The sequence below is a fragment of the Ovis canadensis genome, chromosome 1, assembly GCF_042477335.2.
Source record: "Ovis canadensis isolate MfBH-ARS-UI-01 breed Bighorn chromosome 1, ARS-UI_OviCan_v2, whole genome shotgun sequence".
Taxonomy (NCBI): Eukaryota; Metazoa; Chordata; class Mammalia; order Artiodactyla; family Bovidae; genus Ovis; species Ovis canadensis.
The window spans coordinates 18,491,972-18,747,936 of NC_091245.1; the positions used below are offsets into that span (position 1 = coordinate 18,491,972).

General features: G+C 47.5%; 12 protein-coding genes, 1 long non-coding RNA gene, 1 other non-coding gene and 1 pseudogene across 32 annotated transcripts; 8 read left to right on the plus strand and 7 right to left on the minus strand.

Moving 5' to 3' along the window:
• Nucleotides 1-4,896: 4,896 nt before the first annotated feature.
• Nucleotides 4,897-5,844, minus strand: LOC138428988 (olfactory receptor 2A12-like). Its single transcript, XM_069570003.1, has one exon. It carries the CDS (start codon nucleotides 5,842-5,844, stop codon nucleotides 4,897-4,899), a length of 948 nt encoding a protein of 315 aa, XP_069426104.1.
• Nucleotides 5,845-31,488: 25,644 nt separating this feature from the next.
• On the plus strand, nucleotides 31,489-39,811 carry CFAP144 (cilia and flagella associated protein 144). The gene is made up of 4 exons (XM_069570026.1): nucleotides 31,489-31,684; nucleotides 34,567-34,626; nucleotides 38,322-38,425; nucleotides 39,620-39,811. The coding sequence occupies exons 1-4, from the start codon at nucleotides 31,552-31,554 to the stop codon at nucleotides 39,728-39,730; spliced, it is 408 nt and encodes a 135-aa protein (XP_069426127.1). The 5' UTR covers nucleotides 31,489-31,551; the 3' UTR covers nucleotides 39,731-39,811.
• LOC138428993 (high mobility group protein B3 pseudogene) lies at nucleotides 35,079-36,365 on the plus strand (annotated as a pseudogene).
• A 5,654-nt stretch (nucleotides 39,812-45,465) lies between the features above and the next one.
• Nucleotides 45,466-58,256, minus strand: EBNA1BP2 (EBNA1 binding protein 2). The gene is made up of 10 exons (XM_069588742.1): nucleotides 56,899-58,256; nucleotides 52,011-52,751; nucleotides 51,844-51,927; nucleotides 51,471-51,640; nucleotides 50,749-50,872; nucleotides 49,083-49,172; nucleotides 48,031-48,106; nucleotides 47,713-47,806; nucleotides 45,790-45,952; nucleotides 45,466-45,652 (listed from the first exon to the last, which is right to left on the minus strand). The coding sequence occupies exons 2-10, from the start codon at nucleotides 52,074-52,076 to the stop codon at nucleotides 45,602-45,604; spliced, it is 918 nt and encodes a 305-aa protein (XP_069444843.1). The 5' UTR covers nucleotides 52,077-52,751; nucleotides 56,899-58,256; the 3' UTR covers nucleotides 45,466-45,601.
• On the plus strand, nucleotides 52,308-120,608 carry CFAP57 (cilia and flagella associated protein 57). The gene is made up of 23 exons (XM_069588730.1): nucleotides 52,308-52,404; nucleotides 52,627-52,798; nucleotides 57,014-57,330; nucleotides 59,360-59,646; nucleotides 61,820-62,027; nucleotides 65,349-65,501; nucleotides 69,415-69,554; nucleotides 71,463-71,628; nucleotides 72,349-72,462; nucleotides 78,651-78,863; nucleotides 80,438-80,611; nucleotides 83,236-83,397; nucleotides 87,404-87,559; nucleotides 88,648-88,741; nucleotides 89,346-89,536; nucleotides 93,280-93,453; nucleotides 96,979-97,137; nucleotides 99,919-100,062; nucleotides 107,060-107,176; nucleotides 108,716-108,850; nucleotides 108,933-109,076; nucleotides 115,418-115,547; nucleotides 120,246-120,608. The coding sequence occupies exons 2-23, from the start codon at nucleotides 52,642-52,644 to the stop codon at nucleotides 120,455-120,457; spliced, it is 3,747 nt and encodes a 1,248-aa protein (XP_069444831.1). The 5' UTR covers nucleotides 52,308-52,404; nucleotides 52,627-52,641; the 3' UTR covers nucleotides 120,458-120,608.
• LOC138439724 (uncharacterized) lies at nucleotides 111,513-133,873 on the minus strand. The gene is made up of 4 exons (XR_011256803.1): nucleotides 133,701-133,873; nucleotides 133,365-133,503; nucleotides 130,591-130,648; nucleotides 111,513-112,997 (listed from the first exon to the last, which is right to left on the minus strand). It is a non-coding gene; the product is annotated as an uncharacterized lncRNA (long non-coding RNA).
• TMEM125 (transmembrane protein 125) lies at nucleotides 132,818-136,303 on the plus strand. The gene is made up of 3 exons (XM_069588756.1): nucleotides 132,818-133,147; nucleotides 134,452-134,601; nucleotides 134,844-136,303. Exon 3 carries the CDS (start codon nucleotides 134,986-134,988, stop codon nucleotides 135,643-135,645), a length of 660 nt encoding a protein of 219 aa, XP_069444857.1. The 5' UTR covers nucleotides 132,818-133,147; nucleotides 134,452-134,601; nucleotides 134,844-134,985; the 3' UTR covers nucleotides 135,646-136,303.
• Nucleotides 136,304-145,858: 9,555 nt separating this feature from the next.
• On the minus strand, nucleotides 145,859-150,383 carry C1H1orf210 (chromosome 1 C1orf210 homolog). Of its 10 annotated transcripts, XM_069588791.1 has the most exons (5): nucleotides 150,261-150,383; nucleotides 149,583-149,866; nucleotides 148,246-148,322; nucleotides 146,969-147,082; nucleotides 145,859-146,829 (listed from the first exon to the last, which is right to left on the minus strand). In XM_069588791.1, exons 4-5 carry the CDS (start codon nucleotides 146,985-146,987, stop codon nucleotides 146,513-146,515), a joined length of 336 nt encoding a protein of 111 aa, XP_069444892.1. In that variant the 5' UTR covers nucleotides 146,988-147,082; nucleotides 148,246-148,322; nucleotides 149,583-149,866; nucleotides 150,261-150,383; the 3' UTR covers nucleotides 145,859-146,512. The 10 variants fall into 10 exon arrangements, with proteins under 10 accessions (XP_069444892.1, XP_069444885.1, XP_069444901.1 ...); XM_069588784.1 differs by lacking the exon at nucleotides 150,261-150,383 and having other exon boundaries at nucleotides 149,583-150,252; XM_069588800.1 differs by lacking the exon at nucleotides 150,261-150,383 and having other exon boundaries at nucleotides 147,773-148,322; nucleotides 149,583-150,208.
• A 4,347-nt stretch (nucleotides 150,384-154,730) lies between these two features.
• On the plus strand, nucleotides 154,731-155,753 carry LOC138439658 (hypoxanthine-guanine phosphoribosyltransferase). The gene has a single exon (XM_069588769.1). The coding sequence runs from the start codon at nucleotides 154,833-154,835 to the stop codon at nucleotides 155,487-155,489; it is 657 nt and encodes a 218-aa protein (XP_069444870.1). The 5' UTR covers nucleotides 154,731-154,832; the 3' UTR covers nucleotides 155,490-155,753.
• Nucleotides 155,754-173,544: 17,791 nt separating this feature from the next.
• TIE1 (tyrosine kinase with immunoglobulin like and EGF like domains 1) lies at nucleotides 173,545-196,168 on the plus strand. Of its 2 annotated transcripts, none has more exons than XM_069588836.1 (24): nucleotides 173,545-173,559; nucleotides 175,941-176,069; nucleotides 178,960-179,277; nucleotides 179,365-179,475; nucleotides 180,953-181,108; nucleotides 181,264-181,395; nucleotides 181,555-181,695; nucleotides 181,921-182,049; nucleotides 182,812-182,957; nucleotides 183,201-183,345; nucleotides 185,431-185,589; nucleotides 185,823-185,960; nucleotides 186,151-186,447; nucleotides 186,981-187,271; nucleotides 187,953-188,143; nucleotides 190,554-190,764; nucleotides 190,926-191,036; nucleotides 191,242-191,432; nucleotides 192,426-192,539; nucleotides 192,649-192,719; nucleotides 193,814-193,854; nucleotides 193,957-194,053; nucleotides 194,139-194,238; nucleotides 195,699-196,168. In XM_069588836.1, the coding sequence occupies exons 2-24, from the start codon at nucleotides 176,012-176,014 to the stop codon at nucleotides 195,768-195,770; spliced, it is 3,420 nt and encodes a 1,139-aa protein (XP_069444937.1). In that variant the 5' UTR covers nucleotides 173,545-173,559; nucleotides 175,941-176,011; the 3' UTR covers nucleotides 195,771-196,168. The 2 variants fall into 2 exon arrangements, with proteins under 2 accessions (XP_069444937.1, XP_069444932.1); XM_069588831.1 differs by lacking the exon at nucleotides 173,545-173,559 and adding an exon at nucleotides 175,700-175,741.
• Nucleotides 196,169-212,250: 16,082 nt separating this feature from the next.
• Nucleotides 212,251-227,366, plus strand: MPL (MPL proto-oncogene, thrombopoietin receptor). 5 transcript variants are annotated; one of them, XM_069588867.1, is made up of 12 exons: nucleotides 212,251-212,396; nucleotides 212,562-212,694; nucleotides 213,019-213,197; nucleotides 213,712-214,010; nucleotides 214,643-214,805; nucleotides 215,180-215,306; nucleotides 220,040-220,218; nucleotides 220,381-220,523; nucleotides 223,159-223,318; nucleotides 223,512-223,608; nucleotides 225,684-225,771; nucleotides 225,977-227,366. In XM_069588867.1, exons 1-12 carry the CDS (start codon nucleotides 212,318-212,320, stop codon nucleotides 226,262-226,264), a joined length of 1,935 nt encoding a protein of 644 aa, XP_069444968.1. In that variant the 5' UTR covers nucleotides 212,251-212,317; the 3' UTR covers nucleotides 226,265-227,366. The 5 variants fall into 5 exon arrangements, with proteins under 5 accessions (XP_069444968.1, XP_069444979.1, XP_069444961.1 ...); XM_069588878.1 differs by having other exon boundaries at nucleotides 212,252-212,396; nucleotides 213,892-214,010; XM_069588860.1 differs by having other exon boundaries at nucleotides 212,261-212,396; nucleotides 220,345-220,523.
• On the minus strand, nucleotides 219,052-219,153 carry LOC138431477 (U6 spliceosomal RNA). The gene has a single exon (XR_011253703.1). It is a non-coding gene; the product is annotated as a U6 spliceosomal RNA (small nuclear RNA).
• A 4,533-nt stretch (nucleotides 227,367-231,899) lies between the features above and the next one.
• CDC20 (cell division cycle 20) lies at nucleotides 231,900-235,915 on the plus strand. Its single transcript, XM_069588889.1, has 11 exons — nucleotides 231,900-232,050; nucleotides 232,223-232,411; nucleotides 232,520-232,668; nucleotides 232,755-232,851; nucleotides 233,012-233,140; nucleotides 233,243-233,439; nucleotides 233,550-233,644; nucleotides 233,783-234,011; nucleotides 234,167-234,292; nucleotides 235,191-235,308; nucleotides 235,660-235,915. The coding sequence occupies exons 2-11, from the start codon at nucleotides 232,231-232,233 to the stop codon at nucleotides 235,836-235,838; spliced, it is 1,500 nt and encodes a 499-aa protein (XP_069444990.1). The 5' UTR covers nucleotides 231,900-232,050; nucleotides 232,223-232,230; the 3' UTR covers nucleotides 235,839-235,915.
• Nucleotides 235,916-236,090: 175 nt separating this feature from the next.
• On the minus strand, nucleotides 236,091-242,409 carry ELOVL1 (ELOVL fatty acid elongase 1). Of its 5 annotated transcripts, none has more exons than XM_069588896.1 (9): nucleotides 240,766-242,409; nucleotides 239,972-240,060; nucleotides 238,212-238,271; nucleotides 237,894-238,084; nucleotides 237,594-237,674; nucleotides 237,414-237,470; nucleotides 237,218-237,323; nucleotides 236,999-237,135; nucleotides 236,091-236,828 (listed from the first exon to the last, which is right to left on the minus strand). In XM_069588896.1, exons 3-9 carry the CDS (start codon nucleotides 238,255-238,257, stop codon nucleotides 236,607-236,609), a joined length of 840 nt encoding a protein of 279 aa, XP_069444997.1. In that variant the 5' UTR covers nucleotides 238,258-238,271; nucleotides 239,972-240,060; nucleotides 240,766-242,409; the 3' UTR covers nucleotides 236,091-236,606. The 5 variants fall into 5 exon arrangements, with proteins under 5 accessions (XP_069444997.1, XP_069445007.1, XP_069445001.1 ...); XM_069588906.1 differs by having other exon boundaries at nucleotides 239,995-240,060; nucleotides 240,766-241,655; XM_069588900.1 differs by having other exon boundaries at nucleotides 240,320-240,858.
• A 1,845-nt stretch (nucleotides 242,410-244,254) lies between these two features.
• Nucleotides 244,255-244,729, minus strand: LOC138439892 (transmembrane protein 258-like). The gene has a single exon (XM_069588935.1). The coding sequence runs from the start codon at nucleotides 244,641-244,643 to the stop codon at nucleotides 244,353-244,355; it is 291 nt and encodes a 96-aa protein (XP_069445036.1). The 5' UTR covers nucleotides 244,644-244,729; the 3' UTR covers nucleotides 244,255-244,352.
• Nucleotides 244,730-255,965: the final 11,236 nt, after the last annotated feature.

Below are 255,965 nucleotides of genomic sequence, written 5' to 3' on the forward strand. Positions count from 1 at the left end.
TATTTTTGCTTTGACTCCATCCCTTCATTCTTTCTGGAGTTATTTCTCCACTGATATCCAGTAACATATTGGGCACCTACCGACCTGGGGAGTTCCTCTTTCAGTATCCTATCATTTTGCCTTCTCATACTGTTCATGAGGTTCTCAAGGCAAGAATACTGAAGTGGTTTGCCATTCCCTTCTCCAGTGGACGACATTCTGTCAGACCTCTCCACCATGAACTGTCTGTCCATCTTGGGTGACCCCACACGGCATGGCTTAGTTTAATTGAGTTAGAGGTCATACCTGAATGGTCTAGTGGTTTCCTCACTTTCTTCAGTTTAAGTCTGAATTTGGCAATAAGGAGTTCATGATCTCCACCACAGTCAGCTCCTGATCTCGTTTTTGCTGACTGTATAGAGCTGCTCCATCTTTGGCTGCAAAGAATATAATCAATCTGATTTCGGTGTTGACCATCTGTTGATGTCCATGTGTAGTCTTCTCTTGTGTTGTTGGAAGAGGGTGTTTGCTATGACCAGTGCGTTCTCTTGGCAAAACTCTATTAGCCTTTGCCCTGCTTCATTCTGCACTCTAAGGCCAAATTTGCCTATTATTCCAGGGGTTTCTTGACTTCCTACTTTTGCATTCCAGTCTCCTAAGAAAATTAGAGATACCAAGGGAACATTTCATGCAAAGATGGGCTCAATAAAGGACAGAAATGGTCTGGACCTAACAGAAGCAGAAGATATTAAGAAGACGTGGCAAGAATACACAGAACTATACAAAAAAGATCTTCATGACCCAGATAGTCTCGATGGTGTGATCACTCACCTAGAGCCAGACATCCTGGAATGTGAAGTCTAGTGGACCTTAGGAAGCAATACTACAAACAAAGCTAGTGGAGGTGATGGAATTCCAGTTGAGCTATCTCAAATCCTGAAAGATGATGCTGTGAAAGTGCTGCACTCAATATGCCAGCAAATTTGGAAAACTCAGCAGTGGCCACAGGACTCGAAAAGGTCAGTTTTCATTCCAATTGCAATGAAAGGCAATGAAATAATGCTCAGACTATGCACAATTGCACTCATCTCACATGCTAGTAAAGTAATGCTCAAAATTCTCCAAGCCAGGCTTCAGCAACACGTGAACCGTGAACTTCCAGATGTTCAAGCTGGTTTTAGAAAAGGCAGAGGAACCAGAGATCAAATTGCCAACATCCACAGGATCATTGAAAAAGCAAGAGAGTTCCAGAAGAACATCTATTTCTGCTTTATTGACTATGCCAAAGCCTTTGACTCTGTGGATCACAGTAAACTGTGGAAAACTCTGAAAGAGATGGGACTACCAGACCACCTAACCTGCCTCTTGATAAAACTGTATGCAGGTCAGGAAGCAACAGTTAGAACCGGACACGGAACAACAGACTGGTTTCAAATAGGAAAAGGAGTACGTTAAGGCTGTATATTGTCACCCTGCTTATTTAACTTATATGCAGAGTACATCTTGAGAAATGCTGGGCTGGTTGAAGCACAAGCTGGAATCAAGATTGCTGGGAGAAATATCAATGGCCTCAGATATGCAGATGAGCCCACCCTTATGGCAGAAAGTGAAGAGGAACTAAAGAGCCTCTTGATGAAAGTGAAAGAGGAGAGTGAAAAAGGTGGCTTAAAGCTCAACATTCAGAAAATGAAGATCATGGCATCCAGTCCCATCAGTTCATGGGAAATAGATGGGGAAACGGTGGAAACAGTGTCAGACTTTATTTTTTGGGCTCCAAAATCACTGCAGATGGTTATTGTAGCCATGAAATTAAAAGACGCTTACTCCTTGGAAGGAAAGTTATGACCAACCTAGACAGCATATTGAAAAGCAGAGACATTACTTTGCTAACAAAGGTCCATCTAGTCAAGGCTATGGTTTTTCCAGTAGTCATTATGGATGTGAGAGTTGGACTGTGAAGAAAGCTGAGTGCCGAAGAATTGACATTTTTGAACTGTGGTGTTGGAGAAGACTCTTGAGAATCCCTTGGACTGCAAGGAGATCCAACCAGTCCATTCTAAAGGAGATCAGTCCTGGGTGTTCTTTGGAAGGAATGATGCTAAAGCTGAAGCTCCAGTACTTTGGCCACCTGATGCGAAGGGCTGACTCATTGGAAAAGACTCTGACGCTGGGAGGGATTGGGGGCAGGAGGAGAAGGAGACGACAGAGGATGAGATGGCTGGATGGCATCACCAACTCAATGGATGTGAGTTTGAATGAACTGCGGGAGTTGGTGATGGACAGGGAGGCCTGGTGTGTTGCGATTCATGGGGTCGCGAAGAGTCAGACATGCCTGAGTGACTGAACGGAACTGAACTGAGGTAGTGGTGAAGGAAGTGTTAATGTGTGAGTAAGAGTCAAACCCAAATGGTGTTTTCAGAGAAGACTGTAGGACAAAAATTAGAGTATGGACAACTTTTTCTAAAAAAATTTTTCCCAAGGAAAATGACGATATGGATGGTAGTTGGCAGGGAAATAGGACCAAAACAAGCTGCCTTTCTTTGTGATAAGATAATAAAATGTCAATACTCTATCCCCTTTCTTTCTGCCAATTCCAGATAACCATATGCTACTCTTTCTTATTCTTGTCAACAAAATTAAAGTGAGAGTTACAAACAAAGTGGACAGAAGCCAAATTCAGGTTTTTCTCAAGATAATTACAGTGTCAAATGACTGACTCAATATAAATGACAAATAAAATCTCAGAGACAGGGGAATGTAAGATCAGTCTTACCTGAAACCCTGGAGCCAAACCAGTGTCAAGGAAGTTTAGGTTTCTCCTCTTAGTTTTTAAAAGGCTTTATTCACTCTGAGCTTAAATTTTCACAAACATTTTTTAACAACAAGAAAAAAAAGCTGTAGTTACACTACAGGTTTACTGACACAGGTTGTGTGATACTGTCCTTGCAATGTTGGCTAAATCATTGTTATCAAACTCGAATGTGCATAAGAATCACCTGAAATATCTTTTCAAGTGAAATTCTGATCCCAAAGGTGTGTAGGGTGCCAAGATTCTGTACTTCTTAACCACTCCTAGGTGATGCTGGTGACACTCAACCATAGACCCCTCCTTGAGTGGCAGCAAGAGTCTGAGTCACAAGGGAGAAGTTTGCATGAACCAATGACCCTTGTATTCTGGTATTCATGTCTAAGGTAATCCCCTCCCCTTGAGTCTGTGCTAAACCCCTTAGTTTGCTATTCATGAATATCCCAAAAGTGATTGGAAGTCACATTCAAGATTAGGCTGCAAAAGATCCTGGCTTCCACATTTCTCACAGTCTCTCTCTTGCTCTCTTTCTTGCTTGCTTCAGTTCAGTTCAGTTCAGTTCAGTCACTCAGTCGTGTCTGATTCTTTGCAACCCCATGAACTGCAGCAAGCCAGGCCTCCCTGTCCATCACCAACTCCTGGAGTTCACTCAGACTCATGTCCATCGAGTCAGTGATGCCATCCAGCCATCTCATCCTTGGTTGTCCCCTTCTCCTCCTGCCTCCAATCCCTCCCAGCATCAGAGTCTTTTCCAATGAGTTAACTCTTCGCATGAGGTGGCCAAAGTACTGGAGTTTCAACTTTAGCATCATTCCTTCCAAAGAAATCTCAGGGCTGATCTCCTTCAGAATGGATTGGTTGGATCTTGCTTGCTTAGATAAAGCCAACTGCCACATGGAGAGCTGCTATAGGGAGAGGTCCACAGGAAAGGAAGTGATGAATGAACTGAGCAATAGTCAGGAAGAAAATGAGACCCTCAATCCAATAGCCTGGCAGGACTTAACCCTGCAAACAGTCATGTGTGCTTAGAAGTAGATTCTTCACCAGTTAACTTTAGAAGATCAGCTCTTCCAGCTGATACCTTTATTGCAGTCTCCTGAGAGCCCCTAATCCAGAGGACCCTGCAAACTTTCCTTCAAGTTCTTGACCCTCAGAAAGTGTGAAAAAAAATAAATGTTTGTTGTTTTAAGACATAAAATTAGGGACAGGTGATTTGTTACATAGAAATAGATAGATGACTAATACAGAGGAATTGCAAAGCTCACAAGAAAACTTGGGGGGATTGTGGTTATGATGATTTTTATTATGGCAATAGTTTCACAGCTATATTCATGCTTCAGAACTCATCAGAATATTTACTTTTAACACCTACAGCTCATTATATGTCAGTGTACTTCAATAAAGTTGAAAATACATTATAAAAGTGTCTGGGTGGGAGGAGATTTTCACCCAATAATTAGGAGATTCTATTCCTTTCTACAAATATCCCTTCACTAAAACAGAGTTCCTTTCCTTAGTGACATGAGGTTTTCTGTGCCCTAAATTCATTCTCTCTTAATAGTACTAAATGAAAACTGACCTTTATTACATCCCTGAACTCTATTTTATAGGACAACCATCTATTTCTCTTAAATTAGTCTTACTTCAGAACTTGTCCCTGATTAAGCTATAGTTGGGTCACTGATCTGGGAATCTGGAAGTCATCTTGTCCCCATCAATTTGAACTTATTTCATGAGTCCAGAGCTCAAGCACCCAGTCTTGTGTTCATTTAGTAGTAAAAAATAAAAGTAATAATATTTTTATTATTTTAATAAATAATATTTTATTAAAAATAAAAATTGATGCCAGTTCTTTGCTAAATCTTATAGACTGGTGATACAGAGATGAATCAAACATGGGGCTTGCCTACATGGAGTCCACTGTCTGGTGCCTTTGTGCTTGAGGGACACCCACTGCCTTAGCCCTTCAGGTGTTCTGTCTGATATGCAGTCCCACTGAATCTAGCCAACTGATATATCAGGTGTACCCAGGGATGTTCAAAAGGATTTGGATGGAGAGGCCATATAGGCTGCGTTCTGGGTTTGTTGCTGGTGCCCCAGCTTCTGTTATTTCATTCTGGTGCGTTGCCCCAGCCTGTCACTTTGAGGAAAGCCCTCTTCACATCTTTGTTCCTCAGGCTGTAGATGATGGGGTTGAGAAAGGCAGAGATGACGTTGTAGAACAGAGCCAGCTTCTTGTCCTCTTCTGGGGAGGCCTCTGATCCAGGTCTCATGTACATAACCATACATGGAATAGAGAACATGGTGACCACAGTGATGTGGGAGGCACAGGTGGAAAAGGCCTTGAGTCGCCCTTGGGATGAGCGGATTCTCAAGATGGCAGCAAATATGTTGATGTAGACGATGATGATGAGGGAGAGTGGGACCAACAGAAGGATGAAACCCAAGATGAAGTCCACCTGGTCATTGAGAGATGTGTCTGCACAGGCTAACTTCAAGACTGCAGGTACTTCACAGAAGAAATGATTTATCTCATTGGGTCCACAATAGGGAAGAATCATAGCAGAGACGGTGTATATCAGGGCACAACTAGTACCCCAGAATCCACAGAAGGCCACCATTAATCCACACAGCAAAGGGCTCATGATGACATTATACCTCAGGGGGTGGCAAATGGCTACATACCTGTCATAAGCCATGATTGCAAAAAGCCAAGACTCAGTGATACCTAGCATCAGAAAGATGTACATCTGGGCCACACATCCAACGTAAGAAATGGTCTTTTTCTTGGAAACCAGATGTACCAGCATCTGGGGCACGGTGGTGGTGACATACCCCATATCCAGAATGGACAGGACCCTAAGAAAAAAATACATGGGTGTGTGGAGGCGGGAATCCTTGTGAATCAAGGTGATAATGAGCCCATTGCCCAGAAGGGTGATGAGGTAGAGGAAAAGGAAAACGCTGAATAGAATAACATTTATCTTTGTGTTGCCAGAGAATCCTAGAAGAATAAACTCAGTAAGAGAGCTGCGATTTCCCAAAAGGAAGTCCTGCATCCTTCTCCTGGTGTAGAGAAATAAGAGTCATGATCCACATGGAAGAGTTAAGAACTTTCCCATCTTCTCTGTTCTCTTTGTTATATAACTTTGTTCCTAATGCCTACTTCCTGGAGCACTGCGGTAACTTCTCACTTGTGACTTCCACCCCCTGCTACAGCATTTGCCAGAAGCAATTTTTCACTCACTGTGACCTCCGTTCTCTTCAAGTCTCTTCAGGTATGGTGCAGAATGTGTGTGGGAAAGAGCACGGGGTGCTTAGAGGAGAAGAATTGGGGGAGTGGGGATAGGGGATAGATTAGTAGGCTCCAAAAGCCCACTCAGTCCCCCATCCCTGCTGAGTATGACAGAGAGCATCAGCGGACTGCAGGTATCTTGTGGTAGGTGCCTGTCTTGCTCCCCACTCCTCAATAAGAGATCCTTAGAGAACCATCCCATTTCAAGGTGGTCCCCAAATCCCTGACTCTCCTGAGATCTTGCAGCTCCCTTCCTTCTTCCCCATATCCTAAAAATCTTAATTGCTTCAGTCTCCCCAACAACACTTCCTCCTCCTCCTCTTTGTTGCTATTGGCAGCAGGAAGCCAGATGTCTTGAGGGAGTTGTGCAACTCAGATAAAGACAGAGAGTGAAAGGGCAGTTGGACAGAGAGAAGAAAACAAAAAGGCAAGTCAGAGAGACAGGGAGGAAGAGATGTACAGAGAAGCAAAGGATAGAGCAAGAAGCACAGACATGAAAGGACATGGCGTGAAGATTCGTAGACAGTAGAGAAAACTAGGGCAGGCAGAGGACGAGATGCCTCAAACCGTGGGCCCCCCTGCTGCACCCCTGCCATTCTTTACCTGCTGTTGGGCTCTGTGTGAGGGATGGGTCAGGAGTCTGAGGATATTTCCTTTGAAACTCTCCTCCTGGGGGCCTTAATTCCTATGAGGAAAACCCAGTGCCTTCCTAATGAGCTCTCTGTGCCTTTGAATCCCCCAAGGTGTGAACATCAACTTCAAACTCCAACATCTAGTACTCAAGACTGATTAGCCAGCTCCCTGACCCCTCCAGTCTGAGTCCCTACAACTCCCTAAAAGTCTTCCTTTTTCTGTTTTTTTTTTTTTAATGATGCCAAAGCTCAGTCTTTTTTGTACACCAGTACTGAATCATATCTGGAAGACAGAACTTTTGGTAAAGTAGAAAAAGATAGCTTTATTATTTTGCAAGGCAAAAGGGGGATATAGTGGGGTCCTGACTTGAAAATACATTTATCTCAACTTAGAGAGGATTGTGAGAGGTTTTATAGTAATGGTCCAAAGAGGAAGTGATCGGCTCACGGACATTCTTCTGATGGGTTGGTCGTGAGGTAAGTAGTAGTCAAGCATCAGCAACATTCAGGTCCCACCTGGTCTGTGGTCCACAAGCTTGTGGGCAGCATACCACTGTCGATCATTAACTTCTCCCTCCTAGAGGGTGTTTCAGTATCTGCAAAACAACTTAAAGATACTCTTGTGTGTGTCCCTTGATGGAGAAACAAGACTTTGCTCAGGCTGCACTATTTTTTCTCTTGACTGTTTCTCCCTGGTCTTGCATCCCTTCCCTTTCCTAAATAGCAACTGCTTGATCTGCCCATTGGAACTCAGGAAATTTCCAAGTTGGAAGTTCCAAGTTGGAACTCAGGAAAGGTCATAGAGGCTGAACAAAGGCTATTTCCAGTAACCAAAAAAATGGGGGACACAGAAAATCTTTGTGCCCAGGAGCCCCACTGTGTCCAGTAAAACTATCATCCAAAAATGAGGAATAAATTGAGGTGTTCACAAACAAACAAGAACTGAAAGAATCTGTTGCTAGCAAGCACTACATGAAATATTAAGGGAGACTTTAAGTCTGAAATGAGACGCTATTAGACAGTAAATCAAATCATCATGAAATAACAAAGAGTACTGGTAGAGATAATTATAGAAGTAAATATAAAAGAGACTATATGTATTTTTGTTAGTAATTTTTTCTCAAGTAATTTAGAAGACAACTGCATAAAATAATAATTATAAATCTGTGTTAAAGGGTGCACAACATACAAAGATGCAATCTGTATGACAATAGGAAAACAAATACACAGGAGGGAATGAAGACAAACAAGAGCAAAGTTTTTGTATACTCTTAGAATTAAGTTTCGTTTCAGTTCAGTTCAGTCACTCAGTCGTGTCCGACTCTTTGCAACCCCATGAAGTGCAGCAAGCCAGGCTTTAGTTTCAGCTTTAGCATCATTCCTTCCAAAGAACACCCAGGACTGATCTCCTTTAGAATGGACTGGTTGGATCTCCTTGCAGTCCAAGGGATTCTCAAGAGTCTTCTCCAACATCACAGTTCAAAAGCATCAATTCTTAGGTGCTCAGCTTTCTTCACAGTCCAACTCTTACATCCATACATGACCACTGGAAAAACCACAGCCTTGACTAGATGGACCTTTGTTGGCAAAGTAATGTCTCTGCTTTTGAATATGCTATCTAGGTTGGTCATAATTTTCCTTCCAAGGAGTAAACATCTTTTAATTTTATGGCTGCAATCACCATCTGCAGTGATTTTGGAGCCCAAAAAGATAAAGTCTGACACTGTTTCCACTGTTTCCCCATCTATTTGCCATGAACTGATGGGACCAGATGCCATGATCTTCGTTTTCTGAATGTTGAGCTTTAAGCCAACTTTTTCACTCTCCTCTTTCACCTTCATCAAGAGGCTTTTTAGTTCCTCTTCCCTTTCTGCCATAAGGGTGGTGTCATCTGCATATCTGAGGTTATTGATATTTCTCCTGGCAATCTTGATTCCAGCTTGTGCTTCTTCCAGCCCAGCATTTCTCAGTTTCAGTAGATTGGATGGCTATAAGTTAAGATATCAATTATAATTTTCAGGGAAACCAAACATTTACTGGAGAGTTAATGCATAACTTTCTGAAATCATTGCTAAAAACTGCAGAGGAAGGAACACTTCTGAACTCATTCAAAGAGACCACAATCCCCCAATTCCAAAACCAGACAAAGATATCACAAAAAAAAAAAGAGAGAGAGAGAGAGAGAGAGAGAAAGAAAATTACAGGCTAATATCACTGACAAACATAGATGTGAAAATCCTCAACAAAATGCTAGCAAATAAAATCCAAAAGTACATTAAAAGGATCATACACCATGATCAAGTGGGATTCACCCCATGGATGCAGGGGTTTTTTAATATCTGCAAATGAATCAGTGTGATACACCACATTAACAAATTGAAGAATCTTCTCAATAGATGCAGAAAAAAATTTTTGATAAAAGTCAATACCCACTTATGATAAAACTCCCCAGAAAGCAGGTATAGAGGCAATATACCTCAACATAATAAAGGCCATATATGACAAAGCTACAGCTAACATCATGCCTAACAGTGAAAAACTGGCATTCAAACTGGAAAAGAAGTAAAACTGTCACTGTTTGCAGATGACATGATATTCTACATAGAAAGTCCTAAAGACATTACCAGAGTGCAATCAAATACCATCAAAAATAAACAAGTAAAACTAAATTGTGAGGGAAAGGAGGGAAGGACATAGTTTTCTTTAGCAGAGGTGTTCCAATGTTTTAGCCAACATTTGGTTGAATCTTAGGAATGGACAGTGTCTTAAACTAACTCCCATTTCATGACCAAATTGTAATTTGTACTGAAAAACTTTCTAGGGCTGGAATTGTCCAACTGATTGTTCTAGATGCATGACTTTATGTAAAACATAATGTTCATAAGGAGTCAATATGTAGTTTAAGAGATAATCATCTTATATAAATGGTATATCTATGGTTTTTAATCTGTACTAGACTTCAAAACTGTGATCTCCTGTTATTGTATGCAACCTTGAACTCCAATTCTGCAGGGGTTCTTCTGTGATTACATAGGCTTTAATTATAAGTAAATTTAGAGTAAGTGAGTTCTTATCTAAAAAGATTACCTTTGTCTGGAGGTGAGCTGCACTGAAACTTCACAACAAAATGTCTCTGGACATGGAGAGTGAGAGAAAAGAAACGCAGGACACTAATTCATCTGTAATTTACTGTTGGCAAGCACAGCAGTAAATCAATATTGGTCAGTTCTCTGATCTTGATGAATTTTTGACTTGCAGATGTTAACTGGAAAAGTTATATATGTATAAATCTTGCTTCCTGGATTTGGCAGATATGTATAATTATATTAAAATGGTTCTAAAACATTTACACACAAGATACTGTCAAAAAACTAGTAGAACTCTTCAATGAATTCAGTAAATTTGCAGGATACAAAATTAATACATAGAAATCTCTTGCATTTCTATACACTAACAACAAAAGATCAGAAAGGGAAATTAAGGAAACAATCCCACTTACCATCACATCTTAAAAAACAAAATACCTAGGAATAAACCTATCCAGGTAACAAAAAACCTGTACTCTGAAAACCATAAGACTGTTGAAAAAATCAAAGGTGATACAGAGGGAAAGCTATACCATATTATTGGATTAGAAGAATCAATATTGTCATAATGACTGTACTGCTCAAGGCAATCTACAGATTCGATGCAATTACTATCAAATTACCAGTGGTAATTTTTACAGAACTAGAACAAAAAATTTTAGTTTTTACAGAAACACAAAAGACCCTGAATAGCCAAAGCATGCCTGATAAAGGAAAACAAAGCTGAAGGAGTTAGGATCCTTGACTTCAGACTATACTACAAAGCTACAGTAAACACAACAGTATGGAACTGACAAACAAATAGAAATATAAATCAATGAAACAGGATAGAAGGCCCAGAAATAAACCCATGCACCTATGGTCAATTAATCTATGACAAAGGAGACAAGAATATACAATGGAGAAAAGACAGTCTCTTCAATAAGTTGTGCTGGAAAAACTGGACAGCTACTTGTAAAAATATGAAATTGCAACACTCCTAACACTATACAAAAATAAGCTCCAAATGGATTTTTAAAAAAAAGACCTAAATGTAAGACTGGATACTATAAGACTCCTAGAGGAAAACATAGAACACTTTTTACATAAATCATAGCAATATCTTTTTGGATCTACTTCCTAGAATAATAGAAATAAAAGCAAAAATAAGCAAATGGGACCCAAATAAACTTATAAGCTTTTGCACAGTAAAGGATAGCATAAGCAAAACAAAAAGATAATCTATAGAATGGAAGAAAATATTTGCATACAATGTGACTGACAAGGGGTTAATTTCCAAAACATATGAACAGCTCATACAGCTCAATATCAAAAAACAAACAAACAAACAAATTAAAAAATGAGGGAAAGATCTAAACAGACATTTCTCCAAAGAAGATACACAGATCACCAACAAGCACATGTAAAAATGCTCAATATCACTAATTATTAGAGAAATGCAAATCAAAACTACAATGAGGTATCTCCTGACACTGGTCAGAATGTCCATCATCAAAAAGTCTACAAATAATAAACAATGGAGAGAGTGTGGAGAAAAAAGAACCTTGGTACACTATTGGTGGGAATGTAAATTCATGCAGTGACCATGGAGAGTAATATGGGTGTTCCTTAAAAAACTAAAACTAGAGTTACCACATGATATATCTGAATCACTTTGCTGTATGACTGAAACTAACACATTATAAATCAACTATACTTCAATTAAAAAAAGAAAAAAGATATAACAATTATAAATATATATTCACTCAACATCAGAGCATCTAAATATATAAAGGAAATATTGAGAGATCCAAAGTCAGAAATAGATGGCAATATAATAATAATAAGAGATTTAATACCTCATTTTCAACAATGGCTAGAACATCCAGACTACAATTAGTAAGGAGATATTTGACTAGAACTACATTTTAACACTTTTTGCCAAATGAACCTAACAGCTAATAAGAGAACATTCAATTCAACAGCAACAGAATATGCATTCTTCTCAAGCACACATGAAACATTTTCTAGGATAGATCATACATTAGGTCACAAAGTAAGTCTTAACAAAATTAATAAGATTGAAATGATACCAAATACCTTTCCAGTCACAGTGGTATGAAACTAGAGATTTATAACAAGTGAAAATCTGGAAAATCCACAAATATATGAAAATTAAACAAGATATTTCTGAACAACCAATGGACTGAAGAAGAAATCAAATGGAAAAATTTTTTTTAATATATTGAAACAAGTGAAATGGAAACACAACATACCAAAACTTACGGGACACAGTGAAGGCAGTTCTAAAAAGAAAGTTTATAGCAATAATAAATGCCTACATAAAGAAAACAATCTGAAATAAACAACCTAAATTTATACTCTAAGGAACAAAGTAAGCCCAAAGTAAAAATAAGGAGGGAAATAAAAAAGATTAGAGCAGAAATAAATTAAATACATATCAGAAAAACAATAGGAAAGATTAACAGACCTAATGGCTATATTTTAAGATAGACAGAAATGACCAAACGTTAAATAGAAATGACCAAATGTTAGCTAAATTAACTAAGAAAAAAGAGAAAAGACAAAATGATAAATGAATGAGGAAACATTTCAACTAGTAGAACAAATATACAAACAATTATAAAAAAAAACTACTATAAGCAATTATATACCAAGAAACTAGATAACCTAAAAGAAATGGATAAATTCTTAACAACATATAACCTGCCACGAATTAATCATGAAGAAATAGGAAATCCAAACAAACCAATAAGAAGAGTATGTTGAATCAGTATCAAACATTTCCAAACACAGAAAATCCCAGGACCAGATGGCCTCTTGGGTGAATAATACCAAATATCAAAGAAGGACTAAACACCAATCCTTCACAATCTCTTTAAAAAACAACAGAAGAGTAGGAAACACTTCCAAACTTATTTTATGAGGTCTGCAATACCTTGCCAAAATCAAATAAGGATGCTACAAGAAAAGATTACAGATGATGAACATAGATGCAAAAATACTAGCAAATCAAATCCAACAGCATATTGTAAGGATCATATATCATAACCAAGTGAGATTTATTCCAGGATGCAAGAATAGTTCAATATACACAAATTAATAAATGTGATATATCACATTAACAGAATGAAGGGTGAAAATCATATGATCATTTCAATAGATGTATAAAAAGCTTTTGACAAAATTCAACATCTTCCATGATAAAAATCCTCAGTAAAGTAGGTATAGATGGAATATACCTCAATATAACAAAGGCCATACAGGATAAGCCCACAGCTAATATACTCAATGGTAAGAGCTGAAAGAGTTCTCCTCTAAGATCAGGACAAGTGTACCTACTTTCACTACTCCTATTCAACAGAGTACTAGAAATTTTAGCCTGAACAATTAGGCAAGAAAAATAAATAAGGAAATAAAAGACAAGAAAATCAGGAAAGAAAAAGTAAAAATTGTATCTGTTTTCAGATTATACATATATAGTGCAGGTATAATCTATATCTGTATCTATAAAACAAAAGACTTCACCCAAAAATCTGTTAGAACTAATTCAGTAGAATTAAGTACTGTATAAAATTTCAAACCAATAAATTTTAAAATATAGATTCAATGAGTAGTTTTTTAGAACAATTTAACTGATCAAATCTCTCAAGAAGAAGTAAGATCTCAGAAGAGACCAAGAAAACAAGTTAGTATGTTAATCAAGTATATATACTTTCTAAAAAGTTTTGGGGTACAGATGTTTTGTAAATGAATGCTACTAATCCTTTTATAGAACAGATTCTTCCCATGTTAACACAAACTGTTTCTGAGTATAGGAAAAGATGGCTGCTTCCTAGATTACAAGACTATTATTGTAACATGCAAAGAAAGAAGGATCATACAAAATGTGAAAGTTAAAGGACAATCTTTCCCTTATAAATAGATATAAATAAACTTAAACAAATATTAACTGAAATGTAGCAGTATATTAAAATAATAATGTATCATAACCAAGTAGGGTTTACCTAATGAATGCAAAATGATTCCAAATTAAAAAATATACTAATGCATGTCCTATGTTTTTAGATTCAAGAAATAAGACTACATATAAGACGAACAAAGAAAATGAAGATAAAAAAAAGAAAATGAAGATAAAATACCTTCCAATTATTACTAATGTAAAGGAAAATATTTATAATTGTGATAAAATTATAGTTTTAAAATTTTTTATTTGATATTAAGAATTTAAATTTAAGAAATTTATTTAAGATATATATAAGAAAGCTATATAATTTTACTAATAAATAAATGCAGAATATATATGAATGGGAAACTTCAATATTGTAAATATGTCACTTCTGCAATTTATTAACTCAAAACCCAGACTAAGTCCCAAAAAATGTATTTATGGAAATCAGCTGAGTCTAAAGTTCTTGTGGAACACAAAATATGTAAAAATAGCAAAAAGAGAAAATGACAAAAGAAAACTTGTCCTGCTAGGAAAGATAGGAAAACATACTAACTGATCCAAAAAAAGTAGAGTTCAAATTAAAGTCATAATTCCTTGGATCATTAGAATATAGTAATGATGGAATTTCAGATCACTTGGGTAAAAAATATACTTTTAATAAACATTTGTACAATTAGCTCTCAACCTGGAGAAAATCTTAGATCTCTTTCCCATCCCACAACAAAAAAATAATTCTTGATAAATTAAAGAGCTAAAGTATATAAGAAAAATGTAAAATATTTTTTATAGTTTTAAGATGTAGATTAATTCCTAAGTAAGATCTCATACACTGCCATAAGGAAAAAGACTGATTGATTTGACAACAAAAAAAATAGCAAAAACCTCAAAAGAAAAAATGAATAAAATGCGAGAAAATAATTATAACATGGGTTTCCCCGATGGTTCAGACAGTAAAGAATTTGCCTGCAATGCAGGGAGATCTGGGTTCAATCCCTGGGTCAGGAAGATCCCCTGGAGAAGGGAATTGGCAACCCACTCTAGTATTCTTACCTGGAGAATTCTATGGACAGAAGAGCCTGTCAGGCTACAGTTCATGGGGTCGCAAAGAGCTGGACATGACTAAGCGACTAACACACATACTTATAACATATTTAATACAGAAAAGAGATATATATGCATAACATGTAAGAGTATATACAATATACACAATGCATAAAGAATATATTCTCAGAATATAAACATTTAAAAACAAAACTAATTTCAAAAAGTGTACCAATTATATGATAAGTAACTTATAAAAAATGAAAATAACAGTCAATAATTTTTAAATGTCCATCTCATTAGTAATTAGTCACATTCAAAATAAACAAGATGTCAATTCACTCATGAAGTTGGCCAAAAAAAAATGTTTTAAGTAATTGGTAAACAAGAAAAGAGTGCTCTCTCTTACCACTCCTATTAAACATAGTACTAGAATTCCTAGCCAGAGCAATCAGGCGAGAAAAAGAAATGAAAGACATCGGAATCAGAAAGAAAGAAGTAAAACTGCATCTGTTTGTGAATGACATAATTTTATATAGAGAAATCCTAAAGAGTCCATCAAAAAGCTGTTAGATCTAATCAGGGAATTAGGTTAGTGCAGAATACAAAGTTAACAGACAAAAAAAAAGAGTAGCATTTCTTTACACTAACAACTAATATTCTGAAAAAGAAATGATTCTGTTTACAGCAGCATCAAAGAAAAAAACAAAAAATACTTAGGAATAAATCTAATCAAAGAGGTGAACTCTGAAAACTACAAGACATTGATGACAGAAGTTGAAAAAGACACCAATAAATGTAAAATATCCTGTATTCAAGGACTGGAAAAATTAATATTGTTAAAACATCAATACTACAAAAAGCTATCTATAGATTTAATGCAATCTGTATAAACATTCCAATGGCATTTTTACAGAAGTAGAAAAACAATCTTAAAACTGTATGGAATCACAAAACATCCCAAATACCTAAAGTAATCCTGAAGACAAAGAATGGATCATCACACTTCCTGATTTTAAGCTATGTATACATGCTGTCATTTCAGTCATGTCTGACTCTGTGACCCTATGGACTGCAGCCCGCCAGTTTCCTCTGTCCTTGGGATTCACCAAGCAAGAATGTTGAAGCGGTTGCTATGCCCTCCTCCAGGGATTTTAAGCTATATATTAAAAAAAAAAAAAAAAAAAAGAACTACGGTAACTAAAACAGCATGTTACTGGCTTAAAAGCAGACACAAAGACCAATGGAAAGCCATTGAGAGCCCAGAAATAAACCCATGCACATACAGTTATCTAATAATTGACAAAGGAGCCAAAAACACTCAATGACAATCCTCAAAACCAATCTCTTCAATAAAAGATGCTAGGAAAATTGGATATTCATCTATAAAAGAGTAAAATTAGACTCCTACCTATACCACTCACAAAAATGAACTCAAAATGGATTAAAGACTTAAATGTAAGACCTGAAACCATAGAAATCCTAGAAGAAAAAAAAAAACCAAAACTCCTTGACATGGGTCTTGGCAAGGATTTTTTTGGATATGACCTAAAGCACAAGCAAAAAAATTAAAAAGTGGGACTATATCAACTAAAAACTCCACTGCAAAAGGAAACCATCAGCAAAATGTAAAGGTAACCTTCATAATGGGACAAAATATTTGCAAATCACATATCTGATAAGGGATTGCAGGCCTGGTGGCTCAGGCAGTAAAGAATCTGCCTGGGTTCTATCTCTGGGAAGATTCCCTGGAGAAGGAAAAGGCAACCCACTCCAGTATTCTTGCCTGGAAAATCTCATGGACTGAAGATCCTGGAAGGTTACTGTCGGGTGGCAGTCATGCGGATCGCAAAGCCAGATACAACTGAGCGACTAACACTTTGACTTCATCTGATAAGGAAGTATTTTCAAAATACATAAAGGAATCATACAGCTCAATAGCAAAAAAGGGGTAAAAACAAATCTGATTTAAAAATGGATTCACTTCAGTTCAGTTCAGTTCAGTTGCTAAGCTGTGTCCAACTCTTTGCGACCCCATGAATCACAGCACGCCAGGCCTCCCTGTCCATCATCAACTCCCGGAGTTCACTCAGACTCACGTCCATTGAGTCTGTGATGCCATCCAACCATCTCATCCTCGGTCATCTCCTTCTCCTCCTGCCCCCAATCCCTCCCAGCATCAGAGTCTTTTCCAATGAGTCAACTCTTCGCATGAGGTGGCCAAAGTACTGGAGCTTCAGCTTTAGCATCATTCCTTCCAAAGAAATCTCAGGACTGATCTCCTTCAGAATGGACTGGTTGGATCTCCTTGCAGTCCAAAGGACTCTCAAGAGTCTTCTCCAACACCACAGTTCAAAAGCATCAATTCTTCGGCGCTCAGCCTTCTTCACAGTCCAACTCTCACATCCATCCATGACCACAGGAAAAACCATAGCCTTGACTAGACAGACCTTAGTCAGCAAAGTACTGTCTCTGCTTTCGAATATACTATCTAGGTTGGTCATAACTTTTCTTCCAAGGAGTAAGTGTCTTTTAATTTCATGGCTGCAGTCACCATCTGCAGTCATTTTGGAGCCCCCCAAAATAAAGTCTGACACTGTTTCTACTGTTTCCCCATCTATTTCCCATGAAGTGATGGGACTGGATGCCATGATCTTCGTTTTCTGAATGTTGACCTTTAAGCCAGCTTTTTCACTCTCCTCTTTCACTTTCATCAAGAGGCTTTTTAGTTCCTCTTCACTTTCTGCCATAAGGGTGGTGTCATCTGCATATCTGAGGTGATTGATATTTCTCCCGGCAATCTTGATTCCAGTTTGTGTTTCTTCCAGTCCAGCGTTTCTCAAGATGTACTCTGCATAGAAGTTAAATAAGCAGGGTGACAATATACAGCCTTGACGTACTCCTTTTCCTATTTGGAACCAGTCTGTTGTTCCACGTCCAGCTCTAACTGTTGCTTCCTGACCTGCATACAGATTTCTCAAGAGGCAGGTTAGGTGGTCTGGTATTCCCATCTCTTTCAGAATTTTCCACAGTTTATTGTGATCCACACAGTCAAAGGCTTTGGCATAGTCAATAAAGCAGAAATAGATGTTCTTTTGGAACTCTCTTGCTTTTTCCATGATCCAGCAGATGTTGGCAATTTGATCTCTGGTTCCTCTGTCTTTTCTAAAACCAGCTTGAACATCAGGGAGTTCACGCTTCACATATTGCTGAAGTCTGGCTTGGAGAATTTTGAACATTACTTTACTAGCATGTGAGATGAGTGCAATTGTGCAATAGTTTGAGCATTCTTTTGCATTGCCTTTCTTTGGGATTGGAATGAAAACTGACCTTTTCGAGTCCTGTGGCCACTGCTGAGTTTTCCAGATTTGCTGGCATATTGAGTGCAGCACTTTCACAGCGTCATCTTTCAGGATTTGAAATAGCTCAACTGGAATTCCATCACCTCCACTAGCTTTGTTCGTAGTAATGCTTTCTAAGGCCCATTTGACTTCACATTTCATGATGTCTGGCTCTAGATTAGTGATCACATCATCATGACTATCTGGGTCGTGAAGATCGTTTTGGAAAGTTCTTCCATGTATTCTTGCCACCTCTTCTTAATATCTTCTGCTTCTGTTAGGTCCAGACCATTTCTGTCCTTTATCGAGCCCATCTTTGCATGAAACGTACCCTTGGTATCTCTAATTTTCTTGAAGAGATCTCTAGTCTTTCCCATTCTGTTCTTTTCCTCTATTTATTTGCATTGATTGCTGAAGAAGGCTTTCTTATTTCTTCTTGCTATTCTTTGGAACTCTGCATTCAGATGCTTATATCTTTCCTTTTCTCCTTTGCTTTTTACCTCCCTTCTTTTCACAGCTATTTGTAAGGCCTCCCCAGACAGCCATTTTGCTTTCTTGCATTTCTTTTCCATGGGGATGGTCTTGATCCCTGTTTCCTGTACAATGTCACGAACCTCATTCCATAGTTCATCAGGTACTCTATCTATCAGATCTAGGCCCTTGAATCTATTTCTCACTTGCACTGTATAATCATAAGGGATTTGATTTAGGTCATACCTGAATGGTCTAGTGGTTTTCCCTACTTTCTTCAATTTGAGTCTGAATTTGGTAATAAGGAGTTCATGATCTCTGCCACAGTCAGCTCCTGGTCTTGTTTTTGTTGACTGTATACAGCTTCTCCATCTTTGGCTGCAAAGAATATAATCAATCTAATTTCAGTGTTGACCATCTGGTGATGTCCATTGGTGTTGACCATCTGGTGTAGAGTCTTCTCTTGTGTTGTTGGAAGAGGGTGTTTGCTATGACCAGTGCATTTTCTTGGCAAAACTCTATTAGTCTTTGCCCTGTTTCATTCTGCATTCCAAGTCCAAATTTGCCTGTTACTCCAGGTGTTTCTTGACTTCCTACTTTTGCATTCCAGTCCCCTAGAAAGAAAAGGACATCTTTTTTGGGTGTTAGTTCTAAAAGGTCTTGTAGGTCTTCATAAAACCGTTCAACTTCAGTTTCTTCAGTGTTACTGGTTGGGGCATAGACTTGGATAACTGTGATATTGAATGGTTTGCCTTGGAGACGAAGAGAGATCATTCTGTCGTTTCTGAGACTGCATCCAAGTACTGCATTTCGGACTCTTTTGCTGACCATGATGGCTACTTCATTTCTTCTGAGGGATTCCTACCCACAGTAGTAGATATAATGGTCATCTGAGTTAAATTCACCCATTCCAGTCCATTTTAGTTTGCTGATTCCTAGAATGTCGACGTTCACCCTTGCCATCTCCTGTTTGACCACGTCTGATTTGCCTTGATTCATGGACCTGACATTCCAGGTTCCTGTGCAATATTGCTCTTTACAGCATCGGACCTTGCTTCTATCACCAGTCACATCCACAACTGGGTGTTGTTTTTGCTTTGGCTCCATCCCTTCATTCTTTCTGGAGTTATTTCTCCAGTGATCTCCAATAGCATATTGGGCACCTAATGACCTGGGGAGTTCCTCTTTTGGTATCCTATCATTTTGCTTTTCATACTGTTCATGGGGTTCTCAAGGCAAGAATACTGAAGTGGTTTGCCATTCCCTTCTCCAATGGACCACATTCTGTCAGACCTCTCCACCGTGACCCGCCCGTCTTTGGTTGCCCCGCGGGCATGGCTTGGTTTCATTGAGTTAGACAAGGCTGTGGTCCTAGTGTGATTAGATTGACTAGTTTTCTGTGAGTATGGTTTCAGTGTGTCTGCCCTCTGATGCCCTCTTGCAACACCTACCATGTTACTTGGGTTTCTCTTACCTTGGGCGTTTGGTATCTCTTCACGGCTGCTCCAGCAAAGCACTGCTGCTGCTCCTTACCTTGGACAAAGGGTATCTCCTTGCCACCGCTGTTCCTGACCTTCAACGTGGGATAGCTCCTCTAGGCCCTCCTGTGCCTGAGCAGCCACCGCTCCTCGGGTGGCTCCTCCCAGCTGCTGCCCCTGGCCTCGGGCTCAGAGTAGCTCTTCAGGGTCACCACCCCTGGCCTCGGGCGCGAGGTGGCTTCTCCCGGCCGCCCTTGACCTCAGACGTGGGGTGTCTCCTCCAGCCCGCCGCCCCGACCTCGGACGCCAGGTAGCTCCTCCCAGCCGCCACTGACCTCGGACGCAGGGTAGCTGGCACTCTAGGCCGCTGCCCCTGACCTCGGATGTGGGGTATCTCCTCGCCGGCTCGCAGCCGCCTGCGCTTAGTGCGCCTTCTTCCAAAGAAAACATACAAATGCCCAATATTTACTTGTATATTGATTCAGCATTACTAATCATCAGGAAAATGTAAATCGAGACTATAATGAGGTATCACCTCACACCTGTTAGGGTGATTTTCATCAAATAGACATGTGAAAACAAGTGTGGACAAGGATGTGGGTAAAAGGGATCCCTGGTGCACTGTTGGCAGGAATGTAAGTTGGTACAGCCACTATGGAAGACTGTACAGAGAGTTCTCAAATTTTTTTTAGAAAAAGCTACCGTACGATCCAGCAATCATACTTCTGGGTATATATCCAAAGGAAATAAAAAGAGGATGTCAAAAAGATATCTGCACTTCCATACTCATTGAAGCATTATTCTCAATACCCAAGATATGGAAACAACCTAAATGGCAAAGATGATGTGATATAGATAGGTAGATAGATAGATATATAGGGACATGTATTATTCCTCCATCAGAAAGAAGGCAGTCTTGCCATTTGCAATAATACAGATGGACCTTGGGGCATCATGCTAAGTGAAATAAGACAAATCCTGGATAGTATCATATATATTTCACTTTTAAAATATTAAACACACAGAAATGAGAGTGGAAAACTTGTTGTAGGAGCTGTGGGAAGGGGAAAATAGGGAGAGTCTGGTAAAAGTGTACTACAAACTTTCAGCTGTAAGATAAATAAAGTCTGAAGATCTAATAGAAATCATGACTTTTTTTTTTAGTGATGACTATAGTTGCTAGCACAGTATTATATAATTGAAATTTGCTGAGGACAACTTAAATGTTGTCACACACACACAAAAGAGATAAATACATGAGTTAGTAGATGGAGGAATCCCTTCATACTGTATACATTTATCCAATCACCATGGTATATGCTTTAAATATCTTACAATTTTACAAGTCGATTATACTTCAGTAAAGCTGAAAAAATTTTAAGTATGTATATCTTTTGATTTGGGCTTCCCAGGTGGCGCTAGTGGTAAAGAATCTGCCTGCCAATGCAGGAGATGTAAGAGATGTAGGTTTGATCCCTGGGTCAGGAAGATCCCCTGGATGAGGGCATGGCAACCCACTCCAGTATTCTTGCCTGGAGAATCCCATGGACAAGAGGAGCCTGATGGGCTACAATCCATAGGGTTGCAAGGAGTTGGACACGACTGAAGTGACAGCATGCATGCATCTTTTGACCCAGCAGTAAAAACAGTATGTCATTTGTATTATTATTATGTTATATCAGTGTGTTCCTCACCTTTAAAAAAGTTATATTTATATATATATATATATATACAATGCTAAAGCAAATTTTCTTAAAATCTGGAAGCAGACTTGACCTCTGATGTGGAGACCAATATTGAAGATCAAAGGGGGCTTTTACTTATTGTTTGAATGTTTACAATGAGTGTATTAATGTTGACTTGTATAATTAGAGACAAAATAAAAGAAATTACAAATAGCAGCCATGAAAAAACATTGCAATGTTTCCTCATGTAACCAGGCTATCACTGCCACCTTTCAGCTCTGGTCTTCAGTAACTGAACAGCATGGCAAGTTTATCTCAAGGTGGTGAAAGCTTCTCAGTAAGGACTTGCTACCTGAATTTAGGGGGACTGCCTTACGTTTGTGATGTGGCTTCCCAAGGAAAATCAAAGGCCCCAGACTTTGAGCTACTGAGAATTCCCCAGAAGCTCTGCATTAGCTTGACGCTTCCCAGGAGGATGCAAGAACTGTCAATTATAGAAAACTATGCTTTTCTAATCCCAATTAAGCTAAAAATAATGTGCTGATCACTCTTCCTCTTTCCCCATCCTGCTATGTCTTTAAGTCTATTCCCCAGTTACTGGCAGCCACTCCTGGGTCCCTCTGCCCCAGGAGTGCAACTTCCTGGCTGTGGCCCAATTAATCCACAGCTGAGTTGCTCTGAGGTAACAAGCCCTGGGAGGCTTGTTAAATTCAGTGCTTAAGAATATGGGAGAAGCATCATTAAGAACTTCAGCTTATTAAACCTCTGGGCCAACAGCTGCAGCTAAGCAGAAAAAGCAGAAATGATTCCGTGTCCCTCAGAGGCACCTCGAGAAACTTTTTAAAACTTTTACCTAACTTTTTCCCAAGTGCATACCTTAGTTACTCACACACCCAACGTACCTTAACTTGCACCACCACCGTTGCCCTGTTATTTTCATCACACATTATATCATCATCTAACTTCATCACCTCATTAGTATTCTCATTATCATTTTCACCATCATCCAAAAATATCATCCTTTCTTTATTGCACTATCATTCACCATATCCTACAACTAAAAATCCCACATGCTGCAACTAAAGAGCCTGAGTGCCAAAACTGAGACCTGGTTCAGTCAAATAAGTATTTAAAAGAAAAAAAAAAAGAAGTCTATATCTTCATATATTCACCTGATAATCTGTTCTCCACACTGAAGCTAGAATGATCCATTAAAAAAGTGTTTTAGAACACCATCCTCAGTTTTAAATACTTTATTAACTTTCCAGTGTTTTTAAAATAAAGAACAAAGCTCTAAGGTGGCCTCCAAAGCCTGTGATTTGACTCGGTTAATTCTCCACATGCTTCTCCTTTGCTTTCTGCCCAACTACCTTCCTGTTCCTTGTACATGCCATGCTCCTTCTGACTTTAGGAACTTGTTATATTATTCCCTCCTCCCATTCATTTCCTCTACCTACTAAATCACTTCAGTCATGTCCAGTTCTTTGTGACTCCATAGACCGTAGCCCACTAGGCTCCTCTGTCCACTGGATTCTCCAGGCAAGAATACTGGAGTGGGTTGCCATGACCCCCTCCAGGAGATCTTCCTGACCCGGTTAACTCCTAATTTAGGATCTCACACTTCACTTCCACAAGGAAACCTTCCCAGACCCAACTAGACTAAATGTACCTATTAATGCCCTTGTAACACCACGCATCTCTCCAGTTTAGTACTTCTAACAATTGGGATTTATATTTATTTGTATAACTCTTATTCTGTCTGCCTCTCCCTCAGAGTATAATATTCACAAGGGCAGAGACCAAAGTACCAAGTCAAGTTTCAAAGCATCATACAAACAGGCAGAATGTACACATTCCTCCACATTTATCCCCTCTTTTGCTCTCCAGTGACATCTAATGTCAATGTCAAATTTATCCTATTCACTGAGATTTTCTTATTATTGTTTCAATCACCATAGCTTTCATTCTGGTGTTAGAGAGTGGCATGCCATCTAAAGTTTATCCTATCCATTGAGTCTTTCCATTCTTGATTTTTTTTCTGTCATCTGCTCTTTAGTATCTTATTCTTTTTTTAGAAGTTCAAGTCCTTATTTTATGATTTTAATTACAAGTTTCTTGTGAAGTATGTATAAATATTCTCTTTGTTGTATCTGCTATTGCTCACATGAACTGCTTACTCATGTGGCTTGTAATTTGGATTGTGAACTCATCTTCAGAGGAATTTTCCTATTGGGAGAACTTGTGGCATGAGTTATAGACTGCACTACAGTGGCCTGTAGTGTTCCTACAGAGTGAAAAGCTTTGCAGCTTCCTAATACCTTAGAGGTAATATTGAGCTGCCACTAATGTAATCATTGGCTGTAGGTTTCTACATAATGTAGTTTAAATTCTGGACTCAAAACCAGTACAAGAGGTAGACATGGGATTTTAACATCTCAAGAGAAACTTTTTAATACTAAGATCCCAGTCAGACACCTTATCATTTCCCTGTGATGTAAATAAAATTTTAGTTCCACCCAGATAGGCATTACCAAGCCCCTTCTTATCAATTCAGTTCAGTCACTCAACCGTGTCCTACTCTTTGCGACCCCATGGAATCAGCACGCCAGGCCTCCCTGTCCATCACCAGCTCCCGGAGTTCATTCAAACTCACGTCCATTGAGTCGGTGATGCCATCCAGCCATCTCATCCTCTGTTGTCCCCTTCTCCTCCAGCCCCCAATCCTTCCCAGCATTAGGGTCTTTTCCAATGAGTCAACTCTTTGCAAGCCCCTACCTAGTACTTCTCAAAATTCACTATTCCACCACCCACTCCATTCTAGACTGCCATACTAACACCTAAAGTATTTACATCTCTTTATTTTTTGCATCTGGATATTTCCTTTTCATATTCCATGGTGTGACTGTGGTATAATTTATTTAAATCCTTATTTATAATTTTATATGCTGTTTTCCATTTGTTTACTGTAATAAGTAAACATTCTCAACATGAACATTCTCATGGGTATTGGTTTTTGTGGATATTGTTTAACATACAGTTGAAATCAGACTATTAATTTAGTACCAATATTCCAGGTTATATAAAAATTTTTTCCAGTAGCATTCAGCAATACAAGGAAGTCAAATAGTTGGAATCATTCAGGTAGGGGTACCCCACTAAGAAAATGCAATAAAAAGATATTCTGGCAGGAGAGTTTAGAACTAGGGTAAGAAAGTCATTGACATTTTGAATCATAGATTCTGAAGTGGATAAGGAGAGAAATAAAGTCAGGGAAATCAGAGTTCGCAGATTAAAACACAGTAAGAGTCAGTGAATCAGTGGCCCCAGGGAAGTGAGAAAAAATGGAGTGATTACAATGTACGAGCAGGTAGTGTGGTCAGAGAATACAATGTCCAAACAAGTGATTTCAAAAGTGGGGTAATTTTTACTTTTTTAAAAAAATATTTATTTATTTTTGGCTGTGTTGGGTCTTAGTTGCAACATGGGGGGCCTTCGTTGAGGAGGTGTGCAGGCTTTTCTCTTGTGGCAGCCAGGCTCCAGAGCACGTGGCCTCTGTAGCTGGGGTACACCTCCTCAGTACTTGCAGAGCACAGGCTTAGTTGTCCTGCAGCATGTGGGATCTCAGTTCCCTACCAGGAATCAAACTCATGTCTCGTGCATTGGAAGGTGGATTCTTAACCACTGGACCACCAGGAGAGTCCCCAGAGAAGAGAGGAATAATGGTTTAGAAGGAGTCAAAAGGAACAAGGAGAATACACCTCATTCTCACCCTGAAGCATCTTAAGAGTTTGAGAAAATGAGCCATCTCAACTTAAGAGATGTACAAGGGAAACAATGTCCTCGAGGGAGATGCAGGTGACAGTTAAAGCTGGCAGATGCAAACAATGAAGAAACAGTCTAAGAAAACGGGCAAGTTTCCCAGTCCTGTAGCTAGATTTCCAGAGAGGACAATGAAAAGTTGTGTGAAACATGGAGGCAAGGATACTGGGTCAGAGAGAACAATCAGAATATAATGTTATAAAAGAGAATAGGTGACCAAATGGAATTATGATCTGGACAGTGATCAGAGAAACCAGGACTGCTAAGCAGAGAGAGCTGCTAAATCAGACAGATGGAAATGGGAGTTGCCGTAGCCTCCTAAATCACCTGACATGGAGTTAGGTGCCTTGGGTAGTGAACAGGAAAGTCCAAACCTAGTTATTAGACACTCAGGACTGGGCAATCATCCTGTCAGCTTTGACCCTGTGTCTCTGATTCCATATGAGGGTCAGGCAAAACACCAAGGACCACAAGGACCAAGAGGAAAGCTATATTTTAAAGTTCTGCTTGAAAGCACCCCTACAAGATTCTGTTCTGGAACATGGGAAGGGGTCATACTGACTGTTGGTATTCTGTGTCATCCTGTGCTCCCTCCTGCATGCCCCCTACTTCCTGACGTTTGACCCATATTCTAGTTTATACCTGCTTTGTCACCTACTCTGATTACCTCATTTTCATGGAGTGATATAAATGATGTGAGAAGGCTTTGTAAAATGTAGTAAGTTAAATATATAGGGGCATTGACTTCTCCCCTACTTTGACCATTTCTGCTTTAGATCCATTCTCCTAGGTCCCAACTCCCAACTCTATCCTAGCCCTTGGAGCAATCTCTGCCTACTGATGGGCAAAACTGTATGTTATCCCAAGAAATAGGGGCTACTATTATAACTCCATTTATTCTCTTTGCCATTTCCCATAACCACTCTTCAACCTAGAAACTGAGAGCATTGCTCTGGTTGGTGGACTCTCCTTACTGGCTCCAAAGGGAGGAGTATGTACGCTTCATAACGGGCATTCCAGCATGGGGTGGTGCCAGTGGTAGTGTATCAGATAGCTTCCGGAGCAGGTGTGAGCTTCTGCCAGTTTACTTTCACAAGGTGAGTAACTAGAAATATGCCATTTGAAACAATGACAAGAAAGCTACCTCCGGTTTCCCCATCTCATGCCCAGCTTCCACCTCCTCTTTCTGTTCCTTCTTGCTCTCATTACCCAAAGCTCCTTCCTCCCTGCCTCCTCAGTCTTTTAGCCCTCAGCCTACTCCGCAGCCCCATCCACCTCCTTCACACTTCAGGCCTACCCATCTCCCTGCTCTGACTAGTATCACCCCTTCCTGCCACCCTCCCTTAATGACATCCACGTCCAGCTCTTTCCCTGTCTCTTCCATATCAACTGCTTACCACTGTTCATCTTGCTCCCCTTTCCTGTTACTCCTTTATCTGTGCCCCTACTCCCCCTACTGCCCTTTCTTTTAGTTCCTTGGACTCTGGTCCTCACCAACACTCCAGCCAATCCCAACCAGACCTGCTGATTCACAGATCTTACCCTGGAGAGATGATTTCTCTACTACCGGGATAGACCTGGTACAGTTCAGAATTGCCAGGATTGTGGATTCCCAGAAGGCTTACCTGGTGGATCTAGTGAATTCAAGATGATGGGCAAACAATATTCAGCTTGAAAGTAAGTTCAGTTCTTTGCAGGAGTCCTTTTCTATGATGATTTTTTTAGCCATGAGCAGACTCTGGTTAATCTTACTATTATCTGTGTTTTGCCTTCATTGTAATTTTATCAATCCTCTTCAGACACCAATAAAAATCCTAACAAAAACAGACTGGTTCCAAATTGGGAAAGAAGTATGTCAAGGGTGTATATTGTCACCTTGCTTATTTAACTTATATTCAGAGTACATCACGCTAAATGCCAGGTTGGATAAAGCACAAGCTAGAATCATGATTGCTGGGAGAAATATCAATAATATCAGATACACAGATGATACCACCGTTATGGCAGAAAGTGAAGAGGAACTAAAGAGTCTCTTGATGAAAGTGAAAGAAGAGAGTGAAAAAGCTGGCTTAAAACTCAACAGTAAGAAAACTGAGATTATGGCATCCGGTCCTATCACTTCATAACAAATAGATGAGGAAACAATGGAAACAGTGACAGACTTTATTTTTTTGAACTCCAAAATCACTGCATATGTTGACTGTAGCCATGAAATTAAAAGACCCTTGCTCCTTGGAAGAAAAGCTATGACCAACCTAGACAGCATATTAAAAAACAGAGACATTATTTTGCCAACAAAGGTCCATCTAGTCAAAGGTCTGGTTTTTCCAGTAGTCACATATGGATGTGAGAGTTGGACTGTAGAGAAAGCTGAGTGCCAAAGAATTGATGCTTTTGAACTGTGGTGTTGGAGAAGACTCTTGAGAGTCCCTTGGACTACAAGATCAAACCAGTCAGTACTAAAGGAAATCAACCCTGAATATTCATTGGAAGGGCTGATGCTGAAGCTGAAACTCCAATCCTTTGGCCACCTGATGTGAAGAGCTGACTCACTGAAAAAGAGCCTGATGCTGGGAAAGATTGAAAGCAGGAGGAGAAGGGGATGACTGAGGATGAGGTGGTTAGATGGCATCACTGACTCAGAGGACATGAGTTTGAGCAAGCTCTGGGAGTTGGTGATGAACAGGGAAGCCTGGTGTGCTGCAGTCCATTGGGTCGCAAAGAGTCAGACACGACTGAGTGACTTAACTGAACTGAACTGAAGACCACGGGAAGTTGTCAGACTCGATAGAAAAAGGGCCCAAGGCATGAATCACAGTGACAAGTAACAGAGGTTCTTCTCCAACTCAGCCAGGTATGATGAAATCTGTTTGCATTTCAGCATGATGTAAAGGTTTATATAATAGTGTAAACAGAAGAAAATCACAGTGCCATCTGGTTGGACATCCAGTGAGCCAGCAAACATTTGCCAAAAGCCTGCATCCATACATACTGTGCCAGGTACTGGTAATTCAGAGATGGTGAGATACATTTCTTGTCCTCAAGTAACTTAGTTTTATAAAATAAGTTTACTATTCTAGAACTGCAGAGTTGAGGTTGAGCATGGCACGAAGAAAAATTGGACAAGGGGCGATACAGTCTGGAAAGGTTTTTGAAAGAAGATTACATGTGAGCTCATTATAAACCTTAGGTGATTGTTCCCCAGACAGACAACAGGGAAAAGAGCCTTCCAGGCCAAGGAGATGGAGCAGCAGGAGCTAAAGCAAGGATCATGATGTTGCTTGCTGGGCTCAGGAAACTGCAGACATGTCCACCCATCTGTCATGTTCAGCACTGTGTCTCCAAACCTAAACTCACTGGGAACACACTGTTCTGGATGGAGGGATGGATGGGTGGATAGATGGAGTATACTTGGGGAGAAGACAACAGGCCCTGGAGTCAGCATTTAGGTGCTCCCTAAACCAGGGGTGGCTCCTTTCTTTATTCTAGGACTACTTTTAGTTTTATTTTTTTTATATAAACTGTATTAAATTAGGTATCTAGAGGAGTAAAATTCATAGCAAAAGTAAAATGGTGGCCGCCAAGGGCTAAGGGGAAAAGGCAATGGGGAGCTGTTTAATGGATATAAAAACTTTCTGGAGATGAGTTTCACAAACTCATATAGTGTGACTATACCTCACAGTGCTGAACTACAATACTTAAAAGTGGTTCAAATGGCAAATACTATGTGTATTACCACAACTTTAAAATTTTAAATAAATAAACTGTAAAGTTCCTAAGTTTCTTTTAGGGTTAAGAAAGGGTTATCTTGTCTGTATTATTTATCATATGGGTGATATGGGGAGGAATGTCTTTATGCATGGGAAACCTCACCATGTTTCTGAGATAAACATCAGTTCAGTTTAGTTCAGTCACTCAGTCGTGTCTGACCAGGAGCTGACTGTGGCTCAGATCATGAACTCCTTACTGCCAAATTCAGACTGAAATTGAAGAAAGTAGGGGAAACCACTAGACCATTCCGGTATGATCTAAATCAAATCCCTTATGATTATACAGTGGAAGTGAGAAATAGATTTAAGGGACTAGATCTGATAGATAGAGTGCCTGATGAACTATGGACGGAGGTTCGTGACATTGTACAGGAGACAGGGATCAAGACCATCCCCATGGAAAAGAAATGCAAAAAAGCAAAATGGCCATCTGGGGAGGCCTTACAAATAGCTGTGAAAAGAAGAGAAGCAAAAAGCAAAGGAGAAAAGGAAAGATATAAGCATCTGAGTGCAGAGTTCCAAAGAATAGCAAGAAGAGATAAGAAGGCCTTCCTCAGCAATTAATGCAAAGAAATAGAGGAAAACAACAGAATAGGAAAGACTAGAGATCTCTTCAAGAAAATTAGAGATACCAAGTAAACATTTCATGCAAAGATGGGCTCAATAAAGGACAGAAATGGCAGGGATCTAGCAGAAGCAGAAGATATTAAGAAGAGGTGGCAAGAATACATAGAAGAACTGTACAAAAAAGATCTTCATGACCCAGATAATCACGATGGTGTGATCACTCACCTAGAGCCAGACATCCTGGAATGTGAAGTCAAGTGGGCCTTAGAAAGCATCACTACGAACAAAGCTAGTGAAGGTGATGGAATTCTAGTTGAGCTATTTCAAATCCTGAAAGATGATGCTGTGAAAGTGCTACACTCAATATGCCAGCAAATTTGGAAAACTCAGCAGTGGCCACAGGACTGGAAAAGGTCATTCATTCCAATCCCAAAGAAAGGTAATGCCAAAGAATGCTCAAACTACCACACAGTTGCACTCATCTCATATGCTAGTAAAGTAATGCTCAAAATTCTCCAAGCCAGGCTTCAGCAATACATGAACCGTGAACTTCCAGATGTTCAAGCTGGTTTTAGAAAAGGCAGAGGACCCAGAGATCAAATTGCCAACATCCACGGAATCATCGAAAAAGCAAGAGAGTTCCAGAAAAACTTCTATTTCTGCTTTATTGACTATGCCAAAGTCTTTGATGGTGTGGATCACAGTAAACTGGAAAATTCTGAAAGAGAAGGGAATACCAGACCATCTGACCTGCCTTTTGAGAAACCTATATGCAGGTCAGGAAGCAACAGTTAGAACTGGACACGGAACAACAGACTGGTTCCAAATAGGAAAAGGAGTACGTCAAGGCTGTATATTGTCACCCTGCTTATTTAACTTACATGCAGAGATAAACATAGAGGCTCTCAATTTCGGACATGTGCTTTAATGTAGAGAGGTTTGTTGCTCCTTCCAAAATATTTTTTAGGAAATGACTAGTCAAGGTGAGGCTGAACCCTAAGCCCCTTACATCTTGGATCTGTCACTTCATCAGTCAGTTCAGTTGCTCATTGTGTGCAACTGTTTGCAACCCCATGACTGCTGCAGCCAGGCTTCCTTGTCCATCATCAACTCCTGGAGCTTCCTCAAACTCAAGTCTATTGAGTCGGTGATGCCATCCAACCATCTCATCCTCTGTCATCCCCTTCTCCTCCTGCCTTCAATCTTTCCCAGCATCCGGGTTTTTTCCAGTGAGTCAGTTCCTCGCATCAGGTGGCCAAAGGATTGGAGTTTCAGCTTCAGAATCAGTCCTTCCAATGAATATTCAGGACTGATTTCCTCTAGGATTGACTGATCACTTCATGGCGAGTCTGTTTTCTGGGAGTGTCGGACAGCCGTTCTGTAACCAGGCTAGGTATGTCCTGAGAAGCTGGGGGAAGTGGGTTGAGCGCCTAAAGAGGGCGTTCTAAGATTTGGGGGTGGGGGATGGGCGAGCAGGAGCGAGGTCTGAGGGAGGCGGGTGAGCTAGGACCGGTTGCCTGGAGACGGCTTGGGACTCTGTTGCCTGGAGACAGCCTTTGGCCTGGCACTTGGTGAGCGTCTGGCGAGGTGAGGGGGCGCTGTACTGACTGGACACAGCAGAGCCAAGCCATGGCTGGACACCAGAAGGAGAAAGCGATCGTAGATGAGGTCCACCAGAACCAGATCCTGCGGGAACTGTACCTCAAAGAGCTACGAACCCAGAAACTCTACACGCAGTATCACGTGAATCCACTCCGCAAGGGTGAGGGGCGCTACCGGACGGAGGAAGGGAAAGAGGGCGCCCCGCGGGAAGGAGCCGGCAGGGGTGCAGAGCAGGGGGTGCGGGGCGGAGCCCAGTAGGAGACGCCTCCTCTGACCTCGCCCCTAGTCTCAACATTCCAGAACTATGACTTTGGGGTTGGAGAGGGGGTCTCATTCCCCATCCCATCAAACAGATGTGTTAAAATGCATCCACATCCTGATTAAATATTTTATTGTAACAAATTTGAAAGGTTCTTTATAAATTTGCTTTTGAAATATTTTGCAGGGTTTTGTGTTTTGTTTTGCATGTGTTTTGGTTTGTTGTTAATATGTTAAAGCATTTCTTTCCATCTTCTTATATTGTCTGAAGACCTTCAGAAAATTTAAGCGGCACAGACTCAAGACCCAACATGCCCCCTAATTAGATGGCCCCACTCCAACTCTTCTCACTTTGCACATTCCTGGGCCAATTTCATCTGGTCCTGTAACATCAGCTCCCTCTAAAGGCCACCGAGTCTCAAATGGAGACCCAGACCCACGTCCACAACCACCTCCCAGCTCCCTTTCCCTGGTTCATCCCGCACCCCTCTCCCACCTGTGGCTGCTCCAGAAGATCTTGTTTTAAGCACAAGGCACCACAGCCATTCTCTCTCCCTAGTTAGAAGCCTGGGAGTCATCCTCAGTCTCTCTCTCCACACAGCTCAGCAGGCACCGTACTGTTTCTTTCCTTAGCGTTTCTCTCACAGGACAGGTTCCCACATTCCTGCCTCAGTGGGAGACACCATCACGCAAGACTGCCAGTCCTCACTTAGCTGGGCCCTCTCTCCATCCGGCCTCTGAAGCCTCAGCGGGACCCTCCTCACTCCTGCCTGCATTGATCTGATGCTCTCCTAACTCTCTTTCTCCCTCCAGGCCCAGCCCTCCAACCCTCCCCTATACCATAATTGGCGAGAGCTGTGCTAAAGGGGATTCGATCATCCAGTCTCAGAGGCCCCGCAGCTTCTGAGCTGAGGTTTACCCTGATCAGAACGTAAGGCCCCTGCGGATGTGGTTCTGCTGCCCACCCAGCTTTATCCCAGCTCCCCCTTATCTGCACCCTGTTCCTTTAATAAACATTTTAGTGCCTATTCTGCAGCATCCACAGGCTCTTTTCTGTCCCACCATATCTGAATGCGTGGATTTCCTAAATCACCATGCTATTCCCCACCTCTTCACTTTCTCTTCTTTCTGAATTCTCCTCTAGCCCTTGTTGTTCGTCACTCAGTCATGTCCGACTCTTTGCGACACCAGGCTTCCTTGTCCTTCACCAACTCCTGGAGCTTGCTCAAACTCATGTCCATGGAGTCAGGGATGCCATCCAACCATCTTATCCTCTGTCGTCCCCTTCTCTTCCTGCCTTCAATCTTTCCTAGCATCAGGGTCTCTTCCAATGGGAAAAGGCCCCCCAGTCCTGGACCTGATTAACTGTAGTCCACTGCAGCCCAGCTGCGTAGAAGAAATGGATTGTCATTATTTTAAAATAAGATTTGCATATAGTTAAGGTATACCATTGACATTTAAATATACATTTATGCAGTGAAATAATTAGGACAGTCATTTATTTAAGCATAACCACCTCCTCACATAACTTACCTTTGGGGGCTGGGGGTGGGGGATGAGAGTACAAAAAATGTATATCTTCATTTTGCTTATGATAACCTGGTTTTCCTCTGGAGCCCCCAACTACTAATTTCAAGAAAACCACTTAACATCCAATTCTGTTTAAGCTTGGCCCATTTCATAATCCCCTCCAGCAGTGTCCAGGTTTCCTATGAAAAGTGCTTGGTCTCTCAGCTCACAATCGTTGGGCACATGATTAATATGATCCATTGGGGTTAAGTGAGGAAATATTAGAATTTATACCTATCATTATACTTATGTATAAAGAAAGAAATGATGCTTTGTTAATATATGACAATAGAGCATAGAGACTGTATCAATATACACATGTGGAAGTTTTTGTCTTTTTTACTGGTAGGAGATAGGGATAAAACACGTGGAGACCACTGGTTCCTTCTGGCCTCTGCTCACTTACTACCTCCATCCACCTAACTCCCTCCACCAGAATTACTCTGCTCCTTGATATTTCTCTAACTCACCAAGCTCACTCTTGGATCTTCCCCATGTATCTCACACAGCAAGTTTATTCAGGACTCTGCTCCTCTGTCTGTCTTTAGAGACATATCACCCACACTGTGCCCACCATCAACATGGGTTTATCCATATAATGTGCTCTATGCGGTTGTGCATCTTACTTATATTTGCCTGATATTATATATCTGTTTATTGAGTGTCACCACAAGTAGCGTGAAAGCTCAGGGAGAACAGGGACCTTCTCTGTCTTGTTCGCAGCCCTACCTCCACTGCATCAGTAATCATGAGTTGAATAGATGTCTGTGGATCCTCGACCTGGTACCACACGGCCTCCTGGGGATATATCACTGTCTCTGGCTGCCTGATACATCTACATCTCCATAGGCCAGTCTGTCCAAGAGAACATTCCAAAATAATGGAAATGTTCTCTGTCTGTGCTGCCCTGAATGGCAGCCAGTAGTCATATGTGGCTGTTGATCACTTGAAATGTGGCTGTGGGACTGATTTTCAATTGTATTAAATTTAAATTACTCAAATTCAAGTCGCCACACATGGCTGGTGGCCATCATCAGGACAGTGCCTCTCAGATTGTGAGGTCCTTGAAGATCCTATGCCCTAGTGCCCAGCATAATATCTGACACTGGACAGACACTGACAAAATGCTAAATGGGTATCCAGCATAGGGAGGGTCTTAGAAAGGCCAGGGAGAAATTTTTTTTAACTTGAACCTATGATGCTGTTTTTCTCTAGTTCACACAATCACCAGAAAGCCCATGTCTTGGCATGATAACCTGGAAGAACCTGCAGACGGTAAGTCCAGGATTTGAGAATGACGAGACAGAGACAGAGAGGCAGCCGGCTGGGAGACTCTCTGGGGAGTGGTTCCTTAGGGCAGGCCTCAGTCCTCTGTCTGATCATCTGAAAGCTGAACTCATACCGACAAAACTCACAAGAAACCAACATTTTCAAAACTGCCAGTTTATTAACTGTCAAGCCAAAAACCATGTTCCTCATGGCCCTGACATTGCGTCTGTTCATCCATCCAATACTTAGCTGATAACAAGCACAGGTTCTGGAGTTCTACTAACTGAGTTCAAATCCTGGTTCTGCCATTCATTAACTGTGTGACTTTGGGCAAGTTTTTCTTAACATTTCTGAACCTATCTCTTAGAGGTGTTGTGAGAATCAAACAATGTATTGCAAGTGTTTAAAACAGTATCTAGGGCCCCGCGCTGCCCAGACTAGCAAACAGTACAGTCAAGATGGCTAAAGGTGATCCCAAGAGATCAAAGGGCAAGATGACTGCTTATGCCTTCTTTGTGCAGATGTCCAGAGAGGAACATAAGAAGAAAAACCCAGAGGTCCCTGTCAATTTTGCTGAATTTTCCAAGAAATGCTCTGAGAGGTGGAAGACTATGTCTGGGAAAGAGAAGTCTAAATTCAATGAAATGGCAGAGGCGGATAAAGTGCCCTGTGATTGGTAAATGAAGGATTACGGACCAGCTAAGGGAGGCAAGAAGAAGAGGGACCCTAATGCCTCCAAGAGACCACCATCTGGATTTTTCCTATTCTGCTCTGAATTCTGCCCCAAGATCAAGTCTATAAACCCTGGCATCTCTATTGGAGATGTGGCAAGGAAGCTGGGCGAGATGTGGAGTAACTTACGTGACCGGGAGAAGCAGCCATATACCAACAAGGCAGCAAAGCTGAAGGAGAAGTGTGAGAAGGATGCCGCAGACTAGGTCTAAATGGAAGTTGATGGCGCCATAGCTCCTGATAAAGTTGCCCGGAAAAAAGTGGAGGAGGAAGACAAAGAGGAGAAGAAGGAAGAAGGGGAGGAGGAGTTGCATCTTCTCCTTGTGAATACCTTAGAGCAGGGAGCACTGTGATTGACACACCTCTCGTCCAAGACGGGTCTGTTGCCCTCATTAGATTTAACTACCCGATTGGATCATGATCACATCGTAGCCTCTCCAAGTGCTCTAGCATTGTCAGTGGTTTACAGGAAGTGGCCATGGGTATCTGGAGCACCCGGAAACTGTATCAAAGTTGTGCATATTTCCAAATATTTTTAAAACAAAAAGGCTCTCGTCTTCTCACTCTGTGCATTTTGCTGTTGGTGTGACAAGGCTTAAAGATGTTTCTGGCACTTTTTAAAAAATCTGTAAGGTGGTGTGTTAATCCTATGGTCATTGGCTAGAACTTCCGAGTTTTCAACTGTACATATCTATAGTTTGTACAAAGAACAAAGCAACCAAGACACACTCTTGACGTCAAGCTCCTTGCTTGGTGTGGAGGCTGTGGGGGCAATGCCTTCCGGAGAGGGCATAGCTCAGGGCGTGCACTGTGGGGCTGGACCTGTGAACACCGCAGTGGGCATCCCTTTAGCTTCAGGTTGTCTTGTTTTTGTATATAGTGACACAGCATCTTACTGCCATTCTTAGCTGTGGAAAAGGGGCAGGGGTCAGCTGGCATGAGAAGTGTTTTGGATCCTTTTTAGTTGAAGTGCCATAGTTTTAAACTGTTTGTTTTCTTTTTTTAAAAAAAAACTGTAGAACTCTTCATTGTCAGCAAAGCCAAGAGCCGCAGCACCAGTGAAAGTTCAAGAACCTTCTATACTAAACATGAACTGCAATGTTCTGGTTTGGTTTTTTTGTATGTTTAGAATGCTGAAATGTTTTTGAAGTTAAATAAACAGTATTATGTTTGAAAAAAGTATCTGGTACATGGTGATCAGGACATGTTACTAATATTATTTTCATTATTACCCTGTGATAGTCACTAGAATGGGGCTGGGAATGTCATACCATAGGCAAAGAGACAGACATGTAAATACCCAGGTAAACAGAGAGCTAGACTGGGATGGCAGCAGCATAGGAAACAGGTGCCCACTGCAGACAGTGAAGTTCTGGAAAGTCCTCCTGGAGAAGGTGAGGTGGGATATGTTAGGTGTAGAAGAATGCAGGACATTCTGGTTACATGGGAAAGCACAGAAATGAGACACCAGCATGGCCAAGACCTGGGAGTAGTTTGGCATGGCTGTGATAATACGGGTAAGTGGGGCCACATTTAAGAATAAGGGAAGAAGATACTTGATAGGAAGCCTGACTCTTCTGACAAGCTTTTCTCCTTCCCCTCTACCTTCTTAGGGTGGAGTTTGATTCAGGCAGGATGTGTGATTTTTGTAGGAGAGAGGGTGGGAAGTGCAGGTGGGCAGGAGGAGGGAGGATTTCACAGCATCGTGGAGACAGACAAGGAAATAGGCTGACAGAGAACAAGGAAGTGAGGTTTCCATCTGTAGGGGAGACACCAGCCTGGCTAGAGCAAAGGATAGCAGCTGGGGACTTATAGCAATAAGGAAAATAGCAGGTGGTAAGGACTTCATTACAAGCCGCATTTATTCAGGATAAGATCCGCCCAGGGCCAAGTCCTTTATTTTTTAATTCCATTCTCGAACATCTTGCTGAGGTAGATATCTTCCTCCCATTTGACAGATGAGCAAAGTGAGGCCCAGAGAAGTTAAACCACCTGTCAAGCTAGTAGTAGAAGGGCCAGGAATGTCTGACCACAAGCCAGCTTCTTCCCCTTGTCAGACTACCTCCCTCAAACTGAGACTGGATAGCGTAGATTGAAAATGAAATCTACTTAAGTCCTTCAGGTGTAGAGCTAGAAACATACCTGGTGTTGAGAGCCATGCTGATTTCAATCCACAAGGATCTGACCTCACTTCTTATCGTCCAGCTCCTCACCGTCTCTTCGGCAGCTTCATTGCCCAGACTTGCTCCTGCCCCAGGGCCTTTGTTCTTGCTGCCTGTGGTGTGCTCCTCTTCTGCCTCTCTCAGGGCTGGCACTGGCAAGGCATCCGGAGAGGCCTCCCCTTGTCATCCTAAGTAGCCAGCCCTGCCTCCCCCTGCCCCCGGGCCTACGCCCGTCTTCACAGTGTGCATCACTGCCTGCCTCTATGCGGCTTGTTTTTCTTTTTATTTTTAACTTTCCATTTTATATTGGAGTATAACCAATTAATAATGTGGTAGTTTCAGGTGCACAGCAGAGCAACTCAGCCACACATATACATGTATCCATTACCCTCCAAACTCCCCTCCCACCCAGGCTGTCACCTGACATTAAGCAGAGTTCCCTGTGCTATACAGCAGGTCCTTGTTGGTTACCCACTTTAAATACAGCAGGGAGTACATGTCGGGTTTTATACTTGTATATTGCATCCCCTGACCTCTCACCCAGTCTACATCACCAGGAGACCAGGAACCATGTCTACCTCACTCTGCTCTGCCTCCAGGGCCCAAACAGTGCCTGGCACAGAGTTTGTTCTCAACAGATGTTTGTTGAGAGATGCGTGGAAGAACCAGATGCCTGTGTCTTGACGTCTAGGCAAGCCTTGGAGGCTGGTGCTCTGCCTGTCAGGAGGATGTGCCAGAGTCAAGGGCACAGCATCTCTCGTTGGTCCCCAACCCTGACTCCTTTGTAACCCCTGCCTAATCTCCCAGCCAGGTTTCTAAATCTTATCCACCATGCTGCCCAGGGACCAAGAAAGAAATACCCAGAGACACAGACTGAAGGTCAAGAGATTGGATGGGATTCTGAGCCTTTGGTAAGTGGGTCTCCTTTACTTGAAAGGTCAGGGGTAATCCAGCAGTGGTTAAGGAAACAGTATGGAGCCAGCTGCCTGGACTCGAACTCTGGCTGGTCCCTGTGTGACCCTGGGAAGTGACTAAGCTCTTTTGTGACTAAGCTTCCTCCTAGTACAATGGAGATAATCCAGCGTGTCTCTCATGAAATTGTTCTGAGGATTAGATGAGACAGTGCTTAGAACACAGTGTCTGGTACAAAGTGAATACTGCTAAGTGTGGATTAAACAAAGCTTGCTGATGTCAGATGGCCTGAGTGCTCTCCCAGCTGTTAGTAGAGTGGTCTCAGGCATGTCACCTACATCTCTAAATTCTGTCCCCTTCTCTGGAAAATGTGAATGCTAGTAACATATTTGTGTCATTGATTGGAAAAACACCACTAAGTGCAAGCAGCCTGGGAAATGCAGTCTTTAGCATCAGTTCAGTTCAGTCGCTCAGTCATGTCCGACTCTTTGTGACCCCATGAACCACAGCGCAGGCCTCCCTGTCCATTACCAACTCCCGGAGTTCACCCAAACTCATGTCCATTGAGTCGGTGATGCCATCCAACCATCTCATCCTCTGTCGTCCCCTTCTCCTCCTGCCCTCAATCTTTCCCAGCATCAGGGTCTTTTCAAATGAGTCAGCTCTTCGCATCAGGTGGCCAAAGTATTGGAGTTTCAGCTTCAACCTCAGTCCTTCCAGTGAACACCCAGGACTGATCTCCTTTAGGATGGACTGGTTGGATCTCCTTGCAGTCCAAGGGACTCTCAAGAGTCTTGTCCAACACCACAGTTTAAAAGCATCAATTCTTCGTCACTCAGCTTTCTTCACAGCCCAACTCTCACATCCATACATGACTACTGGAAAAACCATAGCCTTGACTAGACGGACCTTTGTTGGCAAAGTATGATCTCCCTAAACGATATAGGGCTCCTGTTCCTAAGAAAGAAACACAGGATTGTGAAGAGACTTGAAGAACCTGACGAACTTCCTGTCACACTTGTCTTTCAATTCTGATTATGTCACCTTCATTTCACAAACAGGGTTTAGCAAGAAAAAGCACCAGGGGCCACACATCAGGAGACTGGGACCCGAGTCAAGTCCAGGTCCCTACAAGACCAGGTCTTCCCCCTTCCCCACAGGTTTCTTTCTGACATCTGCCTCCTCCTCTCTAGGTCAACCCGCAACGTGAAGACCGCAGGCTGAACCACTTCAAGGTCTACAAAGACATCACTCTGTACAAGGCTAAAATGTGGAGCTTGGGAGAAGATGATCGCCACAAGTAGTATTCCCTCAGCGCTGGCAATCCTTGTCATTAATGCCCAAAGTGTGTGCTACCCAGGTAAATAAAGACACTTTTTAGCCTTGGTCTGACTATTTCTGTGTCCAGAATCTCACATTTCTCCCTTCTGCCCAAGTTCACCAGTCCACATCCTTAATCTTATAAGCCAGGGAGAGAATTCCAGTTAAAGATGGCAAACTAAGTGTATACAATATCTCCTCTGCCTTCTAGACCCCGATAAAGAACAATAAATTGATTTTTTAAAGATAAATGAGAAATATTAGCAACCAAGAAAATGGAAGCCAATGCTTAGAAGATGGAAAGCTGGTGGAAGAGGGTGGAGGAAACCACAAAATGCGAGCTGAGTGGGGCACCTCTGAGCACAGAGTCCTATCCCCCCAGATCTCTGGAAAGGGGTCAGGATTCTGGACAGAATGGGTGTGAGGCAAGGAACTGAAGGAGGGAGGGAGTCTGCTGGGAGTCCCATCGCACACCCCAGCGCCAGATGCTTAACAGCTCCCACACTGGAGGTTTACTCTTGGAGGAATGGGCAAAGGCCAGGGCTCAGAGACACTAAGACGTGGGCTAGGAGTAAGTGTGAGCCTGAAATCAATGAACATTTGTGAAAGGAGGGATGAACCCCTCACCCACCAGGCTGCATTTTTACCCTGGGTTTGAAGCTAGAGGGCTCCTTTTTGGGAAAATGAGCCAGCTCTAAAGAACTGGCCCCCAAAGACCCCCACATGGTACCATTTGAAGGTTCTGGGAAGAAAGAACCAGGGACCATCCAGGCAGCTGAACACACAGAAGTGCTGGGAGAGTTACTCACCCAAGGACTGCACGGACATTCTGTGCACCCCACTTATCACTTCCCCCACACCTGCCCTATACCTTGTTCTCCGTGTATCTTCCATCTGGCTGTTGCTGACTTATACCTTGAAGAGTGAAGCCATATACTGCTGAGGTCAGTCCTGTTTTTGAAATTGCCAAGACTGAATGGACGCTGCGATCCTGAGTGGCCCCACCCTGACGGACATTTTCATCCAAGGACGGGCCAGATCAGTTATTAGTGACTACGTGGAGATCTAGAAGTGTGCAGTATCTCATGACTGTTACAGCGCGTCTGCTGTAAGGAATCCGTGGTCAATGGCCAGGCGGTGACTTGTGATGTCATAGAAAGAGATTTGATCTTTGTCATGGTTCCTGACACAGAACTCCTAAATCCTTTGTAATTTAAGTGATAGAGGCGGCAGGAGGGTCTTTTGTTCTAATGAGGCGAGCCTTGGCAGCTTCTTGATAGTTTCAGGATTGGAGCTGCTCCCCAGGAAGACTAAACCTTGCTTAGAAACTTAAAACTTCCAGCCCCATCACCCAAAATCTGGGGAGCGAGGAGGAGCTCAAGATAGAACTAATCACTGATGGCCCATGATTTCATCAATAATGCCGACAAAGTGAAATCTCCATAAAGCCCCTAGACTGCAGGGTTTAGGGAGCTCCCAGGTTCAGTTCTGTTCAGTCGCACAGTTGTGTCCGACTCTTTGTGACCCCATGAACCGCAGCACAGGCCTCCCTGTCCATCACCAACTCCTGGAGTTTACTCAAACTCATGTCCATCGAGTCGGTGATGCCATCCAACCATCTCATCCTCTGTCATCCCCTTCTCCTCCTGCCCCCAATTCCTCCCAGCATCAGGGTCTTTTCAAATGAGTCAGCTCTTCGCATGAGGTGGCCAAAGTATTGGAGTTTCAGCTTTAGCATCAGTCCTTCCAATGAACACCCAGGACTGATCTCCTTTAGGATGGACTGGTTGGATCTCCTTGCAGTCCAAGGGACTCTCAAGAGTCTTCTCCAACACCACAGTTCAAAAGCATCAATTCTTCGTTACTCAGCTTTCTTCACAGTCCAACCCTCACATCCATACATGACCACTGGAAAAACCATAGCCTTGACTAGATGGATCTTTGTTGGCAAAGTAACGCCTCGGCTTTTTAATATGCTATCTAGGTTGGTCATGAGGTTTAGAGAGCTTCCAGGTAGGTACACATTAAGGCACTGGTGGGGGGGAGGGGCAGAAATTTAACTAGCAGGACTTGTGGCTTGAGTGTGCCTGGCACTGGATGCACCTGGTCTTCCTTCAAGGTAGTGTAGATTGTTGCTCAGCTCCATTCAGTTACTCAGTCGTGTCTGATTCTTTGTGACCCCATGGACTACAGCACGTCAGGCTTTCCTGTTCATTACAAATTCCCAGAGCTTGCTCAAACTCATGTCCATTGAGTTGCTGATGCCATCCAACCATTTCATCCTCTGTTGCCCCCTTCTCCTGCCTTCAATCTTTCCCAGCATCAGGGTCTTTTCTGATGAGTCAGCTCTTTGCATCAGGTGGCCAAAAGATTGGAGCTTCAGCTTCAGCATCAGCCCTTCCAATGAATATTCAGGACTGATTTCCTTTAGGATTGACTGGTTTGATCTTGCAGTCAAGGGACTCTCAGGAGTCTTCTCCAGTGCCACAGTTAAAAGAATCAATTCTTCGATGCTCAGCTTTCTTTGTAGTCCAACTCTCACATCCATACATGACTACTGAAAAACCGTAGCTTTAACTAGATGGGCCTTTGTTGGCAAAGTAGTATCTCTGCTTTTCAATATGCTGTCTAGGTTGGTCATAGCTTTTCTTCCAAGAAGCAAGCATCTTTTAATTTCATGGCTACAGTCACCATCTGCAGTGATTCTGGAGCCCGAGAAAATAAAGTCTGTCACTGTTTCCATTGTTTCCCCTTCTATTTGCCATGATCTTCATTTTCTGAATGTTGAGTTTTAAGCCAACTTTTTCACTCTCCTCTTTCATCAAGAGGCTCTTAGTTCCTCTTCACTTTCTGCCATAAAGGTGGTATCATCTGCATATCCAAGGTTATTGATATTTCTCCCAGCTATCTTGATTCCAGCTTGTGCTTCATCCAACCCAGCATTTCACATGATGTGCTCTGCATATAAATTAAGTAAGCAGGGTGACAATATACAGCCTTGATGTACTCTTTTCCCTATTTGGAACCAGTCTTTTGTTTCATGTCTGGTTCTAACTGTTGCTTCTTGACCTGCATATAGATTTCTCAGGCGGCAGGTAAGGTGATCTGGATTTCCCATCTCTTGAATTTTTCACAGGTTGTTGTGATCTACACAGTCAGAGGCTTTGGCTTAATCAATAAAGCAGATGTTTTTCTGGAATTCTCTTGCTTTTTTGATGATCCAACGGATGCTGGCAATTTGATCTCTGGTTCCTCTGCCTTTTCTAAATCCAGCTTGAACATCTGGAAGTTCATGGTTCGCGTACTATTAAAGCCTGGCTTGGAGAATTTTTAGCATTTTCTTGCTAGCATCTGAAATAAGTGCAAGTTTGAACATTCTTTGGCAGTGCCCTTCTTTGGGATTGCAATGAAAACTGACCTTTCCAGTTCTGTGGCCACTGCTGAGTTTTCCAAATTTGCTGGCATATTGAGTGCAGCACTTTCACAGCAATTTCACAGGTTTGAAATAGCTCAACTGGAATTCCATCACCTCCACTAGCTTTGTTCTTAGTGATGCTTCATAAGGCCCACTTGACTAAGGCATTCCAGGATGTCTGGCTCTAGGTGAGTGATCACAGCATCATGGTTATCTGGGTCATGAAGATCTTTTTCGTACAGTTCTTCTGTGTATTTTTCCCACCTCTTCTTAGTATCTTCTGCTTCTGTTAGGTCCATCCATTTCTGTCCTTTATTGCATTTCATGCAAAGATGGGCACAATAAAGGACAGATTGTTGCTAGATCACTGGATTTTCTTGAGTGGTCATTAACTTACAAATCTCCCAAACTCCTTTAAAATTACCTATTTTTAATCCTCTAGTGGGATTTGTAAACTAATTATCCTACTCTATCCCTATCAGATTCGCTTTCAACATTGTATCATTTGTACTTTCAATGTCACAAAATACCTCCAAGAGCCCCTTTAGTGTGAAGTTTTCTGCCAGGGTGACTTCCTCTGGGGCACCGTCCTCTCCACCATTTCCCTCATTCTGTTTCAGTTCACATTCACTAGCTCTCTCGCCCCATCTCTTCTTAGTCCTGGAACAGCAGCCATGTCTCCATTCCCTGGCAACATATTCCTCCCATAACTCCATTTGCATCCTATTCAATTTTACTTCCAACTTTGTCACTTTCCATTTCTTTGGTCAATTCCCCCTTCCAGTTACTTACTTTTATGAAATGCCATGTGGGTTTATTGCTGAAGATGAGGAGGCAACACAACTGCTCTCTTTGCCACCTGTGCGTGCACTGAGTAACACGTGCAGTGACCCATCACCCACAGACTTTGACGGAAGCAATGTGGGGTCACTAACCATTGTGTATCTTTTAGGCAGTGGTTTCATGGACTGAAGAGCCAGCAGCAAAATCTCTACTTTCCACAGTTACTCGGTTAACAATATTTTGGTAACTGAAAGGTGAACAGTGTTGTCCAGGAACTGCTATTGATACGGCACCCTGACAGCTGAAGTCCACACATATTGGTACAAAGCAAGAACAGCCTGGTCTTGGTTATGGCAACTACTAGCATCCTACCCATCCTTCCATGCATGGAATTACATTTGAAAGCAATGTGAGAGCTAATACTGAATGTAGCCTCATTATACTTTAAGAGTTGGAATGATAAAGTGATATAAATAAGCTCTATAAAGTATATCTCTGAAATTAAGTGATTCCATTTGCTATAAAAAGAAAAAAAAAGGAAAGAAGGTACATCATCCAAACCCTATAGAAGTATTCAAATCAGTAATTTACTTTTGTCCCTACTAGTGTAAACTCTGTCGATCTTAAAACTCTCCTATGTTCCACTCATAATTCAAAGTTTCTTACGCTAAGGCTCCTAACTGGAATTACTATTTGTTACCCTATTCACTACTATTGTACAAACTGTCAAAACAGGCTGGGGTAAAACACTGTGGTCTTCTGAGAATATGACCTATGTGCTTAGACTTCTGTTCACTTAGTTTACAAAAACTAAACTCATTCTTTTTGTTCTAGGAACAGTATCATAGGAAACCAGAGAGATCTTTTAGGTACCAATGATGCTACAAGAAGACCATGCAAAAATGAGTTGTTTTTTCTGCTTAAGCATCTAGAGTTCTCAGATATTTGTAGCCTCAAAATGTCTAAACTGGAATGGGGGTAGGGGTGGGGGCGGGGGCGGGGTGTGGTGAGGGGTGGGAAGCTGTCTTCCCTTCCTACCTCTCAAGACAGAGAAAATCCCAACATGAAACATGGCCTGCTCACAACATTCAACCTGCACACAGCTCCAAGACGGCACTGGAGTACTTCAAATAAACACACACCACATGGCTCAGCAGACATTATGGAGAACCACTCCAACCAGCAAAATAATCCCACGAGGGTGTGTACTCTTCATTATACAGCAGGCAGTGTGCTAAGCATTTTGCACATATTAACTCACTGCTGACAGGAACCCTCTTTGGTAGATTCTATTATCATGTCTATATAGAGATGACAGAGCACAGAAAAATCAACTTGCCCAGGGTCAAACAGCAAGCACACAGCAGAGCCAGGTGTCAAACCTGGCAGTCTGGCCCCAGAGTCCATGCTTTTAACCTCCACAGGGCTCGTTTATTTATTATCATTAAATGGCAATATTATTCAATATGTAAAAGTAACCTCTAAATCTTTCAGTCCTGGGTTTTTAACCAAGAATATATATTTCTCTGAAAATTTTTCTTTAGTTTATTGAAATAATTTTTACAGAAAGAAGCTAACAGAAGGGATCCAATTGCCTTGTGAAATCCCAAGTCCCTATCTCTTTTTCTTGGTGGTTGTATACAAAGATGCGGCTTGTTCAGTGTCTTCTGCTCTTCATTTTCTCTCTTGTCCGTTTTCCAGGTCTTTTCTGCAGAAAAGGAAATACCACATGTGTTCACACAGCAGTTGGCCTTCTGCCCCAGGGTCTGGACACAAGGAAAGAAAGGGAGGGGGAAGGGAGGAGCGGGAGTGGAGGCTGCTCCAGCCCCCTCACTCCATACTCACATTTGGTCCTTTCTTTCCAGGCCTCTTGAGGCCCCTGCCATGAGCTATCTTGGCCCGGAAGCTGGATACATCATCATAGCTCTCACGAGTGTTCCACTTGGAGCCTTTCTTCTTCCCACCATAACCAAACTTCTCGTTTTTATAGCGTCTCTTGGCATTAGGCCTGGGAAAAAAGCAGTCTTATAGGTTACCCCCAACACTGCAAATCCTGACAAATGTTACAATCCAACCATACCCTCAGTTTCCTCTCTGTAAACGAAGCCTGTAGATACTACTGTACCCAAAATCTCATCCTTGACCCAGTATTTCTACTCTATAAACTCCCCAGACAAGATCATCTACCTACAGCCTTAACCATCAAAGCAGGAAAACAAAGCAAGAATCAGGAAAAGATCTATCATGTGACTCATCATTTATCTTCAGAGCCCATGGACTGTAGCCCACCAGGCTCCTCTGTCCATGGGATTTTCTAGGCAAGAATACTGGAGTGGGTTGCCATTCCCTTCTCCAAGGGATCTTCCACACTCAGGGATCAAACCGAGGTCTTCTGCATTTCAGGCAGATTCTTTACCATTTGAGCAACCTGGGAAGCCCCATTTTTAAACTAAATCTTATTAAATCACCCTCAGTTGTTCCTAGTCCTCCCAAGGATATTAAACGCAGTTAATGTTCAAGTGTAATACATGTTAAAACTGATCATCCCACAGGAATCTCAATTCACCATATCCGAAGTCATAGTCACCTCCCTCCTAGACTGGTTTCACCTCCTGTATCTACAGCCTAACTTAAGGTTGGTGGTTCTACCATATACTCAGCTGCCCACACTATAACCTAGACTGGATTATAATTCCTTCTTTCATTCTCTGCACCCAGCTCAATTACTGAGTGCTGCTAATTTGACCTCTTGAGTATTTTTTCAACCAGTTTTCTCTTCTCTACCCCTATTACCACTTTCAGGTCATTATCCTTGTTCTCTGGACTTTTTAACGGTCCCCTGATCAATTTCCCTGCCTCTCTCACTTACACAAGTACCACTGTTATATTGAAAACATGAACATGACCTGCTCACCACTTTGAGTAAAGCCCATGAGCACCTCCCTGACTGCTGGAAATATCCCAGGCTCCTCACAACACTGCCCTGCAATCAGCCCAGGTCCTGCCAGCTACACCTCACCACTCCCTGCCTCACGGTAACCCCCATGACACCAAATGCTGGCTGTTTCTCACACACAAACCTGCTGTTCTCATCTCTACACTTCTGCTCATTCATGTTCTTCCGTCTTCCTCAAACCCATGTCTCTCCTGTTCTCCTGGTTAATTCCTACTCATCTTTTAGACTAAGCTCCGGTGAACCCTTCTCCAGGAAGCCATCCCCAGACTCTGACCCCTGGACCATGTCACATATTTCTAAAATGGATTTCCAGACTTCTCCCTCAATGCCTCTATCACAGCATGGACTATATTATACAGATATGATCATTCTCCTCAGGATGGGTGTCCAGGAATGCATAAAGGTGAACAAAAAGAACCAATAATAATATCCAACATTATCCCTTTTAATCTTTCTAATATAAGAGGTATTTACAATTTTTTTTTTCATTTTCACAGATGAGGAAATTAACATTTAGGAAGGTGAAGTAACTTGCTCAAAACTACCCTCCTAATGAGAGATAGAACCCAGATCAGAACACTAGGTCTGCACACAACCCTCACACATGAGGAATCAACTTCTACTGCGTAGTCACTGAAATCACCTCACTTGAACCTTCAAGAACTGATGTGGCTGAACGGGCCCATCACAGGGCCCACAGGTCTGGCCGCAGGCACAGCCACACTCCATGCACTGAGGCCACACCAGAACTGTAGCCACACCAGGAACTGCGGCCCTGCATGCACCACCACCAAACAGAATGCAGCACTCACCCCTTCTTCATTTGCTGGCCTTTGGCTCCTTCTTTCGTGCTCCGTGCAACAGGCTTCTGATCTCCCTCAAGGAAGTCCAGTTTATCAGAGAAACCTGGGAGTGAAGTACTTTGATCAGCACCACAGTGTTTTAAAAAAGATTCAACTTCAAAAGAAGGATGTTACTTATGGAATTGGTATTAAGAGGCACATCTTGCTCCCCACACCATTCCCAAATGTGAGGTCCAATAGTTCCAAATCAATCAAGCCTTCAGATGTGTTTGATAGAATCAGCAGGTACCCCTGCTCCCCTGTAGCCTTATGAGAGAAGACACTCACCTTTCTGATATTTCTTAATGGCACTCATCATGTGTGATTTCTCCTTCTGCCGCTTCTGAAGAACCTCTGTTTGCACCTGGATGTGGACACAGGACTGTTACACCCACTCCAAACCAGCACTCCAAATGTCTACAGTCTCTCAGTGACCAGGCTGTGCCACCGCTGAGCACTGACTGTGTGCCACAACCACGTTAAGGCTCTAAGTAGAGTCTCAATTTCTCATCCCAACAACCCGGTGAAGCAGAAATTCTTATGACCCCAAAACGAACCACAGAGAGACACTATAATTTGCCTAAGTCACACAGCAAGTGTGGAGCTGAGATTCACACCCAGGCAGTCTGCATTCTTACCCATGACACAACCTGCTACAAAACTGCACAAATCATGTTTACGTCAACATCCAATTCTCACCCTAATTATATCTGGGCAGATTAAATACCTAAACCACTGTTGCTAGGCATGAAAATACCAACAGAGAAAACAACCTCCCCCAAAAACAAACCAAAAAACACTTTAAGGATAAAAACAGATGCTTAAACTCTAAGGCAGGATTTATCCATCCCAACACTATGACAGTTTGGACAGGATCATTCTTTGTCAGGGGGAAGCATGGCCTGTCCTATGCATTGCAGGATGTTTAGAAGCCTCCCTGCTCTCCACCCACAAGCTGCCAACTGCACACTCCCCACCAAGGTGTTGACCACCAAAAATGCCTCCAGACATTGCCCAATGTTCCCTGGTCAAACAAAATTATCCCCCATCAGACTGTGCTGGGAGGTCAGGTTTGGAAACCACTGATCTGGACCCAGCTCTTCACAGTACAAGTATGTAAAGTACAGCCCAGAGAAGTGCCTGACTCACTTATAGTGACCATACTACTTCTGGTGACACAGAGGTATCCAGGAGGGATTGTGTTTGTGGACACTAGCAACCCACGCTGCTATGAGATAGTAAACACACAATGGAACACACACCAGGCACAGAACCAACTCAGACCAGGCAATCTATGGACAAACACCCTTGGCCCCATCCCTGTCTGTTGTCCTTCCCACCTTCTTTCCATATTTTCTAAGTGCTCGCAGCTGCTTAGCCTTTTCCGACTTCTCCATGGCGGCCTGTTTAGCCTGCAGTTTCTGTCGAATCTAAAACACAAAATGTTGTCAGCTTATGTTAATTGAAAATGGCACGGAAGCTGCTTAGGGTGCATGCAGCAGGGAGCAGACACACTGTGGAGTTCAAAGGAACCTTGTGAATCATCTACTCCAAGCCCTGTGTTTCACACACAAGGACAAAAAGGCCCAAAGGCTAACACCTTTATTCAAGACACCAAAAGTCTCAGCCTTGGAACCACAACATCAAGGTGACCTTCTTATTCCCAGTGTGCTGTTTGCTCTGTTAAACAAAACAGCTTGCTTGCCTCTGAATCAGGAGAAAAGACTAACTTCTCTCCATCCATACCGTATGCAGACTGTGGTGAAACCAGTATGCAGCTTTAGCCTCCTTCTCCAGTATACCATCTGCACTATAAAAACTCAAACAGATATCAGGTACCTAGCCGTTTGCATTAAACATATACATTTTAGTTAAAGAATGAACAGTTATTAATTTGAATGTGCAGAAATGGGTCTGGGTTCATCTCTAGATTAGCTTCCTTGAGTACCACTGAGACAAGAAAATCCAGCTTGAGACCCAAGGGAACTATTTAGATATATCTTGGATTAGACATTGGTAATTCTCTGCCTCTCAAAGTTGAATAAGGACCAAATTCTACCTAACTGTTCAGTTCAGTTCAGTTCAGTTCAGTTCAATCACTCAGTTGTGTCCAACTCTTTGCGACCCCATGAACTGCAGCACACCAGGCCTCCCTGTCCATCGCCAACTCCCAGAGTTTACTCAAACTCATATCCACTGAGTCGGTGATGCCATCCAACCATCTCATCCTCTGTCGTCCCCTTCTCCTCCTGCCGTCAATCTTTCCCAGCATCAGGGTCTTTTCCAATGAGTCAGCTCTTCACATCAGGTGACCAAAGGATTGGAGTTTCAGCTTCAGCATCAGTCCTTCCAATGAATATTCAGGACTGATTTCCTTTAGGACGGACTGGTTGGATCTTCCTGCAGTCCGAGGGACTCTCAAGAGTCTTCTCCAACACCACAGTTCAAAAGCATCAATTCTTCAGCACTCCGCTTTCTTTGTAGTCCAACTCTCACATCCATCCATGACTACTGGAAAAACCATAGCCTTAACTAGCCTTAACTTAACTTACCTAACTGTAAATTATGCCAAATCTAAGCCATATATTAATCCTTCATTCTAGAGCAAAGAAAAACTGAGGCTCAGAGAAAGGTAACTGTCTACAAGTTATAATGCTGCCCCGGCAACGGCAGGAAAGAACTGTTGTCTCTTCCAAACACCATGCCATGACCATGCCAGCTAGGAGATGCATAAAGATCATCTTTATCTTAGGGACCACACTTCTTACATTATCTTCCTCCCTTAACTGTTTTTATTAGGAAAAAGTCAACCTTACATTTGTCCAACTGGTGTTGATTAGCATGAATCTGACATAGGTAACTGAGATAATAATTTTCCTCTGACAACTGGCTCCCTATCAATGTGGTTATGCCTTTGTTTGTTTGAACATTAAGGGAGACAAGCCAGCTGTATAGACTTAAGTACAAAGCCTCAGTCTTCCAGAGAAAACCTTTTCCATTTCTTACCTTCTGCATCTGCTGATCAGACTTGGCCATCTCTGCAAAATAATCCGTAGGCCGCTTGGTAGGCACTTTGAGCTGATGGAGGCGGGGCAATACTGCAAGCACCGCTGCCTGGGCTTGACGGTAGCTGCAGATGTAGGACAAAGTGTGAAATAAGCTAAGGCAGAGAGGTCTTACATCCTTCTGACTGCCTCTCATAAGGTATCCAAGGTCGGAAGAGCCTGCAACACCTGACCTCCACCAGCAAGAACACACACACAAACAAAAATGGTAATAAAACCTCATTAACTCAGGAGAAATTTAGATGTACACTCTTTTAAAAGGGGTGGGGAGTATTGCTTAAAATGAATTAGTAGTTTAACAGAATGACCACTTTAGAAGTGCTCACTAACTTACAAATGCCAATTACACATTCTTATTTAGTCACTAAAAAAAAAGTCTATATAAGGATCCCACATAAGCAACGTTTTGTTCTCATAATCAACTGCACAAAAAAATTTAAAACTTAGTATTTGAAAATAAACTGGACTTTAAATTGTGACTGCTGGACCACGGGGCCTTTCTCTCAACCACGGAGCATCTCCTACTCCTTAGTCCAAAGAAGCTTTCCTCCCTACTCCCAGGCTTAGGACACCTCGAAGGAACACATGCTCACGGCTTCCACCCTCTCCCCACTCTCTAGCACAGGGACCCACAACCTTTCCCACACTTGAAAGCATACATACAAGCTCATCTCACGCTTAAAGTCATCTTCTGGATCAACAGCTTTCGGATCCTGGTTCTGAGATGTTGACTGAGATCCACCGATTTCTGGTACCGGACCCAGAGTCACATCAAGCCTTTCAACCCATTCCAGATCCCGCTTGAATTCAGCCAAACACTGCTTCAGGCCATTCTAGGAAATTCAGACACCAAGCTCACAAAAAGGTAACAGGCCAACAAATGAAGTGCCAACCTCTAAGACCCCGACAGGTAGTTGACACTCTTGGCAATGCGCAGGTTGTGTCTTTCCTAGAACTAGAACGCAGTCTCTGGAGCACAACAGTGCCTCGCGCGCATCCCAAGTCTAGCATCCTCCGACCCGGCGCCCGAACTCACCACGTCGTTCACGGCCTTCTTCGGCCCCTCTAGCACCACGTTGAGGCCTGGCTTCAGAAGCCCTCGGGAAAACGCCTCCTGCAACTACAGGGCACGTTCTCCGGTGAGAACGAGAGAGTGAGGAACCCTCTTCCTCGCGCAGCCGCGCGAGCTCGGATGATACCTACCTCTCTGTCTGTGACAAGAGAGTCATCAGAATCGGAGTCCGAACCTGAGAGCGGGGGGGTGTCCATCTCACCGCGCGCGAGTCCACACCTACCGGAGGACGCGGAGTAGCCCGAGCCCCCAGCGCCTGGAAAAGGGCACCCCTCGCCGCTGCCGCTTTGCAGCCCCCTGCCCTCCTGCAGCGGACCCACGTGCACTCGAACCGCACGGGAGCAAGCAGCTGCTCCTGAGCTCTCTGAGCAAAAGACTTCCGCTTCCGACTGCTGACATACTTCCGGCTTGCCGTTGCTATAGGAACCGCTCCGGCGTCGGTGAGTGCCGGGTTGCTTCGGATTCGTAGGGGTAGTACACGGGACACACGCGTGGTCTGCTGATCCAGAGAGCAGAAGCTTACAGGTGGGAGAGATCCCTGGGGGTTGTCCAGAGGAGCAGGAAGCCGCGAGGGCGAAAGGAACGAGCAGACGCAGGAGCCGGGTCTGGGGCACCAGCGGAGATTGCTAAGGGAGGAGGCGGAGGAGCAGTTCGGAGGCGGAGCCACGGGCTTGTCGCGGGGCGGGTGCGGCCGGGTGGGCGGGGTTTCGCGCGTGTCCGTGCTCACTAGCTGCGTTGCATCTTTAGCGGAACTACCCGACCATGTCCACTGTGGTAGCTCAGTCGCTGCATGTTTTTGGTCTTCGATCCCACGTGTCCAACAATGTCTTCTTCTTCGATGAACAGATCATTATATTTCCTTCAGGAAATCACTGTGTGAAGTACAATGTGGATCAGAAATGGCAAAAATTCATTCCAGGTAAAACTGTTTCCAATCTGACACCTAGGTAACCGTGTGAACCAAATGTAACACCATAATCCCAATAGGACGATTGAAAGAAAACTTCTTTTGGACAACTTGAATATACATATAGTTTTATAGATGTAGAAGAAATACATGTCTACTTGCCTTATTTTAATATATAGATTAATGAATCATCCGTAAAGTCACATGTAAAATCCTGTTAATTTAAAGGTACTTATTTTCACTGTGATCTAATGGAAAAAAATTCTTTTGAAGAGTTTCATGCATCTTCATTATCACTCTCCTTGCCATCACCAGGGCTGCTTTTTGACTTCTCTAACAGTTTTCTAGAGTACACCACTTTCATTACAGACCTTTTGAATCCATTTATGATGAAAACACTAGAGATTTTACCCCAGGTCAGAAATAACCATTTGTATACTGTAACATTTGGGTTTGTTCACATTAGTCCTGCTAATGATATACATGATTTCCATACCTTCGCCACTCTTTTCCACTGTTTTCTGCGCTCAACCTCATTTATTGTGACATGCATACAAAAGACTGTATACTACATATGTGTAGTATTTAAAGAACTATAGTAAAATGAGGCTTTGAAAATCTACCAAAAGGAGAGCAAATAGTACATTACCAGTCCCAGTGTTTCTCCCTGACTTCATTTATCTCCCATGTGCCCACTCTCACGCCATCCTGGAATTTGAAATTATTCCCTTATTTCTCTGTATAGTTTTACCACATATTTATCTGTCTGGCCTTATGTAAGATATTGTTTTTGTTTGTGCTACTTTCCAACTTCGTATAAATGTAATGGTAGTGTATGTATTCTGTGACTTGCTTCTCTTGTTTAACAACATACTGTGAGATTCATGCCTTTTGTACATGCTAACTGAGTTCTTTTTATTACTATGCAGTATTCCCTCATATGACCCTAATGTCTCAAGTATATTTATCCATTCTAGTGTTGATGAATATTTGAGAACCAACATTTTTTTTTTTTTTTTTTTTTTGCTTCTCTGGTGGCTCAGATGGTAAAGAATCCGCCTGCAATGAGGGTTCAATCACATGGGGTTCGACCTGTGTTTGACCCCTGGGTTGGGAAGATCCCCTGGAGAAAGGAACAACTACCCAATCCAGTGTTCTGGCCTGGAGAACTCCATGGACAGAGGAGCCTGGCAGGCCACAGTCCATGGGGTTGCAAAGAGTCAGACACAACTGAGTGACTTTCACTTTCATTTTTTTTGCTATTTCAAAGCATGCTGCTATAAGCATTCTTGCATTCAAGTGGTCTCATCTACTTGTGCAGAGATTCTCCAGGGCACACACCAAAACAGTAGTGTGGCAGTACTAGTTCACACTGCTGTTACCCCACAACCTCACCACCCCTTGCTATTGTTCTACTTCTAATGCTTTGTGCATTTACCTACTACTAATGAGGATGAGTATCTTTTCACATGATTAAGGGGCTGCTCCTGTTTAATCTTCTGTGCAATGTCTTGTTTAAATCTTTTATCCATTTTCTATGTTTTGGGGGGTAATTTTCTTACTGATTTGTGGTCCCTCTATATTTTCTGTATGCTAAGCCTCTGTCAGATGTATACATACTACAAATTTCTCCCAGTTTGGGGCTTGTGTTTTCTTCCTCCTTATGGTATCTTGATGGACAGAAATTCTTGGTTTTAATGAAATCAAATTTATCAACCTTACTCAAACTTATTAATATATTCTCCTATATTATCTCTTTGATACACTCCACATTTACCTTTCATCTTTTCGGCTCTGGGTTAGGAGGGTGCTGAGTGTGTTAGGGGAATAGTGAAGAACCCAGTATGCCTGGAGCAGAGTGAATAGAGGAGGAGGAGTGAAAGGTGAAGCAGAGAAGTAAGCAGAGCAACATCACATGGGCTTTGAGATCAAGGGCTCCTACTCTGAGTAAAATGAGAAGCTGGGATGGAGGATTCTGAGCAGAGCGACATGATCTGACTTATGTTTCAAAAGGTTCCTTCTGGCTACAGTTCAGAGAATAGATTTAAGGAAGGGCAAGAGAGGAAATAGGAGACCAGCTGAAGGACCATTGCTGTAATCCAGGTGGGAGAACACAGTGGCTTGGAGCAGGTAGCAGGTAACAGGGATGGTGAAAAGATATCAAAGCCTGGCTCTATTTTGAAAGTGGGGGGTGACAGTTTTCCTCATTGACCTGATGTAGTTGGGAGAGAAAAGGAAGAAACAACTGAGTTGCTTTCAGTTGCCTGAGCAACTGTAAGGGTGGAGTTGCTGCTAATAGAGACAGGAAAGACTGCAGAAGGAGCAGGTTTTGTGTGGAATGTTAAGTGTTTGACATGGGAAGACTGAGATGCCTGCTAGATATGCAAATAGGATCTTAAGTGAGCACTTTGATGTCAGTTCTTACCTGGAGAGTTCCATGGACAGAAGAGCCTCGCAGGCTACAGTCCATGGGGTAGCAAAGAGTCAGACACAACTGAGCAACTAACACTTTTTCAATTTCAATTGATGTCGATTGTGGATTCAAGAGAAAGAGGCCCTGGCTGGTGATAAAAATTTGAAGGTGGTTAGCATAGAGGTGAAATACAAAGTCCTTAGAATGAGAACTTCCCTGGTGGTCCAGTGGTTAATTCTGCACTTTCAATGCGGGGAACATGGGTTCAACCCCCAGTCAGGGAACTTAAGATCCTACATGCTTGCAGCATGGCCAAAAAATAATTTTTTAAAAAATCCTTAGAATGGATTAGATCACCCAGGGAGTAAATGTGTTTGTGAAAGGAAAGAAGGCTAAAGATTGGGCTGTGGGGCCTTCCTACATTTAGTGCCAGGAAATGAGGAAGAACCTGGAAAATAGTCTTTGGAGGAGTAGCCAAAAAGAGGAAATCCATATAGGAGGTAAACATATTTCAAGGAGAAGTCAGTCATCAACTAGGTTAAAACAACAGGAAAGTATTTACAAACTGCAATCAGTCAGCACATGTTAAGCACCCACTGGGGAGTCAGGCCCTAGTGATTAAAAGAATGAATAAGCCAGAAAGCCAGGGCCCATGGCCTCCAGGAGCTCTCAGCATTGTAGTGGGGACAGGTATGTATTCAAATGAGCACTGGGACTATGTAAACGAGCAGGACACCTGCTAGGCCAGGCACAGCCCTGGTACAGAAGCACAGAGGAGGGGAGTAACCTGTTGTCCATTGCCTTCCCCTGGCAGTCTTGTCTACACTCACACTTTCAACGCATCACCATTACTTTTACCTCCGATCTGTATTTCAGTCCAAACTTCTCCCCTAGCTTTCATCATATCAAGCTGCCTGCTAAGACCTCTTTACCTGAAAGTTCCACAGTACGTATCTCACACACAATATATCCAGAATCAAATTTATCATTTCCTTTTTTCTCCCTCTTTCCTTGAGATTGTACTTTGCAAGGTATCCAAACACATAATAAAGATATGATTACAAAAATAAGCTAGTCCTAGTATAAATATCCCAGAAACCCAATAATACACAAATAAATGAATACAGTGGATAAAGGAATATATAAATGAATTTCAGTTCAGTTCAGTCACTCAGTTGTGTCGACTCTTTGCAACCCCATGAACTGCAGCATACCAGGTCTCCCTGTCCATCACCAACTCCCAGAGTTTATGAAAACTCATGGCAACCCACTCCAGTATTCTTGCCTGGAAAATCCCATGGATGGAGAAGCCTGGGAGTCTACAGTCCATAGGGTCGCACAGAGTCAGACATGACTGAGCGAAAAGTGGAGGAAGAATATGGAGTGCTGGCTGTTTAGGGCATAAAGGCCTGTTATCTGACCCTGCTGCACCTTCCAGACCCATGTAGGTCATCCGTGGCTCATAGAGGATGCTCAGCCATCGCCCACTGTGTGTAGTTCCCCCACCATCTACACCCTTTCTCACGTCCACACCTTTGCCCCTCCTGACCTGCCCACCCCCATCCTGTTCTCACTTTGTCCTCTTTTAGGAATCCTTCCCTGACTTCTCCCACCACGGCCTCAGTGAGGGGCCCATCCTAGTTATTTTCAAAATAGCCAAGGCACAGTTGTACTGAAGGATACAGGGATCAACGGTTACCTGTTTCTGCACTTTTCTCCCGTTGCCTTGGCAGCACCCACCACGGTGCCTGGTTTGTGCTGAATCTCAGTGAATGCATGGTCGCCCCTCATCAGCCCCTCTCCTCTGTTTGCAGGCTCAGACAAGAGTCAGGGCATGTTGGCCTTGGCTATCAGTCCCAATCGGCGCTACCTCGCTGTCTCGGAGACGGTGCAAGATAAACCTGTCATCACCATTTACGAACTGTCAGCCATCCCCTGCCGGAAGCGCAAAATCCTTAATAGTTTCGACTTCCCAGTTCAGAAGTTCATTTGCATGGCTTTTTCTCCAGACTCCAAATACCTCTTGACTCAGACTTCACCTCCAGAATCAAACCTTGTCTATTGGCTGTGGGAAAAACAGAAAGTCATGGCCATTGTTAGAATCGACACTCAGAACAATGCTGTCTATCAGGTACTTCCCAGAATAACAAATATTATGCAAATTATTTGAAAATAGTACAAGCTGTCTCTCATTGAATGCTTTCTATGTGCCAGGAATAGTGCTGATTTCTTAAAATGCATTTGGAAGTTTGCCAAACAACCCTATATAAAGTATACATAATTATTGTCTCCGTTTTAAAGATGAAGGAACTGAGGCTCCAACAATTTAGCAGAACCAGGACTCCCTGACCCTAGGGTCTACGTTCTTTATTTTGGCCCAGAACTGCGTACTAGTCACAAGTCAGGTTCAGAGGCAATTTGATCAATTTGCTCTCTCTCCCCAGACCTGGCCTCTACTGGGAAGCATTTCTGGGCAGTGGGAAGACTTTAGGAAAGTGGTGTGAGATCGTAAATGTTTAGGAAGCTATCCATGAAATTGCAGTTATGTGAGGAGCAGAAGTTTCTATTGTGCTGTGAGGGTAAAATGCAGAGGATGTGTCAGGAGGCTGGTTGGGTCCCAAGGAGGCTTTGCTTGGAGAAGTCAACCTGGTCTGAGATCTAGTGCTCAGTTGTACGGGTCCACGCACAATTCTGTTCAGGTTCAGAGATACTGACTAATCAGCTTCTTGGGCACAGACTCTGTTATTCTCACAAGAGGCTAGTGTGTGAACCAGCATGTCACAACCAGAACACATATCATCGATCCAGTGTGTTTCCTCCCTTGAGAAGTGAAATTGTTAATCAACAGGTTGCTTGGTGATAACAGAATCAGAGCAAAGACAAGTAAAGCCTGAAGATTATCTCATCCAGGTCATAGTAAGGCATGCTGCTGCTGCTGCTAAGTCGCTTCAGTCGTGTCCGACTCTGTGCGACCCCATAGACGACAGCCCACCAGGCTCCGCCATCCCTGGGATTCTCCAGGCGAGAATACTGGAGTGGGTTGCCATTTCCTTCTCCAAGTAAGGCATGCTACAGCATCCTAGTCAGAGCAGGGAGCACCTTGTCTCAAACAGATTCAGGAAACATTCACTGGATGCCTGCTCTGAACCTGCCACTGGGGATACAGAGACGAAAAAGGCACAGCCCCTACAGGTGCTCACCATCCAGTGTGGAGGACAGATTGACTGTGACTGCAAATGGGGATGAGGGTAAAGGTAAAGGAGGCCTAGTCCCTGACATGTGGCTCCTTCTCCCTGGACAGGCCACAGAAACCTGCCTGACCCTCATTTGTCTGTTTTAGCTGAGCTTTCGTTCTGTTTTGCTAACACAGAGTATGGTGACTGTCAGGACCTGCTCATCCTGCTTTTTGGTCTTCATCAGATGACTTTTGAAGGTTTCCTAATTTGACTCATGGACCGTATAAATATAGTGGACATAGATCTGTCCTCTTATCAAATATGTCTTAAAATTATATGATTTAGTGATGTTTAAAGGAAGTTATGACCAACCTAGCCAGCATATTCAAAAGCAGAGACATTACTTTGTCAACAAAGGTCCGTCTAATCAAGGCTATGGTTTTTCCAGTAGTCATGTATGGATGTGAGAGTTGGACTGTGAAGAAAGCTGAGTGCCAAAGAATTGATGCTTTTGAACTGTGGTGTTGGAGAAGACTCTTGAGAGTCCCTTGGACTGCAAGGAGCTCCAACCAGTCCATTCTAAAGGAGATCAGTCCTGGGTGTTCTTTGGAAGGACTGATGCTAAAGCTGAAACTCCACTACTTTGGCCACCTCATGCGAAGAGTTGATTCATTGGAAAAGACTCTGATGCTGGGAGGGATTAGGGGCAGGAGGAAAAGAGGACGACAGAGGATGAGATGGCTGGATGGCATCACTGACTCGATGAACATGGGTTTGGGTGAACTGCGGGAGTTGATGTGGACAGGGAGGCCTGGCGTGCTGCAATTCATGGGGTTGCAAAGAGTCGGACATGACTGAGCGACTGAACTAAACTGAAAGGATCCTGAGAACTACTTGGACTAACTAATAATTAGTTAAATGGGAAATAATTCCATCAAGTTTAGTTTCATGTCTCTTTTTCTTTCATTCTTTCATGTTTTACAGGTGAGCTTCAATCCCCAGGATAACACTCAGATTTGTATCACTGGAAATGGGATGTTTAAGCTTCTCCGTTTTGCCGAGGGAACCCTGAAGCAAACTAATTTTCAGAGGGGAGAACCCCAAAATTATCTCGCCCACACCTGGGTGTCTGATGACAAGATTATTGCTGGCACTGATACAGGCAGACTCTTCCTCTTTGAATCTGGAGATCAACGCTGGGAGACAAGTATCGTGGTCAAGGAGCCCACCAGCGAGACAAAGAACCTGGGGGTGATCCAGGAATCAGAGAGGTAACAATGCCCTCTGGGCTGGAGCTCTTAGAAAAGCACACTTATCTTGCCAATAGCAACACCCCTAAAACAGCACTCTTTAAAAATCATTCCTTTATCTTTTCTAGTGTTCATCCATATTCAGGGTCAAATTTGATGTTTATAACCATAACCTAGGTACAACTATTTTTATTTTTATACCTAACCTCATTTTATGAGTGTTTCCCTGGTGGCTCAGATGGTAAAGAATCCATCTGCAATGCAGGAGACAATCCTGAGCTGGGAAGATCCCCTGGAGAAGGGAATGACTACCCACTCCAGTATCCTTGCCTGGAGAATTCCACGGACAGAGGAGCCTGGTAGGCTAGAGTCCGTGAGGGTCACAAAAAGTCAGACACAATTGAACAACTAACAGTTTCACGGGCTGGTATGACTTAGTCTTCAAAACTACCTATCTTTGAAAATATGTTTTCTACTGGCTTCCCAGTTTACTAAATCAATTAATAAATATCCATCAAGCCTTTGCAATGTGCAAGGCTTCTTGCTAAATGCTGGGGACACCATCCTTAGGACCTTATAATTTGATAGGAAGCAGCAGACTAATAAGGAAATACCAGGAAATGTCAGTCGATGTGACAGAAGTGTATGGACCAGAGAAGGGGCTCAGGATGAAGCTGCCAATTCCAACTCTGCTGCAGCCGATCATAGTCATCTCTCACTCATGTTGGACAGCACCATTGTGTGGTCTAGACACTGCCCTAGACACTCTGTGTGTAACCTCGTTTGAGCCTTACCCACCCTACATAGTACGTATTATTATCACACCCATATCGTAGACTCCAAGAGGTTAAATGCCTCATCCAGGATTACAGCACTGTTAAGTAACAGGCCAGAATTCAAAGCCAGATGTCTGATCCCAGTACCCAAGCCTGCAATCAAAACAGCACCCTGTAGATTCCTCTTCTTCAGTGTCTTTGGGTTCACCCATTTGTACCACTCCCACGCCAATGACATTTCCTTTTTGTCATGATTATGTTGAGAACTTCCTAATAAGGCCATTTCCCTCCAGTTTGCTGTGTTCTCCATCTTTGAGTGAGTCCAGGACTCCAAGGATAAAGCTCACTCTTGACCTTGGCCCACATGTCCCTGCTGCTCTGACACTTCTCTATATCTGCAGCATCAGCGCTTGCCTCTGTCTACCGCATATCCCTCATGCACTCTCCTACTTCTGGGCTCAGTCTGCCCCTACACCGACCCCACTCCTCTGGACACTGCCACATCCCTCTTTGTCCTTCCGGTCTCAGCTGGGAGCCCTCAGCCTCTGCTCATCTCAGACAGCTGTTCTTCTATATCTGTCCTTAGGTTTTCTTATTAGCTGATAACCGGCCACTGCCATCCTACTCAGCAGGCCCTGACAGTCCTTATCATACGCCCCCTAGACCATCAGCTTAGGAACTGGGTCAACTTATTTATCATTGTTTCACAGAGTCATTAACATAACTCTGGTAAATGTTATATGAATGAATGAGGGAATGCAAATATGCATAAATGAATGAAAGAAAGAAAGGAAGGGAGGGGAAAGGGGAGGAAGAAGAGAAGGAAGGAAGGAAAGAAAGGGAAAGGGAGGGAAGGGAGGGAAGGAAGCTAAAACCTGGATTTAAATCTCAGCTCTTCCCCTTACTAATTGTGTGATCTTGGAAATGACCCCTCTGAGCCACTTTTTGCTAAACAACAAAATGAGTATGATAATAAAAACAGTGACCACAGACAATTGCAAGATTTCCATATAAGCGTATAACCTTCCATCTCCCCTGGAACCCCAGTAGCACTCCCAGCCATAGGGGCACATTTAGGCCATGGGAAGGGGGCTCACGCTGAGTGGTTTCTCCCATCTGCATGCATGCTAAGTCGCTTCAGTTGTGTCCAACTCTTGGCGACACCAATGACTGTAGCCTGCCAGGCTCCTCTGTGCATTAGATTCTCTGGACAAGAATACCGGAGTGGGTTGCCATGCCCTTCTCCAGGGGATCCTCCTGACCCAGGGATGGAACCTGGGTCTCCCGCATTGCAGGCAGGTTCTTTACCATCTGAGCCACACTCCCACACCCAAGGACAGTCCTTCTTTCTCCTCGCTGGCACAGTTCGTCTCCTTGGAATCGTCTCTGCTATCTGTGTGTGCTCTTTTCTTTTCCAGCCTGATTGAATTTCCAGCAGTCACTTCCCCGGTCCCTTCCTACGAGCAGGTCATGATGACCAGCAGCCACAGCCAGCTGTCGCTGCCCCAGGTGTTTGCCATCGCAGCCTATTCAAAGGGATTTGCCTGTTCTGCTGGGCCAGGGAGAGTTCTGCTGTTTGAGAAGATGGAAGACAAGGAGTTTTACCGTGAGAGCAGGGAGATCCGGGTAAGGAGGGGAGGAAGCAGCAATGCTGGGGTCCAGCTGGCGTCTGTCCTCCAGGAGCAGAGCACTGATGCAGCGTTTGACGCAGGGAAAGGAGGCTGAGGGCAGAGCACAAAGGGACTCGAGCCATTTGTCCTGAGGGCAGTTTTAGGATGGACTGGACAGAGTTGCGGTATAGAAATAGGGAGCTCTGGATCTGAATCCTGGGGGAGAACCTGGGCAAATTGTTTTCTCTTCAAGTTCAGTGTTCCCGTAATGTATATGGATATTTTACCGTCAAGAGCACCACCTGATATGGGACTTCTCTGGTGGTCCAGTCGCTAGGCTCTGCACTTCCAATGGGGAAGGCAGTGGCACCTGACTCCAGTCCTCTTGCCTGGAGAATCCCATGGACAGAGGAGCCTGGTGGGCTGCAGTCCATGGGGTCGCGAAGAGTTGGACACGACTGAGCGACTTCACTTTGACTTTTCACTTTCATGCATTGGAGAAGGAAATGGCAACCCACTCCAGTGTTCTTGCCTGGAGAGTCCCAGGGGTAGGGGAGCCTGGTGGGCTGCTGTCTATGGGGTCGCACAGGGTCGGCCCCGACTGAAGCAACGCAGCAGCAGCAGCAGCAGCAGCAGCACTTCCAGTACAGGGGACCTGGCTTCTAGATCCTTGGTCAGGGAACTAGATCCCACTTGCCACAGCTAAGAGTTTGCACGCTACAGCTAAGATCTCGTGGGCCACAACTAAGACCCGGCACAGCCAAATGAGTAAATAAATATCTTTTTTTTTTAAAAAAAAAAAAAAAGAAAACTACCTGGGTTTCCCTGGTGGCTCCAAGATTAAAGCATCTGCCTGCAATGCGGGAGACCTGGGTTCGATCCCTGGGTCAGGAAGATCCCCTGGAGAAGGAAAAGACAACCCACTCCAGCACTCTTGCCTGGAAAATCCCATGGACAGAGAAGTCTGGTAGGCTACAGTCCATGGGGTTGCAAAGAGTCTGACACAACTGAGCAACTTCACTTTCACTTTCACCTGGCATGCAGCAGGCATTCAGTAAATATTTGGGGAAGAAATGATACAGACTTCTGTGGAGAGAGATTTCACCTGGTCGGGGAAGAACCAGGAAGGTTTCAAAGTGTTTGAAGGTCATCACTGAAGAGGGGTTGTAGAGGATGGGTAACATTAGACAGGAAGAAACAGATCAGAAGTCCAGGTAAAGGGAACAAATTAAGCAAAGGTGCCCCTGACAGGGAGCAGTGGTGTGTTTGGGAGATATCTGTTCCCCAGCGGAGGGGCCTTAAGTCACTTGAAGGGAACGAGAGGACTAAGGCTGGTGAAAAGATGGCAAACGCCAGCCTGAGGAGTGAGTGTGTAAACTGGCAAGGCATCCTGTTTTCAGTGGAGAAGCACTATGCTTCAGAAAAGTGATCTGTCTGTGATATTAATACACAATGTGGGCGATTTGAAGTCATTGGATATGGAGTGGTAAACACACATTGAGTGATTGAGACTTGACTCGTTTTCCTGGCTGAGTGACTTCACATGAGTTGCTGAAAGTAGCAAACCTGTGTCTCTTCATTAAGGAAACAGCTCACCCTGGTGGTTATCGAAAGGATTAAACATCTGTGTGATCACTGGATGCAGTTCAGTTCAGTTTAGTCGCTCAGTTGTGTCCAACTCATTGCAACCTCATGGACTGCAGCATGCCAGGCTTCCCTGTCCATCACCAACTCCCGGAGTTTACTCAAACTCATGTCTATCACGTTGGTGATGGCATCCAACCATCTCATCCTCTGTTGTCCCCTTTTCCTCCCACCTTCAATCTTTCCCAGCATCAGGGTCATTTCCAATGAGTCAGCTCTTCACATCAGGTGGCCAAAGTATTAGAGTTACAACTTCAGCATCAATCCTTCCAACGAATATTCAGGACTGACTTCCTTTAGGAAGGACTGGTTGGATCTCCTTGCAGTCCAAAGGACTCTCAAGAGTCTTATCCAACACCACAGTTCAAAAGCATCAGTTCTTCAGCGCTCAGCTTTCTTTATACTTCAACTCTCACATCCATACATGACTACTTAGCATTTCTTAATTTCAAGACTGAGACAGGATGAGAGCCCAGCAGGACGCTGAGAAGGCGAGGTCATTCACTCATTCAGTCAACAAACGTCTGTCGGTCGCCTGTCAGGGGCCAGGCTCCAGGGTAGGGCCTGCGGTGGGCACATTGGATGTGGCGCTTCCCCCACAGACCTGTCTGGGGAGGGTGCGAGGCCACACCGTGCAGTCACTGAGCGCCTGCCATGTGCCAGGCCCTGCTCCAAGCAGCAGAGGACACAGAGGGAACAGACAAGGTCTCCGGTCCACAGGCCCCTGTTCCACTCTATGCAGTGTGACACGTGGGACAACAGAGGGAACTCCTGGGTGCTGTGGGCACAGTGAGGGACTGTCAGGGCCCACGCAGCCCAGGGCGGTCAGGGAAGGCTTCCCAGGGCCCTCGCTGTCCAGAGAGAGCAGAGGGAGTAGACTTCATGAGGACGGGCTAGGAGGTGCCGAGCAAGACAACTCCACGCAGAGGGAGGGCAGCACAAGAGTCCAGGGCGTTAAGGGGAGGAAGGTGCCCAGGTGACTGCTGCAGGCTCTAGGAAAGCCCAGAAGATGAGGGCTGAGCAGGGCGTCGGGCTTTGGTGATAAGGAAATTTCTGATGTTCAGGAGGACAGTTTCAGTAAATGAGGCAGTGGAAGCCACGTTATAAGGAATTAAGAGCTGAGTGGGTAGTGAGGATGCAAAGGGGGTATGTGCAGACCAGATTTCAGTAAGTTTGGTTGTTCGTGGGAGGAGAGGAAAAACAGGGAGAAGGAAACCTCGTTTAATAATGTCCACTGGGAACTCCAGGCCCCCGAGACGGCTGCAGGAGCTGCGGGGCCCCTTCTCTTCTCTCTGCCCTGTCACCCACCCATGTGATAAAAAGGCCTCAACCTTCCCCTCCGCTGCCCAAAGCGCCCTGCTTACCTGGTGCAGATAGGAGCCTGCTCTGAGCTCCCACCCGCTGGGCGAGCGTGGGGCTAGACTAACGCTTGTTCTGAGGGGGGATCCCAGATGTGCAGATGGATCCGTTTCACCTGTGCCGCTGCTCATTATTCAGCCACTAGTCACTTAAAGGTGAGTAGGAAACCCACAGAAACTGAGACACCTCAAACCCCGCCTTCTCCGCATCTGAGGAGCACCCAGGAAGCAGGCTGATAGGAGTCTGGAAGCTGCGAGTATCTGAGAGCATCTTAAAGTCCAAGGACACCCGACAATGCAGAGGCCTGCTGACCGCCATCCTGTGTCTCGGGCAGATTCCTGTGGATCCACAGAGCAACGACCCGAGTCAGTCGGACAAACAGGACGTGCTCTGCATGTGCTTCAGCCCCTCCGAGGAGACGCTGATCGCCAGCACCAGCAAGAGCCAGCTCTACAGCATCACCATGTCCCTGACGGAGATCAGCAAGGTGAGCCTCGCAGCAGCGCTTCCTGCCAGCCTGGGGACGGGCCACCACTGGGCAAATTTTAATCCAATTCCTGAGCATAAGCCCATTCGTCCCTTCATAACAAAGCAAAAGAAACTCTAATTTCAATATGTCCTTGGAGGAGCACTCCAACACCCGCAGGGGGCCAGGGTGGGGGACGCCAGAATCTGATTGTTGTAGCCTCTTTGAATGGCATCACCAACTTGATGGACATGAGTTTGAGCAAGCTCCAGGAGTTGGTGATGGACAGGGAAGCCTGGCGTGCTGCAGTCCATGGGGTTGCAAAGAGTCAGACATGACAGAGTGACTGAACTGAGGCTCTTTGGAGAACACCTTGGAGGTCCCTCTCAGATTTAAATTGTACCTATCTTTTCCTCAGCAAGCAAGTGTACTTCAGGTATTTAATGTACTACAGTACCTGCTCCTGTGCACAGAGACATTTATGTGTAAAGATTTATCATTGCTTTTGTTTTTAAATAATAAGTGAAGCCAGTATGAATACACTGTCGATATTGCAGCAAAAAGGATAAAAAAGAAGCACTTTGTACTTATAAAAGGTTCATTTTATCAAGCAGACATACAGTTTTAAATTTGTATGCAGATAATAGCATGGACTCAAAATATAGCCTGCAGACTTTGGCAGAACAACAAGGAAAATAAACCACCTACAATCACAGGAGGTTTTAATATATCTTTCTCAGCAATGATGGTTTTTAAAATAATAACACTATTGAGTTACTCATATACTATACAATTCACCTACTTAAAGTCTATGATTCAATGGTTTTTAGTATATTCATAGAGTTATGCAGCCATTACCACCATCAATTTTAGAACATTTCTTCACTCAAAAAAAAAATGCCCTTTAGCTATTATGTTCCTATCATCCCATCTGCCTCCCCCCAGCTCTAGCCAGTCACCAACGTCTTGTGTCTCTATGGGTTTGCCTTTTCTGAATGTTTCATAGCAATATGCAGACTCTTGTGACTGGCTTCCTTCAGTAAGCACAGTGTTTTCAAGTTTCATTCATGTGCGAGCGTGTATCAGTACTCCATTCCTTTTCATAACCAAATAATAGTCCATTGCATGGATATACCATTTTTGTTGGTCTAATCATCAGTTAATGAATATTTGGTTTCCTTCCACCTTTTGGATATTACAAATACTGCTGCTATAAACATCTATGTACAAGTTTTTCTGTGGAAATACATTTTTATTCTTCTTGGGTATATATCTAGGAGTGGAATTCCTGAGTCAAGCAGGAACTCCATATTTAACCACTTAAGGAACAGCCAGATAATTTTCCCAAAGTGCTGAACTGTTTTATATTCCCATCAGCTATGTATGAGTGTTCTAATCTCTCTGTATTTTTGTCAGCACTTATTCTTATCTGATGTTTAATTTACATTCATAACAGCCGTTGGTCTGTGGTTTTCTTGTGATGCCTTTGTCTGCATTTGGTATTGGGGTAATACTGACCTCACAGAATGAGGTGCAGAGATAAGGTGGAAAAGAGAGAGTTGCTTTTGTTTCAACACAAGGGAGATTTGAGTGTATTTAAAAGCTTGTAGGCTAGTATGTAACTTATTCTGTCATATACCCCAGACTAAGACATTTTTATCATTTCCACGTGGGGGGACCTCATTCACAAAGACTCAGAAAGGATTGATTTGATGGCTGGATCTTCAGTCTGTCTGCTTTCTCCATGGAGAGGGGTGAGCTCACTGCATAGAGCTTCTCTCCCTGCTGTTAGGCGTGCCTCTCAGAGGGAAGGTTGCCTGGAAAGAAGAGAACCAGACCAGAGGGCGGGATCTTCCGTAGAGTGGAGTGTTTTCACTCTCACTTCCAGGATGTGTAAGTCTCCTGCCTGTCTCCACATGTACACTCCACCCTTAGGCCCCCGAATGATACTCTGTTCGGCTGCCAGAGTGATCTTTTCAAAGCCCAGATGTGGGTGTCACAAGATTCACACGTTCCACCACCTCCAACGTCGTCACAGCCTCAGCCCCTCGGTGACCTTCCGGTGCTCTGAGAAGAACTGGGCTAGGAGCACGGGGCTGGGTGATGTCTGGCCTGGGCTGCGCTCTGCAGCCTCATCCCATCACTCCACCTGATAGAAAGGGCCCTTTGATCACTAGGACTCTGCATGTTCCTTCTGCCAAAGGCATCAGCGTTCCTGCCTCTGCATGGGGCACTCACACTCTCCTCTTCCCCACATTAGTTCTTGTTAGTTCTTGCTCAGCCTTCAAGGGGGGAGAAAGCTACTAGGAATGTGCTAGTAGAGACAGGGAGGTTGAAGATATTAGAGAAAGTATGGGAACCAGGTGGAGAATGGGCATAGTCTGTGCCTACCCCCTGTTGGCTCAGACGGTAAAGAATCTGCCTGCTATGTGGGAGACCTAGGTTCAATCCCTGGGTCGAGAAGATTCCCCTGGAGAAGGAAATGGCTACCCACTCCAGTATTCTTGCCTGGGAAATCCCATGGACAGAGGAACCTGTCAGGATATAGTCCATGGGGATCGCAGAGAGTTGGACACAACTGAGTGACTTTCAGTTTCACTTTTCACCCCCTCTTTCTGACAGCCCAGCACCTCTTTCTGATATAGCAGAGGGGGGTAGAATAGATGCAGGTAGTTTCTAAGTGGGGAAGGGTCTGAATTTGAGGGATTTGCCAGTTCAGCCTATGTCTTGGCTTGTGAGCAAAGTATAGACACCTCATTGAGTTTCCCAATCATCACTTCTCATGCAGAAGTCCCAGGTATAATGCTTCTGATAACAAACACCTGAAATCTACATGTAACATGCAGACTGGTGCAATATGATACATATTAACTTAAAATCATTCACCCAGTTCTCCTAGCTGCAGCTGATGGACTCATACAGTCTCTCTGCAGAGAAATTTGGGAGTATTCATTAAGGTCCTTAACACCATCCAGACCATTTTGCCCTGTATTCTCTTTCTAGAAATGTATCTGTTGTGTGGGGCCCAACCTGTTGGTAGTGAAGCCATCAGCTAGGAATGCTGGAGGCACTCACCCACGGCTGCATCTCTCCCAGCAAGCCGCACACACACTTCCCTCACCAGGGCCAGTGCTGGGGCCAGACAGGCCCTTTTGGTTCTTATTACAATTGAAGGATGCACTTGAGCAAAATCCATCAAGGAACTCTGAGGAACAAGATTTCTTACTCACAGGTCCTGGAGGGCACACAGCATGCCAAAGGGCCATATGCAGTGAGGCCATGGGTAAAGAGAGAGGCGGGCCGGGGGCTCTGCTTTTATCAGGGTTCGAGGATGGAGTGTCAGGGTTTCAAGAGTTCACTATTTAATGCTATTTAGCCACGAGTGTGGGAATTGGTACAGGAAGAGTGGAATCATTCAAGAAGTCAGTTATTTAAGTATCCAGGGCTTTCTACAAAAGGGATCTTCAAGGGTGGAAGCAACAATTCTTTAGCTGGTTGTTTTGCTGGTAACTGTGTCATATAACTGCAATATGTTTATTCAAGCTGGAGGTCCTTTGAAATAGATGCCTTGAGACTCAAAAACTTACTGTCAGGCACTTACTCTACAATATCTAAAGAAGTAATCAGGGAGATACACAGACTTACTTGCAAGAATATTTAGTCCATGTTACCCCCTTGATAGCAAAAATTTGGAGACCACCTAAACATTCCCACAGTAGAAGAATGGATAAATTAAATCCTAGTATATTTATAGAATAAAATATTTTATGTCCATTAAAATGTTTTAAAATAATAATAGCATGGGGAAATATGGCCCACAGTCTGATTTCTGTGCATCTGGGCTAATTAACATCCATAAGCAGTAATGAGAGCTGGAGTGCCTGGCCAGTCTTTTGCTTCCTCTGCTCAGTCTGATTCTGTGTGATTTCTCCAGGGGGAGCCTGCCCACTTTGAGTATCTGATGTACCCATTACACTCGGCATCCATCACTGGTCTAGATACTTGCATCCGCAAGCCCCTCATTGCCACCTGCTCTGTGGATCGGTCAGTCCGCCTCTGGAATTACGAATCAAAGTAAGAAATGAAAGGCTTTGCTACTGGGGTATGCAAGATTTTGGTTGTTAAATTTTTCCATGCAAATTATTTTAGAGAGTTTTCAATTTTAATTACTTAGAAGCTTTCAGCTGGAAACCATTTATAAAAAAATCAAGTCCGTCAGACTTCCTTTTTCTCTTTTCACTCTTGCATGAGCTGCTTTATTGACTATGCCAAAGCCTTTGACTTTGTGGATCACAATAAACTGTGGAAAATTCTGAAAGAGATGGGAATACCAGACCACCTGACCTGCCTCTTGAGAAATCTGTATGCAGGCCAGGAAGCAACAGTTAGAACTGGACATGGAACAACAGACTGGTTCCAAATAGGAAAAGGAGTACGTCAAGGCTGTATATTGTCACCCTGCTTATTTAACTTATATGCAGAGTACCTTATGAGAAATGCTGGACTGGAAGAAACACAAGCTGGAATCAGGATTGCCGGGAGAAATATCAATCACCTCAGATATGCAGATGACACTACCCTTATGGCAGAAAGTGAAGAGAAGCTAAAAAGCCTCTTGATGAAAGTGAAAGAAGAAAGTGAAAAAGTTGGCTTAAAGCTCAACATTCAGAAAACAAAGATCATGGCATCTGGTCCCATCACTTCATGGAAAATAGATGGGGAAACAGTAGAAACAGTGTCAGACTTTATTTTTTGGCACTCTAAAATCACTGCAGATGGTGATTGCAGCCATGAAATTAAAAGACGCTTACTCCCTGGAAGAAAAGTTATGACCAACATAGATAGTATATTCAAAAGCAGAGACATTACTTTGCCTACTAAGGTCCATCTAGTCAAGGCTATGGTTTTTCCTGTGGTCATGTATGGATGTGAGAGCTGGACTGTGAAGAAGGCTGAGCGCCAAAGAATTAGTGCTTTTGAACTGTGGTGTTGGAGAAGACTCTTGAGAGTCCCTTGGACTGCAAGGATATCCAACCAGTCCATTCTGAAGGAGATCAGCCCTGGGATTTCTTTGGAAGAAATGATGCTAAAGCTGAAGCTCCAGTACTTTGGCCACCTCATGAGAAGTGTTGATATATTGGAAAAGACTCTGATGCTGGGAGGGATTGGGGGCAGGAGGAGAAGGGGATGACAGAGGATGAGATGGTTGGATGGCATCATGGACTCAACGGACGTGAGTCTGAGTGAACTCCGGGAGATGGTGATGGACAGGGAGGCCTGGCGTGCTGCGATTCATGGAGTCGCAAAGAGTCGGACACGACTGAGCGACTGAACTGAACTGAACTGAACTGAACTGATGAGCTAGAAAATCACTTTGTACTTTATTAAGTGTTTACTATGTCCCGTACACTATTCTTGGCCCTGGGGACATAAAGAAACCAATATCTCACCTCCTTCCATATCCTCCTGTGTCCTTTGACCTTTCCTGTCCCCTCGCCACTGCCCTGTCCCCTCCCCCACCACTGGATGGGTTCTTTGTTTCATGGAGCTCTCCAGATCATTGTTTCCTCCTTTCAGTCCTGATCATTGCCCCAACAACCCTCAGCTTCCAGCGATTTTATCCTCCGGGCACAGCTTCCCTGAGAATCTCCAGCCTAGATTGGCCCCAGAATATAACTTCTTTGCTTTTACATATAGCTGCTGGGGCTTCTAGGGGAAAAACTGTGCAATACTTCTGAGTTGGAGATCTGAATGGAGCTGTGTCTTCAACATCCCTAAACACCCCTTGATCAGTCCCTTCACATGCCATACTCATTGCTGAACACTGTCCTCAAGTAACCAAAATCTAGAAAAAGAGGCACCAATAATTACAAGTAATAAAGTATCTCAAATGCCATTATAAAAATACATACCAGATACAATGGAATGCTCAAGGGACTTAAGTCGGCTAGACTTTTATTCAGTAATGTATCTTTTTCACAGTTCTTTGGAACTATTTAAGGAATACCAAGAAGAAGCTTATACAATCAGCCTTCACCCATCTGGACACTACATTGTAGTAGGGTTTGCTGACAAACTACGCATTATGAATCTACTTATTGATGATATACGTTCTTTCAAGGAATACTCCGTCAGAGGGTGCAAAGAGGTAAGAACTTCTGGAGGTAAGTATCTTGGAAAGTCAGAGTTGAAATATCACGAACTAACACAGCTGAAGAGGTAGACCAAAGAATGTCTTAGAGAATTTTAGTGGCTTAAGAAAATCCAATTTTTCCACCAAAGTTACTGAGTATATTGGTCCTATCCGTTTTCTTTTTTGCCCACCAGAGTACATCTTTGAACCAAACCGTGTGAGATCCCACGTGCAATCTGTCCTCTCTGGGACTGTGAAGTAATGTCTTTTAAGCATTGAAAAGAAAGTTATCACACATTCAGAGTCACAACTGGGAGGACAGGGTTGGCAGTTGGGAGGGATCAGGGAAAATGAGCAACAGTGAAAGACAGTAGCAGCCCATCTGATTTCCCCCATCCCCATCCCGAAGATGACGTGCAGAAACAAGACAGAGCTGTAAAGAATCACTTTCCCACTCTGAAACTTCTTCTACAGGCAAAATGAATGAGTATTCCACTCTCTGATCCAAACAGCTTCATGATTCATGCACATGGTAGTGTCAGCGTCTTGGCCAGTATGAGCTATAGGAATAGTGACATCAAATAGGCCAATTCTGAGTCCTATTTACACCTTCCCCCAATTCCCAGTCCTGCACATGGTGTCAGCATGAACTCTGGGAAAAGAAGCTCTCAACTACAACCTCCAGGTAAACCGCTCTTTCTTTCACTCTTGGGCTCTCCCTGTATTTCTTTGCAGTGTTCCTTTAGCAATGGAGGTCACCTGTTTGCTGCAGTCAATGGGAACGTGATTCACATTTTTTCCACCACAAGCCTAGAGAATATCTCAAACCTGAAAGGACACACAGGGAAGGTAAGTGAGTGAGCAGGGCCCAGGGAAACAAGGGCACAGAGTCAAACATCATGTTGGCCAATGGGATATAAGAGAACAAAAGAGAAGTGATTCTTTTCTTCTCAGAGGTCCCTGTCTAGTTGAGGGAAAAGACAATAAAACAAATGCACATTCAGATTTAAGTACTAACTGTAGAAAACTCAATGAAAGAAAAATATGGGTTGTTAGAAGAGGAAGTGATGAGGAGTTGACATGATGGAGATTGGTATGTTCACAAAGGCATGGTCCTAAGGAGTGAGTCAGAATTAACCAGACAGACCTAATGGGTCAAATAATTGCTGATAGGGATCCAAAGACCCTGAGATGGAGATTGCTAGGCGTAGAGGAGGAACTATCTGTGGTACTGAAACATAGGTATCAGGAATGAAACTTGGCGTGAGCTAAGATTGGTGAGGTTAGCAGGACCTGAGTTCTTGAAATCTTGTTCATGGAATCTTATAGGCGCTGGTAGCTCAGCTGGTAAAGAATCCACCTGCAATGCAGGAGACCCTAGTTCCATTCCTGGGTTGGGAAGATCCCCTGGAGAAGGGATAGGTTACCCACCTCCAGTATTCTTGGGCTTCCCTGGTGGCTAAGTCAGTAAAGAATCCACCTGCAATGTAGGATCCCTGGGTTGAGAAGATCCCCTAGAGGAGGGCATGGCAACCCATTCCAGTATTCTTGCCTGGAGAATCCCCATGGACCAAGGAGCCTGGCAGGTAACAATCAGTGGGATTGCAGAGTCAGACACCACTGAACGACTAAGCGCAGCACATACTTTATCCTCCTTTTTCCTTGAAATCACTGAAGACTCTCAGGCCAAGAAATGATATGACCATATTTGCGTTTTACAAGATTACTTTGGCTGCAGAGTAAAGGTTGTATTGAAAGGGATGAGGGTAAAGGGGTAAGGAGATTGTCGTCTACATGATGGTAGTATTTTGGAGCAGGTTGGAGCTGGTAGCAATAGGAAAGAAATGTGTGCATTCAAAAGATATTTAGGAAGTTAAACCAGTAGTACCTGAAGGTAAACTTGGTATGGAGCATGAAGAAAGGGGAGACACCAAAGACTGAAAGGGTAAGAAGTCAGCAGGTGAATTTAGATAGAAAAAGCAGTGGGAAAAGAAAAGCATTCTCAGCAGCAGGGCGTGTTACAGGTGAGGGCGTGGGAGTATGGAACAGGACGGTGGTTTGTGGCTTATGGGCTGGAACACTGAGCACATCTGAGAAGTGATACAGAGAGGAGCTGGAGAAGTTCGGTGCCTCATGGAGTGTGTGTGTGCCATGCCAAGGAATTGGACATTGGTCTGTAGGTGATGAGAAATAACTGGAAGGATTTAAGAAAACAAGTAATGGGATCAGAAAGATAATTTTCCAGACAGTATTGAAAATGGTTTAGAGGGAAGGGAAGCTGGAGTGAAAGACGTCAGCTAGAAAGTGAGGGTGAGAGAGGAGCTAGGAACTAAACCATGGCTTTCATAGTGCGGACAGAGAGAAGAAAGCCATTAAGCTCCATTTAGGATGTGTTATGTTTGCTGTGTCCAGGAGTGTGGTATGTGAGAGTAGATGTCAGAAAGAAGTCTGGGCTAAAAATTCCAATTCAGGGAATTAGGTGGTAGTTAGTGGAAGTCAGAGGCATAGATTAGATCCCTAAGCGTTCGTGCAGAATCTGAGATCTTGGTCAGGAGACAGGTGAGCAACATGTAAGGGACTGGTAAAGAAGAGAGAGACTGCAAATGAAGGTACAGAGAGAACCTGGAATCAAGGGATTGTATCAAAGAAGCCAGGGAACTAGTTTCCAGACAGATAACGAAGTCAGTGACCATTGACTTCAGCAACTAACAGGTCGTAAGTGTAAGCGCCATTAAGCACAAGTGTATTGGGAGCTACTGTGCTTCCTCCGCTCCAACAGTGTGATTGCAGAGATGTAGAGGAAAGCACACACCAGGTGAGTGTGATGCTCTTTCTCGAACCAGGCACATCCCCATAGGAAGCCCTACCTCACCAACCCAGGGGAACAGCCATTTGTTCCATCCCTTTACCAGAATTTATAACACTTGTCTCTAATCAGGGATATATGTTAGGTTTACAGGTGTGCTATTAAAAGAAAATTTAAAAAAACAAAAAATATAGATGGAGCATGCAGCTAAAACCATGCATACAGGGAAATCTTTAACATTAAACGTATTAGAAAAATGGCAAAGATGAAATCAGTGATACAACCGTCCATGGAAAAAGATAAGTAGAACAGTAAATTAATTCAAGGAAAACAAATGGAAGGACATCATAAGGATAAGAGCAAGACGGAACAGAGAACATTTACACAATAGATCATCAAAGCCAGACTTTGTTTTTTGAAAGCTCAAAATGGGCAAACCTTTAGCAAAATTGTTTAAGGGAAAAAAGAGAGAGAGAGAAGATACAAATAACCAGCATGAGTAACAAAAAGGAGTTATCACTACAGGTCTGATAGACATTTTAAAAGATTACAAGAGAGTATTATGAACAACTTTATGTAAATAAATTTGAATAAATAGATGAACTGACAAATTCCTTGAAAAATTGAATCTGTAATTTAAAACGTGACGAGGAAAACTATCACTGGAGAAGTATATCGAATTTTAAGGAAAGCATGACAGTAATCTTAGGGTGGGGGGAAACCTCTTTTAGCGAATTTTTTTTTTTAAGTAAATACTTCCAACATTGTTCTAGGAGGCCAGCATAGTTTTGATACCAAAACCTATAAAAGACATCACAAGAAAGGAAAATGGTAAGCCAGTCTTTTCTGTGAACATAAAGATGTCCCAAATAAATTATCATCAATCCAATCCAGCAATATGTTAAAAGGATAATGCAACATGACCATGTTGATTCATTCTAGGAATACAACATTGTTTTAGATTTTGAAATCATTAGTGTATACCACATTAATATAGTAAGGATTAAAAAGCGTATGCTTACCTCTATAAATCCAAATATAATAAATCAATAACATTAACAGTGTATCAATAACATAACAGATTTAAAAAGCACTTAAAATAATGGGGAATGTACTTTATTATAAAAAGTCTTATATAGGACATTTATTTTAAAAACCTACAACAACCAGCACACTTGATTATGAAACTGTGAAATTCAGAGAACAAAACATGATGCCTTCTGTTAGCCTTGTACTGGGTTCTATCCAGTGCGATAAGGGACAAAACGGAAATATACATTAGTCCCCGTGCCGTGCTTAGTCCACTGCTCAGTCGTGTCCAGCTCTTTGCAACCTCTTGTAGCCCACCATGCTCATCTGCCCATGGCGATTCTCCAGGCAAGAATACTGGAGTGGGTTGCCATGCCCTCCTCCAGAGGATCTTCCCAACCCAGAGATCGAACCCAGGTCTCCCATGTTACAGGCAGATTCTTTACCATCTGAGATGCCAGGGAAGTGCAACATTAGTCCATGGGGCTGCCATAACAAAATAGCCCAGACTGCAGAAATTTTTCCTCACAGTTTGGAGGGTAGGGAGTCTGAAATCAAACGATCAGAAGAGGGCCCTCTTCCTGGTTTCAGACTTCTATAGCCTCACATGGTGGAAGGAGCCTTTCCTAAGAGCACTCACCCCATTCATGAGGGGGAGAACTCAGGACCTAATCACGTCCCAAAGGCACCACTTCCTAATACCATTACCCTGGGATGTCCGGATTTCAACATATGAATTGAGGTGGGGCTGATGAGAGACAGAAATATTCAGACCATAGCAAAATAAGAGGCATGAGGGTAGGAAAGGAAGGAAGAAAGCTGTGACCACAGACAGCATAGCTGAGTTTGTAGAAAATTTAGAGAATTTGCAGATAAACTATTAAACTTCGTGAATCTGGGAATATTGTTGGAAATGATTATATTTAAGTCCATTTTTACATAATAGTGACAAACAATCAAAAAATGTAATTTAAAAAGGACACCCAAAAAGGTGTCTAGTTGGTCAGGAGGTTGGCTACTTAGAAGGAGACTGAGAAAATGTGTTGGAGATATTAATGTATTGGAGACTATGGAAGCCAGTCGCTCTATGAGAGAGGGGAGTTGCCAATATGGAAAAGGGAAAAAGTTAGAATGTTGTTTTTATTTGGCAGTTTTGCTCAGTGACTTGGTAAACTCATTCTGAGAAGTCTTTTTTTCTCCTGCAGTGGGCAGCCTCAGATGTCTCTGCACAGATGTTTTTCTTTCTTGATCTTTTAGCCTGGTTACCTAGGGCTTGTCCCTGGGTTGACCTAAGCCACTTAATTAGTCATAGATTATGCTTAAGGCCCCTTCCCCAGTTATATTTTTACTGTTGGATTTTTGTTTAGAAAACAGAAAACTGTGATTTTTCCTGTAACAGTTCATGGGGTTTATGCTTTTGCTCCACGTTTAGCCAGGAACTAGTAGTTTCGAGGTTCCCTCTCTGACTATACCTGAGAGGGTGCAGCCTCAGCCATGCACCCCGCCTTCCAGGCTGCCAGGCAGAAGCATGATGTTATTTCTAAGCCTGACTTCCTGGGAGATGCCCCTGGCTCAGAAGCTTATTACTCAGTTAGTGTTGGTCAGATGTTGTGTTTAAACCCTTCGTGCCTGTGAGGCTTCCATCCTGTGTCAGTGGGGTTTTGTGCAGCATGGGAGATGCTTTCAAGTGTCCCCGTATCCTGCCCTGATTTCTCCTGAGTGTGTGCAGCATAGCACATACATCAGCCTTCCTGATCCCCACAGTTGTCTCTCATCCCGGAAGGGCTCTCTCGACTGTCTCCTTCCCTTCTTCTTCCTGCTGTAATTCTGTTACTGCTCTGCCATTTTACTTCTATCAGGGAGTTTCCAGCCTTCTCTTAACCGCCCTCCACCTAGATCTCCACCGATTTAGATGATGCCCGTAGGATGAAATTCTCCATGCTCTGCTCCAAATAAGTCAGTCTCCTCCAGCAGAGCTGTGGAGCTCATTGTCTTATGACCAAACGTCCCCCTGGGAAGAAGTTCTGCTCCACTGCACCAGAGCGGAGGGGGAGGGGTAGCGACTTTATTTCCCAAGAGTGACCTGCCTACTCTGTGTGTGGCACTTGCGGGTGGAAAGGCGGTGGGATCCCTCGTCTCTTCGGCTCTCGCCTCATGGTGTAGAACCCCCCACGCATTGAGTTAACTGGGGCAGGGGCAGCTGGGGTACCAGTATCCTCACGCTTCTGCGCTTGGAGTAGTTTCCACCAGCAGGTGGGACTGGCTAGGGGAAGGGAGATGAGGTCCTCTTGGCCACACTTGCCTGGAATAGAGCTTCTGGGTGGGAATGAGAAATGCCAGCAGGTTTCCCATGATGAAACCATAGCCAATGGCTAAGCTCTGGGGGAGAGAGGGAGCCCCACCTTTTGGCTACAGCTGCCCAGAGGACACTGGAATAAAGTGTTTGAGGATGAGGAGGGTAAAGGAGCAGATTAGCACTTATATCCTGCAGTCTCTGTTCCTCCTGAGATTGAGTACATTTTCCTGAGTGAATGTTTCTGCATTTTCTATATGCCCTGAAGACAATTGCCAGAGACTCTAAATAACTGTTTTTATAAACTTTTTGGCCACACCACGAGGCGTGCTGGATCTTAGTTCCCCAACCAAGGATCAAACCTGTACCCCCTGCAGTGAAAGAGTGGATTCTTAGGGGATTCTTACCAGGGAAGTCCCTAAATAACTGTTTTTGTGATTTCTAAGTTACTATTATGTAAGGGATAGGCCAGCTGAGGTTCTTACTCTGCCATTTGGAAGTACCCTCTCTATGCAATTTTTGCAACTCCCTTTGAATATATGTCTGTATAATTATTTCAAAATAAAAACTTTTGTAAAACATAGCAATGATTGATTGCAGCATTATCGGAATTATTATGATTCAGTCTTTACATTCATAAAGTGAAACAGAAATGAGAATATTTAATCTTCCGTATTTTGCAAACGTCTGAGGAAATAGAATGCTAACTTTCCTACAAAGCTATGGTTTGTGTTTACTGAAGGGTATGTACCAGGAAAGGACACTCTGCCTCAGCATAGTGAATCACGTAAGGGGGTCTCCTCCTCTCCTTGAGAGGGGTGTGTGTGTGTGTGTGTGTGTGAGAGAGAGAGAGAGAGAGAGTGTGTGTACATTCGCACTCCCAGCTGGGCATGTCTTCATCCCCTGTAGATTCGTTCAGTTGCGTGGAATACAGATGACAGCAAGCTGATTTCCTGTGGCACAGATGGTGCTGTGTACGAATGGAGTCTGTCCACAGGAAAGAGAGAGACAGAATGTGTGCTCAAGTCCTGCAGCTACAACTGCGTCACCATCTCTCCTGATGGCAAAATCATCTTTGCTGTTGGGTCAGACCAGACTCTCAAGGAGATTGCAGATTCCTCAGTGAGTCTGCCCCCGTCCCTCCTCTGGGCTGCTGCCTTGATCTGCCGAAGACAGCTTCCTGTGTTTACAGCAGAAAGGGGTTCTCTGAGAACAGGGCCCTTCTTCTTGGGAGAACACCTGCCTCCTCATCCCTAGAGGATCAGCTCAGTAATTGTTACTTCTGGAATTTCCTGCCCAGTGCCCACCTGACTCACTCAAGTTGTGGGCGCTTTTCCATTCCTCCTTTGCTTGCTGACTGTAACTTCTCTCTCACCCTCCAAGGAAGGAGGTCAGCAGCGTCTCTAAACGCTCTAGCCCTTGATTTGCACCTACTTCCTTGGGCTAAAAACAGAACCGTAGTTATTGCTGTCACCTAAGCTTGCCTCCATAATTGTTTGGAAATCCCCAAACTCTGAAATTTTAAAATTATGCACCTTGGCTCCCAAATAGTTAAGGGAGGAAAGAAGAGCTTGGCAAGGACACTTCCTGGAAAAGGAGCAGTGTCCTCCACGAGCCCAACCCAGGGGAGGGTATCTCTCCAGTATGCCCCCAGGTAGCCCCCAGTGTGGTGGTTTCCACGGCGCTGCACCAGAGCAAAGCTTCTTAAGGGGAGGGCCATGGTTCCCATCTCTTGGTATCCCTACTAGGTAGCACAATGCATGGCCCACAGAAAACACCCAGTAAATAATTGATGGCTGGGTGGATGGGTGGGTTGATGGACAGTAGGGTGGATGGACAGATAGGTGGATGGATGGGTGGATTAAAGAGTGAGTTAATGAATTAGTGAATTAATTAATTAATTCCCTGAGAGTGTAGTTTTGTTCCTATAAGACCTTAGAGCTCTGTAGCTCAGACAATAAAGTGTCTGCCTACAATGCGGGAGACCTGGCTTTGATCCCTGGGTCAGGAAGATCCCCTGGAGAAGGAAATGGCAACTCACTCCAGTATTTCTGCCTGGAAAATCCCACGGACTGAGGAGCCTGGTAGGCTACAGATAGGTGGATGGATGGGTGGATGAGTGAATTAAAGAGTGAAGAAATAAGTTAATTCCCTGACAGTGTAGTTTTGTTCCCATAATGGACATTAATAACTATTTGCTGAATAAATTTATGATCCACATCCCATTATTAGTTTGAGATACATGATAGAATAGCAGTCGAGAGCATACTCTCGGGAGCCTGAGTGTAGGTGGGTGAGTTGAGGTAACTTACCTAGCATCTCTGTGTCTCTGTGGCTCTGTTTCATCATCTTTAAAATAGGGATGATGGTAACTGCCTGAAAGGGTTTTTGTGAGGGTTAAATGAGTTACAACCTGTAAAAGCAGTAGAACGCTGCTGGGTATCTTATGAAAGTTTCCTTAGTGTTATTCCTAACTCCTAGAACTGTTTACTGATCAGTCAAGCTGCCAAGAAATACTTAGTTTGTGCCCTTTTATGTGCTAGACACTATGCCAGATGCTAAAAGGTTGGAAAACACACAGTTTAAAATCCAGAAGTTGCCCTAATGATGGTATTAAAAGCAAGGAGGAGAATGGCCTGGGGACACTGGGGACACGGGTCAGCCCCTCGCCCTGAACAGAGCTGGCTGTGTTTCAGGTAATTCGAGAGATGTCAGCATTTGACGTCACCTACACAGCCATCGTCATCTCCCACTCCGGACGCATGATGTTTGTGGGCACCTCGGTGGGAACCATCCGTGCCATGAAGTACCCGCTCCCTCTGCAGAAAGAATTCAATGAGTACCAGGCCCACGCAGGTCCTGTGACCAAGGTGAGGGGGACCATTTCCCTGGGGTTCAGTCCCAGATTCAGCTCTCGAGAGATCCACCTGGTCCTGTCTGCTGTGTACCTGCTTTATCCCTTCTCCCTCCCAGCATCTTTTCTCTCCCCTTATTTATTAATCCAGCCAAGTTTTCAGTAAATACTTACGGGCTCTTAATACTCTGTTTGAACTACCCCCAGGAATTTGTCCTAGGAAGTGGTCAGAGGTGCCCCTGAACATTTATGTACAAGATTGTTCATCATATTATTTTGCATAATAATATGGGCCATTTGAGAGATGCTGTAGGGCCCTGCTCAGCTGTCCTCTACAGGCCAGCACCCTCATGTCCCAGCTGCTAATGGCTCGCAGCTATCCTTCTCCACAGAGTTGTTCTGGACTGAAAGGAGACATAGCCCAGGAGATGAGCCCCCATCCGTCCCCAGGGGCAATAACATGAGCACACATTTGTAAATTGTCCTTCCATCCCCCCTTGTGAAAAAAGCAGTGTCCATGTTTGCAATGGGATCCTGAAGAACAGGCTCTGGGAAATGTGTTCTCTCTCCCTCCTCCCTCTCTTGACTCCAGTTGAACAATACCAGCCCCTGAGGTTTTCATTAAGTCCCAAACTTTAAATTGACTTGCCTGCAGACACATCCTTATTAGGAAAGGACTTTTTCGTTATAAACTAGAACATTCCTGTACTGAACCTGAGTCTTGGGTCCAGAGTAAATTGCTAGCACATATCTCCCCACTTTGCTTTAGAACCACTAAATCCTGTGGATGCTTACTTTCCTGATTATAAAAGCAAGACATGTTTATTTTAGGAGTAAAAATCCTAATGGCATCATCATTGATATACTGATGCATTTTCTTCTGCATTTTTGTGCATATGCTTTAAATAAATTAAGATCATACTGTATGTCTTCTTTTGTTGGGTGCTTTTTTAAAATGTGTGCTGTTGTAGGCATTTTTTTGTACAATTAAATATTCCTCAAAAGCATAATTTTAGCAGCTATTCAAATATCCTATCACAATGATGGATCATAACTTATTTAACTCATCTCTTACAACTGGGCATTTAAATTATCCCATGAGCTCATGAATATCCTAGTCTGTAGATTCCTATGAGCATCTCTGATTATTTCCTAAGACTAAATGTCTAGACAGAGAGTGAATCCTGAGGGAAAGAGAATGGCCATTTTTAAAGTTCTTGACACATTTTGGTGATTATGAGAAGAGAGTTTCCGTAGTTGATAACTTCAGTTTTCATTTTCTATTTTAAAGTAACTATAGATTCACAAGAAATCTAAAAGATAGCATCAAGGTCCTGGTGCTCCTCACCCAGCTTCCCCCAATAGTTACATCTGATGCACAGCGTCAAACCAGAAAACTGACGTGGTACACAAGGTGGGGTCCCGTGTCATTGTTTCTCATGCATAGGCGTGTGCAACCACGACTGCACGCAAGACACAGAACTATTCTGGCACCACAAAGAGCTCCGTCCTGCCCCCATCATAGTCCCACCGCCATGCCTAGTCCTCAGCAACCACTAATTCAGTTTCCATTTCTATAACGTTGACACCTTGATCATTTTATGTAAATAATCATACAGTATATATATGAAATTATCAAGATGTCAACATTATAGAAATGGAAAATAATCATACAGTACCTGGAGAAGGGAATGGCGACCCACTCCAGTATTCTTGCCTGGAGAATTCCATGGACAGAGGGGCCTGGCAGGCTACAGTCCAGGGGTCGCAAAGGGTCAGACACAACTAAGCGACTAACACACAATCATACAGTATATGACCGTTTGAGAGGAGCTTTTTTTCACTCAGCATAATACCTTTGATCTCCATGTCAGTTATTTCATATATCAATACTTTATTCTGTTTTCTCTGAGTAGAATTCCATGGTAAGGGTGTGCTGTGATTTAACTGTCTACCCCTTGTAAGATATTTGATTTTTCCCCATAGGTCTTGGGCTGCTACAAATAAAATTGCTATGAACAATTCCATACTGGCTTTTATGTTAACATAAGCTCATTTCTCTGGGGTAAATGCTCAGGAATACTGTTGCTGAATCATATATTGCAAGTATGTTTATTTAGTTTTTCAAGAAACTGCCGAGCTGTTTCCTATTCCTTTCAGCAATACACAAAAGATCCAGTTTCTCTGCATCATTGCCAGCATTTAGTATTATCACTTTTTTTTTATTTTAGCTGTTCTGATAGGAATATAGTGACATTTCATCATAGTCTTCATTTGCATTTCCTTAATGACTAATAATGTTGAATATCTTTTCGTGTGCTTATTTGCCGTCTGTATTACTTCTCTATTGAGATGTCTTTGTATCTTTTGCCCACTTCCTAATTGGATTATTGGTTTGTTTTTTTTTAATGGTTGATTCTTTCGTGTACCTAATAATTGACTCTAAAGATTCCAAATCCATTCATTCATTCATTCCCAGAAGCCCTTGAGGGTTCCTGTCTCACTCTTTTCTGAGATCGAATCTTCCTCCCTGGGAGGCTGTGCCCGGGCCTGCATGGGGTGGGTATCTTGCACAACCACTGACTCTGCCCTGGTCCGCACGGCCTGGGAAAGCCTCCTCACCATGCTCGTTCTCCTCAGATGTCGCTCACCTTTGACGACCAGTTCCTGCTGAGCGTTGCCGAGGATGGCTGCCTGTTCACCTGGAAGGTCTTCGATAAGGATGGTCGGGGAATCAAGCGAGAGAGGGAGGTGGGCTTTGCTGAAGAGGTGCTCGTTACCAAGACAGACATGGAAGAGAAGGTAAGAACTGGATCTGACGAAGAGCAACAGGGGAATTGCCTGCCAGACTGCGTCCAGTGTCCTGGGACTGGCGTAGAGCCCCTCCCTGGCCTGGCTTCACCCATGCCCAGTGCAGACCACCCCCACCACCACCACCCTGTGTCCTTCCCACCCGCCTATGCCTCTGCCATGTGGCCACTCTGACTTATACTGAGCTGTGCTCTCAGCCTGTGACCTAGCTCTCCTCTCCTACTCTTTGCAAGCAGGTGCTGCTGCTGCTGAGTCGCTTCAGTTGTGTCCGACTCTGTGTGATCCCATAGATGGCAGCCCACCAGGCTCCCCTGTCCCTGGGATTCTCCAGGCAAGAATACTGGAGTGGGTTGCCATTTCCTTCTCCAAGGCATGAAAGTGAAAAGTGAAAGTGAAGTCTCTCAGTTGTGTCCGACTCTTCGCGACCCCATGGACTGCCCCCCACCAGGCTCCTCCGTCCATGGGAGTTTCCAGGCAAGAGTACTGGAGTGGGGTGCCATTGCCTTCTCCTTGAAAGCAGGGACTGTGACGTAATTCACTTTAATGACCAACAGTTTCCAGCACATGCCAAGCATGTGGGAGACAGTCGATAAATACTTACAAAATTAACGTGGCACACTGAATATTCCAGTTGTATCTGTGAAACTTAAATAACAGCTGGTATCTGGAACCTTTTTTTTTTTTTAAAAAAGGTATTTATAAAACAGTCCTGAAATCCACTGCTTTCAATAGTAAGACAATAAAAGTAATAATATCCAGTAACCAACCTTTTGAGGGGGAGCTTCCCTGGTGGCCCAGTGGTAGAGAAGCCGCCTACCAATGCGGGAATCACAAGTTCGATCCCTGGGTCAGGAAGATCCCCTGGAGGAGGAAATGGCAACCTACTCCAGTATTCTTGCTGGGAGAATCCCATGGACAGAGGAGCCTGGTGGGCTACAGTCCTTGGGGTCACAACAAAAAAGAGTTGGATACAACTAAGTGACCAAACAACACACCCTTTATTTAGGTTTGCCACAAACCAGACACTGTGCTAATTGCCAACACAGGAGACACAGGTCTGGTCCCTGGGTCAGGAAGATCCCCTGGAGGAGGAAATGGCACCCACTCCAGTATTCTTGCCTTGGAGGAATTCAATGGACAGAGGTGCCTCTTGTGCTACAGTCCATGGAACTGCAAAGGAGCTGGACACGACTTAACGACTAAAAACAGCAAACCTTTTTCTTAGGTTTGCCACAAATCAAACACTGTACTAATTACTTTATAAGTATTTTCTCATTTAAATCTCACAACTGGAGAAGATACTATTGTTTTCCCCTATGTTTCAGGACATACTTTGGAGAGGCTGAGTGGCATGTCCATGGTGCTACTACACACAGAGCTATTACAGTTAGGAGTAGACGCAGAGCACCAATCCAGACTTCATCCACAGCCCACTTCCATCATCATGGCCTCAGAGCACCTTTCCTCCTGTTGATCCAGCCAACAGTCCAGTCACATGTGTTTGGAGTGCTCTGAGCCCTGTGCTCCCCGAGGAAGAAGCCCAGTGAGTGGTATTCTCTCAGGGCGTACAGAGCGTGCACAGCTGTGCACTCACTGCCGTTCATGCAGAGTTTAATGTGCATTCACTGAGTACCTGATGTTTGCTGGTCACTGGGGTTACACATGTGGAAAGGCAAGCCGGGCCCTGTGATCAGGAAACTCACACTCATGCAAGGGACAGCGACAAGTGGAAGCAGCAGGACCGCAATGCCAAAAGGGCCCCATCGTAGGATGATAGTCCCCTGGGGACTCCCGGAGATCACTCTGGGAGCTCCCTGGAACTTTCTGCAGGAAAGGGAAGTGGGAGGAAAGGCTGAGGGAGAGCCTGTGACAGTTGGGGTCTAAGCTCCTGCAGGCAGGCACGTGTGTCTCCTCCTCCTTCTCCCTTTTCTCTCTTCTTCCCAGAGGGGAGAAGAAGACACCAAACAGGACACACCAGGCTGCACCAAAGCCTGAGGAGTCTGGGCCCTCCTGACCCCGCCCCCAGCTAGGCCTGACAGCGCTGCTGCCAACCGGAAGTGACCAGTGTGTGTTCCCCTCACTTCTTGAAATTCCCTTGTTTCTCAGGCTCCATGCGCCCACGCTCATCATTGCCTGTAAAGCCACTGACTGTTCCTCCCCAGCAGCCTGCCTGGCCCTTCCTTCACCTGGCCTTAAAAGTCACCTTGCCCAGAATTCCCAGCTCTCACTTTTTCTTTATCCTCTTTCTGACATTCTGTGTAACTTTGTGATTCACCCAGGCTGAATTAGTCATTAGTCACTCATTTATTCATGCATCCAACTAGTACTTGCAGAGGGATCTGCCATGTGCCAGACACTGTGCTAGATCTGGGATTACAGGAATGAAAGACATAGACAGTCCTGGAGCTTATATCACGGGAGAAGGTGTGGGTAAATTTTTATTCATTTATTTATTTTGGCCCTGCCACATGGCTTGCAGGAACTTAGTTCTTCAGCCAGCAATTGCACCCACACCTTTGGCAGTGAAAGCATGGAGTCCTAGTCACTAGACAGCCGGGGGAATCAGATGTGTAGTGAGTGTTAGGAAGGAAACGGTGCTGTGAGAGCACCAACAAGGGGCCCTGACCCAAGCAGACTGGTGTCTGAGGAAGCGAGCCTTGAACAGAGCCTCCAGGACATGGACGTATGCAGATGGGTGAGGGAGAGTGCTCTGAGGAGGATGCCCCTAGCTAGTGGGGCTGGAGTGGAGGGGGTGCTGCAGAGAAAGGTTGGAGCTGAAGCAGAGAGAGGAGGTGAGGGGGCTTTTATAGCAGGTTTTAGACTTTGGAGATGGTTCATAAGGCCCCATTGATGATCTGAGTTAGGCAACGACTTGATAGACTTTCATCTGGAGAGACTTCTTGGCAGCAGCCACGTGGAGAAGGACAGAGGCAGGAGGATGAGCAAGTGCTTCCAGTGCGGCGTGTCAGAACCTGTGGTTCCGGCCAATAAATGTATCCCACTCATCCCCGGAAGACCCCCCAGGGCCACATGTTCATCTGAAAAGTGTTCATTTTGTGCTGACCCTGTTGCTGGTCCTGTGCTGGGCTCCCAGGATAAAGCAGGGAAGCAAGCCAGGCCAGGGCAACCCTCAGGGAATGGTCCGGTCAAGGGAGGTGAACTTCACCCATAGTCCTCTCACTCATCTGCACCACATCAGGTACCATTCCCTAAAACCTCTCCAGAATCTTTCCACTCTGATCTGCTCCCCGACCTCTGGCCAGGCCCTTACCATTGCGCACCAGGACTGTGCAGGGCCCCTCAACTAATGCGTCTGCCCTCAGTCCTTCTCTAGCCCAGCCTGGAGACACACTGCCTGGCTTTGGGCACTTCTCACAATTGGTAATGATATGTCTACCTGGCTGATTCAGTAACCGGTAAGTTCCAAGGAGGCAGGAGCCCTGATTCAACAAATACTTTTTGAGTGCCTACTGTGTGTTTAGCACCATCTAGGTACCTGAATACATCAGTATATAAAACCAGCAAAGATCTCAGCCTTCTTGGAGATTGAATTCTAGTGGGGGATGAAGACAAAAGGCAATAAGCAAAATAATACATAGCATTTAAAAGTGCCAAGATCTAAGGGGATAATGAAAAGTAGAGCAGGGTAAGGGGTGGGGAGTCAGTGCTGGGAATGGGAATAGCAAGGGGAAGGAAGCAGGATTAAATCAGGTCCATGTAGACCTGACTGAGCAGGTGACATTTAAGCATATTTGCAGGAGAGATGTGCGTTATTAGCATAATGCCTGTCACTCAATGGAGCTCCGTACTGAATAGGTGTTTTGGAGACAGAGGAAGAAGCTCATATGTCTCCAGGTGTCTGATCTGTGTCTTATGTGGAAAGATGACGCATGCTCTGAGCAGAGCTGCAGGTCCCAGGGAGCTCAAGGCCACAGGTTTAAATAGTCCGATTCAGCCGCGCTGTGAATGTTCTTGATTCTGTGTCCTCCTCCCAAAGGCTCAGGTTATGTTGGAGCTGAAGACTCGTGTGGAAGAATTAAAAATGGAGAATGAGTATCAGCTTCGACTAAAGGATATGAACTATTCTGAGAAGATTAAGGAGCTAACAGACAAGTTTCTCCAGGAAATGGAGTCCTTGAAAACAAAAAACCAGGTCTGTTGAATCAACAGCCTCAAATAAGAAATTTCACATTCACTCACGACAACTAGCACTCGCTCAAACAATAAGACATATGATAATGTTGATAACATCAGAAATGCTTAGAGCAAAGTGCTAAGTGGAAAAAGAGAAAAAAGCAGAATATAAAAAACTCCTTATGGTGAATGCTACTAACGAGGTAAAATAGATACACCTAGAGCGATTTTTAAGAAAATAGATAAAGATATGACCATCTCTGGAAGTTGAGATTGTGGATAGTTTGAATTTAGTTCTTTATGCTTTTCTATAATTTCCAAATTCTCCTCCAGGAGAATATATTACCTTTCTGATAAAGAGAGACTTACTTAATAGCAAAATGAAAAGTAACAAGAAAAATAAAGTATGGAAAGAGAAAGCTTACAGAATATTGATCTCCAGATTGTCAGTAAGTTAAGTAAAATTAGTCTAAATGGCCTTCTTGTCATTAACATTGGTCCAAGATTCTCCTGGAATGATTTTTCTCTTCTGTACAAACCTGCCTGGCCCTTCTTCCAACGCTGCCAGTTTTTTGCTCAAGTGGTATTTGGTTCTTTTATGTTATCTCTATGGGTCTAAAAACACCCTGGCAGTTAACTTTAGTATTTCATTCATTTAATCAACAATTCTGTGCCCTCTGTACACAGAATACAAAGTTAGGTCCCTTCTCTGTCTGCAAGGAGCTTTCCTGCTCCGTAAAAGAAAACACTTTCTTAGAAGCTGACACATGTACATATCCAAGGATTTCCTTTGAGAGCAATGTGCTAACAACAGAGGATTCAAATCAATCTTTACCTTTTCCACCCAAAAATCCATTTGGTGCCTGTCCAAAACTGAACTCATGATTGACAAGATCCATTTCACAGAAGGGATCGGTATAGAGATAATATAGAACTTTCAGAGCAGACTATAATACAGATAAAAATGATAGCTTGAATGTTGTTCATAGAACAACGTAAGGGCTTGGGAAATTTGTGAGTGAAGGAGGCTATTATACAATTGGTGCTTCTCACAGCGATGCTTTCCGCAGACGTGTAGAAATGAGAATATTTGACTCTGTGTCTTAGGTTTTAAAAACTGAAAAAGAAAAGCAGGATGTACTCCATCGTGAACGCATGGACGACCTCCTGGACAAACAGAGCCGGGAATTGCAAGACCTGGGTGAGGCCACCCCTGGGCAGAGGGCGGTTGGTTGGGGGCAAAGTCCAGCAGCCCTCTGGATTCAACCCCAGTCTGTAAACAGCCTGCCTTTGTCCCCTAGAGCTCACTGTGGTTTTTATTCCGGTGTATTTACTCATTCTTTAAACACAGGTTAAATACCTACTGCGTGCCAGTAGGAGATACAAAAAAGTGTGGGTTTGGAACCTAATAGGCTGCACTGGGTCCCAGACTCACCCTGACTTACTGGGTGCTCTAGGGAGTCACCTAACCTACCCCAGCCTCAGTTTACTCTTCCAAAAGATGGGGGCACTGATACCTGTTTTACATACTCAGGACATTTTTCTTGGCCCTGAACCCCCCAACATCCCTCTGCACTTTCCTGGAAACCTTTCTGCCTAACATCGAAGGGAGGGAATCAGGTTGCTTTATATGACGATAGCGTGGGGACCCTGTAAGGAAGATGGGTGTGCATTTGAATCTGGCCTGTCGAAGCAGAAGCTCTAGCTGGTGCTGGAAGGGAACAGAAAAGCAGCCAAGGCTCCTGAGTGTCCCCGGGGCTAGCGCTACCATCCCTCCTGAAGTAACCTTCCTTGCTTCTCTCCAGAATGTTGCAACAACCAAAAGTTGCTTCTGGAATATGAGAAGTACCAGGAGTTGCAGCTCAAGTCCCAGAGGATGCAAGAGGAGTACGAGAAGCAGCTTCGGGATAACGATGAGACCAAGAGCCAGGCCCTGGAGGAGCTGACTGAGTTTTACGAGGCCAAACTGCAGGAGAAAACCACCCTCCTGGAAGAGGTACTCACAGGAAGCTGAGCTGTGCCTCCTGTTCACAGTGCCATCCCGCAGCCCTTGCCCGGGAACAGCCCTGAGAGCCGTGGGGAGCCTCGCTTGACCTCCTTTTCCTTCCCCACCTTCCTTCCTGAGTGTGCTTCGTGGCCTTGTTTTGTGCTGTGTCTGTGTTTGCGTTCCTGGCAGCTAGGGGCCTCCCTGAGTGGGGAGGTGCTCAGCCTTTCAGACCGCAGCTCCTTGGCTAGACTAAGTTCATCCCCATTGTTCTCTTCTAACTGTATCTTCACCGGGGAGAGCTTTCTAGCAGAAGCCTGTAGAACCTGGAGACGGACAAGGTACCTGAGCCATGGGGAAGGTGGTTGCCTGAAACCCTTTGTAGCTCCTTATGTCTCACAAGATAAAATCATTCCTTCACGGACTCAACAAACAGACCTGTGTTACAGGTTTACCAGCATAAGTGCTGGCTGGTCAAGCAAAGTGAAATGTGGGGCCAGGTTCTCGGTTGGGTGAGAGAGGCGGTCACGCAGACTAATGTTCCTCAAAATGTAGACGGGACAGTCGGGAACGCAGACACAGAGCACCTCCCCTCTCCACCTCCTAACCCTCCACCCACCCCCCACATCCCCTGCCGCTGGCCTGCAAGGTCAGAAAAGGCTGGTAGGAGCTACTGAGATCCTGGAGGCATGGAAGCTGGGATTAACCAGGAGACAGGGAAATGCAGGAGGTTAAGAGAGAGCGTCCAGGCAGAGCAAAGTCATCGAATGTTCCAGCAGATGGGGTTGCTGCAATATCTCATTTCCTGAGATGAAGAGAAAATTGAGAGAGGCCAGATGGTCTCCTTTTTGACACAAAATTCTGGCAGATGGTGTTCTGAGAGTGAGGGGGCAGGAGAGTCATGAAGGTGTGGAGTGATTTGGGGGTTCTTTGGTGTTTTTTTTTTGGCTGCTCTGGGTCTTCGTTACGGTGCATGGTCTTAGTTGCCTCATGGCATGTGGGATCTTAGTTCCCCAGCCAGAAACTGAACCCACTTTGGAAGGCACATTGTTAACCGCTGGACCACCAGGGAAGTCCCCGTATGGAGTGATTTCTGAAGGGAATGATCAGGAAGAGGATGAGCAGGTCTGTAGCTCAAGGCCTAGCTGCCTGGGACTAATTCTGGCTGCAGTCACCCCCCAGCCTGTGTGCTTTTCCACAGCAGGGCTCTGAGCGTAAACGTGTGAGCAAGGAAGGCACAGGGCAGCCCTGACCCAGAGCCGGGGCTTCACCAAGTGGTGAAAATAATGGTCTGCTGGGAACCAGCCACTGGGTCCAGGCCAGAGTCAGTAAGGAACCAAGAGACAGTGGATGAATCGAGACTGGGCCAGGGAACGTGGTGAGGTTGAGAGCCAGGGTGGCATACCTGAGATCCAACAGAGAAGTCACCTGTGCTCAGAGAACAGGGCCTGTATTTTAAGGCTCAGAGGTGGCACCGTGTCCAGGGGGTGGGCCTGAGAGTGGGTGCAGGAAGATAGGGTCACAGCACCAGGAGACATCCTAGGGTCCTCTGTAACCACCCTGATGATGGCAGGGAAGCTGCTGAGTTGGCATCCAGACGTCCTCGGTGAACTGGGACACTGCCCGGGCAGTGGAGGTGGACTCAGTAGGAAGTAGAGGGTGGAGGCCCCAGAGACTTGGCAGAGGCTGAGCTCAGATAGCAGAGAGAGAGCCAAGAGAATTCCACCCCCACCCCAGCCCACCTGATTCCAGTTCTACAGTGTGAGGAATGCTGCCTAGCTGCCCTGCCTACCTGCCCAGCCCCATTTCTGGTTGCCCCATCCAGCTTCCCACATCCAATGATGTGGAGCCTCCGGAATTCTTCTACACCAACCTCTGAGCCCCTGCTCAGGATGATGCTTTTTCACTTGGCTGCTGGTGTGCACCCTCAGGGACTCAGGACAAGAGCCAACTCCTTGACAATTTCCCCCTAACCCCTCACCCTCCTCCTTCCCCTTTTACAGGGCTAGGCATCCCTCTGTGTTCTCAAGGCCCCCAGACCCCTTTTGTCCGTGTGGCTTATACGACAACATCTCAGTCTACTGGGCTCTGCTTTTAGGGTGAATGGATCCTCCCAGAGTAGCGAGAGACCAGCCTTCCTCCCCAGACCTCTCACAGTGATAACAAGGCTTTTTCTCTTTTGAGTCAGCAGGATTTCAACTCAGAACTTTCCCAGAGAGATGCCTCCCAAATGTCATCTTACTAAACTGACTGGGATTCTTCTACTTTTTAGCAGATCAGGAGCAGGGGCTGGTGGGCCCCTCTAGGTTACAGACGGAGTCCACTGGCCAGACTTCCATCCAGCAAGAGTCTAGCCAAGAGAAGCCTTTGTCAGGAGGTCATTGAGCTCAGTTTTAAAACCACCTGCCTCTCTCACTCTGCAAAACACTCGGTCAAGGGATGGTATGTGCAACCTGGGAGAATGCCAGGGTCAGAATCAGAAGAAAGCCACTGATTCTGCTGAGTTCTACAATGTCCCCCTCCAGGCAGCAGTGAGCAAGGAGGGCTCCTGCCCCAGTCACTCCCCACGCTCCACCAGGCAGAGCTTGTTCTCCCAGCATCTGAGCTCTAGGCCTTTACTGATTCAGCACCAACTCTATACCGTATACTGTGCTGGGTATTCACTGCGGTGGACAGAGATGTGGCCCTGCCATCGTGGAGCCTCCATGTCAAACAGGCATTTATTACGTGATGGGGGATATACAGGCTTCACACAGGAAATGATACCTCAACCAAGAGCTGGAGGAAATGTCAGAGAAAGCCGCGGGAAGAGGCTGGAACCAGAGGTACGGCGAGTACCAAGGTCCTGTCGCTGAGGACCGTGCACACTGGGGGAGCTGCAGTTAGTTCACACTGGTAGGAGCTCAGGGCGGCAGTGATGGCTGAGGCTGGAGAGGTGAGCCAGGCTGCCTCCTGAGAGTCTGTGGACCGGGTTCAAGAGTCCAGACTCTACCCTGAGGTAGACAAGAGTGAGGCAGAGAAGGCTTTCAAGTTAGGGGCGGCATGACCAGGTGTGTGGTTTCGAAAGCTCCCCTCGACTAGAGGATGAGATCAGACTGGAGGGAAGCATGACCAGAGGCGGGAGGCCCGCTGGGAGGCTGAAAACAGTCCAGGCACGAGATAGCGGGGGCCTGGGCAGTGGCAGAGGCATAGAGAGGTGGATGGATTCAAGAGGTGGAAAGGGAGGTACTGATTGGATTAGGGAAGGGGGAGAAATTAAAAAGCCACTCATTCACTCAATATTTATTGCGTGCCTACTGTGTGCCGGTGTGCATTGTACACTGGGAACTCATGGTGGGCCTGATAGGCTAGGTTTTTACCCGCAGGGAACTTACATCTAATGGGAGAGACAATCAAGTAATTCCAGAAATAAATATAAAGTTGTAAGTATCACAGGTTTAGTGAAAGGAAGATAGAGGGAGGTGCTGGTGTCAGTGTGAAGAAAGCCAGAGGTGGAATGGTGGGTGTTCTGATGGGACAGGGATCAAAGTGACGGAGCGTGAGGCCTGGTCTGGTAGGGAGAGAGGGACAGACAGGACAGGAAGAAAGTGGAAGGGCCAGTGGACCCATGGCCTTGTTTTCCATGTCTGTGCTAACACTCGGTCTTTCATCCCCGTGATAGCCTTCGATGCTCACCTTGCCCTGGGCCCTTTGAGCTCCAAGGTGCCACCTGTCCCCACCTCCCCAGGCTCACACTCTTCTTCTCTCCACGCCAGGCACAGGAGGATGTCAGGCAGCAGCTGCGGGAGTTTGAAGAGACCAAGAAGCAGATTGAAGAAGATGAAGACCGTGAGATCCAAGACATCAAGACCAAATATGAGAAGAAGCTTCGGGATGAAAAGGAATCAAACCTGAGACTCAAAGGAGAAACAGGCATCATGAGGAAGAAGGTACCGGGCTGGTCTCTGAGAGGCATGGGGGGCAGGCCTGGACTGCACTGCAGAGAAAGCATGGGATGGGTGGACGGACACGGAGTCAGCTAACAGTGGCTCTGCCCAGGGTAGGGGCCGGTGGGGTGGCGGGCACTGGCAGAATTCCCACCTGAATGTCCTCAGCTCCAGCAAGTGGGTTTGGAAAGCAGCGCCGGCCAGTGAGAAGGTTCCCCCTGCACAGACAGGCAGACAGATCTTTACCACACCCTCCAATGGGGTAACCATTGGGGCTCGTCCTCCTCGCTCCTGTTTACAGGAGACAGGGAGGTTCACCATGGCTCTGGGGAACCCTTTGGGCTTTCCTTTATTGGCAAGTGGGATTTAGAGTTTTCAGAGTTAAACGCTTAAAGTGGAAATGAGGTCTTTGGAGGTGAGATAAAGTCTGCTCCTGGAGGTATCCTCAGGCCCTCAGCATAGGGAGTCAGGGGTGCTCCTGGTCAGACACTGTGGGTGGGAGAAGGATTGGGAGTAGAGGGTACTTAGTTTACAAGGCGGGGGAGAGGTTTGTAGTCACTGACGGCCAGGCAAGGAGGCATTCAGTTCACAGATCTTCATAGAATTGCCAGTTCCGTTCAGGTCAGTTCAGCCGCTCAGTCGTGTCCAACTCTTTGCGACCCCATGAATCGCAGCACGCCAGGCCTCCCTGTCCATCACCAACTCCCGCAGTTCACTCAAACTCAGCGTCCATAGAGTCAGTGATGCCATCCAGCCATCTCATCCTCTGTCGTCCCTTTCTCCTCCTGCCCCCAATCCCTCCCAGCATCAGAGTCTTTTTCAATGAGTCAGCTCTTCACATGAGGTGGCCAAAGTACTGGAGTTTCAGATTTAGCATCATTCCTTCCAATGAACATCCAGGGCTGATCTCCTTTAGAATGGACTGGTTGGATCTCCTTGCAGTCCAAGGGACTCTCAGGAATCTTCTACAACACCACAGTTCAAAAGCATCAATTCTTTGGCACTCAGCTTTCTTCACAGTCCAACTCTCACATCCATACATGACCACTGGAAAAACCATAGCCTTGACTAGATGGACCTTAGTTGGCAAAGGGTTGTCTCTGCTTTTCAATATGCTGTCTAGGTTGGTCATAACTTTTCTTCTAAGGAGTAAGCATCTTTTAATTTCATGGCTGCAGTCACCTTCTGCAGTGATTTGGGAGCCCAAAAAAATAAAGTCTGACATTGTTTCCCCATCTATTTCCCATGAAGTGATGGGACCAGATGCCATGATCTTTCTTTTCTGAATGTTGAGCTTTAAGCCAACTTTTTCATTCTCCTCTTTCACTTTCATCAAGAGGCTTTTTAGTTCCTCTTCGCTTTCTGCCATAAGGGTGACATCATCTGCATATCTGAGGTTATTGATGTTTCTCCCGGCAATCTTGATTCCAGTTTGTGCTTCTTCCAGCCCAGCGTTTCTCATGATGTACTCTGCATAGAAGTTAAATAAGCAGGGTGACAATATACAGCCTTGACGTACTCCTTTTCCTGTTTGGAACGAGTCTGTTGTTCCATGTCCAGTTCTAACTGTTGCTTCCTGACCTGCATACAGATTTCTCAAGAGGCAGGTCAAGTGGTCTGGTATTCCCATCTCTTGAAAAATTTTCCACAGACTTAAATTGAAGAAAGTAGGGAAAACCGCTAGACCATTCAGGTATGACCTAAATCAAATCCCTTATGATTATACAGTGGAAGTGAGAAATAGATTTAAGGGTCTAGATCTGATAGATAGAGTACCTGATGAAGTAGGGACTGAGGTTCGTGACATTGTACAGGAGACAGGGATCAAGACCATCCCCATGGAAAAGAAATGCAAAAAAGCAAAATGGCTGTCTGAGGAGGCCTTACAAATAGCTGTGAAAAGAAGATAAGTAAAAAGCAAAGGAGAAAAAGAAACATATAAGCATCTGAATGCAGAGTTCCAAAGAATAGCAAGAAGAGATAAGAAAGCCTTCCTCAGCGATCAGTGCAAAGAAATAGAGGAAAAGAACAGAATGGGAAAGACTAGAGATCTCTTCAAGAAAATTAGAGATACGAAGGGAACATTTCATGCAAAGATGGGCTTGATAAAGGACAGAAATGGTATGGACCTAACAGAAGCAGAAGATATTAAGAAGAGGTGGCAAGAATACACAGAAGAACTGTACAAAAGAGATCTTCACGACCAAGATAATTATGATGGTATGATCACTCACCTAGAGCCAGGCATCCTGGAATGTGAAGTCAAGTGGGCCTTAGAAAGCATCACTACAAACAAAGCTAGTGAAGGTGATAGAATTCCAGTTGAGCTATGTCAAATCCTGAAAGATGATGCTGTGAAAGTGCTGCACTCAATATGCCAGCAAATTTGGAAAACTCAGCAGTGGCCACAGGACTGGAAAAAGTCAGTTTTCATTCCAATCCCAAACAAAAGCAGTGCCAAAGAATGCTCAAATTACTGCACAATTGCACTCATCCCACAGGCTAGTAAGGTAATGCTCAAAATTCTCCAAGCCAGGCTTCAGCAATACATGAACCGTGAACTTCCAGATGTTCAAGCTGGATTTAGAAAAGGCAGAGGAACCAGAGATCAAATTGCCAACATTCGCTAGATCATCAAAAAAGCAAGAGAGTTCCAGAAGAACATCTATTTCTGCTTTATTGACTATGCCAAAGCCTTTGACTGTGTGGATCACAATAGAATTGCCAATTCCTCCCCCTAAACATTTAGCCTTTGTTGTTGTTCAGTTGCTCAATCATGTCTGACTCTTTTAGACCCCATGGACTGCAGCATGCCAGGCTTCCCTGTCCTTCACTATCTCCCAGAATTTGCTCAAACTCATGTCCATTGAGTTGGTGATGCCATCCAACCATCTCATCCTCTGTCATCCCCTTCTTCTGCCCTCAGTCTTTCCCATCATCAGGGTCTTTTGCAGTGAGTCAGCTCTTTGCATCGGGTGGCCAAAGTATTGGAGCTTCAGCTTCAGCATCAATCCTTCCAATGAATATTCACAGTTGACTTTCTTTAGGATTGACTACTTTGATCTCCTCGCAGTCCAAGGGACTCTCAAAAGTCTTCTCCAGCACCACAGTTCGAAAGAAGCCAAATGCAAAGCCAGTTCACATTCTTTCCTATTAGAAATCACACTACTAGTCAATCCAGGGGCAGTCATGCCTTCCCTTCCTGGACATGACTAAGATGGCTCATCACTTAGGTCACTCATTGGTGACCTTGATGGAGCATGGAGCCCAACCAGTGCAGTCATGGAAAACTCTGGATCCGCTGGGGGAGCTGGTCTCTGGAGGCTCTAACGGCAGATATTCCTCCCTTGCATAAGGGATGGGACTGGATCTACTTGCACAGAAGGCCACATTGCCCACTTGGCCTGGGAAATTCCTGACAGTCCCACATTCCGATGAGGAGCTCCTGAAAATCTACAGGCAGCGGGGAGGGATGGAGGTGAGTTCACAGGCTCCGGTGTTCTCTGCTGTTGCCGTTTGTTCCCCTAGTTCAGCAGCCTGCAGAAGGAGATTGAAGAGCGAACCAACGACATCGAGCTCCTGAAGGGGGAGCAGGTGAAGCTGCAAGGAGTCATCAAGTCCCTGGAGAAGGACATCATGGGCCTCAAGCGGGAGATCCAGGAGAGAGACGAGACGATTCAAGATAAGGTAAAGGCGCATCCTCCGTCCCCCCCAGCTCCATCCTAGCTGGACCCAGGCCATGAGGACAAAGCTCTAGACAGACTCCTTGCGTTTTGACCTCAATGGGGGATGAGCTGTCAGTGAAGTGCCTACTGTGTGCGTGGCACGGGGCTAAGTGCTGTCAATTCATCCCATTCAGTTCCCCCCAAAACGCCAGGGACCGTGAGCAACCCAGTTATATAGCTCAGGAAACTGGTTCCCAGGGCTAAGGGTCTCACCCAGGGTCGCAACAGTTTATAGGTGACAGACCTGCGGTAAGAACCTGAGTGCTGACTGCCAGGCCCCGGCTCACCTCTGTGCCAGGCATCCCAGGGTGACCATCCCATGGACTGGGGACAGCTCACCCACCACATTGCCCGTGTGGTCCCCCTAATCAGAAGGGAACCCCCCTGCGGTGAGCCCTGTAACCACTGGGGACTGCAGAAAGTGAAATCACTTTTCTGAATAACTTTCTCACAAAACAGTAAGACAGACACCTCACCTGTTGTGAGGTACACCACCTCCATATCCAACATCTCATCTCCTCCTCCTGAGCAAATCCAGGCTCCTCACCCTCCTCTCATCCCCTCTGCCCTTGCCTTATTTGGATGCAACTCCCAGGTGGTTGAGAACCTGGGTTTCTGCCTAGTGAGCTAGGTTCCCGGGCAGCCTTTTCCACTGGCCACATGGCAGCTTAAGGCAACTGACCCAAGGCTTGTTTTCTCACCTGTGAATGGGGTGCTCAGGGGGTCTGACAAAGACAAAATGAGATAGTGCCTGCATGTCATTTCTGCAAGTGAGCATTTGCGTTTATATCTGGGCATTTTTTTAGGTAGGAGCCAAAGCTCTCTGCAGATTCTTAGAGTGTTTTTTTAATTCATTTTTGTTGGTGTATAGTTGATGTTCAACGTTGTGTTAGTTCCATGTGCACAGCAAAGTGAATCAGTTATCCATATGCGCATATCCACTCCTTTTTAGAGTCTTTTCACATACAGGTCATTACAGAGTATTGAGTAAAGTTCCCTGTGCTGTAAGTAGGTCCTTGCTGCTGCTGCTGCTGCTGCTAAGTTGCTTCAGTCGTGTCCGACTCCGTGCGACCCCATAGTCAGCAGCCCCCCAGGCTCCTCCATCCCTGGGATTCTCCAGGCAAGAACACTGGAGTGGGTTGCCATTTCCTTCTCCAATGCATGAAAGTGAAAAGTGAAAGTGAGTTCGCTCAGTTGTTAGTTAGCTATTTTACATAGAGTAGGGTGTCTCTATTAACCCCAATCTACTGATTTTTTGTGCCCCCCCCCCACTTAAAGAGGGGTTTGACAAGAAAGAGGTTAAGACCTCTAGAAAACGGCACCAGCCTAACGGGTCTAACAGCCTTCCACCCTACTTCCCATCCAGGCTCCCTGCCTCCACACTGTAATCATTTCAGTCTCCCACTTTAAATTCTTTCGCAGCTCTCAACTGCATGCGGCAAGGGTCAGCAACCTTTTTGTTTCCTGTGAAGGGCAAGGTAGTAAATATTTTTGACTTTGCTGGCAGTGTGGTCTCTCTGCCACAGTTGCTCAGTTCCGCTCCAGTAGCATAAAATCAGTCGTAGACAAGACATCAATGAATGGGCTTGGCTATGTTCCAATAAAACTTTATGAAAATAGGCAGAAGGTCAGGTTTGACCTGAGGGCTATAGCTAACCAGCTCCTGGCCTCCTGGATAAATTCTCAACTGTTTAGACCCTTGCCTTCCTCCCCGCTTCCCCTCCAGCCCCATTTCTCAGTGCCCCCATCTACCACCACCCTAACTCATGCAAGTTCTCGGCACCCTCGGTACACACCATGCCTTCTGTGTGCCAGCCTCTCCTACGACACCTGTCACCGTGTGGGTTTATACTTGTTGGCACATCTGCTTTCCCAGCTAGTGCGTTCCCTGTTAAGGGTGGGGACTATGGCATGTTTCTATTTGGAATTTGTAACCTCGGCAAAAGATCTCTGTTCAATAAATAACAGATAGGTCTACACTCCAGGTGTCATTGCCTTGCCCCAAGACTCAGTGGTGAAAAACCACTGTTTTATTATGCTTGCAGACTTGGTAGCTCTAGAATCTGGACAGGGTACCATGGGATGGCTTGCCTTGTCCTCGATGTCTGGGTCCTAGTGGGACCTCAGTTGGGTGACTCCAGCAGCGGTGGGCTTGAAGACCAACAGCCAGTGTGGCTTCTTCAGCCCCCTCTCCAGCCGCTTGGCCAGCATGGCTGGAATGCTGGGCTTAGCTGGGACTGTTGACAGAGCAGCTCTCCAGCCTACAGGTCTCAGAGTGGTGGGACTTTTGGCAATAACAGGTGGCCTCCCCCAGAGCACGTGTTTCAAGAGAACCAGGTGGAAGCCACTTGGTCTCCTCCGAGATAGCCTGGGAAGCCACACTGCATCACTCGAGCTGCGTTCTTTGGGTTACAAGCAGACCACAAATTAGCCAGATGCAGAGGGAAGGGATTAGACCCTGCCTCCTGATGTAGCAGCGTAAGGTCGTATTGTAGAAGAACGTCTGGGCTGAGAGGTGCTGTCCAGGTGGGCTTTCTTCCACGCAGTCGGCCGCAACCTGTCCGGATGGGTGAGTGAATGACTGAAGTCTGGCACAGAAGCTGGGGAGTCGGCGGTGCCCCTGGTGGGGGAGCCCCCATTTGTGTCCCCTCAGGAGATCACGGGATTTGTGTGCTGTGCCTAAAGGGATTCCATACCAGAGCCTCCGGATAGCTGTTTCACGCCTCCCTGCTCTCACCCACAGGAGAAGCGAATCTATGATCTGAAAAAGAAAAATCAGGAACTAGAGAAATTCAAGTTTGTGCTCGACTACAAAATAAAGGAGCTGAAGAAGCAAATAGAACCTCGAGAGAATGAGATCAAGGTGATGAAGGAACAGATTCAAGAGGTGAGAGGCCATCTGGACACCCTGGCCTTTGTCCCGACCATTCCTGGCTGGGGTGGGGGTTGCGGGGGTGAAAGCAAGCTCTCCTCACAGCCTGTCTCTGCTCCCAAGGTCCACACCAGCCTCCACTCCGCACAGGAAGTCAAAGGGAAGGCCTGAGGAGGGGTCCAGTGGTGCAGAAGCAAAATGCTTTGAGATTTGGCTTCCCCCGGCCCCTTGGGTGGGATTTAACCCTGCTCCTCCCCCGACTCCTGGCTGCGCCCACGTTCTCGGCCCTCAAAGGGAAACCGCAGCCGTTGAGGCTTCAGCCACCAGGGGGCGATGTCTACTCAGCCACCAGCTTGTCCACCAGAAAGTACATCCCTCTGGATTCGACATTTTTTTCTTGGACTAAACGTGTTGGTGGGGGCCCTACGTGAGGCGGCAGTGTTTGGACTTCATCTGATAAGGAGCAGGAAATCCTCAGAGCCTCTTGAGCAAGAGAATGGCAAAATGAAGTGTGTGTTCTGGGAAACAAACAGGATGAAGGCAGAGAAAAGAGAGGGCTTCTGAGAGTCCAGTGGGGTACAAGTGCTCCCCTTCGGCCCGCTGCCTTTCCTTATTAAGGCGGGGTTTCCCTGGAAGCCTGCCTGTGCTGGGCAGAGAGCAGCTGACTGGGGTCCATGGTTGATCTGAAACTAAACTCCCAACATCCCCCTTGTCCAGTTCCCCCATTTCTCAGTCAGTGGCACCAAGACCCACACCGAGGTGCTTAAGGTCTGGGCGCTTTCTAAGGTCTTCCCTTGTTAACCCCCATATCCAAATCACTGATGCCTGTCTGATTGATCTCCAAATGATATTTCAGATCCAACCCTCCTTGCCCTCTGCTGCCACCCACCACTCCAGTCCACACCTCCTTCCTCTCTCTTCCGGACTTGACCCCAGCCTCCAGTCTGGTCCCTGCATCAAGGCCACAGCAAACTCCCAGTGGTATCCCGACCCACCTAGAATAAAATTCAGACTCTGCCGAGGCCCCGAGGCCCCGTGTGATTCCCTCTCTACCTGCCCCTCCAGCCGTATCTCCAGGCTCCTTCTCCAGCTCTAGCCTGCAGGCTTTCTGGTGGTTCCGCGGACGAGCCATGCTTTCCCCATCTGGGACCTTTGCAGGTCTGTTCCCCCTGCCCGGAAGGCTCTCAGAATGACCATCACCTAACTGGCTGCTTTGAGTTTTTTCGCATCTGAGCTCCTGTGTCCCCTCTTCAAGGAGGCCTTCCCTGACCATCCTATCCAAAACAGCCTCCTTCTCCCCCTCCATCTTCTCTAACTGTGCTGAGCAAAGCTAAACGTAAAAGGTATAGGATGTACCGACAGCCCCATTAGAACTGGCTCCACAATAGCTGTTGTGGAGGAAAGCAAAGCCTTTTCTCCAGGAGGTCCAGAAAAGAGGCCAGATGGTGCGATCGGTCCAGGGCAGATGCATCCGCAGAGGACTTGTCCTTGTGATGATGACTTTCTCCCTGGCCTCTGGGATAAGGAAGAGTGTTCCCAGCTGGCCACAGAGCAGCTTCCTGGTGGCCTCCTGCCACTCTTGGATGACCTCAGGGCCCAAGAATGGCAGCCTGAGAGGATAAGAAGGAGCAGGGGCCCCACCTGCCTGGAAGGTCAATGTGCCGCAGGCCCCAGACCATCACTGCCTCCCTTCTCCCCCCACTTCATCTGACATTTGCTAAGTGCATTTCAGGTTGTCGTCTTCCACTGCCACACACCTGAAAGATTATTCACTTTCCCTTCAGTACCTGGACCAACCATGACTTTGATCCTCAGCAGGGAATATGCCCCCCTCACTTTGGGAATGAGTCAAACAGGACCCCTCCAGCCCCACTGCAGGTGCCAGTCTCAGCCAGGGCTGCTGTCTGGGCCCAGTTCCTTCCCCAGGGGCCCATGACCCAGGGGCTTCCATCTGGGGGTCAGACACCTTTGGCCCACCTGCTGCATCCCTCCCTGGAAGTTCCTTTCCCTACAAGAAGGAAGCTGCAAGTCCTTGGTGCCTTTGTAGAGGTGAGACCTGTGCATGGAAGGGGAATACTAGCCCCTCTCCACCCCAAATGCTTTTCCAGCTTCTCTTTGATGAGTCATGACTATCTCCTTCCTAGGGCAGGAGTTTCCAGAACCTTATTTTCCTTCATACGTTTTTATTTCTTCATCTAGTGCAGGGGTTTTTTTACACTCTGGGGTGGATAAGTCTTTGTTGGGGGGGGAGGGGGGCTATCCTGTGCCTTGTAGGATATTTAGCAGCTAGATACCAGTAGCAACCCACCACCCCCCCCCCCGCAATGTGACACCAAAAATGTCTCTAGATGTTTTGCCATGTGTCCCCCCTGAGGAGACAAGCTGCCTCTCCCCAGCGCCCCACCCCACTGAGAATCTCTGAACTGGATGAGTAACACATGACAAGGAGATGGAAATTCCCCCACCAGGAACAGGACACTTGCTCCGCTATACCGGCTAGTCTCCTGGCTGTCCAGCCGGTGACTCAAATTTAACATATTTCACAATTTTTCTGTGAACTAGATTTTTTTTTTCTCAGTGTGGTTTGAGGCTTTGCTCATATCACTTCCTTTCTAACCTAATCTGCCATTGCTGACTTTAAGATTGTAGAGAAAGAGGCACAGCCAGCTACAGGCATTCAGATAGACCTTGGAGAAGCCCCTTTCTCTCTCTCTTTTTAAAAAGTATTACCTATTTAGTTATGTCGGGTCTCAGGTGCAGGGTGTAGGCTCAGTAGTTGCAGCATATGGGCTTAGTTGCCCCGAGGCACGTGGGATCTTAGTTCCTTGACTAGGGATTGAACGCATGTCCCTTGCATTGCAGGGCAGATTCTTAACCACTGGCCCACCAGGAAGTGTCCCCTTTCGCTCCTGCAGTGGCCATCTCCTTGGTCTGGGGCAGCATCCTCTCGCCTGGGCCACAGTGGCGGCCTCCTGACTGGCTGCCTGGTTCCAGTCTTGCTGTCGCCATCAGACCTTCTAAGGTGCACGTCAGCTCATGCCACACCTTGGGTGAGACCTGTCAGCGGCTCCCTGAACTCTCAGGATAAAGGCCACGCTTCTGACCAATTTAAACTTCTGGCCAAGATAGAGTCTGAGCCTCTCACCATTCGAGCCTCAGCCCTAGAGTCCTGGATGACCCAGCTCAGCTGATCTGTCCAGCCCCCTCTCCCCCTTCCCCACATGCACCCCTTCCAAGGTCCAAGGGTGGCTGAACCACTCACAGCCTACAGAGAGGCACCAGACTCCCACACTTCTGGTCCTTTCTGTGCACGGCTGTTCTCCCTGCCTGACATTCTCCTTCCCAACTTGCCCTCTAAACCCTATTCCTCCTACAAAACCCGACTGAGCATCCCTTCCCTGGGGGCCACCCCCAACCCTCCGCTGTGCACGCACAGGGCTCTTTCTATCCTCACCGCGGACGATGTTTATCCTGTTCCACCTGAACTTCTCATTGACTTCCTGCTAATCGCCCTAGACCCAGGGCTTCTTGAAGACAGAAACTGCCTCTCAATCAGGTCCGTATGCCTTTGACAGCTGGCCAGTCCTTTCTAACAGATACATTCTTTGGTTAGCTGTGCAAATAACCACACTTGCTGTGTGTCCTCTACGAGGCGGCTCCACAGAGCTCTGCAAACATTGCATGTTTATCTTATCATTCTTCTTCCAGAGGCAGGTTGTTTCAGGCCTCCCTCCCTTGGCTCCCCTTTGCCCTTCTACATCTGCAATGCATTCATTCATTCACATGAATATTTACTGAGTGCCACCTTTATGCCAGGCATTGGGTCAAAGGGCTCCTCTGTCCATACAAAATGCTTCCAGTAATTAGGCTGACATTCTTCTAAACGTTGCCCCTCCCTGTCCAGGATGTGGCTCCTTAGGGCTTGCTGGTACTCTAGAACATGACTGGGGAGCTTGAAATCTGACCAAAGGGCCTGGGTTAGAGTAAAGGGGCTCCTCCATCCAGTCATGAAAAGACCCTGTAAACTCCCTCAACCTCCCCCCTCCAAAAATAATAGTCAGCAAACCTCTCTAATAACAGGAATGCTGCTGCTGCTGCTAAGTTGCTTCAGTCGTGTCCGACTCTGTGCAACCCTATGGACAGCAGCCCTCCAGGCTCCTCTGTCCACAGGATTCTCCAGGCAAGAATACTGGAGTGGGTTGCCATTTCCTTCTCCGACAGGAATGCTCACGTCCACCAGATTTGGCCTGTCAATCAGACTGCACTCCTTTGCTTTTGGCAGGAATTAAATCCGTGAAGCGCTCACCTACAGCTGGTCTCCTCCTAATTAGAAGGTCTGATTGTCACTCACCAGTCTTTGCTTAATAGCAACGCAACAGTGAATAGTCTTTCAGAAGCACGCGGATAGCTTCTTTTTCTTTTGAAAATATGACAGTCTTGAGTTGAACTTTTCAAGAACTTTTCAACAGAATGATGAGGCAAAGGTCCCTTCTCAGCCTCCTCTTTCCTGTTTGATGCTTTAGACTGGGGACGCCTACATGCTGGTCCCGTCAAAACTTTCTGCTTTACAGTCGGCCCTGCTGACTTGTGGCCCCAAAGAGTCAAGATTCACTCACACAACTTCACAGAGTAGACAAGGAAGAGGCTTGTCCACAGAACCTTGCCTCAGGCTCCAGGTTCCAGTAGTCAGGAGTCATCAATTTATGAGGAATTCAAGAAAAGAAGGTTGAAGGAACAGAGACACTAAGGGGAAAAAATTCAGGGCCTGGCTATAGAAACACGTGATCTGGGCTACCATATCAGCCAAGGGGCTCGGGGGCTTCGAGGATGGCCAGGAATAAAAGGAAAGGTTTGTTCCAAAGGGGGAACTAGAAGGGAGGTGCCCTGGTATTAGGGGAAATACTCCCACTGAAAGACTTCAGTTCTCAAACATAATTTTCATTCTCTTACTTTCCTCGTGGAGGCACCATTGGTTTGTAATGGCATGTAAGTTTCATGTTACAACACTATGTCTCTACTTCAGTATGCGCTACAGCACGCAGAGTTGGTTTCCACCCATCAGCACACAGTTGCTCCCCTTTATTCATGTTGCCCTCCCCCTGTCCTTCCCCCTCTGGTAACCACTACTCTGCTTTCTGTATCTTGTGCTTGGCGTGTCCATTTACTTTGTTTTTTGCTTTTTTCAATTGAAGTATAGTTAATTAACAATGTTCTATTAGTTTCAAGTGAATACTTAAGTCATTCAGTGATATATATATGTGTGTGTGTGTGTATCTATATATGTGTGTGTGTGTGTGTGTGTATACACACACACACACACACACACACACATATATGGGTTTTCCTGGTAGCTCAGCTGGTAATCTACCTGCAATGCAAGAAACCCTGGTTCAATTCCTGGGTCAGGAAAATCCTCTGGAGAAGGGATAGGCTACCCACTCCAGTATTCTTAGGCTTCCCTGGTGGCTCAGATGGTAAAGAATCTGCCTGCCATGTGGAAGACCTGGGTTCGATCCCTGAGTTGGGAAGATCCTCTGGAGAAGGGATAGGCTACCCACTCCAGTATTCTTGCCTGGAAGATCCCATGGCCAGTGAAGCCTGGTGGGCTACAGTCCATAGCACCACAAAGAATTGGCCATGACTGAGCTCAGCACAGTATAAGATACTGCGTATAATTGCCTGTGCTACACAATACATACTTGTTTACCTACTTTATATATAGTGGTGTTTATGTGTTAAGCCCAAACTCCTAATTTATCCCCCCCAACCCTTAATATCCCCTCTGGTAACCATAAGTTGTTTATGTCTGTGAGTCTATTTCTGTTTTATAAGTGAGTTCATTTGCATCATTTTTTTTAGATTCCACATATAAGCGATACCATATGGTATTTGTATTTGACTTACTTCACTTAACATAATAATCTCTATGTCCATCCATGTTGCTGCAAATGACATCATTTCATTCTTTTTATGCTAATACTCTGTTATATATATGTACCACTTCTTCTTTATCCGTTCATCTGTCAATAGACATTTAAGTTGCGTCCATGTCTTTTATATTCCAAAGATGAATGAACGCATACAGTACTTGTCTTCCTCTGTCAGACTTATTTCACTTAGCATAATACCCTAAAGGTCCATCCATGTTATTGTAAATGGCAAATTTTCATTCTTTTTATGGCTGAATAGTATTCCATTGTGTGCGTGTATATATATATGTGTGTGTATGTATGTGTATATATATATTATATATATATCTTCTTTATCCATTCAGCTGTTGATGAACACTTAGATTGCTTCCATATCTTGGCTGTTATAAATAATGCTACATAGGCGTGCATATCTTTTCTAATTGCTGTTTTGGTATTTTTTGGATGAGTACCCAGAAGTAGGATAGCTGGGCCTTCTGTCCATACTTCTTAATTTTTGAGGGATCCCCATACTGTGTGGCATTGAGGCTGCACCAACTTACACTCCAATGAGTAATGCATAAGAAGTTCCTTTTCTCCATGTCTTTGTTAATCCTTATAGTTTCTTGCCTTTTGGATAATAGGCATTCTAACAGGCATGAGGTGATATCTAATTGTGGTTTTGATTTGCATTTCCCTAACAATTAGTGATCAGTTCTGGGTGTTCTTTGGAAGGACTGATGCTAAAGCTGAAACTCCAATACTTTGGCCACTTCATGCGAAGAGTTGACTCATTGGAAAAGACTCTGATGCTGGGAGGGATTGGGGGCAGGAGGAGAAGGGGACGACAGAGGATGAGATGGCTGGATGGCATCACTGACTCGAAGGACAAGAGTTTGGGTGAACTCCGGGAGTTGATGATGGACAGGGAGGTCTGGCGTGCTGCAATTCATGGAGTCGCAAAGAGCTGGACACGACTGAGCGACTGAACTGAACTGAACAATTAGTGATGTTGAACATCTTTTCCCATGCTCATTGGCCATCTGTATGTCTTCTGTGGCTTACTTTCTTATTCTTGACTCTTTCTCCACTGCTGTCTATAGATGGAAGCTGAACTGGAGCGTTTCCATAAACAGAACACACAACTAGAGCTGAACATCACAGAACTGTGGCAGAAATTAAGAGCCACTGATCAGGAGATGCGCAGAGAGAGACAGAAGGTATGAGGATTTTCAGTGTCTGGCAGCTCTTGGATGCAAGAGCTGGCACCTGTCTGCAATGGGCAGCTGGCTTCCAAGAGACAGAGCCAGCCCATCGCTAAGATACATTCCCATTTTAACTCACATTCTTTACTTGCTCACAACCCTGGCCTATTTGAGGCTCATGTAAATTTATGTGACTGAATCCATCTGAGACTATAAAATGACTTTGGGTAGAGCAATCAAGGAGGTGGAAGGCAGTGTTATAAGGATGCTTACAACACTGGCTTGTGCATCCTGGGAAGGAGCATGCTCAGAGAGGTCCTCTGTAGTAGGTGGTTAAGGCTTGACTACCAAAATAGTGCAAGCTCAAGGGACCTCAGAGGTCACCTGTTCTGGTCTCTCTATGTAATAAACAAGGAAAGCAAGGTCAGAGAGATTATGAGATTAGAAACTTCATCCAGAACCCGTAGCTATTTAGCACATAGAAGCCAGTGCTGGAAACCCTGTCTTCTGGTCCTGGGCCAGGACTTGGCTGCACCCCCACTCCCTGGTGGCTCAGACGGTAAAGCGTCTGCTTACAATGCGGGAGACCTGGGTTCAATCCCTGGGTCGGGAAGATCTCCTGGAGAAGGAAATGGCAACCCATTCCAGTATTCTTGCCTGGAAAATCCCATGGACGGTGGAAGCTGGTAGACTACAGTCCATAGGGTCGCAAAGAGTCGGACACGACTGAGCAACTTCACTTTCACTTCATTTTCACCCCCTGGCATAGAGCACCTCATAGTGTTGGTAGAATCAGATTGAACTTTTCCATCTCCCACATCAAGCCTTGACTCTGGACTAAATAATACTAGAAGCTGCAGAGCTATCAATGTGAACTGACACAGATCTTGCCCTTTCCAAACTGAAGAGGTTAACAGGTGATTTATGATACGTGCATAATAATTAACCGTGCAAGGTAGAAAATTGTGGAGCATGATTAAATGGGCTGTTAGGAGCAAAGAGAGAGAAGAGGCTCTCTAGGTCAAGGGTGGGGGACGATGGGTGGATACCTGAGAGACTGTGGTGGAAGAGCCCAAGTTTACAGATGAACCTTTCTGCCCAATTTTGTCATTATCTCCCCTACCCACTCATTCATAGCAGCCCTCAGGAAGGAGAAACACTGGATGAGCTCCCAGGGGGCCAAGGAGGCCCCCGCCTGGGATCCACAAAAGGGAATCAGTGCTCTCCATCCTGGCGCTGAAAGGAGTAGGTGGCCAGTGGCATCTCCTTTAGTCTTATAAGGCCTGTGGTCCTGGAAGAAATCCGGAGCCAATAAAGAAATCCGTGTGTGCAGCGTCTTAAAGATGCGAAACTATTCAGGCCAGGGGCATGGAGGTTCAGTGCCTCCCCTGCGGGCCTGTGTGCCCCTCCTGATCTCTGGGCCCCATGTGGCCCCTGGCAGTCAGTGATGAGTCCCAGATGAGGTGTTTCTTGTCCCTTTAGGCAGCCACGAGGCTGCAGCCCCTGTCCCTGGAGAGTCCCTGCAGGGCCAGAAGTAAATGCCTCTGCTCACAGGAGCGGGACTTGGAGGCGCTGGTCAAACGGTTCAAGACGGACCTCCACAACTGCGTGGCCTACATCCAGGAACCGCGGCAGCTGAAGGAGAAGGTCCGCGCTCTCTTTGAGAAGTACGTGCAGCGGGCAGATATGGTGAGCTCTGCCTCCCACTCCCGCTCGCCCCTGTCCTCTGGGCTCTCCCCTCCCTCGTGGCTCACCCCTTCTGCCCTGCCAGGTAGAGATCGCGGGGCTGAACTCAGACCTGCAGCAGGAGTACGCCCGTCAGCGGGAACACCTGGAGAGGAACCTGGCCACTCTCAAGAAGAAGGTGGTCAAGGAGAGCGAGCTGCACCGCGCAGATTACGTCCGCATCATGCAGGTACCCACACACACCCTTGGAGACCAAGCCATCGGAGATGAAAAAGTCTGCCAAGGGCCCCTCCAAGCCCACTGTCCTCAGGGCTCCCCCAACGTCCGAGGGAGCCACTAGCTTTCTCCAAACTTCCTTCTTTGACTCGTCTCCTCTGACCTCCCAGAGCTCATCCTGGCGGTGACTATAGCCCAGAGCCCCACCTAAGGAGGCTTTCTCAGCATTTCCGTGCCCACTCCTGCACTTCAAGGCCCATTCGTCTCTGCCCCGTCTCTCTTCACCAGGCACCTGTTTCTTTCTTCCACCCCCCCGTCTTTGTGCAGAGCACTCCTGCACCTGCCTCAGGCCTCTCCTTGACCCCCATTTCCTCTGGACCTGTGTCCACGTGACTTTGGCTCTCCGAGTCGCTCCCTTCCGTCTCCTCTTTTCTGTTTCCAGCTCTTGCTTCACCTTCTTCTGTTTGGCTGTTTTTAGTCTGCTACCCATATCATATGTCCCTGCTGGCCAAGTCCTCTCCCGGGAGCACGGCCAAATCTTTTGTCCTCTCCCGGGAGCGTGCCTGTCGCCTCCCACCTCCTCTGGCTTTTCTGATGCCTCAGGTCCCAGCTCTTCTCTTGGGTCCGGAGCCAACCACACCAACCCTAAGGGCTGTCCTCCCCCTGATTTAATGAGGCCTCCCAGGACCCTTCCTCGAGCTTTTCAGAGAGCCTTACCCTATTACTACCGCTTCCACTGAAGTACACTATCAGGACTGCCAGGCAGGATTTGCTGCCAGTTTCTATCTGGGTATCAGTATCATCTGAGGCAGTTAATGTGAATTAATAGTAAGAGAAAACATCAGAATTACGTTTATAAGACACATATCTTTTAACATGTGTATTTCTTTAATGCTGTAATGTAAGTACCGGAATGGGGATGAGCTGCAATTAGACTAAAATAAATTAGTTCCGAACACAGCTGGGAAGAGCACAGTGCAGTCTAGGCCAGACCCAGGCATGCTGGGCCTCATGCCACCTTCCAACCAGCCCCTGCCCACGGCCCAGCTCCTGAGTCCTGACAGCAGCCAGAGGCCCAGAGATGGGAGCGGACCCAATGGATGGGACTCTTCGCAGCAGCTGATACACGGAGCCGTTGCTAGGGGTCTTGAGTGTTCCCTAGCATGGACAGCCCCCGTGGACGCCGCAATGCAGCATGCAGGGCAGGGGGACCAGGGTGACTACAGGAGAGGTTGTCAGCTCGTGACACTGCTGAACTCATCTGTGATTTACCGCCAGAGCACAGGCCTAAGGGGTCCACCAGGGGCTAGGTTCCTCTCTCTGTGCCAACCAGGCCCCCAAAGCAAGTATCAATCCCAGGAGAAGAAGGAAAAGGAAAGAGGGCGGAGACCACAGGATAGATAAGAGTAAGAGCATCAGCAGGAGGCTGCGCAGGGCTAGCAGAAGGTCCCCCTTTGGCTCCCCCATTCCCCAGGGACTGCCTGCCCACCCCTGCTGAGCCAGGGTGAGAGTCCAGGGAGCAGAAGCAGAGGGGACCCAAGCAGGGGACTCTGATGGCAGGCAGAGAAGCCGTCAACAAGGAGCTCCCTGGAGAGCATCATAAACCTGCATGCTGCATCAAAGTGCCGCAGACAACCGGAGGGGGCAAGAGGGGGGTCAGGATGCAGGGCTCTGGATCCATCCCCTCCACCAGAAAGACTCCTTGCTTATTTCAGTGGGCTCTGTGTAGGATTTTGTTTGGAAGACGTAAAAGAAACTTTGAAAACCTCTATTCTAGATGATAAAAATTGTTTCCTTCTTTGATCTTAAGGGCCAGGCAAGGTATTGGGGTAGTGAAGCATAGCCTGTCTCAGTTCAGAGCCAGTTTATCCTCCTGCTAGCCACTCTTGCTGGCAGGTTCGGGGGAGGGGAGACGACTCTTCAAATTCTCCAGGAGCCGCCTTCCTATCTGTACAAAGAGGAGATGATGCCACCCTCAGCCAGTGACTGTGAAGATTGAATGAGCTAACTAATCTAAAGCATCAGGTACTGGCCCAGTACAAAACAGGGGTTCTAAAAAGGCAGTTTTCCTTCACTTCTCCTGAGCAAAAGACATACTCCAAAACCAAGGCAAAATCCAGTAGGAGAGCCTAGAAGTCCATCACAGCATGGACTGGGGGTACCTGTGAGCTGGAGGCAGCCAATTCCAGACCTCCCAGCTGGTGGCCTGGGGCACCCGCTGCCTTGATACATATTTGTAAGGAACTCGTCTACAGGAACCAAGGCCCTGGCACTTAAGTCTCAAAGAGCCGAGGAAGGCTGGGGCAGATATGGCATCTGAGAGAAACTTGTTAGAAGACACAGAGAATGAAGTCAGTGTTTCATCTGTATGTTCAGACAGGAGCGCTTGTCACTTATTCTCATGCATGCTTGCAGATATGAAAATAGGATTTGCAATAGAATACAAATATCTAGGACACATACTTTATTCATTCAGGATACATATTTTGCGAGCTTCTCACATGCCAAGCTACAAGCTGACCGTGGAGGGTTGCCAGATGAATGTGAAGACTTGCCTACTCTCATGGGGCTCCCCTAGGGGAGTGGAGGCCGACACAAGCAATCACTCCTCCACACCAGGCATGTAGTCTGGCCAGTGCACTGGAGAGGCGGGCTTCAGCTAGGGGCCGTGGCATTTGAGCTAGGCCTTGAATGGTGAGTAGAGGGGGTCAAGGAGCAACGGAGGAAGAACCTTCCAGGCCAAGGATACAACCTGAAAACAGTCAGAGAAGAGTGAGACCTTTGGGGTGTTTGGGGACCCTGGAATCCTCTGACCTAACTTTATCGCAGAGCATGGGGGCAAGGAGGAAGGGCCTGCTGGAATGGTAGGTAGCTTAGGGTCACATTGAAGGGGCTTTTTGTGTCACACCAAGAAGCATGCAGTTTATCTTATAAGCTGGTGCCACCCAAGTTTTCTTAAGTAGGTAGGGGTGTTATCTGTTCTGGAAATGTTACCGCTATGGGCAGAAGGGAAAGACCGGTAGGGAAAGGCAGGTGGCAGGAAAACCCGTTAGAAGATGATTCTCATGTTAAAGAGAGATGCCAGGCCTTGGGAGGGAAGGTTGTGATGTCAGAAGACATTTCAGAGTAGAGATGATACATAGAAATGTCAGGCTGGATGTGAGAGGAAGGCTGAAAGAGAAACAAAGAGATGGTTCACTTGTGCATTTAGGCAATTGGCGACCCCACCAGCTGTGGGCTCAGGAAGGACACCGCTGGACGCGGGGCTCCCAAGTTTCTGGAATAAATCTGTTGCCTACTTTTTGCGCGCTAACCAGACGCTGCTGTATTCTTAAAGATGTCAACCCAAGGTAGGCCAGTAGGGGGTGCTCTAGGCATTTCCTCTCCATGCCCTTCTTCCTGGGAGTCTGGAGTTCAATGTCATTCCCATCTGGAGCTTTCTGGCGTTGTCCTCAACCGAAGGCAGTCCTGGACAGCTTGGCATAGCCTCTTCGTTCAGAAGGCTTTCTATCTAAACAGACCTTGGCATCCCTGAGTGTGTCTCTTTCACATAGCCCAAGTCCTGGTGCTCAGGGGATCAGGGTTAGATTTTCCCTGCCAGAGGAGCTGTGGGCAGTGGGGGAGGGGGGGTAGCTCTGAAGGATTAGAAGAGTTTTTGTAGACCATCCTGACCAAGGAGGGATCCGGAACAGAAGGCTCAGGAAATCTGTTGCATTCATGTTGTAATTTCACAAAACTATTCAAGGCATATACAGTTGACCTCAGCGTGACCTCTGGACTCCTCAGAACATGGGCCACCCCAGAAAGCCGTCTGGTACTTTTATCTAAGGCAGCCCCACTTGTACTTTTCCGAGCTTCCTTGGCCATCATCCTGTGTGAAGTGTGGCCGGAGGTGATGTACATCAATGGTGAGAAAGCAGAGTCTGGTAGGCACCTGTGGGCAGACACAACCAAATCTGAATCCCAGCTCTGCCCTCCATGCACAGCCTTGGATTCCTCTTCTGAAACTGAATCTCATCACAACTTCCTCGTAAGGTGGTTGTATAGATCAAATGATGTCGTGTATGCAAAGTATCTGATATGGTGCAGGAATCTAGTCAGCCGTGAAGTTATTATCTTGTTGTTATCATCATCAAGGGCTTCCCTGATAACTCAGTTGGCAAAGAATCCACCTGCAATGCAGGAGACCCCAGTCTGATTCCTGGGTCAGGAAGATCCGCTGGAGAAGGGATATGCTACCCACTCCAGTATTCTTGGGCTTCCCTCGTGGCTCAGCTCATAAAGAATTGGGAGGCTCAGTGCTTGCTCCCTCTTAGCTCTGGGCCTGAAACACTCTTCCCTGCCCTCTGCCTCCACAAGGAGGCTTCCTTACACTGGTGACCCCCCCACTCACTTCTCTACACTGGATCCACACTGGACCCCCTCGTCTGGCATAATAAGCACCTAATAGGCTTCCCATTTTTATGAATGAATGAACAGAGCAGAGGAATCAGGTTGCGCTGAGTCCTGGGCCTCAGTGATGCTCTAGTGAGGACCGAGCCATGTTCTGGAGACCCGTCTAGGAGGCCAGTCTCATAGAGCTGTCCAGGGATGGCAGTGGGGTCAGAAATGCGTATATCAAAAGGTTGCAGCCAGAGGTCCCAGTCATGGCGACAAGGTTGTCAGGGTGGAGGGAATGGCAGGGGCTCCACGTGGGGCCACCACAGTTGCAGAGGAGAGATGCTGAGAGCTGGTGATGAATGAACACTAAATTCAGTTCAGATGCAAAGTCAACAGGGTTGAGTGACATGATGAATAGAGATTGCCTAGGAAGAAGTACCTTAAAATGTTCCTGAAGAGAACTGTGGAAATGGTACTGTTAGTCTCTGATCTTTATTCTGATAACTATTAATTTATTGAATGAGGCAGAGGATGTGAAACTAAGTGACATCAACTAAGAAGAAGTGTGGAGAGAGCCCCTGAGCAGGCTGGTGTCCCCAGGGGTTCCCTGGGGCTCTCTGAAGACTCCTTTCTATCTGGTCTCCCCTGACTTTACCCCTTGATTTATAATTTCCCCATTAGGAACATTCATCTTTTTCAACTTGGCATCTTGCATTAGTTATTCATTTGCTTATCCCTTCCACAAACATTTATTAAGAACCTCTTACGGGTCAGGCAGAGTCCAAGGTCTTAGAATCCAATGAATACATATTTAATTCATTATGTCATGATATAAAGTCAGCAGGGAGGAAACAGAGTATCTGGAAAGAAAATGTGGGCTATGTATCTCCAAGGTTTGGGCTGTTTAAAGGGGTTAAAAATGAGGAGAAAACCTGCTGACTTTATCAAAAAATAGGCACAAAGCTGAGCCTGAGAGAACAAAGGAGTGGCAATAATTGGGCATTTCATCCAAGAGGGAGAACTTTTTTTTTTAATGAGGAATAGTGAAATTAAGTGATATACTATAACTCTGAAGGCAGATCTGACCTGCTTAGATGAAGAGGCGCTGGAGGGAAGGCCTGCCAGGGTGTCTGCAGTTCACATCCTCCTAACAGAGAAGGCTTATCCCACTGGCTCAGGATCACCCTGTCCTCTGGGCTCAGACTCCCCACTCGCCACTCTGAAGATGGAATCCCAAGCTGAAGCACAGCGTGTTTCTGGAACTGGTCCGTCTCAGGTCGATTTGGCTAGTGTCTGCTGTGTCAGTTCAGCTCAGTTCCTAGGAATCCATCCTGGCCACTCAGGCAGGGCTAAATGCCTTTGCTCTGCGTCCTGCTCCTCCATCCCAGCAAGGTGGCCACCTCACTAAAGTGTGCCCAGACCCCTCACCAGACCCCAAGCTCTTCAAGTAATGAATGGAAAAAAGCAAAGTGGAGTACAGCACCGAAGAGCTCTGAGCTCTGGGGCCAAACTGGGTCAGGATCCTGGCTCTGCCGCACGTTATCTGTATAGTTTGGGTAAGTTATATCACCTCTCTCTGTATAGTTTGGGTAAGTTATATCACCTCGGTTTTTTCGGCATTCTGTGGTCGTAACAGAATCTATGCAGAGGGTTATTATGAAACTTCAGTGTGTTAAATCCATGAAAATCATTGTTGTTGCTACTGATGGGAAGAGCCTGGATGGATGGGAATGGTGCATACCGTCTGTATCTTACATTGCCCGAGTCCACCTGAAGGTGAGTCAGCTGATACCTCAAGAGACCAATCCATGAGCCAGAATAAAGACTCATGCCACCAGAGGAACCAGAGATGTAATCTAGATCCAGGACCAACCCTGACCTTCTCCCTACACCCTCAGCCCCAGGCCAGGGGAGTCCTGTGCCCACTGATCACTTATCCATCTATACTCACTCTCTCCTCCTCCTTTTCTATAGGAAAATGTCTCCCTGATCAAGGAGATTAATGAACTCCGCAGAGAGCTGAAGTTCACCCGCTCCCAAGTCTATGACCTTGAAGCAGCTCTGAAACTGACCAAGAAACTTCGACCAGAGGTTTCAGAGACAGGTAATGTCACCAGTGGCCAAGAAGGATAGGCACTGGGATCCAGGGGACAGAGGCAGCCACAAACAGGTCTCCTCTTGGCTTCCAAAGCTGCCTCTCCCAAGCTTCCTCCTGCATCAGGTCACACCCACCCCACAGCCTCCTGAGCACCTCTCCATGCCACACGCCTGCTCCCCAAAGGCTTTGTGAGGACCCTACCACATTCAAACACTCGCAAATCCAAAATCCTTGGGGTTAGCTAAGGTTTCAGAATTCAGGATATACTATATATACTATACGTTACATAACTATACTATAGACTATACATATGTACTATACATCACATAACATCCCTAGAGGAGTCTGGGGCAGTGCCCTGAAAAATCAAACATATTAGTCTTTCTGTAGAGAAACATATGAATATTCACACTCAAGTTCATGAGTCTTAAATGCTTTCCATTGTTTAAGTTTTTAGCATTTTACAATTGTGGGTAAGGGATTGTGGACCTGTACAACAAAAATACGGGCAAAAAGAAGGACCAGAAACTATTTAAAGGGAGAGTGGGAAGAATGACCCTAGAAATGTTAAATAAGTTAGTTATTGCAGTTATAAAGTTCCTCTGAATTTCTGATAGCCAAGACAAAAAGGGGAAAAATACAATAGTGTATATAGCTCTTATATGGAGAAAGGACATTTTTTCTGGAGAAGCAAACTTTTCTCTGGTACTAAATTCTATGAGAAACTTATGTATTATATATAATACATAAGCCTTATATATAATACATAAGCCTTATAATATATATAAAATCGTGTGTGCATGCTAAGTCACTTCAGTCGTGTCTGACTCTTTGTGAGCCTATGGACTGTGTAGCCTGCCAGGCTCCTCTGTCCATGGGATTCTCCAGACAAAAATACTGGAGTGGGTTGCCATGCCCTGCTCTGGGGAATCTTCCCTACCCAGGGATCGAACCTACATCTCCCACAGCTCCTGCATTGCAGGCAGATTCTTTACCACTGAGCCACCAGGGAAGCCCGTATGTATGATACATATATAGACATGTCTCACATGCCATTTTTGTTCGAGTTGAAGAGAAGTTGAGAGGGTCGACTCTGTGAGTAGAACCAGAAGAACAGTATCAGCTCTGAAGAACTGACATGAGACTACCACATGTGTCAACATGGCTGAGAGCCTGACTTCTTGGAGGTGAACCCATCCCTTAGAAGGGATGCATAGATGCGTCTGTGAACAATTGCAAAACTTCTCTTTTAAAAAATATTTCAAATATGCCCGAGCAGTCTAGCAAATAACCGCTTGAGACCTCCTCAGGATGCTGTATGATACAGCCAGGTTCTTCTCATTGCTGCTGGGTTGGCCAAAAAGTTTTTTTTAGGTTTTTCCATAAGCGCTTCAGAAAAGTCTTAACAAAATTTTGGCCAACCCAATACAGTGGAAACTGTCAGACATAGACAGAAATTGAGAGAAAAGTCTAACAAATTTCTGCAAATCCATTCCCCACCTCAAACAAGTATCAACTCCTATCACTCTTGCTTCCTGGGTCTCTCCAGCCCCAACCCAGTTACTTCCACCCTTTAATCAAACATCATGTCACTTGTTTCATAGAGCTTTACTCAAGGGAGATTTCATCTCTACTAGTTGAAGACAGGTATTACCAATTGTCTGCCTTGAACGGAAGAAGGCTGGCTTCTGATTTTGAACACGGGGCCACCAAAACAAGTTAGCCCTAAATACACATTCCCAAGCTGTTTAAAATTAACCAGTTCATTTATTAATAGTTTTAAAGTAGGCAAAGGCAAGTGATGCAGGCCCAAGAAGCTGGATAGGCTGACAGGCCTTTGTGTGCGGTACCTTCCCAGGGTTGCTACTCTCCCCAGGGCTCCAGGGCTTGACTGAGGAAATGGTTACCAGGAACACTGAGTAACACAGGGGGGATAAAAGGTCAAGAGTCTAGAAGAAATCAAGAGCCTAGAAAGATCAAGAACCTAGGAGCCGCAGCAGAAGAGAAGACAGAAGGAGCAAAGGCAGAAAGAGAAGGAGCCAGACTTCACCTGGAAAGGATGAATGCTGAGTGCTGGCCCCATCAGACCACTTAGAGGCCCAAGGCAAGGCTTCCCGCTGGCCACTGCTGACCACTGCTGACCACTTCCGCTTTGGTCAGCAATCTCTCTCTTCCTTGGCCGTCAGCATCTGTTCTTTTCCTCCAGGGAAGGGGTCGGCAGTGGATAGGAAAGAGACCCCTCTCTCACTGAGAGAGAGAAGCTTGACTGTGGTACGGGAGCTGGAGACATAGTTTCTCAGTGAAGAAGGTGGCAAAGTCATTCATTAAGAGCAGAGGAGAGGGTGGATTTGACAATAATTTCTTGGATATGATGCCAAAAGCACAGGCAACAAAAGAAAAAAATATAATAAATGAGACTGTCAAAATTTAAAACTCCTAGGCATCAAAGGACACAGTCAACAGAGTGAATAGGCAACCTATGGCATGAGAGAAAACATTTACAAACCATAAGGCTAATAAGGGGTCAATGTCCAGGATATATAAAGAACTCCTACAACTCAAAAAAAAGAAAACCACCTGACTGAAAAATGGGCAAAGGACTTAAACAGACACTTTTTTTTTTTCCCAAACAAGATACACAGATGGCCAACAAGCACATGAAAAATGCTCAGTATCACTAACAATTAGGGAAATGAAATCAAAGCCACAGTGAGATACTGCCTCACACTCATTTGGATGGCTATTATCAACCAAACCAAACCGAAAAGAAAGAAAAAACAAACAAAAAACCCTGGAAAAGACGAAGTATTGACAAGGATCTAGAGAAATGGAAACACTGGTGTACTCCTGATCTGAGCATAAAGCAGTACAGCCAGCATGGAAAATAATATGGTGTTTTCCTCGGAAAATTAAAAATAGAACTACCATATGAAGCAGAAATTGCACTTCTGGGTTTATACCCAAAAGAAGTGAAAGCAGGGTCATGTTCACAGTGGTGGTATTCACTGCCAAAAGGTGGAAGCAGCCCAAATTTCCATCAGTAGATGAATGGATAAATAAGACGTGGTGGGTGCATGCTAAGTCGCTTCAGTCGTGTCCGACTCAGTGCAACACTTTGGACTGTAGCCCACCAGGCTCCTCTGTCCATGGGATTCTCCAGGCAAGAATACTGGAGTGGGTTGCCATGCCCTCCCCCAGGGGATCTTCCCAACCCAGGGATCGAACCCGAGAGTCTCCTGTGGCTCCTACACTGCAGGCAGATTCTTTACTGCTAAGCCACTGGGGACGCCCTAAAATGTGGTACAGAATGCAATGAAATATTATTCAGCCTTAAGAAGGAAGGAATTCTGACATGTAACATAGATAAAGCTGAGGACATTATGCTAAGCCAGACACTAAAGAACAAGTACCATAAGATTCCACTGATCTGAGGTACCTAGGGTCATCAGATTCAGAAAGACAGAAAGCAGAATGGTGGCTGCCGAGGCTGCAGGCTAGGAAGTCGTGGAGCTATATAATGGGTATGAGGTTTGAGTTTTTCAAGATGAGAAGAATTTTGGAGACTGGTTGCACAACAGTTTGGATGTACTTAATACTACTAAACAGTACGCTTAAAAATGGTTAAGAGGGTAAATGTGATGTTGCATAGACTTTATCACAATTTTCTTTCTAAGTGGGAGAAAGGAGCTGGAGTAGGGATTGAAGTTCCTGAGTGCCACTGTGGGGTATGAGAGTTTGCTGATGTACATAAAGTCCGTCTTCTGGAAACCAAGAATTCGAATCTCACGTGTTACTTTCACTGGTAGTGTGCAGCAGGCCAGGTGTGAACTTGGAGACCCTGGATGGTCGGGTTATCTCGGGGTTGGGCTAGGCAGGGTACCTGGGAGCAGAGCAACAAGGCATCTGGAATACCGGAGTTGCTGCCATGATGACAGAAGAAACTCACCGTGGGGCTAACTGGACAGAAAAGGGAGTGAATCTAAGAGGAGGCCATTTGGTGGGTGAAACATGGAGCTGTCCAAGAAGGTGAGCTCTAAATTCAGCCGAAGAAGAGGAGAGTGGAGCACTGGGGTGAAACACCCTGGACGTGACGAGGGAAGGGAAGGTACAGAGCTGGTGGGCAGGCCAAGCACGTTAATGCCGAGAGTTGGACCTTGTGAGGCCGTCAGTGGGATGAGCCATGGACACCCGCATTGCTCAGGAGGATGGCAGCACAGAGGCAGGAGGAGGGCTGAGAGTCTCCAGGGACATCCTCAGGGAACATGCGTGAGTGACCACAGCAGGAGGCATCTCCAGGAGCAGGTTTACGTGAGGACAGGCAGCTTCCAGGCCAAGCTGCGTCAACAAGGAGAGCGGCACCCTCTCTCTGGGGGTGTGTGGGGGATGCACAGTGTGCATGGAGGGACCTCAGGGCAGGCAGACTGGGGGGGTCAGAAGAGGGGCCGGGCTGAGGTCAGGCTCCGCATTTGCCGTATCACTCCGAAGCGTGCCCCTTTACTTCTCCACTGCTAGACGGTGCAATGGCTCCTCTCTTTATTCCTAGTGTCTGGGATGGAGTGTCTACCCCATAGTAGGTGCTCAATGAACGTGTACAGGAGTGGGGGTCGGGGCTGGTGGGGGAAGGAAGGATAAGCCGCTTCCGAAAACCTTGGCAGCAGTCCGGGAACAGACCTCCCAACCCTAACCCTGCCCTGTCCCCTGCAGTGTCCGGCGAGGACTTGCCCAGTGTCCCTCCCACCGTGAGGCTGAATGTGCAGGAAGAAACTGGGCGAATCATCGAGATGCAGCGCCTGGAGATCCAGCGCCTGAGAGACCAGATCCAGGAGCAAGAGCAGGTCCCCGGCTTCCACCCCCTGGCCGGGATGCAGCTGCCGTCCCTCAGCAGAGAAGCGGATTTAAAGGCCCAGACCAAATGACACCCTCTGGTGAGACGTCTCCGGCCTCTCCAGAAGGTGCGCCATGCGCCTGTCCTGGACTGACTCTGGGCTGCAACCCAGACCACACGAGCCTCTCCCCCAGGCCCTGGGGAACCTGGGACACAGGCGGAATAAAGGTGTTGGCCCACAACCACGTCCAACTCTCCGCTTAGCCGCGGAGCCGGGGAGCGGGGAAGGGAAGGAGGGACCCTGAGGCCCAGGGGGTTTCTGCTCACCCAAAGCCGCCGCTGCCAACCCCTGTCCAGGCACCTGGCTGCCCGCCCCTGCAGAGATCCCATGCCCCTCCCCGCACCAGGCCTCAAGGGCAGGGCTATCTGTTACTTCTAACCTGCTTTTTCCTCTGCCAGCTGCATCAGGGTCAGACAAACCCTACGTTTTCTTCTCACTTATGAAACCCAGCGAGCTTTTCTGAGGATTTTCACATCTGTGTGAAAGTGAGAGTAGCTTCAGGAACACGGCGCCGTTGGTAGCGCTCCCCAACATCTTCCAGCACCTGCAGACCCTGGTGGTAGGACTATACGCAGAGCTCTGGCCTCCCTTCTCTTACTCCCCATGCCTCTTTACACTTGTCATCCTCAATCTGCAGGGCCCTGCCCGGCTCCTGCATTTCTAGGGGGTGCCTTTTCCCCACGACCCTATACTGGCTGGTCCAACCACACGCACCAGGAAAGGTGGGTTTTTATGCGCTAAGAACCCAGGTGTCCTGTCTTCTCCCACCTGCAGAGGTCAGACACCCTTCTAATACCCAAATAACAAATATTAAGCCCCCAGTCTCTGCTGCCCCACTGGTTGTCTTAAACCTGGCATCTCCAAAGCATCTCCCCATCTTTCCCAATCTGCTTTACCCCAACTCTGGGCACTGCTCTTGAGTTAGTTTTCCAAGTAAGAGCTGAGACAGAGCTGTGAAGCTTGCCGAGGCTCTCCCGAAGGTTGAGAACAACAAAAGGAGGTGCAGAGCAGAGGCCCCGAAGCAAAGTCTACGTGGATCCCTCTCTCCTGAGCGACTCCCCACCCCCAGCCCCAGCCCACACCATTTTGCAGGGGCCAGCTTATTCCCTCCAGACCAGGGTTCACCCAGCAATGTCCCCTGCCCACAGGGAGACCAGGCCCAGAACATTATCATGCCGAGTAGATGAGCTCTTCTGGGAACTCAGACTTCTCCATCCCAAACTAGCTTTACCCTCTTCAGAAGAAACTGACTCAGAATGAGGTTAGGGAGGTCAGCAGGGCCAGATGGTGTGGGAACATGAAGGCACGTTACAGGTAGGGGACCATCCAGAGGCCGCCGCTGAGCCACTGAGAGTCAGTCCCCACTGCTTCCCAAGCTTTGCCAAACAGGCCTCCTTTCAGTTCCTGCCAAACTCTTTCTTGCCTCTGGGTCTTTCCACATACTGTTTGCTCTGCTGATACGCTGTCGCCTCTACCCCTCACTCAGTGAACCTCTCCTCAATCATCAGGTCATAGCTGAAATGTCGCCACCTGCGAAACACCTTCCCTGATCCCTTCCTCCCCCGCTTCATCGTCCTCCCTGCTAGTGAAAGTGAGCAAAGTGTCAGTCGCTCAGTCGTGTCGTCTTTGTGAACCCTTGGACTGTAGCCCGCCAGGCTCCTCTGTCCATGGGATTCTCCAGGCAAGAATACTGGAGTGCGTTGCCATGCGCTTCTCCAGGGGGTCCTCCTGTCCCAGGGATCCAACCCCAGTCTCCTGCATTGCGGACAGACTCTCGATCATCTGCGCCACTAGGGAAGCCCCCTGGCCCTCCCGATGACATATCCCTTCGGTGTGATGCTGCCTCTTCCCAGGCTCTCCATTTCATGAGGCAGGGGCTGTCTGTTTTCAGAGTTCACTCCAGAGCAGAGCATTGGCTAAGGGACCCATCTGCGGTGGCAGGGGCCATTAGGAGGGCTCCGTGGCCAACCACACACGAGGGGACAGCCGCTGGGACCAAGGTCGTGACCACGGACATTCAGAGAAGAGAGTGCTTTTGACTTGAGAACTAGAAGGAGTTATCCAAGCAAAGCAGGAGGGAGAAGGGCCCTGCAGGGGTAACTGGGGCTCTTCTCAAGGCCAGAAGGAAATTCACTGGAATTTTTCACCTTAAAAATGGCTTAGAATGAAGACGTCACATTTCACCTACAAGATGGGTCTTATGTTACTGATGAAGAAACCAAGGATGGCTAAAGTAGCTGGCATGGGGTCAGGATCACAGCCTGGTTTGCCCAGTGGCATCCACATCCTGTGCTCTTAATCCGGGACTGGAACACTGGGCCAGGTGGTGGAGGTTACAGAGTTTGAGGCCCACAGCATCTAACGCAGAAGTCGCTAAACTTGGTGACTCTGTCGCTAAACTCACCTAAGCCCATGGCTGGCTGTGGTCCACTGGGGAAGGACGAGGTGAGGAAATCCCAGGCCGAGGGAAAGCCCCACACACAGGCAGAGCCTGGCACCTCAGCCACCAAGTCAGCAGGGCACTTTCTCAGCTGCACAGGGGTGAGCACAGCTTCCTGCTGGCAAGCCTGGGACCAACAGGACAATCTTGTTTACGTCTCTGTGTTGGTCTCTGATCGACGTATAGTTGATTTAAAGTGTTGTGTTAGTTTCCACCGTATAGCATAATGATTAAGCTGTACATGTGTGTGTGCACGCCAAGTCACTTCAGTCATGTCCGACTCTTTGCAACCCCATGGACCATAGCCCGCCAGGCTCCTCTGTCCATGCGATTCTCCAGGCGAGAATACTGGAGTGGGTTGCCATGCCCTCCTCCAGGGGATATTCCTGACCCAGGGGTCAAACCCACATCTCTTAAGTCTCCTGCATTGGCAGGTATGTTCTTTACCACTAGCACCACCTGGGAAGCCATATATATATATATACATATTCTTCTTCTTCTTCTTTTCCGTTATAGTTTATTACAGGGTATTGAATATAGTTTCCTGTGCTATACAGTAGGACCTCATTACAGCTCACATCAACCAGTCTCAAACTCCTAATGTATTCCTCCCCCATCCTCTTTCCCCTTTGGTAACCATAAGTTTGTTTTCTATGCCTGTGAGTCTACTTATATTTGGTAAATGAGTTCATTTGTGTCCTATTTGATATTCCACCTATAAATGATATCATATGATTCTTGTCTTTCTCTGCCTGAAACACTTCACTTAGTATGATAACCTCTAGCTCCATCTGTGTTGCTGCACACTGCATTATTCCATTCTTTTTTTATGACCGAGCAGTATTCTATTGTGTGTATATACACACCACATCTTCTTTATCCTTTCATCTGCTGGCAGACGTTGTTTCCAGCGTCTCCATGTTCTGTCCTCCATGTTTCTCTACCAGACTGTTGGGTGGCATTGGTTAGGTGGCATTGCTGAGTGGCTGCTGCTGATGAGACTTCCCTTCACTTTGCCTAAGCTGACTCCATGGGGAGGTTCCCACCCCACTGGTGCCACCTTCTCCTTCACAGGCTCCCTTGAGCCGGTTGACCTCTCACTGGTGGAATGGGCCTGGCAGTCACCTCTGCTGGTCACCCACGTGCCTAGGCATTAGCATATGGACTCTGCCTTTGTTCTTCTGCTTACAGGCTATGGGGGATCCACTCAAAGCTGGTGTGATAGCTGTGCCTTTGGGGGCTACCCTCTTCTGGATCCCAGACATCCTTCGGTTCTCTTCCCCTTCATCTGGAGTCTTGGCATCAGTGGTGGCCAGACAGGGTGAGCTGCTCAGCCGAGACACCCCTGCCATCCTGTTCTCCCAACACTGAAGACACTGCTCTGTAGGAGTGCGTGCATCAGGGTCTGCCTCTCCCTACTGCTTTGTTTGCTTGTTTTGCAAGTTAACATTAGGTTTTATTAGAGTCTCAGGCAGCATGGGGATGGGGCAAGAGACACGCAGCAGCATTCATAGGAACTTCTATATTCATTGAACCTGGTCTTGTGAGAAGACATACAAACATATGACAATTAATGGAAATGCAACCCTAGAGGCATAAAAATATTTCAGCAACATAGAGTTGCTAGAAAAACATATTTGAGAAAAATGGAAAAACCTGAGGGTCACTCTTCCAGAGTCAGAGAGAGGAAGATTGCCATTAAGGATGGAGTCATCAAAGAAACTAAATGTTGCTTTAGAACAAAGGGAAAGGATGGGCTTCTCAGAATCCCTGTTGTTATTCTCAAAATTAAAAGACCAATGTGATTAAGGAATAGCTGACCTCCTACATATTTCCCACTCAAGGAATACATTTATTTTTGGTGATTAAAAACCTGTTTTCTAAAAGGTTTCTCTATAGGAAAATATGAGGATTTGCTGAATTTAACCTCCCACTTTCCCTCAAAGATAATATTTATTATTTTGCCTTTCTATTAAGATTCATCTTAGTAATGCAAATAGTCATAGTTTATTGCTTCAGTTTATTACTTGCCGTGTTTAATTTTTAACAGATTTACAAGAATGAGATTTAAATTATTTGTATTTGTCTCTTATAATGTAGGATTAAATATTCTAAAATTATTACTCCCAAAATCATAAAAGTTGCATTATATTAGATATTTATAATCATTATTGCCTATCAATTATTAATAAATATCATCAATATTTCATAGCAAGTACTATAAAATATTTGCAGGTATTTGAGAGTAGTGACTGGTTTTAAGCCAAAATAGTTTTCTAGTCTGATTTTTTTTTTCCTCTTTTCAACGGTCCCTTCCTTTGCGAGAATGAAATTCCCTCACCTTATTTAGAAAATTCTGGATCATCAATTGTTTTGGTTATTTATTGTTATATCTAAAGCTACACCAAAACTTTGCAGCTTAAAGCAACAGCTTTATTTTGTTTATCACTTTATGGGTCAGAAGTTCAAGAAGGACTTCCCTTGATATCTTATCTCTGCTCTAAGTGGTATCAGCTAGGGAAGGTGACTAAGGCTGGAAGATGGCTCACTTACATGGCTGGCAAGTTTGTATAATAAGTCCCCAACGTATAAACAAGTTCCATTCTGAGAGCGGGTTCATAAGTCCGATTTGTTTGTAAGTCCTACAAAGTCAGCCTAGGTATCCAACTAACACAATCAACTACCTAGTACTCTAATAGGTTTATAATAGTTTTCACACAAATAATACAGAAAAAAATTAAAAATAAACATTCTCAATTTACAATAGTGGAGGTGATGGAATTCCAGTTGAACTATTTCAAATCCTAAAAGACGATGCTGTGAAAGTGCTGCACTCAATATGCCACCAAATTTGGAAAACTCAGCAGTGGCTACAGGACTGGAAAAGTTCAGTTTTCATTCCAATCCCTAAGAAAGACAATGCCAAAGAATACACAAACTACCCCACAATTGCAGTCATCTCACACACTAGCAAAGTAATGCTCAAAATTCTCCAAGCCAGGCTTCAACAATACATGAACTGTGAAATTCCAGATGTTCAAGCTGGTTTTAGAAAAGGCAGAGGAACCAGAGATCAAATTGCCAGCATCTGCTGGATCATGGAAAAAGCAAGAGAGTTCCAGAAAAACATCTATTTCTGCTTTATTGACTATGCCAAAGCCTTTGACTGTGTGGATCACAATAAACTGTGGAAAATTCTTCAAGAGGTGGGAATACCAGACCACCTGACCTGCCTCTTGAGAAATCTGTATGCAGGTCAGGAAGCAACAGTTAGAACTGGACGTGGAACAACAGACTGGTTCCAAATAGGAAAAGGAGTACGTCAAGGGTGTATATTGTCACCCTGCTTATTTAACTTATATGCAGAGTACATCATGAGAAACGCTAGGCTGGAAGAAGCACAAGCTGGAATCAAGATTGCTGGGAGAAATATCAATAACCTCAGATATGCAGACCACCCTTATGGCAGAAAATGAAGAAGAAAGAGCCTCTTGATGAAAGTGAAAGAGGAGAATGAAAAAGTTGGCTTAAAGTTCAACATTCAGAAAATTAAGATCATGGCATCCGGTCCCATCACTTCATGGCAAATAGATGGGGAAACAGTGGAAACAGTGGCTGACTTCATTTTGGGGGCTCCAAAATCACTGCAGATGGTGACTGCAGCCATGAAATTAAAAGATGCTCAATCCTTGGAAGAAAAGCTATGAGCTACCTAGACAGCATATTAAAAAGCAGAGACATTCCTTTGCCAACAATGGTCCATCTAGTCAAGGCTATGGTTTTTCCAGTGGTCATGTATAGATGTGAGAGTTGGACTGTGAAGAAAGCTGAGTGCCGAAGCATTGATGCTTTTGAACTGTGGTGTTGGAGAAGACTCTTGAGAGTCCCTTGGACTGCAAGGAGATCCAACCAGTCCATCCTAAAGGAGATCAGTCCTGAGTGTTCACTGGAAGGATTGATGTTGAAGCTGGAACTCCAATACTTTGGCCACCTGATGTGAAGAGCTGACTCATTTGAAAAGACCCCAATGCTAGGAAAGATTGAAGGTGGGAGAGAAGGGAACGACAGAGGATGAGATGGTTGGCTGGCATCACTGACTCAGCGGACATGAGTTTGGGTAAACTCTGGGAGTTGGTAATGGACAGGGAGGCCTGGCATGCTGCAGTACATGGGGTTGCAAAGAGTCAGACATGACTGAGTGACTGAACTGAACTGAAAATACAATACCTTGAAAAGTACAGTAGTACAGTTGGCATACAGAGGCTGGCATTGAGTCATTAGGCAAGAAGAGTTATGACTGGAGGAGGGAGAGGAGGTGGGTGATAGTAAAGCTGAAGGAGGGTCAGCAACAGGAGACAGAGGGAAAACTACACTTTCACTCATGTGTGACATTGATGGCACGGGTTCTGGTTCCTTGCTGAAACCAGATGCACGTTTGCACCTTTGAAAGTTTACAACTTGATGGTTGGCATGTAGCGGACTTACTATATTGTCTATCAGCCCCATGCTCATTTGGGAAACTCGAGGACCTCTACGCTGAAATGTGTTGACCTTCTCAGAATGGAGGCTGGTTTCAACACCTAAGAAATGTACATTTTATTTCTTTTTAGTCCTGGGCTTGGAAACTGGCAATATTATAACTTCTTCTATGTTGTTGATCAAAGTGGTCAATGTGTCCAAAGACCGACTCAGATCCAAAGAGAGGAGGCACAGACTCTCCACTGTTTCTTACAAAGTGTAACAAGCCATTACCAACCAGCAGGTCGCAGCAAGTGTGGAAGGGGGACTGGGGAGCCTGGGAATATCTGCATGTTCAGCTTGGACCCCAAGCATTCACTGTTCAGGATCTGGAGTGAGAGGTGAGAGAGCAGGCATGTCAGGGTTGAACATGAATGAACCCCAAGGGTTCTGGGGCTCATTCTCCCTGAGCTCTGTTGGGGTGAGCTTCCCTAGGCCTTGGAGGTTCTGGGGCCTGCTTATGCTCAGGGCATGTCTGAGATGCCATCAGACTGCCCACAGCTGAGCAAAACTGGGGAGCAGATTCTCAAGGAAGGAAATGTGCTGTGTCCCAGGCAGTAGGAAGGGCTCGCATTCTTGATCACCTATGATGACCAGTCGCGTAAAGGAATCTGTATTTATTGCTCATCTAGTATACGTCACATGGTGGGATTTGGCAGGGGTAGCAAGTGTAGACTAGTATTGCTAATGTATTAAAATGTATGCCCTAATGTATTAAACGTAGTAAAATTGGGACCACGAGATTATAGTTCTGAACAGAGAACTTCTGGGTGCACTTCTTTGTTCACAAAAAAATAGAAACCAACTCTAGCCAGTTTAAGCAAAAAAGGAGATTTTATTGTCTAGCCCTGGGGGTGTGTCATGGAATCTCAGGGCTGAGATACAATCAGGTCTTGAGAAGGACTTAAACTAAGACCTGGGACTTGGCTAAAATCACCTCCTCTCTTATTCTCAGCCCTCTGCAGACCAGCCTCCTATTGCCAGTTCAGCTGGCAGAAGGGAACCCTTAGCATCCCGTGAGTACATGCCATGAGGCTGACATGGAGTCTCTAGTCTGACCTCAAATTGCCAAAGGAGACTGTTTGGTTTCCCAGGTGGCACTAATGGTGAAGAACCCACCTGCCAGTGCAGGAGACACAAGAGACTAGCGTTTGGTCCCTGGGCCGGGAAGATCCCCTGGAGGAGGACTGGCAACCCACTCCAGTGTCCTTGCCTGGAGGATCCCATGGACAGAGGAGCCTGGCAGGATACAGTCCATGGGGTCGCAAATGTCCATAGGGTCACAAAGAACTGGACACAACTGAAGCGACTTAGCACACACACACAGCTTGAGTCTGGAGTTCACTTCTATCCAATCAACTGTGCCCGTAGTGCTGGGTCACAGAATGGAATCCTGGTTACTGGGCTTCATTCCCAGAGTGAAGTTGGTCATTGTGAGCAGGGTAGATACCCCAATAATGTCTATCTGGGCAACTGTCAGGCATGGAATCTGGAGAAGGGGCGGAGGGGATGGAGCCATCGAAGGCCTACTGCTGCACCTGTGCTTTAAGCCCTTTGTCCCCCCGCCGCCTTTCAGGGTCACAGGGACGGGACTGCATTTGCTCACTGCTGGCTCCGGCACCTGCACAATCCCTGATCCAGAGAAGGGAAACAGCAAACGTTTGTCCGCGCGTTGCAGTCTTGCAAATGAAGAGACTGGGACACACAGAGGTTAAGCCGTGTTTCTAAGGTTCCACAGCTAGAGCTGGGACTGGGACCTTCAAGGTCAATCTAATTTCGAAACCAGAATTTTCTCTACTGTCCATGTGTTTCCTAAACACCTATTATGTGCCAGGCCTGTTCTAGGGGCCAGGATCTCTCTACACAAATCTCTCGCTTCGTGAAACTTATCTTCTAGTGGGGTAGACAGACAATATTCCAGACAGATAAGAAGAATATATGGCATATTAGACAGCAAAAAGCTAAGGAGAAACGTGAGAGAATAAAGGAAATCAGAGAACTAAGGGCAGGGAGATAGGAAGTATGTGAAAGGCTGTGATTTTCTTTTCTTTTTTTTTACTTTTTAATTTTGTATTGGAATGTAGCCAACTAATGATGTTGTGATAGTTTCAAGTGGACGGCAAAGGGACTCAACCAAACGTGTACATGTGTCCATCCTCCCCCAAACTCCCCTCCCATCCTGGCTGCCATCTGACATTGAACAGTGGTCCCTGGGCTATATAGTAGGTCCTTGTTGACCATCCACTTTAAATGTAACTGTTCATAAGGTTCACAACTCCCTCACTATCCCTTCCCTCCATCTTTTTCCCCTGGCAACCATAAGTTCCTCCTCTAAGTCTGTGAGTCTGTATCTGTTTTGTAAATAAGTTATTTGTATCACTTCTTTTTAGATTCCCCATTTAAAGGGTGTCATATAATATTTCTCCTTCTCTCTCTTGCTTCCCTGAGTACAACAGTCCCCAGGTGGGAAGGCTGTGCTGTTAGACAGGATAGCGGGGGAAAGCTCCCTGAGAAGGGGCATTTGGGCACCTTCCTGAAGGAAGGTGAGGGAGGGAGCCCAAAGGAGGAAAGTGTTCCAGGCAGAGGGAACAGTCAGTGCAAAGGCTCTGAGCAAGCACAAGCAGAAGAGAGACAGCAGGGGATGAAGTCAGAGAAGGCGTTAGAGATGGTGGAAGGACTCTGGCTATTTCTCTGGGTAAGATAGGCCATTGGAGGAGTGACATTGGAGGAGGACCAGTGACATTATCTGCTCGAACCCTAACAGTGTCACTGCAGCTTACTGGGTGGAGAACAGTCTGAGGTGGGAACTTGGCCCAAGCAGGGAGGCTGGGCTGCAGGGCCCCTCCCTTCTCCTGGGCCCTCCCACCGGCTAAGGGATCAGTTGGGATCTACACCTTGCCCTCTCTGCCCACTGTCGCCTCCTCCCCCTGCCTGCAGTACCACCCATCTGAGCTGTCCCAGCGGCCTCTGCTTTGGGGACAGAGTTCAACAGCCCTGCGAGGAGCCTGCCTATCCACCTTAACTCCAAGTTATTCGATAGACCCATAATGAGAACAGAGTGTCACCTGATCAATGTTTAAACTGAAGAAGCTTTTAGGCTTTGCTCCCTCCACCCAGAAAAATTCCCTTCAAATCCCCAGAGGAAGCGGGGGCGAGGGCGAGGGGGGGTGGGTGCGTTGGGCAGGGGGCGAATCTCGTGACTTACCCTGTCTAGCTCTATTCAGGACAGCTGGACCATGGGTCTGGCTGGAACTGGCCCCTCCCTGGAACCAGGAAGAAAAGGAATGTCGGAGGAACAAGAGGAATACACAGCCACTGAGCCCTGCCAGGCCCTTGCTCCATGCCTGCCCCAGGGCAGGAAACTCCGTAATGTTTTGCAAAGTAGTAAAACCACATGTTTGTCCCAAGGTCCAGCCTGCCTCTTCCCCTTTTTCCTTGAAGGGAAGCCATCCAGTAAAATATCTGCAAGCCATACCTGGAAAGCTTTAGACAGATGACTAGTCTGAGCTGAGATGCACTATAAGTATAAAATACACAGACAAAATAAAAGATCAGAATAGCTCAATCACTTGTATAGTAAAATGAAAATATCTGGGGCTTCAATAAAAATTTTTAATGTGTTCATTTCACCTGTTTCTTTTTACTTTTTTCACGTGGTTACTAGATAATTTTAAATCACATATGTGGCTTGTGTTATATTTCTACTGGACGATGCTGCTCTATAGTTATGACCAGGCCCCAATGATTTCTACAGACAAAGCAATGGACGGGTCCGGCATAATGACTTTGTGAGCTGATGACGGAAAGAAAATGTTGATTTTGTCTTTCTTGTGTGTTTCATACACACCAGAAGGAAGAGACAGCAGGAGGTATTACAGGGGGTTCAATCCAGTCTAGAGCCACTTCCAACCATCCCCCCTCACCCATTGTGTGGTGTGTGGTGCCAGATTCGCCCATCAGAAGCAGAGCCCTGCCAAAGTTCTTGTTATACTTCAGAACCCGCCTTGAGTACCTCAAGTAAGTCCAAATGCCTCACCAGGGCATTCAAGGCCCTGTGCCACCTGAGCCAGACTTGTCTTTCCAGCTTCATCTCACAAGCTCCCTGCGTAAAAACCCCACATCCGACAGTTCGCACATTGATTCACGCAGCAAGTGTTTATTGATTTCTTCCCAGGTGCCAGGCACAGTGCTGGCTGCTGAGGTCACCATGGTTAGCAAAACAGGCACTAAACCCTTATGCGCTGGGAACCTCTCGTCTATTGAGGGGTATTACTGTTGTTCAGTCACTCAGGCGTGTCCGACTCTGTGACCCCATGGACTGCAGCACGCCAGGCTTCCCTGTCCTTCACCATTTCTCAGGGCTTGCTCAAACTCATGTCCATTAAGTCAGTGATGCCATCCAGCCATCTCACCCTCTGTCATCCCCTTCTCCTCCTGCCTTCTGTCTTTCCCAGCATCAGGATCTTTTCTAGTGAGGGGTGACTGGTTAGTAAATAAGGGCACTCTTGGTACATTTAGTAAGAGCAGTGGTAGGGGAAGCCCCAGGACCATGGGCACCCCAGAGGGGCACCTGAACCTGCCTGGAGGTCAAGGAGAGCTTCCTGGAGGAGGTGACATCTCAGCTGAAGAATTCAAGTTGGTCAGAGTGAGGTTGAGGATGTTATAAATATCCCAGGGAGGGGGAACTCTTGAGTTCAAAAACCAAGCAGAAGGGCAGAGCAATGCAGAGCATGCATAACTGAAAGAAAGTCATTCTGGCTGCAAGGCAGGGGCCAGAGGAAAATGACTGGCCAGTGTTGATGGGTTTTGTGAGCCTGTGAAGGAGAAAGGCATTTATCCCCAAGTGTTTTTTCTGCAAGTGTTTTAAGCAAGGGAACCCTTGCTTTCTACCTGAAGAGCCATTACCCATGTCTCCCTGTCCACTCAAACCCTGCCTCCTCAGTGAGACCAAGACGTGGGGCAAACCTACCTTGGTCAGGCCCTTGAGGCTTAGAAGGAAAGTGGGCAAGGGTCTTGGGGGGCTCCTGCCTAGGGGAAAGTGACAAGCAAGTGGTGGGGCTGGGTTCGTGGGACAGCTGGTTTTGGAATTTGGGGCAGAGGCAGGATTTGAGTTTGGAGTTAGAATTTGGGCGTTACATTCAGAAATGGGGCAAGTTTGGGGCCGAGGATGAGGTTGCAGTCCAAGACCTCATTCCAGAATTTGGAGCTGAGGTTTCAAGTCAGATCTGGGGTTGGCATTTGGGGCTGGGACTGGAATTGGATTTGGAAATGGGGCTGAGGTTAGGATTGGGATTTGAGATTCAGAGTTGGGGCTGAGATGTGAGGTAGGGGCCTCAGTTAGATCTAGGAGTTCTAGGTAGTGTTTAAAACTGCAGCTGGGTTTTGGGGTTGGGTTGCAGGCTGGAGTTAAAGCTAAACAGAGGGTGGAGCTGGGGGATGGGCTCAGGTCCAGGCTCTGGGGCAGATGGACAGCATTCCTCTTGCTGTCCAGATCTAGGAATTGTGTTCGAGCCCTAACAGCAGCAAACAGAAGCCCCTCCCTTCCCTGGAATGCCTCAGCCCAGCAGAAGGAGCAGTGCCACGTCAGCCAATCGGCTCAGGCTCTGCCTTGGAAACACCTGTTGATCCTCCTCCCCCTCCCCCTCCTCAGCTCACCTAGGTGCAGGTTAGGCAGGTGAAGCGCCTCCCCGGAAACGGAGCTGGAACGCCCCACCTGCCCGCCCTGACCGCTCGGGATCGGATCCAACAACTCCAGGCTTCTTGTGAGTGCCCCATGATCCCCTACCCCTGCCAGCCCACCTTCTCCCACTGGCTCTTCCCTTGAGAACCCCCAACCTCAGGTCTGCAGTCCCAGCACACCTGTGCAAACAGTTTCAGCCCGGTGAAGTCACAGACCTGGGGAAGCTGGGACTGATTCCAGGGCCCCTCCTCAGCCCCTCCCCCACCTCCCTTGGGGGCATCTGCAGCTGCCCCTCCTACCTCATGTGCCAGGTAGCCCCTGCTGAGGGATTGGGACAACAGATACCTCAACAGGGGTATAACCCACGTACAGTCATGAAGTCACGTTCGCAGAATGACCTAGGGCCTGCGTCCTCCACATAAAGCAGGAGTCTTCATCCTGAATTGGATGAAAGAATGCTGGGTTCTTTTATTCAGAAAGCACACTCTGGGCATCTTTACAGGCCCTAGAATTCCCACTGAAATTCTGACCTGGAGATTTTTAATGCCCCCTCCCCCCAGATAAAGGTTATTGGCCTCACTTTTCAGATTAGGAGCCTGAGCTCCAAGAGGTGAGCTCATGGGGGCTTCTCTTACCTCCTGCAGGCCCCTCTCTGACTAACCCACAGCCCAGCACTCATCACAGCAGCACCCCTGCTGTAAACTGGGGCTCCTTGTGGCAGGGCCTGGAAGGCTGTACTTTGCCCTGTGGGAGTCACTCTGACTGGCCTCTGGAGGACGTGTTCGATGAGGAACCACTGCAAGATCCCTCGCCCACACACCCATGGTGGAGGGACTGCAGCTGGGGGACCAGGCCAGAGCCTGCGTTCCCTTTGTACCACGTTAGAGAAATTGTGGCGTGGGGGGCGGTGAGAGGAGAAGCGTGGGGGAGGCAGGAAGAGCAGTGAGGGCGTTGTGGGGGGACAGAAGCTGAAGTGCAGGAGCAGGGGGATGAGGGCAGGGCTGAGATGGAAAAGTTCAGAGGTGGCGTCCCCAGGATGTACCCGAGGGGGAGCGCAAAGGAGGAGCAGGCTCAGGGTAAGATGACGAGCTCGGGTTGGGACCTGCTGTGTCAGAGACATCAGAGTGGGGACATCAAAGTGACTACCACCTTACAGGTCTGGAGCTTGGGAGGGAGATCTGGGTTTGGCAGAGAGTGGGATTCGGGAGCCAATAGCTGTGGCTATGAGATTGGATGGGACCTCAAGGGGAAGGAGGAGGTTACGGGGTCAGATTCTAACTCACAGAGAAGGAGCCACAGCCCCGATAGAGAAGATGCAGGATCAGGCTGCTGGTTCCAGAAGGGTTAAATCATAAGCCCCCTCCCTCCCCATAACCCTCCCCCCAGGAGCCAGCGGTGACAGCTGAGGCCATGTGAGTCAGATCCTGAATGAGGCTTTATCTGCCAGTCTTCATCCAGTCCCATCATCCACCGTGACACCAGCTCCATCGGCCAGCCGGCATGGGACAGGCAACTGAGACAGCAAGAGCCAGAGAGGTCAGGGGTTGGGCAGGGGGTTCCCTAGAGGGCTGGGGGTGCTTTGGGTGGAGGAGCTCTCCTAGGCTTTCTGGAGAGGCATTCCCAAGGGAAAGTGCTAGGGAGGGACTTGGGTGCCCGGGAGGATTGCAGGGGACACGGGAAGATTCCCAGGGGACACGGGAGCATCCCCAAGACTCCCAGGAGAGACCATGAGGGGAAGGAGGGCTGGGGAGATAGCAAGTGTGATTCTTCCCTGGCAGGTGATGGTGACCAGACCCTGGACCAGGCAAGGAATGAGACTCTGGGCCTCCAGCTGCCACGCAGGTGGTGGAGGCTCCAGGCCATGACCTGCACCTCTGCCCCCTGACGCTGCCCTCCGCCCTCACTCGTGCCAGATCAGCCATGTCTGAAGGAGAGGCTCGGGCCCCGCGGGGCCGGGGGCTGCCCCCTGGTGTGCTGGCGGAGCAGGTGGAGCTGTGGTGGTCCCAGCAGCCGCGGCGCTCGGCACTCTGCTTCGCCGTGGCCGTGGACCTCGTGGCGGGCTGTGGGGCGGGCGGCGTGGTCCTGCTGTCCTCCACCAGCAGCCGCTCGGGGGAGTGGCGCCTGGCAGTGGGCACGGCGCTCTGCCTGCTGGCCCTGCTGGTCCTGGTTAAGCAGCTGATGAGCTCGGCCGTGCAGGACATGAACTGCATCCGCCAGCCTCACCACGTGGCCCTGCTGCGCAGCGGAGGAGGTGCGGACGCCCTGGTGGTACTGCTCAGCGGCCTGGTGCTGCTGGTCACCGGCCTGACGCTGGCCGGCCTGGCTGCCGGCCCCGCCCCGGCCAGGCCGCTGGCTGCCATGCTGTCCGTGGGCATCACCCTGGCTGCCTCTGGGGCGCTCCTGCTGCTGGGCCTGCTGCTCTATCAGGTGGCTGTGAGTGGACACTGTCCCCCAACCCGCACGGCTGCCCCCACCACCCGCAGTGACCGCAGGGGCAATGGCAGCGTCTTCAGCATCTCAGGACAGCTGTCCGCCGGTCAGCGTCACGAGACCACGTCCAGTATCGCCAGCCTCATCTGACCGAGCCCAGGCCCTCTGTCCCCCGAACTGCCCTCAGCCTCCACAGAACTGTGCCTGAGCGTGAGTGAGTGTGTGTGCAAGCGTGTGTGCACACGCATACTGAGGGGATAGTGACAGCGGGTGTATCCCCAGGACTGCCCAGCCCACTGAGGGACTGTGTGGCTGACCTGTGATGAGGAGCCGGCATGCACCCACACGTCACATCCCAAGGAGAGGGCTGCTTCTCCTTGGAGCTCATGGAGTTGTCGGGGTCTGCCTGTCGGTGTCCCAAGCCTCTCGGCAGAGAAGGGTCTGAGATCCCTGAAGATTCTTGGCCCCTGTTCCCAACACCTCTGAGAGCCAGCTCTGCCTGTAACACCCATCACCTGTTTGCCCAGGAGAGGCTGCTGCCCACCCCCAGAGACTGCCAAGTGAGCCCTCTTCATCAAGGAGACTGTGACAGCAAAGTGGACAGAACACGGGCTCTGGCATGACAGGCCGGGGTGGCAGTGCCCCCTCCACCACTCGCAAGCTGAAGGCCTTGGGCAAGTGGCTTAACCTCTCTGAGCCCCAGTCTCTCAAGAGAAACAGTCATGGCCATCAATTGTTAGGATCAAATGACATGATGTGTGGAAGGGCCAGGCCCATGGCAGGTGTGCAGTAAAAGTGGTGGCTGCTATTACTAGTATTGTCTTTAAGCATCTCCCTTAGAGACCGTCCCTTCCCCTGGCCCTGCCCCATCCCACACAGCCATCCCTCCCAAAAGGAACACTGTGTGCCTCTCTCAGGCTAACAGAGGTACCCTGAAGGTGTCCTCAGCTGGGCCTGTGGCTTCTCCTCATAGGTACTAGGAAGCTGGAGTGGGGAAGGCTGAGGGGCTGCTCGCCCTCAGGAAGGTGGTGGGCCTCTGGTCCCAGGGAGAAGGTGGGTGGGGAGGCTGATGAGTCCTCATCTGCTTAGGTGCTGGTTCCACATGAAGCCTGAGTATTTAGGTTTTATTGGCTGGTTTCTCCAGAGGTTGCAGCTCCCAACCCCACCTCTGAAACCAGAACATCCTGGTCTGTGTAATCGCAGCACCGGCTGGCCTGCCTCTGGGTTCCCAGGCATGGGAGGAGTGTTGGATGCCCACTGGGGCATAAGAGTCTCTTCCTGCTTAAGGTCAGCCCTGAAAGGGCTCTCCCTCTGTGGGTGCAGGGACACTCGTGGCATGAGTTATTGTTTCATCGCTTCCTGCTTCACAAGGTGAAGAGCGTGGGATACCCCACTGAGGAAACCAGGAGCGGCGGGGAAGCCGGGCAGACGTGCTGCCTGCTGCTGTTGCTGCTGCTAAGTCACTTCAGTCGTGTCTGACTCTGTGTGACCCCGTAGACAGCAGCCCACAAGGCTCCCCCGTCCCTGGGATTCTCCAGGCAAGAACACTGGAGTGGGTTGCCATTTCCTTCTCCAATACAGGAAAGTGAAAAAGCGAGAATGAAGTTGCTTAGTCGTGTCCGACTCAGCCACCCCATGGACTGCAGCCTACCAGGCTCCTCCATCCATGGGATTTGCCAGGCAAGAGTACTGGAGTGGGTTGCCATTGCCTTTTCCAGATGTGCTGCCTAAGAGGCATTAAATGTGGAGCTACAGAGGCTCTGACAGGAAAATCGCTTTCAGCTGCCAACATCAAGGCAGTTTCCTGGAGAAAACGCTGAGCTGATAGATGAGGGGAAGGGTGTTGCCAGCCACGACAGGGAGCAACGTGAGCAGAGAGAATAGGAAAGTTGAGGAGCACCAGGAATTCCGTGGGCATCTCAGACTCCACATATTCAAATGTGAGCCCCTCTCCTCTCTACCTTGAACTAACTCCCGATCTCACCCTTCACCCAGCATCCAGTTAAAGACCTCAGGTGCCAAGGTTGCCCCTGGTTTTGCAGGCTAACGTGCAGACTCCCCAGCAGGACTGGCCTCCCCCTCCTCAACGCACCCATGAGCCAGCCGTGGTGCAGCGTCAGGGTGACCCCAACATACTCTCTCCCTTTTCCCAGGCTTCATGGCTCCCTTCCCCTGCTGTGGCACTTTTCAAGACCTTGTGCCCTAAGAAGCCATGTTCTTGCGGAGTCTTTCCTGACCCTCTCCCCCTACACTAGCAAATTACCCCTTTGCTGTGACCAAACCTTCCATTGTAGACACCAGCCTGCAGTTCTTTCTCTATGAATCCATCCCCTTAACCAGACAGTGATCTCCTTCTGGCAGGGTCTGTGTCCTGCTCACCCATGTGTTCCTAGCCCCCCACACTGGCCCGGCACGTAGTAGGGTATGGATGTGTGGACTAAAGGCTCAGCTCACTGAGACCCTCCTAGAACTGGGAAGGGTGGGAGGTTATACCACTGTCTGCTGTTGGCCCTGAGTCTTTCCCTCCTGAGGCCCCACACCATCTGCCCCGGTAACTCATTCTTCCAGGGCTCCCAAGAGGGAGCTCTCACTCTCACCCAACTCCTGGCCCATCAGAGAACCATCGAATGCCTCTCCATCCTGTAAAACGGGGGTTACATCCTGGGTTTTTTTCAGCTGAGACGAGATTAGATTCTTTCACAAATTTACTTTCAAGAAACTAAAGGGAAACAGAGACAGAAAATTGGGAGGGGAGAGAGTTACATATGAAAGTGTCTGGATGAGCAGTTCCTGTAGGTCAGGCTGCATCAGACTCTCCTGGGAAGGACGCTACATGAGGAGCATGGTTCCTGCCCACAGAGGACCTATTTCAAAGGGCAGTGGAAGTTATCATCTATACACCCAACTATAACACGGGAAGGACGGTAACAGCTGGGCGGAGGCCCAGGCACGGTGAAAATGCTGATCCTTACTCATTCGCTAAAGCCAGCCCCACAACCTCCCGCTTCCAGCTTGTGTGCTCAGAGCATCTCACTAAACCCCACCTAGGTCTCCATCACCACCAGTTCTCCACTGACCACCTCTGCTCTCTCCCTCTCTCTTAAAGCAGTCCATTCTGTCTTCTCATTCCATCTGGTTAAGATTCTGTGACTCATCCTCTCACCCACTCCTTGACAGACTCCTCAACAACTTAGCTACCTGACCTTTGGTCCCTCCCTCCCAGCAAAAATCCCCTCTGTGGATGAACACTCACAGCAAGTGGCTACTAGAGAAATCTGAAGAGCCAGGCAGCCCGGTGTCACCGTGATTCCCCATCACTGATCCCAGCCTGGTCTGAAACAAATTACCCTGTTTCCCAGGCCAGCTCCTGCTCCCACATGGCCCTCAAGTTCCTGCCACTCCCTTCACACCCCAGCGTCATTCTCCTTGCAGCCCCCAACACTGCTCTCTGCAGACAACTCGGCCTCCCTCATCATGAGAAAATGAGAGTCATGGGGCAGGAAACCTCCACCTTGCTCCCATGAAACTGCTGCTTCTTAACTCCTGTCTGTCAAATGGTCTTGTCAGCCAAGCTGAGGAATTTGGATTTTGTCCTCAGGACACTGAGAAACCTGGGAAGGTTTTAATTAGGGTGGTACCCTGACCAGAATGGGACTGGGGACTCACCTGGCTGCCCTCTGAAGCCCAGATTGGTCTAAGGATAAAAAGAGTAAGAAAAAATGACTAAACAGCCCCAGAAGTGCCATCTCAGCTAGCTCCTGAGGGATGAGAAGCAGCTGGCCAAGCTAGGGAGGTTGGGAAGAGAATCCCAGAAAGAAGAAAGGGCAGAAGTACCCAGAGATGAGAGAACTGGTCCTTTGAGGACCCACAGAGATTGTGCATGATGGAAACATGCAGCATTAGCGGGCAAGAGGCAAGGGCATACCTGAGGGGAGTCCTGAGCCCCTCCCTGGCTTTAGAGTCTCCTTAGCAGGTAGCACAGTTTCTTGAGGTCAAGAGGAAATCAGTGATGGACTGTAAGGAAAACAATGGCCTGGCTGAAATTGTATTTTAGAATTCATTGGAAGAGGCAAAAATGGAGGCAGAGAAAGCCTCTGCCTCTGCTCACAGAGGACTTGTTCCAAAGGGAGTGGAAGTCATCATCTATACACCCAACTATAACATGGGAAGGATGGTATCAGCTGGGTGGAGGCCGAGACTCCAGTGGTAGATTGATGCCATCTCCAGATGATGGGGCTTGGACAAGGAGGTGTCTGCTGGGACAGTCTTATAGGATAGGTTCTATGGATGCTCAGAAGGTAGGACTCACAGGTCTTTTTGACTATCTACCTGGAGGAGCTTCTTTAGGACCAGACAGATGTGATGGGTCCACATTGATAGAGAAGAAGTAGGTCTTTAAGTCCCTGAGCGGGAAGGTGGGGAGAGTGGATCAGAGCCCACAGTGGAGTGACTGGAGCCCACAGTGGAGTGATTGGGCTCACGATGCTATTTTGATAGGAGTGAAGGAAGAATGTGGACACAGGTAAGTTTGAGTATTTTATAACTGGAAACTGACCAACACCCATTCTCTCTGTGAGGCAGTCATGATGGTGGTTTAGTTGCTAAGTCATGTCCAACTCTTGTGACCCCATGGCCTGTAGCCTGCCACACTCCTCTGCCCATGGGATTATCCAGGCAAGAATACTGGAGTGGGTGGCCATTTCCTTCTCCAGGGGATCTTCCCAACCCAGGAATCAAACCCAGGTCTCCTGCATCGCAGGCAGATTGAGGCCATTTTAAAGAACTTTTAGGGAAAATGAACAAGGAAACAGCAAGGTTGCCAGAGGCTTTGAGAGCCTGGAGAATGTTGGAGAATGGAGACTTTGAAAGCCTGAGGGAGGCTGGAAAATGGAGGCTTTGAGAGCCCATGGGAAGCTGGAGAAGGGGCAGGAACAGAAGCATGGACTGGGCAGTGCCGGTGGCAGTGAGGGGGTGGGAGGGAAGGTTCTTCAACAGCTTGCAGAGGTTAAGATGCAGGCCTCAGGTTGGAGTGTCACCTGGAGTATGCAGTGGTGACATGATGGGGCAGGCATTGGCAAGAGAGAGGTTAACACAAAGACCCTGTAATCTAAACAGGTGTCAGGGACAAGGGGAGCTGATAAAGACAGCATAGAGTGGTCAGCTCCTAAAAGCTCCCACTGGAAGCAGGCAAGATGAAGAGAGAGAGAGGCTTGCCCCATGTTCCTTCTGGGTCTCCTGGATGCCTGGATCCTAGAAGAATATGTTCCAGAAAACTCCAAATCTGTTCTAGTTCAAGTGGTCCTTCCATCATATCCAGTCACACCCCACAGGAGACCTCAGGCTCCCCTTGTGGAGCTTCCTCAAGGGACTAGGGGACCAACACGAGCTCAGTGTTTGCACACTGACCTGTCTGCCTCCTGGACTGTTGCGCAGGACCTGCCCTGGGCACAGCAGAGAACGGCCTGCTCTGGTCCCCTCCCCAGTCAGGGAGGGGACACACCATTTTTACCCTCCCAGACTGCTCTCCCAAACCTGGAACTTCTTGGCCCTGATTCACATGGGCAAGGGGTGCCAACCCAGGAAGGATGGGGGCAAATTCAACTATCAGGAGATTCTTTCTCTGGGTCTGTTTGATCATGACTTAGAGGTGAGATAATAGTGTTATTGCTCAGTGAAGCAGGCAAGTTGTAGTTAACCTGTTTGAGCCTCAGTTTCTCAGTCTACCAAATGGGCTGCCTGTCCAGCAGGGCTGTTATAAGGAAGTGCTTACACATCAGTGTTATTATTGTTGCTATCATTATATCCTACAGCATCAGAACTTTTCACCCCCTTTTTTTCCTTTTAATTATGCTGCTGCTGCTGCTAAGTCACTTCAGTTGTGTCCGACTCTGTGCAACCCCATGGATGGCAGCCCACCAGGCTCCTCCATCCATGGGACTTTCCAGGCAAGAGTACTGGAGTGGGTTGCCATTGCCTTCTCCTTTAATTATGACAGTGTGATAACACATTTACAGGAAACAGAAAATACAGAACAAAATTACATACAGTTCTACTATATATTAGAATTATTTTTTAAGTGGGTAAATTAAGATGTTTAGTTGCAGTTTCAATATCAAACTCTCAAAAATTAATAGAATGGACAGAAAAGTAGGATACATGAAAAGCACTGTGAACCAATTCAATGCAATTAAAACAGCAGGATACAGATTCTATTCAAGTTTCCATAGACTATAAACCAAGAGACACTGGAATATATCCAGGGATGTAAAGCAAGTCACAAATATTTCATGGTCTAAAGGTACTGAAATTGTACTGAGTCTGTTCTCTTTATCACTGTGGAATTATGTCAGAAATCAATAGCAAAAGGTATTTGAAAACAACCCGTGTATCTTTAAGTGCAATGTGACATTTACCAAGACAGAGCATCAGAACATCTAATTCTAGTCTTTCGCTGCTCTGAACTGGATCTTCCGACCTGAGTCCTGGAAAACAGACATGTTCAAATCCCAGTCTAGAGTGAGTGAGGAGGAAGGAGTCATGGCAAGCTCCTTCTTCAGAATTAAGACTGATGATCTGTCGTGGGGATAGATTGCCCTGGTGGTGCCCCTACAGATACGGCTAATGCTTGCAGATGCTTGCTCTGTTCTACTTTACACGTCACTCATTTAAGCCTTCTAAAACCATGTGAGGCAAGTGCTGCTAGGATCGTTATTTTACTGAGAAGAAATTGGAGCACTGAGGGGGTAAGTAACTTGCCCAAGGTCACACAGCAGGTAAACGGCAGAGCTGGGACTTGAATCCAGATCTTCCTGGTGGCTCAGATGGCAAAGAATCTGCCTGCGATGTAGGAGACCAGGGTTCGGTCCCTGGGTCAGGAAGATACCCTGGAGAAAGGAATGGCAATCCACTCCAGTATTCTTGCCTGGAGAACTCCATGGACAGAGAAGCCTGTCGGGCTACAAACCTGGGGTGGCAAAAAGTCCGACACGACTGAGTGACTCACACACTCTGTACTCTCAACTCAGTTGGTTGCTCTGCCAGCCTTCTTCAACTTCACATCCCTGGCTTGTGTGACCCCTGTTTTTGGCCTCCACACAAGGACAAGGGTTGTGGCCTTGCTCTGGGGACAGAAGGATGAAGCTGCCAAGAAGTTGGGCTATCCTTTGCAGTCAGGTCTGGGTTGGCGCTCGCAGGGGAGAGAAGGTAGTGACAGCTACTGAGGGATGAGGACAGGTTGCACGCGAAGGGCAGAGGTGGGCTGGGATCGGGGTCTGAAGCCACAGGAGGGCAGACCAGAGAGAAGCCTGGCTGAGTCCCAGGCCTCCCAGCAGTTCCCGCATCCCCGTGCCCTTGAATCTGTGGAACAGAATGGTGTTTCCTCTTCATGCCTGGGGCCAGGCATGCAAGCCTGCTGGGAACCATCCCTCCGGGAAATCCAGCAGGGCCGCTCTCTAGGTCCAGATTTCCCACCACCCACAGCAGGTTCTGGAACTCCTTTGCTTTTTCGATGATCCAACAAATGTTGGCAATTTGACCTCTGGTTCCTCTGCCTTTTCTAAATCCAGCTTGAACATCTGGAAGTTCACGGTTCACGTGCTGTTGAAGCCTGGCTTGGAGACTTTTGAGCATTACTTTACTAGCGTGTGAGATGAGTGCCATTGTGTGATAGTTTGTGGTTTTTCCAGTGGTCATGTATGGGTGTGAGAGTTGGACTATAAAGAAAGCTGAGCACCAAAGAATTGATGCTTTGAACTGTGGTGTTGGAGAAGACTCTTGAGAGTCCCTTGGACTGCAAGGAGATCCAACCAGTCCATCCTAAAGGAAATCAGTCCTGGGTGTTCATTGGAAGGACTGATGTTGAAGCTGAAACTCCAAAAATTTGGCCACCTGATGCAAAGAGCTGACTCATTTGAAAAGACCCTGATGCTGGGAAAGATTGAAGGTGGGAGGAGAAGGGGACAACAGAGGATGAGATGGTTGGATGGCATCACCAATTCCATGGACATGAGTTTGAGTAAACTCTGGGAGTTGGTGATGGACAGGGAAGCCTGTTTTGCTGCAGTCCAGGGGGTTGCAAAGAGTCGGACACAACTGAGCAACTGAACTGAACTAAACTGAACTGAACAGCAGGTTCTGAGGGGAAGCCTCCCCTATCAACCCTTCTTGGTGCCAGGCTCAGAAATGTGTGTGTCAGGTCACTTCAGTCGTGTCCAACTCTTTGTGACCCCATGGACTATAGCAGTCAGGCTCCTCTGTCCATGGGGTTCTCCAGGCAACAATACTGGAATGGGGTGCCATTGCCTTCTCCAAACTTCTGATCTGGGGTTGGGTGCTCACCTCTGCCCACATTTCTCAGAGGTTCAATCAAGGCCCTGAGAAACTGAGCTGCTTCCTGGCCCAGAAGTGCAAGCCAGGGCAGCCCCTCCGGGTGGGCCCTGGGGATGTATGAGGGGCAGAGGAGAGACCAACTGGCTCCTCCCCTGGAGGCCAGGACACGCTCTGCTACTCAGCATCCTCTCCGGGGTCTCAGGCTGGGGCAGCCGGTGTTTCTGTCTCCCACACAGGGCCTTCCCCACCTTCGAGGGTCTGGGGGCTGAGGAACAATGAATAGGGTGGGCTCCCCTCCTCCCTGGCTCCTCCCCAATCTCTCCTGTCTCCTCCTCCTCTGCAGACAGACCCTTAGAGGTCAGGGTTTCCCTGCTCTGTCCTCAGGGCCTCCTCTATGCCAGCCCCGCCCTGGTGAACAGATTCACCCCCGAGGGCCTCAGAGATCCTATTGTCAGGATTCCCAAGGCCACATCTACAGACCAACCGGACTTCACTCCGTGAATGCAGCTGCCCCGGGCAGCTACCCGCTGGAAATCCCATGTCCAGCATTGAATCCTTGCTCCCCGAACACCTGCTGTTCCTCAAGTGCCCAGCCAGTCCGTCAGAAACCAGGGCGGCTTCACTGACTCCCTACCCCGCGTGTCCAGTGGCCAAAAGTCCTGTCAACCATGTCCCCATCCCCCCACCTCGTCCCCGTTCTAAAACGTCCCTGGGATCTCTGTTCCCTGTGCCACACTTCAGTCACATCTTGGTCTCTCCCCTTCCGTCCATCCCTGCACAGCATCCCCTCTTCAGCTTCACCCCTGGCATGGGCACCCTCAACCCTACACCGCAGCCATCCTTGACATCTGGCCTTTTCCTTGAGCATCCCACACATTAGTCAGCCCTCACCTTTTTTCTCCCCTGGCTCTTTCCTCAAAGGCTAACACTGCATGTGGTGGATACAACTGGGCAGCTGCCTGGTTCCCAATTTCCCCCTGCTTGGCTGGGGCTGAACTGGAACAAATGGGTGGGCTTCTCAAATCACAAGAGGACTACAGGAGCCTGCTCCCATTGACCGGAGCTGATCAGACCAGGAGTAGATACTTGTCCCAAGCTGGGCCAATCAAATTCTATCAACTGGGTACTTGAAACCCAGAATCAAGAGTTTGGGAGTCCCAGGCATAGAACCTCATGCTGCTGCTGCTGCTAAGTCGCTTCAGTTGTATCCGACTCTGTGCGACCCCATAGAGGGCAGCCCAACAGGCTCCCCCATCCCTGGGATTCTCCAGGCAAGAACACTGGAGTGGGTTGCCATTTCCTTCTCCAATGCATGAAAGTGAAAAGTGAAGGTGAAGTCGCTCAGTCGTGTCCAACTCTTCGAGACCGCATGGACTACAGCCTACCAGGCTCCTCTACCCATGGGGTTTTCCAGGCAAGAGTACTGGAGTGAGGTGCCATCGCCTTCTCCAATAGAACCTCATAAGTGCCCATAAATGACAGAGCACTAGAGGTCCCATGCCCGACCTCAGGCAGCTGGGACCACCTGCTTCCTGCCCTTCTGAGTTAGCTATCCCCCTTTAATTCACCCCCCAAACTCCTTTCCATTGCTTGCAACCAAAAGACGCTTAACTCAAGCCTCTGCTATCTTGAAACTGTCTCCCTTTCCCCAGACTCCCTACTAGCAATCATGACCCTGTCTTTCTCCTCTCCATCAAGGTTCCACACTCAACTCCACTCCATCATCTCTCATCCACTCACCCCTAGGCTCATGATAATTCAACAAAGTCAATAAATATTTATTGAGCATCTGCTATGTACGAGACTCTGAGTACACAGAACGAGGTGCAGACTATGGCCTCAGAGAATACACAGTCTGGCCCAGTCAGGGTAAGTGCAAACTGTAACAAAGATGAAAATTAAACATGGTAAGAGATCACTAGAGAAACTCACAGGTGTTATGGGAGGTAGCAACTCTCAGGTGTCCAAAGGAGGGGATGTCTGAGCACTGTAATAGCTTTCAGTGACAAGGGACATTTTTATGCACAAGCATCAGTTCAGGAAAATAAAAATGAGAGACTTTATTTTTAATTAAAATGAAAACAGATGTATTAATATCTGTGAAAAACATAATAGAGCTATTTAGATTTCCATTTTATTGATAGGAAAAAAATCTCAGTAAGAAATTTGGCACATTGAATTTCCCCTGCTAAAATGCCATCATCAGGTCACATCTTAAATGCTGGCAGGTAGGCAGGCCACCTGGGGTCTACTGGCCGGTGATTTTCATCACTGTCAGAGAGGACTTGGGAGAAAAGAAAGGCATCGAGGCAAAAGAGGAGTGTGAGCAAAGGTCCAGGGAGAAACAGCACGGTAGGAGAGGGAGGAATAACAAAGAATTAGCTAAGCAGGAAGTAAAGAAGGGACAGTCAAGAAGGGTAACCAAAGGCCAACAGAGGCATGATTTCAAAGTCAGACCCTTGGTAAGCTTTATTCTGAGAACAGGAGGGAGCCATTGAGAGTCATTGAGTAAAAGAGGGTCATGATCACTTTTGTGACTAGAGTTGAGTAAGGGAGGATTACTCCACCCCTGGTCAGCCCTTAAGCCCTAACTACCAAGTCCCTGAGGCTTGTGGTTTCCATAAAATATCTGCTCTCCTTAAGCTGTCAAGCATAGGGATGGGGGGTGGGGTAGTCCAAAGATGAAGACTCAGAGGGAGAAGTGGTCCCTGCTTGCCCCTGTCTCCGGCCCACCAAACCCAGGCTGAATGTAATTGTCCTCAATGAAGCCATCATCATCCTCATCTTCGCCCACCTCAGGGTGAGCTCCCTTCCCTGTTTCAGGCAGTGGGCGGTGCTGGTAGCTGGCACGGTATTTGCGGCAGAGATGGCATTTGGCAGCAAGCGCGATGAGGAGAGAGAGGACCACGGCCCCCAGGACGACCCCTACCAGCACAAACCATGCCCGGATCCCACTGCCCAGTTCAGGGGCAGATGCTGTGGGGACCTCGGAGGGCCCCGCGATGGCTGCAGAGAAAGGGACAGTGTTATGGCTGGGGCCCAGGATCGGCTCCCAGGGGAAACTGAGAGACATGAGCGCAAGGTCCTCCCCACAATCTAAGGAGAACCCAACCCCCTCCTCAGTCTCCCTCCCACTGTCACTCACTTTGGTTTGCCTCACTCATGGCGGGGCCAGAAGACACTGGTGAGCCTCAGCCTCTGCCAGAAGAGCCCTGGTTCTAAGGAGACCCCTGACGCCAGGCAGCCCTGGGACAGAGTCCTGGAATATACACACGCAGATGGGGGTCAGGGACGGCTCCCTAGGCCCCTAGGGCTTCGTGCAGATCCTTCAAGGCTTTGCAATTCAGCACACGGCCCTCAATTCCACCCCCCATGCTACACACACACACACACACACACACACACACACACACGTCCTGCCTTGCACTCTTGTTTCCCAGCCACTCCCTCCTCAGTTTTTCGACTCCCTCATCCCTCAAGGCCAAATCAGACCATACCTGCCTGTGAGGTTGTCCCAAGACCCCCCTCATCACCCTCTTCACTCCCCTGCCCATTCGGCCACCAGTCAGGCACTCATTCCAGGCCACACTCACAGCCACAGGAGGGCACTGCGCAGACTCTGGAGACTGGACAACTGGCCGTAACTAGCTATCCACAGGAGCAAAACAGGCTGAGCCATGCACATGGGCTGTTTGTAAGGGAACACCAGGAAGTGGCTGGAAACACAGCTCAGTGATGGAACTTACTGAGCACAACTTATGATTCACCCTGTAATGTGAGTATAAACATTATCCCCACTCTACAGGTGAGGACACTGCAGCCCAGAAAGGTGAACTAACTCAGCCAAAGTCCCAGGACTTGAACCCAGGTCTCAGATGCCAGGGCCCAGAGCCCAGGCGGCTCCCCTGCTCTAAGCTGAGGGTGGGAGGTGGGGCAGAAGCAGTCTCACCTTCTAGAGGATGGACAACAGCAATTCCTTGAAGCTAATGGGCAAAGCGGAGACCACAACGGAGGATGGTGCTGGTCCCCATCCAGGATAGGAGGCTCCAGATACTGCCAGAACGGCCCTGGCCTCTGCTCTGGAGTCAGGAGCCCTGTGTCCCCACTCAGGCCTCTACCCTCAGCCCCTCAGGCACATTCCTTGTTCAGTCACCTCTGCCCCAGGGGGCGGGGAGTTGTTTTGGAGGAGTAGCCAAATGTAAATCAACTGGATCAGGAAATTACCTGGCTGAGACTCTCTAGGGCTGGGAAAGGTCTAGAGGAGAAAGAGCATCTGAAGTAAGGGACTATCTGGAGCAAGATCAGCTAGGCTCAGGATACCTGGAGAGGGAGCATCTGGGCCAAAGGAATGTCTGGGGTCGGTGGGGTGGAGGGGCAGCTAGGGGAGGAGTTAGGGGAAGAGCATCTGGGTTAGAGAAGTACCTGGAGGACGAGGAGCTGGGGCTGGAGGTATCTGAATCAGAAGAGGCCCTGGGAGGAGTGTCCAGGCAGAAAAGCACCTAGGAGAGAAGCACCTGGTTTAGGGAGCACTCGGCCATCGTCTTTAGTATCGATACCTTAACGACGCCTTACCTCCTCAACACCACCGCACTGCCACCAGGCCCCATGAGTTCTTCCTCTCAGTAGCCCTAGAATGCTGACACCCCTCCTCTGCCCCAGTTCGAGCCACCTTCATTTTGTTCCTCAACTCGCAATAACCTCCTAACTGAGATCTCTCCTTACCTCTCATCCACGTCAGTGATGGGCCTATGGACCAAATCTGACCCCATTACCCTCCACCTTAAAAGTCCTGCGCGAGCTCCCTAGGCCCCTAGGGTTTCGTGCAGATCCTTCAAGCACACGGCCCTCAATTCCCTCCCCATGCTACACACACACACACACACACACACACACACACACACACACACGTCCTGCCTTGCACTCTTGTTTCTCAGCCACTCCCTCCTCAGTTTTTCGAGTCCCTCATCCCTCAAGTCCAAATCAGACCATACCTGCCTGTGAGGTTGTACCGAGACCCGCCTCATCACCCCCTCACTGCCCTGCCCACTCGGCCACCAGTCAGAATTCACTGGCAGCTCCCTAGGCAGGGACTAGGCTGGCAAATGCGCTCCCTGCCGTAGGCAGAGAGAGCTCAGCAGTCAGCGGTTCACTGCATGTTTGTGAGATGAGTGGATATAGGGGGTGGAGTGGGGGAGTCGTTAGAAAGGAGAAGTAAATCATTCACTCATCCATTCACCAGCAAAAGTCCACTGTGTGCCTATCTGGGCCCCATACTAAGCCTTGGGTTCTCCAAAAAACAATGTCTTGTTCAGTTGAAATGAGTTGTTCAAGAGGGAGGGAACATATGCACAAATATGGCTAATTCATGTTGATTATGGCAGAAACCAGCACAACACTGAAAAGGAATTAGCCTGCAATTAAAAATTAAAAAAAAAAACTGAAATGAGTTAAATTCAATCTGATGTTTCTAAGATTTTACTCCTATTCCTTTCCTTCCTGCCCTGTCCCCAGGGACACACACACACACACACACACACACACACACACCCTCAGGCTATCACCCCACCCCTTCTGGTCACATTTCTTCCACGGACAAACACACACTCCTGCTCCCGGGAACCTTCAGGGATCTGTGACTTCCCCGTCCAGGCCCCCCAGTGCCTTCCCATGCTCCCCACCTGTAGGAACTGTGCCCAGTCCGCAGAGGAGCTTCCGGTTACCAGGCCAGGTGGGCGGGCCCGAGCTGTCGCATGACTCACCTGGGGACGCTGCGGGCAGGCGGGGCCTGAGGCGCGGGTGAGAGTGGAGGGCAACGCCGCCAACAGGGGGGACTAATTCTACATCTTCCCAAGCTTTTGGGGAGAACCTTCAGGCACAGGTCTCACCCCTACCCCCAGTGCTGAGCGGGTTGGGGGTTGGTGCAGCTGAGATCCAGAGACGGGACAGTCTTCAGCCGGCGGCGCTCAAGCTGGCGGCCCTGATAAACAAGTGAATTTCCGGTGACAGGTACAAAGTCCAGAGTTGAAGAGGGTGCTCTGCAGGCCTGTGAAGGCGGTGAGCCAGAACCAAAGGGGAGAGGGGTGGGCATTCTCCAGGCAAAGCCAGAGGGACCAAGCACAATCAAAACTGCCTGCAAAAGTAGATGTAAGCGTTTGTGCGTGTGTGTGTGTGTGTGTGTGTGCGCGTGTGTGTGTGGAGGCGGATGTGGAAGTCGATGGAGAGTGTGAGTTTAGAGGCCTTTTGGGAATGTGATGTGCCCTGGGGGTTTATCCTGTGTTTGCGTGTTTACCTGGGCAGAGGGTACAAGCCTCTATCTGAATCTCAAGGGTTCTGTGACCCCCACAAAGCTAGGCTCCCCAGGCTTAGTGTACCTCCTCGTCCTTTCAGACCCTCAGGGAGTCACCTTCCCAGTCTACCCTAGCAAGCCCCGCCCCTACCTTGACAGGCCCCGCCTCCACCAGGAAAGCCCCGCCTCCTCTATGCCCAGAGCTCCGTCTATCAGAGCATTTCCGTCATTATTTCATAATCATTTCTTCCTCTGCTCCCTCCCCAACTAGACTAGTTGGGGAGCTCTCCCAGGTTGGAACAAGTTTGACAGTCTCTAGGTTCCCAGCACCTGACACACGGCAGGCTCTCAGTAAATAACTAAGGGAGGAAGGGTTCCCTGAGCTAAGTGATGCGGGCATAGCAGTTCAAGGGACCCACAGGGCAGAGAGGGAGCAAGGGCTGCGGCCTGGGTTTGTGAATAGGGCACGATTAGAAATGCGGCTGGAAAGCGGATGGCCAGTTCGTGCAGGACGTTGAAGATCCTGGCACGGAGTCTGAAGTCCTACTGCCAGTGGCCCATTCCTCACTCTCCCACCCATACCTCATGTTCTCTGCTGCAGTCATGCCGAACTATTTTCCATTCCTGTAACTCACCATGTGTTCATCTCCCAGGCTTTGCATGTGCTGTTCCTGGGACCCCCTGCTTTCCTCCAGCCTTCATCCTCTCCCCCAAAATATCCACCTCCCACCTGGCTGACTGTTCCTCCCAGGCCTCCCATCATGTAGGTCCTAGGTGAGATCCTCTTGATCTAGATGTACCCTAGCCTAGGTTCCTCCTCCCCACTCTGTGCCCCTAGAGGACCCTGACCCTTCTCCCTCAGGGCCCTGACCACACAGTATTGTGATTTTCTCTTTACTTGGCAGAGTCCCCTGTGAGTCTATAAACTCTGAGGATAGGGTCTGTGTCTGTCTTGTTCCCCTTCAAATCCCTAATATCTAAAATGACAACAGTATGTACCCCTGAAATAAACAAATGAGAGGAAAGTGAACATTATCCTGGATGAGGCAGTGAAGATCCAAGGAGGGTTCAGAAGTTTTGGTTGATTTTGAAGCAGGGAAATTTCATAGGATTCAAAAGATATTCATTGAACACCTACCACATGCTGGATACTGCCCCAGCATATGGTACATATGGTTTTGATGTTGTTGTTTTCATTGAGGTATTCACATAGCATAACTTAGTTCACATAACAACAACAACAAACATCACTCTATTCATCCATTTCAGCACACAATTCAGCGGCTTTTAGTACATTCAGAATGTTGGGCAACCATCACTCAGTGTGGTTCTAAAACCTTTTCATCACACCAAGAGAATTCCCCCTGCTTGTTAAATAATCACACTTCGTTTCCCGATCCCTAGCTTCCAGCAACCTCTGATCTTCTCTGTCTCTATGGATCTGCCTCTCCTGGATATGTCCTACCAGTGCAATCATTAAAAGTGCCAGCTTTTTAATGAACTGCTTTATTTAATCCTCCTGACTGTACTATGAAACTGATGTTAATTACCCTCTTAACAGATGAATAAAATGAGGCCATAAGAAGGTAATTTCCATGAAGTCCCACAGAAGAAAACAAATAAGTCTGCCCATCCATCAGTCAGCCATTTATTCAATGAATATTTCCTAAATGCCCAGCACAGAGCCACAGCCAGCCCATAGGCAAGCACTGTAAAATAGCAGAAGGCAACCTGCTAAACGCCCCCACAGCATGGAGAGCAGAGAGCCGGCTGGATATTAGCACCTACCAGCCTCTCAGCCAGAAGCTTTGGTGCAGGGAACAACCTTTACAACCTTCCGTGGCAGCCCTGGCAGCCGTGTGGTCGGCTCTGTGCTAGCTACCGGGGAGGGTTCCTGCTGCCATACAGCGCTCATTCTGGTAGTGAAGATAGACAATACACAAGTAAGAACACGAATGTGATCATTTCAGATAATGGTTAGTGCTATGAAGAAAGTAAGATAGCTTCGAGTGATGGAGCTGTGGAAGGGGCTCCTATTTTATATTAGATGGTCAGAAAAGGGAGGTTGACTGAAGGGGAGGTGTTTGAGCTGAGATCTGTATAAGAGAGAGACAGCAGTCATGCCTATATCTGGGGGAAGAACATTCCAGAAAAAGGGAACAGCCAGAACGAAGCAAAAGCAGGACTAGCTTGTTCAAGAAACAGATAGAAGGCGGGCTAATGGAGTCCATTAAGTAAGGGGAGATGGGAGAAGCCGTGACGCTGCGCCAGGTCCTTCCCTCTGGGAGATGGGGAGCCGTTGATGATCAGAGTTTGAGGACCCAGGGACTGACTTTCTTCAGCTTCTATGTGAAGAATGGAGGAGAGGAGGCCAAGGCAGAGGTAGGTAGGCCAGTTAGAGAGCCGTGGCTATCACCCAGAAGAAGGGAATGTGGCATTGAGGTAGTTAGATAGAAATGGAGAAGAGTGCTAGATTCTGGATGTATTTTGAGGGTGAAGCCAACACAATTTGCTGATTGGATATGAGAGTTGAGAAAAAGAAAGGGAGCAAGGATAGCTCCAAACCGTTGACCTGAGCAACGGTTGTAGTTGTGGGGACACTCTGGAGGAGACAGATTTGGGAGGGCAATCTGGACCTCAGTTTTCAAGATGTGACTTGTGAGATGCCCATGATTCATCCAAGTAACATACTAAGTAGGCAGTAGATAAACTAGCCTAAAGGCAGCAGAAGGTAGGGGCTAGAAATATAAATTGGGGAACCAGCAAAAAGCAGACTTTTTTAAAAAAGCTGGTCATCTAGGTAAGACCCCTTAGAGATGTGCAGAGTGAAAAGAGGGCTGAGGGCTGAGCCCTGGAGCCCTCAGGGAGCAGAGGTGAAGGAGCAGAGAAGTAGGCAAAGGGACAGGGGAGTGGCCAGCATGGTGGGAGAGAGGTGTCCTGGAGGTCAGAGAAGAAAGTGTTTCAAAGGCAAGAAAGAGCTCGACCAGCTACAGCAAATGCTGAGAATAGGTCCACTGAGATGAATGTGAACTGAAAACTGACATTGAACTTGGCCGTGTGGAGGCACTGGTGACCTTGACAAGCACAGTTTCACTGGTAAGTCAGGGACAAATGCCCAGCTGGATCCATGCCTGGGCATGGGAACAGAGGACGTAGGGACAACTCCTTCAAGGAATTTTCTATAAAAGGAGCAGAGAAATGGGGCAGACAGGAGAGCAGGTGTGGAAGGATTTTTTCAAGACTTTTTTCACGGCTAGGAGCTTTTAGACCATGTGCGTATGCTGGTCAGAATAATCCAGGAGAGGGAGGAAAATGATGATGCAGAAGGAAGAGAGAAGAGACAGTCGGTGGGTGGGGGGACATCCATCTAGAATCAAGGGGTGTGGGACTTGAGTGGCAGGTAAAGGGCTGACCTTGGGCAGGAGCAAAGGAAGGCGGAGTGTCAGGTGAATGATGGGAGTCAGGGGGTTTTCTTCCCATGGCTTCTGCTTTTCCAGAGAAATAAGAAGCAGTGTCCTCAGCTGAGAGTTGGGAAGGGGTGCTGAGGTTTGAGGAGAGAAGACGTGAGTTTATCATCCTGGGGCTTTGGAGAGAGAACTACATGTGGCACGCTTGCCAGGCAGCAGTGAGCAGCATGAATTTCTAGTGAGATCAGTAAGGATGGCTGAGTGTTTTGTTTTCTAGCCCCTCAAAAGTGCAGGTGGAAAGAAGATGGAGCCTGCAACTTAATCAGAGTTGGGAGATACACCAGGCAAGTCTGATAAAGGGGACTGAGCTGTAGACAAGGCCTGAGATGGGGCCAGGTAAAAAGGGAAGTGTGGACAGAGTTGAGGAGGTGGGAGGGACTCTGAAAAAGCGGCAGAATTGATCGATTTTAGCAGTGATTACTGGCTAGAGTAGTAAAGTGAAAAAATGGAAAGTAGCGGGCAGATGATAGCATATGGAAGTGGAGGTTACCGTTCTTGAGACCGACAGCTCCTAGGACATGAACCATGGAGTGGTCCTGAGGTAGGATCTACAGACTGATGGTGGTTTTACTATTGCCTACATATTAACTCCTGAAAAGTGAAAGTGACGTCGCTCAGTCGTGTCCGACTCTTTGCAACCCCATAGACTGTAGCCTACCAGGCTCCTCTGTCCATGGGATTTTCCAGGCAATAGTACTGGAGTGGATTGCCATTTCCTTCTCCAGGGGATCGTCCCAACCCAGGGCTCGAACCCGGGTCTCCCACATTGTAGACAGATGCTTTACCATCTGAGCCACCAGGGAAATCATTAACTCCTGAATCAGAGGTCAAATGATTATGTGCTACAGTTCAATGAGTAAATGGCAGAGGCATGATTGAACCTAGGTCTTTTGCCTCTAGGTCCAACACATTTCCAGATACATCCCAACCACTCCTATGAGTAACCCTTACGATCAAGGTGTTCAATTTCTCATAGTCACTGGGAGTGACAGTCAGCAACCACTGCTTTTCAAGGATTTACTTATATTTTCCAAAGGTGACTCAAAGTGCTGCTGTTAGAAGAACCGGGAACGGATGCTGAGCAGGTGAAAGAACCTGGTGTCCTGGTACCCAGCCCACAACTACTTCCTCCTCCATCTCACCCAGCTCCTCTCTGTGGCAGACCCAGGACTCTTAGCCTGGGGATAGTTGCATCCCCTTTAAGAAACCGATGAAAGTCTAGACTGCTGTCAGCCCACACACCAACGAGCTCCATCATGGCGACCTGCAGCTCCAGCATCGTGATTAATGATGATGAACCAGGTTATGACCTGGATTTATTTTGTATACCTAGTCATTATGCAGAGGATCTGGAAAAGGTGTTTATCCCTCATGGGCTAATTATGGACAGAACCGAACGGCTTGCTCGAGATGTGATGCAGGTGATGGGAGGCCATCACATCGTGGCGCTCTGTGTGCTGAAGGGGGGCTATAAGTTCTTTGCAGACCTACTGGATTACATCAAAGTACTGAACAGAAATAGTGACAGGTCCATTCCTATGACTGTAGATTTTATCAGAATGAAGAGCTACTGTAATGACCAGTCAACAGGCGACATAAAAGTGATTGGTGGGGATGATCTCTCAACTTTGACTGGAAAGAATGTCTTGATTGTTGAAGATATCATTGACACTGGTAAAACAATGCAAGCCTTGCTTTCCCTGGTCAAGCGGCATAATCCAAAGATGGTCAAGGTTGCCAGCTTGCTTGTGAAAAGGACCCCTCGAAGTGTTGGCTATAGGCCGGACTTTGTTGGGTTTGAAATTCCAGACAAGTTTGTTGTGGGATATGCCCTTGACTACAATGAACACTTCAGGGATTTGAATCATGTTTGTGTCATTAGTGAAACTGGAAAAGCAAAATACAAAGCCTAAGATGAGAGTTCAAGTTGAATTTGGAAACAGCTAGTGTCCCATTGATATCACCAGTAAAATTATCAAATGTTCTAGTTCTGTGACCAGCTGCTTAGTAGAGTTTATTATTGCATGTATCGTCTAAGAATTTTATCTATTTCGTATTTTAGAACTATTAGTTACTGCATTCCTGAACTCTTTATTTGCACTAGGAGCCTGTAAACTATCATTTCCCTTTGGGTAACTTGTTGTTTGACTCATGAATAAAAAGTCTCTTAAACTGTACCACTATGGAATGAAAATATTGAAGTTGTATCTGTAAGAAACATTTAAAGAAAAGAATTTATTAGTTTTTGAATTGGTATTTTAACTTCTACATGTTTGGGAAAGAACAGAAGTGATAGAACATTGTTCATTGTACCACTGTGTGTTTAGAAAAGTAAGAAGCAGTCAGTTTCAGACCAGTGACAGCTCTGAGAGGTATCATTATGTCAGATAAACCATACATCCTGAAATTATTTTAGTAGTACTAACTGCATTTTCCCACTTGTTCAGATTCTTTCCAGTGAATCTTTGTCAACAGTTCCTTTTATTTTTTTTCCAAATTTTAAACTTTTTCTTTTGCATTGGAGTATAGCCAGTTAATAACCAATAGTTCCGTTTAAATACAAATCAATAAGTTCCAAAAACCTACCACTTTTTGAATTCTTCAATATAAAAATCCTTAAACTAGAAGCTGTCTCTTTAACAAATAAAAGGATGATGAGGATGATGAAAGCAAGAAAATGCATAGGCACACCCAGTCACAAATATGCTCACAGGCCTGACAGGTAAGAAGTGCTCAATAGAAACTTGTCAAATGACTGAATGGTCAGAATTCGGGGAGCTCACTTGCTCTCTTGGGGTGAAGGGCTGGTATTAACACAGAGTGTGCAGGAACCTCTATTCTATTATAAACAGGTACTGCCTTTGACTAGGCAGAGGACCTCTTCTTCTTCGTAAGCCTCTGGAGGGTGACTGCCCATTTCCTGCTCCCAGTCCCACCCAGCATCCCAGAGGGGGTGGAGGCCCCTCTGTTCACCCTTCCTCCTTCATTCAACCCCCATCTTCCCTGGAGGCTGGCCCCTCCCCATTCCTGCTCAGCCATGGCTGACTTCCTGGACTTGCCCCAGCATTCAGAGCGTCCCTGAAGTGGTCCCAGCAGGGACTGAGCTCTCTGCTCCAGTCATCAGTGAAGTAAGGTCAAAGGATGTGTCCCCAGTGGTGCATCCCAGCAACACTCGGAGATCACAGCTTCTTGGCTTTCCCCACTTCCTCAAGGCGGACCAGCCTGTCTGGGGCCATGGTGTTCTGCAAAGCCCAGAGCAAGAGCTTACTAAACCTCCTCTATCCCAAACACACCACCATGAAACTCCAGTGTAATTGCCTCAGATGGTTGCCACAGCTAACATCCAGGTTCACAGGACAGCTTCTTCCCGAGCCACCAGCTCCACTTTGCCAGGCTGGATTTATAATTAGACATCACAGGTGTCCCGAACACTGAGGCAGGAGTCTGGGGTCCCCTGTGATCAGCTGTCTCTCAAGTAACTGGATTGGGAAGAAGAAAACTCAGCAGACCTGCCAGAGGATGACCATTCCCTCTCCTGAGGGATAACACACCCAGGCAAGTGGCCAGAGGGGACAGGAGAGCTGGACAGAGTGACCCCACAGGCTGCACCTCCCAGCCCCGCCTCTGTGAGCTCCTCGCAATAGGAATAGTCATCTCTTCCACATTCTCGCTTTCTCCTGGGGGCTGGAAAGGAGGAGAGCTGGTCCTATCCGAGCCCCCGGGATTGTTGGGGCATCCCCAAGGAGAAATCCTCTGGTGGTCGACAGCACTCATGCCTGGGGAAAGGCAACGCTTCCCACGATGGCATGAAGCCCACTCCTGCCTACTGTTGCACTCACAGCAGAACAAGGGTCCCTTCCTCAGGGTGGGGGCAAGGATGGAGCACCAACATGTCTTCAGGGGGAAAGGGTTTAAAAGAGCAGGGGATGTCCCTGTGACATGGTGAATGCATGGGCTGTGTTGTCACTGCTCCTTATTCTCAAATAACATTCGAAGTGAGATTGAGCAGCCAGGAAGCTGTCCGAATGCTTCAGCCAGGCTGTGGATCCTGCAGGAAAGTGTGACTGTGGCCAGTGGTGGCAGCTTTCTCCCATGAAATGTGCTCTGTATTCTAAGTAGCCTTGCTGTTGTTTGAGGCCAAGGACAATGAGTCATTTGTGTCCCGAGCCAGTGGTTCTAGGATTTCAGAGTGGAGATGAAGTAAGGACCTGGTGTACCTTAAAGCCAAGATGCCCTGAAAATTCGTGCTTGCCCAGCTCTGCCGGTCACGCTTGCCTTTTAAAGGGCCCCTACTCAATCGTGACACAGCACAGAGAAGACAAATTATTTTTCTGGAGTAAAACCTCTAATGCTTTCTGAGTACATGCGTGTATGAGTGCCAAGTCATTTCAATTGTGTCCAACCCTTTGTGTCCCTATGGACTATAGCCTGCCAGGCTCCTCATTCCATGGGATTCTCCAGGCAAGAATACTGGAGTGGGTTGCCATGCCTTCCTCCAGAGGATCTTCCTGACTGAGGATCGAACCTGCATCTCTTGTGTCTCCTGCGGTGCAGTCAAGTTCTTCACCTCTAGCGCCACCTACGAGGCCCTTCTGAGTACATAAGGGTTGACTTTTAAGATCATTTTTAAGACTTTGGGGATGATGCATGCAGATGGTAGCCACCTCCCTGTAAATGCTGGCAGAGACTTACTTTTACCCTGCTTGCCATCTGGATGGGACCATTTAGCAGACCTGATCCAGAGTTAAGCTCTCTGGTTCTAGATCAAATTGTCTGGGGTCAGAGCTGAGCTCCACCACATGACACTCTTAGGAAGCCTCAGTTTCTTCACCTGTTAAATGGGGGTAATTATAATTAAACCTGATTCAAGAGGTAAGGGAAGAAGGCAATGGCACCCCACTCCAGTACTCTTGCCTGGAAAATCCCATGGAAGGAGGATCCTGGTAGGCTGCAGTCCATGGGGTCACTGAGGGTCGGATACGACTGAGCGACTTCACTTTCACTTTTCACTTTCATGCATTGGAGAAGGAAATGGCAACCCACTCCAGTGTTCTCGTCTGGAGAATCCCAGGGACGGGGGAGCCTGGTGGGCTGCCATCTATGGGGTCGCACAGAGTCAGACACGACTGAAGTGACTTAGCAGCAGCAGCAGCAGCAAGAGGTAAGGAGCTGATGGGGAGGTGTCAGTGTATTTTCCTGGCACTTGTAAATAATACAATAACCATTTGTCACTCTAATGGAGGCTTGTTGCTGTTCTACATAAGACCTCTGCTTGCAGTACTAGATAAATTTTGTTCTAACCAAGGTCAGATATGCTTTAAGAAGGTCTGAGCTTTGAACTATTTGAACCCTGTATGGGGTGTTGATTCCAGCTTCTGTTCTCCCAGGGTTCCTCAGGGCCAAATGGCCTTTGTCAAGCAGTTTGTATAAAAGGGGCTTCATTCAAGCCTGTTGGATTAACTGGGGCTTCCTTTAAATAAGGGCTTGTTTTCAGAAGGTTTCTTTTTCCCAACAAGGAAAAGAAGACAATGGATTCCAAGTAATCTACAGTCCTCAGTACAGCTTGTCACAAACACCTGGCACGTCTTTTCAGCCCAGAGTGCAAACACACACGCTCCCTTACTTGCTAACTTCAGGAACCTAGCCCCAGCCTGTCCTAAAAGCATTTGCTGACAAACTTCCGCTCACTAAAGTTATTTCCTGGAAGAATAGCAAAAACTGGTTTTGAATTAACAGTACGACTTTAGTTGCTGCAGAAGCTAAGTGAAATTACCATTGTTACCAATTATTTACCTAAAAAAAAAAAACTTACAATAATTACTTTTTTTCTTTACTGATTAGCATGAAGAATGATTTACTGGTAAGTCATTTTCAAGCAAAGACAGGACTTAGGAATTGGATTAATGTGTCACTTATTTCAAAAAAAGGAAATTTCATAATGTTGGTTGGGCACCAGTTTACTTGCTGCTTCAAAAAGCAATTGTGATGAATAGAAGAGAGAGTTAAAGCATTTATGGAATAGATAGACACCAGCATTCGGGGTTGCACACAACAAAGAAATATCTGAAATATTTTTCAGAATATTCTAGAAGCCAAGACACAAGGGCATGCTTTAAGAGAACATAGGAATGTGGGGGGGGGGGACGCATATTGGAACTACCCATTTCCTTTCAAATCAATGAGGAAAACAAAGCAGCATTCAGCCTCGCATACTGACTTGACACAGTTTATATATAATAGTTTGACTTTAATCCAAGAAGCAAAGATGGAGTGCTCTGTTTATTTTGAAAAATAATTGCAGGGACACTCAGGTTATCCTCCCTTGTCTGACAGGTTTCCTTGGGAGAAGTCTGTCTCTGTTACTCAGAAAAAAGTACCAATTTAGCACCCTTATTTAGATGACCTTGGTATTTTGACAAGGGTTTCCCTGGTAGCTTAGATGGCAAAGAATCAATTTTGAGAGGCAAACTGAAGAGATTCATTCTCTTCCCTCTGTTGATCCATCCCTAAATTTCTCAAGCAATTGTGTGTGTGTGTGTGTGTGTGTACATCATTTACATAACAGTTTCACCCAGATGGGTCTCAACTCTGCCACCATTTCTGCAAGAAGACAGTGGAACTTGTCTACATAAAACATTAAATCAAATCCATGGGCATTTTCAAAAGAGCCTGTCAAGTGTTTCCACAAATATTTTCCTGCAAGCTGAGATCATGGAAGACCATGGAAGGGGCACAACTCAGTTCACCGTCTGAGCCGCTTGTCAAGGAAGACTGATGCAGCTTGGACAGTCTAGTTTCTCTGTTCCTGTAAATTCGAGGATCGCTTGGATAAAGGTGAACCCAGACCCAGCAGGGTGACCACAGACAATGGGACTTAACTTTCGTAAAACAAAAGAACAATCAAGAAAACGGTGTTTTGGCTGATTTGCAGCTGAGTACTCCCTCCAAAGCGGTACTTAATACCACAACCAGACATTCATGCTCCCGAGTTCTCTCACGGAGGTGTGTATGCTCAGTCGCGTCTGACTCTTGGTGACCCCATGGACTGTAGCCCGCCTGGCTCCTCCGTCCATGGAATTCTCCAGTCAAGAGTACTGGGATGGGTTGCCATTTCTTACTCCAAGAGATCTTCCTGACTCAGGGATTGAACCCAAGTCTCTTTGCATCTCTTGCATTGCCAGGTGAATTCTTTCCCACTGAGCAACCTGGGACGCCCTCTCTCAGGGGTAGTAGGATGTTTTTTGCCTTTTTTTCTTTTTGACTGTGCTGGGGCTTTGCTGCAGTGCAGGGGCGGGCGGAAGTTGGGGGGTGTTTCTCTTGTTGCAGTATTGCTCAGGCTCAGTATTGCCACGCATGGCCTTACCTCCCGCTGGCACGTGGGATCTTAAATCCACAACCAGGAAACAAACCTGCGTCCCCTGCATTGGAAGGCAGATTCTTAACCACTGGGAAATCCCTTGCCTTTAAAAAATAATTGTTTTTATTTTTGGCGGCACTGGGTCTTCCTTGCTTTGTGAGGGCTTTCTCTAGTTGCGGCAAGCGGGGTCCTACGCTTCGTTGCAGCGCACAGGCTTCTCACTGCAGTAGCCTCTCTTGTTGCGGAGTACAGGCTCCAGGCAAACGGGCTTCTGTAGTTGCAGCACATGGGCCCTAGAGGGCTGGCTCCGCAGTTGTGGCCCACGGCCTTAGCTGCTCCGTGGCTTGTGGAATCTTCCTGGACCAGGGACTGAACCCATGTCCCCTGCACTGGCAGGTGGATTCTTATCCACTGGGCCACCAGGGAAGTCTTCACTTGCCTTTTTTAAACCAAGGAAATAAACATGAGGAGCTGAATTACCATTATTTCAAACTTATTTTATTTTATTCTCAAAGAGATAGTATGAGTCAGAGAACAGAAAAAAGATATACAGTGAAAGTTCTCACTTTCAGTGCCCCATTCCTTTCTGCCTTATTCTTCTCACCCCAAGTAATAACATACTTGTACGAATTCCTGTTGTATCTTTTTAGTTTCTTTATACAAATACAAGTGCTAACAATATATATTCTTACTTTCTCCTTTCTTAAGCAAAAGCCAAGGTACTGTTTTGCATCATGTTTCTTTCACTTATTAATGAGAGTGTCTTAAAGAGCTTTTTAAAATCAATATATAGACTTAGAGGTTTTCTCCAATCATTTTTACAGCTGCACAGTATTCCCTTATGTGGTTACATCAAAATTTATGTAATCAGTCCTGTGTTGATTGATACTTGGGTTATTTCCAATCTTCTACCATAAGATACAGCGCTGCAATGAAACATTTTATGCTGTGCAGGTTTATCTACAGGATAAATTCCCAAGAATGGGAGTCAAAGAATAAATGTTTTTGTGAATTTGAAAATATTCCCAAATTGCCTTTCATGGGAGTTAGACTAACATGCACTATATGTGAGCATACCTGTTTCTCCACAATTCCATCAAGAATGTGTGTTGTAAAATTTGTGGATTTTTTTTTTTTTTGCCAAATAATGGGTGAAAATAGTAGTTCAGTTCATTTCAGTCACTCAGTCATGACCAACTCTTTGCAACCCCATGGACTGTGGCACACCAGGCCTCCCTGTCCATCACCAACTCCCAGAGTTTACCCAAACTCATGTCCATTGAGTCGGTGATGCTATCCAACCATCTCATCCTCTGTCGTCCCCTTCTCCTCCTGCCTTCAATCTTTCCCAGCATCAGGGTCTTTTCCAATGAGTCAGCTCTTCGCATCAGGTGGCCAAAGTACTGGAGTTTCAGCTTCAACATCAGTCTTTCCAATGAACACCCAGGACTGATCTTCTTTTTTCTGGTTGGATCTCCTTGCAGTCCAAGGGACTCTCAAGAGTCTTCTCCAACACCACAGTTCAAAAGCATCATGAAGTCCTTATTGCCAAATTCAGACTTAAATTGAAGAAAGTAGGGAAAACCACTAGACCATTCAGGTATGACCTAAATCAAATCCCTATGATTATACAGTGGAAGTGACAAATAGATTTAAAGGATTAGATCTGATAGAGTGCCCGATGAATTATGGACATTGTACAGGAAACAGGGATCAAGACCATCCTCAAGAAAAAGAAAAGCAAAAAAGCAAAATGGCTGTCTGAGGAGGCCTTACAAATGGCTGTGAAAAGAAGAGAAGCAAAAAGCAAAGGAGAAAAGGAAAGATATACCCATCTGAATGCAGAGTTCCAAAGAATAGCAAAGACAGATAAGAAAGCCTTCCTCAGTGATCAGTGCAAAGAAATAGAGGAAAACAATAGAATGGGAAAGACTAGAGATCTCTTCAAGAAAATTAGAGATACTAAGGGAACATTTCATGCAAAGATAAAGGGCTCAATAAAGGACAGAAATGGCAGGGACCTAACAGAAGCAGCAGATATTAAGAAGACATGGCAAGAATACACAGAAGAACTGTACAAAAAAGACCTTTGCGACCAAGATAATCACAATGGTGTCATCACTCATCTAGAGCCAGACATCCTGGAATGTGAAGTCAAGTGGACCTTAGGAAACATCACTACAAACAAAGCTAGTGGAGGTGATGGAATTCCAGTTGAGCTATGTCAAATCCTGAAAGATGATGCTGTGAAAATGCTGCACTCAATATGCCAGCAAATTTGGAAAACTCAGCAGTGGCTACAGGACTGGAAAAGGTCAGTTTTCAGTCCAATCCCAAAGAAAGGCAATACCAAAGAATGCTCAAACTACCACACAATTGTATTCATCTCACACTAACAAAGTAATGCTCAAAATTCTCCAAGCCAGGCTTCAACAATACATGAACCCTGAACTTCCAGATGTTCAAGCTGGATTTAGAAAAGGCAGAGGAACCAGAGATCAAATTGCCAACATCCACTGGATCATGGAAAAAGCAAGAGAGTTCCAGAAAAACATCTGTTTCTGCTTTATTGACTATGCCAAAGCCTTTGACTGTGTGGATCACAATAAACTGTGGAAAATTCTGAAAGAGACGGGAACAGCAGACCACCTGACCTGCCTCTTGAGAAACCTGCATGCAGGTCAGGAAGCAACAGTTAGAACTGGACGTAGAACAACAGACTGGTTCCAAATAGGGGAAGGAGTATGTCAAGGGTGTATATTGTCACCCTGCTTATTTAACTTATATGCAGAGTACATCTTGAGAAACTCTGGGGTGGATGAAGCACAAGCTAGAATCAAGATTGCCAGGAGAAATATCAATAACCTCAGATATGCTGATGACACCACCCTCATGGCAGAAAACAAAGAGGAACTAAAGAGCCTCTTGATGAAAGTGAAAGAGGAGAGTGGAAAAGGTGGCTTAAAGCTCAACATTCAGAAAATGAAGATCATGGCATCCAGTCCCATCACTTCATGCCAAATAGATGGGGAAACAGTGGATGACTTTATTTTGGGGGGCTCCAAAATCACTGCAGATGGTGACTGAAGCCATGAAATTAAAAGATGCTTACTCCTTGGAAGAAAAGTTATGACCAACCTAGATAGCATATTCAAAAGCAGAGACATTATTTTGCCAACAAAGGTCCATCTAGTCAAGGCTATGGTTTTTCCAGTGGTCATGTATGGATATAAGAGTTGGACTGTGAAGAAGGCTGAGCGCCGAAGAATTGATGCTTTTGAACTGTGGTGTTGGAGAAGACTCTTGAGAGTCCTTTGGACTGCAAGGAGATCCAACCAGTCCATTCTGAAGGAGACCAGCCCTGGGATTTCTTTGGAAGGAATGATGCTAAAGCTGAAACTCCAGTACTTTGGCCACCTCATGAGAAGAGTTAACTCATTGGAAAAGACTCTGATGCTGGGAGGGATTGGGGGCAGGAGGAGAAGGGGATGACAGAGGATGAAATGGCTGGATGGCATCACTGACTCGATGGACGTGAGTCTGAGTGAACTCTGGGAGTTGGTGATGGATGAGGAGGCCTGGCGTGCTGCGATTCATGGGGTCACAAAGAGTCGGACACGACTGAGCGACTGAACTGAACTGATAAAGGTTACCCAATCCAAAGTTATAAGAGAATTTACCCATGTTTTCTTTCAGTTATTTTGTGGGCTTGATTTTTTGTTTAAATCTTAGGCCCATTTGGAGTTTATTTTGATATATGATATTAATTATAAATCCAACTTTATTTTTCCAGACAGTTTATCTGTTATTGCAACATCATTTGTTAAAAAGAAACAAGTTTTCCCACTGATTCGAAATTCCACTTCTTAAAATTTATCTATTTTGGCTGCACTGCTCTGCATGGGGGAATCTTAGTTCCCTGACCAGGGATTGAACATGTGCCCCCTGCAGTGGGTACGCAGGGTCCTAAACTCTAGGCCAGCAGAGAATTCCCCGTAACAGCACTTCTTTCTGAAATGCCACTTTTTATGCATACTAATTTCCTATTTGTATTTGGGTCATTTCTGGATTTTCTCTTCTTTTGGTCTATTTGTGTGCTGACAACACATTGTTTTAATTACTGAGACTTATGTATACAACAAAGGTTTGTTTAGTCAAATCTATGATTTTTCCACTAGTCATGTACGGATGTGAGACCATAAAGACCACTGGACTGTGAAGACAGCTGAGCGCCGAAGAACTGATGCTTTTGAACTGTGGTTTTGGAGAAGACCCTTGAGGGTCCTTTGAACTGCAAGGAGATCAAACCAGTCAATCCCAAAGGAAATCAATCCTAAATATTCATTGAAAGGACTGATACTGAAGCTGAAACTCCAATACTTTGGCCACCTGAGGTGAAGAGCCGACTCATTGGAAAAGACCCTGATGCTGGGAAAGATAGAAGGCAGGAGGAGAAGGGGATGACAGAGGGCAAGATGGTTTGATGGCAACACCGACTTGATGGACATGAATTTGAGCAAGCTCCGGGAGTTGGTGAAGGACAGGGAAGCCTGGCGTGCTGCAATCCATGCAGTCGCAAAGAGTCAGACGTGACTGAGCCACTGAACGGACCACACAATATATTATATATAAATAGAAAATATTAGAAAATATTGATGTGAAACAAATCACCCCTAAACTTAGTCATTTAAAACAATTGCTTTATTATATCTCACAGTCTTTAAGTTAAAAATTTGGGTAAGTGTTGACTGGGTGGTTCTGGCTCATTTAGTTATCAGAAAGTAGCCAGAACTGGAAGTGTTGGAAGGGAGGAGCTGGAGCAACTGGGACCTGGTCAGCCATCCTTTTCTCATGCAGCTTCAAGTTTTCTCTTTTATTTAATAAAAAAAAAATTAATATATTTATTTTTAATGGAAGGATAATTGCTTTACAATATTGCATTGGTTTCTGCCATATCTCAACATGAATCAGTTATAGGTATACATGTCCCCTCCCTCTTGAACCTGCCTCCCACATCCCACCCCTTCCCCCTGCTCTAGGTTGTTACAGAGCCCCAGTTGCAGTTCCCTGAGTCAAACAGCAAATTTCCATTGGTTGTCTATTTGACACATGGTATTGTATATGCTCCCATGCTATTCTCTCTATTCATCCCATTATCTCCTTCCTATCCCCGCCCATGTCCACAAGTTTGTTCTCTATGTCTGTCTCCATTGCTGCCCTGCAAATAGGTTTATCAGTGCTGCTGCTGCTGCTGCTACTGCTGCTGCTGCTGCTGCTAAGTCACGTCAGTCGTGTCCGACTCTGTGTGACCCCATAGACAGCAGCCCAACAGGCTCCTCTGTCCCTGGGATTCTCCAGGCAAGAATACTGGAGTGGATTGCCATTTCTTTCTCCAGTGCATGAAAGTGAAAAGTGAAAGTGAAGTCGCTCAGTCATGTCCAACTTTTAGCAACCCCATGGACTATAGCCTACCAGGCTCCTCTGTCTATGGGACTCTCCAGGCAAGAATACTGGTGTGGGTTGCCATTGCCTTCTCCATTATCAGTACTACCTTTCGTTAATATATGATATTTGTTTTTCTCTTTCTGACTTACTTCATTCACTCTGTACAACAGGCTCTAGGTTCATCTACCTCATTAGAACTGACTCAATGCATTCGTATTTATAGCTCAGTAATAGTCCATGTGTATATGTATCACTGCTTCTTTACCCATTCAACCTAGACAGCATATTAAAAAGCAGAGACGTTACTTTGCCAACAAAGGTCCGTCTAGTCAAGGCTATGGTTTTTCCAGTGGTCATGTATGGATGTGAGAGTTGGACTATAAAGAAAGCTGAGCACAGAAAAATTGATGCTTTTGAACTGTGGTGTTGGAGAAGACTCTTGAGAGTCCCTTGGACTGCAGGGAGATCCAACCAGTCCATCCTAAAGGAGATCAGTCCTGGGTGTTCATTGAAAGGACTGATGTTGAAGCTGAAACTCCAATACTTTGGCCACCTGATGCAAAGAGCTGATTCATTGGAATAGACCCTGATGCTGGGAAAGATTGAGGGCAGGAGGAGAAGGGGACGACAGAGGATGAGATGGTTGGATGGCATCACTGACTCAATGGATATGGGTTTGGGTGGACTCCGGGAGTTGGTAATGGACAGGGAGGCCTGGCCTGCTGCGGTTCATGGGGTCGCAAAGAGTCGGACACGACTGAGTGACTGAACTGAACTGAACTTACTCATTCATTCAAATTTTCTGGTTTTTTTTTTCATTGAAGCTTTCTTTATGTGGTCTCTCTGTGAGAGGTAGTTCAAACTTCCTCACAGCATGGTGGCTTCAGAGAAGAGAAGACAGGCTGTTAACATGGCAACTAGAATTATAGTGAAGTGCTTCCAAGAACAAACTAGAAGCTGCCTCATCTTTCTGACCCAGGCAGCATCAGATTCTCTGCAATGCTTTTACTACAAGTGGGTCAATCTCATCCAAGTCCAAAGAGAGGTGAAATGATCCCATCTCTCAGTGGGACAAATGGCAAGGTCACACTGTAAGAAAAACAGATGGAGTGGGAGAAAATACTGTGGTCAATTGAGGAAAATACAATCTACCCCATTTTACTTTCTGATAGGACTGGAATACCCTTCATTAATCTTCCATTTCAGAGTTTTTCTGGCTATTCTTACCAGGCTGTGCCACCATGCCACTTCTGGGATCCTAGTTCTCGACCAGGGATCAAACCCTGGCCCTCTGCAATGGAAGTGTGGGAATCATAACCACTGGACCACCAGGGACGTCCCTAAGGAGCGTTTTTAGAAATCCGATACTTGAGGTGACTACACTGATAATCATGTCTTAACGTTTTGTCATTTTCATAATATACATTTAGTTCTAACTATAAATAAGTTCTCTGAAAATACGCTTTTAAAAATTACATAATAGAGATGAATATCGTGTTTGGTCAGAGACAGGGTGGGTCTAAAATAAAAAGCACGCTCTTGACTCATGTAATAATGGAGAATTGGAGACACCCTTATGAACTGATGCTTCAGTTCAGTTCAGACGCTCAGTCGTGTCTGACTCTTTGCAGCCCCATGGACTGCAGCATGCAAGGCCTCCCTGACCATCACCAACTCCAAGGGTTTACCCAAATTCATGTCCATCGAGTCGGTGATGCCATCCAACCATCTCATCGTCTGGCATCCCCTTCTCCTCCTGCCCTCAATTTCCCAGCATCAGGGTCTTTTCCAATGAGTCAGCTCTTCACATCAGGTGGCCAAAGTATTGGAGTTTCAGCTTCAACATCAGTCCTTCCAATGAACACCGAGGACTGGTCTCCTTTAGGATGGACTGGTTGGATCTCCTTGCAGTCCAAGGGGCTCTCAAGAGTCTCCTCCTGATGCTTAGTTTAATATAAATATGAATTGCTAAATACAGAAATATTTGTAGATATGTATATGTGCATTTACTGGTATAAACACATATATTTCCTTGCTCTGCCAGCTGAGAGGGCCTAGAAGCAATGATATACCAATAGTGATAAGCACACCTGGCACTCAGATTTTGTTTTCTAATGTCATTCTCAAATAAAATATTTAAAAAAATTAAAAAGACCCAACGATCCTCAGAGAGGTGACTCATTCTAGAACTGGAGCAGGAAATATATGAGATGAGCCTGAAGCATCTTATTAGAGCCAGGAAGTAAGGAAGTGGAAAAGAACAAGCAAATAACAACCAAAAACATACAAAGACTTACATTGGTGGGAATATATCAAAGGGACATAGGAGCCAACTGAAGCACTGCCAACAGTCAAAGCTGGAACAACTGAGCAACAAAATAAATAAAGTAGAATTGGATTATAATAACCCAAAATATGAAATAAATACCCATGAGGGCATGTTGTCATAAACAAATAATTGACTAGATAGAGAAGCAGAAGAGAAAAGGGACATATCTCCATTTCAGAAGAATTCTAATTAATTTATGTCAATAAAGTCTCCCAGAGGGGAAGAGTCCTCCTTAAGTGTGAGCTATATATAGTGACTTCAAAGAGCAGTGTCTGGAAAGGGAGGGAAAAAGTAGTAACTTTTGGGACTTCCCTGACAGTCCAGAGGTTAACACATCATGCTTCCACTTCAGGGGACACAGGTTCAATCTCTGGTCAAGGAACTAAGATCTCACATGCCACACAGTGTGGCTATTAAACAGGGGGAAAAATTAGTGACTTTACAGTGGGAAAATGTGACAGATACCACCTCAGGTAGGTGATCAAGTTCAATATCAACAGTGATGGAACATAGTGGTGGTATATATCCTTGTTAAGACCTCTTTGGTCTTCCTCCCTAGCACCTCAGTCTAATAGTAAGAAAACATCAGACAAATTCCAATAGAGGGGCATCCCACAAAATACTTGACCAGTAGACTCCTCAAAATTGTCAAGGTCACCAAAAAGAAGAAAAGTCTGAGATATTATCATACCAAGAAGAGCCTAAGGTGACACAAAACTAAATGTAATGTGGCATCGTGGATGGGATGCTGGAGCAGAAAAGTAAAAACTGAAGATTTTTAAATAAACCATAGTCTTTAGTTAATAATAATGTACTAAGTAAGGTTCATTAATTATGGCTAATATACCTTATTAATGTAAGATGTTAATAAGAGGGGAAACTGGCTATGAGGCATATGGGAACTCTGAGCACTATCATCTCATTTTCCTAGAAATCTAAAACTGTTCTAAGAAATAAAAATCACAAAAAATAAAACAAACAAAAAACCCAAAATGAAAATCAAAACCAAAAAACACTGCCCCGCTCCAGCTCAGGAGAAAAGATTCACAGGTCCCCATGAGCTGGAACTATAAGCAGTACCAGCTATTGCCCACTCCCTCCCCCTCCCCTACCAATGCCCAGGGACTGAGGAAACCCAGCCAGGCACCTCCAGCCCCATTCCGGACTTTTCTATAGACTCAAACTGAAAAATCAGGCAGTCTCTAAGATGACAGAAAGGAACATTTCCCCCAAGACCACCTCCATCCAAAGCACAAACTAAACAGGGCCTTGGCAAGTCAGAGCTCATCCCTAAGAGTAAGTTCCCACCTAGCCTCAAGCCCTCTACCCGGCATGGTCTGCTGCTCCTGAGTCCCCCAGTTCTTCCCCTTCCCCTTCCTGAGCCTCCACTCATGGAAGAGAATTACAGGATAGACGGAGACGGGAGAATAGTTCAACATGGAGAAAAGCAGTCCCCAGACCCAAATAAGCAATACAGCAGGTCTTCCACGGTTTGGGTTCCTCAGAACACCCTGGGATCAAGCAGGACACCCATGGGTCAGAGGAGGCCAGCACACCACCCTTATTCTGTGGTTTGTCCAACTCTTGCGACCCCATGGACAGAGGAGCCTGGCAGGCTACAGTCCATGGGATTCTCCAGGCAAGAATACTGGAGTGGGGTGCCATTTCCTTCTCCAACCCTAATTCTGTCCCATAATTTTATTCTTCAACTTGTTGATATGGTGTATCACATTGATTGATTCGTGGATGTTGAAAAATCCTGGCTTCCCTGGGATGAATCCCATTTGGTCACAGTGTATGACCTTTTTAATGTATTGTTGGATATGAATTGCTAGTATTTTGTTGAGGATTTTTGCATCTATGTTCATCAGTTGATATTGTATTTTTCTTTTTTTGTGCTATCTTTGTCTGGTTTGGTTATCAGGGTGACGGTTGCCTCATAAAGTGAAGTTGGAAGTTTTCCTTCCTCTGTGATGTTTTGGAACAGTTTCAGGATAGGTGTTAACTTCTCTAAATATTTGATAAAATTAGCCTGTGAAGCCATCAGGTCCTGAACTTTTATTTGTTTGCAACCCCATGGACTGTAGCCTGCCAGGTTCCTCTATTCATGGAACGTTTTAGACAAGAATACTGGAGTGGGTTGCCATTCCCTTCTCTAGGGTATCTTCCCAACCCAGGGGTCAAACCTGGGGCCTCTCACATTGCAGGCAGATTCTTTACTGTCTGAGCCACCAGGGAAGCCTCATAAAATGAGTTTGGAAGTGTTCTCTCCTCTGCAATTTTTCGGAAACAGTTTCAGGACAGGTGTTAACTCTTCTCTAAATGTTTGATAAAGTTTGCCTGTGAAGCTGTCAGATCCTGAACTTTTGCTTGTTGGGGGGTTTTTAACCATGGTTTCAATTTCAGAGTTTGTGATTGGTCTGTCCTGTCCCATTATTTTAGAGGAGATCTGTCCTTCCCATCACCACCAACAAAGAGTTTAGAACCACTTGTAGGAAAAACAGAATTGATGCATTACAAACAATGTGCAGAAGGTTCACAAATCAAGAAGGCCTGTACTGGAAATGTTCAGTGCAGTGTTTTTACATGCCTGCATCTATGTAAAAGTACAGTGTGTTCTGAAAGACAAGGGTGAAAAGGAGCATATCCTTACAGATGACCTTTCCAAACCCCGCTTGGACTTCGTCTCCTGTGGCCATCATCTCCTTGCCACTCCTACAGTGCCACAGACTCCACCACAAGCCAGAAATGCTCTATGGGTCTCCCCACCATCAGAGCGTTCCCATGAGACCTTTAAGCTGAGATGGCATAAAGCAAAGAAGCAATTACCTTAGGACACATCTCGTTAACTAATGGTTGCACAAAATAAATCAAGATTAAGCACAGATGCTCACAGACACAGTTCAAAGCTCTGGGGGCTTGACGCTGAGATGTTGAGTACAGTTTCTGGAGAAGGAGCCTGGCAGTCTACCTCTCTAGCAGCTCAGGGTACAAGCTGCCTCTGTAACAACTCCCTGCAAAACAATGAATGCTATTTTCACTTTTCAGCTTTTTTCATAAAATTGATAATGCTTCTCGGATCTCTTTTGGTCAGCAAAAACAGGTACTAAGGCAGGTATCTCATAAAAGAGAAAAAGTGGGGGATCCCTGTAACTCTCAAATTCAGACAGTTATGACTCGAGCCATCTATCCCTTGATCCTCGTTGTCTGTTACCCATTAGACTAATGCTACTCAAAATGTGGCCAGTGGCCCAGAGTCTGCCAACTGTTACAGAGACAAGGGCTGAAACCTTAGTCTCATTAATCTGCTCCTAGCAAAGGATGACAGTATGGTCTGAATGTTTGTCCCCCTCCAAAATCCATACATTTAAATCTTAATGCCCAATGTGACGGTCTTAGGAGGTGGAGGCCTTTGGGTGATTGGATCATGACGGTAAAATTGTGGGCATTCTTCATTTTATGGTGCTTTGCTTTATCATGCTTTGCAGACGATACTTTTTTTTTACAGATTGAAGGTTTGTGGCAATTTTGCATCAAGCAAAGGTATCAGTGCCATTTTTCCAACAGCATTTGCTCACTTCCTGCCTCTGTGTTGCATTTTGGTAATTCTCATATTTCAAACTTTATTATTATTACATTTGGTATGATCGTCTGTGATCAGTGATCTTTGATGTTACTGTACTTGTTTGGGGGCAGGTGTCCATATAAGATAGCGAAATTAAACGATAAATGCGTGTTCTGACTACTCCACCCATTGGTCAGTCCCCTGTCACTCCCCATCTCCTTGGGTTTCCCTGAGACACAATAATAGTGAAATTAGGTCAGTTAATAACCCTACAATGGCCTCTAAGTGTTCAAAGGAAAGAAAGAGTTAATTGATACAGACTTAACTGTTGTCTTACTTTAAGAAATTGCCACAGCCACCCCCTCCTGTAGCAACTACCAACATCAAGGCAAGACCCTCCACCAGCAAAAACTTACAACTTGCCGAAGTTCTGGATAATGGTTAGCATTTTTTAGCAATAAAATATTTTTAATATTTATATTTATTTATTTACTTGGCTGCATCAGGTCTTAGTTGCATGCAGGATCTAGTTCCCTGACCAGGGATTGAACCTGGGCCCCCTGCCCTGGGAGTGAAGCATCTTAGTCACTGGACCATCAGGGAAGTCCCATGTATTTTTAAACTAAAGTACATATATTTTTTAGACACGATGGTATCGTACACTTAATAGATATAGTACAGTAAGCCTAACTTTTATATACACTGGGAAACCCAAAAATATGTGACTTGCTTTATTGTGTTCTTCACTTTATGGGAGACGTTAGAATAGAGCCCACACTACCTCTTAGGGACGCCTGTAATACATTTATAAAAGAGACCTGAGAGAGCTCCTTTGCCTTCTCACCCTGTGAGGACCTGTGACCTGGAAGAGGATCCTCACTGGACCATGCTGGCATCCTGATCTTGGACTTCTTGCCTCTGGAACTGTGAGAAATAAATGTTTCCTCTTTAGGAGCTAGCCAGTCTATGGTATCTTGTTATGGCATTCCAAAGGGACCACAACAGACTACTTCTCCAAAAGTAGCAGCCCCAAAGCTCAGATTAGCTATGAAAAAATACATGACCATTTTCAGCAGCACTCAGTTGATAACAATAGCTGACACAATTATGCAAACACAGAACTCTTTAGCTCCACGGCCCCACAGTGGAACATGAGGCTGCCCGATGGGCTTTGGACAGTCCCACAGTTTCACACCCTTCTTCAGTTCTTATGGGCAAAGGATAACTACTTTCATTACCTTTTCAGGTCCAACTGCAGGCTTCTTACTAGCAACATTCTAACTGAAGGTAAGTAAAACACGGCATTGGGAAAGTAAATTGGCATGGATTGTTTACTGAAAATCTCTGCTTCAGAGTTCCACAGGAGGCCTGGTTGCCCTTAACCCCTGGTGACCTGGCAAAACCCCTATATGTGACCATGTGACAAGAGCTGGCATTCCCACTATTTGCAGGAAGGTGGCTTTTGTGGCAGTGAATCATCAGCCTTGTGTGGAGTTGGTCATGCTGCTATTCTTGCTTCTTTAAAAAATAAGTTATCTTTAGCTCTATTATTATCAGCTTTGTTCTGGATTGGAAAGTTGACCTCACAAGGTGTAGACCTGCGTATCTGCATTAACATTATTCTTGGTCTGTAACTTTCCAGTGACTTTCCAGTGACTGAGACTTTAAAGCATGCATTATGGTTTAAGTATTACTATTGCAAGAGCAGATGTACACACAACCCACTCAAAATTTGTTGGTGCACAGACAGTTCATTCGTGACATTCTGTTTGTAAACAGATGGTATTTAAGTTGCTTGCAACGTAATCTCAACACATGTAAAAATACACTTTTATAGGACACTGTTTTATAATACAAATTCTTGTATACAAACTCTGCAAGACGTGCATTGTGTTCATCTACAGATCATTACTACTGAGTTCTGTTTCCCAGTTGAAAGTGGGGTGGCCAGATGGACCTGTAGTCTTTGCCATGTTACAGAGTCACAGAGCCTTAAACTTCATTCAGAGCAAACACCTGTGCCAGTAGCTGTCATTTTCCACAACAGATGCTGCCCAAGTGCTCTCTGTATACATACAAAATGACATTAGGCCTTCCCAGAAACAAGGGAAAAGTTCTGCCTACAACCCTGCCAGACAAACTGCCCCAGCATTTCCCAACTCCTTTCTTATGCCAGAGTCAAAGGTCTTAAAAGCTGAAGACTAAAGCATCAGCCACACCCATTCCCACCAGAGTCTTATCCACAAAAAGCTCTTCCCAGCCTCATACCTAGGAATGAGGAATCTGGGGGCCAACATGGTGGGGGTAGGGTGGGGGGTCTTCCCTGATCCATTTTTCAAACTACACCAGGAGTCAATGTCTCTCCTGGGAGTTTTCAGGGATTTTCTGAAGAGTCCCATGCCTAAACCAGCTCAGCTAGACTGCAGTGGCCCAGCTTCCCCCAGACAGTGAATTAGAGCCTAGTGGGTCCAAAAGAGGGTCTAGCTTTCACCTGGCAACAGATTCTGGAAGATGTCCCAGCCCCAAAGGGAAGGTTGATGTCCCAGCCCCAGAGGGAGGGTGTGGACTTCCAAACCAGTCCCCTAACCTAGCACCAGGTCTCACCCCACCCCAACCACTCCATTCGAGGCCAGAGGAGTCAGGTTTCACAAGCATGCCCAGCCACTCAATGGCTCCAACACGCTTCCCTCTGTTCCCTGCAAGGACAGACCCCACCCCCAGCCTGGCGGGCATTCTATGCCCATGGATGATGTTCTGCTCTGGCAACTGCCAGTGGAGAGGTGGCACCAGGGGAGGGAGAGACGAGGGGCACAGCAGATCCATGGGACTTCAGAGCCTTTGTCAAGGGCTAGGACTGCCTCCAGGCCGCTGTCAGCCCTCGAGAGTGCAGGCACTCTCTGGGCAGGGCTTCTGCTGCCCCAGTGTCCAAGGATAATGACATCAGGCAGACAGTGTGCTGAAGCCTCTGTTAGTGGCTTAAGCCAAGGATTGCAAATGCAGGAGATTCACCCCCTGTGCACTCTGTAGGTTGGCTTAGCATGAGCCCTGAGGAACGGCTAAGTCAGAAGCTCAGGTCCCAGCCTCGCCACGACCTCAGAGAGCCCTCAGGCCCTGCAGGCTCAGGCCTCAGTTTTGCTACCTGTAAACTGAGAGAATAACACAAGATTGAATCAAAGGGCTTTTGCCCTGAGTGTGTTGTTTTGTTCCGTTGTGTACATTCTGGACCCTTGTGTTACATACATGAACTGCTCTCTAGGACACCCATGTAACTGTGTCCTGGGGCGCAAACATAAGGAATCATGTGCTTGTGCTGGGGGAGGAGAGACCCCAGAACAATATCCTCCCCATCCCTTCTCAATAGGAGGAAGCCACCGACTTCCTCCCTTTCCTGTCTCCTGCCTCCTGCCTACTGGCAGGACTGAGGACCATGGGGAGAGGAGGGGAAGGGAAATGGCCCAACAGTCCCCAGGTCTGTCCTTACGACAACCCTCCCCCCACCCTAAGTGACCCCATTCCAGGACCTTCCAGGCCACACCTATCCCCAGACTAGGGGGGCCTAGGGGCCCAGAAGCAGGATAAGTCCTCCCCACCCCTCTCCCCTGCCACCCCTCCCACCCAAGCTAACTCATTTCCTCTTCCTCCCAAACACCAACACACTGACTGCACAGGCTGAGCAACCAGACCCAGCGACTGACCCTGGGCCCCGCTTGTGCTGGCTGGCGCAGTCAGCCTCCGGAGTATGGTCTGGCTGGAGCCCCCTTTGCTACTCCCCATCTTCTTCCTGGCTTCTCATGTTGGTAAGTCTCCCCTGAACCTCCCTGCCCAGGGTCTTGACTACCCCCACCCCCGAAAACCCTATCATCTTTGCGATCGCTTTCCTCCACACTGATTCACTAGAAAGTGGGATCGGGGCCTGGAAAACCCGGGCAGAAGCTAGGGACGGGGGGAGGGAAGCAGCCACAGACTGTGTCGGATTTGAACATCAGCGAGGAGCAGCAGAGCCTCTGGGCCCCCTGAAATTTCCAGGGGTGCTCCTACAGTCTGTGTGTGGGACTCAACTCAGTTATTCATTCGACAAACATTTATCGAGTACCAACAATATTCCAAGAGCTATAAGAGGCAGAGAACTTCTAGAGCTATACAACAGATTGAACGATGCTGACCTCCTATGGCTGTAGCTGGGTTTCAGTGAGGTAATTTACAAAGAGCACTTGCTAAGAGCTTCTGAATACGTGGTAGCCAATTCCTTCAGCGTGCTGCCCAAAGAGGATTAGAACACAAAGGCCACCTTGAGAGGCTTGCGGTCTAGTGGGAGACCCAGGACACTGGGTGAGCACGGCACAGACACAGAGGAGCACGGAAGAGTCAGCCTACTCTCCTTCAGGGTAGGAGATGGAAAGGGATCAGGACAAACTCCACTCAGAGGAGTGGTCTTCATTCCAGGGCAATCAGAACAAGAGACACAAGTCTCAGAGGCGTGGAAGTACAGGGAAGCGAGGGATTCTGGAGGGAACGCACAGCAGGAGGGGCAGTGGGAACTGCAAGGGAGCTCTACAGCAAGCTCTGCATCCTGGAGGGCAATAGGGAGCCACAGAAGGTTGTAGGCCAGAGAGTCACAAGGTCTCGAACGGGTCAGTTTGGAGGACAAGCTGAGGGAAGAGTGTGGCTATCAGGATGGTCCATGGAAGCAAGGATGAGAGTTAACAAGGGCAGACTTGAGGGTGGGGACGAAGTCTATAGAGGTTCTGAGGAAACAGAATTATTTTGTGACTGATTGGGGCAGTCAGAACAGTGCTTCAAAGTGTGGACTTTAGAGTCAGACAACCAGGCTCTGCCAGTTACTAATTGTATGCCCTTGGGTAAGTTATTTCTCTGAGCCTTAATTTTCCAGCTATAAAACTGGGGTAATAATACCCACCTCCCAGGAGAGCTGGGATGATAAAACAAGAGAACATAAGTAAAGACGTGGCATATAACTGATCTCCGATAGACTCATTATGATAGCAGCAGTATGAAATGTCTCGAAGTTTGTATCTCAGATGGGTTTTGCAGTCTGCTGAGGCAGGAAGTCCAGAGAAGAGCAAGTGTGGGGAGAGCCGAGAGACCTGCCCGGGGTTACTGATTCAGAAGTGATGGTGAAAGCCTGGAGAGGGGATGAGCTTGCTAGAGGAAGACTGGAGAATAATTTTTATGACCCTCCTCTGTGGATGGAAAGACACCAACTTCTGCAGAGTGTGAGGATCCAAAGGAAAACAGGTGCTTGGCACAGGACAGGCAGCCAGCTTCGTTTACTTGCGGCAGGCTTTCAAAGAATATCCATTGACAAGCAAAGTAGCATCTAAACCAACTAACCACTTGGCAGTGAACAGGCAAGGACAGAGTAGGAGGGGCTTGGGAAGGCATGGGGTCCCAGGGCTGAGGAGGCTCAGCTGAGCCTAGACTCCAGCGCTACGAGGTCCCTCCTGGCTCTGACTTCACACCCTATGCCCCAACCACTTTGAACTTGGACAGCCCCCTGTCCACACCATGATATTTTTCATTCCACATGTTTACTCAGGCTCTGGGACTTCCCAGGTGGCACTAGTGATAAAGAACCCACCTGCCAATGCTGGAGACATAAGATACGCCGCGGGTTAGATCCCTGGGTCAGGAAGATCCCCTGGAGAAGGAAACGGCAACCCACTCCAGTGTTCTTGCTGGAGAATCCCCAAGGACAGAGGAGCCAGGCAGGCTACAGTCTATGGGGTTGCAAAGAGTCGGACACGACTGAAGCAACTTAGCATGCACCAAGGCATGTCCTCTGCCTAGAAGGTCCTCCCCACCAATGACCTCTCCCTGTCCTCATCCTCAATCCCCACCCTGTATCCTGCTCAGCTTTAAGACCCTCCAGCTGTATCTTCCAGGAGGCACCTCTTCAGCCCCTATCTCCCACAGTTTCGTGCATTTGATAGGTATGTCCAGAGGAAGCTCTGTAGGAGGCAAAGGCCAAGGCCCACCTGGTGTCCATGCATGTTTCAGCCCCAAGTGGGCCCTAGGGCCTGCCCTCCCTGCTTCTGACCTTTTGCTGGGACCAGAGCTTTCTTCCCTTCTGCCCCATAACCACCTGGCTGCAGAATGCAGCCTCTCCCGCCTTCAATCCCAGCACAGCAAACCGGTCCAGATTCCGGAGTGACCTGGCAACCAGAGCAACGGGAGGGTCCCTCCAAGACACTTCTGATCTTTAGCGCTCTCCTAGCCGGCAATCTGGTGTTGAGGGGGGCAGAGTGGAGGGGGGAGGGAGAGCGGCTCCCCTTTGCGGAGCAGCTGTAGAGACAGGTCAGGAAAGGGCACTGCCAGGAATAGAGTGAGGAAACGGTGATGGGGCGCATAGATCATTCTTTCTTTCCGAAGGCTGGGCTGTAAAGGGAAGCCATCTGGCTGGAGAAAGGAGGGCATGGGGAGGCTAGGGAAGGGGCTTTGTTTTTGTTTTTGTTCTGTTAGGATGAAGAGACTCGAGGGAAAGGGGCCAGTGCACCGGGAAGGGGATAGAGACAGGAAGGGAGGCGGATGGACGTGCCTAATGAAGTGCAGTGCCTGGGGGGGAGGGGAGGAGAGGGGAGAGGCTTCGAGGAGAGGGGCGAGAGGTGGAGGGCGGGGCAGGGGGAGGGCCGGGACCCTGCCAGACCGGAGCTCGGTGTCCCGGCCCAGGGGCGGCGGTGGACCTGACGCTGCTGGCCGACCTGCGTCTGACCGAGCCCCAGCGCTTCTTCCTGACCTGCGTGTCCGGGGAGGCGGGGGCGGGCAGGGGCTCGGACGCCTGGGGGCCCCCGCTGCTGCTGGAGAAGGACGACCGCATCGTGCGCACGCCGCGGCCCGGGCAGCCCCCGCACACCGCCCGCAACGGCTCGAGCCGAGTGACGGTGCGCGGCTTCTCGCAGCCCTCCGACCTGGTGGGCGTCTTCTCCTGCGTGGGCGGCGCGGGGGCGCGGCGCACGCGCGTCCTCTATGTGCACAACAGCCCCGGGGGTGAGTCCGGCCGCCAGTGACTGGGGGTGGGGGAGGGGAGGAGGGGCTGCCCTTGACCCCTGACCCCGCCCTCCATCCGCCTCGCAGCCCACCTGCTCCCGGACAAGGTCACACACACAGTGAACAAGGGCGACACGGCTGTACTTTCCGCGCGGGTGCGCAAGGAGAAACAGACAGATGTGATCTGGAAGAGCAACGGTAAGGGAGGAGGCGTCTGAACTGGGTGGGCAGGTAAACCCTTAGTTCTGACACCCCGGCACCTCCGTGGCCCTGGAAGCTCCTAATGCTGGCCCCTGACACAGCCGTTACTCCATACACCTGTTACCCGCTCTGGCCAGCCTCCGGGCGGGGGGGGGGGGGGGGGGGGGGCATCCTTTCTCCTGCACCAGATCTGTGGGAAGCACCTGCATCCAACTCATCTCTGGCTGTGAGATGTCCTCCTGCTGTGCCTGGAGGACCAGCGGCCTCATGGTCCGCTGCCTCCTTCCCTGTCACCCCCCAGTTAGCTGTGTTAACCCCTCCCAGTTGGGCTCTCCCAGAAGTTAGCAAGTACTATCACAGCATGTCTGACAGGGAGCAGAAACCGCCCCCCCCCCCGCCCCCTGCTGAAGAAGAGAAGGGGTAACAAAGCCCCAGCACAGGCAAGGGACATTTGGCCTCTTCCAGAGATCTGTCCAGATGGGAGCGGGGGCCAGGGCAGGCCTGGGGATCTCAGCCCGGGCCTGCCCCCACCTAGCCCTGTCAGCTCCTCTGGCCACCGCGGAGGAGGAAGCCAGTTTTCTGTGTGGCCCCAAAGATTCCTGCCTCAGCTCTCACACCCGCTGCCCTTTGGCTGCCTCTTGAGTCCCTGGACTCCTGAGCCAAAGGTTTTGCCTCCTGAGCTCCAGGGTCCCTGAACTAATAAGAGGTGTGGAGTCAGGTAGACCTGTGTTCCCTAGAATCTCTCTTCCATCCTGAGCAAAGAGGAAGGGGGAGGGGTGCAGGGACAAGAACCCTAATATTAGGGTCCACAGATCCTGGAAGGAGAGGCTCCTGGGAATGAACTGCACAAAGAAGAGGGGAGAAGCATTCCAGGAGGAGGATTGATAAGAGCAAAGGCAGGAAGCTGTGAGATACCACATTGTTTCTGGAAGAGATAAAGCAGTTCAGGAATGCTAGAAGTCAAGATGTGGAGAGGTGTGGGGCTAAAGGGCTGCACGGTAGCCAAACTGGTGAAAATGATGTGTTGAGGAGTCCAACGCTGTCCCTTGGGCAGTGAAGAACTATTGAAGAGCTTAAGCAGGGCAGCTATGGTGGAGTCTATTGGAGGAAAATCTCACTGGTCACCCTGAGTGGAGGATGGACAGGAAGCAGGGAGACTGGAGGCAGAAAAACAGCTTGGAAGGCTGTGGGAGGCTGGGAGCAGGGTAGTGGCAAGTGAGCGTGGAGAAAAGCGGGCAGCTTTAGGAGACAAGGAGGACGTGGACTGAACAGGGTTGGTGATTTACTGAGTGGTTGGTGGAGCATGGAAAAGGCGCTGCCTCCTACATTCCTGGCTCAGGTCCAGACACTCGCTGGTGCCTTCCCCCTGTCTGTTCACTCTGCCTGACCCACACTAATGTGACTCGGGATAAGGTGGGCAGAGGTGTGATGCTCTTGTGTGATGCTGAGGCCCCTATCCCGTTTATGCCCCCAGGATCCTATTTCTACACCCTGGACTGGCACGAGGCCCAGGACGGGCAGTTTTTGCTGCAGCTCCCAAACGTGCAGCCATCATCGAGCGGCATCTACAGTGCCACATACCTGGAAGCCAGCCCGCTGGGCAGTGCCTTCTTTCGACTCATCGTGCGGGGTCAGGAGCAGAGGGCAGAGGTGGTGGGTGATATGGGAGGTTGGGTCCCCTGTGCATACTTCCTGTGGATCCCCCTGAGCCCCCAGGGGTGCCCCAGTCCTCAGAGGCAGTGGTTCAGTGGGTGAGGGTCAGCTGTTGAGAGTACATTCCTGCAGGCTGTGAGGCGGGGCGCTGGGGACAAGACTGTACCAAGGAATGCCCAGGCTGCCTGCATGGAGGTGTCTGCCATGACCAGGACGGCGAGTGTGTGTGCCCCCCTGGATTCACTGGGACCCGCTGTGAGCAGGGTAAGGAGGAGGGGGCACCAGGACCTGGGCAGGAGAGGATGCCAGGCTGGGAGAAGACTCTCAGACCACGAGAATGGACTTGGAGGGTGAGCATGTTCCAGGAGGTCTTGAACGCTGAGACCCAACAGAGGCTTCTATACCCACATGCCCTCTTTCTAGCCTGCAGAGAAGGCCGTTTTGGGCAGAGCTGCCAGGAGCAGTGCCCAGGCACATCAGGCTGCCGGGGCCTCACCTTCTGCCTCCCAGACCCCTACGGCTGTTCTTGTGGATCTGGATGGAGAGGAAGCCAGTGCCAGGAAGGTACGGACTGTCCCACCCTCTGTAGTCTCTGACCAGACAGCCGGCTGCAAGCCTGGCCCCAGCTCTTCCTTCTGGCCCTGGCACACCTCACACACCAAGCCCTCCACTGTCCCCTGCTCTCCTGACCAGTGCCCTCTCCACCAAGCCTGGCATCCCCCAGGCCCCAGCTGTGCCCTTGTTGCCCCCCGACCTGTGCCCCTCTAACTACACCGGCTCTGTGCCCAGCCTGTGCCCCAGGTCGTTTTGGAGCTGACTGCCGCCTCCAGTGCCAGTGCCAGAACGGTGGTACTTGTGACCGCTTCAGCGGCTGCGTCTGCCCCTCCGGGTGGCATGGGATGCACTGTGAGAAGTCAGGTATGAGCATGGGGGTGGCTCTGAGGAACAGGTCAGCTTCACCAGAGGCATCCCCCTGGCTCAAAGCCCCTCCTCCCCTGGGGATAGGCAGCAGCCCAGGGTGGGTGGGAGCCCCGAGGGAGCCCTGACCAACCCGAGAGAGTCAGGGAGGGCCTCTGGAAAGAGGCGTGATCTCAGATGGGGTATGAAGGACGGGAGAAAGATGGCTAGGGAGAGAGCAGGGCAAAGGCCGGGGGACTCAAGCTTTAATACCGGGACAGTGGCATGAGGAGAGGCTCTGGACGAGGTCAGAAGAGGTCAGCTCTTGGGGCGTTTGAATGACAGGCTGCAGGGTTCGCACTGAATATGATAGCCCCGCAGGGAGGGTTGATGAGGTCGGAGCGCTGTCAGGTGTGGGTTGAGAGAGGACCCCAGCTGCTGGGGAGGGAGTGGGAGCGCCCAGAGGATCTGTCACGGGGCCCAGAAATTAGAGAGGCCTGAACCAGGGTTCTGCCGGTGAGGCAGGCTGGCGAGGGGTCTGGTGTCGGTGTGGGAGGTTCTGAGGAGGCGGAGGGCACAAGAGGCAGATTCGGGGGCCAGTCAAGGTGGGCGTGAGGGCCTGGAGGTGTTGCCCGGACTTTGCTGGCTTGCAGGCCTGAGTGACTGGGATGCTGGCGGTGCCTCCTCTAAGATGAAAGACTCGGGGCGGGGGTAGGGGGCTCTGTGGCAGTCATGTGTCTGCCCTTATAGGGCCTCCAGGATGAGTGTCCCCTCTCTCCCCAGACCGGATCCCCCAGATCTTGGACACGGTCTCAGAACTGGAGTTCAACTTGGACACAACACCCCGGATCAACTGTGCCGCAGCGGGGAACCCCTTCCCAGTCCGGGGAAGCATGGAGCTCCGCAAGCCGGATGGCACGGTGCTCCTGGTGAGCCCCATGACCCCTGGGCCTCTGGGGGTCCAGGGCCTCTGCCCACCCCCAGGCTCCTCCACCCCTCGGGGCTTTCTGCAGGCTCTGCCCACTGGCCTGACCACAGCTCAAATTGGGTCAGGCTGATTGTTGAGGGACCACCTCCCAGTCTCTATCTCCTCGTCAGCCTGGACAAACACACACACCTCTGCCACATGGCACACTTTCCCTGAGGCCTGTCCCTGTCCCCGCCTCTCTCAGTCCACCAAGGCCATTGTGGAGCCAGACAGAACCACAGCTGAGTTTGAGGTGCCCCGCTTGGCTCTTGGGGACAGTGGACTCTGGGAATGCCGCGTGTCCACGTCTGGTGGCCAGGATAGTCGACGCTTCAGGATCAATGTCAAAGGTCAGTGATGTCCTGGGTCCATGGAGGATAGATGGCAGATAGAGTGGGCGCTAGGCGAGGCTGCTCAGATAGGAGCAGGAAGGGCAAGAGCATGTAAGGTCACAGCCCGGCACCAGGCAGAGAAGAGGGCTTGTGGTCAGCCTGAGGCCTGGACCGGGCACTCTCCAGGCTGGAGCATAGCTCAGTCCCACCTGGAAAGGGAACCCATGCCCCAGAAATGGGGCACTCTCCAGCCTTGCCCAGGGCAATGCTTCCTTTCTATCTCCCCCACCCCGCAGATACACAGTGCCTTTCTCTCCACTTCTGCGAGGCTGTGTTCCCTCCAACCCCAAGTCACACCACCGGGCACCCAGTGCTACAACAGGGGAGTGCCTGGGGCTGTGGACCTGTTTCATTTCCCAGAAGTGCTTCCTGGTGAATAAGGAGGCAGCTGCCAGTGCCCAAGACTGTTGAGAGCCAAGCACCCCCACCCCAGTCTAGGTGTCCCCCACCTTCTGCAGCACCATAAGCATCAGACGTTCACACCCCCTCCCACCCCCTGGTCCTCTTTCCCTGTGCTCCTGACCCCGCCGCCACCTCCCCTGACACAAGCCCAGACCTCTTGTCCCTCTCCCTCTTTCTCACTGTCCGACTCTGCTTCCCATCCTCTCTCTACTTCTCTGTCGCCCCCTCCACCACCCCAGGGTCCCACCTCCAGCCTTCCTCTTCTCACTCTCCCCAGGCCACTTGGCTTTGAATCTTCACTACCTATTCTAGCTCCATCATCTAAGCGAGTTACCTTGCCCCTCGTAGCTTGTTTCTCTCTCTGTAAAAGGAGGATATCAGCAATCCTACCAAGGGAGGATTGCCGTGAAGATTAGATTAGATGATGCGTTTAAGCATTTGGCACAGTGCCTGACACAGGGTATGTGGTCAATGTGTGTTGACATTTATTGCTATTAGTAGTTATAATGTCACCTAGTCCTAAGATTTCAACCATTCCCTGGCAACTCTCAGATAACGATCTGCAGCCTGGACCCCTCTCCTGGGCTCCAGACCTCTGTGTAATGGGGGTCTGGTTCTGAAGTCAGTGGGGAAGTCACCTGATGCACGAGTCAGGGGCCCTACTCCAGGTCACCTAATCCTCTGCGTGAGCCGCAGGCCCAGGGCTCCGTAGGATCCAAACTGGACCTTCCTCTCCCTCCAGGCCAGCACTTTTTCCTTACATGTGTGTTCCTGCCCGACAACATTGTCCCTTCCCACCCCTTCTACCACACCCCTGCATCCTCCTTGACCCTCCTCCCTTCCCCCATCCCTCCATTTATCCATGCATGCACTCATCCATACATATATCCATTTTCCTTAGAAAATCCGTCTGGTAAATGTTTGGACGAGGCAAGGGAACCAGTTGAGACATTAATGCAATAATCTGGACAGAAGAGCTAAGGCAGGAAAGACAGTGACCTTGGGGTGAGGAAGCTAAGCAGGAGCACAAAAGCTGTTTGGGATAAGATGGGCTGATTTTAGATGGCCTGGTCAGACAGACTTTGTTTAAACCCTGGCTGCATGTCCTTAAGCAGGTCGTTCCATGTCTCTGAGCCTCAGTTTCTTCATTCTTAAGATAGGAATGGTGAGCCCTGCCTAACGGCAGTTGTCAGAATTAGGGGCCGTGCACATGAAGTATCTGGGTCGAGCAGGTGCTTCATCACCTGCTGCTTTTTTTTTAATTAAGAGAGTGATGAATGATGGGGAGGGGCAGAGAGCTGGGTGACGCTGCCTTGGACTCGAGCCTTCTTTGTCCTCCCCCACATTGCATGGCAGAGTGCCCTCCCCCAAACCCCTGTCTGGCCATATCGCTTCCTCACTTAACATCTTCTGGGACACCCTCATCTCCTTGTTTCCGAGTCCCTACGCCCCGAGTTGTCCTCTCTAGGCCCTGGCCACTTTGATCATCTGTTGCACCTGGTCTCTCCCCAGCCCAGGGGGTTCCCCGGGTCCAAACTGAGACCCAGAGTTACCTTTGCTGCCCAGAGCGCAGAGTCTGCCTCTGTGTCTGAGGGCTGGGTGGGCTGTGTGGGCCACGCCTTACCCTGAGTCTCCTGGCAGTGCCGCCAGTGCCCCTGACCGCCCCGAGGCTCCTGGCCAAGCAGAGCCGCCAGCTCGTGGTCTCCCCGCTAGTCTCCTTCTCTGGGGACGGACCCGTCGCCTCCGTTCGCCTGCACTACAGGCCCCAGGACAGCACCATGGCCTGGTCGACCATCGTGGGTGAGGGGGCAAGAGCCAGGGGCGGGATGGGGCGCCAGACAGTAATGAGGGGGATGGAGGGGCGGAAGGGAGTGGGGAGTGTGCGCAGAAGAGAGGGGCGGAAGGGAGTGGGGAGTGTGCGCAGAAGAGAGGGGCGGAAGGGAGTGGGGAGTGTGCGCAGAAGAGAGGGGCGGAAGGGAGAGCGGAGGCTTCTGGACGGCGTTGGGACTGAATGCTGTGCACCCTGCCCCCAGTGGATCCCAGTGAGAACGTGACATTGATGAACCTGAGGCCAAAGACGGGATACAGTGTCCGTGTGCAGCTGAGCCGGCCGGGGGAAGGGGGCGAGGGGGCCTGGGGGCCTCCCACCCTTATGACCACAGACTGTCCTGGTGAGAGGCCCAGAGTCACCCCTTTCTGCTCCCCAGGGGTCACTGTCCCGTGCTCTCGCTCCGGGGTTGTCTCGGCCTGTCGGCCCCGGGGGTCCCTGCCTTTCCCACTGGAGGTTGTCCCTGGGGGTTCACCATCCCGTCCGGCCCCCAGGACCTACCAGACAGTTCTGACCTCTACCTCTGGCCCCAGAGCCCTTGTTGAAGCCGTGGCTGGAGGGCTGGCATGTGGAGGGCCCCGACCGGCTGCGAGTGAGCTGGTCCTTACCCCCGGTGCCGGGGCCGCTGGTGGGCGATGGTTTCCTGCTACGCCTGTGGGACGGGGCCCGGGGACAGGAGCGGCGGGAGAACGTCTCGTCCCCCCAGGCCCGCACTGCCCTCCTGACCGGACTCACGCCTGGCACCCACTACCAGCTGGACGTGCGGCTCTACCACTGCACCCTCCTGGGCCCGGCCTCGCCCGCTGCACGCGTGCTTCTGCCCCCCAGCGGTACGCTCGGGAGGGGGCGGCGGGCTCGTGATGAGGGAGGGCAGGGCACGCAGGGAACACACGGGGCCGGGAAGGACATGGGAGGTTACAGGAGCCTGGACGGACAGGCAGAGACCACAGGACGTGGAAACGGGCGCAGGGAGGATCTGGATGTCAGGAGACAGGGGCACAGGGAGGACAGGACACGGGAGGATCCAGGATGCCAGGAGGATGTGGGCCTCCGGGAGTGACTAGGAGAGAGGAGAGCCCAGGGAGGTCACTGGAGGGGGTGGGGTGTAAGGAGGACGTGGGGCCTGGGGGACATGGGGGCACTACGAGGAAGACTTGGGATGTCAGGGGAAGCAGAAGCTCATTGGTGAAGGAGGCCACAGCAAGAGGAATAGACAGCCCACGAAGAAGCAGGGAAGTTGGCAGCGGATCTCCCATTCTGGGGTCAGTAGAGCTGGGGACACAGCTAGAACGGCTCTGTCTGACCCCGCAGTCACACAGCCTGGTCCCATCTGAGCCCCCACTTCCCACCCCAATCTCCCCAGGGCCCCCAGCCCCCCGACACCTCCATGCCCAGGCCCTTTCAGACTCTGAGATCCAGTTGATGTGGCAGCGCCCCGAGGCTCCAGCCGGGCCTATATCCAAGTACATCGTGGAGGTGCAGGTGGCGGGGGGCTCCGGAGACCCGCTGTGGATGGACGTGGACAGGCCCGAGGAGACGAGCACCATCGTCCGCGGCCTTAACGCCAGCACGCGCTACCTCTTCCGCGTGCGGGCCAGTGTCCAGGGCCCCGGTGACTGGAGCAACGTGGTCGAACAGTCCACCTTGGGCAACGGTGAGATGAGGGGCCGCCCGGGCCACGGGGTTGGTCTCAGGTGCTCTCCCTGGCACGTGATCCTCTGCCTTGGATCTAGGGCCTCCTGGGCCCCTCCCAACAAGTGATATGACACCGGGCAGTGGGGGCCCTGACCCTTCCCTTCTTTCATTTTTTCCGTGTTTCTTTGGTGTGGCTCTTCTTCTTTTTTCTTTTTGGCTGCACTGGGTCGTCTTTGCTGTGTGCAGGCTTCCTCTGGTTGTGGCGATGGGGACGACTCTCTAGTTGCTGTGCTCAGACTCCTTATTGGAATGACTTCTCTCTTGTCGCGGAGCACAGGCTTTAGTAGTTGTGGTCCGAGGGCTCTGATGTGGAGGCTCAGTAGTTGTAGCACACAGGCTTAGTTGCCCCGAGGTGTGAGGAATCTTCCAGAACCAGGGATCGAACCCCTGTGGGCCGGCATTGGCAGGCGCATTCTTAACCACTGAATCACCAGGGGAGCCCGACCCTTCCCTTTTATGACCCACTGTCCGAGTGCTGGGAAAATCATGACATTCCAGCAACCTGCTGGTCCCAGGCCTGACATCCCCGCTCCCTCCCTGGTACTGGGACCTCTGACCTCCACCTCTGTGTGCCCCCGTGGTGGCCTCCAGGTTCCCTGATCCAGGCATCTCTGTGATCTGCCCCTCTTCTGGTGTCCAGGGCTGCAGATTGAGGGCCCAGTCCAAGAGATCCATGCAGCTGAAGAGGGCCTGGATCAACAGCTGGTCCTGGCTGTGGTGGGCTCTGTGTCTGCCACCTGCCTCACCATCCTGGCTGCCCTCCTCACGTTGGCGTGCATCCGCAAAAGCTGCCTGCATCGCAGACGCACCTTCACCTACCAATCAGGATCGGTCAGTCACCTGTACCCACCGCTGGGCACACGTGTGCAGACCCTATGTATATATGTGTCTACCTATATACACACAAGTATTTGTACACTGTGAGTGTGTATGTGTGCACGCATGGATGTTTAGGTGTAAGACTATACTCAACAGCATACTGCTGCTGCTACTGCTAAGTCACTTCAGTCGTGTCCGACTCTGTGCGACCCCATAGACGGCAGCCCACCAGGCTCCCCCTTCCCTGGGATTCTCTAGGCAAGAACACTGGAGTGGGTTGCCATTTCCTTCTCCAACAGCATACAAGGGTGCAATCTGTAATTTTCTCCATTTCTATAGAATTGAACTCAGCTCCTGAGCCCAGGTATATTAGTCATGAAATATGTAGTATTCCCAGTTCAGAATCATTCAGTTATGTCCATGTTGCACCAGGGTCAGTTCGGGGTTCTCCCCCTTCCCATGAGGGGTGATGGATGCTTGGGAAGCCTGATGAGAACATGGAGAATGCCTGGGCTTCATGAGGACCTCTCTCTGGCCAGGCCCTCCTGCACGCATCGGTGACTCATGTCCTCAGCCCTTCTGTAACCTCCTTTGGGCCACAAGGGCACTTGCACTTTGAGTTCCTCATCCCAATCTCCATCTTTGCAAATCCCAGGGCCTCCTTGGACTTAAGAACTCCAAGGGCCTTCCCTGACCCTGCAGAGAGCAGCATATTCTGCAGCCCTCAGACCCATTGCTGCAGCTCCTCCTCCAACTGTTTCTACCGCTTTCGAGTTGAGCTGAGCCTGCAGCCTCACCTGTCACACTCCTTGCGAGAAGCACAGGCATCCCTACTCTTCTTGTCTTCCCTGTAAACCTGAGCACCAGGCCCCCACTGAGGGGGTAAGGACTGGGGGAGGGTGCTAACCCCCCTTCAGGAGCCCCAGCATCACCCCATCTGTCACCTCCCTCCACCTCTCTCTCCTCTGGAATCTTCCCCACTGTTGTCACTTATGATCCAAACTCTGCCCTGGGTCCTCTGTGCCTGGACTCGGTATTTACAGAGAAGTTTTGGCATTGAAAAAAAAAAAAACCCTCTTCTCTCTCAAGGGCTGATCCTTGTGATAGAAAGCCTAGTGTCCAAGGCTGTTGTCTCTACCAGGCCTCTAAAATACTCCCTTCAGAGATTCAATCGGCTTCTTTGTTCCAGGCTGTGTTGACCTCCCTCTGAGGTCAGTTGTGTGCAAAAAGCGGCCTGGCTGTGGTGGGGGAGGGTCAGGGGTATGAATGTGAAGGGAAGGAGCAGGAAAGTAGCCTTAAACGGATGTAGCATCCTAACATATATCAAGACATACCCCTGCCCCAGGCACCTCTGTGCGGGTATCTGTGTGCATGAATGCGTGTGCTGGGCGTGAGTGTGCCCATCTGTGAATGCCCCCATCTGCATGCACCTGTATCCCTGACGTGTGTCCCTCCACTTGCTCTCCCGTACAAGCGCATGTGCACATGCACCCCTCACGGGCGCCCTGCCTACTGGCCTCCTCTAGAACGCGTGCATGTGCATGCCGGTGTGCGCTCTCGGTTGTCTATGTTTCATGTGAATCCATGTGACCTGTGTCCTCAGACCTCTCCCGTCAAGCTGGGCTGCAGCTCATATAGGGATCCACACCCCAACAGACCTATCTTAACCATTCTTTCTATTCTCATATTGGCGCTGCCCGTGGTCCCATTCAGCTATTTCCTTTCCCTGCTCTCAGCCCTGCCCAGGTGGCCCAGGTCCTACTTGGCTAGGACAAATGGATGGTCTTCTCTGTTATGTTCTTTCTGTCTTCAGGTCCTGGGTGGTTTGAGAGCTATGGGCGCTGCCAAGTGGATGGACAGGGGTCATCTCTGCTTCTCTGCTATGGAGAAGAAAACCACTCCACTGGCTGCCCGCTGCTCTAGGCTTAGCATGGAGTAGGTACTCACTAAACATACCCCGATCCACTGCCCAAGGCCAGAATCCACTCCAGAGCATCCCTGGTGACAACACAGCCTGGCCGGGGGATTGGCAGAGTAAGGGGAGGCTCATTGCTCCCATCACAGCTCACTCCAGTGCCTCTTGGTTTCAGTGTTAGGAGTATCAACCTTCCACTGACTCATGCCGTGGCTTCCAGCGATTTTACCCACTCCGTGTTCCTTCAGAGCCCACACTCTAGATCTCCAGCCTGCAGTCTCTGCATTTCTCTCTGGACATCTGTCTACCCACTGGCCCGCCTGTGGCTCCATCCCATATGATTCTGTCTCAGTATGCGTCCTTTGTCTGTCCATGCCTGGCTGGCCACCAGGGTGCCCTCTGTCTGGGTCTCTGTTTGTCTGATCACTGTTTTGTCTGCCTGTCTCTGCATCTTGCTGCCCCTGTCTCTTGTGTGGACTGTCTGCCTACTTGTCCCATCCTGTGAAGGGCGAGGAGACCATTCTGCAGTTCAGCTCAGGCACCTTGACACTGACCCGGCGGCCAAAACCTCAGCCCGAGCCCCTAAATTACCCAGTGCTGGAGTGGGAGGACATCACCTTTGAGGATCTCATTGGAGAGGGTAACTTCGGCCAGGTCATCCGGGCCATGATCAAGAAGGATGGACTCAAGATGAACGCCGCCATCAAGATGCTGAAAGGTCCGCTGAGAGCAACCCCTGCCCCAGCCCTGACCTTCTCCTTTCTCCCTCAACGCTAGGCCCCACCTAGCTTCCACCAGCAACTGGCCCCAGCCCTCAACAGCCCACACCCTTTCTCCAGAATTATTTCCGGCAAAAGTGATATTGGATTCTTTACACAGAGTATGCCTCTGAAAATGATCATCGTGACTTTGCGGGAGAACTGGAAGTTCTGTGCAAATTGGGGCATCATCCGAACATCATCAACCTCTTGGGGGCCTGTGAGAACCGAGGTGAGCCCCCAACTCATCCCCTACCCCTTCTTCCAAACCCATCATCAGCCAATACCTTTAGTAGCTTATAGGAAGCTTCAGAACACCAAAACATCACTACTGGTTCTCCTTCATGCACCAGGTTCTCTATCTAGTACCATAAGGTGCCTGCTGCCATCCCAGGTGTCTGAGTATAAATCACCACCCTGTATTCCTCACCTCCCAGGTTATTTGTATATCGCCATTGAATATGCCCCCTATGGGAATCTGCTGGATTTTCTGCGCAAGAGCCGGGTCCTGGAAACTGACCCAGCTTTTGCCCGGGAACATGGAACAGCCTCCACCCTCAGCTCCCGGCAGCTGCTGCGTTTTGCCAGTGATGCTGCCAATGGCATGCAGTACCTGAGTGAGAAGCAGGTGTGTGTGTGTGTGTGTGTGTGTGTGTGTGTGTGTGTGTGTGTGTGTGTCTGTCTGTCTGTCTGTCTGTCTTTGGGGAAGGTGGGCTAGAGGGATGAGGGGAGACCATCAAGTGAACTTCAGGAGATCAAATCGGCAGGCTCTAATTGGATATGGGATTGAGGATAGAGAGGATGTGACCCCAAGCTGCTGGCCTGGGTGAGTGGGTGAGACCACCCCCAAAGCAGGTCTGTGTTTGGGGGTGTGGCTTAGCATTTTGCAATGGTCAGCCTAGAACCCAGAAAGGAGGCCTGGACCAGGGACAACAGTCTGGCAGCTGTCACTTCAAAGATAGGGGTGCTGGTGGCCAGGGAGTGGGTGAGACTCACCAGAAGAAGGGTGGAACAGACGGGAAGCCTGAACCCAAGTCCAAGGACACCCCGCTTGAATGAAAGGGGGGAGGGGATGTGAGACTGAAGGGAGGCATTTTGAAGTTGCTAATGTATTGAGCATCTTTGAAAGCAGAGGGCAGGGGGCGAAGGCCGAGGGAGGGGTGATAGAGCAAGGTCTCTGAGGAAGGTAGAGGGCCCAATGGGGAGGATCTGGAACTCAAGGGAGAGATCACTTTGGGCAAGAGAAGGGCCTTTCCACTCTCATCAGTGGAGCAGGGGTCGGGGAGAGGTCAGGGAGAGACGGGGTCAGGGAGCATTCAAAGAGAAGGTCCAGTGTGGTCACTGGGGAAAAGTCAACCATTGTCCCAGGAGAAGGATACAGCCTGAACTTGGCCATGGCCCAGATCACAAGTAGGAAGGGATGACAGCCCCCACTGTGGTTTTTCCCAGGCACGAGACTCTGATCCAGGTTGAGGCCTGGGGTAGGTGGGCAAAAGAGTAAAGGGCTACTAAAGGCACAGAGGGGGCCAGGAAGCCAGCCATGAGGCGGACCCCCTCCCTGGCGCTGGAGTCCCAGGCTCCGTCATCCTCCATCGTCCCTGACTTCTAACCGTGCCTGCAGTTCATCCACAGGGACTTGGCTGCCCGAAACGTGCTGGTCGGAGAGAACCTGGCCTCCAAGATTGCAGACTTTGGCCTTTCTCGGGGGGAGGAGGTTTATGTAAAGAAGACTATGGTGAGTCTCCTTCAGTCCTCCCCTTCGGGGCCGTGCCTCACCCTGCCTCCCAGAACCTGCTGAACAGCCCTTTCTCCTTACCCAACCCCTCAAACCCTCTCCCTCCCAGGGGCGTCTCCCAGTGCGCTGGATGGCCATTGAGTCTCTGAACTACAGCGTCTACACCACCAAGAGTGATGTGTGAGTGTGGGAGTGCAGACAAGCAGGAGGGTTTGGTCCCCTAAGGATGCGTGTAGGTGTGACCTGGACACACCTCAGAGATGTCTCAGGTTGTCCAAGGCATGACTTGGCTGCCCCGAGGGTGTATTCCAGGTATGACACAGATGTGACACGGATGTGTCTTAAGCATGCCTTGGCCATGCCCAGCATCTTAATGGGAAGGTGGGGTTGGGAGGGGGGGAAGGAAGCTTCATCTTGGAAGGTGTTTCAGAGGTAGCATTGGAGTAGGAGAGGTTTAGGGCTGTGTTTGACTAAGAGACTGGAGGATGCCTTGGAGAGGTATGGGGCTGCTGGCGGATAATGCCTGGGTAAATGGAGAGACCACTCGAAAGAATGCTCTGACCTTCCTCTCTGAAGGGCAGGTCATCCCCACTGGAGAACCTAACCAGAGCATGACCCCTAAGAAGCCGCTTCTGCGCTCCCTCCTCCAGACAGCCACCCCGGCCCTTCTCTTCAACCTGGCCTGCTCAGCACTCCAGCCCTGGTCCTGGCCCTTCCCCAAGCTCTTTGGCCTGGCCTGCCTAGCTCACTGTCTACCACACCAGCACCCCTCTAACCACTACCCCCTGCTTCCTACTTCTGCCCCAGGTCCCCTGAAATGTCTCCCCCAACTAGAACTCCCACCCTGGCCTCAGCCACCTCTCATCTTCCCAGCTGCTGTTATAATATAAGAGGCAGCTAAGAGCAAGGGCTTTGCAGCCAGACTGCCAGAGTTTGAATCCCAGCTCTGCCACTTGCTAACTGTGTGACCTTGGTGAGCTAGCTAGCCTCTCAGTGCCTCAGTGTCCCTGTCTGTGAAATGGGGATAATAATAGTGCCTATATCGTAGGGTTGGTGTGTGGGGTAGATGAATTAACATATACATTAAATGATGACTGCCTGGCCCACAGCAAGTGCACAGTAAAAATGTTAGCTGTGATTATGTTGAGCCTGGGAGGCTGTGAAGGAATTTCAGTAGCAGAGACCATACCTGGCCAAGGCTGGTAGGTAGGTAGACATTAAGCTGCTGGGCCCCAGGGCCTAGAAGGTAACTCAGTGCATCCTCCTCATTTCAGTTGGTCTTTTGGGGTCCTCCTCTGGGAGATCGTGAGCCTTGGTGAGTCCCTGAGCCCTGTTCCCCAGAGGGCCCCCACCTTTCCCTGACCCCTCATCCCCCTCCTCCTGGGCCCTGGGTTAAGAGAGCATCGCCCTCCCACAGGGGGCACCCCATACTGCGGCATGACGTGTGCCGAGCTATATGAGAAGCTGCCACAGGGTTACCGCATGGAGCAGCCTCGCAACTGTGACGATGAAGTGTAAGTCCCTCAGCCTCGAGCCCCGGGCCCCCTGTCAGTCACCCCAGCAGGCCCTGACCCTCATCTCATCGATCCCCACCCGCAGGTACGAGCTGATGCGGCAGTGCTGGCGGGACCGTCCGTACGAGCGACCCCCCTTTGCCCAGATCGCGCTACAGCTGGGCCGAATGCTGGAAGCCAGGAAGGTGAGGAGAGCACCAGGGTGTGGGGAGAGCTGGGCTCACTGAGCTCACAGAGTGCCCTCACAGTGCCCACAGGAGCCAGAAGGCAGCAGTCTCTGTGGCCCTGTCCCCACCAACAGCTGCACCACAGCTAAACTGGGCCCTGGGGTGTAGTGCCCTGTCTAGCTCTCACTGAGTGGGACACTCAGCCTTTCTAAAGCCTTCCAAGGCCACTGATCAGCTTCAGCAGCAAGTCCCTGTCCCAGAGCCCATGTCCAGGACTCCCTGCTTTCCTCTGCTGGGGTCATCAGTCCTTTCTCATCATGGACACCTCTTCTCACCTGGCACAGTGCCAGGGTGGAATGCATGAATGGTCAGCTCACCAAATGGATGGATGGATAACACAGTAACTGAACAAATGCATGTATAGAATTAGTGGATGAATGATATAATAATCATACACATAAACCAATTAAGGGAATTCCTTAATTGCTTGGTGGTCCAGTGGTTAGGATGCCACGATTCCACTACAGGAGGCACAGGTTTGCTCCCTCGTCTGGGAACTAAGATCCTGTGAGCCGCGTGACAAAAAAACACGTGATTAACTGAATCTAATGTAACAATATTATAAGTAAATGATAATAATAATACTATAAGTAAATGAGTTATCAAATAAATCTAAGTGAAGAAGTACGTGAAAATGAGTAATGTGAAAACAGCACTTAAATATGAATTAATGACTAGTTATAGGAATTATTAAACTACCTTAGGAATGAAGGAATGATCAAATAACCATGAAAGCGAAAGTTGCTCAGTCATGTCTGACTCTTTGCAATCCCAAGGACTATACATTCCATGGAATTCTCCAGGCTAGAATACTGGAGTGAGTAGCCATTTCCTTCACCAGGGGATCTTCCCAACCCAGGGATCGAACCAAGTCTCCCACATTGCAGGTGGATTCTTTACCAGCTGAGCCACCAGGGAAGCCCAAGAATACTGGAGCGGGTGGCCTATCCCTTCTCCAGGGGATCTTCCTGACCCAGGAATTGAACTGGGGTCTCCTGCATTGCAGGCAGATTCTTTACCAACTGAGCTAAGTAGTTATAGGAATTATTCAACTATCTTAAGAATGAAGGAATAGTCAAGCAACCATAAAAATGGGTAAATCAGCAGAAATAGCCTTGTGAATACAAGAATAAGTAAATGAATGGATGAATGCATTAGCCATCAATTCAGTAGATAAGGGCACGAAAAAACACCTAGCTACCATTGTGTCAGGGGTCTCTCATGTTAGCTTCCCAGCTGTGGTCTGATATTCTTGCTGCTCTGGGCTGGTGAGGACCACCCTTGGCCATGGGGTCATCTTGAGTCTCCAGTACGGATCAGTGTCTCTTCCCGTACCCCAACCATATGGAAGTCAAGGACCTCCAGGGCAGGCATACCCCAGTCCCTGGCCCCCGACTAAAGCTTGCTTTGCTCCCCAGGCCTATGTGAACATGTCGCTGTTTGAGAACTTCACATACGCAGGCATTGACGCTACAGCTGAGGAGGCCTGAGCGACTGTCCGACCAGATCCTGGCTCTGCTGGCCAGAGCACACTCGGCTCTCCAACCTGTGACTGCTGATCCTTGTTGCCTGAGCTGCCTCAAGGAATTGGTTTTTAACTTAAGGAAGAAAAATGGAGATCCAGGGATGGGGTGGGCTTGGGGGGGGGGGTGGGTCCTCACCCTTGGCAGTTGCTCCCAGTGCCTCCTGCATCACTGATAGCCACCCTCACATCCTTCCTTCTGGCTCAGCTGCTCCAGAGCTGTTTGCGCTCTTCTGCTCCCTCCACTCAAACCCCCGCTTCACCCCCTCCATTCAAGCTAGCACTCACACCACTAATGTGCAGTTTTCAGCTGCGCCCTACTCCCAGCCTCGTAATCAGGAAAAATAAATGCTCTGAGAAGCTCCATCCAATGTCTACCTTTTACTGCTGGTCAACCCCAGAGAAAAGTTAAACCAAAGAGGGAGAAACTGTACTTTCCAAGAAAAGAAATGCTCTCCCTTGTTACACTGTCATTATTTCAAGCTCTCCATGATGGGAGGTGTCCTGAAAGACCCATTTTACACATACACTGCCCCCACATCGGGCTTCCCTGATAGCTTAGTTGGTAAAGAATCTGCCTGCAATACAGGAGACCCTGGTTCAATCCCTGGATTGGGAAGATCCTCTAGAGAGGGGAAAGACTACCATGGAGAATTCCATGGACTGTATAGTCCATGGGGCCGCAAAGAGTCAGACTGAATGACTTTCACTTCGTAATCACTCCCTCACATCACTATCATAATGAGAAGCCCAGTTTTCCCCTAGTCTCTTCCCTGTTCTCCAGCCTCTACTACCAATATGTCTCCCTAGACAGCTGCCAGTCTAGGATTCTTTGCTCTGTCCAAATAGTCTCTCCCAGCATCGGCTCTAGCCCAGCCTCAGTTCAGACTGAGCACCAGACAGAGTCTGGCCTGTCTGGAGTGCCCATTTTCCTTTTGTCTCTAGGCAGCCTTCCCTGGCTTGGTACTGCCCAGCTTGTGGGCCCCAAAGGAGGAAGGCAGAAGTCATTTCCAGCTTCAGTCAGTCCCAGCAGGATGCCCTTGCCTTCTTCAGAGTCTCTCAGTGTTTGGGGAGGCTCTCCCTGTCCTGAAAGCTAGGACCACATCACTGCCCCTGCTGTGTGGGCTTCAGCTTTGCCCATCCTTTTGCTGTCCCAGCTGACCTCAGGTTTCTCTCCCACTGCTCCTTAAAAACAAGATGTCTTGCTTCTCACACTTTTTCAGAGAATCAGATAAAATCAAAGAAGCCATAACATAACATGACATTATGATTCAGTTCAGTGCAGTCACTCAGTCATGTCCAACTCTTTGCAACCCCATGAATCGCAGCACGCCAGGCCTCCCTGTCCATCACCATCTCCCGGAGTTCACTCAGACTCATATCCGTCAAGTCAGTGATGCCATCCAGCCATCTCATCCTCTGTCGTCCCCTTTTCCTCCTGCCCCCAATCCCTCCCAGCATCAGAGTTTTTTCCAATGAGTCAACTCTTCGCATGAGGTGGCCAAAGTACTGGAGTTTCAGCTTTAGCATCATTCTTTCCAAAGAACACCCAGGGCTGATCTCCTTTAGAATGGACTGGTTGGATCTCCTTGCAGAAGAAGGGGCTCTCAAGACTCTTCTCCAACACCACAGTTCAAAAGCAGCAATTCTTCGGCACTCAGCTTTCTTCACTGTCCAAATGTCGCATCCATACATAACAACTGGAAAAACCATAGCCTTGACTCCTTTGTTGGCAAAGTAATATCTCTGCTTTTCAATATGCTATCTAGGTTGGTCATAACTTTTCTTCCAAGGAGTAAGCATCTTTTAATTTTATGGCTGCAGTCACCATCTGCAGTGATATGGTTAACAGCATAGTTTGTGGAATCACATAGACCATGTCCAAGCCCTGGCTTTATCACTTACTATCTGTGTGACCTTGGTCAACTCACTTAACCTCTCTGAGCTTCAGCTCTCTCCTCTGAAAAATGGAGTTAGTAATAGGTACCTCCCTGTTGTTAGCACTGAATATGATCACAGCACTGAACCTTGGAAGTAGTATTCAGTAAGTGTCAGCTGATAACATTATATACAAATACAGGAGGTTGGGGGAGGGGTATACTCCAAAAAGACTTCAGTGCTAAGAGACTTTAAGAAGAAATTAACGGGAGTAAATGGGAGGCTATGCATGTTAAGGGAGATGGTATTTGCTCAGATGAAATTCCATTTCTGATCTATTGCAGGGCTATTTCCAGGTCCAGGATGGAAGGATTAAAACGTTATCTCTGATAGGGACCAACATATAAACAAAGTTGCCCTTGTGGGATGACAGATCTGTAAACAAACTAAAATACAGTGGTGTATGCTATAGGAGCAGGAGGGGGATCTGGGGGATACACAGAAAGAAGATGCAGTCAGGAAAGCTTTTCCAGGAAAAGCGACATTTTAATATGGGCCGTGTCTGGCAGAGGAAAAAACACCTGTAATATTTGGTACGTTCAAGAGCTGCAAAGAGTTCCCCGTGGCTGAAACAAAGTGAAAACATAGCTCTGTGAGGGTAATGACCCCAGAGAGGCGACACGGGCCAGCCTGTGCTGAACCTTATAGGCACTATTAAGGATATGGGTCTTTATCCTTAGGGCAAAGGTCAGCCATAAAAGAACTGGATGTAGGGGTGTGTCATGATCAGTTTTGCATTTTTGAAAAGATCACTAGCAAATATGTAGAGAATGGATCATAGAGGAACAAGGTGAAGATATGCCTATAAATTAGAAACCTTCAATAAAATAGACAATTACCTAGAGCTTCACTTGTGGCCCAGTGGTTCAGATTCCAGATTTCTACTGTAGGGGACACGGGTTCAATCCCTGGTCCGGGAAGATCCCACTTGTTGTGGGGCAACTAAGCCTGAGAGCCACGCCTACTGAAGCCTGCTCAGCTAGAGCCTGTGCTTCACAGCAAGAGAAGCCGCCGCAGTGAGACGTCCACACCACAACTAGAGGGTAGCCCCCACTCACCACAACTAAAGAAAGCCCATGTGTGCAGCATCAAGAACCATAACCATAACCATTAACAACTAAATCATTTTTTTTAAATAGACAAACTCCTAGAAAGACAGGAACTACCAAAATTGACTCAAGAAAAAATAGGCATTTTGAATAGGCTTAGGACAAGTAAAGAGATTAAATTAGTAATAAGAAAGCAACCTACAAAGAAAAGCCCATGCCCAGATGACTTCGCTGGTAAATTCTACCAAATGCTTTAAAAATAAATACAAACTATTCACAAACTCTTCAAAAATAGAAGAAAGAGTATCTCCCATTTCATTCTGTAAGACCAGTATTACCCTGATACCCAAAGCAGACAAAGATATCACAAGAAAACAGTGAGCCAATATAGCTTATGAATATAGACACAAAAATTCTCAAGAAAATAGTAGCAAACGGAATCCAACAACATATAAAAAGGATTATATAACATAACCAAGTGGGCTTTATCCCAGGTCTATAAGGTTGGTTCAGCATCCAAAAATTAGTTAGTATAATATGAATGCATGATCATCTTAATAGGCACAGAAAAAGCATTTGACAAAATCCAACACACTTTCATGTTTTAAAAAAGAAACTAAAACTAAGAGTAAACGGAAACCTCATCGACCTTATACAGGGTATTTACAAAAATCCACGTCATACTTAATGAATGCTTTCCCCCTAAGAAAAGGAAGAAACAAGACAAAGATATCTGTTTTCCTACTTCTATTCAACACTGTACTGGAGGTTCTAGCCAGAGCAGATGTGCAAGAAAAATAAACAGCATCCAAACTGTAAAGGATGAAGTAAACCTGTCCCTATTTGAGAATAACATGATCATGTATCCAAGAAATCCTAAGGAATCCAATAAAAAAAAACTATTAAAACTAATAAATGAGTTCAGTGAGGTTGCAGAACGTGAGATTTATATACAAAAAGCAGTTTTCTTTTATACGCTTGCAATGAACAAACTGAAAACGAAAATAAGAAAATAATTCCACCTATAATAGCACTAAAAAGAATAAAATATTTAGGAATAAATTTGGCATGCAAAACATACCCTGAAAACTATAAAACATCACTGAAAGAAATTAAGCCACATCTAAATAAATGGAAAAACATCTCATGTTCATGAATTAGAAGACTTAGTATTGTTAAGATAATAATACTGCCCAAATTGATCTACAGATTCAATGCACTCCCTATCAGAATACTAACTGGCTTCTTAGTAGAAATTGACAAGCTGATTCTAAAATTCATATGAGAACTGCAAGGGACACAGATTAGCAAAAACAATGCTGAAAAAGAACAAATTTGGAGGAATGATTCTGCCTAATTTCTAAAACTTACCACAAAGCAATAAAAATTAATGGTACTGATGTAAAGATAGACAGATCAACGAAATAGAATTGAGAGTCCAGAAAGTAACTCAGGTGTCTATGACCAACTCGTTTTGGGGTTTGTTTTTTTTTCTTTTTTTTTTTTTTTCTCTCAACTAGTTTTTAACAAAGGTGCTGAAACCATTCAATGGGGAAAGAAAAATCTTCAATAAATGCCACTGGGACAACTGAATAGCCACATGCAAAAGAATGAATTGGACCTATACCCAAACACCATAAACGAACTTAAACTGGATCAAATACCTAAACACAAGAGCTGAAACTATAAAATCCTTAAAAGAAAACATAGGGGTAAATCGGAGAAGGCAATGGCACCCCACTCCAGTACTTTTGCCTGGAAAATCCCATGGATGGAGGAGCCTGGTAGGCTGCAGTCCATGGGGGTCGCTAATAGTTGGACACGACTGAGCGACTTCCCTTTCACTTTTCACTTTCATGCACTGGAGAAGGAAATGGCAACCCACTCCAGTGTTCTTGCCTGGAGAATCCCAGGGACGGGGGAGCCTGGTGGGCTGCCGTCTATGGGGTCGCACAGAGTCGAACACGACTAAAGCAACTTAGTAGTAGTAGTAGTAGTAGTAGTAGTAGGGGTAAATCTTCAGTACCTCAAAAAGTACAAGTAACAAAATTAAAAATAAACAGATTAGACTTTATCAAAGTTGAAAACCTTGGTGTATCAAAGGACGTTATCAAGACGACAACACACACAATGGTAAAAAATATTTGCAAAGCACATAACTGATAAAGACCTTGTATCTAAAATACATTGGCTTGGTCAATAAGTTCACTCAGATTTTTCCATAAGATCTTATAGAAAAATCCAAATGAACTTTTTGGCCAACCCAATATAAGGAAGTGTGGAATGCTCAGTCGCTCAGTCATGTCTGACTCTGTGGCCCCATGGACGTAGCCCACCAGGCTCCTCTCTCCATGGAATTTTCCAGGCAAGAATACTGGAGTGGGTTGCTGTTTCCTACTCCAGGGATCTTCCTGACTCGCAGAGTGAACCCATGTCTTTTGCGTCTTGTGCATTGGCAGGCAGTTTCTTTACCACTGCCACCTGAGAAGCCCCATAAAGAAGTATTACAACTCAACAATAAAGACAAATATTTCAATTTTTTAAGTGAGCAAAGGCTCTGAATGGACATTTGCACATGAAAATACATTCAACATTATTAGTCATCAGGAAAATTCAAATCAAAACTATAAGGAGAGTTGGTGGGGGTGGGGGGAGAGAAGGATTAGGAGTTTGGGATTAGCTGATGTAAACTATTATAAATATATAGGATAGATAAACAACAAAATCTTCTGTATAGCATAAGGAACTATATTCAATATCCTGTGAAAACCATAATAGAAAAATTTGAAAACAAATATGTGTAACTGAGTCACTTTACAGCAGAAATTAACACAACATCATAGATCAACTACTCTACAATAAACCTTTTTTAAAAAGCTATAAGGAGATACCACTTCATATCTACTATGATGGCTATAATCAAAAGTCAAACAATAACAAGTTGGCAAGAAGAAATCAGAACCCTCGTACATTGCTGGTGGAAATGTAAAATGGTGCAGCCTCTTTGGCAAATAGTAGTTCCTCAAATAATTAAGCATAAAATTCCCATAGCACCTCACACTTCCATTTCTAGGTATATACCCAAAAGAAATGAAACATAGGCCTACATGAAACTGTACATGAATGTTTGTAGAAGCATTATTCATATTAGCCCCAAAGTAGAAACAACCCAAATATCTATCAGCTGATGAATGGGTAAACAAAACATGGTATATCCATACAGTTGAATATTATTCAGCCATTAAAAGGGAATGAAGTACTGATGTACTCTATAACATGCATGAACCTTGAAAATACCACACTAAGAGAAACCAGTCACAAAAAGACTAATATTGTATTTGTTTGTATTCCATTTATTTGAAGAATCCAGAACAGACAAGTCTTTAGAGACAGTCAGTAAATTGCAAGTTGCTTAGGACTGGGAGAAAGATGGAAGGATATAAAGGCAAGAGCTAAAAGATACAGAATTTCTTTTTGAGGAGGTAAAAATGATGCAAAATTGACTATAATTTCATATAAACACTAAAGTATGCTAAAAGCCATTGAATTACACACTTAGTTAGGCAAATTTTATGGTATGTGAATTATATCCCAATAAAGCTATTAACAAAGAGAGAGAGAGTGAAGATGTGATGGTGTGGTGATGAGCCGAAAGAAATACTTGGGTGAGAGACTGGGCAGGGGGTAAATAAGGGTGAGGAAGGAAAGGGAAGGAGCCTAGGATGGGTGCCACACTTCTGTTTAGATGACTGGGTTACTGGAAGTGCCAGTCACTAAAAGAACAAAAAACAGCTTTAAACTCAACATTAGAAAATAACTAAGATCATGGCATCCGGTCCTTCACTTTATGGCAAATAGAAGGGGGGAAAGTAAAAGCAGCAACAGATTTTATTTTCTCGGGCTCCAAAATCACTATGGATGATGACTGCAGCCATGAAATTAAGACACTTGCTGGTTAGAAAGAAAGCTAGAACAAACCTAGACAGCGTATTAAAAAGCAGAGGTACCCCCAATCAAAAAGTGGGGGAAAGACCTAAGCAGACTTTTTTCCAAAGTAGACATACAGATGGCTAACAAACACATGAAAAGATGCTCAACATCACTAATTATTAGAGAAATGCAAATCAAAACTACAATGAGCTATCACCTCACACCCAATCAGAATGGCCATCTCCTAAAAGTCTACAAACAATAAATGCTGGAGAGGGTGTGGAGAAAAGGGAACCCTCTTGCACTGCTTGCACTGTTGGTGGCAATGTAAACTGATATAGCTACTATGGAAGACAGTATGGAGATTCCTTACAAAACCAGGAATAAAACCACCATATGACCCAGCAATCCCACTACTAGGCATATACCCTGAGGAAACCAAAATTGAAAAAGACACATGTACCCCAGTGTACACTGCAGCACTATTTACAATAGCTAGAATATGGAAGCAACCCAGATGTCCATCAACAGATGAATGGATAAAGAAGCTGTGGTGTATATATATATGATGGAATATTACTCAGCCATAAAAAGAAACACATTTGAGTCAGTTCTAATGAGGTGGATCTTATTATACAGATTAAAGTTAAGTCAGAAAAAGAAAAACAGATATTGTATACTAACACATATATATGGAATCTAGAAAGATGGTACTGATGAAATTATTTGCAGGGCAGCAATGGAATCAAGATTGCCGGGAGAAATATCAATACCCTCAGATATGCAGATGACACCACCCTTATGGCAGAAAGTGAAGAGGAACTAAAAAGCCTCTTGATGAAAGTGAAAGAGGAGAGTGAAAAAGTTGGCTTAAAGCTCAACATTCAGAAAACAAAGATCATGGCATCTGGTCCCATCACTTCATGGCAAATAGATGGGAAAACAGTGGAAACAGTGTCAGACTTTATTTTGGGGGGGCTCCAAAATCACTGCAGATGGTGACTGCAGCCATGAAATTAAAAGATGCTTACTCCTTGGAAGGAAAGTTATGACCAACCTAGACATCATATTAAAAAGCAGAGATATTACTTTGCCAACAAAGGTCCATCTGGCCAGGACTATGGTTTTTCCAGTGGTCATGTATGGATGTGAGAGTTGGGCTGTGAAGAAAGCTGAGCACCGAAGAATTGCTGCTTTTGAACTGTGGTGCTGGAGGAGACGCTTGAGAGTCCCTTGGACTGCAAGGAGATCCAACCAGTCCATTCTAAAGGAGATCAGTCCTGGGTGTTCATTGGAAGGACTGATGCTGAGGCTGAAACTCCAATACTTTGGCCACCTCATGCGAAGAGTTGACTCATTGGAAAAGACCCTGATGCTGGGAGGGATTGAGGGCAGGAGGAGAAGGGGACAACCAAGGATGAGACGGCTGGATGGCATCACGGACTCGATGGACGTGAGTCTGAGTGAATTCCGGGAGTTGGTGATGGACAGGGAGGCCTGGTGTGCTGCGATTCATGGGGTTGCAAAGAGTTGGACACGACTGAGCGACTGAACTGAACTGAACTGAATGGAGACATAGACATAGAGAACAGACTTATGGACACACAGGGGAGCAAGGAAGGAAACTTATATTGCCATATGTAAAATAGATAGCCAATGGGAATTTGCTATATGACTCAAGGAACTGAAACCAGAGCTCTGTAACAACCTAGAGGGTTGTGATGCTAAGGGAGATGGGATGAAGGTTCAGGAGGGAGGGGACATATGTATACTTATATTGATGTTTGGCAGAAACCAACACAATTCTGTAAAGCAATTATCCTTCAGTTAAAAAATAAATTAATTAATTTTTTTAAAGAAAGAAATTAAAAAAAAAAAAAGCAGAGATATGACTTTGCCAGCAAAGGTCCGTATAATCAAAACTATGTTTTTTCTGGTAGTCATGTATGGATGTGAGAGTTGAAACATAAAGAAGGCTGAGTGTCGAAGAACTGATGCTTTTGAATTGTGGTGTTGGAGAAGACTCTTGAGAGTCCCTTGGACAGCAAAGAGATCAAACCAGTCAATCCTAAAGGAAATCAACTCTGAATATTAATTGGAAGGACTGATGCTGAAGCTGAAGCTCCCATACTTTGACTGTTTGATGCAAAGAGCCAACTCATTGGAAAAGACCCTGATGTTGGGAACGATAGAAAGCAGAAGGAGAAGGGGCTGGCAGAGGATGAGATGGTTAGATAACATCACTGACTCAACGGATATGAATTTGAGCAAATTCTAGGAGACAGTGGAGAACAGAGGAGCCCAGCATGCTGCAGTCCATGGGGTCACAAAGAGTCAAGCACAACTTATTGACTGAACAACAACTTACATGACACTTAGTTGCCAGGCACTGTCCCAGGAACTTGTCATATATTAATTCCTTTAATTTTCAACAACCCTGTTAGGTTGGTACTATTATTATCATTCCCATTTAACAGAAAAGACAACAAGTCTGAGAGGTTAAGTAACTTAACCAGAGTCTGGCAGTTAGTAAATGGCAGAGTTAGGATTCAAATTGAGAATTTTGGATCCAGACTCTTTCTGTTAGCCACAGTGCTACGGTGCTTCTCTGGCACAGGAGAAAGGGGCCAGCTGAGGTGTGATTGTTGTTGTTCAGTTGCTGAGTCATCTCCAACTCTTTGCCATCCCATGGACAGCATGCAGCATGCCAGCCTGCCCTATCCCCCAATACAAGCTTGCAAATCCAACACCAATACTTTGATCCCATACAGGCTAAGGGTGGGCCCCAAGGGTACCCTCCCCAACAGAAGAGCTCACATGTCCACTTGGCACCATAGGACCCAGGATGCCACTGCAAATAAGAACTTCAAGCCAAAGCGCCTGGCTTCTCAGCCCCACCCGCCCCAGTCCTGTCTAGCTGTGGTCCTCACCGCCTCTCTCAGCAGCTACATTCCCACAGGGGCTGGCCTGGGTTGGATAAGCACTGGAGCAAGAGGCCAGACCAGCAGCACGAACTTGTTTCCAGGGAAATGATGGAAAGCGGAAGACGGAAGGCCAAGCCGTGCCTCTTAAAGCCTCATTAGGCTGGCGGCTATGGGGAAGGCAAACCCAAGCGCTTTGCCCAAGAGGCTTTGCTGCAACCTGCCTGGGCTGCAAAAACGGAACTCCCATCCATCAGCCCTGAGTCATTCCCTTCTCAGCCCCAAGGAAAGGGTGATTTCCTGCCTGGCCCTCCGGGCAGCTCAGGCTCCTCTCATGGGTTGTGCATCTCTTATCTCACCCCAGGCCCTCTGCCTGAGTCTGGCCGGAGTGGTCTGGTCTTCATGTTTCCTGAGCAGGAAACATGGATTCAGAAAGAGCCCAGCAGCTCAGGAGAACAGAGGGCTAAGCAAACTGGGTCTCTGGAAGCTCTCTCGCTTGGAGTCACTGGTGGGTACCTAGGGATCCTTTGCCCCTTTACTTGAAGTAAGTCTCTCCTGATGCCTATTTTCAACCCAGCCTCATCCTGTGGGAGATTCTGGCCTAGTGTGGCCCTGTGCCAGGCACAAAATATTAAATACCGTAAGTCCCCTGCATCTGAACGAATTACTTTCCGAGAACATATTCAGACGTCCTATTTGTTTGTAAGTCCAACACAGTTAGCCAAAGTGCCCAACTAAAGCAATCAGCTATAGAGCACTGTACTAGAATAGGTTTATAATACTTTTCACATAAAAACACAAAAAATAAACATGTTTAATCTTCCACCACAGTTCCTTGAAAAGCACAGTAGTTCAGTACAACAGCTAACATACAGTGATTGGCACCGAGTGAGCAGGCAAGAACAGTGACTGACTGGAGGAGAGGGGAGGTGGGAGATGGCAGAGCTGAAGGATGGTCAGCAATGGGAGACAGAGGGCAAGCTGCACTTTCACTCATGTCTGACGTTGGTGACACAGGTTCTGGTCCCTTGCTGGAACCAGATGCACGTGTGCGTCGTTGAAAGTCCTCCAGTTGAAGTTTCATATGTAGGGGACTTACTGTAAGTGAATGAAGTGAATGAAATGGTAGTCGTTGTCAGAGGTGTCCATGTAGAAGTTATAAGAACAGGCTTTGGAGTCAGAGAGACCTGAATTCAAATCTCAGCTCTACCCCTGAATAGTGACTTTGGACAACTCAGTTAATCCATTTCAGGCTTGGTTTTCTCTTCTGCCAGTTAAGAAAGCATGAAAGTGAAAATCACTCAGTCATGTCTGACTCTTTGTGACCTCATGGACTATACAGTCCATGGAATTATTCAGGCCAGAATATTGAAGTGGGTAACATTTCCCTTCTCCATGGGATCTTCCCAAACTAAGGATCAAACCCAGGTCTCCCACATTGCAGGCGGATTCTTTACCAGCTGAGCCACCAGGGAATCCCAAGAATACTGGAGTGAGTAGCCTATCCCGTCTCCAGCAGATCTTCCCAACCCAGGAATTGAACCGGGATCTCCTGCATTGGAGGTGGATTCTTTATCATCTATCAGGGAAGTCCCAGAAGAAGGGCATATAATCAATTCCTCATGTGATGTAATGAGACAATGTGTTAGCACAGAGCTGGCAAACAGCAAACACTCTTTAGTGGCAGCTAGTGAGACAGGGAATTAGAGAGAAAGAGGCTGGCCCACCCCATCCAGCTTTTACCCCAGGAAGCATGAGTATAAAATGATGGTACCCTCTAAGCAGGGTTGACATCTTGTCTAGCAAAGGCAAAGTTATGCATGGCCATTTATATATAAAACAATAGAGGCGCAAAATTCTGGGGGGACTCAGAGGAAGGGAGGAATGTGTGTGTGACCCAAATATCCTCAAGGCTTTCAACCCTTTGAGGTCACCTTTTCCCTTTACATCCGATCAGAACAGCCCTGTCCCTACTCCACATCCTCTGGAAAGTCCGTACCCGTCTCTATTTTGACTAGGACTTTAGTACACCCTCATGATCGCCTCTCAGTCTGAATTCCTGCTCTTGCTAAATTTTTCACCGCTTTCTTGCTCATTTTCTGTGGCTGCCATTGTCTCTTGATTCATCAGATACTGTCACCTTTTCCCTTTGTTTCTAAAACACCATGTAAGTTTTCGTGGATAGAATGCCTGTACCAATAGTATGCTTTAGGGAAGCTAAGCTATCACAGAAGAGAGAGTATAAACTTAAAACTGAGTATTAGGCATCATTGTTCTAAAATTTTCCTCCAACAGCCATTCTACTGAAATTTCTCCCTGGTGAAGACGTCTTTTTCTCCGGCTGCTATCTTCCATTTATTAGCCTCCCTTCTTTTTCTCTGGAGTTACCACTATACACTTCAAAATTCTCACGAATTTTGTGTTTGGCAAATTAGCTCTCTAAATCCTTCCCAGGCCCAAAGGCTCACGCAGTTGTTTTTGATCACAGAAGAGTTACCAGGCCTCTGAAAGGAATGTGACAGTGCATTTTTCTTTTACAGTTAGACTCCCCCATGCACCCCTCCCCCCCACTGCCTATTACATTTAGTTGGGAGAGAAGAGTCCCAAAAAGTAATGACTCGGGACAAATCTTGAGTCACAAGGACCGTTCCAATAGGTTGAGAGGTTCTGGAGGGTTTTGTGCTCAGGGAAGCAAGGGCTTGTGGCAGGAAAGGGGATCGCATTTGGGAAAGAGTAAGGCAGGCATCATGAGGGAGAGTCAGGAATGGGATGAAGAGAAGCAAAGGGCTTCTGCTCCAGCATCGAGAGGTGAGCCTTGGTCCAAAGGTTCGTGAAAGGGTTTTAAGCAGGGAAAGAATAAAAGCAAATTTGAGCTTCAGAAAAAGTTCTGAGTAAGGAAATACCATTTGTTAACAATGGCAATGGCAAACATAACATTGAAGAGGATATGGGGAAACACAGTGCCCTGACACACTGCCCCAGGTGCCAGCGCAACAAGGATTCTAGGAAGAAGCTTGGCAAAGCTGGGAAAGAGGCGGGGAGATGGAGAAACCAAGTGCCCAAAGCTGCCTCTCCCAGGCTTTCTGACTGGATTAAAATGACAATGTTGGGAAATCTGGGAGGGACAGGGCAGGAGCACATCACTTGAGTAGCTTGAAATTGGCTGTTTTGCAGGTCTTGGGTTTTTGTTTGTTTGTTTTTTAACCGCGTGGCACATGGGACCTTATTTCCCCGACGGGGGATTGAACTTGCACTCTCTGCATTAGAAGTAACCACTGGACCACCAGGGAAGTCCCTGGAGTATTTATACCATGTGCATGCGTGCTAAGTCGCTTCAGTCTTCTCCAGCTCTTTGTGACCCACTGGACTGCAGCCCACCAGGCTCCTCTGCCCATGGGATTCTTCAGGCAAGAATACTGGAATAGATTGCTATAAATCCACTGCTAGATCCTCCAGGGGATCTTCCTAACCCAGGGGTTAAACCGAAATCTCTCACATCTCCTGCAATGGCAGGTGGGTTTTTTACCACTAGCACCGCCTGGGAAGCCCACTTATACCACAAAGGTCAGCAAATGCTACACAACAGGACTCCCATGCCCCCCACTCCCCTCCACCACCACCCACCAAAGAGCAGATCAACAGCACATACCTGCCTGAGCCAGCCCTCACACAGCAACCCTTTGAGTTCCCTCAGCAACGGCTGCACAGAGAGTAAATACAGACTTTTGTAGGCCAGGGCTTTGGCTTGATATCCCAACAGCAAAGTCTAGGCCTGCTGACCTGGGCTGGACCCACTGGACTCTGACCAGAGAGTAGCAAACCTAAATGAACCTTCCCCAAGGGCTATCCCAGTCCTTGTTTGATATTCTACAAAAGCAAAGGGCCCAGGAAGGCATCTCTCTCCAGCTGTGTGGAAGTAGAAAAAAATAGGAAAATGAAAGGGACAGATAATGAGACCTCCTTCCACGCAGGAGCAAACAGGCCCCAACTCAACTCTGCAATGGTCATAAACAAGCCCCTTGTCTTGTGGGCTCTGCACCCCTAACTCTCTCTGTGGAATTCACAGGACTTGGTAAGACTTGCATGCAGGAGTGGAGGCAGAATGAAAATTTAAACATTTCAGGTTCCAAGCCCACATACCCAGGTTGCCTATGGGGAGATGCAGACCTAGGAAGGGAAGATAGGAGGGAGGTAGGAATAGTTCTGTTTGGGAGCCCGTGAGCTTGAAGCACCCATGGGACAACAACTCAAGATGTCTAGTAAGTAACTGAAAACTTGAGGTTAAGATTTGGGGAGTAACTGGTAGATTTTATAAATGGAACTGAAGCCGTGAGGCTACTCAGAAACTAGTAACAAAAAGGGGGAAGCAAGGAGATCTTTAGAATAGTAACATTTAAGAGAAGGAGCAAAGAAAGAAAGAAACTGGAAGGGAACATGACAGGAGGGGGAAGAAACCAGGTGAATGTGACATCTTGCAGAAACCAAGGAAGGGAGTACCAAGCATTGCAGAAAGATTGAGCATGATGAGAATTAAAATGAGAGACACAATGAGGTTACTGTGACCGATACAGAGAGAAGGGGACAGTGGTAGGAGATAGGACCTAAGTAGGCCGAGGTCAACTCAGACAGGACCTTGTCTTTAAGAGTATTCTAAGTGCAGTAGGAAACATTAGGGGTTTTAAGCAAGGTGTGGGGGTGGGGGGGAGAGAAATGTGATCTGCATTTTGAACATCTCACTCCATTCTATGGAAGATTTGCTGGAGGGATTAAGAATGGAGGCAGTTACGAAGCTTATCAGTGACTCAAACAGGGACTAGAATGGTAGGAGTGCAAGTGGTAAAAAGCATTCAGGTGCAGGGTACATTTTGAAAGACTTTCTGGCAAGAGTTGCTAATGACCTGAATGTAGGGTAAGAGAAAGATAGGAATCAAGGGGTACTGAGATTTGGTGCTTAATCAACTGAGTAGATGATGACACCACTTACTGAGTAGGTAAGACTAGAGGAAACAAGAAAGGTGTAGGGAGGAAGCCAGACTCAAGAGTTTTATTTTGGCCATCATAAGTATAAGATGCCCATTAGACATGGAAGTAGAGATTTGAAGTAGGCAGTTGGTGATCCAAATCTGGAGCCCAGGAAGGGGAGTCACAGCTAGAGACATTAATTTTGAAATCATCAACACATCCGCAGCATCAAAGCCATGGGACTCCATGAACATTAGAGTTATTTCCCCTCTCACTTGACCCGACAAATTTAGTGCCCCTTGCTTGGGGGCTGGGAGAGGCATCCGATGTCATCTCCATTGGGCAGAGGAAGCTGGTCCCATGGAACCTGAGAGGTGGACAGGAATCAGGGCAAATCTGGCCTCAGGGACTTCTTGCAGAGACGTGATGCAACAGAAGCTAAGACCTCACAGATGAGGCTGAAGGTTTCACATCCTACAATCCTCCTACCCCTCCCTACAGCACTCTGTTAATATCATTAACTCAGGAGGAAGAAAGAAGGATACTCAGTCTGTAAAGCCAGTGAGGGGAGCCCCAGGTGAGGTCGGCGGGGCTAAATGTGGGAAGTTACCATGGCCTGCACTGGCCCCACGCCCTGCCAGAGTAAAGCTCCTGAGAGTCGGCGCAAAAGCCACCACAGTTACAACAGTCGCAGGAGGGAACTTGGGCTTCAGAGAAGGGATTGCACCGACTCTTCCACCACCAATGTGAAGATGAGCCAGAGCTGGAGGGCTGAGACCAACCATCCCTTGATTCTGAGCCAACCAGATAAGAGCACTGAAGCCCAGAGCTTCTCAAACTAATATGTATTCACATCATCTGGGGATTTGGGGATAGTGCAGATTCTGCTTTAGAAGGTCTGGGGCGGGGCCCAAGAGTCTGCATTTTAATAAACTGCCAGGTAGTGCTTTTGCTGATGGTCCATGGACCACACTCTGAGTAGCAAAAGGTAGCTGTGGAGGCTCCCCACAGTGGAGGGGGCTGTCCAGTTCCAAGGAGAACATGTTTACTTGTGCACAAAGTGACAGAACCTATTAAAGTGGAAATAGCCACCATCTTGTCACCAGAGCAAGGCAGACAGCCATTTCTTGGTGGATTTCAGCTTCCAGAGGCACTGGCATGGTTGTTAAACACTTAGGTTCTAAGCTTGATGTCCTGATTTTTACCTCTTAGGAGGTGCGTCATCTTCAATTTTTCTGCGTCTCTAGTTTCCCCGTCACTATGATGGAAAAAATAAGACTATTACGAGGATTGGCTGAGTCAGGGGATAAAAAGTGCCTCACACGTGGCAGCAGTGAACAGCACTCAGTAAGTGTTGCTCTCCGTGCTCACAATATGCCTTCTCCAGCAGTGAACATGGACCAACACAGAGGCTTACTCTGCTTCTGGTATGTGGTCAAAAAAAAAAAAAACACGCAACCCCCCATCTCTCTCTTAATGAAAGGCCTGTATCCTCCCTTTCAAATTCCTCCTTCCCTTCTGCCCACTCCCATGCCCCCTCCCCTGGCCCCCAGCCCCAGTGTGGTCTGGATGGGCCCCACAGGGGCAGGGGCAGGGACAGGGACAGGACGTGGGGCTGTATCTGACAGGAACCTGAGGGGCTGGCCCGGGAGGGGACTGGGGCCCAGCTTCCTGAAGGGCGGATGGGCTGAGGCAGGCACACAGTGCCGGAGAAGATGCCCCCCTGGGCCCTCTTGGTGGTCATCTCCTACCTCCTCCCGGTCCCCCAGTACCTGGCACAAGTCACTAGCCAAGGTGAGGTGTGTGGAGGGTAGCAAACACCCATACCCAGGAAGATGGAGCCCTGGGCGGGCGGAGGAGGGAGGGAAGTGCAAAGTGGGAGGCCCCCGCTGGTCCCCTACTCCTGCCCACAAACATGCCGGGGAGGACCGGGAGCCCAACTCACCAGCTGTTCCTCAGATGCCTCCTCGCTGGCCTTGGACTCAGAGTCCCTGAACTGCTTCTCTCGAACCTTTGAGGACCTCACTTGCTTCTGGGATGAGGAAGAGGGAGCGCCCAGTGAAATGTATCAGCTGCTGTATGCCTATCCGGGGTATGTGTTGTGTCATATATGTATATCGTGTATATACCACTCCCCTGTGTCTGTCCTGTGCATACCGCAGCTGAGCCCTGTTCCAGCAGCTTCCTTGCCTTTGGCCCTGTCAGAGGACTAGTCCGAGACCGAAGTAGCCACTTAATGAACAGAGGTGCTTTGGATACAGCCAGCTCCAGCCCCTACGTACCCCCTAATCCCACCCATCCCAGGCACTGAGAAATGGCGGTAACGGAAACAGAGCTCGGGCTTGGGCCCAGACCTGGGTCCTCAGGGCTGGACAGGTGAGCATGTAGGTAGCCCAGACTTCTCCTGTGCCCACAGGGAGCAGCCCCGCACCTGCCCCCTGAGTTCCCAGCATGTGATGCCCTTTAGAACCCGATACGTGTGCCAGTTTCCGGCCCAGGCTGAAGTTCGCCTCTTCTCTCAACTGCACCTCTGGGTGAAGAACGTGTTTCTGAACCAGAATCTGACCCAGCGGGTGCTCTCTGTGGATGCCGTGGGTAAGCAGCATCCTCCTGTCAACCCGGCCCCTCTGTTTGCCACCCTTGGGCCAGCTCTTAGAATCAGACCGAGCTGTGCTCTTTCAAGATGACATGAGTGCCCCCCACTACCAGACTCCCAGAGGCACCTCGAGACCCCTTTCTCATTCCTCTTAGCCTCAGAGTCCAGAGCTAGACTTCGTTTCACACCAGAGACACCCCGACCTTCCCGTCATTAACCTATTCATTGACTCACTCATTCATCAGTTACAGAATACCTACGCTGTGCTAGGCACTGGGCATCAGGACAAGGACGCACAGATGAGGAGGGGTCCCTGCTCTTGAGGAGCACTGAGCCTACCCATCGGTGGTGAGGCCACTACTCATCCGAGGACAGAACAGGATAAGGAGCCTCCCTGCCCCTGCCCCAGGGGCTGCCCTCACCCCAGCCTTGAGCACCCCTCTCCACAGTCCACGGGCTGAGCTGCAGGCTGCAGCACCCAAAGAGTTCTGATGTGCCCTGTCTCGCCCTTAGGCCTGCCAACTCCCCCCAGTCTCATCAAGGCCATGGGTGGGAGCCAGCCAGGGGAACTTCAGATCAGCTGGGAGGCCCCAGCTCCCGAAATCAATGAATTTCTGAGGCATGAACTGCGCTATGGCCCCAAGGGCCCCGGGAACTCGACAGGCCCCACAGTCACACAGCTGCTGTCTGCAGAAACCTGCTGCCCAGCTCGGCGGAGACCAAACCTAGCCGCAACCCTGGACCAGTCTCCATGTGCCCAGCCCATGATGCCTCAACAGACTGGACCAGAGCAGACCTCCCCACCGAGAGAAGTACCCTGGCCTTCTTCTGCTCCACCTCCTATCTCTTACCCTCAATTTTGCCCCAAGAAAGGACAGGCCATGCTTTGGGGATTCCAGACTGGGCCGGTCCTTGGAGAGTTAGCATAGGCTCTGATTAGTTCTCAGAAGCCATGTTTATTTAGGAATCTCCCACTTTAGATCATTCAGACCAACACAACTGAGCACTTCAAGTCCCCAAGTTAGTGGGGGTTTCCCAAAAAAACCCTGAAAGTGAAAGTATCAGTCACTCAGTCGTATCTGACTCTTTGCAACCCTGTGGGCTATAGCCCACCAGGCTCCGCTGTCTGTGGAATTCTCCAGGCAAGAATATTGGAGTGGATTGCCATTTCCTTCTCCAGGGGATCTTCCCCGACCCATGGATCAAACTTGAGTCTCCCACCTTGCAGGCGGATTCTTTACTGTCTGAGCCACCAGGGAAACCTAAAAAACCCTGAACTCCACCTAAAACCCACCAACCTGGCCCCCAGTCTGTGCACGTATTTATCCAGTGAAGAACTGAGTGTCTCTCCACAGGCATGTTGTGGGGTTTCAAATATAAGAGATGGAGGCTCTCTTGGCTGAGAGGCAGACCTAGATTGTGAGGCTGGGATTCTTCTCCCAAGGCTCCATCTCTGACAACGAAGGGTGGCAGCTGCCTCATCTCAGGACTCCAGCCTGGTAACTCCTACTGGCTCCAGCTACGCAGCCAACCTGATGGGGTCTCTCTCCGTGGTTCCTGGGGATCTTGGTCCCTCCCTGTGACTGTGGACCTGCCTGGCGATGCAGGTGAGTCAACAGAGGAATGGAGGAGGAGACAGAAAAAATCTCTAGAGATACCTGGGCTAGATATAGAAGCTCAGAGAACTATGGTCCTTCCTGACGATCTCAAACTTGCTGCTACCCAGGATGAACTACATTCAGGGAGAGAAGAAAGGATAGGAGCAAATGTTCAAGTTATGTGTGTAAAGATGATCTGGATACCCTATGGAGTAGGAGCACGTGGGCTCTGATAGGGCTTCTTTCTCCACATCCATGCTCAGTCTTTGCAATCCTATGGACTGTAGCCCACCCGGCCCCTCTGTCCATGGGATTCTCCAGCAAGAATACTGGAGTGGGTTGCCATACCCTCCTCCAGGGGATCTCTCCTTCTCCGATCCCAGGGGAAATTGGACTACAATGCTTTACCTTGGACCTGACGAATGTTACCTGTCAGTGGCAACAACAGGACCATGCCAGCTCCCAAGGCTTCTTCTACCACAGCAGGGCATGGTGCTGCCCCAGAGACAGGTGAGAAGTGAACCGCTGATTGAGTTTGATGTCATAGGCTGCTGCTGCTGCTGCTGCTGCTGCTGCTGCTGCTGCTGCTGCTGCTAAGTCGCTTCAGTCGTGTCCGACTCTGTGCGACCCCAGAAATGGCAGCCCGCCAGGCTCCCCTGTCCCTGGGATTCTCCAGGCAACAACACTGGAGTGGGTTGCTATTGCCTTCTCCATGATGTCATAGGAGAGAAGCACAACTCTGCAGAAAGAAAGGAGAGATTGTTCTTGATCCATTTCAGTCCCCTTCCTTATTCCCCAAACCAAAGGCCCTCCATGCTCTCATCTGCCAATGGGTATTGTATCCTTTCAACCTCTCTTCATACCCCCTGGGAATGCGTTGGTTTAATTCAGTGTAATCATATCACCTAGACTATTACAACAGCCTTCATTTTCTATCACTTCCAATTTACCCGCCCCTGCATGCTGTTGACAAACTGACCTTTCTTAAACTTTGCATGGCCTTCTCCTACTCAACTATGTGCTGCTGCTGCTGCTAAGTCGCTTCAGTTGTGTCCGACTCTGCGAGACTCCATAGATGGCAGCCCACTAGGCTCCCCTGTCCCTGGGATTCTCCAGGCAAGAACACTGGAGTGGGTTGCCATTGCCTTCTCCAAATATGTACTGCAACTTTTCACTATCTATCGGATCCAATCAAAACTTCACCCGGTCTTCAAGCATTTCCACCAAACACCTCACTGATATGCCGTTTCCTTCATATCTAATATATAGCCAAGTCTTGTTGATTTTACCTATCAAACATCTCTAGGATCTGTCCATGTCTGTTCATCACAGCTATCACCCTAGTACAAGCCATCTTCATCTCTGAGTTAGGTTACTGAGAAGACTTACTAACTGATCACTTCTTGGATCCTCCAAAACATTCTCCACACAGAAGCTGAAGTGAGTTTTTAAAAGCAGAAAAATAAATGCAACATTCTCTGCTTAAAACTCTTCCAAGATCCATAGCTTTCACTGATCTTAGGACAAAGAAAAGAATTCTACTGTGACTGTGTAAAGTTCCAAAAGACTCAGCCCATATCTGTGCCTTCAACTTTATCTTATTCTATGCTGCCTTCTGTGCTCTTTTCTCCAATACTGGCCTACTTTTCTTCCCGCCTACCTGCCACAATCCCTCCTGCCTCTGGATCTTTGCACATGCTGTTTACCCAGCTTTTTTATCTTTACTTAACCTCCACTTATCCTTCAGATCTCAACTCAGATGTCACCTCCCCTGACCTTCCTTCTTAGGTCCAGCGGCACTATTATATATCCTTGTTGTACCATGCACCTCTCCTTCTTAAATACTTAACATAGTTATAATTTTACATTTATACCTTACATGGTTATTTGATTGATAACAAAATTCTCTCTCAGAGCTCTGTTGAGAAAGGCTGATCTTAACTAAACATGATCCCTGAGGGCAAAGTCAGTGTTCGCTTTTACTCACCAATGTATTCTCAGTTACCATGGGGCCTAGAACAGAGTAAGTGCTCAGTAAAAAGAAAAAATTATGGAATGATGAAAAAAAAAAAACCCATTAACAGTTTTAGTGTATTCTCCCAGTTTTCTATGCATTTACGTATATCTAAACATAATATTTAATTTTCAATATAAATTGGATCACATTGTATGTATGATTCATTTTAACTTACTTCTTTTTAACTTACTTTTTTGCTTAAAAATATGTCTTGGTCATCTGTAACGATGTAACTCATTCTTTCTAATAGCTGTATAGATTTCCATACTGTGAAGACGGCATGAGTGAAAGGGTGGTAAAACTGAATTCACATACTCTCTGTCAAAACCTGCTCCTCCCCTTCTTGTCCATCTTGCCATCAACTCACTTTTCCACCCCGAACTTCTGCATTTTCTACACCCTCGACATCCAATCAGAAACACTGGTCATTTCTACCTTTTCAGTACCCCTTTTGAATCCATCTGTTTCTCTCTATCCCAACTGCCACAATCCTGCTTTCAGATCCTCATCATTTTGCATGTAAAATTCCGTGACATCGTCCTAATAAATTTCTCGGCTTCTAGTCCACCCTCATGGATCCTTTCTCACAAACTGCAGTTAGAGAGACTCTCCTAAAGTACAAAGCTAGTGATGACAATTCTCTGCTTAAAATCCTTGAATGTCTCCATCATTGCTGCAAGATTAAGTTCGAGCTCCTTAGAAAGGCAATAAGGCCACCTGTGACCTTGATCTGCCCACACTTACCACTCTCCACCAAACCCTCTGTGCTAAAAACTTTCTGCACCACTTAGAGTTTCCCCCAAAGTACCATATCTCTTATCTGTGCACAAGCATATGCCTGGGATGCCTGTTTGTAACCTTTTCTTGTCCTATTTATAGTCGAAGACTCATTCTAAGCACTGCCTTATACAAGAAATATTTTCTGACCCTCCCCATTTGGGTTAGATGATCTTCCTTGCTACTCCCCAGCCAGCCTGTGCACATCACAGAAAAATACCATCTGTTTGTTTTTCTCCCTTTCCCAGTGAAATGACAGCTCCTTGAAAATTTTTCCTCTGTGTATTCATAGGGTCTACCATAGTACCTAGCACATAGTATAAATTATTTGTTGAATAACCTAGCAAACATAAAAATACATAAAATGGTAAATGATTTTAGTAATAGCTAGCTATTTCGGGGTTATAACCAGGAAGGAGACAGGATTTATTTGTTCAACAAACAACTCTTGAAGGTGACTATGTACTAGGCCCCAGGGATAGAGTGAAAAAACAGAGAAGCTTCCAGCATTGTGGGGGCTTACATTTTAGTTGGGGGAGGGGAATGGGGGGAGACCAACAAGAAAGAAAGGAGCAAGGTTAAATGATAAAGACTAAGTGGAAGGGTGGGGATAGGTGCTAATTTCATGAGTGGGTGGAGAAAGCCTTGCCAAGGAGGTGACAGATGAGCTGAGACCCAAGTGGCGAGAAGAAATGAGTCACGTGAGATCTAGAGGCAGGGCGATCCAGGGCACGGGAGCTGCAAAGACAGTGCATCTGGTATGTTTGCAGCACAAAGAGAAGGCCCACGTGGAGGAAGGGTCATCACTTTGTGTGAGACTTGCTGGAGATGAGAATGGCAAGGCAGGGAGGAACTCAACCATATGACATCCTGTCGGCTCTGGGGTGGAGTTTGGGTTTTATTTGGGATGGGGAGCCATGGAAGGATTTAAGCAAGAGTGATATGATATGAGCTTCCCAGGTGGCTCAGTAGGTGAAGAATCCAGCTGCAATGTAGGAGATGCAGGTTTAATCCCTGGGTCAAGAATATTCCCTGGAGAAGGAAATGGCAACCCACTCCAGTATTCTTGCCTGGGAAACCCTTTGGACAGAGGAGCCGGGCGGGCTGCAGTCCATGGGGTCAGAAAAGAGTCGGACACCACAGCAACTAAACAACAATGTGACCCCATATGATTTACATTTTTTTCACTTTAAACTTTTTATTTTGTATTGAGGTACAGCCAATTAGCAGTGCTGTGATAGTTTCAGGCGAACAGCAAAGGGATTCAACCATACATATATCCAAGTATCCATTCTCCCCCAAACCCTGCTCCCATCCAGGCTGCCCCATAACAGTGAGCAGAGCTCCATGTGCTATACTACAGTTCCTTGTCGGTTATCCATTTTAAATATAGCAGTGTACATATGACCATCCCAAACTCCCTAACAATCCCTTGCCCCTGGCAACTATAAATGCGTTTTAAAACATATGAAATGCTTCATGAATTTGCATGTCATCCTTGCCCAGAGGCCTGCTAATCTTCTCTGTATCATTCCCATTTTAGCATATATGCTGCTGAAGCGTTTACATTTTTAAAAGATGTTTCTCTGTGCAATTAAAAGGAAGTAAGAGTGCAAGCAGGATCACCATTTAGAAATATGCCTTAATCCAGGCAACAGATAATGGTTTCATCTAATGTGGCAAGAATAAAGGTCAAAATAAAGAGATAGCTTTGACATATATTCTGGACATTATCAGATCAATATTTTGGGTCTAAATTCTGATTGCTGTATGGAGAACAAATTGAAGGGAGTGACAGAAACAGAGGCAGAAAAGCTAGTTAGGATACTGTCGCAATAATCTGTTAGTAAAATAATATTTAGAGGTGACTAAGAAGGCTGCCTAATGAGAACAGATTAAGAACATAAATATGTTTTGCTCTACTCTTTGAAACAATCTCATTCAAAGTAGGTATTACTGACTCATTTCACAAATGAGGAAACTGAGGCAGAGATGAAAATTAAGTAATTTGCTGAGTTTTATGCCAATAAGCCAAGACCTGAACACTATAGTCCATTTAATTTCCCTATCTCATCTAGCTCTTGCTTTTTTTTTTTTTTTTGACTGCACTGGGTCTCTGTTGTAGCACTTGGGATTTTTCTCTAGTTGCTCTTCACAGGCTTAGTTGCCCAGTGGCATGTGGGATCTTAGTTCCCCATCCAGGGATCGACACCCCCATCCCCTGCATTGGAAAGCAGATTCTTAACCACTGGGCCAGTGGGGAAGTCCCTACCTCTTTATTAAGAAGAGGCTGAACCCCAAAGCAAACCTCAGAAAAAAATACATGGCATGAGAAAGCCCTGGAGGCCTGTCCAAGGAACAAGGTAGATTATAATCGAATTCCCTATGAGACTGGATTAGTCTCCGAGGCAGGCATTGAATCAAATGACTCCATTTGCCTGATTTGTAGGGACCCCGTCTGGGAGAAGTGTGAAGAGGAGAAAAACTCAGGATCACAGTCCTCCCAGTTCTCCCGCTGTCACTTCAAGTCACAAAATGACAGTGCTATTCACATCCTTGTGGAGGTGACCACAGCCCAGGGTGCTGTTCACAGCTACCTGGGCTCCCCTTTCTGGATCCACCAGGCTGGTAAGGACTTTCTTCCCTTCTCCTCCCACGCAGTTCCCACCCCTACCTTGTCTGACCCCACGCCCAGGATCACCAACTCTGATACTTCTGACCCATGGCCCTGGTGACATGATGTCCCATGCACAGAAGGGCTTAGGCCAGTCCCTGGTGACATCCCTGTAGTGCTCATCCCCACTCCAAACTTGCTCTGGAGGGAGGTCTCCAGCGGGCAGCTGGAACTGGAATGGCAGCATCCATCAGCCTGGGCAGCCCAAGAAACCTGCTACCAGCTCCGATACACAGGAGAAGGCCATCAGGACTGGAAGGTACAGTCAAGGGACAAATGACCCCAGACCTCATACTCGGGATATTTCTGAGTTTCAGGATGTCTGTTATCAGGAGTGATAACCAAGATATCACTATATACTCATGTGTATGTGTGTCTGGGCTTGTTTATCTCTGTTCTATCTGATTCAACTGGTATCTTAATCTCTCTTTGACATGTGACACTGCTGACTATGCCTGTTTACAATGCTCTCTTCCCTTTGCTTTGGGATATCATTCTCTCCTGATTCTCTACCACTTCTCTGACTGAACCTCCTCACTCTTTCCCGGGCTCTTTCTTTCCACACTTCCTTAATAGGTTATGCTTCCTGCAGTCCCATCCTAGACTCTTTTCTTCTCTGAAAGTGTTAGTCGCTCAAGTCGTATCCAACTCTTTGCAACCCCAAGCATGGTAGCCCAACAGGCTCCTCTGTCCATGGAGTTCTCCAGGCAATAATACTGGAGTGGGTAGCCGTTCCCTCCTCCAGGGGATCTTCCTGACCCAGGAATAGAACCCAGGCCTCCTGCATTGCAGGCAGATTCTTTACCGACATCTAGATGTTCTCTCTAGGTGAGTGCTTAGATTCCATGTTTTCAATGACTACACATTAACCATCCCAAACTTATCCCGACACCTATGTGGAAAATAACTTCTATACCATAGGTGAATTACCTAACCTTCTGAAGAGTTTCAGTTTCCTCACTGGTGAAATGGGGATAAAGCTATGTACTTTCCAGAGTTATAGTAAAAATTAAATACATAGATATTTAGCATATTGCCTGGTAGATAGAAGGCACTCAATAGACATTAGTTTCTCTTTTATTCTCATTTACCACGTGTATATATGACTTCTTACCAGACTGCTGCTGCCGCTGCTGCTAAGTCACTTCAGTCATGTCCGACTCTGTGCGACCCCACAGATGGCAGCCCACCAGGCTCCCCTATCCCTGGGATTCTCCAGGCAAGAACACTGGAGTGGGTTGCCATTTCCTTCTCCAATACATGAAAGTGAAAAGTGAAAGTGAAGTCGCTCAGTCGTGTCTGACTCTTAGAGACCCCATGAACTGCAGCCTACCAGGCTCCTCCATCCATGGGATTTTCCAGGCAAGAGTACTGGAGTGGGGTACCATTGCCTTCTCCGTCTTACCAGACAGTTATACCTAAATGCCCCCTAGGACATTTCAGACTCAGTAGATCCAAAACTGAACTCATTTTCTTCTCCAGACTTTTTTACTTTTTTATTGAGGTATACATTACATAAAGTAATATAAATCTTAAATAGAATATTGGTTAATTTGTACATGTGTATACATCCATGTAACCATTACCCAGATAAAGATAAAGGTTGTTTCTGGTACCCCAGAAGTGTCTTATGCCCTCTGGTCACACATACACACCCTCCGAGGTAACTACAATTCTGACATTACTATTCATAAGTTCTGGCTATTGTTGAACTTAATCAAATAGAAAAATACAGCATTTCTTCCTCAAACTTAGTTCTCCTGTTCCTTGCCTGTGACAATGGCACCAACACTTAACCCAGTTACTTCAGCACGGAATTATCCTTGACTCTTCTCTCCTTCTCACTTGTCCCTTCCCTCTACCAACAACTTAGTTGAGTTTATTGTACTAATGGGCCTTACATCTCTGCTACCACTGTTTCAGTCTTATCTTTGACCCTCTAGTCCACCCTTGCATGTTCTTGGTACACAGAACACTCTGTAACCCACAATCAAGCAACTCAGTCAGCGTAACACTCTTTTGAGGGCTCTGTGGCACCTTATTTATCTTGTTATTACTGCACTCATTACTTCTTGTAACTATTTACTTGTTTGGACATCTTCTTCATAAGACATGTGGGATCTTGTTTTTCTTTTTCCCCAATGCCTACTCCAAGGCTTGGCTCCTCACAAGCAATTCACAAATATTTACTACTGATCAAGTTAATAATGTGTCCCTGCTGGTATACACGATGTTTGTTCCCTCTTCTTGGACTCTCCTCGTACCCCCAGCACCTGGCACAGTGCTGGCATCCTCTACTGAGAGGATGTTATTTGTGGCCTGGTTTACACGGCTATGAGCCTCCCTGGTAGCTCAGGCGTTAAAGCATCTGCCTGCAACTGTGGGAGACCCGGGTTCGATCTCTAGGTCGGGAAGATCCCCTGGAGAAGGAAATGGCAACCCACCCCAGTACTCTTGCCTGGAAAATCCCGTGGACCGAGGAGCCTGGTAGGCTACAGTCCATGGGGTCGCAAAGACTCGGACACGACTGAGCAACTTCACTTACACGGCTATGAGTATCAGAGTGTGTCCGGGGTTTCCATCGCCCAACCTGGTCAGTGTGTGTGTACCGGATCTCTGCCGACGTATCATACGTATGTGTGTCAGGATGAGTAGTTCTGTGTGTAGATGAGTCAGTGTGTCAGGGGTGTATCACGCCAGGCAGGGCGAGGCTCTCTGTCCGAGTGTTCTCTCCAGCCAGTTTCCGCCGGGGATGCCAGTTTTCTGCCAGTGAGGCGCTTTGGAGGAATCCCCGGGGATTCAAGGCGGTAGGATTGGGGTCAAACAGAGGCCGAGTTCTCGAGGGCCCAACGCCGTCCCACGGGGACCTGACCACCGCTTGCACCTTTGCGTAGGTGCTGGAGCCACCTCTTGGGGCCCAGGGAGAGACCTTGGAGCTGCGCCCGCGCTCCCGCTACCGCGTACAGCTGCGCGCCAGGCTCCACGGCCCCACCTTCCAAGGTCCCTGGAGCTCTTGGTCCGACCCAGTGAGGGTGGAGACGGCCTCGGAGACGGGTGAGGGCCGGGCAGGGGCAAAAGCTCTCTGCGGCTGCGCGAGTGGAGGGGCGGGGCTCCGACCCCACCAGGCTGCGGTTGCGCAGACGTACCCGGCGCCCGGGGACAGCGAGTGGGGTGGGGCTGGTGGACCTGCGGGCAGGGCTCTGGCCAGGCGCTTCCCCCTGAGGGCTGACTGCTTTTTGTCCCTTAGTCTGGATCTTCCTGGTGACTGCTCTGCTCCTGGTCCTGGGCGTCAGCGCCCTTCTGGGCCTGCTGCTGCTGAGGTGGCAATTTCCTGAGCACTACAGGTACCGCTCCGGCCAGGTGGGAGACGGGGCTGTGATCCGGGCAAGGCCGGCGGCCCCTAAAGAAGCATCCTCGGGTCACTCTATGACGCCCGCTCTCCAGACAATCTCTCATCCAGACCTGTGGCATCTGCCGCTCCCCGCACGTCTTCCCTGGGAGTCCCACCGCCTCCTTACACTCGATCATGTCCGCTATGCGGGACACCTCAAACAGCCCCACCTTCTGGCTCCTCATCTCAGTAACAAGTCCACCTGTCACCCAAGCCAGCCCACTTGGGCGCCTCCCTCCCCATTATCCAGTCTGGTCCTGTCATTCCACCTCCTAAACCTCACCCAAAAACAGCACCCTTTCTCTAGCCCTACAGGAACTACCTGACTCACCAAAAGGGAGCCCCTTCTCCCTCCAATCTAGCCTCACACAGCCACCAGAATAATCTTTCTAAAACGGCGCACATGAACTTGTCACTCCGCTTCCTTAAGTTTCCCCATTAGCTCCCCAGGATAAAGTCCAGGCTCTAGGCAAACAAGCAAGGCTGTGCCCCTGCCAGAGTTTCCACCTCCCACCCTGTGCATCAGCCTTGCCACACTGTCGGTGATTTCCTGCACAAGTCCAGTGGTTTTACTTCTCAGCGCCTTTGAACATAATGTCCCCTCTGCCAGGAATATCCTCCCTGGATGACTAATACCCATTTATCTTTAAATAACTTTCTTCACCAACTCCTAGGAAACCTTTCCTGACCCTCCCCTATTGGCTACTCTCTTTGTGCCCCAATACAGACTTCTTTCATAGTGCAGGAAGCTTTTTACTGCATTCATTTCTTTATATGTCTTCCCTGTGCCTTACGTGGTCATCCTTAAATCTTCAGCACAGTGCCTGCCAAATAGCACACCCTTAAATAAATGCTGTTAATGAATGAGTTGTTTATGTGGGGAGACTAAGGCTGAGGATAAATGTCACTGGAAGTTATAAACATAAAAGATAGATTCCATACCACCTCAGTCCTTCGGTAACATCTCTTTATTCTTGAGGACTCAGCTCAGAAGGTGACTTCTCCAGGTGGCCTCTTTTGATGGCCCTAGGCTGGATTAGATGCCCCTCTTTTGGGCTCACATCTCTCCTTGAACACGTCTTTGAGCTTTTAATCCTCTCTAATGTATGAGTAGACTGGGATGTAGCCTGTATCCAGATCCACCTAAAAGGCTGAGGGAGGAGAGGGAGGCTGTGCTGCTGACCCAAGTGTACCCAGTTCCTTTCCCCCAGTTTACCAGATACCACTCCTCCTCCCCTGGAGAGATAAAAGTGTAGTCACAGAAGAGGCTCAACTAAAAAAAAAAAAAAAAGCAAAGAAGAGGCCCGAAGGTCATTCAGCTAAAGTCCTTCCTTGCGGAAATATGAGCCTAAGGAACTGGAGGTTCCCCTGACATACCTTAACCCACATTCTTCACAGGGAGACCATCTTCCCCAGTAACTTAATAAAAGCCCCACGAGTTCTCTTCATTCAACTAATTTCGTGAGAATCTATTATGGGTCAGATACTGTTCTATACCCTGTAGATCCCAGAGTGAGCAGATAGACAAACTCTTTGCTCTTGTGGATTTACATTATATACATATATATATATATATATATATATATATATATATATATATATAAAATAAGATTCTAATAAATATACAATAAGTCAAGCACTATAAAGAATAATAAGCAGAGCAGGAGACAAACAGTGATGGGGAAGGAAGGTGGTTTTATTTCAGACAGGGTAGTCAGGGAAGGCCTCTCTGTCGGGATGATATCTGAGCAGAAACCTAAGTAAAATGAGGAAATGAGTCGATGTTCCAGGCAGAGAGAATAGAAAGTGCAAAGACCCTGAGGCAAGAATGTGGGAGGACACTCAAACTGCTTTTTTGAGCCTCCACACCACTGACTTCCCCCCACCACCTGAGGACTCCTCTACCTTCCTCTTACCTCTTCAAGCTTACTCCCCCACCTCACTGCCTCTCCCCACACACCTCAGTGGTCTCTCCCCCTACCTAATTCACTCCCGCAGCCCAGTGTCCTTCTCTTCCTTCTCCTCAAGGAGCCTGAGGCATGCCCTGTGGCCCTCACTTCCAGACCTACACCGGGTCCTTGGCCAGTACCTTAGGGATACTGCAGCCCTGAGTCCGGTGAGTGCACCTCCCCCCACCCCCACCCACCACCAGCCCTGCTTAGAGCTCCTTGCCCCATCACACAACTTCTCCAAGGCCCTTGCCCCACAAGTATACCATCCCTGGGCCCTACCTCCAGCCCAACCCTCCTTCCTGCACAGTCCAGGTCCTGCTCCCACAGGACCTGCTCTAACCCAGACCCCTTTTCCCCCATCTCTCCCAGCCCAAGGCTGCAGTCTCAGATGTCTATGAGGAAGTGGAACCCAGCCTCCTTGAAATTCTACCTAGATCCTCAGAGAAGGCTCCCTTGCCCCTGTGTCCTTCCCAGGCCCAGTTGGACTACCGAGGATTGCAGCCTTCTTGCCTGGGGACCATGCCCCTGTCTGTGTGCCCACCAATGGCTGAGCCAGGGTCCTACTGTACCACTCACATCGCCAACCATTCCTACTTACCACTCAGCTGCTGGCAGGTCCCTCGCTCCCAGTACCCTGGACAGATCCAAACTCTGTAGTCCTCCCTCCTGAACTTCCTAACCCATCCTGTCCCAACAACCACTATCTCAGATCTCACGTCCTTCCCTGTTGTCTACCCTTCTGGCTGGACTTCATAGCACTGATCTTTCACCACTGCTGCTGGCATCAACCTGGGACTCTTTCTCCTCAGGCAAGGCTCACTTGACTAAGCCCCTCTAACTTTCACCTCCTTTCTCTCTGCTCTTTAACACCAAAGTCCTTGAAAAGGAGTCTCCGCTTCCCAACTCCATTTGCTCCTCAGACTGCTTCAATTTATTCCCCTGCTACCACTCTGCTAATGAAACTACTCAGGCAAAGCTCACCTCAAGCTTTCTCATCACAAGATCCAATCAGATCTTGTTAATCCTCAACCTGTTTGATCTCTCTGTTGGCATTTGTCAGGGTGGCTACTTATTTCTCCTTTAAATTCTCTCCCCTGTGGCTCGCATGCATCACCATCTCTCCTGGCTCTGCTTGCGCTTCTCTGAGTATACTGATAGTTGACAGCATAAACTTTGTGGCCTCAGAGCTAGGTTCAATTCCTATCTTTCCCACTTGCTAGCTGCGTGACCTTGAAGAAATAACTCAAAGTCTTTGAGCCTTAATTTTCTCATCTATAAAATAGGGATAATACAGAATGCTATAGAGTTGTAAAGAGTATTTAGTGAGATAGTCTAAAGCACAGTGAAAGAGGATCCCGGATTAATGTCAGCAGCAGCACCAACATAGTGCCGACTAAGACATAGTGTTTGAGATATCTAGACTAGACTATAGTAATTATTCCTTCCTAATCTCTTATCTTGGCATATCTTCCACTCCTTAATTATTGCAGTCACTTAAGAGTCAATTCTTAACAGTCTCCAACCCATCTGCTCTCATAGCCTTTCTTACATGCTCTTATCTCCAGCCCAGACTTTTACTATAGCACCTGTAATGCTTTATGCAAATAACTGTTTACATGTCTGTCTTCCGTTACTAGATTGTGAGCTCCTTGGGGGCAAGGGCTGTGATTCATTTGCCTTCCCCCTCCTCCACCCCCTAGCACCTAGAATAGTGCTTGATTTACGATAGCAGGCCTCCAATAAATGTTTTCTAAATGAAGGAAATCTTTCTGGACAATGCCACCTCATCCCATGCCAACCTCTCTCATCCTCTATGCCATTCATATGCAGTGGTTAAATATGCTTAGGCCATTCTGATTATGGATTCCCTGACCCATTCAAATTCTCAAACAAATGGTATTTTTTGCTGACTCCAAACATACCCGCTGTATCAGTCAGAGTCTTGGCAGAAATAGATGACACACACACACTCAACCTGGGTATCTGGATGAGAATTTAATATAGGGCATATTTACAAAGATGGGGCAGGATTCAGGAAAAACATCAAGGAGGAGTGCAGTGTCCTGGGGCTAACAACAACTGGGAGGTGGGGCCCACCCCTCTCCACCCTGTGTATCAAGGGGTCATGGGAGAGAGTGGTTACAAAGGCTGCCTGGCAGGAGCTGTGGCAGAGAGCTGCAGCCAGCCTGTGGGGATGTAACAGTAATGGGGCCAGAGGAACACACAGCTCCTGCCTGCTCTCCCCCTCCCTCCAACACCACCCCTCTGTATTAGTTTGCAAGCACTGCCCTAACAAAATACCACAAACAACAGACATTTATTGTCTCATAGTTTTGCAGGCTAGAAACTCAAGGTTTTAGCAGGGTTGGTTGCCTCTGAGAGCTGTAAGGAAGAATCTGTTCCATTCCTCTCGCCTAGCTTCTGGGGCTTTCCTGGTGTTCCTAGACTTGTTTCTAGGCTTCTCCTCCATCTCTGCCTTCATCTTCATATGGCGATCTGCCTTTACCTGTGCGTGTGTCCAAACTTCTCCATTTTATAAGGACGCAAGTCATATTGGATTAGGACTCACCCAAATGACCTCATCTTAACTAATTATATCCTGGAGTGACTCTATTTCTAAATAAGATCACACTCTGAAGTACTGGGACTTAAGTACCCAACATATAAATTTGGGGGTGAGGGACACAATTTAACCCATAACATCCTCCCATTTGGTGAAATACAAACAGAAACCAGAGTCCAAGGGAGTCCACTGACGCAGGCCATGTGAGTCAGCCTCACAGGGCACAGAGCCGAGCAGAGAAGGATGAAATGCGGCCCTGGATGGGACACATGGATGACACCTAGTATACTCACTTTCCATACTTCTCCAAGCCACGTTCAAGGCTCCAACTCGACTCCTAGGGACTCAAAACTAGGACTGAGAACCAAACCACTGAAACTCTCACCTCTACACCAATTCAGCCATCATGTCCTTAACCCCTTTTACTTACCAAATTCTGTGTCCTCTTCTCCATCTTCACTGAGCTATTATTACAGCCTCTACCAACTACCTCTGCCTCCAGTCTCTCTCCCTAAATCCAACCTGTATGTTGCCTCCAGATTGATCTTCCCGTTCATCTCACTCCTTGCTCACTCCTTACCTCTAAATCTTTAGTTTGGCTCTTCAGAACTGATCTCATTCTCTTGTACTACTTTGCTATGTGAGAATTAAAAGTGCTAATACAACGCCAAGCACATAGTAAATACTCAGTATTTACAGAGTTATCTTTATTATTATCCCAACTAGACTGTTCCACCCCCTGAATATTACCTATATTTTATTCCCTCCATACCCTCTCCTTCAGGTCCTTCAGGTCCTTCAGGTGAGAGTTCCCTTATCGAAGCAGCTCATCGGGTATCCAGATACCTTGCTCTACCAATAGGCCATTGCCTGTCCTCTTCTATCTCCTCTGGCTCTTTTGCCTTCACCTTCAAAAATTCATAGGTAGGACTTCCCTGGAAGTCCAGTGAATAAGAACCCACCTGCCAATGCAGTTGACACTGATTCGATTCCTGGTCCAGGAAGATCCCACATGCCTCGAGGCAACTAAGCCTGTGCACCACAGCTGCTGAGTCCAAGCACCCTAGAGCCCTGCTGTTTAGCAAGACTGCTCTTCAGCAAGAGAAGCCACCGCAATGAGAAGCTCAGGCGACCCAGCAAAGTGTAGCCTTCTCTGCAACTAGAGAAAGCCCTCAGGCAACAACAAAGACCCAGCATAGCCAAAAATAAAAATTTAAAATAAAAGATGCATAGGATCTTAGTGTTGGCATTCCCTCCAGCTCCCATGAACTGCCCTCTTTCTCACTCTCAAATTTCTTATACAAGTAGCCCATGCTTGCTGCCTCCATATTCTCCCCACCCTCCTTTCTGCAACCCCTTCCAAAGGAAACCCGAACACCCCCTCCCCTGATCCCTTTCTCTCCAAGGTCACCCGTGATTTATTTCTCAATAGCCAACTGTGACCTTTTCTGTCATCACCCGACTATTTTGCATATTAGAATTCCTCCCACTTCAAGGTCCATGTCAGTACAATTTCCACTGGCTTCTGCCATTCCTTTTATGTTTTTATTTTTTTAATTAAAGGTCTTTTTTTAATGGTCTTTAAACAAATAATTTTATTTATTTAATTTTGGGGCTGTGGTGGGTCTTTGTTGCTGTGGGGCTTTTCTGTAGTTGCACAGAGAGGCTACTCTCTAGCTGCCGTGCACAAGCTGCTCATTGTGGTACAGGCTCTAGGACACTGAGGCTTCAGTGATGTGGCATGCCGGCTCAGGTGTTGCAGCTCCTGGCTTCTGGAGCACAGGCTCAGTAGTTGTGGTGCACAGGCTTAGTTGTTCCGTGGCATGCGAGGTCTTCCTGCATCAGGGATCAAACCAGTGTCTCCTGCACTAGCAGGCTGATTCTTTACCAGTGAGCCACCAAAGAAGCCCTGCCATTCCTTTACTTTTCAAGGTTCAAATTCCCTGAAGTTGTACCCTTATTTACCCTGTTGTTCTTTTCCTCTACAGTGACCCTTACTCCAGAAACTGCAAATTGCTGGCCATGCCTTGTCCTCAGAAATGTTTTGTTTGGCCCTCCCCTGAATTAGAGCCTCTCACTGACTCCACAATGCCTAGCAGATAAAAGTCCAAACTCCTTAGCTTAACATTTATTGCCCGGACCAACTTGACTCCTTTTATGTCCTCTAGGGTTCAGGGATTCCTCATTTCCAACCCTAGGACACATAAATCCTTGTTTTCCAAGGTAATTGGAAAGAGATAACATGAATGCTTCAAAATTAAAGATAATAATATTATTTGGGTGAAAACTCCAAAATTTTCTCTTGTCATCATCAGAATTGATTTTAGGCTAACGACTGATTTTTTTTTTTTTTCCCTAGCCTCTCTCTGGGACAGTGTAGAATATGGTTAGATTCTGAGGTTAGTTAGTTTGGCTCCACTAATTATTACTGGCTGTGTGCCTTTGGGCAAGTTTCTAACCTTTCCCTGACCTGGTTTCTTTCTTTCTTTCTTTTTGTAAAAACGGAATAAAGTTTCTGCCTTATGGGATTAAGGATTACCTGCAGTAATGTACATAAACTCTTTAAACATCATAGTTAGCAGATGGTCAGTAAATGGTGCCCATTCTCATTTTTATGATTGCTGCTGCTGCTAAGTCGCTTCAGTCGTGTCCGACTCTGTGTGACCCCATAGACAGCAGCCCACCAGGCTCCTCCGTCCCTGGGATTCTCCAGGCAAGAACACTGGTGTGGGATGCCATTTCCTTCTCCAATGCGTGAAAGTGAAGTCGCTCAGTCGTGTCTGACTCTTAGCAACCCCATGGACTGCAGCCTACCAGGCTCCTCCGTCTATGGGATTTTCCAGGCAAGAGTACTGGAGCGGGTCGCCAGTGCCTTCTCCGTTACGATTGCTGCTTCACCTCTAAGTATATCATACAGTTCACTGAAGTCACTGTTAGAGCACTCTATTGAACAGGAGTCAGATCTGGACTCCCACCAGCATGTGACCTCGCACAAATCCCTTTCTGGGCTGCGGTTTCTTCATCTGTAAAATACGGGTGTGTTGCTGGGATGGGGAGATGCGCCATGCGCAGATTAGACTCGTGCATCTCTAAAAATCCTGACATCTCTTGAGCTCCATGGGGGTCAGCCCCAGTTTCCCTCACAGGGCTATCCAATCTTATCTCCCGGATAGGCAGGTCTGAATCCTTTTTTCTTGACCATAAGGAATTCACCCTTCTTTCAGCCTCATTTTCCTCGTTTCTAAAACAACAGCAAACAAAACAGTTTTTGAAAACAAACACAGGCACTTCTTCCTTCCTAGCAGTGTTCCCTCAAGCACTAAGCTAACAACGGACGTTCCGGCCTTCTCTCGTCTAAGTTTTTCAATCAACTCCTGCAGCACCCCACTCCCAACCCGCCTGCCTGCCTTCGGACCGGCTGGTCGGTAAGGCCACTGCCTTACACTGCCTTCTCTAAACAGGCTTAAGTGCTTTAGGGCATTCCACCGAGTTCCGCACTACGTATCATAAAAACGATCCTCAAGCATGAAGCGTGAAGGTCGGGTGTGGGGGAGACTGAGGAATGAATGAAACCAATAGGGGAAGGCGGCCAGTGCAGGCCCCGCCCCCAGACGCGCCCCCACCCCGCCCCGTTTCCCGACACCTGGTGGCCTTTGCCTTTCTCCCACCCTTCAAATCCCGCTCGCCTGCTGGACTCCCGTGAGATCAGGAGCTTCCCCCGGAAGACCCGCCCCTGTGCCGTGGAGGCCAATGGGCTAGGGCGACGGTTGCGACGGTTGGATTTTGAAGGAGCCAATGAGTGCTTGGAGCGGAGAGTTTAAGTCGTCCAAGTCCTCACTGCTAAAGCCGGTCTGGGGTTGGAACCTGCTCTAAACTGACGGTGAGAGACGGCTGGACTGAGCGAACCGGTCTGGGCCCGCTGCCGAGGGTGCTGCGCCGGGAAGAGCTGCGGCCAGCGTGGTCCTGACTGTAGTCGGCCGCCCCAGAGCACGGTCGCCTCTCTTACTCTGGGGCTCAGCAGGCAGCCACTGCAAGGAACTCTCTCCCTCCAGACGTTCCCATGGCCCAGTTCGTGTTCGAGAGTGACTTGCACTCGCTGCTGCAGCTGGATACACCCATCCCCAATGCACCGCCTGCGCGCTGGCAGCGCAAAGCGAAGGAAGCCGCGGGGCCGGCCCCCTCGCCTATGCGGGCAGCCAACCGATCCCACAGCGCCGGCAGGACCCCAGGCCGAACTCCCGGTCAGTAGGGTGCGACGGGTCGCGGGGAGGGCAAGGGCTTGAAGCAGCCTTCACGCCTCCTCCCCCTGAGCCGGGTCTGACAGTCTGGCTTCCCTCTCCCTGTCCCAGGCAAATCCAGCTCCAAGCTTCAGACCACTCCCAGCAAACCTGGCGGTGACCGCTATATCCCCCATCGCAATACTTCCCAGATGGAGGTGGCTAGCTTCCTCCTGAGCAAGGAGAACCAGCCCGACAACAGTGAGACGCCCACCAAGAAGGTATGTGTCTCAGGGGACTTCTGGCAGGAAACTGGTCTGTGAAATCTAGATAATACCGCCACCTCATCCCCACCCTTATGTGCCAGGAACATCAGAAAGCATGGGCTTTGAATCTGAACGGTTTTGACATGGAGGAAGCCAAGATCCTTCGGCTCAGTGGAAAACCACAAAATGCCCCAGAGGGTAAGATGTCGTTCTATCCCCAGGGCTCAGGGTGGATGAGATGGCTGTCTGCCTTTTCCATCTAGAATTGAGGGGAAGGAAGTGCTTATCTGGCCTTCTAGGCTAAAGGCATGTGGAAGTGTCAATCCTCCCAGTGTCTAGACCCACTCTGTTGCCATAGGTTACCAGAACAGACTAAAAGTACTCTATAGCCAGAAGGCCACGCCGGGCTCCAGCAGGAAGACCTGCCGCTACATTCCTTCCCTGCCAGACCGCATCCTGGATGCCCCTGAAATCCGGAATGACTACTGTAAGTGCAGGCTTCTCCTTGTCCAGCGGATGGAGCAAGAGGGAGAGAGAGAGGGACAAGGCAAACAAGACAGCTCATGCTCTTCCCTTCCCCCTCTGGCAGACCTGAACCTTGTGGATTGGAGCTCTGGGAATGTACTGGCTGTGGCTTTGGACAACAGTGTATACTTGTGGAGCGCTAGCACTGGTGACATTTTGCAGCTGCTCCAAATGGAGCAGCCTGGGGACTATATATCTTCTGTGGCCTGGATCAAAGAGGGCAACTACCTGGCTGTGGGCACCAGCAGTGCTGAGGTGCAGGTGAGATTTGTCCCGGTGCTGCAGCTCTGTTGTCCCCAGACCCAGGGGGCTTGCCCAGCAGGACGATGTTAATGCCAAGTCTCGATCCTCATGGTCTTCTCTCTCTGTAGCTATGGGATGTGCAACAGCAGAAACGGCTTCGAAATATGACCAGTCATTCTGCCCGAGTGGGCTCCCTCTGTTGGAATAGCTATATCTTATCCAGGTCAGTGGCTTTGTTAATCCGTTACAAAATCAGATTTTGGCCCCCCTCTCCCTGGACTATACACCTCTGAACAGAAGCAGCTCTGGCCTGCCGCCTGTTTGGCACCGCTGCAGGACCTGGCTCCCTTCTCCCCTGCAGTGGCTCACGCTCCGGCCACATCCACCACCATGACGTTCGGGTAGCAGAACACCATGTGGCCACGCTGAGTGGCCACAGCCAGGAAGTGTGTGGGTTGCGCTGGGCCCCGGATGGACGGCATTTAGCCAGCGGCGGCAACGACAACCTGGTCAACGTGTGGCCTAGTGCTCCTGGAGAGGGCGGCTGGGTTCCTCTGCAGACCTTCACCCAGCATCAAGGGGCTGTCAAGGTGAGAGTGGGGCTGGGCCGGGCCTCTGCACTCTCACCCAGAAGAACCTGGGGACTGTTAAGAGGACATGGGTTGGTGGAATTGAGTTAATTTGTGTGCCCAATAACTCCTTGTCTTGCTCTAGTACCTGCTGACTTCACCTTTATCCCACCTAGGCTGTAGCTTGGTGTCCCTGGCAGTCCAATGTCCTGGCAACTGGTGGGGGCACAAGTGATCGACACATTCGTATCTGGAACGTCTGCTCTGGGGCCTGTCTGAGTGCCGTGGATGCCCATTCCCAGGTAGTCTTCCTTATTCCAGCCTCACTCCCAGATGTGTTCTTATTCTGCATAGCTTTCCTGGACAACCTCCTCCCCTCCAATGGCTTCACTGATGCAATACTGGCATGATCTCCAAGCTCAGATTCACCCTTGAATTCCAGACACACATTTTCAACAGTCCACAGCCAGCCTGTCTCTAACCCCACGTTCTATAAGGTGGCACCACACTAGTATGTCCCAAATTAAACTCATCGCTTCCCCGTGCCTCCCTGAAATGTGTTCCTCCTCTGCTATTTGAAAGGGACACTAAGAAATCAGAACAAGCAAGACTCTTTCATCTCCCTCACCTAGTCACCAAGATATATCAGTTTTCCCTCAGAGTATCATTCACATGTGTCCTCTCCCCTCGGCCTCATCCTTCTTCCTGTGGAGACTCACAGCACTGGTCTTTTATTGCTTCCAGCCTGTCCTCTGTACTGGTCTTGGTAGTCTGTTTCTGTCCTCCTCAAAGCCCTGCAAGGGCTCCCAATTACCTACAGTGTATAATCCAAATGTTTTAGAATGATATTTGAGGCCCTAGCTCAAAGGTGGGTCTCCCTGCAAGCCCTGCAGCTTCCTCTCCTGACACCCCCCTTCCCAATACATGCAGACTTTGCTTTATTCGAGCCTCAGGCTCTGGAGCCAGAGTTCAACTTAATTTGTATGTGAGCTTAGACAACTTACTGAACGTCCTTCCAACAGATTCCTCATCTGTAAAATGGTTAACAACTCTAACTCTCAAAAGGGTTTTGTAAGGACTAGTCATTCAGGTCTGAGTCTGGAGCCTCTGGCAGAGCGCCTAACACCACGGTGGACGCAGTTCTGATTTGAGTAGTGCCGGCTCTGTGTGTGTCACGCCCATGCCATTTCCTCTCCACAGGTGTGCTCTATCCTCTGGTCTCCCCACTACAAGGAGCTCATCTCAGGCCACGGCTTTGCCCAGAACCAGCTGGTTATTTGGAAGTACCCAACCATGGCCAAGGTGGCTGAGCTGAAAGGTGAGTGCTAAGTGGCAGACACAGAAGGGCACACATTGTCTGACTATTTGTATGAAATGTCCAGTAGAAGCAAATGCAGAGACGGGAAACAGGTTAATGGTTGCCAGAGGCTGGGGAGAGAGTACTGAAGAGTGACTGTCTTTATGGAGTGATGAATTACCATTGTGATGGTTGCACAACTTTGTGAATACACTAGAAACCAATGAATTGTATGCTTTAAAAGGATGAATTTTATAGTATGTGAATTATTAATTATCTCAATTAACTGTTACAAAAACTCTCAAAATTGGAGGGCTATAGGTACCTACCATCCTATGTATTGCTCTCACTTTTTTCCTCCTCACGTCCCAGGTCACACAGCCCGGGTGCTCAGTCTGACCATGAGCCCAGATGGGGCTACAGTGGCATCTGCAGCAGCAGATGAGACCCTGCGACTGTGGCGCTGCTTTGAGCTGGACCCTGCCCGGCGGCGGGAACGGGAGAAGGCCAGTGCGGCCAAAAGCAGCCTCATCCACCAAGGCATCCGCTGAGGACCAACTCCTCACAGTGTTCTGTGGGGTTTGTTTTTTGTTTTTTTACTTTTCTAATAAAGTCACGTCTCCCTCTCTTTTGGCACGACCTCTGTCCCAGCCAGCAGCCTTCCCAGAGGCTCCTCTCTACTGTGATCAGAGAGCTAGAAACATCCATCCTGTGGGCACCTTGACCATCCCTCCTGTTTGCAGACAGGCTGGCAGGCTTTGTACCCACCTCTTCCATTGACACATGTACACACACAGCCACCGTGCTTTCCTCTGTCACTTTTAATAAAGACATAAAGGAGTGAGCAGCCTCCACAGGCTGTATTCCCAGGCCCCCCACCCACCCTGACCTTTGGCCAAGAAGCTCCTACTTCAGTGTGGGGTGGAGAAGGGAGGAGCGTGGGTCCACAGTGACAAATTATTGCTGACCTCTTACAGTGTGAGGAAAAAGGCCACAAGACCCTGGTGGGGGCCAGCCCTGAGTGCTCCTCTCCCAAGTGTAAGGCAGGGAGGAGGAAGTAAGTGTCCAGCCCTTTCAGCCCCCGGCTCTGGAGTGGCAGAGGGCAATGAGGCCACATCCCTGGGGCTGGCCGGGAGAAGTCAGGGAGGAACGGAAGCGGTGGTCTCTGTGTACCAGCTGTGGGGTGCAGAGAGCTGTCTGCTGCTCAGTCCTGACCACATAAACCCTGGTCACAGGTATAGCTGGGGAGGACAATGACAGCTGCTGCCTAAGGTGCAGTCCTGAGGCACTTAGGTGGGCACCTAGCTAGCCCATGTTTCTCAGTTGGCCTTGACTTTGGTGGTACCTGGAACTCCGTTTTGCTGAAGTACACGGGGCAGCCGCTTGCCTTTAGTGTAAGACTGATACCAGAAATTGGAGAAAAGCACAAAGAAGATGGTGCCGTACATCCAGATGAGGTGGATGATGACTGGGTACTGGTAGTTACAACTGGGCAGGAAGTAGTACTGGGAGATGTGCAGCGAGACCAGGACAAACTGGATCTGGGACCAAAAGGCATGGGTCAGAGGGCACAGGGAGAGAGGACTGGAGGGCAAGGGGACAGGACAGTGAGTGGGGAGGGCTGGAGGCAAAGGTGAGGCAGACTGGATAAAGGTAGGGTCCAAACCAGAATGTCGGGGGGATGACTGTGGGTCAGGCTCGGGGCCCTCACCAGCTGGATGGCTGTCATGTGCTTTTTCCACCAAAGGTAGGGCTGAGCCACAGGCCCAAGGGCAGACAATCCATAGTACAGGTACATGATGACGTGCACTGAGGAGTTTATCATGGCGTGGAAAGAGGCCATTCCTCCTGTGAGTGGACAACAGGGTCAGGAGAGTCAAGCCTCTGCTCCTCAGTACCTGTCCCTCCCCCAGTGGCCATCGCCACTCACCTGGGGCTATTTTTACCCCCCACCACCAGCTCCAGGGAAGCACTGAGTGGTGGAAGACATGTAGGAAGGTCACCTGTCCATCTTTCTTCCGGAGAACAAAGATCACCTGAGAGAAGTGTGGGAGGAAGGGGTTTCAAAGCCAAGGCCTCTCACGTCTTTCTCCCCACACATTCTCAAATCTCACGTAATTACTCACTGTGTCTATCAGCTCAATGAACTTGGAGAAGAGGAAGAGCCAGGCCACTCGAACCATCTGTAAGAAGTCAGGACATCCTTAGGACTGCCAAGAGCCTCTCTAAACGGGCCTATAAGACAGGGCACATCCAAAGTGCTCTTACCCGTGGGTGTTTGGGGCCTGGCCTCCAGCACCACTTACCCTCAGTGCCTCCGGGTTGTTGGAAAAGTCCACTGGGTCGCAGCGCCAGGTGTAGGAACTTAGCCAGCCGGACATCAGGAACTATGAAGAAGTGTGGATTAGAGAGCCAGACAGCCCTCCCTCCCCCAAATCTCTTTTGTTCTCTAGACCAGCGGTCCCCAATCATGCCCTGGAGGTTGGGCACCCCTGCTGCAGATGGAAAAACAGAGCTGAGCCTCTCTGGAAAGAAGATGCCTCCTCTAGCCTGAGGGCCCACCCATTATCCTGGAGGAACAAAGCTGAGGCATCCCAGGGGCCTACCTCATAGACAATGTAGAGAGAAAGTGCCACCAGTGAGAAGTTGTAGACAACCATGAAGCCACGGAGCTGGAAGGGCTTCCGGTTGGCCATGATGCGAGGTCCCAGTGAGAGAACGAAGTACACATAGGTCAGGAGGATGGAGGTCATTAGCAGGGGGGACCCCATCAGAGGGTAGCCCTGGAGCCGGGGATCTATGAATAAGGGTAAAAAAAAGTAAGGAAGGGTCACAGAGTCCAAATGGTCCCCAGCAGACATGAGGTCAGGTCACAAAGGGTCAAAGGGTCTGTAAGGAGGAAGGGCTAGTAGACAGCATCTCACCTGCATGCTTCATCATCTCCTGGTACAGGTTCACAACAGCCTCCATCCTGGCTAAGGGCTCTGGCGAGGTCAGGAGGAGAGGTGTCAGAGAGGGCTGACTGTTCCCCCAACCGCCCGCCCCCCAATTTCACCCTTGACCCACAGACAGGACACAGACCAGACAGGACAGTTCCAGACACCTTGCCACAGAAAGGACAGAGCAGTGAGAGGAAGGAGTTGCTGGGGACCAGAGCGAGAAGGTGGCCATGGGGGGCAGGGATGGGGTGGGTGGGGGATCTGTTTCCCACACAGCCTGCACGCCTGGGAAGGGCTGTTCTGCCCTTCCTCTCCACACCTTCCTCTCCTCTCCTCACACTCTGCTCCTCTCCAGGGATTTCGACTTTCTGACTTCCCCTCCCTTCTTCTTCCACGAGAGGACTCTCAATTTCTGGTCTCCTTCCAGAGAGGCTTACCTCCTACCACCAGGGAATTCGTCTCTGGAACGAACCTCCTCTCCCTTCCTCACCAGTCTCTCACCTCTCCAGAGGTCCTCCCCTTCAATTTCTCTCGCCCCATTTCAGGATGCACATCTCCCGGCATGGTCCCTCCTGTCCTCTCAGGAACTGTCCCTCCCTCCTCTCCCCTGCCGAGACACTCCCTCAGGCTCTCCTCTGCCCTCCTGGGGCTCTCACCTGCAGCCTCTCCTCTGTCTCAGATGCTCTCCTCTCACCCTTCCTTTCCAGAAGCCTGGCTCTTTGAGACTCCTGCCCTGGCGGCTCCACCTGTCTGACTAGATCTGGCAGCAGCCCCGCCCTCTGCCCACCCCCACAGCATAGCGTCCGAGGTGGAGGGTGGGTCCAGGTCACAGGTCAGTGCCTGGAGGACCCACCAGGATTGAGAAAGCCAAGTAAAGCGCAGGACTCACCACCCACCCAGCCACCCCAGACCAGTCAGATGAACTCTTGGTTTTGAGACAAAAACCTGGACTCCAGCCCCAGGCCTAGCCTCAGCCCAAAGAGAACTGCTAAAAACCCATACCTGGGCATCCTCTTCTAAATGAGCCATAAATTCTCAGGCTGTCCTACTTCAGAATGGGTACCATCACCCCTCTCTCCCAGGGAGGGGCCGGGAGCCAGTGGCATGTGAGGAGGTGGGGAGTGGGAGAGGTCTCAGGAATCTTCCCCTCCCTCAAGGAGGGGTCATAATTGACTAGGCCGTCTCCCTCTCGGAGCCTGAAGGAATGTCGGGGGAGGGCTCGAAGGGATACAAAAGCCTTGGCCAAGAGGAGAGCCTGGGACTCCAGACAGACAGCCCTCAAGGGGCAAGGCACTCCCCAAACAGCCAGCACAGCAGGTGCTCGGCGAGCTGCCTTCACTTGGGTTGGCCAGGTTCCCTCCACCCAGAGAAGCAACCCTGCAGGTACTACGTAAAGAACACAACTTCTGACAGTCACGGGGGCTGCACATACATCTCACAGATGCTCCCCCAACCTCTACGCCCACCCACAACTGCGCCACCTCGTTCAGGCCCCCAGCCCTCCCATACACAGCCCCCGCCACAGCTCTCCCTCCGCCCCTGCGACAACCGGCCAGTGGCAAGCACACACATGCAGGGCCCACCTGCCTCCTGCCAGCTGCAACTGCCCTTGTCTGACACACCACCCAGACAGGTCTCCATGGACTTTGACATGCTCGGTCTCTAATACTCAGGCCTGCTCCTAGCTACGCGCACACCGGCAAACACACTGAAACACACACGCTCCTTCACAGGAGCCGCATTACCATGTGCAAGTGCTTGTGCTCACATGCAGGTTTCCTCTGGCGTGAGTCTCAGATGAGCGCGGTCACATACATAAACTCACACAGCCCACCTGCAGGTGAATGAAGCCAACATCATCCACACCGTGTGCTGACACAGACTTGCCCTGGGTCATGCACTCCCACAACTCTCTTCACCGATGGCAGTCATCATTCATTCATTCCCAGAGTTTTGCTGGCTGCTTATTCCAGGGTAGGGCCTGCCCAGAAGCATGTGCTCTAACACACAGCCCCTCCTCGACCCATGGGAGCTTGCCAGCTTGTTATCTCCCGGTCTCTCTCTGCCACCATCCCCAAGTTCACCTCCCCCACCTCACACACGCCGGCACCCTGGAGGTCAGGGGTGGCTCCAGGCTTCTGGAAGGCCCTCTCCCCAAGTTTCAGGAGAGTCTGGGTGTGTCCCCAGCAGGGAAACTCGGTCTGGTCCTTCCTTGCTTTAAGATGGATGGAAGGGAAAAGGAGACAGGCAAAGGGAGCAGCGGGGGTGCAAAAGGGCGCCAAGGGGAGGGAGGAGTAAGAGACAGAGAGGGGCCAGAGTCAGAGGTGGTGGAGGAAGGCCCAGGTTCAAGCAAATGGGGGCCAGGCACGAGGGAGGCTGCTGGGGAGGCCCAGCCCCGGAGAGCTGGGACCTCCCACCCACTCTCCACAGGCACAGCCTCGCCCACAGCCTGGGCAGGGCAGGGCCGGGCCGGCCAAGTGGCCCAGCGGGTCAGGGGCCTGGGCACGTGGCGAGCCCGCCCTGGGAGGTCCCGACTCACCAGTGGGGGCCAGGCGGGCAGTCGTGGAGGGCTGGGATGGAGCAGGGCTGGAGAGGAGTCCCCAGGGCCAGCCTGCCTGCCACTTCCTCATCTGCTGGGCCGACTTTCTGTCACCAGAGGGGGAGAGGGCGGGCCGGGTAGGGGGCGCCCGCTGATTGGGCCTCTGGTCGAGGCAGGAGGGGCCGGCCAGCCCCGGCTCTGCTGGGCCCGCTGGGCGGAGGCAGGGGCGGGCCGCTGGGCCCCTGGCAGGAAGCGCGCCCAGCCCCGGCTCCCCACCCCTTCCCGCCGCATCGCCTCCCGCCTCGGTCAGCTCGCGCGGCCTGGCCCTGGGCCCTTGCCCGCCCAGGCTGTACCCTGCGCCTTCCTAATGTTTAGCCCCTGCGTGGCCACCTTCTGGACCCTCTGGGATTCGTCCACCAGCACGACCAACACAGCTTCTGTTCGGAACCGATCCACCCTACCTGGGACCTTGGAGCAAGTTCCAGGGTCAGCCGTCCCCTCAGAGAGAGTGGGACCCAAGGGGTGGGGTTCAGGCAGCCTCTCTGTGGCCCGAGAGTGGCCTCGGTCGGCGGGAAGGTCTCAGCCCAGGGAGCCGCTGTGTGGGGAGACCTTCCTTACCAGCCCATAAACTTGGGTGAGCCCAGCTTTAGGAGTTGAGAGGATTGTGTGGACCGGAGGTGGGAGAATACAAGTAGCCTGGGGCAGGGGAAATTAATGAATCACTGGCTATGCTGGCCTCTTCAAGGTTGTGAAAGGAAAAGGGGGAAGTGAAGCCAGCTGTGGCTGAATGTTGAAGGCCAAATGGAGCAGTTTGGTTTATTCTGGAAGCAGAGGAGAAACCAAAGAGTTTTGAGGAGGCTACAATCAGACCTGTGTTAGTAAATATCCACGTTACTGACCACCTACCACGTGCAAGATGGGGTTAATTGCTGGTGGCACATCAATGAACAAGGCAGATGCTGTCCCCACATGGGGTTCACTGTCTAGCCAAATCACTTCACACTGGCAGCCAGTGAGAGAGGGGACCTGGTTGGGGTGGGGGTGGGGGGGCGGGCAGGTGAGAGAGCACCCTCACCCAAGAAGGTCTGGAAGCTGACAGGGTTGGAAAAATACACACTGGAGGTTTCCCTGAGACAGCTAGGCTCACTCTGCACACTTAGTTGTCTCTCTGGCTCCCTGCACCCTCCTCATGCCATACACTCACCAACTCTGCAGAACCACTGGGGTTGAGGACTAGGTTTCAGCAAAATGAAATCTGTATCTCCAGCAGCTCCTGTAACAGTGCTAATGCGTGCAGTGATCCAGTGACTGCACAGGACTGCATGATGTACATGTGGAATTCAGAGGAGGTGTCGGTTTGGAAGAAACAATGTGTTCATCAGTAGTGGAATGTATCTTTGTGGAGGGTCTTCCCCGGTGCTGCAGCAGTAAAGAACCTGCCTACCAATGCAGGAGATTTGGGTTCAATCCTTGGTTAGGAAAGATCTCCTGGAGAAGGAAATGGCAACCCACTCCAGTATTCCTGCCTGGGAAATCCCATGCACAGAGAAGCCTGGTGGGCTACAGTGCATGGGGTCGCAAGAGTCAGACATTTAGCCACTAAACAACAACAAGCTATGTGGAAGTTTAGTCTTAGAGTTAAGAGGTCAGAGCCAAAGTATAGTTCTGATCCAGCTCACAGAGTACCTACGAGTACCTACCCTTGAAAGGAAATGGCAAAAAAAAATTCAGCTATTCAAAAGGCTCAGACTAATTAGCATTGTACCTGAAGGCCTATCTGATCTGGTCCTTAGCCTCCCCTCATTCTCCTGGGCCACATGCTATAGTTTAACTGTTCCCCAAGGATATCAGCATCTTTCATATACCCCCACACCTCCAAGCCCTGTCTCCTAACTCAAGATAAAAGCAGCTTTTCCAGGCAATAAAGCAGTCCCTCCCTTCGCTTTCACAGTCTCACTGCAATGCAGTTATCTGCATACCCCCTCACTGTAGGTTTTTCTCAGCAAGGACCAATATTTTAGTCGTCTCTGTACCTCTAGTATCTGACCAGTGTTGGACTCATCTGCCCCTCCACAGTGTTTGCAGAGTATTAGAGTGAATGAGAAATGTGAGAAGGGGAAGAGAGGTTGAGGGACCCAGAGTCAAGTAGGGAAGACAGGAAGAATTCAAAAGCTTTTCTACTTGCCTTGGGATGACAGTATCAGTTGAGTCAATAAATATTTCTTGTGTTAGGTATACTTCAGTAGGCCTGGGGGTCACACCTAACTCCAAAGACCTGATTTTAAACCTCCAGTTAGTACTTATATGACTTATGTTAAGTGGCTGAACTTCCAACAGCACCTGTCTCATTGGATTGTGAAGATTAAAGGAGATGACCCAAGTAAAGGATTCAGCACTGTTTCTTCCTCGACATTTCATAGCCAAGGGGTGAAGCAAGAAGGTATATTCTTGTATGTCGATTAATGAGCATTCATTCAACAAATACTTCCTGAATAAACTGTGCAAAGCACTGTTTGGAGAGCACTATTGAGAGGCTTGAACTAAGTGTCCATCTAGAGACAAACAAAGCAGACTTATAAATGATGAAACAGTTCCTGAGGTTAAATATAGTAGAGATGTGTGTGTGGGTGCTGTGCTCAATTCTGTCCAACTCCTTCCAACCCCATGGACTGTCACTCGCCAGGCTCCTCTGTCCATGGAACTTTCCAGACAAAAAACGAGTGGGCTGCCCTTTCCTACTCCAGGGGATCTTCCCAACCCAGGCAATCTTCCCAACCCAGGAGTCAGACCCACATCTCTCGCATCTCTTGCCTTGGCAGGAGGATTCTTTACCACTGCGCCACCTGGTAGAGAGAGAGATCTTCAACTATCCATTAGTCACCTGGACCACTCTGGTATTAATGAATGACCACAGCGAGCCCTCAGTAAATGCCCACAGACTACATGAACATGCCCATGTCCTTCAGTTCCAGTCCTAGTCCTAGGAGAAAGCACCTTCAAATATCTGATATAGACCACCAACCCAGGTCCTACCAAATGGCATCTCCAAGGCACTGGGGTTCCTGAAAAATATTTACAGTCTAGAAAAGAAGACAGATAGATAAATTAACAGTTACAATAGCAAGTGGTGAGTTAAACCGAGAGGGTTAAGAGAGCAGCAGGGGGGGGTACCTTACCCCATGGTGGGGGTTAGTTCTTGAAGGCTTCACAGAAATGACACCAAAGCTGAGTGTTAAAGAAGACAGGGAAACATCTTCAGGCAGATGGAAGCATGTGTGCGAAGGTATTAAAGCAGAAGATATGGCTGGCGTGGGGAGTTCTGGGGAGTCTCCAGTCCAGAGGGCATATAGGAGTCAGTCATGAAGAGCTCTGTATGGCCTGGTACGAAGTCTGGATTTAGCTGTTTATCTTTTTTAGCCCTGGCTGCACACCAGAATCATCTGGAGAGTTTTAAAAATATCAGTGCCTGACTCTCACCTCCAGATTGATTCTAAAGGTTTTGATTTTGTTTTTTCACATATATGCCTTTACTGTGAGCAGCAGGTAGGACACTTCTAGCAAAGTAGAAACAAAATCCAAAAATTAATTTACCAAAGGAAGGACTCAGTGAAAACCCTTGGTTGGAACCCTTGGGAGCTCAGACATAAGACACTGACCCAGAGCAGCAGGCAGAGGACTCCAAAGCCCATGAAGAGTGAGGCCACCAAAGAGATGAGGAGCTCTTTGCAGATATCCCAAGTGTATTTGGTGGAGGTGACCTTATAAACAAAGAACCAAGAGGCGAAGAACGTGTCAACGGCCAACAGCACCACAGTCATATGGGGAAAGATAGCTGGGTTCACTGGACTGGTATGTCCACTCATGGCCTCAAGCTCCATTTTGCTGGGCTCAGGGCAATCCACTGCTCCCCTAAGGGTTGTTTTTAATGGGAAGAGGCTTAAGCATGTTTATGTGCTGTGTAGAAGACAATCAGATACAGCACACCACGGGGTTTAGACTTTGGCTCAGGAAAACACCTTATAGGCTGAAATATACAGAAAAGAAGGGTAAGTCTGTCAGTGGACTGCTAGGAAATGGGACCACTTAGAACCTGCAGGGAAGCTGGGTGGAAGATCTTGGAGGTAAGAGGGTCCATGGAACGCTACCTACACTGGGGGCAGGCTGATAAACTGGAGAAGCTGAAAGAGTCCAGGAAGTCGTTCTTGATAAGGATAAAGGCCAGATGTGTGTGGGGGTAGGAAAGAATACCAAGTCCAACAGCTGAAACTCCCCCTGAAATTCATGGAGCCTTCCTGACTAAAGGGAAGTGAGGTGACAACTTCCCCTGGGCCCCACCCTCTCTGACTCACAGGTCACTCACATGGGCCTTTCTCCATCCTCTCTCCCCAGAAGATAAACTACTGATTTACCTTCTCCAAGGGTTCAGTCTGAAAACCACCATCTGTATGAACTGAACAATAACAACTCTATTTCCGTGATTATGTGGTTTTATGTGTTTCTGGGGAAAAAAAAAATCTAAAGGGACATCGGATCAAAGAAGCAGGAAAAAGAAAAATGGAAAAGGTATTATCTGTATGTGCCTGCAAGGGAGGCGGTGGAGCAGTGGAGGGAACAGGGTATCAGGGTGGCAGGAGAACTGGCTAAGAACAATAGGTACTGAGGGTCAGAGGCTGAGAGGCCACGGGAGTGGCAGGTAGGAATGGAAGCAGCCTCCCGGGGCCTGTCTCGAGCTTCTCCCTTCCCCACCTGTAAAGGACAAAGGGCACTTTCTAACTGTATCCGCACAGAGGAGCTGAGGGGAGGGCTGTGTCCGTGAGGACAGAGGAATGAAGATGAGGGGAAGGGCTTGTCGGTTAATGATTCTGCATGTCCATGGGCCTCAGTCAGCTCGCTGGTGTCCTCTGCCTAAGGTTGGGACCTTGGCTGAAGAAGGACATCCAGCCAGCAGAAGAGAAAGACTGCATGCGAACACTCATCATACCATCTGAACTGGGGGGCTGCCTGAACCCTTGAGAGGTCAGGGGGACAAGGCCTGATCTGTTGTAGGTAGCCAATGCCAACACCCTATGAGTACTGTTCAGTGTTCACTGAACTGAGGGTAAAAAAAGAAAAAAAGAAATTCAGTTTGGGGGAAAGGGCTGTGATAAAATGTGCTGGAAGAGTTCTGGAGAGAGAAAAGGGGAGGCTTTTGGTGAGGGGACAAACCACGGGAGGTTATCAAGATGGAAGAAAGAGAGTTAGCAAGATCTGGAAGATGTGGGAGAAAGGCCAAAAAGGGGACAGAGAAAATGCAACACTTTCTCTGGCAAGCACGGGGCCAGCTGCTTCCCATATGCTCTTATGGTTCAGTCCTGTAAGGTAAGTACTGTGATCACTGCTGAACAGATGGGGAAAGAATGGAATCAGAAAGGGCGAAGGGTTTCTTCTCAAGGTGACACAGCAAGTGAGGTGGAAGTAACATAGATGATTCAAACTGAGGAAAAAGCACGGACAAAGGGATGGATGGAGGGAAGAACAGGTCAGGCGCAGGGAACTGGAAGTGATTATATTTGGCGAAAGGATCCAGTGAATGAAAGGCCTTCATATGCTAGGTTAAAAAGTAGCTTGGCCCCAGATCATGAAGTATTTTGAATGAAAGAAAGAGGAGTTTTGTTTGTACTGAGATGTCCCTGGAGATTTTTAAGGGGTTGGTATGATCCCCATTGTTATTTACAAAGAAAAACTTGGTGACAGTGAGATTATCAACAGGAAGGCAGAGAGGAAGGGAGGCCAGGTGGGAGACCAGCTCAGAGGCTCAAGTGTGACACGGTAAGGGCCTAACCTAGAGCAACGGAGCAAGAAGGAAGAAGAGGGGATGGGACCAGAACTGACAGCCAGGCTGGCAAGCTGGGTAACGCCGCCGAGGAGCAGGATGGAGGAAGAGAATGAATTGGGAAATCCTGAGTTTGAGGAAAGATGGCCCCTTCCACAGGCAATCTGAAACACAGTACTGTAAGTTTAGGAGAAAGAATGGGGTTTGGTCATGGTGGGGGGCGGGGCGCGGGGGACAATATCTGCGAATTGTCTGCAGAGATAAAACCACACACAGTGGACTGTTGTAGCTTTAAGTCCGGTCCCATTCAGATACTTTCCCATCCCCCTGCTTTCATTTCCTTTAGGGAATCTCTGCCCAGCCCCGCTGCTGCTTTAGTCACGGCGTTCTCTCCATTTCCCTCAGTGCTCCTAATGGCACAGAATCCAAGCAACAAGAGAGTTCTCCCACGAAGTGAGCAATATGTAGTAGAGCGGAGAAATGCAGAGACAGAGCTGAGACAACACCAAGCCTCTGACCTGCCTGGAGCCAGTCACCCTTCAACTCCCCATCTGTACAACCCAAATCCATTGGGTCTCTCTTTTTTTCAGTTCAGTCAGTTCAGTTCAGTCACTCAGTCGTGTCCGACTCTGCTGCATGAATCGCAGCACGCCAGGCCTCCCTGTCCATCACCACCTCCCGGAGTTCACTCAGACTCAAGTCCATCGAGTCCATGATGCCATCCAGCCATCTCATCCTCCGTCGTCCCCTTCTCCTGCCCCCAACCCCTCCCAGCATCAAAGTCTTTTCCAATGAGTCAACTCTTCGCATGAGGTGGCCAAAGTACTGGAGCTTCAGCTTTAGCATCATTCCTTCCAAAGAAATCCCAGGGTTGATCTCCTTCAGAATGGACTGGTTGGATTTCCTTGCAGTCCAAGGGACTCTCAAGAGTCTTCTCCAACACCACGGTTCAAAAGCATCAATTCTTCTCGGCGCTCAGCTTTTTTCACAGTCCAACTCTCACATCCATACATGACTACTGGAAAAACCACAGCCTTGACTAGACGGACCTTAGTCGGCAAAGTAATGTCTCTGCTTTTGAATATGCTGTCTAGGTTGGTCATAGCTTTCCTTCCAAGGAGTAAGCGTCTTTTAATTTCATGGCTGCAGTCACCATCTGCAGTGATTTTGGAGCCCCCCTAAAATAAAGTCTGACACTGTTTCCACTATTTCCCCATCTATTTCCCATGAAGTGATGGGACCGGATGCCATGATCTTCGTTTTCTGAATGTTGAACTTTAAGCCAACTTTTTCACTTTCCTCTTTCACTTTCATCAAGAGGCTTTTTAGCTTCTCTTCACTTTCTGTCATAAGGGTGGTATCATCTGCATATCTGAGGTTATTGATATTTCTCCTGGCAATCTTGATTCCAGTTTGTGTTTCTTCCAGTCCAGTGATTCTCATGATGTACTCTGAATATAAGTTAAATAAGCAGGGTGACAATATACAGCCTTGACCTACTCCTTTTCCTATTTGGAACCAGTCTGTTGTTTCATGTCCAGTTCTAACTGTTGCTTCCTGACCTGCATACAGATTTCTCAAGAGACAGGTTAGGTGGTCTGGTATTCCCATCTCTCTCAGAATTTTCCACAGTTTATTGTGATGCACACAGTCAAAGGCCTTGGCACAGTCAATAAAGCAGAAATAGATGTTTTTCTGGAACTCTCTTGCTTTTTCCATGATCCAGTGGATGTTGGCAATTTGATCTCTGGTTCCTCTGCCTTTTCTAAAACCAGCTTGAACATCAGGAAGTTCACTGTTCACATATTGCTGAAGCCTGGCTTGGAGAATTTTGAGCATTACTTTACTAGCATGTGAGATGAGTGCAATTGTGCGGTAGTTTGAACATTCTTTGGCATTGCCTTTCTTTGGGATTGGACTGAAAACTGACCTTTTCCAGTCCTGTGGCCACTGCTGAGTTTTCCAAATTTGCTGGCATATTGAGTGCAGCACTTTCACAGCATCATCTTTCAGGATTTGAAACAGCTCAACTGGAATGCCATCACCTCCACTAGCTTTGTTCGTAGTGATGCTTTCTAAGGCTCACTTGACTTCACATTCCAGGATGTCTGGCTCTAGATGAGTGATCACACCATCTTGATTATCCAGGTCATGAAGATCTTTTTTGTACAGTTCTTCTGTGTATTCTTGCCACCTCTTCTTAATATCTTCTGCTTCTGTTAGGTCCATACCATGTCTGTCGCTAGTTTAATTGCAATATGTTGTAATCAAAATAGTCTAGTATGCTATGTGATAAAGACAAGATTTCTCAGGAGAGCGTAAGGGATTGCTCAGGAGAAGGAGAACAGTATTGGCATTTCAGTGCTGACTATATGCCTGGCAGGCCTTGTATGCCCTTCTGAGAAGCCCGGACTTTATTATATAGTAAAGTAAGAGCTACTTAAGTTGAATTTTAAATATGCTAAGTGGAAGGTACCTTTCTCTGAGCATATTACGGGATTATAGCACCAATTTAGGAGGTGGAAATCAAGGGTCTTGGAACTAAAGTAATTTGCCTAAGGTCACATAACGGATAAGTGTTCAGTTCAGTTCAGTCGCTCAGTCATGTCCAAGTCTTGTGACCCCATGGACCACAGCACGCCAGGCCTCCCTGTCCGTCACCAACTCCTGGAGTCCACCCAAACTCATGTCCATTGAGATGGTGATGCCCTCCAACCATTTCATCCTGTCATCGCTTTCTACTCCTGCCTTTCCTGGCATCAGGGTCTTTTCCAATGAGTCAGCTCTTCACATGAGGTGGCCAAAGTATTGGAGTTTCAGCTTCAACATCAGTTCTTCCAATGAACACCCAGGACTGATCTCCTTTAGGACGGACTGGTTGGATCTCCTTGCAGTCCAAGGGACTCTTGAGGCTTCTCCAATATCACAGGTAAAAAGCATCAATTCTTCAGCACTCAGCTTTCTTTACAGTCCAACTCTCACATCCATACATGACTACTGGAAAAACCATAGCCTTGACTAGACGGACCTTAGTCGGCAAAGTAATGTCTCTGCTTTTGAATATGCTGTCTAGGTTGGTCATAACTTTCCTTCCAAGGAGTAAGTGTCTTTTCATTTCATGGCTGCAGTCACCATCTCCAGGTCGGGTATAATTTAAAAATGGTCAACCATAAAAGGGAGGAAGTGATAAAAACTTGACAGGAGTAGGTGCTATTGGGAGGACAAACTGTTCACCAGATGAACAGGAGGCTGGAGCAAGAAAAAGAGAGGGCAGACACACCAAGGAGAGGGCAAAGCATGTTTAAGGCATGGAAGTGTGAGACAGCACCTAGTCCACAGGTACTGGCCCCAGCTTACAGTATAGTGACAAGAACCATGGAGTTGCCATGGCAAAACAAGGCCTAAAGGACTGGTGGTGACTGTGAAGAGAAGAGAGCAAGCATGGAGCTCTGGTGTGTGATAACCAGTGGATCACACAGCCACCGGTGAAGACCTAAGCCTGGACTGAGTGAGCAGGGACAGAGGAGAACACAGCCCAGCTTCACAGGGAGACCCCTGAGTGGTGAACGCCCCACTGTGGAAGGGATGTGGGCAGACTGGAACTGGGTCTTCAGATGGTGTGGACAGGGAACAGACAGAGCTTAGAAGGAAGCCAGTGAGGATGCCTGCCATATGGTCTTAACTCAAAATCACAGTTTAGGAGACCAAACTGGGCTTTAATAGAAGTCTGTAGGTGACAACTAAGAGGGAGAAAGAAAGTTCACACAACTAGATCTGGAAATGACTCGTTGCGTCAGGCAAGCCAGTGCAAAAATGTTCCAGTGTCTGCTCTGCACACAGTGGGGGATTAAATGTGCATGGAGAGTCTCTCCTAGTGTGAATGTAGCTGTGAGCACAGATGAGCTACAGAGGAAGAGTTACCTCCACACAGAGGGACTGGTCAATGATTGATTGAAGCAACAACTGCTGACAGCAGACTTTCAGACACTACCCTGAGGATAGTTAATATTCACTGAGCTTCTACTATTGTCAGGCACACTATCCTAAGCGCTTTGTATGTATTAATATATTTAAACTTCACAGAAGCCTTGTGAAATAGCCACTAGTATTATCACCCCTAGAAATAAGGAATCTGAGGCAGAGAGAGGTAAAGTAACTCGCTGAAGGCCACACAGCTAGTAGGTGGCACAGCTAGAATTTGAACCTAAAGGAAATCAGTCCTGAATATTCATTGGAAGGACTGATGCTGAAGCTGAAGCTCCAATACTTTGGCCAGCTGATGTGAAGAGCTGACTCACTGGAAAAGACCCTGATTCTGGGAAAGATTGAGAGTAGGAAGAGAAGGGGGCGGTAGAAGATGAGACAGTTAGATAGCATCACTAACTCAATGGACATGAATTTGAGCAAACTCCAGGAGATACTGAAGGACAGGGAAGCCTCGCATGCTGCAGTCCATGGGGTTTCAAAGAGTCAGACACAACTGAGCAACTTAACAACCACCTGGCACTAGAAAATGCTCTTTTAACCAAAATGGTAGATTATACTCTCTCTCCAAGGTCAACCAAATAACAACAGCAATAGCAGCAGCTACCACTTCCAGTGTTTATAGTGGGCCAGATGCCATGTATGCCAGGCATGCACATTTCTTGCAGAAGAAAATATAGCTGTCATTCAGAAGAACTGGATTTAAACTTTGACAGTGCAGGGTGCTTGAACTTGGGGGCAATAAAGAGCAGCAGGAGCTAGAATAAGTTTGTACAAGGTACAAACGTAGAACATAAAAGAGCAGGTCATTGACTGCACCTAGTGGGGATGGCACTGGGCTGTGGACAGACAGGTTTCTTGGAAGCTTCAGAGTGTGACCTATGAGCTGAATTTTGAAAGAAGATTGGATATTCATCACAGAACGATGGGACAAAATGTTCTGTGCAGAGGGAACAGTGGGAATAAAGAAATGGGGGGCTAAAGAGAGTTACATTCAGGAAACATCAAGCAATTTGTACAACGTGGGAACAGAGTGGGTGGCAGGACAGTACAGAAATTAAGTCAGGAGAAGTCAGGGAGCTAGATCACAAAACACTCGACTTGTTTTTCCAGGAAATTTAAGGTGTTTTTCAAACTTGTCCACTGCAGTAAATGTTAAAAAAAGAAAAAGAATAAATATCCCCAGACAATTTAGCGGCTTAGTATGAAATCCTTCGGACTAGTAGGAACTCCCCAAAGTCTGCTTACTCTTTCCTGCATGCCTGATAATTCTGCATTTTAAGTTACTTACCCTTGAGTAAAATGGGCAGTCTAGGATGAGCTCTACCCTGTAACTTTCAGTATGCCTGGCATACTACCAACCTGCCCAGCATGTGGACTCTAGTTTGAGAACCAGGGGAAGGAAACTATCAAAAGGACTTTAATCAAGGGAGTAATGGGATCAAATCTACAGAAATCTATCTGGCAGCCACATGGAAGATGAGTTGGAGTGGGCAAGCCTGGATGCAGGGCGTCCAAACATTACTTTTAAGGCGAGGCTCCAGGCCCAAACTGCAGGGCAGGATGGATGGATCCTGGGGAGGCAGAATTGACAGGATTTGTATCTGGCTGAGTTAGGGGGTGGTGGTGGGACACAGAGTGGGGAAGTGTTTACGACAGTTTCCATAGACCTGGCTTAGGTCACACCTAGGATACTAGAAAAGAAACAGGTTGGTAGGGAAAGATGATTGGATTGGCACATTCAGAACCTGAGGTACTTGTGGATCAGTTCAGTTCAGTTCAGTCGTTCAGTTGTGTCCGACTCTTTCCGACCCCATGAATTGCAGCACGCCAGGCCTCCCTGTCCATCACCAACTCCTGGAGTTCACTCAAACTCATGTCCATCGAGTTGGTGATGCTATCCAGCCATCTCATCCTCTGTGGATCATAGGGGCAGGAATACCCAATAGGCATCTGCATGTCAGCAAAGAGGTCTGGGCTGTCTGATAAAACTTGCTTGAGTTATGTACATAAAGGTGGTGGTCGCAGAGACAGCAGGTAGAATAAGAACAGCAGGTTAACGACAGAGTCCTAGAGAATAACAACATTCAAGAAGCAGGCAGAGGGACAGAAGGCCAGAAGCTGCCGAGAAGGGATGGTCAGAGAAGCAGGAGTCAGTGAAGGGGAAAAGGTGGAGAAGCAACGGGCAGCACTGTTTAAAACCATGGAGATAAGTAAGAAACAGAAGGACTGAAGAAAGTCTGGATTTAGCTCTCAGGTCAATAGTGATCTGAGACAGGCTAGTGCCTGAGGAAGAGTGGAAGTGGGACTAAAGAGTGAGTTATGGGGCGTGATGGCAGGTGATGGCAGGCTCCATATTTCAAGAGCATGGCCGAGAGTCAAGTGAGTGGTGACATGGGCTCAAGGATTAACACGGAAGGATACTAACCAGGGCCGTGAAAATGGGTGCAGCCTAGAGAAATGCGTACAAAAGACCAAGGACAGTCTACACATGGGCTGTGGGCCAGGGAAGATTAATCACCAAAATGACCGTGAAGGAGGGGAATTCAGGTGACAGCAGGGAAGGGAGTGAAATGGCAGAGGAAACACAGGAAGGGGAGCAGCCCATGGTGCCCTGGATTCAGTTCCTTGGGGAAGGTTATCATCACGTGGAAAAGTGTAATTTGCTGCCTTTAAGAGGGGGAGTCTCTGGTACATATATCTTGCCCAGAGGAAAGAAAGAGATGCCTAAGTGGGAAGGTGACTTCTGGCATTCAATGCATTTATCTCTGTTGTGAGTGACTGAAGTCACTCAGTCGTGTCCGACTCTTTGCGACCCCATGGATGGTAGCCTACCAGGCTCCTCTGTCCATAGGATTTTCCAGGCAAGAGTACTGGGGTGGGTTGCCATTTCCTTCTCCAGGAGATCTTCTCAACCCAAGGATCGAACCCAGGTCTCCCACATTGTAGGCAGACGCTCTACCATCTGAGCCCACCATCTCTGTTGTAACTTTTACTAAAGAACTAGTGAAAGTTAGTAAATAATTTTAGGGAAGTGGTCTAGAGGGAGGTCTGTATTCTAAACTGCAGGTGACAGGGAACGTTAGGAACAGTTTGGAGAGGTTCAAGGGATTGGCAGGCCAGTCTAAGAAAAACTTTGCCTATCATAACATAGTCACACGATGAGGAAAATGAAAAGTACCTGGGGATATACAGGCCTCAGAATCATTACCAAAGACTTGAAAGCTAGGAAGTATCACTGGGAGCACCCAGGTGAGAAAACTGAGGCCCAGGGAAGTCAGGGGCCTTGCCCATTGTGTACTTGGGGGAACCGCCATGTCCATATGGTAGGTGATATCTTGAGAGCACATGAACTGATCAAAAGGTGACAACAGAGAGCCAGAACCTGCCTCAATAGAAAGTAAGAGCCAGAAGTTAAAGGGAAGAGAGGAAATTTGTCCCGTAGGACAAAATACATCTTCAAGCAATGACTGGAGTTTCAGTTAGAAAGCCCCATCTGCAGGTGGCAAACTCTTTTCAAATGTTAGCCCCTGTGTGTTCAAGGCTGTCACGCCAGAGCCACACTGAGCCTCCACAGGTTGGTACAGTGAACCCTCCAGACTGAATCACAAAGGGACCACAGCCCCCAGCCCTACTCCTGGCCCACTGCTAAACTTCAATAGGCTAGCCCTCACCACTTGGAAAAGATGGAAGAAAATGTACATCCCTTGGCGGTTTCTCTAGACAGTAATCAGGAGCTGATCTGGCATGGGCCTTTGGAAGGATTCCGCCCCCGTCCTGCCTGGTGCTGGGATCAGCTCACACGGCTCCTGTGTCCACAAGGCACAGAGAATACATTGTCCATAAGGAGGATTATTCTGTACAAGAAGTTCAGACAAAGGGAGAGGTTGTTCCCAGCTGCCTGGGGGAGGTGAGAAGGGGGCTGGAAAGGGACTGGCCTTGCACTAGGGCATTCCTGCAGAGATCAGCTTCTTCCCTTCAACAGCAGGACAGGAGGTGGGCACTATACCGGCTCCGGTTCAGTCCAAACACCAGGACTGATTATGGAGTTTGATGGAGCACTTAGCTAAAACCTATCTACCTTGACTGTTTCCCAAGACAGTTTAAGGCCAAGTTAAATGACCTAACTAGGTAGGGCAGCAATAGACATCAGCAGAGGAAGAAAACAGGGTGACTGGGGCAACGTGCAAAAGAGAGGTTCAGCAATGACAGAGTGCCAGCCTCAGGGCAGAGCTGGAGAGGGGGTGGTCCTAGCAATGGGTGTCATGCAAATACTGATGCAGTAAGCTTCTGCCTTCAACAGGATGACCTCTGTGCTGCAGTTAAGTTTAACAGCTGCTGCTTCTTTCGCCATCCCAGACACACACTTGGGAGACACTGGCCTAATCTCATTTTCCCCGGGTCCCCAAGAGTAGAAGCAAACACAGGCCCCAGGCAAAACAGAAACATTAGAAACTGGACACTACCAGAGGGAAGCAAGAGTGCCATCTTTTTATCTTAAATCTGAGCAAGGGAGCAGCAGGTCAATGTGCTCTTCTCAAAACTCTGTAATATTCTCTCTATTCCCACCTTTGGGGATGAGTGGGTTAGGGATGGGAGATACTCTCCACCGAGATACTTGCTGGGCTGTATGAGCCCCAAAGGTGGTGATGCTGCTAGGTTTGTACACTCCAGAGGATCTGGGGTTGGGAGGTTGGGAACGAGAGCATGTCCTCTCAGAGTGAATACAGACATAAGGGCACGGGATGGAGGTGGGGTCCCGAGTATGCTCCTCTTGGGACAGGAGGGCACTTCCACTCTGGGAGGACAAGGAATCCATTTCAAATAGTACTTTGGGAATGATGTTGCTATTAGTCTGAGGCAACAAAGACACTTGGGGTTGGTTTCAATAGGTTTGAAAAGTTTTCAAGAAACTTTCAACAGGAAGGAATCTTTGGGTGGAATAAAGGAGGGTGGTCACCAAGATACTCCAGGGGTTTTGGAGACGCACACCTTGAATTCGATCCGATATGACAGTGAGCTCGGATATTTCCAGTGCAAAGGGAAGAGAAGAGAAGGAACAAGCGAGCGGCCTGACAGACCGGTAAGGCAGCCCTGCTGTAGTGGGGAAAGTGCCCGACACTGCCTCCGAGCTGACGGCAGGGCTCTTCGTGCTCTGTGTACTGTGATCAGTGAGCTGCATGGATACATTTCTGGTCGTGATGGAACTCGAATGGATGTGACATCTGTGACTACTTTTCCAGTCCTTTGCTGCCACAGCCTGGCAGAGTCCTGCCTGGCACTGAACAAATACCAAAGTGCTAATATGTGACAGAAGAGAACAGAGCAAAGGCAGCTGGGAGGAATCAGCAGGCCCTCTTATTACCTCTCAGGACTTTTAGATCAAACCTACAGATAAGAGAAA

Coding starts and splice junctions, on each gene's coding strand:
- LOC138439892 (XM_069588935.1), bottom strand. CDS start 244,643: ATGGAGCTTGAGGCCATGAGTGGACATACCAGTCCAGTGAACCCAGCT.
- CFAP144 (XM_069570026.1), top strand. CDS start 31,552: ATGGCTGGACACCAGAAGGAGAAAGCGATCGTAGATGAGGTCCACCAG. Junction 34,627..38,321: donor CCTGGAAGAACCTGCAGACG/GTAAGTCCAGGA, acceptor CTAATCTCCCAG/CCAGGTTTCTAAATCTTATC. Junction 38,426..39,619: donor GATGGGATTCTGAGCCTTTG/GTAAGTGGGTCT, acceptor CCTCCTCTCTAG/GTCAACCCGCAACGTGAAGA.
- CDC20 (XM_069588889.1), top strand. CDS start 232,231: ATGGCCCAGTTCGTGTTCGAGAGTGACTTGCACTCGCTGCTGCAGCTG. Junction 232,669..232,754: donor GTGAGACGCCCACCAAGAAG/GTATGTGTCTCA, acceptor CTTATGTGCCAG/GAACATCAGAAAGCATGGGC. Junction 233,645..233,782: donor AATAGCTATATCTTATCCAG/GTCAGTGGCTTT, acceptor TCTCCCCTGCAG/TGGCTCACGCTCCGGCCACA.
- EBNA1BP2 (XM_069588742.1), bottom strand. CDS start 52,076: ATGGACACCCCCCCGCTCTCAGGTTCGGACTCCGATTCTGATGACTCT. Junction 51,641..51,843: donor AGAAGGCCGTGAACGACGTG/GTGAGTTCGGGC, acceptor TGAATTTCCTAG/AATGGCCTGAAGCAGTGTTT. Junction 48,107..49,082: donor TTAGAAAATATGGAAAGAAG/GTGGGAAGGACA, acceptor GTCCACATCCAG/GTGCAAACAGAGGTTCTTCA.
- TMEM125 (XM_069588756.1), top strand. CDS start 134,986: ATGTCTGAAGGAGAGGCTCGGGCCCCGCGGGGCCGGGGGCTGCCCCCT.
- MPL (XM_069588860.1), top strand. CDS start 212,318: ATGCCCCCCTGGGCCCTCTTGGTGGTCATCTCCTACCTCCTCCCGGTC. Junction 212,695..213,018: donor CTGCTGTATGCCTATCCGGG/GTATGTGTTGTG, acceptor CTGTGCCCACAG/GGAGCAGCCCCGCACCTGCC. Junction 225,772..225,976: donor ATACTGCAGCCCTGAGTCCG/GTGAGTGCACCT, acceptor CATCTCTCCCAG/CCCAAGGCTGCAGTCTCAGA.
- LOC138428988 (XM_069570003.1), bottom strand. CDS start 5,844: ATGCAGGACTTCCTTTTGGGAAATCGCAGCTCTCTTACTGAGTTTATT.
- LOC138439658 (XM_069588769.1), top strand. CDS start 154,833: ATGGCGACCTGCAGCTCCAGCATCGTGATTAATGATGATGAACCAGGT.
- TIE1 (XM_069588836.1), top strand. CDS start 176,012: ATGGTCTGGCTGGAGCCCCCTTTGCTACTCCCCATCTTCTTCCTGGCT. Junction 183,346..185,430: donor CTTCAGGATCAATGTCAAAG/GTCAGTGATGTC, acceptor GTCTCCTGGCAG/TGCCGCCAGTGCCCCTGACC. Junction 185,961..186,150: donor TATGACCACAGACTGTCCTG/GTGAGAGGCCCA, acceptor CTCTGGCCCCAG/AGCCCTTGTTGAAGCCGTGG.
- CFAP57 (XM_069588730.1), top strand. CDS start 52,642: ATGTCCACTGTGGTAGCTCAGTCGCTGCATGTTTTTGGTCTTCGATCC. Junction 87,560..88,647: donor CCTTGAAAACAAAAAACCAG/GTCTGTTGAATC, acceptor TCTGTGTCTTAG/GTTTTAAAAACTGAAAAAGA. Junction 108,851..108,932: donor ACGTGCAGCGGGCAGATATG/GTGAGCTCTGCC, acceptor CTGCCCTGCCAG/GTAGAGATCGCGGGGCTGAA.
- ELOVL1 (XM_069588892.1), bottom strand. CDS start 240,856: ATGAGGAAGTGGCAGGCAGGCTGGCCCTGGGGACTCCTCTCCAGCCCT. Junction 238,272..240,765: donor TGCCCGCCTGGCCCCCACTG/GTGAGTCGGGAC, acceptor TGACCTCGCCAG/AGCCCTTAGCCAGGATGGAG. Junction 237,324..237,413: donor TCATTGAGCTGATAGACACA/GTGAGTAATTAC, acceptor CACTTCTCTCAG/GTGATCTTTGTTCTCCGGAA.